Here is a 285,778-nt window from a genome sequence, read left to right as displayed (position 1 = left end):
CTGCAATCAGGATTGCAAAATTCCCCAGTCCAGCCTGGCCACCAATCATTCCCTTTGCTTCATTCAAAGGAGCACAAAGGGAAATTTCCTTCCCTGATCAGGAGCGTGGGGAAGGCAATCACTGCCATTTGCATTCAATCAGATGTTTGCTCCCAGTGATAGAAGAGCATGGAGACTACTTGAAAAGCAGCAAAAAGTGCTATGCCATTTCCCTAATTAAACCCACCATTCTGCTCTAAAATTGATGAATAACGACACAACTTGACTCATAATCCCTTTGTCTTCTATTATTTACTCTTTTTTAACAGTGATTTAGGGGAAGGTAGTGCTTTCATTATTCTTGTTAATTACCTCTGTTCTCCACTTCAGCTTGTAGAATGTAATTGCCTGAAACATAAATCAAGTCTTGTCACCTAAGTTCACACACCATTAATATTATTCTGGCCATTCCTATAAAATCTTTATAAAGCATGATTTCATGTGTGCCACTCAGTGCCATGTTGTGTTGAAGATGCACAAAGCATTTGCTGAGGACTAAACTGGTCTGTATATTAAACTCCCTGTTTGTGCTATGTGTTTATGTTTCCCTAATGACAAAAAACCCAAACAGCATTAATTGGTCAGTGACTGTAGATCCAATTAACAGCCCTCTATAAGCCCATGCCCTGCTAAGTGGCTGCTGACACTTCTGCACAGGGAAGCAGAGGCAGCTCCATGAGCAATGAGCTCTCCTTCACTCCCCACCCCTGGAAACAATAATTTCATTGCATTCAACAACAATTACCAGGCAAGAGGGTAGCAAAAAAATGCAGCAGCTACTCACTTGAGTGATTACCAAGTTTCTTTCTGTAGGTAATCCCCAAACAAATTATTTTCATCCTCTCTGCACTTGATACCTGGAATGAGACAAACTGTGAATCACAGAGAGCAGGCATCTTCCAGAGGCTGTTCTTTTCTCCCCATTGTAATTTTTTTTAGTATTGCTTATGATTATATATAAGGAAAAATCTATTAGAAGGAGAGGAAAGGCATTACCCCCAGTTTGTTGTTGACATGATATTAGCTCAGTGTTTGTCAGGTTTCTGGTAGTGAACAAGTTTATACACAGCACTTCATTTCTCTAACAAAACACTTGGCTATGTGAACAGCAGTAATATCCCAGCTGAGCCTACTGAGAAACATCTTTATTATCTCTCTCAATGACAAAACCAACCAAAAAACCCCAATTCATTTCTTGCAGATTCATCTACTGCATTATTACCTAAGTGTGCATTTGGAGGTACTGGATCAGCTAATGGGAGCCCTTCAGCCAACAATTATTATCAAGTGTATTTCCATTAACTTCCATTCCCCACAATCATAGAAAGGACAGCCTATAATACACTGCAATTGCATTTACAATTGTTAATTATTTAAATTCAGTGTTTGAGATAAGAGCATTTGCTCTCTCCAGGTTTTTACCTGATGGATGGTGGCTGTTGCAGCTTTTAGATGGGTTTGCAGTGGTGAGGTCCTGCCTGGGTGTTTCTCCTGCCTCACACCAATGTCCAAGACCCAAATCTGACCTTCCCAGCATGACAGCCCTGTAAGGAGCAAGACTGTGAAAACTCAAACAGCAATGCAGATCTGAGAGGCATGGGCCAAAGGGAAGCAGCAGGAGGAAGTCTGAAAAATGAAGTCAAGACTTTTTCTCTGTGTTTTCCTGTTCTTTTGTTGAGTGCAAGGAAAAATATTTCCTGCCTGAGTCCACCTGGGGTGATGGCATTCTCAAGAATTCATTTCATCAGGGGAAAGCTTTGTAACTTGATTGCTTTGGGGGCAGGTAGGGGAGAGGGGGGAGAGTGGAACAGAATAAGAAATATCAGTCTTTAAATCAATTTTGTTAATCTATGCCAGACTGGGGCAGGGAGCATGAAAGAGGTAAGTCAAAGGCCATACTCACCAACAATTACAGTTCCCAGAATAAGAAATCAGCTTAATTTTATTTTTTTTTCCCCCAGGGAAACATTTATTTCTTAAAATCAAGTCTATCTGATATAAGCCATAGAGGTAAACCAAGTCCTGGGACTTCTCAATGCAGATGCACTACAGAGGTGCTGGTGCACCTTCTGGAGATTTCAGGCTCAAAAGGAGGGGTTTAATTTCATTCCAGTCCTAATTTAAACTGCTAGAAGTGAGAACTGCTACAAGTGACTCCTCAGCCTAAAGTAGTAATGGAATAGGGTCAACTATGAGGCACCCAATCCCATTTTAGACTGGTTTTGTAGGAAAAGTTGACTGACTTTCTTGGCCACCTGTTTTTCTACATTTAGACATCTGGGATGTCTGCTGAAAGCTGAAATTCTGCCCTGGTCGTTGAAGATCTTCATTTGGGAAGTGCATCCCTGTGCCTCCTGACCTCCCCACCATGCTGCTTTGGAATACAAGTGTCCAATGTGGGTGGTCAGCAAGGAAGGTTGCACCACCAGGGGCTCCTTTCAGTCAGACACCGAATTTATTTTCATGCCAAGCAGGTCCCTCTGCAAGTGATTTAATTAAAACTTCTGAATTAATAAGCTTATCCTTCATTAGTAGTCAGAGTAATAAAAGCAGCCTGGCACTTCTCTCTAATGAAACAAAACATACCTAAAAAGCAAAAAAAGAATGTGAAGAAGCAGCTGTAACTCTGTGAGCTGCTGCTGGTGCATCAATGTAATGACTATCAGGCAACGGCAGGGTGTGTTTTAGGGAGGGGAGAAAGGCTCAGCAAAGGAGTGTGTGTCAGAAACAATGGAATCAGCTTTGGAGGTCAAAACCACAGGAGAACACTGAGATGTGGTGCTGCTCAGTGTTCTTATAAACCAAAGCACCTCAGGTTGCAGAGGTGATGGGTGTAAGGCACCTGATCCCTTCCCAGGAGCCGATTATCCAAAATCCCTTTATGAGGAAAAGTCACAAAACCACAGAGATCCCAGACATGGCAGATGCTGAGGCCAGATCACAAGGTTGTGCATCAGGCTCATCTTTAATTCTGGGTGCATCACACACCATTTAATGCCTTTTGTCTTTCCTTAAAGTTTTCTGTTGTTTCATAGTTCTGCCCAAGTTTTACAATCTTCTGTTACAAACCCAGTGTGATTGTATCTCCTGCACAGCTGGGGGCTTCTGGAGCCAGTTTTCTAAAGAAAATGTGTTTTCTATCCATTGCTTCCATGAGCCTCCCTACAGGGAAGAGTTTATGCTTAGCTACACTAAGGACATAATAAATGCAAAAGAAAAGGTGGTAAAACGAGGATTTAAAGACCTGTATCAAATTTTATCACTGGAAGGTCTGGCAATGAACAAAATTCTATTTTTTTTTTCCTGTTTAATGCATTTTGGAGTTCATTTTTTTTTTTAACAGAAACATCCACCTAGGGGATATTTTTTGTTTTTATTTAAAGTACCTAAATGGGTGAACTGGTCAGACTCTAATTGTGTCTGAAAGGCTGCAGCTGACACACACTGGAGACTTAATTATGTAGTGTGTGGCTCCATCTGTCAGCTGCAATATCTTTTGTTACCAAGAATCAGGGCTGCCATAGAAGATGACGTGACAGATTCAATTTACTTTCACAGGGATAAGAGTTATGTGGGCATTTGAATGATGCTGGAAATGAGAACTACATTTACACTCCTTGTGTAGAAATTGAAATGCTATTTACAGCAGAGTTTGTCCAAAATACGAAGCCAAGATTGAATGGGTGGCAGTCAATGTGAAGCTGAAAACCGGGAAACAATTAATTAAAATATCATTAAATGGAGGATAGACTTCAACAAAACTGCGCCCATGCACTTGCAGTAGAACTCTGAAGAGTGCTTTTGTGTGAAATTACTGTAAACAGCAATTGTACTAAAATTCAAGCACTTCTACAGGAAATTTGAGAGCAAAATGCAAAGACGAAATTCCATTTGGGAGGAAGAGGGGATACAGTTTTCCCTTAGAAGAGAGATTTTTGACCTTTTTCAACCTATTTACTGTAAATCATTTTCTAGGCTGATGCAGATTACTGTAAAACTCTTTAGACACGATGGCTGTAAGTTTGTCTTTCCTTTCTGCCATTGTAGACAGCTCACAGATCATACAGTGAGGTACACATAATTTTTCATAATTTTTGTTTACACACACCTCTCCCATTTCAGTTTGTGAAGCCCAAACAGACAACATGGGAAGCAAAATAACCAATGATGGCATATTTACAAAGAGAAAATACAGAAGAGTGAAATGTATACTACAAGGGATTTTGTTATTTGCTCTAAAATGAAGGCTTGTTAATTAGGAAATGCTTTTCACATCTGATTTAATTTGAAATTGGAGAGGACCCTTTTCATTTGCTTATAGGCTGCCATATATTTCAACTGATGAACAACAACATTATTTTTAGCAAGCTATACATTCATCACAGAGAGATGCATCTGGCAGTCTAACCTGCCATTAAGTCAGTAGGCAATAAACAGTTTTGAAAAACTCCCTATATTTATCAGCTTTTGAATTCAACAGTTGCCCAATTACCCCTAAAATTGTTATAATTTTAGTTTGAGGTGAAAAGCTTTTATTGAAAATTTACTAGTTATCTTCCATAAATGTTAGTCATAAACAGCACCACTAAATCATAAAAATATAACAGCTTGTGATTAATCTGGAAAGAGATTTGTATTCAGTTCTAAATGTTCTCTCATCCCAGCACCCGACCAGGACTAATAAATTGAATTAACTTAGTGTGAGGTTTGCTGGGAGCCTGCTTGCAAACCTCCCTGGAATTTCTATTTCAGCATCCTGGCAGAAGTGTGAAAATTCAAACTCCAAACCAGATTTTCTGCAAATGGGTGAGAATCTTGCAGAATCCTGTCTGCACTTTCCTGAACATGCATCTAACACTCATTTTGGACTCTGTCTATGCAGGTTTTACCTCCCAAAGGCCAAAGCGACCTGAGGCCAAGCTAACCATGGTTTCCCCATAACTGCATCCTCTGCCAAGCAAACTGAACTTGTGAGCAAACTGAACCCTTTCCCTACTCTGTGTTTAGGTTTTCAGTGTGAGCCACAGCCATGGAACAAACAGGAGACAGGAGCAGCAGGGCTGGGCACAGGGACGATGCTCCGGGCTGGTGGCAGCTGCAGCTCAGAGCCAGGATGAGTAAATGAGTAAACCATGACTTTATGGACTCCACCAAGCATGTGCGGATGCATTTCCCACACTAATTTGTATTTGCAGCTACTGAAGCCCACCCCTTTCTCTGCAAGCATTCATTCACATCCACTCCCTGTTTGACAAATTGTAACTGGAGCTGAAGCTGAGCAGGAACTGATCCTGGTTAATGAGAATTCACTAAACACTGGTTGGAGTATTGTGCCGCAGACATCTTTTATGAAAAATCCTTTCCTTAGGATTTTTCCTCCTGAGAAGCTGAGAGGCCTCAGGAACAAAATGTAAACAATGATTGTCTGCTGCTGTGGAATGCAACAGGTGCATCTGTGATTGGCCCATGTTGGTTGTTTCTGATTAATGGCAATCACAGTGAGCTGGCTCAGACAGAGAGTCCAAGCCACAAACCTTTGTTATCATTCCATTCTTTTTCTATTCTTAGCTAGCCTTCTGATGAAATCCTTTCTTCTATTCTTTTAGTATAGGTTTAATATAATATATATCATAAAATAATAAATCAAGCCTTCTGAAACATGGAGTCAGATGCTCGTCTCTTCCCTCATCCTCAGACCCCTGTGAGCACGGTCACATATTGCTCCTGTTTGCAGCCTAACTTGGGAGCTGCTGGAGGAAAGAAGAAAATCTAACCCATAAAACCAGGGCAGCAGTGCTGCTCCAAGGAAGGGATGGCTGGAGGGAGGGTGCTGCAGGGGCAGCTGCAGGATCTGCTCTGCCCCCAAGGGCTCGGGGGGCTCTGGGCTGCTCCGGCTCCCTCCTGGCATCCTCTGATGAGGATGAGCCATCCTGTGCCAGCTGACAGAGCCAGCCTGTGAACTGACACCTGCCAGCTGGCTGCAGCCCTGGGAGGAAGGTGCTTTTTATTTCATCCCCATATTTATCCTCTCCAACGCCCCCCCTTTGCCTCCTTGCCAGCAGAACCCCTGAGGAGCCTCAGGGCAGGTGGGGACAGAGCAGTGGGGGATGCTGGAATGGGAAAAGTGGTGCCTGCCCTGCAGAGAGGTTTGTTTAGCAGCCACACAGGCACCTTGATGCCTTCCACATGCAAATAATGTTCCTTGCTTCCCAAATGCACAAATCAAGCAGAAAAAACCTCCAGACCTTTCAATTAAATCCCATCTAACTGGCACCACAGGAGGCTTTTGACCAGTGCAGAGAACTGAGATATGTTTCACTTCAGTAAAATGGGTAAATAGTTTCTGCTGCACACCAGAAAAATGGAGAAGACATGCAAACTTTAAACAGCCATTTGGCATTAAATACTTGTAAAAGTCTTTTTTCCTTAGATTAATATCTCACATTTATCTGCACTATACATTTTGGAGACATGGTGAAAATTGCTTATTTCTAATAAAATGTAGCAACAGTACCCTGAGGAAAAATTACTGTGTTATGAGATATTTTTCCCCTCTACCACAGCCAATTTAGTTTTCATTTAAAATTCAATAACTGCATCATACTCAGAATCTTCCATGACTGTCATAATGACTTTGAACAAAAAGTGTGCTGTAAACAAGGAAGATTAGAAAGACATTATTGAGGTAATTTCTCCCCAAGTTTCTCTCACACAGTCAGGGATGCAGAAAAAGGATGCAACAGTTAGTGTGGATATGATTTAGAAATAAGCAGGAGAAAGCAAGCACTATGTTCTGCAGATACTTTGGTAATAAAAGCATTACTGCCCCCATTTTATTTGAGATATATTTTACTGCTGGGTGGAAGGAAACACTTCATTGTTTTCTCACTGAAATGTTGATGTAAGTGAAGAAGACAAACAGTATAACATTGTTAGGAAAATGCTGCCTACATGCTGTAACATCTTCTTTCCTTGTTTCTCCATGAGGGGCTCTGACAGCAGCACTGGGATGGGCAGGGGCTGCTGCTCCAGCCCCTCCATCCTGCACCCTGCTGCTCTCCCAGCAGCACCATTTCAGGAGAAAAGGCAGAAGGAAAAGAATCTTCCCCTTCTCTCCTTGCCTGGTGAGTGCCTTGTACAGTCCCCTTTCACATTTGAAGAACCTGCTCTTCCCTGTTCTCTCCAGGGATGCACAAAAAGACACCTGAGCTGCTGCCTTCCCCCCAGAGAAGGACCGAGTGCTCTCAATTAACAGAAGCATGCAAAGCCAATTAAAAAAAAATTCTGGTCAGATTCTTTGCCTCTTGACTAATCTAATCAATGGATATTAACATGCTGATAGCAAATTTCTGGGGCTTGCCAGGTGATTAAACCAGAGGAGGTCTCTGCAGGCCAAACCCTGATCACATTTATACCAGACAGTCTTGCTGGTGTTCTATAGGCACAGGATCATGTTAACAACATTGACTTTCTTCCCTTTGCATTTATCAGCATTTATATCCCACCTGCAAGCAGAGGTAGCTTTTTACATAGCCATGGCATAGATGTCTTCAAAAAGTACAGGAAGCTTCTATGAAGAGCAAACAAAAGTTTCAAAAAGTAAAACAAGTAAGTGAGCAAGAAAGTCATGGTGTGTTCTGTGACATGCACAGAGTTAGAACCAGTCTCACTGCACAGGACTGCCCTCAAAGGATAATCTACTACATGGATTTTCCATTTCTCTGTGGTGGGGTGGTCTCTACCAGTCACAAAGATTTCGGTGCTCAGTGCTGGATCTGGGATTTGCTAAAAACAATTATCCCCAATCCTCAGTTTTGAGAAAGGTGAGAAACAAAAGGATGGATTCTGCTTCATGCTCCTGCCGTGTTTTTGTGCAAGAGCAAAACAATTGTGTGGGTTCCTTCCTGCAGCCTGGCCACACCACACTGATTCAACAGTTGGGATTATGAGATAAAAGGATGCTGTTCAGACTGATTAATCAAACTCCCTTATGCTTGCCAAAGCCTAATTATTCTTTGATCTACATTAATGACTTCAGAAAGCATAGCACACCTGGTGGGAGTTCTCAATGGGGAGCATTTTAGACTAAAAGGAAAACTCCTCCCTGTGTCACAAAAACCTAATTTGCTTATATCAGTAGAATCAATTGTTTTATACATAACTGTGTCTCCCACAGGTACTGTTGGTTGTGTGGAAAGATAACGTGGGCAGCTTTTACTTCTATTTGATCAAAATGGTATTGTTTGACAAATAGCAAACTCCATCTCAGGGTGACTTGAAAAACCACATTGTTATCACAAACTGTGGCTGTCTGCAGCTTTTTATTGAACAGCCTGGCTGTAACTCATGTGAGCACAGAGGTCTTATCTCATGGTTTCTGCATTCTCTGGGAGATGAGTGAGTGGCTCATACCCCAATTTAAAACTCAGCAAGAGATTAATTTACAATCCAGATCCAGAAGCATTCACATGGATAAGGATGACACAGCATCAAAAAAGGAAAAAAAAAATCTGAATAAAGCAATTCACCCCAGCTCTACTTGATTTTGAAAAATCCCAACATTGAGTCAACTAAAATGTTGAAAGCATAAGGTCTGTGCTTGTGCACTGGAAATTTACTCTATCAAATGGTTCTTTAGGATCATCAAACAGAAACACCGAAATATGACAGGGTTTCCTCTAGCAAACCTACCTGGAACTGCATCAATTTCTAAGAGAAATTTTAAGATTGGCATGAGTGACAGACAAACAAAGAGCTGTAGGTGAGCACCACAGACAATAATGGAATAAAGGCTTAAAGAACAGCATTTGCAACCAGAACAAAGGCTTAAGGAACAAGCTGTGGTAAACTGATATTGCCCACAGGGATCTTGTTTTGGTCTCCTCTGTACTGTTGAGGATAACCTAGGGAAGAAGGGAGCATTTGCTTTTCAAGGAATTTATGCTCAGATCCCAAAGCCAGGAGTGCAATTTTCTGAGCATTTTTGGATGAGACCACCTTGACAACCCTCTGCATTTTGAGAAGCTGACACTCCTTACAGAAAAAAATTAACAAAGAAAACAAAGAACAAAGTTTTCATATCAGAAAGAAGTGCACCAAAACAGGTGTTGTCTATGCAGAACTCAGAGGAAGCAAAGAAACCAACAATCTGGTGTTTCCCTGGGCACATGAATATTTGAGGAGCCTGGAATAAATCAGTGCTGGAGTTTTGCAACAAAATGACAGGCATGAGTTGTGTTTGCCAGATAATCTTGGAATGCATCAGTTTCACAGCATCACAGGGAGAAGAGGAGCAAATCTGCGTGGCACCAACAGTCTGCCAAACCAGAGCACATCCCCCAAGGCTCCTGCACCTTATTTTAGGCCCTTTGAATTTGAATGCCCTGGGCACAACCTGTTCAAGGCACCCGTGGGCCACTCTGTGGCTGCAGGGCAGCACATGGCTGGAGGAAACAGCATCTGGAAGAGATTTTTGTTATAAACCTGTCGGAACCCAGGAAATTCCTCTGGCTGCCCTGGGGGACTTGAGACACTGCCAAGGGGCTCAGAGACCTTGGCACAGAGCCCACGACCCTTGTGCCTTTGATTTAGCCCTTGGAAAAAACAATCACCAACCTTTATATGAAGAATTACAAGTCAAGAGGGTTTAAGTAGAATGATAGTGAATTTATCACAGGGTGAAAAAATAGATTTTTGGGGTTTTTAGAATGGGGGTTCAGAAGGCAAGGTGGAGGAATCTGGGTGTGTCCAGCCTTTCTCCTTCTTCTTCTTGGCCTCTGTCTTCTGCTGTGATGTTGGCACTTTTGGATTGGTTTAGAGTAGAAGCTCACTGTCTAACAGAGGTGACAGGTATTGGGAAGTTATGGTAAATATTGTATACGTAGTTTTTAGTATAAAAAGATAACACCACCTCTGAGGCCGTCAGTGTGCGTCTGTCTGACCTGCTGAGCGGACCTTGGCAGGCCAGGAGACAGAATTTTATAGATAATAAACAATAAACAACCTTGAGAACGAGAGCAGAAGAATCCTGACTCCTTCTTTGACCACCAGGGTGGGAAAAGAGACTTTCTGACACATCTCAGGGTCACTGTGACCAGCTGAAGCCCCGAGATAAATTAACCTTCCATCCAAGCCATGAGGTTTCTAAGGACCTGCACAAACCAGGAGCCTCTCCCTGCCAGCCCAATTCAGGGTTTCAGCTGATCTCCATCCATCAACAGAATTGCACTGGTAAGAGCAGACATTCCTGCCCTGCTATGTTTGCTTTGTACTATCATTTTCTTCTCATCAAGAAACAAACTCAATTATATTTTTCTCTGCTCCAGGCATAACTAATCAGCAGGCAACTCCCTCAGTAAGCCCAGCCATTTCCAACACCTCCTCACACACACACAGATATCTCAAATAAGAAGTGTTACTTCTATACCCCTCAAGGGGTGCAGGCACAGTCATTAATCTTTCTTTCATCTCACAGAATGCTAATAAAATAATCCCCTCCCTATCCCTGAATTGGGTAGGTCCTAATTAACATGCTAATTGGGCAGATCTTCCCTAATGACTCCCAAACCTCAGCAGTAATATGTTATTTAGATAGAAAAGAGTTATCTAAAAGATAGGTAGAATTAAAAAACTGGTGAGACAGAGCAGAGTTTGGACAGGCAAAATACGGAAATGAATATTTCTGCTGTGAAAATTAAAATTCTCCACCTGTCTATGTTACAGATCACAGATCCAGCACCTTGCAATGTTCAGAGCAAGAATTATTTTGGAGGTAATGTACAGCTGTAATAAAGAATATTATTCATGCAGAGAGAAGAACCATAGGAGTAACAGTGATGTTTTAAAATATATTATTAAATCTGTTGATTTGAATATCTAAATAAATATGGCTTTTATTAGCTGACACATAAATGTACAAGTTGCTTTGCAAACCCAGCAAAGCCAGCAGCTCTGGCACTTTGTATTCATGAGCAAATTCAAGGTGGATAGTTCAAATCTTAATGGAATTAGTCCACTGGGGCTGGTATTGTGTTTATTCAGTTAGAGGCTCAATATAATAAAATCTCTCAAAGAGAGCATTTGCTCTCTTCAGAAAATGGGACTCAATAATAATTTAAATCCCCCGTTAAGCTAAAATGAAAATATTGGCAGATGCCATAAAAGTAATTGTTCTGAAGTTTTCTTTCATGCACACCTCTCAGGTAAAAGCTGAGTTCTTCTAGCAAGAAATTAGGTTTGAAATTTAGAAAAAAAAATCTTTGATGTGTGTTGTTTGAAAAATCCACTGCAGCAGTCTCTGCTGCAGCTGCAGCGAACCCCAAAATGCCCTGAAATGCAGAGTTTCTGTACATGCCACATGTGCAGCCAGGACAGCCTCACACCCAGGCCAGGCAACTGAAACTTGGCCCCTAAACTGGAAAATCTCAGAGGAAAAACAGAATTTTTTTTTCCTTATGCTTTTGGAGCACCAAAAATAAGAAATACTGGCATTGGGACACCATGGTATTATTTTGTACAACTTTCTGGACTTTAGCTCCATTTAAAAAGCCATGAAAAGCAGTCAAAACATTTCACTGAGATATTCTGTTCTCTCATGCAGAACGGTTTTTCATTAAAAGATTTTTTTTACAAACTGCCAAAAGCTAAAATGAAATGCTTTTGTCTTGTGTTCTGCTATTCTTTCCAGTTTTGATTTTTATGATCCTTACTCATAAAAACAAGATTTTTTCCTCTTCCCCCTCCTCATTTTACAATGTCTAAAAGTAAAAAATAATATCTCCAACTATTCATATGTTTTTCCTGCATATGAGATGGGGACAGGCAATGTAATTATCATTACCCATGGCTGGTACAGACCAAGAAAAAATGGGTACAGCTGAGCTTTTAAGAGTTCAGGCCCTGTTTTTCATCATGGCAAATCTCCTCTCACTTCTGAAGGCCCATTTGATAAAGAATTTGCTGGTTTCATTTACTGGCAACTGCAGTACAAACAGTGGCTTTAGATGTATCATCAAAATCCCTGTTAGGGGGTCAGCACCCTGCTCCACTAAAGTCAACAAAACATTGATTTAAGCAAAGCCCCTGAGCCCCTCTGGCACCTCACTGCTGCTCGTGCCTCCACATGAGGCAGTTTATAACACACATTTAGATAAAATACAGAACAAGAGGCATCACTCTGAACAGATAAGACAGCTTCAGTAATATAAAATACAGCCTAAAAGAAATCTATCCCTTTTTTAAGCATGCAGTGCTGAAGTGCACGGGATCACAAAGACACATCACTTTTCATACTCATTGTTTTGAACAATATCAGGGATTTTTTTAAGGAGTTGGTGACAGAAAACAACATTACAATGGAATTATTGCAGATTTTCTGGGGCTCACCTGTGTTTCTTGTTGGTGATGTGGCATCAGGGGGCTGGACAGTCCTTGGGCCACCACAGCTGAATGACAGAGCAGGCTTTCATTCCACAGCAAGATCTCATGGAGATTCTCAGCCCTGATCAGTGCTCCAAGCACACAGAACTCTCCTACAGCACCATTAAAATCACCTCCTTATGGCGTCCTCATTCACCAGCAGATAAGTGATGGCAATTCTGGTTGGTATTTACAATAAAATAAATCTTCTACTGGTTGAATTTATAAAGCTGACTCATGCTCCACACAGGCAGGCATTGAGTATTTTGCCATGTGACAAGGGACAGCTTTGTACCTGTATTTATTTATCTAAAAATACCTGTAAATGCATAGATATACCTTTTTTTTCCTGCTATAGAACCTCTTCAGAATACAGCATCAGTATTTCTGTGTACCACACCATGGTAATGTGCTGCAATAATTTGACTTGTAGGAAAGGCAGTCATGGAAAAAGGCTCAGACTGAGGCTCAAATATAATGCAGCTAAAGAGCTTTAGGGTGAGGTATCTTGCAGGGTGTGTTTTTCTGACATAAACACATTTCCCTCAGCTGCATTCACATCTTCTGCATGCTCACATCATGGTTCACTGATATAATTTATCCATCTTAGACCAAACCTGCTGCAGCTGTTAGACACAGAGCACTGACCCACTATGAATTTGCTCTGCTGATTCAATTTTTTTAAAGAGTTGACAGGTTCAGTTTTCACTGTCAGGATCGTGTACCAGCTGTCTGAAGCACTTTAACATTTTCTGAGATCCCATATCCTCTTCAGCTACCGGGAAATAAACAGAAGCTCCTTGTTTTACATTTTACCAATTCCCTAGAGAAGCAATTGCAGGCTTGATCTGGTTCCAATCCGTGTGGCCAGATGGTCCCCACAAGAGCATGAATTTGGTATGAAGCCTGGAGAATGACCCCTCAGCCTGTGCTGGAGCAGTTCCAGGGTGTATTGCCCCAGGGCAAAGCCTCTGGTCTGAGCAGGGAGCAGGGGGGTGCTCAGGGCAGCAGAACCCCTCTTTGAGATGTGGAGCCAAAATCATGGTGAGCAGATCTGACCTGAAACCCAAAGCTGCTGCAGGCTTTGCCAAGCCTGGACCAGTTACATAAATACACTTCATGTGGACTGTGGAGCTATTGAAAGGCTCTTTTTGAAAGCATCCCCTTTTGCTCTTTGTTTCAGAATTGCTTTTCTCCCTTTTGTCTTCTTTTGGTGTTTTTTCAGAAACCAGCTTTAAGAGAAAGAACTTTCAGCTGCCTGGAAAGAACAAAACAAAGAGAGGAAACTTTTGATTTATAACCTTTTCTAAACAACAAAAAACCCCATGTAAAACATCCCCTGATGAGACCTGGGTCATGATGCCACCCCTGTTCAACTGAAGGTGAAATGGTTCTAAGTGAGCTCAAAGAGAGCTCAAAAGAGAAAAGATTGTTGAGCCAGCTGAGGGTCTAACCTGGGTCTTTCTGAGATGACCTGTTTATTGAAGTTGCTGTGTGGAATGTAATAGATCAGTGGATTTTGAAAATTCACTAAAGGATGCGTGGGCTGAAAGCATCACAGCTTTGTAAATGGAAATTTTCTTTCTAAAGAGTGAAATATGCAGATTTTGCTCATTGCTTCTACATAAGCGAGTGACCAAATGAAGAGAAAACTGATCAAGAAAAATGTATGCATGATAAAAATGTGTACAGGCTTCATCTAAAATTCATTGCCTCCAAAGCCTCACCATATAATTACTTAATCTTGAGCAGCTGCATGCACAATAAAATTTGCTTGCACTAGGTCTGAACAGAATTAATTTTTCCTGAGGATTGTAACATAACCAATACCCTCCAACTGTTCAGCAAGTGGCAACTGAAAACACCACTGAAGTAACTTGAATTAAAAAGAACCTGCTCAAACCAGATTGATTCTGAGCTGACATTTGCTGGGTTTAATCATGTACTTCATTGTATAGCAGCAAGAGCCTGAAGAAAAAGCAGAGTTACTGCACACAAAAGTTTATTAATGAATCAGATCTGATCCCTGCCTTGCTCTGCTCAGCAAACATGAGAGGCTTTATGTCACAGCTGAAATATTTCACTCCTGGTGTGAGCTCAGGAAATTTGGGCCCTGGGCAGGAGATTTTAGACACTGTGCCTATTGCCATGTCTTGGTTTCATCAGGTTCCCTGAAACTCTGCAGGAAGGTCAAAGGGCTGGGGTCCCAGGAAGGGTTTGGGGGCATCCTGCCTCAGTGTGGAAGCAAAGGGAGAGCCTCAGTAATCCTGTTTGAGCAGAACTTGAAAGGAAAGATCCTCTCCACCCTGCTCTTTCAATAAAATCCCTCCTATGCTGACAGCAGGATTTGTTTCTATGTGCCTCATCTTTAAAATATCTGTTCCCATCAAATTCCCTTGAATAATGTTTATTGCTGGGTCACCTGCCTTGAGATGGGAGCTGCAGGCAGTGGAGTGACCAGACTGATCCTGGGGCACTGCTGTCCTTCAGCTGTGTCCCCAGCAGCCCTCCTGCACTGCTGCTGCTGTAGGAATTCTCTGATTAGCAGGGAATTATTCCAGCAGCCCTCTGCTTGCTGCCTGTCCAACCCACACAGGAGGAGCCTGACTTGCTTACACTGCAGTTTATAGAATGTCTCCCACTGGCTGGAGCAGACACCAGGTAAAGTGTACAGAAAATTCAAAATCTCAGTCTGGTGAACTTAAAAGTTTAAATTTGTGAATTTAAAAATTTGCTCCAGTAAGAGGAGCTGCTTGACAGAGATTCAGCTCCCACAGTGAACAAGGGGCTGAGGGATGTCCTGAATTTACCAGGGACAGCTCTTCCTCACAGAACCAGGCTGCCCTCTGCCATGCTCAGCTGGGAAATAAAATAAGTTCTACACTAATCACAGGACCAAGAACTGCCTTTTCCGTCCCCAAAACCCAACTGAGTTCAAAATGCTTGGTTTGACAGCTGACAACAGCCACAGCCAGACAAGGAGGGTAGTGGCCCGTGTAGTTTTGTAATTAAGCTAGGTTTGCAAAGATTTTATTTTGGAGGAAAAAAAACTCATCAGGATCTCTTATAATTGGAAATGAAACTAAATGAATGCCACTGCTTTTATTCTGGCAGCTGAATTCCAGTAATGCTTAGCAATTGCTGTGTTTGTAATGTAAATTTACTACTGTCGCTGCACTGAAATAGATTTCTTCTTTTTCCCTACTCATCAAAGTAAAAAATTTGCTCCAGCTGCTGCTGATGAAGAACTTGGAGAACATTACCCAGACTATTAGTATTCAGCACACACTGCCAGGTGCACAAATAACTCACTAGAATCCTTCTCAATCCAGTTAATTGAATCATGGCTTGATTAGGTTCAACAGACAATACAAAATATTTTCCAAGTTTGAAAAGTTTGACCTACCTTGGATGAGTAGAGAGTGATAATGGACACATCCACAATAAAAATCAGCTTTTCCTGTCTTATCTGAATCCATGTTCAATTTTCTGAGCTCTCAAAGTTTTAATTTGCTTCCTTCTTCCTATTTCTGTTAGCACTGGAAGACAAATGAGCTACCAGGTGCCACAAAAGGTCAAAAGACAGAGCAAGAGAAATTTTAGCATAACTAGATTTTCTTATCCATTGCATGATTCTGCTGCACAGATGGGATTTCTGCTCTGGTTGTGCTCTCACACAGAGCTGCCACAGCTCCATTTGGCAGAGGAGGAAGGGATGCTGGGGAAGGTTTGGGCTTTGGCCCATCCAGCTGGGTGTCCTGCCTGTGCCAGGAGAGCACCAAGGGCTCCTCCAGGCTGCAGTCTCAGCCTACAGAACAATGGTGTGGCTTGGAGTAAGCCCAGGTACCCCCAAAGACAGGGAAAGGTGTTGATTTGCCTGCTGAATTCATCTGGAAAGGAAGCAATGAGGGAAAGTTACAGGTGAGAGGACCTTTGCTGCTGTGCAGAAATGCCAGACCTTTTCTTAATGGAAACCCCCTTTTTATGGGAACAGAGAGTTTTGTGCTCCTAATTGTCCATAGGGTTTGTGTGTACACCAGAAGAAGCCTGGAAATCAGCTGTGCCAGAGGAACCCACTGTCCTGCTGTGCCTCCTGCTTTCCTTTTGCCTCAGCTGACAATTCCCAAACTCCCTGTTTGCCATGCTGGGGTGACCCAGAGCGTCTCTCCCAGCCCAAACCTTGGATTATATTCCCATCTCCAGCACAGCCACAGCACTGAGCCACTGAAGGGAGACCTGAGACCCCTGAAACCTCAGCCAGATCTGGGTATTTGAGAAGTGTTGCCTGAAAAGGAGCAGAAGGTGCCAGGGGAGGGGACAGAGCAGGGCTGTGCTGCCACCATCTCAGCACTGACAACTCTCCAATTTCTTGACCTGGTATTGTGCTTGTGGGGTGCCCAGATGAAGGAATGATCAATCTGACTCCATGTTCTCAGAAGGCTATAATATAATATAATATAATATAATATAATATAATATAATATAATATAATATAATATAATATAATATAATATAATATAATATAATACTAAAGAATACAGAAAGGATACAGACAGAAGGCTAAAAGATAATAATGAAAACTCGTGACTCTCTCACAGCTTGGCCCTGAGCGGCCAAAGAGTGAAAACAACTCACAGCAGAATCCAATGAAACAATCACCTGTGGGTAAACAATCCCCAAACACATTCCAAAGGGGCAAAACACAGGAGAAGCAAATGAGATAATAATTGTTTTCCTTTTTCTCTGAGGCTTCCTAGCTTCCCAGGAGAAAAATCCCGGGCAAAGAGATTTTTCAGAAAATATGTGACAACCTGGCACCTAACAGTGGGGATGAAGGCACCTGGGGGCCCCTGGGAGGGTTGGTTTTGGGCCAATACGTGCATTTACTGCCTGCTCTGTGCTCAGGTTGGACCCTTCAGACTCATCACCTCTGTATATTTCCCCACCCATCACCCCCTGCCCTTTCTCTGGATTGCAGCAGGACAAGAATCACAGAGTTTGTAAATCACAGAACACCCCCAGCAGAGCTCACAGGGCTCTGCACAACAAATCTCTCATTCAGATTTCATTATTTTGTAAAATATTAGGCATTACATATCAGGGATGAAGTTGGCTAATTCTGACAGAGCTGGAGTTCCATTCATTAGCATCTGTATAATACTTTCAATTTCCTTGTTTATTGAAGATTGGGATTTCCTACATATTCACCAAGGGTACTTTTTTTAATAGACACCAGCCTCAAATAACTGTCAATCCACTCAAATTCTATTTAATAAGCTCTGGAGTAGAGCTTTCTCTTCCAAATCTTGTTCTGTTTTGGGCAAACTTCAGTGAAGAACAGGCCAGCTCTTAGCATCTAGCTTTGTTGTGTTAACTGCCATGTGGAAAAAGAAAAGGCCCATCCCTTAAAAAACAAGACACAAATCAAGAATTAAGAGCTTTCAGCTGCATTCAGTTGTCAAACAGGCTCTGGAGTATTAACAGATGGAAACAGTACATATTTTGGTGTGATAAACACAGAAAGAGAAGAGTGATTATGCAGAATTAAGCATCAGATTCTGAATTAAATCCAGGTTTTATCTGTTTGACAGAGGTGTGCTTTATTGCAGGATGACTCTCACCTGCACAGACACAGTTCAGGGTCTGTCAGCATTTTCCAGTCTGTGCTCCAGAGGGGGAAGGAGGGCTGGGCTGTGCCCCAGCTGTGCCCATCCTTTCCACTCACTGCTTTGGCACACAGCACCTCCTCCGGGAACAGCAGTGTTTGTTCTGCTAATTATTTTTCCAACTGGCTTGCCTTCCTTTTTATTTTAAAGGAGAGTTTGAAGGGAAAGGTATGTGTGGGTCAAATTGTGTTTTCCACATTTTCAGATAACTTTTTACAGATTGAGATACTTTATTTTTTAGCAAAAATAAAAAAAAAAGAAAAAAAAGGAAAAAAAAAGAGTTTTTTGGTAAGCACAGAACATGGATGAGATGCTAAATGCTGAAAATTGAGAATATGTCCCTTCAGGTAATTGATTCCAACTCTTCCCAGAAAAGACCTTTAGGTTGTAGGCTACAAAGTAAGGACTAATTTGGATTCCTCAGATCCCAAAGATGTCAGTGTGCACCAGTTTGGTTTGGATGGCTGTTGACTCAAAGTCAGACATCTTTGCAAACAGCACACTTCTTTTCAGTGTTTTTCAGGCAGGCTGGAAAGCAAGGCAGTAAATAAATATAAAGCTTCTATCAGTAACATTACTCCTGCAAATTTTTGAAATGAATATGGTAATTGGAAATTGTTAAAAATTGATAAACACATGTGAATGAAAAGGAACTGCTGTGAGGCAATTTAAACAGAGAAACCATGGAACAAAGAAAAAACAGCAATAGAAAATTTTTTTTGGCACATAAGCAAGTTTTTCTTTTTAAAAAGTGTATGCACACACAAAACCAGAAGATATGGGAGAAAGAAAGTTGGAAAATATTTCCATGAAGGGCCATGTAAGATTGATCCAGCCATGCCTTTGGAATCAGAAGATAAGGGACGAGTATTAAATTAGCACTAGCAGGGAACTGGATTTGACTCCATCAGTTATGTTTATGCTGAACTTTGAAGAAGTTTTGATGGAAAACTTAGCTTGAATTATCAGGAATCTCAGAATAAGAGGCCTGATCCTGCCACATCTGGGAGTTTACCTGAGTGAATGGTACAAAACCATCCAGATTGAGAGGCTGCTCTGTAGAGAGTGCTGATTTATGACAGCTTGCCCTCACAATCAGAAATTGCAGCCAAAAAGAAATTACAGTCAAACTCCAGAGTATCTGAAGATAATAATAAAATGAGATAATCAATAGTCAAGATAATGAATAAAACTTTTTTAACACATGAGATTAAATTGGTACAAGGATTAAAAGGAAAAACTGCTGGCTGCAGTGCATAGAGACCTTATAAAGAAAAATCTGTTCTAATTGTGGATTCAGAATGCTGGGGAGAAACAGGCACTAAGCTTATGGCACAAATTTGGCATGTCCAGACAAAAGAAAGAGAGGACATAGCTAAAGAGAAAACTGAACCATCCCTGTCACTTGCAGTTACAAAAGTCAGGCCAGAATCTGATTTTCCCTGAGAACCAAATACTTCTGGCACTGTGGGAAGTGGTTTGGAGCAGTCTGAACCCACAGCAAATAATTTTGTCATAAAACCTTGCAGGATCCTTCTCTAGACACTGATGGGGTGTGGGGAGATCCATTTCACCATGGCTCTCCTTAGAGGACTGAGGTCCAAGGACCCCAAACTGCAGGCAGATGGAAATTCATCTCTTCTTAAAAGCTGGAGGTTTACAAACACTTAGCAGCCCTTCTGGGGAGGTGTCATTTTTCATCTTCTTTGACTGTCATGAGGTCCTACAATATTTACAGCAGCTCTGCAATATCTCAGTAACTTATCCAAGAGCCGGCAAGTTCCCCCATCTGTCACACTTTATGTATCCAGAAGGAGTCTCCTAAAGAAAAGATGCTCTTGAATTTCTCTGCTCAAACCACCCTGCCTTAAAGACCAAACACACCCTTCAGAAATGGCACAGAGCTGATTGTTTACACTTGTAAGGATATATTTATGCCAGAAGTTACTTTGGACTCTCATTCCATGTGTGATTGTGCTCATCCTTGAACAGCATTTTCAGACTTTTAATTGAATTTGTTTAATCCATTTAGAAGACGGTTTTATTCAGAAAAGGCGCTCCTCTTCCAAAATAAGAAAAAAACAACTCACAGAGCCAACTGGGAGCCAATTATGGCCTGACATTCAAACTTAGCATCTTATTTTACACTTCCTTGAGAATAAATCTTGGCTCACCTCTTTCTCCTTCCCTTACAAGCCATCCCTTGCCCAAGGCCATTTGAGAGAGATAATTCAATGAGGGGTGAGGTGACACTTGCCTGAATGCAGACCCTGTTAATCCCGCTGCAGATGCACATGGAGAGCTTTCATGCCTGCTTTCATCCCAGCCCCTCTCTCCTGTGCTGCCACAGCTCCTCCATCAGAGGCTGTCACTTTGCTAAGGCACACCAAGCTGGAGCCATCTGCTTGCTTCAATTAATTACAACTTGCTCCTGAGATTTCTGCTGGGACTCTCCTTTTCAGGCGTGCTGAAAAGAGAGCTGCAAGCATTAGGGGAATTGACCATGCTGTCCCACCTTTGAAATGAGAATAAAAACAGATGCCCTCACTAAATAAGAAAAATGTATCATTTCAGCTCCCTCAGAAGTGTCTGGAGATGTCTTTCTCTGCAAATGACTTTACCACTTGCACAAATAAGGCTGGGAAAGGCTGCAGTGTCAAGAATAGTTGAATTTTCAGCTACTTGGTCTTTAATAAATAATGACAGGCTGCGCTTGGAGTTCAGCAAAGAAACTCCATTGCCTTTCTCCTGCCAGGACATCTAATGCATAATTACAGGATTGGACACAAAGTTTCCTGACACAGCAAGGTTAGTGCAGTCATGCACTTGAAAAGATAGCCCAGTGAAATTCAGGGTCAAGAGCTGATAAGTATTAAACTGCTCAGGTGTTATGCACGTGGATTTTGACCTGCTCCATTTGCATGCTTCCTGGAGATGTGTTATGGGGAAACTGGCCATGGACACAGTGACTTTGGGGGCTCATTGTAAAAGAGAAATGTTCATGGCTCTGACAGGGAGATTTTTCTAAATACCTAAGTTGAACAATAGTGATATAATTTGCCAACATTGAAGCAAAACTTCTGGCTCACAGCCTAAAAAATACCATGGTATTTTTCCTCTCCTCTCTAATACACATGGTTAAGGAAGGTCATGAAGCAAAAAACCCCCTCACCCTTACATGAATGCTCATGTAAGCATATGATGTTACATCTTCTATCCCAAAAATATTGAGTCATCTGCCTAATTATTTCCAAATCATTGAAGTAAAATTTCCATCATCTACTTCATCTGAACTGCTCTGTGATCAGATCCTGGAGAATCATTACCTTGTCACCAGCCTTATGACCTGCTCTGAGCACAGCTTGACATTGCAGCATGAAGAACCAACCAGAATTCTGCTGGATTATTCCCAAATTCACTAAAACCTCCTTCTCATCAGCTGCAATGTGAGGCTAAGCATAAAGAGGAGGGTAAGTCTAAGTGCTGTGGTGTTGCTCAGAGTCAGCCAGCCAACAGCTCCCCCGGGTTCCTGGCAGATTCACCCTTCCTTCCCAGGAGAATTCAGTGCACTTGCTTATCTTAGACTAGCATCTGCTGGCTCATCCCAAACACAAAGAGAAATCTAAAAGGCAAAACGAGTTTGCAAAGCTTTTCAGATATGTGTCTCTCCCTGGTTTCCAGCCCCTGCCACAGAAGAAATGAGTTCCAATGCCCTGAGCCGGAGGGGAGCACTGGGGTTGCAAGGTGAAGTGAGAGCAGCTTCATTAGCAGCTCTGCTGCTGGCAGGAAAAGCCCCAGTGCCTCTCTCAGTTTAGTCTGCATGGGAGAAGAAGCCAGAATGGAAATGAGTGAAACCTGCTCCTTTCACACTGCCTTTGAGAGAGCCACAGCCTCCTCTACCAGCAAAACCTGGCAGCTCGCTCTGAACTGCAGAGTTGGGAAATTTGGAAACTTCTGAGGAGGACTGGCACAGTTTATTAGTTTCTGCCTTTTGTTCAAAATATGTGCAGGCATCTGAAGTCTAAAGGGTCATAAAAGTCACCGAACAAGTGCCACTTTAAGAGATCAACTGCAAATAAAGGAACATATATCCAGCTGTTAAAATGATGCAGCCCATAAATGCCAAGAAAGAGTGAGTGTTTATAAGAGCTGTACATCTGCTGCTTCTCCCTCTCCATCCTATCCTTTCTGGATGCCCTTCAGAGTCTTCCTTGTAAAAAAAAGAAGGGGGAAAGGGGGGAAAGATGCGAAGGAAGAGCTTTAAATCAGAAACCCAGGCTGTGAATTCCTTTTTGTCAGAGAACTGTGAGTCTGACACTTCACTAGCCCAAAACCTGATTTCTCTCTCCCATTCCCAGCACAAAATGAAGGAGATGGCAGGTTGCAGCATTAACACATTAAAGTCCCTTCTTAATCTATTCTTGCCAAGCAGCTGATTTTGGGTGAACTTGCTGACAGCTCTGCAAACCTTTCTAGACTAATCTCTGCCAGTGACTGACATTCACAAGGGTTAGATGGTCAGATTACAACCTTGGGCTGGAACTCCTTTACAGATTCTCAAATTCAATAATCTACTGCGAACAATTTAATTAGGGAATCACCTCCAGTCATTTTAACAAGAATGTTCTTCACACTATGTTCTAGAATTCACTTTTCTTCAATAAATCAGGGAATTTATTCTCCCTGTCACACATCATCTACTTGTTATTTGCTTGGCTTAAATATTTCAGCAAGTGCTTTAAGAACTCTTGCTGTTAAAAAATTTAGGTGGTGAATAAATATGCCAGTTTCTTATTTCTTAAGCCCCACTGATGCCAGGGACCAGTTATTAAAGGCAACACTTCTGCTGAGATCCCACCACCAGAATTATACATTCACAGTGTTGTCAGAGGGCTTAGCACTGGATTGAATCAGTTCAGTGCTCTTAGCACATCATCCCTTTAAACATCTGTAAATGAATAAAGCATATTTAATGAAAATCTGTCATGCACTAGTCATCTGCATTAGCAGGTTTTAGAATTTTAATGAGAATTATGTTGGGCCTTAATAATAATAAAGAGCCCAACCTTGTCCACATGGAACATGGGGGGATGTTTTTTGCACACAGATTAAGGAGTTTTAAACATATGAACCAGACAGCAGAACTTACCCCAGGGATGGTGAAGAAAAACATCCATGGTCTAGAAATTATTGACAGGATACAAAGAGCATAAGGATCAAGCAAGGAGAGTTAATAAAAAGTATGTACAAGGAAATGTATGTACACTGGATTTATTCATGTTCATATTGAAAAGAGAAGAAGTAGTAATGTTTATTTTAGGGAGACCAGCTCACACCTCATTAAAGTCCCATGTACCTAAAGCTGGGCACACCTGAACATTTGATTGAGTTCAGCCAAAGCAGAAATGTGAGATTTACTTTTTGGGAAAAGGCAACTCTGTTGTGGCCAAGGGATTATCTTCACCTTAGAATGGGACCTGTTGATTCTCTTCCCAGCCTCTTGGGATTTATTTCCTGATAATTGTGGGTCCCAGAAAAACACCCCTCATTAGTAGTAACAGCTTAATGAATTAGATTCTGGGAAAAAATTTAAACCAGATCCCCGTGAGATTTTATCAGGAACATAAGGTGAATATCAGTGACTTCTCCCCTCTTTACCCTACCACAAACTATCCCTGGGCTCCAGCAGTGGCCCAAAGCAGAACCACAAACATCTCTGAAGTCATTTAAACAGTAGGATGCTTTTCATGTTCTCCTTTCCTGTGGGATCAGTCAGAATGACCAAGAGCAGCCCACTGCTGGCAGAAACAAAGCTTGATGGATCTGCCAGAGCTCTGCCCAGCACGTGCCTTTGCTCAGTACGTGTCAGCCACCTCCTGAATTCCTGCTTCCACATGTGGAAAACAGCACTGAAAGCTTTGCCTCACTACAGAGCAGACAATGAACAGTAATTTAAGGACCTGTCTGCCTAAACAAGACTTGCAAGAAATGAAAAATGACATTCCTGATACGAGGTAATTACTGTAGTTCCAGCCATCCAGTCAGGGGCAAGGTACAAGGGAAAGCTTCCTGCATTTCATTTCCTACAAAATCACAGGTATTAATTAACTTGGCTTTTCAAAACGGTGCTGCCTTTGACGTTTGAACACATGCAGATTTTACAGAGGTTTGTAACAATCTGCTACTTGAAAATTTACCCTGGTTTCTGTGACCTGACTGAACGGCCATGCAGAGCAGCGTTTAACTGCTGAGAAATAGAAAGATTTTTTTCTTGCCTAATCTCAGATATTTAGCAGCTGTACTAATGGAACAAACCCTGGTTCAGATAAGTCTGCTGACTTTTCAGCAGCAGTAACAATTTCTGTGGACATTAGCCAGGGGACGTAAATAAGGAGCAGATTTAGAGCTCATGACCATGCTGGTTTTCTGATTAGGAAGTAGAGGAGGTCAGTTAAATGACCAGATTTAGGTGAATCTTTGTTTGAATAATGAGACACTAGGAAAACTGTGATGCCATACAAGATTGGCAAACCATGGATATTTTTTCCTCCTCAAATCCTAAGACTTTTTCCGAAACAAAGCCTATCCTAGAATGAGAGCAAGGCTGGTAAGCCCGGCTGAGGGTTCTGCTCTTCCCAGAATCTGAAACACAACATCTTTCTAAGAGCCTTGAGTTCTGTAAAATGAAAAAATAAGGTCTGCTATTTCAGCTCATGTCACATCCCAAGCCAAGTTTCCATCTAATTATCATTACAGAAAGCAGCTTGGTGCTTCCCAAGGGGTCAGGGCAGTAACTTTGCCACATTTCCACGGGCAGCAGGTGCCACCCCCCTAAACATGGGCACAACTCCCCTCACAGACTGGCACATCCCCCCCACATCAGCTGCTGCATCTCTGCTTCAAATTCCCTGCTTTCTGTGAGTAGGAAAATGCCTCTGTCTGTCCTGAGCATCCCTGGATGAGATGGTAAATTTAAAATCTGTGCTGTGGTAGCCTTAATCCATGGCTGGCACGAGGCCTCCAGAGATGGCTGTGAGCTGATCCAGGGCCACAGCTGCTGACAGATGTCACAGGCAGCAGCCAGGTACCCACACACTGAAATTCCTCCCTGCACAGAACTGAATATTCCCCTGTCTCTCATTAGTGCTCCACACAATTCTCATTTATGATCTTTCCACCATACTTACAAGTGCCTAGCTGGTAATAAGCACTGTCACTCCACCTATTATGTTTCAGATAAATACATTGCAGTAATTAATAGAGAGTAACAATTTGATTTTAAAGATATTGACTATGCCCCAGCATGAAAAATGACTTGACTGTCACTGCAAGCTCAGCCAGTCCTCCTTTAGATTCAACGTGCAGCTCTTATGGGGAATGGTACAGAAATCCCTCATCAGTAAAATTATATTCATTAGCCTGCAGTTTAGAAATGAAGCTGGTAAACCAACTTTATCTGCTCTCTGTGGGGTGAAGAGACTTTTGATAACAGCTTTTTAATTAGATGAGGCTCCTTAGCATCAGCATGCAGATAAGTGGAACTGCATGAATTACCTATACTTTGTAGAAGTAGATCTTTTGATTTGGAATACAACAACAACAAAAAGATTTTAACATCAAAAGTACCGGGGACAAGACTGCTTGTGAGTAATAGCATCTGTATAAATTATAGCAGGAGCAGCTGCAGCAGAGATGAATGCCTGTAAAAATGAGCCTGCTAGAAGAAGCCTGTTCACATCAAAACTCAGAAAAATCCAGTGCCAAGTGAATATTAAAACTTCCAGCCAGTTCCCACTCGGATGAGAGCTGCCTAAGACTCACTTCTGCTTGTGGGACCTTGATTATAAAACATTTATCACATTTTCATCCCTTGTTAAATGATTTCTTCCAGGGGAGTTCTTTATTGGCAAGCATATCTAGTGATTCCATATGCCAAGCAGGCAGGAAAAACTGCAGGAGAATGGAAAGGCTGAATATTTCATTCAGTCCCTGGTTGCACAGGTTTATGCTTCTGGAGCACTCAGCGCATGATACAAGGTTTAAATAAAGCTATTTGCAAGAAAATGGCTGCTAAATTTCCCCCCTTTGAACCAGCAAGTCACACAACCTCTCAGGTGGGAAAGAACCCAGAGCAAAAATCAGTGGTTCCCACTGGAGCACTGAAACTGGACTCCTGAGAAAACTCAGCAAGTTTTATTCACACTTGAAGCTTTCACAAAACCCCACATTCTCCCTTTGCTGTTCTCTGTGTAGAGACAGGAGGAAAAAACCAAGATACTGGCCAACAAGATGCCTGCAAAGGCACCTGTGGGAGGGGGAAAGGATCCTGCTCTTTGCCTCCTGGTTTTAATAGAAGATTGGAGCCTCCTGTTTGCTCACACATGGAGCTTCTCAGGGTCTGGGCACTCAGAATCAGGAGATTTCTGCACTTGTCTGTGCCTTTGAAGATTTTGATGGGCACCTCTCTTTCTCCACGAGGTGAGTCTACACACACTGAGATGTTTCACAGGGACAGAGCTTGCAGGGGGAAGCAGAACAGCAAAAGCTGAGCCACAGGCTCTATTCTCCCCCTTTCCATGCGGTTTGCACCATCCAACCTGGCCCAGAAACCACTCCAGGGTCCTACATGTGGCAATTGCTCCTATTTCTTACCATTCTGTGTAAGAGAAAGATTATTGTCATCTAAGGAAATGGCAGAAAATGCATTTTCTAGAGGCTCCAGGAACTGCAGGATTTCTAAGGTCCAGGTCAGGATGAGACAGGTTCTCACCTCCTTAGTGTGAGTTAGGAAGCACAAACATTCTCTTGAGCAGGCACTCCTGTGATTGACTCACTTTTAGCACCAGGGTGCTGGACAGGAAAACACCTGAGCTGTATTTGAGCTGCATCCAGCCTCATGGGAGAAGGGATGAGAGGGATACCTGGAGTCTGATCCTCACCTTGCTGTTTCTGAGTTACACCATGCAGACCTGCTGCAGGAAAAAACCAAGTATGCCAAATTCCCAGGAGGTTTTTGTGTCCTCCCAGCAGGCACCCAAGCCCAGCATCCCTCTCCTGGCCCTGCAGCCCTTCCTCTGCTGAGATCAGATCCATGAACTCACTTCCTCTGAAGGATTCCTCCTCTCCCAGTGCACATCTTTGTTCCCCCTGAGGCAGAGAAAGCCTTCTGCCACACAGCTCTTCACTGGGCTGCTCCTCTTATCACCAAGTTCTTCTGAAAATTCTGTAATACTCCCCTGTCTGCTCAACACTGCATTTTGTGGAGAAAGGTCTTGCCTGGGTTTGAAATAATTGCGGGGAGAGAGGAGCATACACACCTTGCTGAACAAAGATAGATATTTTACATACCACACAGCACCACTGTAATTTAAATGATGTCAAATGTAGCTCTTAGGAACTCTCAGCTCCAAGAAATAAACTTGCAGACAGTTTTAATACCATTCAGTTGTCAAACAAAGTAGTGATTTACATAATAGCACACTACTGTGTCTGAAAGTCCCAACTCTTCCATAAAGCTCCTTGGCACAACACTTCTGCCTCCAGGAATATTTACATTATTTTATTCAGCACAATGCAGCTCTGTGGGTCCCAGCGGATTGAGCTGTACCAAATGTATTTTCTTTGAAAATATGGAAGCCTTTTGTGCTTTTTTGACAGAAGAAACTCGATCACCTGGTCTCAGAAGATTTGCAGGAGCTCACTCCTGGCTCCAGCACACACCAAAGCTCCTGCCTGCCAGCTCAGTTATGGAAATGGCTCTCATGCATCCTCCAGCTGCTCAGCAAAGGAGAGGTAATGAGCAGAGATGGGAATAATTAAATCCCAAATTTGATTCCTATTTTGCACACTAATTCTAGTTTGTAATCCACCCTGTGCTTCCAGGTGCACTGTGGCTAGAGAGGTTTTTGTTCAAGCAGTCAGCAGGGAGGTGACAGCACTGACCACATCAGTCCCAGCTGGTAGGGACAGACACACCCCAAACAGCTGGTTTTATTACAATACCATGTAATCTGATTAATATCTGCTTTCTAAACATCCCTAAGCTTGTCTCAGGCTTTTTTTTTTCTTTTTTTCCTCCAGCAGCACAATGTAAGGAAAAAAAAAAAAAAAGAAAGAAAAAAAGAAAGAAAGAAAGAATGCATGGAAGAGAGCTGAAATCCCCCTTGTTTTGGGCAGCAGGGTTTGTGCCCAGACTGTTATTGCTGGTTCAAAGGAGCAGCTTTGGGCACACACTGTGGGAGAACCTCTGCTGCCCTGGACAAGAACCACTGGGAGAGGTTTCCAACAGATGATGGAAATCAGGGGCAAAAGGAGACTGTAGGACCTGTAGTCACATTGCAGTGACTTTCTGAAGGTCACATATTCTGTTTGTACAAATCTTAAGAGTCCTGTCACCCCAGCCCATTTTAATCAAAATTATATTGTTTCACTTTGAGTGAAATTTTCCACCATGATATTTTGTATCTGAACCTACATTTTCCACACAAAACCAATGAATTTCCTCAGAGCAAAGCCAATTTGAGAGATGCTTATTTTGGTTGTCTGGAGTTTTACAAAAAAATCTTCTATTTTGGCAGGTACATGATCTTCAAACTGCTCTGGACACTGCAATTTCCAGGAAAATCCACTAACCTGAGTTTGAAGGACAGGCTGCTGCATTTGCCACTTCTGCAATGTATAAAGTCAGGAAAAACACAGTGATTCTAATCACAGCTGTGCTTCACACAGGGCAGAACAAGGGGGATAGAAACCAAAATGCTTTACCATGCAGAATGGATTTTGAATATATATATTGAATAGTATAACTATGCCAATGACATCAGTGACTGATCTTAAGGTCAAAAAAATAAAATATCTTTCTCACAGGTGTAGGACAGCACCCTCATATGGCAGAGCAGCTTTACCAAACACATTCAAGTTCATTATTGCATTTCAACCATTTGTTTTCTCTCTTGGTTGCAAGTTCTGAATTGTGGGATCATCCAGCCAGTCCCAGAGCTTTCCTTTTCACTTGAGCATTACAATAGGACAACTCCCTCCAAAATCCCCTTAAAAGCTCCATTTCAGCTTGTGAAAAACCATCTAGAACACTTCTCCAATGGTGTGTGCATGGCTAGCCAAGAACAGCTCCACTGCAGAATTACAGCTCAGCTATCTCAGTGTTTACTTTGATGAAAATCTAATCCTTGTTCTTGCCTCAGCAGGGCTGTCTTGGCTCAGTCTCTCTGCTCTGATAACCTTGCTCAGCACACAAGTAGCTGCAGCTCACAACTTTCCTGTGTGTGTGTGTTGTTTTGTTAGGTGTATGCTGAGCATTTTAAAAAGTGCTGCAGCCATTAATGAACAGAATTTCAATTTACTATCATATAGCCATTTAAATGTGGGGGCTTTTTAATTCTCTGCTGTTAAAACCTTCATGCCTCATGTTTCATATTTGCTTCCAGGTATTATAACTACTGGTGTTGCATGTAGAATATTATTTCACAGTATTACATTTGCTCAAGTCAGTCTTTAGTTGAAAGAAGCTGAAGTCCTCAGTCTGAAGTTAAATGAAGCCATATTTTCATTCTCTTCACTGCAGAGACAACTTCAGGAAAAAGACATCTTAAAATGCCCCAAGGTTTTCAAAACCAGGATAAATAAAGCCAAGAAGACAAAAGAAAAGACATGTGTTACAAGCCTCAAACAACCCTAAACACTAGGAATACTAAAATATTTCAGCCTCTGTCCTTTTAATTCATCCATTACCATCAGAGCAGTCCTCTAAATAGTTCAAATATTTATTTCTTATTTTGATAATTCCAAGAGTTCATTGCATTTAGCACTGAGGAGACACAGACAGAGATCCCTTGAAAGTGAGTTGAATTCATGTCTCCAGTAGTTGAATCTGCCCTATATCCCAGCATGGATTACCCACACAGGTGAGCAGCAAGAATCCAAATAAATTTACCTAAGTAAATCATCTCACTTTGGGTGAAATTCTCTCTTTTTCAGGGGAGCAGGAGTATTTATTTTAGTATGAGACAACTTTTCATCTTTTCTGCTCTACTTTCCTCAGAAAGCTGGGAGGTCACAATGGCACCCAGGTTCCAGTTTCCTGGAGTTTATGCATATGAAAAACAGGGATTCAGAGTTCAGTTTTAGTACACCAGAATGCCAGTGTCAGAATAGCCTGCAGGGAAAAAACCCTCTAACTTTACTTGAAGTTTTGTAGCACTTTCTTACATATCCACACTATATACTGCAGTAATGTTCATTTTTTCTTTCTTTTTTTTTTCTTTTTATTTTTTTTCTCTTATTGTTTTTTGAGATGGCAAAGGTGAAACTGATGCAATTATCAAATAAAAATTGTGGTTTAGATATTTTGCAAGGTCACCTAAACCTTGGAAGAGCTGATGCTTTGGTAGAGACAGAAACAGATGAATCAACACACAGTCATTTTTCAGAGTGCTCAGCTATGAATTGGTGATTAACCTTTGGAACATATCATGAGGGAAAGAGGCTGATTCTCCCTCTCATTGCCTTCAAATCAAAGCTGCTCATCTTCCATAGCCCAGACCAAGCTACTGTGTTCAGCACAGGACTACCTGTCTGAAATTCTTCACCCCATTCTTTGTAGCAGAAGAGATCACATAAGCATAAAATATTTTCCAGCTGAAATTCTCCCACCATGGAATATAATTTCCAGTGCCCACAAGCCACTATTTTAGTGTCCATCTCACAGCCTCATTTCATCTTTCTTTAATACTGCGTGGAGGAATTGCAGTGTGTTGGTATTGCCACATTCTAAGCTTCTAGAACTTGTCCTGAATTCTGAAATTTCCTAATGCCTTTTGTCAAATTAGATAGATATCACTTTAGATGGATATCAATGCATGATGGGTTAAAGAGAGCCAGAACTGGGCATGCACAGAACAGGACAGTGGGAGCAACATCTAACATTGGCAGAAAGCACTGTCCATGCCCTTTAATTAGAGAGAACACTATTTATGAGTGACAAAAGAATCATATTCCTTACTAGCATTTTTTGATTTTTGGTGTACTTGGTCTTCATGGAAATTTGTAATGAAGTATGAGAACTTGGCCTTTATACAATGAATTTTGTAAGAGGGAAAAGCAAATTTTATGTCAAAATAATTCTCCATTAAGACTGTCCACTCCTTCTGAAAGAAAGTTTGAAACTGCAGAAATCTTTGTTAGATGGCTAACCACAATATGTGGTCAGGTGAGTCTGTCCAGAGAGGCTCTGGCATTTTGCTCTAGGCGGTGCTATTGTTTATTTTGGAGAAAAAGAAGATACAGCAAATACTCCCGGCACACCTTCTTCAAACTCAGTCTTTTGGGACGGAAGTCAGTGAAAGACTTGCTTTGTACTTGACCTCAAAAAAGGACATTTGACTTTTGAGTAACCATACTAGAAAACCAGGTTAAGAGAAGAACTTAAATGAGAGCCAGATGCCGTATCTGAACTGAATTTTCATGAGTTCATGAATTATAGAAACCCCGGGGGCAGAGGTGGTATCAAACTTATAATTCAATTTCAGTTGCTATTTCAAAGTCCTATTCCAGCACACAGAGATCCAGGGGGAATCTGAACAACTTTTGTGAAGAGTTCTTTTTGTTACATTTGAATACCAAATAATTCACTGATTTGCTTCACACCTCAGATAAGAAACCTCTAGTTCTGATTCTTCCTCAGCTATCACAGCAGGCAGTTCCATATCCAAACACCCTTAATCTGGGTAGATGTCACGTTTCACCACTGTACACATGGTTAAAGAATTTGTAGGGCAGCTGAAAAACAGCTTGTCTTTGAAATCATGTTTAGCCTTGCTTGAAACTTCTCCCAGCCTTGCTGGATGCTTTAAAAAAAAAGCAGTCAAAAGCAGTCAACCTACAAAATATTAAATAAATGCAAGCACTAAACAGCCTTCTCATATTTTTATAGAAGATTTTAAAAAACCATTGCACTCCCATTATTTTAAAGATGCTGTTGGTGACTACAGCAGGAGGTGGAAAAGACTTTTTCTGCCTGTGAAATCTGTGCTATGTAATTTTGCTTCACTCAAACATGAGTGTGTGCACATGGAAACAAAACGTAAAATTCTGAGCTTATTTATCTTTCCTCTTCCTGGTGAACTGATACTGAAAGTGGCTGCTTGAAGTCAGCCCTTTTATTCACAAGCCAGGAAGGTGTTGGATAAAGCAGGACCCTGTCTGACAGCAGCATTTTGCTGCTGCTCTGCCTCAGGTGCTGCTGGTGGAGAGGCGAAGGCAGCAGCGTGGAGCAGATGGCCTGACGTGCTTCAGTAAACGCATGGAAAACACAGTGCTCTGCATCTGCACAAAGCTGCACTTCCAGCCTCAGGCCTCTCAAGCCCAGGTCTGCCTCCCAAATTATTTATTTCTCAGATCAAGCTTAATAATAATGTAGGGAAGGATTTGGTTTTGTGATGAAGAGGGGTTTAACAAAGCTAACAGCGTGCCTACAAGCTTTGCTCTTCAGCACAGAGGTGAACCTTCTGCTGCTCTGATAATGCTTATGGGTACTTAGTAATCAGGCATTAACCAGCTGTCATGAATAAAATCTCTGCAACCTACCAATTTCTAGACATATAATCTGGGCTATGGACAAAGGTACTACCTTGTGGACCAGGTGGTAGGAGCACAAGATGCTGCAATTTACTTCGGTTTTGTTTTGCTGAGAAACTGGCACTCTTTTTGTTTGGATCAACCCTAATGAAACATCTGCTAGGTTTTAATTAAAATAAAATGGAATGCAGTTTCCTGAGCAGGTGGAAGCAGGAGATGATATAGCATGGAGCTGAAATCCCTCCATGTGTTCAGAGACTTTGCAGAGTCCCAGCTATCGCATCCATCAACCAGCGACAGAGTGTGTCAAGAACATTTTGATTGTGCACACGAGTCTGCTTAAAAAGGCATCTACTTAGTCAGGGAACAGCAGAAAGATAATATTCCAGCAGCCCTACATTACACCCAGGTAATGGTTTCTTGCTTCTGATGTACTACATGTGGTATTTTCCAGTTGTGAGAATTTGGACTACTCAAATCACTCGCAATAAAATCTTAGGCATCAAAACATCAGCCAGATATCAAAATACACAAAGGACATAATGAATATGATATTAAAAAATTGCAAACCCACCAAAATGTTGATTACTGCTTCCATCCTGTCCCCATCTTTTGCTGCAAAGAGCCACCCCAAGAGGTTGTGCACCTGGAGCCAGATGCCAAACTGGGGCAGGATCAGCTGCTTCAGTTCATATTTTGTTTAGGCACAGAAGAGAGGTGGTGCTCTTCAATAGTCTGCTGCCCACTGAATTTGGCATGAGGGTAGGACCTGCCATCTGCATGTGGAAGGAAAGGGAAGGTAATGAAGAGTCAGATTCACACAATCCTGCCTGGCTTGAGAGGAAAGAAGGTGATTCTGAGATGTGCCTGGTCAGTGTCCAGTGAAAGAGACAGTCCTGGTGCTATCATTTATGGACAATTTAAGTTTTCAATGACATAAGTGAGCTTAGTGAGCTAGAAAACCTGTCCCTTTGCCAAGGAATGCTTAATACTGATTGCTTCAAATTAGGTCTGTCCTTTAATGCTTTTATGCCTCTATTGTCAGGGAGCCTGGAATAGCCTTCATCTATTATTACTTTAGTGGGTATTTTCTTCTAAAACTGTAGTTCCAGAACTAACTAAATAACTAACTAGCTATCACACAGTCTTCAAACCTCTCTCATTTCCCTCTGAAGAAACATGTCATGAACTTTTCCTGTTGCAAATAAACTACTGCAGAGATCCTCAGTGTGCACCATGGTTATCAGCAGATAAAAGCTATTTAGTGCATGGGGTATTTAGCTTTAATAAACTTTTCAGTCTATCAGGTTGAAACAGTTCAATGTTATAAAATACTCATGCAAGAGTTGCTTTCCATACACAAACATCCACTAGTTCTTGAGACATATCACATAAAGCTTTTCTGGTTTTTGCTTTCAAGATATAAAAAGACTTCTAAGGACTAATGGTTTGTAAAATTTCAGTTCAATATCAAAGAATAGGGGAAGGCACATAGCATGCTGCATTTAAAGGAGCTCTTCATTTCAAATAACTGCCAGGATTGTAATTGTGCACAATAAAAGGTAACATATGGAGCTGGAAGTTTGACCTGCAAGCCCCCTGCTAGCTCTGCTTGCTCTATGCTTTGTACAGTGGGTTGATTACTGGTTATCTCCCCTGAAACAAGGACTTGTCTGACATGCTCAACTCTGTAATTTGTAAAATGCCTCAAGTTTTTGCTTTGATTTAGAAAATGAAACAGCATCAGTATAAAACCACATAGAACTTGAGTGAAGTTCTGCTTTCCAAGGGATGCCATCCAGGCCACTGCTCTGGGCAATGGGTCATGAAGCCTAATGAGGCACAAGCCTGACAGAAGCTGGTAATTGAAACAGTTTCAGAACTGTAGAAATGGTCTGGAGACAGCAGAGCATTCACAAGGAAGGATGGCCTTGGTATGAGGCAGGTCCTTACCTAACCTAAACACATCCTGTCCTATCCAAGGGCAAGGAAGTTACCAGACCTCATTAATTATAACAGATAATTGAGCATGTTTAAAAACATCTGTCTGTGATGTTTCAGTCCATGAGATAATCCAGAAACCTGGAAGGTGGGTTGGTTCTAACTGCCCATATTGTTTTCCATAACTATTTCCATAACTTTCCTTGCAACAGCGTCACATCCCAGATGGAGTTTAGGGTTGAGCCAGGATTTTTGGACATGCCTCCCACAAAGCAGGTTGCTGTAGCAAAGTGTTTGCATAGTTTAAAGCCATGTTTTCTTTCACTCTCCCTCTGCCATCTACATTTGTAGATCACAACTTCCCTGGCAGCTAATGATTGATTTTCTACTGGTTCAGATGCACAAAGTAACACTTGATATGAAAAATCCATTAAACAAGTTTGTTTATTTTTTAAATCAGTTTCTGCTGTCCTAAAATGTGAGCGATACACATTTTAACTGTCACAGTTTATTTTTGAGTGTGAATCCCATTCCACATTAAACAAGAGAAGTCTCTCAAGGAATCTTACAGACAGTGGTGAAGTATAAATTTAAAATTGCGCACTGAGATAGGAATATAGTTCCTAGACAAGGATATTTAAAGCTCTGAGCCTGTGTGATCCAGGTCCCTTGATGCCCTGACCCACCTGCCTTTGCTACACTCCTCTGTGCTTTGCACAACCACTGTCTTAAACCTTTGCTACAACACAGACAAAAAAGGCAGGAAAATATTTTTGTCCCTTTGTAGTCATTTTCTATGCCAGTCTGTGAATTCAAATGCTCAAGAAACAGAGAATCGGGTAAAAATAATAATCATGGGGCAAGAGAGGAAAGGCAGGGAGGTCCAACAAATAATTAGGATTTTTGTGATGTGATGGCTGACTCAGAGCTCTTGTAGAAGTGAAAGCAAACACGCCTTATATTGCACAGGAACAGCCACAGGTCTGGTTCATATTAAACAAGAAGCTGGCCAAGGTACGCAACAATGGGCAGAAATAGGAGCAAAGATGGAAAAAAGTTGAATATTTGGTCTGAATTTACTTTTATGGCAGTTGCATGATCCAAGCTCTTCAGGTAACACCTATAAAGGAGAATCTAGACCTGGGATTTGCAAACCAGCCTGAATTTTGGATTTTGTTATGTACCATTAAAGTAGATAAACCATTTAATCACAAAGGCACCCACTGTTCTGGTCTGGAAAAAGAAGTAATTTCTACCTCTCATAACACATTAGCATGCAAGCTAATCCTGTGTGGCGTTTCAATCAGCAACCACAAATGCTTCAAAGAAAGCCAGAGAAACTCCACAGCAGACAATTTTACAACACTCCAGTGGAGATAAAAGTACTTTCTAACACAGTTAATGCCTTTTTTGCCCAGAAGCCTGATAATCTGTATTTCACCAAACCAATTTTCTCTGCAACTGAAGAAGGATTTGGCATTTAAATGTGAAAACATAAGGCAAGTTGTGTCATCAATGCTGCAGATAAAAGGGTTGTGCATTTGCACAGGTTGCATCTCTCCAAGCTCTACAGGAGATTACAGGGATAGCAAATCCAACTGGCACCATTCTCTGTGTAAGAAGAGACTGATCTGGAAGACCACTGAGCATGGTTTTCTTGTTTGAGGTTTACAGATAAAACCATACTTGCATAAGGAATTTAAATATTTATATTATTTGTAACACAGGCAAGCAGATGTCTCTGGCTTCTTTGCTGTATGAACTCTGTCAAGGCAGAAACTTCCCAAGCACCTTCTAAAATAGATTAATTCCTTTCCTTGGACACTCATGGCAAGCAGCAGGGAACACTGAATTTACCACAACTTTGAGCATCAACAGGATGTTCTTCTGAATGCTCATTGCTTCCATTCTGTAATTTGGTTTCCCAAGTACTTTGGGTTAAAGATCTTGCCAGATTAAAAAAGAAAAAAAACTTCTGGCTCTCTACTGCTGTTGGGGAAATAAAACACCCCCCTTTTGGACTCTATTTGAATACAAAGTGTTTCTCTATGGGCAAGTTCTGGGATTTGTGGGAAGCACAAAAGGCTGGGAATATTTCACAAGTCAGGGATTAAGTTTACTCAGTATGACTCAAGTAGTTTAGGATACTCTATCAGTGAAGATCTGATTCTCTTTTCTCACCAGTTTTAATAATGACAGTGAAATGAATCCCCAGTGTGCCTTGTCACTGACCTATCAGGCAAGTTTAATAGGCTTTCCTCTTAAATATTATATTGCACAGGGCCTTGAGACATCTTTTCCTATTTATAACCTGTCCCAGTGTTGGCTAACTCTTTTATACTTTTCCAGTCCCATTCTTTTCTTCCCAGAGATCCAAACTTGGAATCTGGAACTCAGGAGCACAGGTAGCTCCTGCCTTCCCCAGTGAGCTCAGCCTGAGCTTTACTTACACCTCTGCTTCCCAGCTGCATAAAAATTAAAAAAAAAAACAAAACCAAAATCTCTTCAACACTTGCAATACCCAAGCCCAGCACTTAATTTTACTAAACCAGAACAGATTGCCCTAGTTTTTTTTTTTACATCCTAGTAATTGTCCATTAATAAATCCTACTCCTGCTCAGCCTTGTCCTGCAGTTACCCAGCACCAGCAAGATTAAATCTGCAATTGCTCCCAGGAGGGCAGTAAGAAGGAAGTGAGCTTTTGCCCTTGGCAGATGTCAGTGATAATGGTGAGTGCTGGGTGCTGACCTACATCCCTCTCAGAAACACAGGAGCTAAAGAAAGCCTTGAATGGCAGCACTTTGGTCTGTTCACAGGTATTGCTGTATCACAGGTTTGGAATTAGAGGGGTTTTTAGTGCCAATAGGTGGGGGAGCCAGGGAAATTGTGCTGTGTGGGTAAACAAGCCAACAGCTTCTGGGCCGTCCAGTCACTAATCCTTTGTGGCTGTAGAGAGAAGCAAGGGTGAGGGAGTTACACCTACATTACACCTGGAGGAGGAAATCCCTTCACTCTGAGCCATGGAATTGTTCTCAAGCCCTCTCGTGGTGCTCCCTGCCAGCTGCACTGCAGAGGTGTCACTGCAGAGATGCTCAGCACAAGCTCTGCCTACAAAACAGCAGCTCAGGGAAGGCAGCCCTTGGTTTGATCCAACCCAGAGCCTCTGTGCCCCTCTCATCTGCACTCATCTGGGGAGAGCAAAAGTTACAGGAGTAGCTCATCCTTGTCCCCATCCTAACCCTGAGCACCCTGCTCTTCAAGGGATGAGGGAGTCCTTTTAAAAAATTATTGTCCAGCAGCTATTCAAAATTTGCTTTGCTCACAACTCTCTTCTCTTTCCTTGCCCTCCCCCGAGCAAACAATTTCTTTCTCTTCATTTGGTTTCTCCAGCTTCCAAAACAAAACCTTTAAAAAAGCACCTTGACCTCCACATTTGTGCTGCCTTTTTCAAATCTATTTAGACAAACTCATTCCAGGTTCTGTGAGGACAAATCAATTTTAGTCAACAGACAACTTAATTTTAGACTGAATTTATGAAGAAGCCCCAGAATAACCCCAATTTAAAATAAACTATTTTTCCCTGAGATAGTAGAGCGCTTGTATGAAAATGGTTAAATATCACACATTCACAAAGGCAAAGTCTCCATCCCATCCTCAGTATGCCACTAAAATTTCTATCTAAACTGCTGAGTCCAGAAGTAAAGTTACAAATCAAGGTCCAGCTGGGAAAGTGTAGCTCTTTTTTATTTCCAAACTGAAAGATGGCAATAAAGAGATAACATTTTCTTCAGGGAAAAAGCTTTGGAACAAGTGTCACCCATTTGATCAACGTGCTGTCTACTTTGTCTGCCTCTCCTCCTTTAAAAGGCCAATAAAAAATTATTTCTTTGGAGACTGCACACCATGATAAGTGCCACAGTGCTGCAGACCTCTAGTGAATGTGCTTATCAGCCACTTACAAAGGGCATGGGAATGAACAACTCCTGACTTCATCAGCAAATTGGGAAAAATTCAGGCACTGGACGTGCCAGGTATTGCCACCAGCAGAGCTGAGTGAGTGTCTGAAGGCTCCCAGGGCCAGCACTGCACCAGCTGTCCCAGCCAGGGACATGCAGGGTAGCAGCATTGAAATTAGCTTCTAAATTTAGCTCCCTTCATCTCCAAACAGATTTTGCAGCTCCTGCTTGCTCATTTGAGTGCACCCAGCAAGTTCCTGGCACGAGGTTTGTCCTTCTTGGGTTGTGCTCTCTGTCTCCAGCTCGCTGCTGCTTTCTGCTCACAACTGCATTTTCTGTTATTTTACCCTGGAGCATCTACAATCATTGTCTCACATTTATATCCAGGAAGGAGGCAAAGAACTCCTGAAAAATTAAAGTGTCTGATGCTCTCAAAGACGATGTTAAATTTTGAAGCTTTCCCAGAGCAAGCACCATATTTGCTGTGGCGCTGGAGCTCACAGGACACTTCCCCTAGAAAATATCACACAACATTCATTTAAACTAAAGATCATACTGAACTAAATAAGAAAAATGAGCAAAGATGACCAGTGGGGAAGTGGTACAGAGAGCAGTGTTCTGGCCACCACACAAACCTGCTGTATTTATGTGCTTCTATCTCTAGTGAACATCACCATTTCTAAACAGAGCACCTTAGCAGCAAGCTCCAGGCACACATTTCCATTTAATGGTTGGAAGAGAGAAGAATAAGGTAGAAAAACAAAGGAAAATGAAAAAGTAGGAAGAGATTGTTTCTCAAAAATGAAAATACAAGAAGGCAATCAGCCCCAAAACCACAGCCATGCTGCTGTCAGCCCCACAGCTGCTCCTTTTGGTACCTCATGCTCTCAATCATCCCCTGCACATATTTTCTAAAAGGCGTAACTCTACTTCACATTTGTGTTTATTTTTCAAGCTCTATTTGCCTTAAATGAGTTCTAGCTAGCTGATCTTGGGATCAAACAACAACCAGGCTAGGACTCATAAAACAGGTTTATGATTTATTAAGCACTGGTCGTGCCCCCTCAGCTTCACTGCTGCCATGTCCCTGCTCCTAGAATTTGGCATTTATTCTGTGGTGTCAATCAGGACACTGCTCAAGGGCTCTGTGAAGAGGAGTGATGCTGAAGGAGAACAAGTAGAAATGATGGACACAGTCTGTCTCTGTCATCCATCAGCAGAATGTTGAGCTGGGAGTCCTGTCCATGCATTTCACCCCCCTGCAGATTGCAGTGCTGTGGTTTTCCCTGGACCCCAATAAAACCCAGCAATCAGAAGCCCCAACCACACACCTCAGCTGCAAAACCAAACCTGCCTCCACTTAATTTCAGTCCTAGCCAGTAAACTTGGCTCCTTTTTCAGTGCTAAAACATGACTTTAAGGGCTTAACCTGACATTGCCTGCATTTTAAAGGGTCTCCCTGCCTCTCTTTGTATAGAATAAAACTGTCAGTCCTTCAGCTCACAGTTAATTGAAATGGGTTAGGCTGTGCAGGTTCTGCTGAGGCAGAGTCAGCTGTGCTGTAACCACTGCAGGGAGCAGGGCAAGGCTGGCAGAGGATGTTTTATGGGGCAGTGCTAATGGATCCACAGCGACCTTGCTGAGCCCGGCGCTCGCACAGCTGCTGGTGGGATTGCTGTAACCCTGGGGTAGCTGCTGCTGCTCCCAGCCCTGGTTCACACACTGCCTCAGAACTCAATTTACTAAAATATAAAACTGTTCACCAAGCCATCACATTCTTCTTTGGGGAAGTTACAGGGCTTTGGATATTTTATTTTATATTTTTTAAAGTATCAGAAGACCATAGTGCCTTAATGGACAAGAATTCCTGCCTGCAAAGGAAACAATGGCACGTTAAAGATCTGCCTGTATAAATGTTTAATGGATTAACTCTTTTTGTTGATCTCTTCTATCCAGCTCTCCACCAATGACCTGCAACTGCCCTAAAGCAGCATGGTTTGGAAGTGCTCTGTTATTACAGGAGCTTGATTAGGGCTTATTGAAACTAATGGAAAAGCTGCCACTGACAGCCTCTTTTTGCTGGGTCAGTTTCAAATGTTTTCACAATAAACCTGCCCATTTACATAGCCTAGTGTCTAATTTTGGAAGATTGCTTTTGAGGCAAGCAATAATCAGCCAACCTCAATATTTCAAAAAATCCGGTGAGTAAAACTGGTATTTAATGCCTTTAGAAACAGCTCCCAGTGCCATTTAGTTCTTACAATGGGGAAATTGGTTCTTTCTTGGCAATGAAAAGCAAAAGAGAAAAAGACCTTATAAGACTACAATCAAAAATACAAAACACACCCTTGGCAGGAGATGCAAAGCAGACAGTTTTTCAGGCAATGAATATAAGCCCTGGTTCAGAATGCAAGGAGCTGCAGAAAAATCAATGCAAGGGCTGAACTCTTCTCCTGACACCTTCCCTTTTCTGAATGGCTCTCATAAATTAGTTTTTTAGCTCTTGAAGTGCTTTGCTTCATAAAAGATTTAGCACTGTCTGCATCCAGCATTCTAGTCACTCCCCAAAACATAATGTACTTGCTCATCCCAAAAAGAATTCTATAGAAAGCAAATTAAAAAATGGAAGATATATCAAATCAAGGAGAGTCGGTCTCAAATATTAATGCCTCATGTCAAAAAGGTACAAAATTATAAAAACACTCCTTATAGGCAATTGAAAAAGCAGCAGCTCAGCAAGCAATCAAGAAAGCTGAGGCCCTGGTATATGTGTCTGCTTGAAGTGGTTCAGCAGAAGAATGAGGCTCCAATTCCATGGAGTACATAAATCCCATGGTTTCTAACTAAGTGCTGCCCTTGCTCATATGTTTTGCATCACAAGGGTGTCAGGGAAGTGAACAAGAATTTTCAGGTAGGAGCTCCAACTTTATAGAACATGAGTCTAGATTAGACTAGAAGTTTCATGTTTAAAGCAAATTCTTTAGTGGGGTGCCTTGGAAATGTCACATTTTCTGTTCTACTTATTTTGTCTAAATTACTAGTACAACACAGGCGCAGATTTTTTATTCTGTTACTCCTTCAATGGACAAATGAATTCTGTTCATTTAAATCTAAATCAAAACTGTTCAGACAGGCCACAGTCTTAAAGGCTTGAAGAGAGAGGCAAAACTCTCTATAGCAACACGTTCCAAATGATAATTATGCTCAACTTTAAAAATAAAAGGATAAATAACCCCAGTTAAAATGTATTTGGATTTCTTCTTCAGCTCTTTGCCCTTCCAATTTCACTTGAAGTAAATGAAATCCATCCAAATACCAAAAATTTCAAAGTTTTGGTACCAATTTCAAATTCTTGGGAGATCATAATAGTGGGACACTTCTGGGCAGTGACAGTGGTCTTGGTTCCCTTTTTTATAGTCACCAGCAATTTGTAAAACTCATAAGGGACTGCAAGCAACGCATTTGCTGAGTAAGGCTTCCTAAAATACCTTTTACCTGCTGGAGCCCTTCCAGGAAAGTGTGGGCAAGTCTGCTGGTCAGTGCCACACCACCACTGACCTCAGAGTAAACTCACTTCTTCCCCCCTCAGTTAACAGTGCTGGATGAACAGAGCAAGGGATTCTGGCTTGCACAATATAATGCAAATAAAAAACTTCATTTTACCCAGGGCTGAGCTGCCCATGCTCCTCCCTCCTCCTATTTGTTCTTTATCATGCCTGAAGTTTCTTTGTCTTGCCATGAATAAATCTCTTCTGCTTTTACAAGCACCTTTCATTTTAAAAGACTGTGGTTTTACTCCTTCATGCATCTTCATTACAGAGTACTTTATAAAAAACAAAAAAAAAAAAACAACAACAAAACCATAGTGCAGTGTGCCAGTCAATAGCGAAATTATGAGAAGTGTAATCTACTCTTCCCACCCTAATGAGCTGATGAGTAAATAACTGTCAGGCCATTGCTCTGAGCTATTGATCAGGGCTTCCCACAGAGCTGGAGCACTGCAGAGCCCCTGCTGCTAACCAGCAGGGATCGATACAGGAACCCTCTGAAAACAATCATGAAAGCTTTCAGGCTCCATCCACGCCTCCTCCCGTGTGCTGGGGCAGCAGATCTTCATGGCAGGATCAATTCTCCCTCTCAGATCACACCTCCCACGCTGCTCCCTGCCTTTCACCTTGCAGAGGTTGAGCTTGTCCTGTCAATGGGCAGCACCTGGCACAAAGGGCTGGGCAGGGGAATTTGGGGCAGGGAGTGAGGCTGAGGAGCTTCACCTGCACGGAGGGCTCTTCCTCAGAGGAGATTCTGTCGGAAACCCCAGCCTGGCCTTCTCTCCCCTACCCAGCACAGCCACACACCACACATTGCCTTCTCCAAGGATTCCAATTGCTTTACTTCCAAAAGCTTTGGAGGGGCTTCTCCACTGGATATCATCCTGTGCCACTCCTCCTCCATTTTCCACACTCCCTTTAGTATCACATTTCAGGGCAAGACTCTTAAATTCTGCTGCATGTTTCGTTTTTTTTTTTTTTAAACCTTTCTTTTCAAGTATCAGTTGAAAATTTTCTCCCCTTCTAGACCTCAAAGTATAAAATAATCTGGCCTCTGATCCTATTATTCCTTTAGATGGCCCAATTTTCTCAAGATTTATCAGAGCTTTTGCTTTTGTCCTCATCTTTTCTCTTTGAAGCCAGGTACAGATGTCAGACTTAAATGTTAATTTTGAAGTTTCCTTTCTATCTTTTTACAAAATTACATTTAGCTTGAACTCTTATAATATTTATTCAAGCCCATTACTAAAATGAGAAGGTAACATTTACTTTTTTTAATGAAAAAAGTTCAATTTACATAGCTCCTGTTTTAAAGCACTAGAAGGTCCGAACAATTGCAAAGACCTTAGTTCATTTAGTCATTTGAAAACCAGTCCAATCCTGGAAAGTTTTTATAATCTGTAAAAATAATCACATGATATTCAAATCTCTCATGATTAATTCACAAACAGGTCTAAGTCAGACTTCAAGTGGAGAGAACCAGATACCATCTCTAAATCAACAATATATGGGAGCCCTTTTCTCCTTCCCACAGAGCTGAGTGTCTGTAAACACAAACCATAAACTTTGTCTTTTAGTTATGTATTGTCTTTCAATGACAGAAATCCTGAAATAAACATACTGTCTTCTTTTTAGGGACTGCTATTATCAATCTATATGATATCAAACTGACCACAAATAAAACCAAGTTTTCCTATTAGAAAATGGGGCATGTGCAATTTTAAAATATTTTTGCATAATATTTTTCAAATGGGATAATTCAAGAAAACATTTGTGTCTTTCAAACAAACAACATGGTATTTTGGTACCATGGAAAATCTTCCTTGCATAGGCAGCCCTGATGCACAGCATGTTTTCAAAAGATTAGGTACTAAGTTTTCAAAATCAGCACAAATTTCCACCCTGATGTATTTTTCTGTGACAGAAAAAGTTTCAGATCATCAGAGTTTTCTGCAGGACTGAAGCTGCATTTGGTGATTTGTTGATTCTTTTAGGCATGCACTGCTTCACCATTAGTGCCTTTTTTCCCCCAGCATTCTTTATATGCTCTGAATATTTGGCTTCCTCACATACCCCAGGAGGACATAATTGCAACAGTTATTTTAAGTAATGCCAACCTTTTCCTGCTCAAAGTCCATAATTAAAGCTAAAAAGGGAAAGTGCATTGAACAAGACACTGCATCCCTTCCTTTTACAGTGCCCCAAATCATTCTGCCTCAGGAAGATACCTGCTGCAGATGAGTTCCTGTCTCCATTAAAATGCAGCAGAGCAAAGTCTAGGAATGATCAAGGGGACACATTGGAGTCTTCATGTTAAATAAACAAGAGAATTTGATGTACAGCTAAGAAAACAGGGAGTGAAAAGAAAGCTTAGACAAGAGATCACAGAGGATAAGTTATCAAACAGAAGACCTTGAAGCAAAGCATATTTTGTTCATTTCAATAAAGAACAGAAGATTACACACAAGAAGATGGAAGAAGATTATTACTTTCTCCTCTGACAGATTCCTGCTTGTATCTTTTTTAAAATTTATTTTTATATAGCTGTACTATAATCAATTCCCTCTTTAGTCTCCACTCCCAGGCTGTAGATCTCAACTCCCAAAAGCTGGATTGCAGTTGAAGTTACTCAGTCAGGAGATGCTGTCAGCTATGACATTAAGGGGAAAAAAAAGAAAATGATAACCTGGAAACTACAAGGTCTTTAAAATGAACAATGGACAACAGAGCAGAACGCACTGAAAGCTACTGCATGCAGCAGGATCTAGACTGTTAAACTTGATACAAATAACTTCCAAAAAGTAAAAAGAACAAGTATTTATTCCTAAGAAACAATTTATTGCAATCTAGACTCCCAACCTCATTTGAGCCATAGGTAAAGAGGCATAAAATACTGTGGTACAGATCCTAGTAACATTGAGCATTGGTTGCAAGGGCTCATTTCTAAGATTTTGGTTCATGGACTAAGTGGAAAGATCTAATCATGATCTCTGCATCTACTAATTGAGGAGAAACACACCCACACTTCAATGAAAACAAAGTTGGTCTATGAACACAGAGGATGGGAGGGACCCTGAAAAAGGCCAGCCTCTCCTCTGATATAGCAAGCAGTGAAAAAGAGAAACTAAAAGGAATTTTTCATATAGAAAGTAAAGCTAGTGACCAAGCTGGACCGCGCTCAACATTAGAATCCCACCAGGTTTTTCCTCACTTTCCTTTGTGAGGGTCACCTTCCTCACAAAGCAGACTCAGAGTCCTTGTGAAAGTGATAATCAATAATTCCAGGAGGAAAGATGGAAGATGGCAAAATTCTCTTCCCATCACCTTGGGAAATGGTGCTAATAGACAAAGAGCTGTGATAAGTTTGCAATCACAAAGGGATAATCTCCCTGTCAAACAGAACGCCAGCAGACATCAGAATACTAATGAAGGCAAAGCTTTCCTGGTGCTCCTGGATGTGACTGGCATTACACTGTTGATGGCTGGAGTGCAACGGTTTTACTGCCATAAATCTGGAGGTGCCATGTGTTTTCATGCAGTTAGGATCCAGCACAGGTTGGATTTTGCCTGAGAGCTCATGCATGGCATCATAATTGCATTTCCAAAAATTGGATATGCAGGATAGAACAAAAAAGACCCCTCTGTATTTGAGGCTTGGGCTGCCATATGCCAATCCTATAGCTAGTGGTGGGAGCCAACACTAATCACAGCTACAAGATGGCAGGTTAGGGAAAAAAAAAGAAAACCTACACTATGCAGGCACTTCATCTGACAGCATGTAATTAGGCTGAGAAATTCATTGGCCACTGGATGCTCATTAAGGCTGAAACCATCCATCAAAGTTGAAGGGGGAGTGGGTGTCAGACAGCTATGCAATGTGGGCAGATGACCCCAAATCTTTAAGGTCCACTAAATCACCACTTCATGGTTTTAAGCCATGTGTAGCTTTTTTTCTTGTTTTTTTGTGACTAGACATTAGGACAAAAGCTTTAAGGCAGGGGAGAGGCAGCACAGGTTATTCCTCCTCTCAGCTTTATTCTGGAGTCCCATGTTACAGGTCAGATAGTAACTGGATGGAGGCACAACCTGGCCATTGCCACATCCACAGATGATTCCCAGAGGTTCCTGTGGCCATGCTGGGCCATTGTTCCTGGCCTGCACTGGCTGCTGTTCCCAGGCACAGGCACAGCCCATATCCTGCATTCCCTGTGTGACAGGCAGAGATCTTAACACAATTTCTGCCTTCCATACACAGCACAAGATCCCCCAGTGTCTTCTGCAGCCTCCCTCACCCCATTCAGGCAATGCAAGCTCAGCCTGTGCTGAACCAAAGCTGGGAATCAAGGTAATGAGGTCTCCCTTCCTTTCCCCCAGGGACTCTTGTAGGCTCCTTTCCAACTGGAGGGATCACAGGACAGGAAAGGTTGGTGGGCTTCTCTCTTGCAGAACTGGCCACAGTCCACCCCCAGGCATCTGTTAGAGAGCTCACTAATGCTTTTTTTTAGCAGATTTGGCCAGTAAACCTGGTAACAGCTGCACGAGCTGTGCCTGTGATCCATACAATTAATTTGCAAGGCTGTCATTGTTCATCACTAGATGACAGCAATGCACTTCTGAGCATGCCTTGAACTGGTGCTGGGGGCACCTCTTCAAGTGGCTCTGTCACTTGTTTCCCTTCAGTAATCACAGCTCCTCCAGGAGATGGGGTGAAGAGGATGCACTTGGGGAGATAACTCTGCATGGATGAGGCGCCACAGCCCCAAAGGAAGAGGAGGCATCAGTTCAGGGGAATACAGATGAAAATAAACAGTGGTAGAGCTCAGGGTTTATCCCAAAGAAGAGACTGAGATATTGGCTCTCCTCTCATCACCACAGGGACACAGAAATGACTTTCCCACACCCACAGCACCATTGCTGCTGCAATACAGGGCACAGACATGGAAAGAGAAGCTTCTAACCATTCCATAAAACTCTCCCTGCCAGGGATACCCATGCTGGCTGCAGAAAACAAGTACCACAGGAGGAGTGAAACCATGGAGATGGGGATGGAGGAAGTAGGGAAAAAAGTAAAAAACCCCAAACAAATCAAACAGAGTGGATGCATAACCAATTCACAACCAAACACTGCTTCAGTTGGAGCAAGAATCATTTAATCCTGCAATCTCCATAGGAAGGCAGCCTATAAATTTAGTTGCATACATATATATGTACACCCACATTCACATAAATCCTTGTGTGAGAATCAGGAGCATGAATATCTGCAGCTTCAGTAATTCCTTGCCCTTCTGGCAAGAGAAGAATAATTTTTTGTTTTTTATGTCTACGACAAGCCATTTATTTACATGCAGTTTTTTCAGGCTGCCCTTTTTCCTTCTCACCTGAAATTTTGCCTTTGCTGTATAGTTTTTCACTTATGACAATTATTTTAATTCTGAAATAAGCTTTAGGGCAGACAGTCTTACAGAATATAAATTAGGCCCTTGGCCATTTGAGGTCATTAGACACTCCATGACAAGAAAATTATTTATGACCAAGGAAAGTTAGTTTTCTGTACCTGCAAGGAAAAAATTGATCCCTGATAAGGGGAAAAAAACAACCAAACATAGAAATTTCACCAAAAAGCTCCCCCAACAAGCCTCCAAACAAATACAAAGAAACACCACCCCTTCCAAGCCAAAACAGCAAGAAAAAAAAAAAAACCAACCCTCCAAAAAATAACCCCCAGCTATAAAAGTACAGGGATAGGTTCAATTGAGAAAAAGGAGAGTCTTGTGTTTGCATTGCTTCTGAAATAATTTCTCTGGATTATCCACTCACAGCTGTCAGGGAAGCCAGCCTCGTTTCTCTCTCATTTTAGTATAGTAATCTATGGTTATTTCCTTCTGGAGTGGGATCATCAACTAACAAGCTGGTCATTTTGTCCTAGTGGAAGCCATCAGCCAGAATTGCTCATCCTGCATAAAATATCTTTATAGAGTTCTCATTACTACAAGAAGAAAATCTTCTTAAAAGAGCTTATTAAAGGAAACTGCCAGTTCAGACATTCACCTTCATGACTCTCATAAAAGTCCCTTTTTTTATAGAAGTGAGGGAAGTGAAGAAGGTAATAAACATACAAGCTGTATTAATGTAGTGAGTATTGATGACTGACTTGGAAGAAAAAAAAAATAGCAATTTTCAGCCCCACAGTTTCTTGTAAGGTCTAAGAGGAGCCAGTCTGACTTCCCACTAGGCAAGGTCCAGAGATCAGAAGGCAGAACAGAAAACAGCAGTGGCTGCTCCAGGAGATAAATGCCCTGTGTTATTTTGGCTTTGATTTGTCTAGCCAGATGTAAAAGAAGTGGGCTGTTTTCTTCAAGAGAAACAGAATGGGTCACCAGAAGTTGAATCCCTGAATTTTTTGGCAAAGCAGTGAAAATAATTTCCTGTAGAATGGGAAGGCCTTAAATGAATGTCATCCTAGACTAGCCCCGCCCTCTTCAGAACTAACCTAATTAGTTCTTCAGTAAATGAACCCAGCTGGCTTTAAAGTCATGATATCTCCTCAAACTGAGCACTCTCCTCTGGTTTTATGGTTGTGCACAACTTGTGTTTCTTTATCCATCAGTGCAACACATGATCCAGCAACCCAGTACCTCACTGCAGAACCGCCTCATGCTTTTTGTGCGCTTCCATTCTCCCTCCTCTTGTGAAATTCCCTGCCTTGTGTCCACTCCCCTCCCCACCAGCAGCTCCATTTGCCCCTCAGCCCAGCTGCTGGTCTGCAGGAAATCTCTTTTCCACTTATTCCCACACATTCAGTGCCTTGCATCCTGGAAAATGAAGTTCCTTGAGAAAACAGGAGACAATTCACTGTACTTAAAGGATGCTAATGACTGGTGGGGGACTGAATGCTCCCTGAAATTAAAGGGAATGTGGAACCAGCCTCAATTTTTGCAGCTCTTCAGGGAAGGGTTGTTGTTTTCCCTCTTTAAATAAATTTCGAGCAGACGACAGGTGAACTCTAACTGCAACTCCCTCTGTAAGTAATAAAGCATCTGATGGAATTTCTGCACATCTGTGAGTCAAGTGATATGGATTAATCAACATATATCATCATCTACATGGAAGGTATTAAAGCCTCCCCTGGACTGCTGTGCAAGTACATCCTCTTGGCATTATTTTGATATTCATATCTCAGCCTTTATTTGTCCCTCATCTTTTGGGGTGATGGATGAAGATTGGAAAAAACAAATCTCAGGGAAGAGTTTTCATTTGAAAAATATTTGCTCCAACCTTGCACACTCTATGTCAGGGCTGATAAAACCAGACTAATTTTCTCCACCTCCAAAATGAGGTTTTCATTCATGGGATGGTAGGAAAAACTGGCTGGTCATTTCTTGACATTTTCCATCTCCACACCTCCAAATGGAAAACATGTAAAAGTGACATTTCTGTTCAGAGAAAAGGTTTGATTTACCATAAAAATCTCCAGTAAGTGCTTTGTAATTAGGAGAAAGTACATTTTAACTTACAATGGGAATTTGGAGAAATGTGATTCCACGTTAATTTTGCCAATATGAAAATGTGAAACTGAGATCCTCTGAAATTGTTGAAATGTACAAAACAGTGCCTTCCAAACTTCATTGGTTGTGGCTTGTAAGTTTGAAAACATATAGTTTTTATCCAGTAAAATACATGTAAATGAAAATGGATCAAAAATCACAGAACTATAACGGAAGCAGTGTTTGTCTCAACACAGATATAATTTGATTAAATCATAGAGATACTGGAAATATCAGTGTTGATTTAAAATTTTGGCTTTAACAGCATCTCCCACTGAGTCTTGAGAGAGTCTTGCAAGTTTTGGAGGACTAGCTTCAAAGAATAGCAGCCTGGTCTTTGATGTCACAGGGGCTTTTCTGTCTCAGACTGATTTCAGCCAATATTCTCTAAAACTCAGTTTTGTCAAAAAAAACCAGCCAAACTGAAACACAATTTAAACCATGTTATAATAGTAAGTCTTCAAATTCCACTCTGAATTTATCCAGAGCCTCTTTTTATATGACTTAGTGTTTTCTCATCAACACCATTCTCCAGCTCAAATAGCTATTTCTTATATTTGTAGTTCCTCCTAGATGAATCTTCTGCACCTTAAAACTACTTTTCAGCCAACCTGGCTAAACAAATGGGTCTATTCATCAACTTATCTTCCAAAATGTTCCCAATTGCGAACGTGGTTCAAATGCCAGATCAAATCTTCCTATATAAGCCTCCTCATCAATCTTAGTGGGTAAACATCTGTCACACACCTAAGCAAATGGAAGGGAAAAGGAGGTTTGTGGCCAGGCAGGTACTTGCTGTACTCAACTTCTCCTCACTGGCTCATCCCTCTGGGTTCTGCAGCTTGGCAGGGGCAGGAGGCACATTTAGAGCAGCCAGCTCTGCATTTGGGAAGGCTTGCTAATGTCCTTTTTATGGCTATGTGAGGACACAAAGTCACAAGGGAGGTGTTTTAAGACAGACACAAGTAGCTGAGCAGATGCCACCCGCAGCAGGACATGCTGGAAAATGAGGATATCCCAGTGAGAAGAATGCCCAAGTCCAAACCTAGCCATGATTAGAGCAGCTAAAAGAGCTGGTGAAGGTGTTTAACCCAGCCAAGGCCTAACAAAGAGAGCTCAGAGTTTAATTTCTGCAGGTACTGCACTGCAGCAAGGGCTGCAGGTACCAGAGCAGCTGGTGCTACCAGTGCTGGAGAGAAGCCACTGGACTCAGCAAACTGGTTTTTTACATTACAAGCTCTTACACAGCTCCCTCAGCCAATTCTCACATGTATTTTTCTGCTTAAATGAATGGCACAATGAGGAAGGATTTACCAATAAGCCACAATCCTGCCACAAGGCATCACCTGACAGAGAAGAAGAAAGGAAGGGGCATTAAGGAATGCTACAGGCCACCAAAAACCTGGTGCTCCACCTCAGCAGCTTGCTTCCTTCACACTGACAATTCACATCTCCACTCCTTGTCAGCTACAGAATAAAACAGGGCATCTTTAGCAGCAACAATGTGCCCTAATTAGAATTTTAAAAGAAATTACTTGCTTAAGAGCTCACTCAACACTATTAGGAATAGACATCACTTTTTGTTATAGAATGGGAGTGTTTTGGTAGTGACAGCCTCTTTTGACTAAATTTCTCTCTGCATCCTGACAGTGTAATGTTGATTTAGCACTATGCCTGTCAGTTATCTTAGAATGATAATTCTGTCTTCCAGCTGGGGAATAAAGCTTTAATAAAAATATTTATGGAACATATGATTTTTCTTAATGATGCCTAAGTTGGGCAGGCTCAACTTACAGTAGCTAAACAAAATGCCACCCAAAACAATTACAATCAATTCTTTTCAATCTATCAGCAGTTAGACTTGAAGCATTAGCAAATGCCAAACTGGGAGCACTTAGAGCAAAGTCACTGAAATTAAAGCAGAATCAGGGAAAAGATGTACTAATCAGCAATCTGAAAGGAATGCTGTGCTACTGCTTGGACATCTGCACCCTTAATTCCTTGTGCTGCTTTGGTTGGGTCTTTTTGAATCAAATGCTCAAAAAGTCACTGCTTGGCAGTTCCCAGAAAGTGACATTTAAAAATGTGGTCAGGGGAAATAAAGTGAAATACAACAGACAAGGCTCAGCAGAAGAGCCCATTCATCTTTCACAAATGAGCAGGTGCAGAAACCAGGGCAGACTTGCAAACACAGACAAAGGAGGAACCAACTGAGCAAACCAAGAGCATATGGTCCAGAGCTGCCATTTGCACCATCTGCCTCCATTTGCCATGGAAATGCCAGAGATGGGAGTAAATCCATCTCTTGAGCAGTGGCTGGGCAGCCCCTCATTCCACGGGGAATGCAGCTCCCTGAAACAAGACATTCCTGGAAGAACTATTCTTGTTTACTTATGAAAAGCTTATGGTTTAACTTTTGGCTGCTCTCATCTAAAGCTTTTCTATCCTGCTTCCATCCAATCTGCACATCTCACAAAACTTAACTGGCAGCCCTAAAATCAGGAATAGATGCTGGAACAACTGAAGTAATCTTTGCAGTTGGCTGAAAGTCATCTGAGACTGTTTACAACATTCACAGAAATGTTGACTAAAAAAAACCCCAAACAAACTAAAAATCAGCTTCATCAGCAGTAACATGTTTACAACTTGAATGTTTTTATTTATCCAGGAACCAGCAAAGAAAATCAGTGAAAAGGATGAAATGAATGCTGTTCCCCCAGGGCTGAGGATATTTTAGAGGTAGATTTCTCCAACTTTCTCCATAGGAGAAACTAAAGATGATAGCCAAGGCTGATACCACAATCCTATTTTGCAAAGTGGAAATACTCATCAAAAAACTTTAAAAAAGAGCAGCATTTTCCTGGCAGCTAATCAAGCAAGAACTATGTTTTTCTCTAGGAATGACCAATTCATTGTTTCAATGTCAGCTTTTATTTGGGGAATACACTGCAGTACATCAATGAAGATGTGCAGGCATGCAAACTATTCTTTCTGACAACTGTCATCTTCAATTACTGTTTTCTTGCCTACCTCAGCCTTCTTGTCTTAACCTGTTGTAGTGAATTCTAAAATCCCCCTTGGGACCCTGCCATAGTGTAACAGTTCTGGCAAGAAGGGATTCCAGCCTGTCTCAATTAGATCTGTGACTTGGTGCACTCATTACACAATTGCACAGGAGCAGCTGCAAAGAGTGAAAGTAGAATAAAACACACACACACAAGTGCAGCCCAGAGACACATTTCTGTGCATTTGTAAGCTGTATTGCCGTAAATTAAAAATTATATTTAAAATTACTCCTGAGTTTTTAGCCAGCAAGCAAGTTCAGCAGAATCTCACCCAGACATATTAAAAGAGGCAGCAGTGGTTCCACTGGTGGAAATCAAACAACAACTAAGTTTTGATAAAATAGGAGCACACATGGACTAGGAGCAGAGACCAGGCAGCTGCTACAGCACTGAACTAATCTCAAATTCCTGTGAAAAAACCCACTGGGAGTTGAAACAACATTAATCCATTTTCAAGTGCTTGGAAATCAATCAATAGATTTGTACTATTGGCAAGGCTCAGCCCACATCTTCTGAAGGAGCTACTGATTTGCTTTGGAGAATAGCAGCTTTGTCTTTTCAGGAGAAAATTTTGTTTAGCTACAGGTCCAAGGAATTCCCTCTGAGAAAGGAGATCAGCCTGATCTTCAGCCAGATGTCTGCCTTTAAAAGACAAAGAGGAACTTCCTCTGGGTGGGGGTCATGGGTACACCCAGAGGCTTGGAAGGGTCTCCACAGCAACACAGCTCAGTTTTAGTTCTGCAGGTGATGCAATTCTTGTGCTTCTTGCAGTGTAACCTGGACCAGACAGGCCTTAAGCAGTCAGAGCACTTGTGTTGGAAGAATTTTAAGTAGCCTTGCAGTTATTCCAAATATGAGCCAGAAAGCTGCTATATAAACATTCCCCAATGTCAGTGGGAAACTATATGATATACTAAACTGTCCTGAATCCCAGAACACAAGAAAATGCAAGAATTTTAAGCAGCATTTAATTCTCTTTCTTTCACACCCAAATTGCCTATTCTGTTTAAGAACAGATTGCTACTTTCCCAGTTTCTTCAAAATAAATCTTCATTACAATCTGATCAATACCTGACCCTTGTCCCCTTGCAATCAACTTTGCCAATAGTTCCAGATGCATGATCAATGCCTATATTTAAGCCTTTCCCACTTTGCTGTTAGTTACACTAGTAGCACACCCTCTCACTCATGTTTACAGTACAAGAAACAGTTGCTGATGTAAATTTCACACGCTCCCAGCCCTACAGGATCTCAGTTTTCCCTGGGAAAGGTGATGGCTTTATAACTGAGAAATTCTTGAGAATATTATTGTCTTCACAACCATCAAAACAAGTATATTCCACGAAAGAATAACTGTATGATTTAAGCTCAAAATTAAATCAGAAAACCAGGAAAATTGTGAGACTGTACAGTAATTTAAGTCATGAAAAGCTTTCATATTCTTATTTGCTGCATTTTCCTAGCTTGCCTTGGTCACCAGGAGGTTGTAGTTACCCTGCTTTAAGTGTCAGCTTCCAGTGCTCATTTATATACACACATTGTGCACTGACACACTCACAGGTGGGATATTCTCTGCCTCTATCAGCTGCCTTTTTTTTTTTACTCAATAAACCCCACCATAAATTGACCTATTCTGTCTTAGTTAAGGCTAATCTCTTGCCTTACAGTTATCACAGGCAGCAACATTTAATTACCCACCTGAATTTATTCATTTTCATTTAGGCCTGCTGCACCTCCAGCACGCTGTGACTGATGTGGTCCAGGCAGTAATTTGCTCTAAAGAAGAGTAAGAGTCCTTGGCATTTGTAAGGCAGTTATCACCATCAGGTGCTTTCACTGAAATCACAGGGCAAACTGCTCCTTACAACTGCAATTCATACCAAGCCTAATTTCCAACATGATGTAAATTCAATGTATCATGTTGGACTGCAGAAGAATCCATTTGCCTGCCTGGTTTCAAGGTTCATCTTTGTTAGGACTTAAACTCCACAGTTAGCTACAATAAATCAGCTCTACCATAAAAAAAAAGGCTCTGGTAGCAGCAGGTTTCCAGTCTTTGTTTCAAATCATCTCTACCTGTAATTAATGCTTCATCATTGTCCTTGAGGGAGAGCATCTGTTTTCACAGATCATGCTAATGCTTGGTTAAATACAACCATCTTTACTGTTCCCCAAAACATATTTGGCACATCTTAAAAACAGATTGTATCAGATTTTTCAGGAGATTTTTACAACTGCTTTCCTAGACACTTTATCATTCCCTTTGCAGGTCTCAAGCAATGTTTTTTTCTTTTCATTAACTGACAGGGAATTCCATCCTACTTCCACTGCCTGGAGACAGAGCTGCAGTACAGACCATTATCATTATTCTGTTATCATTATTCTCAATTACAGTAAGCCACAGTCACAAACAGTGACTGATATTAGCAGCCCACTTATTAGTACAGGGGAAAGTAAAGGGTGAAGATAATTAGTAAAGGGATACCAAAACTTGCAGCAAGCACACATTCCTCGGTGTAAGAATTTCATTCTGTCCTCCAGGAGAGACCTTTGTCTACAGACACAATGCAGAAAGGGCAATAACTCCAACCACAGTTTGCTTAACCCCTTCCTTTCCTTATCAGCCCAGTTCAGCTGCAGAGATAAAATTCATGCTCAGTGATCACATGTGATAAGAGACCTGAGTGCTTTTTTTTTTTTTTTTTTCAGTTGTATTTCTTTTATTCTACAAAATACTGATGCTTTGCCTCATCTCTACCTTTTCACCACAAAGCACAAATGACACACCATGGTCTAACAGGGCAATCCCATGCAACACCAGTGAAAATAACAGATTATTTTCCCACTGCTGTGCAGGAAATCAGCAGCTGGAACACTCCAAGCTTATGGCACCAGCTAAGCTCTCATGAGGCTGAGGTAGGAGCACAGGGCAGGCTCTGACTCTGCAGAGTATCAGCTGCCTGGGCTTCAGTGGCTCACACCACCTTTCTGCTTTCCCTGCAGAAAGGCAGAATGGGGATAAACAACAGGGGTGTAACAGCTGTGGGATGTAACTCCTGCATCCAGCCTAAACCTGTGCAATTACTGTGAACACATCATAAAAATCTCATTCATTAACACAAATTACAAATATTTGCCTGCCCCACTGTAGGTAGAATAAGACTGGCTCAGAATTTCATTCCACTGATGGATAAGAGCCACCATTTTGCTGTACATTGCTAAGAGAAGCACTGGGAATTAATAAATACCACATTGATCTCCACTGTTACAGATCTGCTGAAATAAAAGAAGATATTTAACAGCCAGTATCCCATGTTTCTGGGAGATGCTTAACACCTACTTCCCATCATTTCACTCTGCACATTGTAGTACTTTGAAGTAAGGTCACAGCACCAGCGCCAACTCCCAGCTTAGACAGATCATAAGAATGTAATATTTTTGAGATGTTTTAGTCTGATATAGGATTAAAAAGAGCATAGACTCCAGAACTGTTGGTTAGGGCATTCAGGGTTGAGCCAACACAAATCCATTGTCAAGACAGAAATTATGATTTAACTGCAAAGTGAAAGAGGATGATTCTAAAGATCAGAGATTACAAAGGCAACAGTCTTAGAATCAAATAATCATATTGCCAGCAGAGCAATTTTATGGAAAGTATAGCTCATGATAGAGTTTGATAAATAGCACCTCATTAGCAGAGACTCAAGGAGCCAGAGGTTAGTGGGAGTTAGAGTCCAGCCAGATTTGTAACATCGTTTTCAAATTAAACCATTCATTTAAAACAGCCAGCCAAACTAAAAGCTGAGTTTTACACTTCCTGTACATTTGTTACCCTAATCAGGTACCAGCCATCATTTTCTCCCCAGCATACTGCAAAAAGAATGATTTTCCCTCTCCCCCTTTTACATTTGTACAATTGTCTGGTATTTTCAGGTAAAAGCTTTAATTGTCAGTACGTGGCAAGTGTAACAATGGGGGAATTTGCACATCTGATGTTCCTCAAACAGGAAGCAAGCCTGGCAATCCAATTAGCTGCCTTTCATGGTAAGTCTAATTTCTAACCTTGGGTAAAGCTCTTTCATGTAAACCACTTTGTGCTCTGATCTCCCAGTGTGCCTGGCATTTATTTGTCACTGTCAAAAAAATAATACCATAAACTAACACAGCTTAACTCTGAAAGGTAAAAAGTAAGGGTATTACACATGCAGCTGATAACAGCATTCACAATCCCATCCCAAGCTTCTATTGGATTAGTCATTGTACAGAAAAGGATAATTGAGCAATAATATGACAGGGATTTTTGTTAGGAATTCAGACACACAAGAAAGAGCAGGAGCAAGCTAAGAAGATTCCAAGCCATCCCGGCAAGAGAGCAAAAAATAGCAGCAAATGATCTCCCATCAGTGGTCCAGCTCCAGCAGACAGAGTGACAAGTTCTTGCTCTGGAGCCTCAAACTGTTTTGTCCAACCCATTGAGCAGAAAGTGACAGCATTTAACTATAAGAGCATAGAGGAAGGAGAATATTAAGCTGTTGTCTCTTTCCAACAACGACATTCAACTAATCATTACTTCAGAAATTGCGAAGGCAATTTCTGTTTAATTCTTTCAGACGTTCCCATCTGACTCTGAGTTACACCTGCAGGCGAACTCGTCTGAAACCTCTGAGGCAGTGAAAAGAGACTGCACAGACAACAGATCCTGGGAGCTACAAAGCTCCTCACTGGTTTTTCCTGAAAGGCTCCACATGACAAGGATCACACACAGCACTCACACATCAAAGACTACCCCAGCACCAGGCACAAGTTTTAAAGCTTACTGCAGCACATAAATACCACCTACCTCCCATCCTGGTATCTTAACTTTGACTTGAGGCTTTGAATCCACATCAGGACTTTCCTCTTTGATTCAAACAAAGCAGTAAGGGCACATGTACTTTGCTATCAGCACATAAAATAATCCTTTGCCTTTTATCAAATTAGGCTTGTTTTATTCTAAGACTGAGTGATCCGCAGAGAGTGAATAAGCTTTTTTCCTCCCCTCATGTATCTATAGGCAGATGACACATCAGGTTAATATGTGGTGCAGAATTCAGTCTTAAAACAATGAATTGCAAAAGCTAACAAATAAAAAGTAAAGCAAACAAAATAAAAGACCAGGCAAAAAAATTATAAGGGAAAACAAAATGTTCATAGGCCTTATGAACTCACCAGTACGTGTTCCTCTGTAGAAGAAGGAAAACTCAGTCCTCTGCACAGCTGACAGGAGTTGCCTCAAAAGCAGTCAGCAGCTCTCAATTTTTGTTATTCCTGGAAGTTCTTCATATTGCAATATTTTGCTTCTCTGAAACAAAGTCAAGAGCACTCTCACATACAACAAGAACATAACAAAAATAATTTCCCTTTCTCTATAATTTTAGAAGACTTCTCTAAGCTCTTAACAGATTTGAAAAACAGAGCAGCTCAACCACCATCCTTTTGTATTGCTAAAGGCACCTGTTTACCAAATGCTAATTGAGGTCAATCAGACATCAGTTAGGAGAGGAGGCATTTTCACCTTTTCAGACCAAATCCCCAGCAGCTGTAGCTTGTCCAATTGCCCTGCTCTAACCAGAGAAGAAGCTGCCTGTCTGTCTGAAGTTACCTTAAGCCCTGCTGACCATTTCTATTCATGGCACAGAGGTTGCAACTTGCAGTTGTTGACTTGTCGGTTGCAGTTCCAGAATTATCTGTGTACAGATTCTCTAGTAAATTCCTCCTAGTTAGTATTCTAAAAGCAAAATAAACATATTTTTGAAGTAGCACACAATTTTACTATTTTGTGAAAATCATAAGTAATTTTTCTAATTAAAATGCTCTTTTAGTGAGGATAATTCCTCTTTGTAGGCAAGCGCTTTTAAACCATGAAATTCTTAACAGTGTGTGTGCTCTCATAAATATTCTTATATTCCTTCTCAGATATTTAACAGTGTTTTTGTTGTTTACACTTCATTTGTTTGCACTTTATTGAAACTGCAGTGGAAGCTGGTCTGCTGCTATGATCCATATTCTTCCTGGGTTCTCTTTCTACTCTGATAAAACATTAAATAATATTAAAAAAGAAGATAAAAAAATTGGAGAGTTTTGTTTTATGAAGCCATCCACATTTTCAAATTTCAATTTTCACAAATGAAAAGACATCAAATTCTGGAATAAATAAAAATTAGCTCATTATTATAAAGATAAATTAACTGTAAGTGAATAATGTTGATATCATGGGTGCCTGATTTGCAATAATTTACTCATTGAAGAACTGTAAGCCAGACAATTTGCATTAGAATGGTTAAGTACTTTAATTCAATTATGGAATTACTATTGGGTGATCAAAGACTGAGAACAAATAACAAATAAGTCTGAGTTCATTTTATTTATCTACTAGCTGCTAACAACATGACTTAGCAAGCAGTTTAATTAAACTTGTCCCCGTGGGAATTTATCTGGTATTGCTAAAAGTAAATATGTACAGGAATTCATCAAGGAATGACCTTGCCTTCCTAGGAATTGTTTGGGATTGGGAAGCAAGAACTTGCCCTTTTTCAAAACCATTGGGACAAAAATTTTTCATGAACTTCAGGTTATAAAGCCAAGAAGAAATATCCCCACACTCTCACTTGGGACTTTTATAAATAAATCCATAGAAAACAGGATGGAACACGGAAGAAAATAAAAATTGGACCATAAATCTGTGGCTGGCTTCTCACTCAGCATGGGATTACAAAGAAAGAACAAATGCCTTGCTCATGTGCAAGGTTTTAGAACAAAGTGAAAACTCTTTGCTATCTGTGGGGAACCTGGCTTAGTCAAATAGGTATTTAGTGAGTTTCCAAGTTCCTCTTCTGGCAACAGTGGATTTCCTTGCAGTTAGACACCCAGCTTCATGAACAGACAACTCATGCTCCTTTGGGCCCCTCCTGGGCCCTAAACATTCCTTGGCCGTGCTCACTCTTGGAGAAATGCAAACTGGAAGTTGTTGTATTCTACAGAGAGTCCAAATTGTAAAAATCTCTTTATTTAATGTACTCATCCTCTCATTTGTCCCTTTGGCACTCCAAGGGACAAATGAAAGTAACAATTTTGCAAAGTATTATTAAATTTGCTTAATGGGCAGCAATTTGCATTGAATGTGCATGTGTGGTGTGAACTCACACAAATCCTCCAACACCACCAAAGTTATTGTCCAAGTCTTGGATTGCAGTTGTGCTTTTTGGCATGCAGGAGACCACTTGGCAATGGCTGGGAAGCTGGAGTGTTTTGATCACTAATTATAACTCTGCCATAATTGCATTACTGGGTTATTGACTTCTCCCTCACCCCATCTCTTTAACTGAGTCTGTCAGTACAGCCCTGATAGATTTTAACAGTTTTTTGGGGCATCTGCCTTTCCATAAATGCTCTGTACAGCACAAGCTATGATGAGCCTCACTCCTCTAGTCACACAACACACCAAAAAATAAAAAACTTAGAATTTTTAATAACAGTAATTATAAGCATACAGTTGTGTCCCAAGGATAAAATATGGGCCAATGTATGTGTGCATTCAAACCAGGCATTCACAGTATTTTCTATTAAAGATGTTGGCAATTTAAATATTTCTGGTCATTTTCTCTTATTGTACCAATCACATTTCTAATTTCTCCCAGGCTCTTCCAAGAAAATGATTTAACACACAGTGCAGATCTTCCATGTAAAAAAGACCAGAATTTTTTAATTACAGTCGTTTCAAGGGATCTAATAGCAATAAGGTTCCCATAAATGTTCAGAATCTAACAAGCTTCATAGCACTTTGCAAGGAGTAGCAATCATTCAGCAGAAATGTTAGAATGCCCTTTATTCCCTTTCTCTATTTCCCAGCAAGTATCCCAAGAGAATCATGAGTTTTAAATTTGCTCAGGCATGAAGGGATTGTGCTCCCCTTGAGCCTTTGTATTATGATAATGCATACATAAAGGTAAGTTTTATTAATTGGAGATCTATCCACAGGGGTTACTGCAACAAAGGAGGCAGGGGAAAGAGAACAGAATGGAACAAGGAATGACCCTACTGTGCAATGATTCCAAGATCCAAAATTCAATCCTGATACACTCCCCTTTGAGCCTGCACCTCTTTACTTGAGCACTGATTTAATGTGAACTGTTCCAGGCAGCACTAACTTTTTACAACTCACTCCAATTTATCGTCTTTTTAAAAAAATCAATACTCCAGACTCACCTTTGTACTTATCTTAAGAATTGCTCCCAGGCAAGATTGGAATTCATTACTGTAGCCTTTGCATAAAAGTACTGTGAGTTCATGCTCTGTGCCTTCCTAACAGCTCTCACTGCCTTCTTAACACCAGGAGCACAGATGTGATAGATTTCTCAGTATTTTCCTCATTGCTGTCAAATTACATTATATTTCACTCTTTCTTATTTGTGTCATATCTGTGACTCCTCTCATTATTGCTTTCTTCTTATTTTTTTCCCACATTTTAAAAGCTCAGGGACATACCAGGATGTTTTGATGGTGCCAGACTCCTTCTCCCACGTGCAAACATGAGTAGTAACCTGTTGCAGATGTTTTCCCTCATCCCCAAAGACTGAGCTTTAGAGGTAAGCTTCTGCACTTTGGGAAACAAAAGCCTACATGACAAATGCCTTCTTGCTCTCATATCAGCTAACCAGGCTTTAGAGGGAAGGAAGAAAATAAAACATGGTGTCAAAGCTGCTCTCCTGCTCCATCACTCACCTGCTCTGAGAGCCAGCAAACTTGTGCTGTGAAAACAATCTGTGAGCTCTGATTTGTTAGGGGGGAATGACATTGTGAAAATGCTCCATATTCACCAGAGTAAATTAAAAAGGCACCTGCATCCAGCAGATTGCCCTAATTATGCTGTCACAGATTTGTAGTGGGTTCAAGTGAGACACCCAGAGAGCCCCTCAGGGCAGAGGCCAGTCCAAAGACAATAAATACTGCAAAGAGCCCTGTCGTGTATCAGTGCACTTGGAGAGGGCAGCAGGAAACCACTGGCTTAGGTTGGGGACATACAAATATGCCTTCAGACATATTTGGGGAAGTTAGAGATGTTCTTTAGGTAGCAAGAAGAAACTGTGCTCTAAGGGAAAATAAGCAGGTTTTGTAATTTTTAATAGCTAAATTCAGTGTTATGTTAAGAAATCACATCAATAACAAAATTCATTCTAAACCAAGACTACTTGTGTCAAATTTTAGTTTGGTATGAAAAGCTAAAGTGTGGCATTCAGGTGAAGCTGAAAGAAATTTTTTTTCCAGTTTAAGCCACTAAACATAAAAAACCCCATTATTTGCTTGGATCTTCTGTTGTCCTACAGAAGTCAAGATATCAAACATTCTACAAAGATCTCTTTATACTTTATTTCATATAATTTCAGTGGAACAGCAAACAGTATGATCAATAAAAACCAAATGCTTTAAAGTATCTGCAGCTTTCTGGGTTGTTGCTTCTGTCTGAGATGCTTAAGCAGAGCCTTTTCACAGTTAAAAATTAAAACACTTAAGGGGCTCTTTCCTCTGTTTTCTGCAGGAGACTCATTCTCTTTTGAGCTAAAGGGCACAAGCAGGGTGTAGCTAAAATAAACTTTGTAGGATCTTATAGCTGACAGCTGTAGTTTTTAAGATGAGGTTTGACAGGCATTTGGAAAGGAATACAGTGACTGCAGGAAATTCAAGCAGAATCAAAGAAGGCATGAAATGGGCTTCACTCTTCCATTCTGCTCTGTGGCTGGCCCATATGTTCTGGGTATTCCCAAAGCTGGCTCTGAGCAGACAGTGCCCTGAACAGCCAGGAATGTTTGTGCATCAAGCTCCAGCAAAGGGAACTGGGCACTTTACAGATCCCTGTTTTGCAAGAATTGAGCAGGCTTGGTCCCCTCCCTCCATTATGTTCTAAGGGCATTCTGTGCCTTGGAAATAAACTCCATGTTGTACAGCATATGAGGGCTGGTAAATAAATCTGACAGCACCAAGCAGAGCTTGAATCAGGGTTGTCTGTCTCATTCTACCATCAGCCTGGCAAAGATGTTGTTTTTCATATCATGCTCACACACATTTGTCTCAATGGCATCTGAGCATCCTCATCTCCTGTACATTCACCTGGTCACAAAGCAAAGCCTTAGTATTTAACCTCATGTATCCATTTAGCAACTCCCCACCAATCCAGCTGGAATAGAATTATTCACAAATTTTCATTGAGTCCTCCCACACCTGCCACATATCAGAAAAAGAATAATTTACTAACAAAGGCCTTGAATAGTTGATATCTCCTCAGGTAGCTCCAATCCTGCTGGCCCCCCAAATTACCTCAGTGCTCCAGCAGAAAACAATAAGCAACATTCCATGTCCTAACCTGGCAAGTAAGGGAAAATTGACTTAGGAAGTTTAATTACTTTAAAAAAACCCCAAAAACTTATGGCATTGGTTGCCATGGCAACACATTCTCATTAGGTGGCTAAGAAACAGCAGTACTGAAGAAACAGCCTGTCTTTGTAACTGCTAGTCCCACAATAAAATATGATTATTAACTGTAAATGCTTTTTCCCTCTTCAGAACTACAGTTGCAACAGCCAGGGATTGCTTTTGCATGTAGTGCTACAGAAATTTGTGTGCTCATGGTCCTGTGAGCTGCTGCTGAGGCACTGGGAAAGAACAAACTCTGTTTGTGTAGCATATGACAAAAATGATGGGTGGGTTTGGAGAATTGGGAACAGCTCGCCATAGTACAAAGTTTGATTACTCAGAAAAATATTAATATGAATTTTCTTGTCTAAGTCTTTCCTTAAAGCTTGCTTAAAACTGTCCAGGGACTGCCAGTTCTTTAGGGAGGAAAGTAGTAAAGCAAACCAACTAATGAATAGGGAGCCTGGAGCACAAGCTGTTGCCAAAGGGGAAGGGAGGTCCAATCTTCTGCTCTCATGAATGTGGAATTCTCACTTCCTTCTCCAAGTTTTCCTCTTTTTCTGACCCTTCACATTTCTTCTCTCATTTTCTCTCAGGATTAAAGCTTAGGTTAAAAAATGTATCCTGGAGTAATCATCTTGTGAACCACTGACAAAGTGATGCACTGTCTGAACATAAGCACTTCCTTTTTGTTTAAATATTTTATCATTTAAATATTAATACAATTTTTTAGAGTAGAAAAACCCTACAGATCTCCTTCCATGATATTAGCTCTGCCCTTCAACAAACTTCAACAAACAATACATGAAGCATAACTTAGTTCTTAATTTTCCCTTTTCTACTCTTCTTTCCTTTTCATCCCCCCTCCCTGTCTCACAGTATCCATCTGGTATATTTTTGCTGCCTTAAATTTGGTCTCAATTCATGCCACCTAACCCTTGTTTACTCCAGAACATTTAATTTTGAGGAAACTTGCTGGGTGATAATAACCAAGGTGAGCAATGAGTTTTTTAACAGAATCTGTGCTACTTTTCCTTAGAACAATTGCAAAAGAAAACCAAGAATAGATCTGAGCTACAACAACCAGAAAAACCAAAACAAAGGTTCTCTCAGTAAGTCCATATTGTACAAAACAGTTTCAGAAGAAAAGAACTATTTATGTTAAATGAAATAAAATATAATTTTAACCTTCTAAATTATGTATATTTTACATGGCATAATAAGGAAGCAGAATTTTCTTCCTTATTCTTGACAAGATAAAAAGATAAAAACTAACCCTAGTTTAATAGTACCATCCTCTCTTTCAACTAACATTTCCCAAAATGATATTTTGCTGTTAAAAATTCATCTGGTAATGCTGAAGCCTTGCTATTATCAAACAACACATTGGGATTTAACACAGCTGAAAGATTTTCCCTCACAATTATCCCTGGATATTTGTATTATAATAACCAAATGAAAGAACATGTGTATAATGAATATATGGCACAAGCCTCCCCCCAGCCTCCAAAAGTGCAAACCACAGCATTTTATGAGGATTTTTTTTAGCTTCTACATGCCAAAGTCTTGAAATTCACAAATTATATGCATTTTCCCCACTTTACTATTGACATATACCAGGAAAAAGTAATAGGAAAAGGTTAAGGAGTAGTTTTCCACAGAACCTGGTAATTTGAGCCTGTCTAATGGCATAAACAAAGTGATGAGTGGATGGAAATTTCTAGCACCCAGCATGCAGTTTCTGCAGCACAGAGCAGCTATTCCAGTGCAGTTTATGCTTGCCTTCCAGCAGCTGCTGCTCCCCATGAAGGGGCTGCAGTCACTGCTGCACTAAATCAGCCCCTCCCAGCAGCCAATTTGCACCAGTGGGGAAAGACACTCCCAATATTTCTGTATTGTTAACATAAAAATTCAGCTACAATGAGCTGCATGAAGAAAGACTGATGAATTAACTACATTTTGGGCTGATTTGCAAGGAATAAATAATCTCCTATCAGCTGGACCAGTGCCAGCAGACCACAGCAAAGCACTGTACCACCTACCCATGACTCTTCAGCAGCTTTCCATCAACCAACACCTATTTAAACTCTCTTTAAGTTATTCATGTAGGGTTTGATGATTGTCTGCCCTGGGGAAAGAGCAGGTGCCAGCTGCGGTGTGGAGCTGTCACACTGCTTCTCACCTCTGCTGTTCACTTGGGCTGACCAGTGCTAGATCACAGTGACATACAGACCGTGCCTGACATTTATCTCCTGGAAATCAATAGGGATGGTATTAAGAACCCTTCCAGAACAGCATAATAACATGCAGAGCAACTCAGGAGATGGAAACAATAAAAGGAAAATAAGTGGGGGTCACAGCTGGGTATCAGAGCTGGGCCACCCAGAGGTCAAGCAGGTCCCTTGCCCAAAGGAGCCCATGAGTGAAAATTTACAAGCAGAGTTCAAACACAATGAAGTAAGCAGTGAAACTGTGAGATGGGGATTTCAACACAAACCTGTCAGGGCCCTATTTCTTTTCAGCTGTTAATGCTTCAAGGTGTGGAAATAATTGAGAAATTTTCTGTCATATTGTTTAAGTAAAAAATCTGGATTGTTCATAACAATTTGTATAATTACACAGGAGAAGAAACCAATATTTGGTTTAAGATTGAACAGCTAGAAGGAAAAAAACTTCCTAAATTTTATTGTATTGATTTTACTCCTTGAGATCATCAAGATCCTTTATCTTTTTCTAAAGGAAATAAAACCACTATTTGCAGCTGAGTACTGGGGTTTGGAAAGGACAAGTTTTGTTTTTGTTCTGTCAATATATTTCTGAAAAGCTCTAAGAGAGTCTGCCTGCAGGTAAGGATTTCACAAGCAAACAAAATAAACATTTTCAAGTGTCTTTCAAAAGCTGACCTGGGAATCCTAATGGTAAGTACACATTCAAGGTATAAAGTTATCCCCCATACAAATGGCTCTGAAATATTCTCCACTATCAATTTTGAAAAAAATGTCCCAACAGTGTATATAACAGCAACATGAGATTTCCTGTGGAAGGCATTACTCTCCTATTTGTCATCCAGCATTCAGAAGAAACCTCTTTGGGTTTTCCTTTATATGAAGAGTAGGAAAGAGCTTGTCATGCTAGCATAGTGTGGAAAACACAAATGGATATTGGATTGTTCCTTTAATGCAAAGGATGAGCAGATAGTCATGCAATATTTATCACTGAAGGGCAGAGGAGGCAATCAATAATGGTTTGCCACGTGGGCCATTTTTCTCATCACTTTATAGAACGAATCCAGGTCTCCAAATATGTGAAGCATGGAAAAAACTCACCCCTGCAGTCAAGGCCATTGTTAAGACTCATCTGTTCCTCCTGCCCTGATTTGCAGTCTGAACTCTTGCACTGGTTTCTGTTTTGCCCAGCAGATATCAATTACCCTGAAGCAGAGCCATGTACAGGCTTCTGAATTCCACCAGTAAAAAGGCCCATGTAGAAAAAGATATCAATGCTCAATGGCTGGGTTAAAAAAGAGAAAACCAAACCTGAACAAACAAAAAACCCCCCATCTAAACCTCGACTTGCAAGCTGGGAATAGTCAGTCTTTCTTACCTACATTGTTCTCCTTACCTCCTATTTCTCATGCTTTCTCTGCTTCCCTTCCTCCTCAAATCCAGGTGGAGTTATTCCTGATGCTAACAAAATTCACCAGCTTCAGGTAATTATTCCAAATATAAAACAGGGGGAAGGAAGATCTAGGAAAGGAGATGAAAACACCTAAACAGGAACAATAAGAAATAATTGTCCTTCATATTTAACAACTGGGATCCTTAAAGAAAAAGGAATTGATTTGTATGGGTTTCATAGCATGCACTGTACTAAAAAAAAATCAAACAAAGAAGTTATCACATAATTTGAACTTAAGTCTTAATGATAAATCATTAAGAAAAATGCCATCCAGGAGCAGTTCATTATTTGACAGCTACAGGAAAGGAGAGATAAATGCAGGCTGCTGGCAGTTCAACAAACAGTTGCTCTCACCCTCAGAATGTGTATCAAACCAGACCCCAGGGGTTCAGAGTTTAGCAAAATCTCCAGCTTTTCTTAAGTCATGAAAAATAACATTTGGCAAAATGTCATAAGTTTGCTTTATACTGCTGTTTTGAGGATTGCAACAAGGTATTTTCTTTAAGTGTCAATTTAATTAATTTCACAGTTCTTCTCATACCTTCCCATATTGCCAGCAGCCTTTGTACTTGAGCAAATGCTGAACTCCTAGAATGAAAAAACTGTTATTTTTTCTAGTTTTTAAATAATAAAGCAGGCAAACTTTCATTTCCAATGCTTAAAAGAAAGACTGGCATTATTTTTCACTCACATGCATGAACTTTATCTAGTTTGATCACAGCTTTAGAAATTTTCAGGTTTGAACAATACATCTTATACCTTGACTCAAAAAGGATCCTCTTTTCAGCATTTTCTTTTGTTTGCAAGGTCAAGGTGAGGACAAAGCCTGTTTCTCTGATTAAAATCCTTTCCTGTGATTAAAAGCAACACTACAGAGCAAGAAAGTGGAGTGGAAAAAAGCAGATACCCATGCACACATCATTACACAGCCCTTTCAGGAGGCAGGCAATGACCAGCAGTCACCCCTCCAAAGTGACCACCCTGAGCTTTGATTCTGCTGCTCTAGAGCCCACAGGACTCAAAACCCACCCAGGCACTCCTGAGCAAACCTTTTTGTTCCTTACTGCACCTCCAACACATCATGGAAAAACTCAGCCTGCAATCTTGTTACAACTGGAAATATCTTTAGCACAGTAAGCTGAAGTCATTGTTTATTTATTCCCTGGCAGTGTAGGTGGATAATTAGCACATAATTTGAGGTTTGCTAGGCATGACAGCCTGCTCTGATAGCTGCCCCTAGTCCTGATTAAATCTCTGCCTCAGATCTCCCAGCAGCACCTCCTAGGAGAAAATTCCAGGCTCTGTCAGTATCAGGTTGCTGTCTCAAAGTTTGAAACCTTCATGAATGTTTGGGGAAGGAAGAATGGGGAAGAATTCTTGCCTCATGGGGAGAGAGAAGAATTTTAGGAGCAATTTTATTTTATTTTATAAAGATTTATGTGCCTAAAGGTTGCACAGCATCCAAAGAACCTGTAAGAACACATATCTGACTGCAGGGGAGCCAAAGGGATATTACACCTGAGTCCTTAAAATAGCTTTGGCAACAGAGACTTGCACAGGCTTCAGAAAGGAAAGAAATTTATCTGAGTTCCAGAAAAATATATTTAATGCATGTAGTGTATTTAGACTGCTCTGGCCCACACCCCACACAGAATACACAGTAGCTGTTACAATGAACCCAGTCTGTGTCCACATTTTGTGCTTCCTGCACTGCAATGCCAAGCTTCCCAAGTGTCCTGGACTGAGCAGAGTCCATTGTCAAGCTCTGTGGTGCCAGCTCTGCCTCCAGGAATGGACAGAACGGGCAGGATGTGTGGCAGCAGATTTCTGGCTACAGAGAGCAGCACACAACTTTCCAGGCATTGACTTGGGGAAAGCTGTGAGAAGATCAGAGAAAAGAATGAGAAACTATTCTTATCTTCACTTGCTGCACCTGCTGTTGTGAACATGTGGAACGTGTTATGGAGATTTGTTTATCAAAGGGTGGTTTCTGAATTAGCCAGTGGTGATGCTGTTTGGGTTGGAGGACCAATTAGGTCTAGGTGTACCATAACTGTCTATAAAAGCAATGGGTTTCTTAATAAGAATAGAAGAATAATAAATAGGTTGATCAGCCCTCCATAAATCATGGAGTCAATGCTAATTATTACCCAGCCAGGGATTCACTGTTGCAACAAGGATCTTCCAGTTTTCCCAGCAAGCAGCTCAGAGCATCCCTGAGCCTCCTCATGGACACCACAGGGTGTTTGCCATAGCTGACACTCATTAATGCTGACCCTTTTGGGGGTGTACGTGGGATTGTTCCTCCAGCCCCTCAGGAAAAGACATTTATCCCATCCCTCTGATGTGGCTGGGAGTTCCTGCTCTCCTGGCTCTCCTCCAAAATTGTCCCTATGGGATCTGTTCCAGGCCTCCATGTCCACAGGCAACAGCTGTCAGGGAGGACAGCAGCACTACACTGAGCTCCCCCTCACAGGGACACAGGGACACACAGGGACAAAGGGACAGCGGCTGTGTCCCAGCTAAGGCACGACACAGCCCCTCCATAGGCGGAGAAGGCCTCAGCAGCCATTTGCTTGAGGCCTGGTCCCTGAGGGCTTGTGCTGTGGGGTTCCAGCCATGCCCCCAAACCTTGGGACATAGGGACACACAGGGACACACAAGGACAGTGTTTGTGTACCAGCTAAAGGCTGCTCCCAGGCACAACACGGCCCCTCCATACGCAGAGAAGGCCTTGGCAGCCGTTTGCTTGAGGCCTGGTCCCTGAGGGTCTCTGCTGTGGGGTTCCAGCCATGTCCCCAAACCTTGGGGTACAGCTCTGTGTGCCCACCTGTGCCCCCACCCTGGGGCAGAGGGATGGCAGCTGTGCCTGGGGTTAATGAGGTGACATTTTTACAGATGGTGGCAGTGCCGGTTTCTGCCCGCGGCGCCCGGGTTTGTTCACTCCTCGTGAGATCGGAGCTTTTCTCAGTGGCGCTGGGAAAGGTCACGGCTCTCTGGAGTCACTGGCTGCTCTGCTGTCCCCTCCATCCCTGAGCCACTAAATGGCACTTAGCTGAGCGGCCTCAGGCAGCAAATTAAAACCAGTGGGATAAAATGAACCAGCATCTCAGGTACATGAGTGGGGTTCTGTGCAGATATTTATTTAAGGCTGTTCTGCTCTCATAAAATACCTGAGTCCTTACTGATTATTTCTCCATGCTGCAGCTCCTCTCCTGTTCCCATTTTCTTACTGATGGTGCTGTGCCTGAGAGTGCAGGAATAAATGATGGTGGAGCCCAGCCCAGGGGCTGCCTGGGCCCCCAATTTTCTGTGGCTCACTAAGTCAGAATTCCAGCCCTGTGAGCCCTTCTGAGTGCCAGGTGATGAACATTCAAGGAGAGAGAGACTCTGACCCCTGTTTCATGCTCAAAACAAGGAAGATTAGGCAGTATGCAGCTACTGGTCATGCCATTAGGCTCCAGGGGAGATTATTACTAATTTTTTTTCAAATTCACAATCCCTTTTTTTCAAATTCACAATCCCTTGGATTGTGAATTTGAAAAATTGGACACGCCCAGAAGAGGTAGTGGAAGGTAGTTGTTATTTATCAGAGATCTCCCAGGTTTCACACACAGGCCTTTCCTGATCATCTTCACAGCACAGGAGATGCAGGACAGCTCTTCTCACCTTCTCTGAGTCCCAGTCTTGCTCATATGGGAACCAAAGATCTTCCCAAGGGACAGAGGGATTCTGGCAAGCACATTGCCTAAATCCCTCTGTGGATATAGATTCGATAAAGGCATCCTTGACAAAGACTGGCTTCTGGAGGCCAGTCCAATACCTCAATCCATAGATATTGAAGAGATGTCACCCCAAACTCCCATTCCAAAATATTACCTCTCAACATCTTCCTAAACACACTTTTTTCCTTTTCCTTGGACTGACCCCTTATTACATTTCAGGGGCTAGCTTGCAGAGGACAGGTTCATTTGCTAATACATGAATCATTATTGCTTTGAGCCTCTGAGCTAGCATTTTTATGAGCATATTTCAAAATGTATTTGATTGCTGTTAGAAATCATTTCAGTTCACGCTCGACAACCAGGCCAACCTAAGCCAATATGCTCTGCCTGGCACTGTGGAAGGATGTTGTGAGAATTTAATTACTAACTGCAAGTTACTGTGCATATGGCAAATTTTAAATGTAGTGGGGTTTGGTTTCTGGGTTTTTTTTTGCCTCCAAGATAAAACCACCCAGTTGTTATGCCCAGTTGTTTAACTCCAGCTTATTAAGATTTTTATCTAGCATTTCTGATAAAATTGTTTCACATTGTACACCCTACAGAGAACAGCATGCTGCCTTTTCCTGTCCATGAGCTGCTTGCTGGCCATAAATGTCATCCAAGCCAAAGTGAGCCCTCTTTGCCCTTCTGTAAGCCTGATTTAAACATCAGAGATTAGATTTACTTCATTGCCTTCATGCAAGAAAGCTTTTGGAAAAATATTTGTTTTATGTGATAAGGTACAACAAAACATCACTAGAACAGAACTTAGTTCTGGCAGCAAGACATTCACCTTGGGGAATGGAGGGAGGGAGGGATGGTGGAGGTGTAGACTGTAAAAACACATTTAAAATAACTTTTACTTGTCATGTCCTTTATGATGCTGTTGATGCTCTTCTACTGTTTGGCCTCTGTGTGCCATAAGAGCTCTGTGATATATGTCACACTGATATTTACACACCAAGTCAGAACCTTATCTTGAATCAAAATCTATCAGCACATTAACAAGAGGAGGAGAAGTAGTTTTTAGAGTGTTATTTATTTTAGAGTGTTTAGAGTATTAATATATAGATGATTTGTATGTATGGCACATTAAACCCACAGGTTTTTATGAAGTCCTCAGGCCTGGCACAAATTAACTGATTAGGAGCCTCATTTTTCTAAGCAGCCAGCATTTTTCTACTTAATCTCAATTTTTAGAGGATGTATCAAAGAACAGATCTGTGAGACATGATGCTGTGTGCATTTGCCTCAGACTAAATTTATCACCCTTGCATTTATCAGTGCATTTCAAAGGAAAAGAAAGAAAGACAACCTAAAGGTCTACTTTGACTTGTGCCCAGGCAAAGAACTTAAAAACGTGCTTCAAAAACCACTAGAATTGTAAGGTCTTGAATAGGCTTCATAGTTACACAGAGTTATAAAGAGGGAGAAAAGCCTTGTGTCACCCTGGCCTGGTGGCTGGCAAAAAGGGTCTCTGATTCAGACTTAAGAAAGATGATTTGGCTCCAGGATCAAAACATGAAGCAGGCCCCTAAGAGATGAAAATGTCATGACTTTTTTTTCCCAGTAAAGCTGAACACAACACAAATCCCTCACTGCTCCTCAGGAGCCCACTGAAGCTTTGAAATTCCCTTCTTTTCACCAAAAGAAGGCACAATGCAGTATCCTGGGCCTCAGTATTATGATAGCTTGAGACTGTGAGGAAAAAACATGGCTTGGACATGCTAGGATATATTCTGAGTATTTTAAACAAAAACTCCAACAGGGTTATGATTCCAAATGTACCTTTCCAAAGAAAAAGGAAAAACATTTTCAAAATACCTGTGCCACTTTAATAAACCCACACTCTGCTCTCAAGAATGACTCAAAATTACTTGTACTATCTAAAAAGAGGAAAACTGGAGCAAAAGTTATTTAGGTTCAGATTCACAAAAATATTTAACTACTCAGTTGGGGTGAGTTGGACCTCAACTGATCTTGCTGGACTTGCATTTGCACCCTTAATGCAGATTGTAATCTTATAACTCTCCCTTTGGTCAGCAAGACCAGAACATCCAAGATCTGCTTAGCCTTGATCTCCTCTGCAGGGTGAGAGTGGCCAGGTCAGCACCTCACCCAGAATCATCCTAAGTAGCCCCAACATCTTGCTAATTGCATTCTTAACATAAATCAATCAGCTTTGCAATGAAAATAGCAGTTTCTCCAGTTTAAACACATCACTTTGGTGTTTGATTTCCTCCTTTTTGATGATAGGTGGCACCAGCTTCTCCTCAGAATGCCAATGCTTGAAGTACACAGAGAATTTCAATAGGTTTTGGCAAATGTTTCACTGCTAACACACCACAGCACTGACCTGTGTGTTTTGGAGCTCTGTCAACAGATTAGGCAGATTTCACTGTAATAAACTCCAAAAGCAGAAAAATCTTTCCTGAATTCTGATTAAAATCCCTTTATTAAAGCTCTGTTATTCATGTAAAGATGACAGGGCCTTATCACCAGGTGAATTGCTGTATGTCAGTTCCTGCTTTCCAGGTTGGACAGTGCAGCTCAGTCTTTCTTTAACTCTCACTTTTGCAGTTCAAGGAAATCCTGATATGCTTTGCCCTTCCCTTCTCACCCATTACTGGAACTCTGAGTTCCTCAAGAATTTTTTTCTGCCAGCTGGGCCCACCCAAAGAGTCATCTTACAGCCTCCACTCTCAGCAGGACAGAGGCTGTTAGGAAGCTCTGCTTGGCTTTTAAAAAATAAATAATGTTGCACACATGGTCCAATGAATGTCACATCACTTTGTTGATCACAGCTTTACCCCTAAGTTCTGTAAATGACAGAATTTTGTTAGTTAGAATGCTCTTTTTTCCCCAGTACATCTCCTCTACATCAGTAACACACCTGAAAGAATGATAGAAAAAGATGAATCCTAAAAGGAAAATGGTAGGATTTGGTGAAGCAGTAAAAGTGGGCTAATGGTAAGAAGAACAAAGTCCAGGAAAACTTTGCACTAAATTTGCATGGGTTTTGTTTGCTGGTTCTTAGGATTACAGTTAGTTTTAAACACTGAAATAAACTCTTGGATTAATTCACAAGTTAGAAATGTTTAGTAAATTCTAGAACAAAGGAAGGGGGTTTTGTTTGTTTGTTTGCTTTTACCTCAACATTACAGATAGGAAAACACCCAGTCCTTATTTCCTTTAAATTCCAGATAATGAGTCAGGATGCAAAGGCAAGGCTAACTAATAAAGGTGTTCAACTACGTTACAGCAACAATAGACAGGCAAAACAAAACAAAATCATGACCAAGCCATTATAGGCTGAAAAATCATTATCACTGCCAGTCAGGGCTCAGTTACAGGCACATATTAATGATTCACAGTCAATTCATGAAGATTTAACAAAAGGGTGGCTACATCCACAGAATACATTCTTCACAGTGAAAAAAACTCATGCTTAGGATAACTTCTGCAGAAAAAAGGTTGTCAGATGCAGAACTGCTGACAAAATATTTATAAAAACCTAATTTTGCTGGGTATTATTCATGAAACATTCATTCTAGCAAGCATATGGTACCTTCAAAGGTGATGTTTCTCCTTCCAAGAAATGCTGGCTTGATTACAATAGGAAGTTGGGTCTACAGAATACCTTGGCTCAAAACAGAGCAGTGTTTCTACACAGAGTCCTCAGCATGGAGTTACAAAGAAATGGGAAAGAACACAAAGACTGATCCTGGGGATGGAGCTAAATTTGCCAAGGCTGTATCAGGCCATTCCTTCTGAGGTTGGTGGTATTGTCACCCACCTGAAGACCACAGCCAACCCCACCTTCTCTGGGAAAACCAAGGAATCAACAGCTGCTCCTCCACTAAGGCAGTCACTGTCTTTGCAGAAATTGGGAAGGAAAAAGCTTGGGCTTTCAGGTGTCACCCAGCTGATTCAGCTGAGCAGAGGGGTGTAAGAGAGTCAGGAACATGGGCACATGTCCCATCCTGGTCACTCAGCTGTAATCCGGGGTGCTCCACAGCCTCCTGACAGCAGGAGCAGCAAGGGCACGGAAGAATGAAACAAGGGCTTGGATCCTTTCTCAGATGTTCTGTTCTCCTTGATCACAAATTGCAAACTTTGTCATACACGCTGGAGAAACAGCCTGGCTGAGATCCAAAATCAATGTTAAAGCCAGCAATGTATGTTTTATCCCACTGAACAGTTCAGGAACCCAATGGGTTCTCACCCTGCTATCACCCAGCACAAGAGATGACACAGACCATCTGCTTGCGCAGTTACAAAGTTGTTTGCTGGTGACACAAAAAAAAAAGCATGACAGTCAGTTCAGCAATATATTTTAAAACAGGATGACAGAGGTCAAATGAAAAAGGGTGTTAAAAAAGAGTTGGCAGCAGTTATTCACAGCTTTTCACCATAAGAGAACTACAGGGCATCCTATGGAATGAGAGGCTGTGGTAGTGACTCACAGCAACTGTGCTATTTATTACAGCAGGATGTTGTGATACCCAGAGCTCTGAGTGGATTGGATACATACAGCCCCAGTGTCATTAAATCTAATGGTTGGGATGGTGTGTAGAGCTTCTAGCTTGGGAAGGCCTTACCCTGAGAAATTAGGGGGCCATACATGGTGAAAGGATCATTCTACATTTTCCCTGCATCCTATTTCATATCTCTAAACAACAATTATTGACTGTTTGCAGTAATGAGGTGCTGGATATGTAGATGACATTAATCTGCACTGTTATCAATCCAGTTTTGGTTGTGCACCCCCAGGGCCAAGTCTCTTACGAGTGCGTGGTGACTGCCTTTCAGAGCACAATATGTGCAATTTAAATTTTAAAATGCCCATATGCTTTGCTATTCTAGTTTTCCTTTGTGTGAATCTTGGAATTTTAATATGCGTGTCCAAATGTACAATGATAAAACATGCAGCTCGTGTCAGCAGTAAAATGCATAGTAATTTATTAACTTTTTCAGTGTGAATACAAATTGGTTTGATGATGTGCCACATAATGAAAAAATATTTGCAGTCACAACTTGCATTCTAGTTGCTGCAATTTTTTAAAATTAAACATTACAAAGAGTTAGAAAACTGCACAACACTTGTTGATGGCCAATAGGAAACACTAATACTATGAAAAGTAATCAATGCTTTGACATGTCTTTGAAGACACTCTTCACTCTTGATTCAGAAATTGTTTTTCAAAAGCAGGTTGCCATATATTGTTTCACTGGGTATTTGTAAGCATTCCTGGCCAAACCCCATGGTTTTTATTTAGGACAACCCCTGAACTCAATACCTTTTAGTTTACATGTCATTAATGCCTTTGCAAAGTAAGTCACTGAATTTTATGGAGCCATTCTGAAATCCATTATAATGCACTAAAGAGGTCACTGTAGTTTGGGATTCTTTCCAAAGAGAATTTTTGGGTATTAAGTTTCCTGTGGTGGCATCTAGATCTAGAGATCTGATCATTCCTTGGTTTCTATCCAGCCTGTTAGCTAGATATTCTAATTTGCAACACCATCTTTTATCTGTGCTATGACCTCTACCATTGACTTTGATCAGCACTAAGAAGCAGGCAGTCAAAATAGCAGCAGGAAAAAATAGAACATCATTGTTAGAAACGCCTTCAATCAAGTGAATTCTGGTAGTTGTTCTTCCTCCCAAAGCCTCTCATGAAAAACAAAGGCATTTGTGCCCTGTCTGAATAATAATATGCTAAACTCCCTCTGAACTACAACTTCTGTTGTATTTCTTATAGCCCAACTCCCTGGATCCTGAAACTGGCCATAATGCACTTTTGTGTGGCTGGTAATGAACCATTTCAAATGAATACTGGATACTGAAGGAATTACACACTGTGTAATTGATCTAAAGAACAGATTAGGACTGGTGCTATTTCATTAAATCTGACTAGCTATGACTTAAGTACTTAAAACTGCAGCTATCCTGTGTCAGATAGATTACACCCCTTGTCACATGGCAAGTGAGATTTTCATCTACTAGATCAGTTTTTTAAAAGGGACAGGCCAATGAAAAGGACTGTAAATGAAGGACCATGAAGGCTTCATCTTCAGATACATTAAGCCCGAATTTATTAATTCAACTGAGAGAAACATTTCAACACTTTGAAAATATGTATGAAGAGCTGTTGTTTGTTTCCATATTTTGGTCTCAAAAAACTTCTGTGCAACCTGAGTTTGGTTTTTTGCATGTGGAACAGGCCTGAAGAGTTCTGATGGGTGAGCACAATAGAGAACTTACATGATTGCAGGGGAATCCAGTGGGTCCTTCCAAAGCATCAAATTTCTCTTGTTTCCTTCCCACTGGAGCTTAGCATGCCTCAGGAACCAGCAAGCCAGTAAGGCTAGAGGATAGCTCTGGCTGAGGAACAAATAGATTCAACCAAACCAAAATTAAATTCAGCTTGGAAAATAGTCTATAGCTCTCAAAAAAGAAAGGGCTTTTATTACCTTAGGACTCAAACTCATTTTTAGGGACTCTAATATGCTCAGAAAATAATATTTTTCCTGGTTTGGCTTTCACAACAGTGTCCTAGACTTTCTTACTGGTGTGCTGGTCTTTCTTACCTTCTATTCTTTTGTCCTATGACCTAGTATTTAGCTCCATAATCCCCTAAATCAAACAAAATAGCATAGAAAGCCTTTGATCTGAATTTTCTCCACAAGGTATTTACACTACATTGAATACTTTTCATGAGATCTAGAATGCTGCACTGTGGGAAACACGACTGAAAATTTGAACACCGTTAAGCAGGATTTCAGATTATACTAAGGGGTGAAATACTGACAAAAGAACCATAGACTTTGGTTAAAACAGATAATACTCAAGGCTTTTTTTATTATTATTCCTTTGACGAGAGAATATTTAAGACTCTCTCACATGCAGAGTCACCATGTTAGTACCACAGCCAAAGCAGTGGTTCATACAGATAAAGAATAAAGTAAAATTAATCCAACAGATGTGTTTTGCAAATATAAGAAATTGTTCCAGCAAGTCTTAAAAAAATGACAATCACATAAAATACCAACTCCACCTTTTAAGAGTTATTTGATTTCTTTTATGTTACTATGTAAATCTCAAAGCCATTTATCTACCACAAAAACCTGTTTTCCTTCTTGTACCCTAAGTCTGGTTCTTGCAAGCCTCCTGCAGCTGGTGGCCTTGGCACTCAAACCTGCCAGGACTGACCACTCTCAGACAGTGTGGCCACAGTCAAATGCCCGGAGGGGCAAAATTCCAAGAAACCCAATTCTCTTTGATCATGGTGGTGTCAGATGAAGGTTTGACATCTCTGCCAGTAAACACAGATCTATCTGGTCCTCTCAGCTTCAAAGCTCCTAAACTGCCTATGCCAGATTTGTTTCAGGAGCATAGATTTAAACTTTAAATTCCTCTAAATATTCAGTTTTCCTTTTTCATTTACCCAGGGTTTGAAAGTCTTGCTGCCCCACTAAGGGGCTAACCAAGGATCAAATGTAGATTGCTAATTCAAGACAAGGAAAAATAAAAGGGAAAAAGAAAACACATGACATATTTGCTTCTGTTCAGTACTGCAACTTCATACTCTAATAGGTCACACTGATATATAATTAATTTCCACTTCCTGCCATGTTCATATAAAACAGTTAGCACTTACTCACTGGAAAGACTAAAAATGGGTGTGAATGTCCTGTTACTCCCCCAAAATCTCACCTGGTGAAACCACCTTTTCCTTCTTTTGCTTTCTCACCTCCCTCAAGGAGTAAAACTCCATCAGAGCAAACAAAAGGAGAATAAAGCTTTCATACACTTTAAAAGGTGGAAATTGTATTTGGAGAGAAGATGAAAACTCACTTACAAACTCACTCCTGTACAAAGCCTTCAACATCTGCTGCATAGATGGTAAATATAATTTTAAATTGTCTGATAGCTTAACATAAGGAGGTTAAATGCAGGGCAGCTGTTCCCAGTCTCTATTTAGCCTGAAGTTTCCTACCTGTTTTGGACCTGCAGGAAGGCTTGAATACTGAGATTGTCCGTGATTTTATACAGTATTGCTTGATTTATTAAAGATGCTACTCTCCCTGCAGGTCTTATTACACTTTCCAAAAGGTTGTGTTCAACTTACCACAAACACAGAATTTTAAGTATTTTTGTACCTAGAATCTCACCCAGAATTACTCTTTTGTATATGCTCACGTGTAACCTGGTCCATGAGACATGAATAAAGATCAGCAATTAGCCACAAGTAAACTCCAGGAGAATTGGCTTGGTATTGCATCTTGCACACTCTATTTCAAGAATAAAATTGGGGCAAAACATAGTGATATGCTTTCTAGATACTAACCAAGACTTGACAAGACCTGATGGATTTTGCATGTTAAAAGTAAAAATTTTATTACATATCATGCCCTTGGAAAATTAACTTTGTTTCCATTAAATTTTGTTCAGCATGCCTTGAAATAGGAATGGCAAAAGTTATTCAAGGAACAGATCACCAAGATTCACAGTACCACAGTGACTGCAATTATCTATTTCTCTGGCTCAGTAAAACAAAACAATTTTTTTTTTTAAACTATAAAATATTAAACTGTGAAATTAACAGATACCATCTCTGTCTCTCCTTCAGTATGACTGAAATCATCTGTACAGAAAAGCTGCGTGCCACGGACCCACATCCAAAACCTGCTGATGACAGTGCTCATTAATATTGACAGCTTTTTGGAAAAAACCTTGTCACTGCTCTGTCCATATGCACTGACCCTGCATGAACCACTGGATACATTATTAAATTCAGGTTTACAAAGATGCTGCCAATGGGTCAGCTAGAGTAAAATATTTATATTTCAGAGTAACAGTATTTATATATGCTCCCTACCTCTTGCTCTAATTTGCCTTCTTATCACTAGGCTTGTGTTTGTTTTTCAAATGCTGAAAAGACTTTGTTGGTTTATTCAGGAAATTTGTCTAGACAGTGCTCACACAGCATATTTGCTCACATTTGACATTTTCACAGGATGGGAAACAAAATGGAAGATCCAAGTTTTTAAGCTCCACAGATGGCACCTAAGCCAGTCAACTTATTTCCAGAATAAGGAGGATTTGGAGTATTCTTGTTCCAGGCAGTCTCCGGAACAACACAACAGTGACCTGCAGGACAGGACACACACTCAGGGCTTTGGGGCCAGCTGAGGCCTCCTGAAATCCATCCATCCACCAGGACATTTACTGCCTCAGAACAGCCAAATATCCAAGTGCTAAACTGTGATGTCTCTACAGCCAACAAATGTAAAATGTGGCAATATAACGGAGCATGTGGCTATTTTACCTATTCAACATTTATCTGTGTCTAACTAGAAGAGGTCTCTAAAATGCTGCTGTCCAGCAGCTCAAAGGTTGAGAACCACCTGTAAACATTTGCAGAACAGTCTCTTTCTAGAAACAGAGACTCCTAAACAATCAACCTTGAAATGTATCATATATTATAATATATTTCCAATGTTATTTACAGATCTTCTTGTTTAGTAACAACGAACCAGACATGCTGAAAAGGTAGGATTTTTCCAGTCCTCTTTTATACGAAGTACAATAAAAAAGGCACATAATTATTCACCGTAGGAGTTGTGCACCAGTCCAAAACTTAAAGCTAAAAAGCTACCCATCAGAGAACTCTCTTTATGAGGCAGTAGTGGGATGTCTCCTTTGAACTCAGCATAGAAAGATCTGTCAATTCCTCTAGGAGAGCTTAAGGAATCCACTTTCTGTTGTGTTCTGGTCTTCACAAGATTTCCAAATCAACAGAAAACTCTCGTTAAGTTTCCCACATCGTCTGCTGAAGCAAGGAAAAGTCAAACAGGGCATGTGTGTGTCTGCTTTCCTTTTTCTACTTTCTTTCCTTGGAATGCCCAACGATGGAGGACTCTTGAGAGCCAAGACCTGTTCAAACTAATTTGCTTTAAGACAAATGCCTCGGGAGATATGGCACACTGAGCAATGGACAGCAGCAGGAGAGGCAGCTCAGCCCCACAGTCAGTGCCTCCCATGCTTGATCCAGTTTCTAATCATCCATTTCTGCCCCGAGCACCTTTGTACGACCAATCTGAGCCCAAAATTTGCATCCTTTGACATTTCCACTTCTAGACAACGGCCTGTGTCTCTGCTGATGATTGGACCATTCTAGAAAAAAAAAAAAGGTGGGAAAAAAAGGATTGAGGAAGGAACACACAAGATGAACAGACTAGAAAAAACAGTGCTAGATCTGTAAATCCTTAAAAAACATTATAAAATGTATTTCTATATATATATATCAAGTGATATATTGCCCAGAAAGTTCTAGAAATTCCTAGGAAAAGCTAGTTAATACATAAAAAGCACCACAACAATTCCTTGATAATTGTACATTTAGGAATTGCTGGGAAAATCCCCCCAAATCACTAGAAAATCTCTAAAAAGCACTAGTGAATCCCTACAGAGCCCAAGAAACAGGAAATCCCAGAGACTGTAATAATGCTTTTGAAAGTCTTAAAAATGAAGATTCTAGATCTTTAAAAATGCCTATAGAGGCGCTAGAAAAATTCTAGAAAAGTTCTGAATGCAAAAAACAATTACAAGCACATTCTTGACAATCAGGACGGAAATTGAGAATACTCCAAAACAGGATAAGCAAAAATTCCTAGAAATCATACCCCCAAATTTATATTAATAATGAAAGAATATTCCTGGGTAGCACATGATCTATGGAAAACATATCTGACTATTTCTAAAAAGTACTGGGGGGAATTCCTGGTATAGCCCTCCAAAGACCTCCTTGGCATCATCCGTCTCTAATTCAAGGCTTCCTCATCTCTTCCTTACCTGTGTGAAATCCCAGAACCTCTGTGCTGGCCTCAGGACATCTTCACACTTTTTGAGGGTGGGTGTCCTGCCCTTGCCATCATCCACCAGGCATTTGGAGTCGGGCAGGAAGGCGGTGGAGCCCAGGGGCCCCAGCTGCAGGACACCTTCCGAGCTGTAGCGGACGAGCTGGGGGAGAAAGGAGAGTTCTGAGCTGCTGAGGAGCCCTGGGTCCTGCTGCACATTGGGTCTGGGGCATGCTGCTCAAGGGCAAATCTTGGCAACGTTGGTAAAACAGGGCACAACTTTCCCTTTTCACACACTTCTGCTCCCCACCACTCTGCACACTGGGTCTGCTACATCCTGCTCAAGGGCAAATCTTGGCAATGTTGGTAAAACACAGAACACGACATCCCCTTCTCCCACACTTCTGCTCCCCACCACTCTGCACATTGGTTCTGGCACATGCTGCTCAAGGGCAAATCTCGGTAATGTTGGTAAAACACAGAACACGACATTCCCTTCTCCCACACTTCTGCTCCCCACCACTCTGCACATTGGTTCTGGCACATGCTGCTCAAGGGCAAATCTTGGCAATGTTGGTAAAACATAGAACACAACATTCCCTTCTCCCATACTCCTACTCCCCACCACTCTGCACATTGGTTCTGGCACATGTTGCTCAAGGGCAAATCTTGGCAATGTTGGTATAAACTAGAGCACAACATCCCCTTCTCCCACACTTCTGCTCCCCACCACTCTGCACACTGGGTCTGCTACATCCTGCTCAAGGGCAAATCTTGGCAATGTTGGTAAAACACAGAACACGACATTCCCTTCTCCCATACTCCTACTCCCCACCACTCTGCACATTGGTTCTGGCACATGCTGCTCAAGGGCAAATCTCGGTATAGTTGGTATAAATTAGAGCACAACATCCCCTTCTCCCACACTTCTGCTCCCCACCACTCCCCACCCACTATGTCACTGCAAAAAGGGCAATCAAGGAAGTGAAGTAATCAATATGCAAATCCTGCCCACTCAGCAGGAGTTGATTTAACAAGGACACGATGTCAATTTTGTCGTGCAGTTTGTTCTTAAGAGCTCTGTTAGAGGCTATTGATAGCAACAAGTCTAATTAGTTTTTGTAAATAAACATTACTGAAAAAAATCCAGCCATGCAACCCGTATCCAAAAATATGAGAGGAAAAAAAGAAACCATGAGGGAAATGGCAGCAAATTTGCTAACATATGCTTCAGGCCTACATAATAAAGAATGACACTCTGGTATTTCAGTTTTCTGTAAAGCACATTAAAGCAAAAATGCACGATGCTAATTTGGCAGCAGGCCAATACATCAAATCAGACTTATCTACTTCTCACTTCTGTGCTTAAACCCAGAGTCATTAAACCACCATAATATTTTGCCCTTCCTACTCTGAAAGTGCAACAGCCAGGTGCCAAAAGACTGCAGAGTGGAGTCAGCTACGTGGCTGGTGTGCTGTCAGTCTGGATGCTGCAGGGTGAGGATCTGAGCCACCAAAGAAATGCAATTACCACCCAGGAAATTCACTGCCTGTCTGCTCCTATTGCTGTTATATGGCTGAAATTACTTAACAAGAAAGGGAAGGAAGGTCAGAAGTGCCTGCCATTTATTGGATGCCACTGACCAGTGTGTGAGATATCATTAAGAATCAATCAAAAAAACTCAAATTAGAGTCTGGCTTTCTACTGCCATCCTTATTAACCTCAGAAGAATCATGCTGTGAATAATCATTTCTTGCTGGTGGTAAAAAGAGCATGGTCTACTTGCTCCCAGACCAGATGCTCTTTGACATAGTATGTGTTCATTTTCCCACCTGCCTCTTCTGCTCAGAGCAGCCATGTGAAGCACAGAGGTAGAAGAGAGCCTACATCAGAGAGATAACCACATGAGGATGCTCTGGCTATGAACAGTGCCTTTGTCATGGCACAGTCTGGACACACTTCATCAAGTTTTTCCCGCTCTGAGATTAGGAGGGACATATGTAAAATAAGCTCAAGCAAGCAAAATAATTCAAAATATGAAGGGACTGCCAGGTCAGACAAATTAACTTTGTTTTTTCACATAAAAAGGAGCTGTTTAAAAAACTGCAAATCAAACACAACATTTTGTCTTTTACTTTTTTTCTTAAATAGAACCAGACTGTATATTTCACACTTCTATTTAATGGCTTTTCAGCAGAATTCAAATTAACTGCAGGTATGGCTGAAACACTGACCAGAAAATGTATTCATCTTGCAGTCCTTATTATCTCTCTGTAGTCCCAAAATACTGCCCCACAAGCTTGTTGGCTTTGCCTTATGTAGATAATCAGAAGCACTGTTTATAATGGGCTATCTGCTCTGTAGGATAGGACTGATTTTCCTTTTTGAGATGAGCAGCATTTTCTGTACTGGTATTAAAATTGTCTGAAACATTCTTTGTCATCAGAATCTCAGTAGCCAGAGCTCCATGTGCTCTGTGTCACAGTGGCCATGCACTTTGTTATAGAGCAGCCTGTCAGAGCAGAAAGGACCAGTCCTGCTTAGGCTTTAGAAGTGGAAGATACATTAACTCTACTCTAAATTATCTGCAGTATTGAAAGTGGCAGTTTGTGTTACAGCTCAACAGGGTCAGGGATGGCTCCGTGCAGGAGACTCTTATCTGTACAATCTTGAGACAAATGGAACAGCATGGGCCTAATTTCCTGAATCTGCACTTTCTGTCAAGTTTTTATGGCTGTTCCAACAGTCTTGAAAAGTTAGGCTTATTCCACAATAAAACAGAAATAGAAAAAAACCCACCCATAAAGGATTATCTCAGTTCAGACCATATTACATTGGAAAGCTGTAGAGCCTGCTTCTGCAAAATCAGACCAGAAATTAAGGTTCAAGAAACTACTATATGATTAATAACATCTTTCTCCAAAGAATTCCTGTTTTAACTTCCTAGAGACAACATAACTGTGAAAATAAAATAAGCATTAAAATAAGTTGCTTATACTATAGGATAGAAAGCATGAACTGGGATACAGCCAATGAAAATTATACATCCTGTGTCCAAACTTGATCTTAAGTGTCATTAACGCATCCAAAAAGAAATAATTCCTATTTATGTCAGGACTGTGGGCATGATACACAATGGATGTCAAATCCATTCCCAGTGCCAACCAGCCAGAATCAATTACAAAGTTCCCTTTGTTAAGAAATATTAAATCCTATGAATTAAAAAAACCAAAAAATCTGCGCAAGTTTTGATGGCTGAGATCCTTTGATATCTACACACTCCAAATTGCAAGCTGCAGAACAGAAGCACACTTCTATACATCACATTGGGATGGACCTTCACTCAGTTTGTCTCTTTTATCTAGGAAGAGCTGAAGGATTCAAATGACACTGAAGCCAAGTGCTCTATTAAATACTAAAGATCTAATCCAGATACCATCTGCTATACTGATGGCAGATAGGACAGTTTTCCCTTCAACATTCAGAAATCTGGGCAGAATGCAAAAGATGCCAAAGGTTGTTTATCAAAGCCACCATACGTGAATCAAAAATAGTCGGTGCTGCTGCCTATGGAATATGATCCTCCAGGAATATTAATGTGGTAACAAAATGGCAGCTTTAAACTGGAGGATTTGACTCCAAAAATCCTTTCCTGCTAACTTGCAGCCAAGTGAAAAAAGCACCAAATGATTGTAGGTAATTGTTTGTAGGAAACAGTTACTAGGATGGGCCGGGTAGCTTTCCACACTAAATTTAACCTCTCTCTCTCTCTCACTCTTGTTCTCCAGGCAAAAGGAAATCTTTAATGGTTCCTCAGCCCTGCAGTTAAGGCAAGCTGTCAGCTGACACAGGAACTGAAACACTGAGCAATGCAGGAATCCCAAACACCCTACATCTCCAGAATACCTGTCCCCTCAAGGCAAACAGATCACAGCTTATCAAACTTCCATGTTTGCTCCAGAATCCCACCCACCTCTTCCTGCAGGTGGAGAAAGCACCTGTTCATCCACCCTGCTGCCCTGCACACAAATCTGGGCACTCACAGCTCTACCCAGCAAAATGTTAAATACCTGCCTCTAGCAACAGCTTAAGCAGAGCCTTTCATCTCCTCTCACTCTGTTTGTGTAGCTGCAGCCCCAGGGATCCGAGCAGGGAGCTCTCCCTTCCCTCTGGTTGCTCTCAATGCAGAGGGAGTTCTCTCTCACAGCTGCAGAGCCTCCCCTGTCTCTGCTGTGAAAGGGAAGGGAGGAGGGTGGCCAAGGGGGCTGTTCAGCCTGGCCCTTCTATCCCAAGATGATATTTCATTATGTTCTCCTCTCCTTCACATACCATATAATCAGCTCCACATCACAGCATTCAAGGCAGGCTCTGAGACAGTGAGTATTTCCACTGGGGTTGTGCAGTGTTCTCAGATGGTTCAAAACCTGCGTGTCCTGTAACCATTCTATGAAGCTTCCAGAACAACATGTTCCACTTTTGGGGGTGTTGTATCTGTCCTCACAATCTCACTTTTTAAAAATTTATTTATTTTACAACAAAAGTGTATAATACCACTGGGCTTTGCAGCTGATTGCACAATGGAAGCCACACACAGATGCAGAGCAGTTCAAGCCTCCAAATATATTTCTTTATTTACAAATCTTCTGTAGCCCTGGACTGTTTCTCCCAGTAGTATTTGCAAAAGTTTTTTTCCTGAAAGCCATTAGACTCAAACTTCAGATCCAATGAACACATATAAAAAGGACACTACTTTGCTGTAAAATAGGTTTTGGAATCGACTCAGACTGATGCAAAGCCTTGTCTGGATATTCTTAGCTGTTAGCTTACAATGACTTAGCTCAAGTCAAACTCATTAAACCAAATTGATGTAAACTCAGGCTAAATGCATTCCAGAGCATCCATAAAAGAGCTTGTCCCTGTTTGAATAAAGAAATTTAAAAGCTGATATCATTACAAAGATGTGATTTATCATGGGGAAAACTGATCTTGAAAATACACATAGGGAAAGGCAGTCACAGTGGAGTGGTTTTATTTTGCCTCTGTAATGCAGGACAACAACATCTAAGGGAAACAGAAAGGTAGGACATAGAGAAAAAGAACATTTTTTCACAGATGAACAGTAATCTTATTCTTAACTCAGCTTTCTTTAAACACCTGCCTGACTTGGGTGGGTTTCAGTGGAACCATGTGTACACTAAAATCACTGGTAATCTGCTTGTCAGAATTGAAGAGTATGAAAAACAAACAGGGCTGTAGCTAAACAGGGAGAGGCTTTCCCGTTGGTAGGACATATGAACAACACTGATAACCCAACTGGGGAAAGGGAGTTCCATATTTATATGAATTTATATTCAGTAGACATGTACTAATAACCCAAATCTCAGCTCAGTAGGGGTATTTTATGTCCTATGCTTGAGATGAAACATGTCAGAAATGGAAAGCTAAATGCAGCAGACAACTATGCTCACCCAGCCTGATTAGAAGAGGGGCTTAAAAAATGTTTATTTAATATATTAAAATGCTTGCTGTCAACACCTTTTGTGCTATGTGCTTGAATATCCTTGATTAGGGTTTGTGCAGCTGTGGTTCTCACACTGAATTAATTTTGTAAATTGTGGTGAGATTATAGAAGTTTTCCAGCTGTGTAATCATTAATTAACTTGGCTGCATTTGAGTGGCTCCAACCCATGCTTGTCTGTGAAATACTCAACTTAGATAAAACATCACTTCTGCCTTCATTTGGTGTTTCTTGCAGAATGAAAACTCTTTTCCTGTTTTTTGTTGGTTTGTTTGTTTTAAAGGGAATAAAAAAAATCACTGTAACTTATGCCCTCATCTATTTTCTTCCTGAAGTCAAAGTCAAAGCCTACTCTGTGAAACAGGAATCATGGACACAAACAAGTAGGTTAAGGACTTAAATTGCAAAATAAATTACAGTCAGAACCATTTATTTCATTACTCTTCTAAGTGCTAGAACACCATGACAGAGATTAGATGTTGCTAAGGGACTTTCAGGAAGGACTTAAATTTGCAACTTTCTGTTCCGATTAGGATGGAGCAGGAGACTGAGCTCTCTCTGAGCGCCTTGACATCTCTAATGAGAGTCTTCTTGAGAAGCTAATTTACATCTATTTAAGCAATGCCATGTTGTTACCTTACTCAAAGGCTGCTCCTTCCACCTCTACTAGGAGAGTGTCAGTCAAATAGTCCATAATGATCCTGCCAAAGGTGGACATTGTGCCAGCAGGAATTACTGTCTGTCTCACTTCACCTCCGTGGTGATGCATGAGCCAGGGCTCCCAATCAATAAATGCATGACTGAGCCTTGGATAATTGTTAAGCCTGATAAGGTCAGAGTTTATTTACACATGAGAATGTTCATTAATATAGTTTTGATTCAGATGCTACTTCAAAAGAAACAAGAATTTCATTTCAGAAAAAGCTCAAGTCCTAGATTTAAATAATATCCAACTTGTATGAGTAAAATCACTATGAAAAGAAGAAATGTCATTTTTAAATCTTCAGACATCTGAAAGAAAATAATAATATGCACAGGGAATGACCAAAAAAAAAAAAAAAAAAAAAGAGAAACCTATTTCAGAAAAGTCTTAGAGGATATTCTTAATTCCCTTTGAAGCTGATGTTAAATATGTGCTTAACTTTTTGCCTACTTGGGGAATCAAATCAGCAGCTTGATAAATAATTTCTGTCTGAGAGCCTGCTGGACCAAGGAACAGTTAAATTAAAGAGGTACCATAAATAAGTCATGTTATAGCAAGAAGAACTGCTCACTCCCACAGACTACCTAAATTAATTAATCTTCAGTGGATCCCTGTTATTTAAACAAGTAATGTGATCCTTCTGTTTTCCTAACTGGCAATTTCAAAGTATGGAATCACAAGCTGGACAACCTTGGAAAAGGCACCTGACAAGACTGGAGCAAAGCCAGACATTTGCCTTTGCAGCTCAGGAATTACACTGCCAAACTCAACCCAAGTACATCCAATTACTCTTTGTTTCTTCTGAATATTCTCTGAGTTCAAGGTTTCTCACTCATGATGGGATTTTCACCCTTTACCTGGGAGGACATTCCATGGCAGGGATAAAGGATGGCTTTGTCATCCTCCTCAGCCCCCTGGTCCAGGCAGTAGCCACTGGCTTTGCTGTTCCGCACCTGGAACCAGATCAGAATGAAAACACTTCAGCTGGAAATTAATCCCCATTTCAGTCCAGCCCAGCTAAATCTCAGCTGTGCTACAGCTCCTGAAAAAACTGCCATGTAAAACTGCTCTCTGAGGGACACATTCTTCTCCTTCAGCTAGGACAGAGTACCAGCAGTGAATCTGCTCCAGGAAAAGACATTATTTGGACAACCTGCTGTCTTTACACACCTTGGGTCAGAGGTACATTTTTGGCAATTACTCAAGGATCAGAACTTCCTAAAATTCACCCAGGCCAAGTTTTGCTCCAAATTGTCAATGTGCAAACATAAATTTTGACCCTGTATGTTGAGAATGGGACTTTACAAACAGGATAGGAGCTACCCAGGATTGGTGTTGGATGTGACATGCTTTTGTTTCTTCCTATTGCTGATATAAAATAAAAAAAAAGTGAAAAATTTTTATCTGAACTAAAAATATAGTACATTGTTATGTAGAGAAGTGACATAAAGCACATTTTATGAAAGGGCACAAGTTCAGAGATCCAAGGAAGTAAAAAATTCCTGTGCTTCCCTAGACAAGAAAAATTTACAAGTCTATAAAAATTAGGATGGAGCTCTTGTGAAAACACTTGCAGCCTTTCTCTTGAGGCTGGAAGCATTACACACATATTTCGAACATAGAAAAACTTTAGAGATATCATAAACAAGAAGTTATTTAGACAGACACCTCAAAAGACTCAACAGGTCAATTTTGGTTTAGACTGTGAAGTACCTGTCTGAGGACCCCCATAATTTAGAAACAGCTGCTGCATAAGGTGTCAGGAAAAAATCAGTATATATTCCTTCATATTACAGTGTACAAGCATAACAGGGAATCCAATTGGATAAGGGGGCCCACCAACAACTAAATTTCAGGAGGTTTATTTTATGGCTTGGGGGCTATAAAGGCTAAAGAAGATGAAGTCAGCTTTATGAGATGGCTTTAAAAAAAGGGGAAGTGAGTCACTAGGAAATATATTTTTACTACTGTTCCAATCTGTCTCACATCTACTCAATACATTTATTTTTCTTGAACCTCACAAAAATCCAGACATCTTTTCCTCCAGGAAAATACCCAGAAGTACTTTACAACAGCTTGATGTCATTAGGATGAAGCCTAAAGACTGAAAGGGACCTAGGCTGGTTTAAAACAGGTAAATACCTTGTGTGACTTTATTCTATTTAAAATGTTAAAGAATTTGATATTTGCGTCACTCAACTTCCTGTTTGACTCAAGAATCTTCTATGTGACAGCTCAAGAGGAACAAAATTTAGCCCAGATTGCTCAGGGTCTGATATAATTGACACAACATTGGCACTTCTGCCAATGTTCTTCACTGTTAATGACCTCCTCAGAGCTGACAGATACCAACAGCTCCTCTTGAATTTACTCAACGTCTTTTCTCAGTTCCTGATGGGGATAGTTATATTAGGATGCAAAGTAATATTATGGAATAAAACTTCCACTTTGTATCAATGTCTCAAGTGCCTGACTTATTTTTGTATGAAGTCAATCAAATTGAAGAGAAAGGAACAGTCTCCATTTAGCTGTCTCGTGGGAAAATACATTGGCTTCAGATTTAATTGCAGCTCATGTAGACAATTATTTGAGCTCTGTTGACCACTGACATTTTCTTTATGATGTCTGCGGCATCTTATTTGGGAAAATGACTGGCTCAAACTTATGTCTCAGTGTTTTAAAATGAGAGCCAAGGAGGTTGTGTGTAATTGTCAGTAAGGATGACTTCACCTGTGCTGCAGCATAGGTCACTGTTGAGAGAGCCATGATACACAGAATATCACCATACAACATCAGAAGGCTTCAACCCAAACAGAGTAACATCAGGTCACTTCAGAAGGCTTCAAACACCTGCCCTTCTTGTTCTTTAGCCCAACCATTTATCCCCTCATGTTGATGCAATGCCCCTGTGTGCCCTCTGTTCCCTTTGGTGGTTGCTCAGTGCCCCTGGCACTCCATGGCTCGTTGTTTCAATGCTCCTCACCTGCTCCTCACAGCTGTGCCCATTGGGGATGGGGCTCAGCCACAGCCCCGCTCCCAATGACCCCAGACTGTGTCCCTACAACCTGCTGCCAAAAGGAACAGGGCTTCTCAGAGCCACACTCCCTAGTGCTGGTTAAAAGGAGGGGAGGGCATTTTTGTCACCACTGCTGTGCTGATGTGTAATTGCTCCGTACATCCTGATAGCCAGCTCTGAAAGCAGAGGAGTGCTCGAGTGCAGCTGTGATGTGTTTCCAAGGACATGCTGTACCTCTCCATAAGTGACTGTGTTATTGTAAACCCTCATCTCAGGGTAGACGTTCTCCAAGTACCACTTAAAGCTCCGGCACTGCAGTCGCTGTCGCAGAGCAATTCGTTCAGAAACATCTCCAAAGTCAACTCCGGGGTTCTGCAAAGCAGAAAACGAATAAAGAAATCTCACTGCACTGGCTTTATGGTTGCTATCTTCACTGAAATCAAACTGGAGTTCATTTTGTGTACCAAGCTGTATTTCCCTCCTTTCCTGCTTTTGTTGTAAGCAGCAGCTCACCAAACAGCTGGTGCTGAGTGCAGACAATAAATATTAATGAAAGCCAGTGGAAAAAGGAGCATAAAGAACAAAAGAAACCCCAAAATAAATCAAAATAATAAGAATACAATAAGAATGTTGTTACTTACAGCAGTTCTAAGTGTTTGCAATCAATCCTGAAGCCTTTGTTTTCAGATTCATTTAGAATTTAGGCAGTAATTCTGATCTAAAATATGGCAGCTTGGTCATGCTTACTCCAGTAAGAGATTTGAGTATTCAGTGAAGTAAATGATGTCAGAACAGATCTGTTAAAACTTCAAAGTGAAGCTGCTCAAAAATCATTAAGCTCCAGTAAGCATTCATATAGACCAGCATTCAGTTTTTACTAGAACTGCAGACTTGAGCCATAGAATGCAGTTAAACTCAAAACCTTTATAATTCTACTTCAGAATTTAATTCACATTTAAATACAAATCCCATGAAAGACACAGGCTGGAAGATTCAAGTTAATATGAACAAAGCCAGCCATTTAGAACTGCTGAGTCCTGAGTTAGAGTCTGTTGATTTAAAGTGTTATAAATCATCACAGTTCAACATTAAGACAGTAAGAGTTACCTCATCCAAAAACCTTTTCTGACACTATATTAATCAAATGGACTGAAACTGGGGAGTTTTGCATGAGATCTCTCTGAAGTGCCTTGTGCTTTTCCTCCAGAAGAATATCTGTACATTTTACAGATTGTTTCTAATGCAGGGTTCCAAGACAGCAGCAAATCTTAGCTCAGGGTTTATTAAGATCCCCAACAGATGCCTGGTTTTCAGGAGAGAATACAAGTGTAATACTGAACAGGTTTTCCTATTTGCCACATAAAGGGTTTGCTGTGCTCACTGCTGCTTGCTGATGCACGTTCTGTCAGGAGCCCTCAGTGCAGCATCCATTCAAATGAATGTTAATTTACGTGGTACTTGAGGCTGCGTGGAGGGAGAGCAATCCTCTGAGGCACTCAGTGCAATAAATCATCCAATGTAAGATTCCTTTATCACTAAAATTGTCGAGGAATAAATCATAAGTGGGGATGTACCAAGTGTTTGGTTAACTGGAATAAAGCTGCGCTGACCTGCTGCTGAAGGTTATGGGAACATGATCTTGCAGGTGTGCCCAAAACCATCTGCTGATCTAGAAAAACATTATGCACACATTCTTAATAACCTGTGAGCTGTGAAAAAGATGGTGGGAATAAGAGTTAATGTGGAGGAGCTGAGAATATAAGTTATAGAAGAGTAATTTGGGTCAGTTTTGTGGTATGGGAAAATGCATGTGTTTTACCTGCCTCTTTTCTGCCCTATTTAAAATGAGGCAATACAGTGCCATTTTTTGGCAGTGCTGTTTCTACAGAGCACAAGAGCAGCAAATGGAGCAGTTATGAAAACAAATTGAGCTGTGCTCACCCTCTGTGCCAGCTGCAGCCACCATGGGCAGGTTACAGTGTGATGGCACAAGAATGAGGTGTCCACAGGATTTACTGTGTGGATATATTCTTTTTAACCAGCTAGCAAGGTTTCTAATTCCCCTGCAGAAGATTTTTGTGATGGCTTATGCCAAAAGTACAGTTCTTCTGTCATCTGTATTGAATAATGTCATGAACACCAACTTTTCTCAGCTTCCTTTTCCTGAGAGCTAATAGGCTGATTTTTATGATGTTCATTTTATCAATCAATCAATTTATTTTATGAAAAGGAAATTTTAATGTTCAATACTTCTGCTGATTTTATGTCTTTTATTGTAGATGTGCCTGGGTTTTTTTAAAAGCTCTGCTGTGCAGCTCAGTGCAGAAAACTGCATCAATAAGTAATCTCAGAGAGATTAAAGGAAATCATGTTTTGGCGTAAATGCTTATTTAAATATCATCTTTTCTCAGAATTCATTTGCACATGTCATCAAGCAAGCAAATTCACAGTTAGTTTTTCATCTCCTAATTGAAAACTGACCATTTTAGCAAGCATATTTTATGTGTTCAGACAGGGCCAAAATGCTCATATATTTTTAATGGACACTGCACTGCCTTCCTCCTACTGTCACAGAAATCTTGTGTGGAAAAAGTGATGTAGTATTGCCTTTTGTTAAGGCAAAATAATTCTCTGCAATTACCTCTTGTGCCAAAAGAAGTCACCAAAAACACATTGCACAGAGTGTCCATATTGAACAGCAGTGAGTGAATTTAGAGCTGTGAAAGTATCTGGCATATTCACACATGAAATGGACAAAGAGGAAACATTGCTCCTTTAAAATGTGTATTTTTAAAACTATAAGGGGAAAGAAAATGGGGTTTCATGTATTAACTAGGTACCAAAGTATGAGTAGGTGTTTAGGACAGACTAAATCTAATGAAGTCTTAGACAAGACTCCCATGACTTTGATGAACTCCAGGTCATATCTGAATATTCCCAGAGACCTCTGGGGTTGCATTTTTTCCTGTTCTGATGGGAACATTCCTGTTTCTATTTCCTTCAGCTCTGGCCAAACCCCTGCTGTGAGGGTTAACTAAACCATCCTTACCTACACATCAGTGTATGTTACCCCTCAGCTGCTCTCCCTGTGCCCCTTCACATGAATAATTTGGATGCAGACACAGCCAAGGCACACACCAACAGCCAGCTTCCACCTGGCTGGGATATAACATAAAACTCTTTTCTTCAAGAATTGTGCTCAGTGCAGATGTAGCACGTGATATACTTACAGAGCTAAGTGATATATGGAACCTACAGTTTATCTAATATTTATATTACATGGATTCCTTGAGGCCCCCACACGCCATCTACAATTCATATGCACAGTGAGAAGCAGAACGTGCCCACATTGCACCTCAGCCTGTGGACAATAAAACTATTTAATGTGTGATTCTTTTATTGCATACTTCGTTTTTTATGCTGGTTAGGTCTACTGAGTCTCACAATGAATGATGATATTTATTTATGGACATTTCTGTTGTCCCCACTGTTGTAGCATATGAACACCTCAGAGTTTAACGGTGCCCCAAATTAACGACTTCTGGGGGAGCACATAAACCTGAGACATTTTGCTCTGGTTAAATTATAAATCTGTGTCACTGCATACAACAGTCAGCACTGAGTGCACAACTAAACTTAGATGAGGCAGCAAGTTCTCCTGGCAGAACTCTCCATACTGAGCATTCACTTTTCAAAGCTCTTTCCCTGAGCTTTGCCCACTTTGTGCAGCTGTAGTAACACCCTTCACCTGTCACTGTGATATTTCCTGAAAAATCCCTTCACCAGAATTTTTCTCCTGAGAAGATGAGAAGCCTCAGCTTCCCTATGTTTTACTCCTCTGGAATGTGAGATTGTTTATCCAAACATGTGAATTGTTTTTAATTAATCACCAATCACAGCCAGCTGTGTTGGGACTCTGGTCAGTCACGAGTTTTTATGATCATTCTTGTCTAGCCTTCTGATGTCTCCTTTCTCTTTCTTTAGTATAGTTATAGCATATAATTTCTTTTAATATAATGTATATTATTAATGTATATTATATTTTCTTATTAATATAATGTAATATAATATAATATGATATTATATGATATGATAATAAATCAGCCTTCAGAGAACCTGGAGTCAATTCTCGTCTTGCACCTCATCCTGGGGACCCACAACACTTCAACATTCACTCCATTACAACAGCTCTGTCTTTCTGCCCGTGCTCAGGCCACAGTGTGGGCTGTACTCACTGCCATGGGGATGTTCCAGGCCATGTAGACGTGGGATTTGAAGTCGTCCATCCAGACCTCGGCGGCGCGCAGGGCGTTGCGCTTTGCATAGTAGTCGATGTCGTTGTTGTAGGGCTTCTTGGTGCGCTCGATGTGCGCCACGCGGGAGCAGGGCAGCACCTCCATGCTGCCCCCGCACTGCCACACCTGGGGGAGGCACAGAAACCATCTGTCAGAACCCAGGACTTGCCTCCGGCTGCCCTGGATGGCTCGACACACTGGCAGGGGGCTCAGAGACCTTGGTACGGAGTCAAAGACACCTGTGCCTTCCATCTTAGTCCATGGAAAAAGTGACCGACTTTGTGTGAAGATTTACAAGAAAGGGTTTGAGTAGCATGTTAGTGAATTTATCACAGGGTGAAAAAGTAGAATTCTGGGGATTTAGAATGAGGGTTCAAGAGGCCTGATGGAGGAATCTGGGCGTGTCCTGTCTTTCTTCTCCTTCCTCTTGTTCTCCATCTTCTGCTGTGATGGTGACACCTCTGGATTGGTTTAAAGTAGAGACAGACTGTCTAACATAGGTGATAGGTATTGGAAAATTATTGTAAATAAAGTACATGTAGTTCTTAGTATAAAAAGATAACACCACCCTGAGGGCGGTCAGTGTGTCTCAACCCGACCTGCTTGACAGACCTCAATGGGTCCAAAAAAGAAGGTATTAGATAAAAGAAAATAAACAACCTTGAAAACCAGAGCCAAGGAATCCCGGCTTCTTCTTCAAGCAAAGGGCTGGGAAAAAAGACTTTAATACCTCAGGAGCCATTTCAGCAACATGAAACCCAAGAAACAGCCATGTGGCTTCTCTTTCCCCTCCAGAGGCAACACAGGAGCTTCTGTGCTGTGTGTAGGGTGCTTGCCAGTCAGCTCAAAAGGATCATCAAATCCTCCCCTTGCTGCACAGGGCAGGTGGGTCTGAGGGGATGCAGATGGCTGCATTAGGTACACAAGTTTAGAATTCATAAAGAGACAAGTCCTTCACCACAGTATCACTGTTCTTGGGACCATCAGGCAGAGAATAAAATACGAGGTGGTAACCTCTGTCATGGGTGCTATTTTAATTTAGCATTACTGAAACTTCTACAAAAATCAGCTGTGTCATCTGGCTGTGTTTGACACATGAATGGGGTATGGAAAGGGCTCTCGGGTCACCCCAGAGCCTTGTCTTCTCCAGACTAAACATCTCCAGCTCTCTCATACTGTCTCCACAGGAGAGGTGCTCCAGGGCTCTCATCATCTTATCTCTGTGGCCCTGAGCTGATGAAGAGGGCTAAAAGGGGCTGAGTGGAGACTGTGTCACCCAGCCTGCCCAGACACCACGGAACCCACACTGTGCAATTTTCTCCCTGCTGATTGTTTACTGTCTGAACTCCACGGCAGGGGACAATGAGGACTTGTCTCTTTGCATCAGCAAGATCTGGAGTGATGCACAGTGTGGGAGGCTTATGGATCCAGCTCCCTCAGGTCTGCACCTAGTAGAAAAGTCTGAAAATGAAAGATATTAAAATATAAGCAGTAATCCAGTACTTTCCAAGGTTGCCTTTTACTGAGAATAAAAACACATTTCCATTAAAATGCATACCAGAGCTATACTGGGGCATTCTCCACCTAACCTGCCTTTTCAAGGACAAAGATAAAGTGCTTGGGAAGTGGCAAATAAAATCTCTGCTCTGGCTTTTCTTTTTTTAATACTTTGTTAGGTAATATTTACTTGCTGCTTTCCAAAGAGTTCCATAGTAAATCACTGGCTACTGAAATTTACATTTGATAAATGGAATACACTGAAAAACACACTGCTCATAAATTTGGACTGACGTGTGCTGAGGGTTTCCAGTGCAAAGAGAAAGTGCTAAAAAAAAAAAAAGAAAAAGAATTAATTGATTTTCACAATCAGAAGGAGAAATGAGCAGTACACTTTAGTATACTGCTATTTGCCCAACCCAACCTGGAAGTCAGCTGTTTAATGCACAGCACATTTTTCTTTCTATTGATATGCTTAATGACCTTGTAACTCTTATTTATGTATTTTGGTACCAAGGGCAAGTACATTATCTGAGTGACAGATTTATTTCCTTTGAATGCCAGCGCTCGCACAAACCTGAAAACGAAAAGCTACTAAACTACAACATTAAAGAAAACAGTTTAGCTCATCTGTAAATTCAACACAAACAGTTATTTATCAGTGATAAATTCTCCACAGATGAAATCCACAGGGAGCACAGACACCTGGCTTTGAAGGAAGCACAATAAAAAAGGCAGCAGCAGCCTCAGGCCAGGTAACTCTCACTCCGTCTGATCCTGGTGCTCAGCCCTCAGTAGGAGTCTGCCTGTGGTGTGACTGCCCCATCCATAATCCCCGGGACTGCTTTTCCCTGACAGTCACTTCTTCCCTTTCCCCTCAGCCTGATTTTGCTCTTTAAAGATCCAACATCTGCTGAAGAGGAGGAAAGAAGAAAGGAAACAGCCAGAAAATACTCAAGGAAATTCTTCTTCCTTAGAAGATGCTGAAATTTATCCCAAATGTCTTGGTTTTCTTTCTGGGAATATGCAACTTTTAACACCAGCAGGGGATGTTTCCCTGGATAAGAATGGTATTTCCAATCCCAAAGAAAGAGAAGTGGGTGTAGAGCACAGGGGCAGGAGTCAGATATCTGTGTATCTCCAGGTGAACATCATCATGCCACCATTTCTCCACATCCCAGACAAATGTCACAGCTCCTCAGCTGTGGGAATTTCTTTCCAGGCCAGACAAGGTCTCCTGTTTCACTTTGAGGATCAGGTGCTGTTCAGGGGAGCACAGACATGACTCAGTATCCTCACATCCTTTCAGCACATGGCTAAGTACAGGGTGAAGATCTTGTCTCCTTCCTTTCCAGCCCAATAATAACTTAAACTTACACTAAATAGGAGAGTTTCTGTAGTAGAATCAAACATGTACATCCAAAACTGGGCAAGATCCCAGCAGCTGAGAGCCATCATGTGAGATTTGGATGAATACTCGGGACTTGTGCTTGAAGGAGGAGGATGAGATGTTCAGCTCACCTTCTCCTCTCTGCACACAGAGTTGAAAGGCAGAAAATCATTCCCTGTCTGCTTCTAACAAAAGGTGAAAGAATGAGAAAACTTTTGCTGTATGAGAGAGGTGAGTCAGCAGCTGATCCTGAACTGTTGATTCCCATCCTCTTTTCTTTCTCAAAACTGCACTTAATGACCCATTTTAACAGTAGCAGACAACACATTTCCTTCCACATCAAACTATGAAATTATGCCAGGAAATAATTACATGCCTCTGTAAAACATTTATCAAGCAGGGTCCTTAAAGAACCTTACTGGGGGAAGCAAACTGTTTCTAACTGTGAACATAAAACGATGCCCAAGGCCCTCCAAAGAGACACATTCCAGGCAATCAGAGAAAACTGCCTTCTGTGTTCTGTGTCTGTGCCTCATCTTCTGGGATAACAACACATTTCCAGCCCAAGTTGTTCCTCTCATATGGAGCTGCCAACAGTAAATGTGTGCCTCAAGGTTTATTTACTGCACTGGTGGAAGGGTTACAGTCCTTGAGCTGCTGCCCACAAGGCTGCACATCGCTGAAAACCCCACTCTGCCTTCTTTTCCCCCACGCAGAGGCAAATCCCTGAGAGCAATTTTGGGGTTTTTTGGCTTCACAGCATGTACTCATCAAACCTCTACAGTGGGGCAACATCCCAGGCTCCACGGAAGGCCAGGAGCAGCAGCAAAGCAAGATGTGTTCTCCATGACTGGTGCAGCTGAGCAGCCCAGGGACTCAGCTTTGCCTCTGTGAGCATCTCACTGTGCAACATTTTAAGACATGATCAAGTAATTCCAAGAGACGCTCAATTTATTTGCTAATTGTAGCTAATTTCTAATTTCAGCACTGCTCTTTAGGCTGCTATAAACAAAATTGATGGCAATTTAAATGTTACCATAGCCGTGTTACCTTAGCATTTTTACTGCTAATTATCTCAATCAACTTTTCCATAAACAGACATATTAAGTATTGAGAAGAACAAGTACCCCCATCAGGAGTAAATTACAAACTGAGTGATTATGTTTATGGCTTGCACTATAATGATTTACTGACACCAATTATCAGCTATTCCTGTACACCTGAGGTGTGGCTGTCCTACAGGAAAATGTTTATTTATGCAGCAGCCAGCTGGACATCACATTTTATGCATCAGAGAAAATCTGAGATGAGGCCATGTCTTGTCTACCATGGCCTCAATTGTGCATCAGCAAAGCTCTCTGAAAGCAGGCTGGGGACATTATTTAGAAAGGCTAATAAGGTGCCAAGCTTTAATTCTTGCCAAATGAGAAGAAATTTTCCAAGGAAATGCATTTTCCCACAAGTACTTTCTGCTGAAGATTGAAATCATCTTTATCAGGATTTAAAAAATTTAAAGTTTAAAAGAGTTAAACAAGTGTGGCCACCACTAAGTAGGAAGTAGAGCTGGGCTAATCAATTCCTAAATCTTGGCAATATACATAGAGAGAACATTGCTGATGTGTTCTCCTGCCCTGCAGGTGAGACCTGCTTCCAACAGCATCATGTCCTGCAGAGCGAATGTCAGAGCTCAGAAATACCCTGGGATTGAATATTTGCCATTTTTAGCATTTTAAATATTATTCCTGGGATTTAATATTTGCCATTGGCAAGAGAGAAGCTGCAGCTCCCAAGAGGCTCTTGCTAATTAAAGGGAGGGCTCTTCCCTCTCTGTGGACTTGGTGCTCTGTAAATTGAATATCACATTATTGTGTACACTGGAGTGACTGCACAGGACTATTTAATTTGGTACAGATGATCTCACCATAAGCAAAATCAATAGGTAAAAATAAAAATGGCATCAATTTGAAGAAAAAGCGGGTCAGACAGTTTTGACTTTGAAAACCTACACTGGAAGTAAAGATTGTGGGCCTTAAGAACATTGTACCTTGCTGTGAATTTTGGAGCTTAAACACCCTGGTGCTCAGTCAGAGAGAAGAGGGAGCTCTGAACTTATCCTCCAAACCTTAAGGGATGTGCCTACTCTTCTAGTGGCCACAATAGAACCCAAAAATTAATAGGAATATTGCACACTTAATGTTCTTGCATCTCTGATATTGACAATTTATGTAGCTCACTGAAAACTGATCTTTCACAGTAATTTATAGCCTGACATTTTCTTGTTTTCTAATGGAATCTTATGGATATTCTCTCCTGCATGTATTCCCAGAGCTGCCTAGAGAGTCATATTTAATCAGCTGTGCTAGATAAAGTGCTCTCTCTCTGTTTTTCACTTCACATAGGAAGCTGTTAGAGACTGGGGAGCTGTCATAATCAAACACATCATATGGAAAAATTAATCACATGCTCCCGTTTTGTTCATCAACTGCATTTTTATCACCATCTTTAAAGGCAGCCATAATTATGTTTAAAAAAGTCCCAACTGTCACTTCTCAAAATAGCCTGTGCTAGTTAATGTGTACTTCGAGAGCAAAAATCCTTCCACAGTGGGACAAACCAGCTCACATCACAAAGACTTTCAGCTGCCAAAAAGAAATTGAACAAAGGAAGAAATCACATCTCAAGATCCACAGATCTTTGTTTTGTCAGAAGTTTCAGGATAAACTTCTGACCTGTGCTTTCAAATGACAGGACCCACAAGGGTCCTTGGTTGACTGATCCTGACATTGACCCGGTGACAATCCCTCCTTTTTGCTCTCAACTCCTGCTCAAAGCAGTTTGCAGATAATCTGCTCACAGCAGATGGAGAGGGAGTGTGACAAAAGCTCAAATATGAAAGCTAATTCTGTTATTAGGAGTTTTCTTACCCTGCATGTGTCAGTACCCATCCTTTACTCCTGCCCTGGAAGGCTGGAAACACAGAGCAGTGTTTTTGCACTAATGATTTTTGGAGGGTTGCATTTCACCTGGGGCTCTCCTCATGGTTTTTTCCTGGCTCAAACAGCAAAAACTTAATTAGAAGAGAGAAGAAGAGATATGAAGGATAGAGAAGTGCAGCCATATAAGTCTTTAGGATATGTGTGGCTCTAGTATTACTGCTTCATGATTATTATTTTTATCAATATTTCAGTTGTCCCAATGAGGAATACTTGGAAGCTTGCTGCTTTTCCCACAACTATTACAATAGAGCTCAAGGGTGTGCTGCAAGATTCTCCTGCAGAGTAATTTAAAGTGAATTTCATGGCAGACTCAGAATGATACCTTTTCTTTATAGAAAAGTTAAAGAGTTTTTTCAGATACTTGATTAGCCTTTAAAATTTGTTAGAATTTTCTGGACTTTGACCTCTTAGGTTTGATCCCTCAGGGTTTTATGGTATTTACAGATGATTTGCTTTCAGAAAAAAAAAAAGGCAGTGGAGCAATAACATTCTTGCAATGAGACACTCAACACATGCATGTTTTATATTTGTCTGGTGGCTTTTCAGTAGCAAATTTAGAGGCTGTCCTTCACATGTTTCTTAGAGGTTACACAGAACCTCAAGCCAGTTAAGATCTTAGATGTGACAACAGAGAGAAGATAAAACCCTTCTGTTAACCCTCTCACAGAGGCAAACAGATAAGCAAGAAGAAATTGAAACATGTTCTAGAGAAACTCACACTCAGCAACTGCTATCTTGCTGTAAAGATAAACTTTGCGTGTAAAGAACCAGGGCTGATAAATTAATAGACTGGCTGTCGTGTGAGGGAGGAGATAGGATTTAAAATGATATTAAAAATGTCCCATATGCTTTAAGCACTAATCCCATCTCCATAAACCCATATTTTGCACAACTTTTACAGAGGGTAGTGCACATTTGAAAAGAGCATGTGTGGGGAAGAAGCAAATCTCTCTTCTAAATGGAAAATTCCAGAGTCTCTGAAATGCCTTGTTGATGGGGGATGGAAATTGAAAACTCATTCAAAGCAAGAAGAGCAGCCTGACCCTGTGCCACACTGGGCTTTACACACAGACTCCAAATGGCAAAGAATAAAATACCCCAAGCTCCAAAAGGTGGTGGTGGGTCAGGAATCCTTGTTTCCTGCTGGGGAAGTTCAGTCAGTGCAGAGATGCTGGACAAACTCTCCCTGCTCTGTTCTCCCTGACATCCCTGCTCAGGGTCTGGCAGGCAAGCAAGCACTGAGGAATGGGAGAAGGGAGAAAGGACAGCCAAAGAGCAAGGTTTTCATTTGAAAAGGCTTGTTTTTCTTTGCAAATTAATGAATGTTGGCACCTCAAAATGCTCCAGGAGATGTTAACAGCTCCTACCACGTAAATGACAGGCGTAGGAAAAAGAATGCTTTGAGGCAAACCCCCAAACTTCATAGACTACAGATAATAACTCCATTTTCTCTGAATTCTCCTCAAGTCTAAAAGAGGCTGCAGATTTCTTCTGGTCTAGTACCATCCATATATGTTGTGTTTTGCAAGCGCAAATCATTTTTCCTCTATAAAGTAAATGAAATTTGGTATCTCTAATGCAGTTTGCTAATTGTCCCAGGCAGATGCTTCTCATAATGTATTCCTTCAGAATGCATTTGATGAGAATAATTTTCTGCTTTCTTACAAATTTACTCAACTTTTTTTCCCAAATCAATAGAATCACTGTCAGTCATTTCTGTAAATATGCCAGCACAGATCCTGTTTGTACTATAACTGTTAAAATTCAACAAATTTGCCTTGGAAAAATAAAATCTATATGGGACATATGAAACAACAATAAAGACCAGCCTGTTATTCTTGTTCCTCACATCTCCTTCATGAGATTGCTTTAGGTTTTTTCTCCTCACTTATCCCAAAAGACCATAGAGAAAATCCCCCTCTAAGTTCAAACCCCAGCAAGGGATAAAGTCTTATGTACACTAAGCTTACACGAGAAAATCTGCAGCTGAGCTCCTGCAACATTTAAGTTCTTAGGAAAATACCCCTTTTTGCCAGACAGTGCTTTATTAACCTGCACCAAAGCACCAGGCAATGCTGGCTGCTCCGCTCAGCAGCTGGAACACAGGATCAGGACACACTCAATGCCACAGAAAATGCCCAAAATTAGGTAAACTGAGCATGGCAGCAGTCTCCAAACCACATTTAATCTCTGGCAGATGCCAGGGGAAGGTCAGCAAGAATACCTTAGGTCAGAGTAGGGATGCTTGCTTGACACAGAGGTGTTCACATGGCCGCAGAAATCTCTTGAAGAGCACAAAATTAACCCTGCGACAGCATCTCCCTTCAATTGTCACCTAAGCTAAGCCAGAGGGAAAATGGAAAATAAAAGTTGCTAAACTTTTTCTTTTTTTCCACCAAAGTGAGTTCTCAACGTTCTTGTCCCAGTAATTCACACTTCCAGCCTTTTGCTAATGAAATAATACTTACTCTGTGCTCAGCCTTCAGTAAGGAGGCTGAAAAATGATAAAATGCTTCCTGACATTTTAGCTGAGACCGCAGGGAGGAAGAATAAAGAGTGGGATTTATTGATGCTTCAATTAGAATAAAGTCATTCTTGAATGAGAAAATATTGAAACAGACTGACTAATGAAGTGATCACAAAGGGTCTTTTCAAAGGACCCTAAGTGGAGTCATCCTCATTTGTTTTCTCTTTCCACAGCAGACCCTTAAATGATCTTTGCATATTGTCTACACTAAATCCTGCAGGGTTGCTATTTCTTTTTAAAGAAAAAAGCTTTTAGGCTGCAAGGGATTCATTCAGTGAGAGCTATTATGCTTATTGTGGCTTTGCTGCAGAGCCAAGGGATTTGCTATATGCTCATTAGATCCTGCTTTGTTCCAAAACAATCTTTTACGATGCAAATTTCAGCATGCTGATCTACTTAAAATAACATTTTTCAAAAAAAAAAAAAAAAGGGGGAACAAAAAAGAAAAAAGAAAAAAAAAAGGCTATTAAAGTAAAAGCTTCTTCCAAGGCAGGAACACTACAAATTCAGATTAATTACTAATATTTTAGCCCATGAAAACATCTGATGTCTCAGCTGAAATTCAGCTTTGTACATGGTTACAAGAAGTCTCAAGAACTTGGTGTTAGGGGCACACAGCAGTGCCATGGGTGGTCACACAGAGCTCAGAGGCCCCACTACGAGGCCATCACAGATGAACATTTGTCACCTGGCTGCTTGGTGGCTGAAGCCCAAAAGGTTTGATTTGTTCAAACTTTGGCACCTGAGGCATGCACCAGCAGAGATGCTCACTCACAAGGTGAGAGCTGGGAGTTCTCCTGCTCCATTGTCATCTTCAGGGCAGTGCTGACATCAAAAATAAGGAAACAAAGTGAGGCAAAAATGGGAAAAAATGGCAGAAAAATGGCAGGACCCACTGTCCTCAGGCCGGATGTGTGGCACTCAGGGAGCTGTGGCTGTTTCCACCTCTTTAAACTCACCTGAGGATGAAGGGGCACTCCTGTTTTTCAAAGCATTAATTCCACCTTGTTCCTCCTCTGTGACCTTCCTGCAGGAGCAGTTGTAGGAACACAGCCATGAATATTATCATCCAGGAGATCTACCTGATAGCTCATCCTTAATAGTGCCATAAATCTTGCTAGGTCTTGGTGCTGTGGGTGCACAGCAGAGATAATCCTGCTGTAAGGAATTGTGTGAACTCATCCCTCACCTGCACAGAGCCCAGCCAGGCTGGTGACACCACATTAAAGCATTCTGTGCCCTGAACAGCAGAACTCAAACTGGAATTTACTCTGAAAAGTGATGTCCAGAGGAAAATTAGTAAATATCTGAGGTGAGCAATAAGAAAAATCTCAGTAAGTATGGAAGTACTGACAAATCATTACAGTAATTCCAGCCCTTCCCACACTCCCATTCTGAATTAGATCAGCAAACTAAACATGCAATTTATACTTAAAAAACTCACAAATCATCACCTGCTCATAATGGACAAGTTCAGCTAGAGCACCTGCTTACTGAAACAACACACAATTACTGAATTCAGCTGTGTCCTGTTTTACACACCAAGTGCCAAATCCTTAATAAACATCAGATGCAGATGTGTGTGAGCATGGCTTTCACTGGGAATGCTTATTTACTTGGGATGACAAACCCATGATTAATATTCTCCTCCCAGAGCAATGGGAAAGTGCCAGAGGAGGGGCAATGCCCACAAAGGACTGGAATAGGGGATTTAAAACTTGTCTGAAACTTGAAAAATGCCTCTGCCTACACTGCACTCTCACCCAGGCCCTAGCAGCCTTGGCAGCTACCTGAGCTGCAAAAAGAACGTGAGAAAATGCAAAAACCCCCTCTGGTGAGTCTGTTACAACATGCTTTGACTTTACTTTCCCGACTATCAGACAGCAGATGTCTGGAGTGGTTTTCGGATACCTCAGAGAAAACTCAAAATGGCACAGAAAAGGAACTTTTAGAGAAGAAAGTGCCATTATATCCTAGTGATTCACTCTGCTTAAATGCTTTATTGCTGCTATTAATGGACAGATATTAACATTAATCATAGGCTGTGAAATGAGTGACAAATGAAGCTATTTTGTACATCACCTAAAGAGCTGCTAAGGGGATGCAATTTGGGTAAAACACAAAGGAAAAAGGCTGTTTGTGATTTTGATGGACAGCTCCCTAAAGAATCTCCAAATTCCAGGACTGCAAAGTAGGCTGTCAGGTTTGTAGATTTGTTGCCTCTCCAGGGAAATTTGAAGTGAGGTGTATCACCAGCCACAGCCTTTTACTGGTTCTTATAACTTCATTTCTTCAAGATCAGTTACTCCATTTGCAAAGATTTAGATTAGGGTTTGCTTTAGCTGACAAATTGTTTTGTTTGGTGGATTCGCTTTGTGATTGTGTGTTGTATAACGAAACCAACAGAAGTTTATCAATGGTGACATAAAAAAGACTTTGCTAGGCGTGTTTTTATTCTTAAAGGTACCTAGGCCACATTCCATCCAGCATAAGGATGTGAAAGTACACACACACATTTGGCTGTATTTTTCCCAAGAGTTAGAAGTGTCCTCACAATTGAACTCTGTAAATATTAGCTTCAGCTTATTGGGAAGATAGTGTCCCATATTATAAAAGTGCTGAGCAAATAAGGATGTTCTTTGTTTGTAAGAGATTTCTAGAAGTTAAATATATAGAGATACAGATATGGTTTCAAAGTGAACCAAAATGGTGCTTGACATTTCAAGGTGTTTGACAACTCAAGGTATGGAATGAAAGTTCATTTCAGATCCAGCAAAATATTTTGTTTCAACAATATCTGAAAATAACCTTTTTGAGGATGTAATAGAATGGCTTCTCCTTTCTCAACGCATGCACTTCCTTGCCAAATCTATATCCTTTCTCAGATAAATTATTTGGCAAATTAATGTCCCATTATAGACAAAAAAATCATTAGTTCATTACAAAGAAGGCATTAACATTTACCTTTTGCCTTTTCACAGCTTCCCTAATTAAGTCATTTATCACAATTCTTCACTTGTATCAGCACAAAACTTACCCTAAAAGCATGTCAGATGTGACCAGAAAAATCCTGCATTAGAATAAATTCAGAGCTTACATGGTGACCCACAGCACTTTATGTTCCCAGTCAGTGCCTGTACTTTTACATCAGAATACGCACTTCAGCTTGGCTAAAATAAATGACTAAAAAACCCCTCCTCTGTTACTCCAGTAATTTTTTGTTTCTGTAGAATGGCAGTAATCTTTAAATGCTACTTTTCTTCATTAAAGCCTGAATTTCCAAGAACTGAAAGAGAGAGTGCCACAGGGTTAAGTAATTCTTTCATCACACGCCTGATGTGTTTTATCCCTGCTGGGTCACAAGTCCTCTTCATTTACTGAGCTCCAGGTTCCATCCAGCTATTTATTTGTGGAGCCTTTGTTGTAAACATTCTAAGCTGCCAAAGAAATTACCAAGAGTCTTTCTTATTCAACCTAAATACAATTCTGTCAGGAAAAAAAAAAAAAAAAAGGTTTTCCGGTAAAATGGGATGGATGATAAAAAAAAAACCAAACCAACAGAACAATTACATGGGCTGCATTGCTTTGCCTATCATCTGCAAGAAAATCTGAAACAAATATAGCTTTACATCATTTTTTATGAAGGTACTTTTCTGGACTTGCAGTTCATTTAATTTTGCCCTGGAGCACGTTTGCTGTGAGTAACATGGAATACAAGCCACTTGTCTGTCCTCTTGTCTCTAAATAATCTCTTTTCATCTTCTCAGAGTCAGGCTGTCACAAGCAGCTAATACCTCTACAGAGATAAAATAAGACAAAAGCAATAACCACAGTCAGGGCCCCTGGGGATTTCTTCACTAGCTCTAACTACAGTGTCCACTCTATCAAAATCCTGCCTTGTTGCCCTGTGTCAATGTTTACATGCTCTGCTGCTTCTACCACTTGTGTTTTCAGAGGGATTCCAGCCTTATCAACTGCTCTGTCAGCTGATGGCAACAACTCTTTCCTTGCCCATCTCCCCTGCCTCTGTCACCTGCTGCCAACCAGCTCAGCAACAGCTCCTGCTCTGACTGAACTGTGCTGAGCAAAAATGCCATTTTTACATGAAGGATGCTGTTTAAAGGAGTAATTCAAGTACCCTGAGGCACAGGACACAAAGCCCTTTCTGCTGCTTTCTTTGTGTGCTGTGTCCCATTGCTCAGACTAAATTGGAGATTGGGTGGTTTATTTTGGCTGGGCCAAGTAAAGACCTGATCCCAGATGTGTTTGTGCCAGTCCTGGGTCATTCCCCCTGCCTTCCATATTCCCCCATCCCTGCTGCTTGAGCTGGCTGTGCAAATGCTCCAGAAATTGGGGAAATTATAATTCAAGATGATACAGTCTAGTTTAAACACATAATAATCATTAATATATTATATATATATATATATATATATATATATATTTTTTTTTTTTAAACACATAATATATTAATAGCTAATATAAAAAATATAATATATAAAATACAATATATAATATATATAACATATATAATATACAATATATAATATACAATATACAATATACAATATACAATATACAATATATAATATATAATATAGTATACACTATATATTACATATTACATATTATATATTATATATCATCTATTATATATTACATATTATATATCATCTATTATATATTACATATTACATATTGTATATTATAATATATTGCACCATTTTGACATTTTTGGGAAGGCTAAGCAAGCAGCTGAGGTTTAGGCAAATGGTAATCTCTGTTTCAGAATGAAGATGAAGAGGAGATAATATTTCTGGTAGCTTGGCTGGAAAAAAAATAAAATACCCAACTGTAATTTATGTTGGCATGGACCTGTTAAAGGGTAAATTTCAGGTTTTTAAAAGAGGATTACTGTGGCTGTTAATGTGGCAGCAGTTATGGAAGCCTATCCAGATGCATTTTGAATTTATCCAGGAACATTTTGTCTTCTGAAAGATGGACACAGACAGAAATAAATATTTCCTTCCATCTGCCATAAAAAAAAATACAAAAAGAGAATGTCTTATTCAAAGTAAAATCTGAACCTACAGCAGAGCTAGAAAAATGAGCTCAGGTTTCCCAATTTTTGAAAATCTTTAGCCAAAAAATTATCCTAACACAGCCAGCTGTGGTGAGTCTCTGGAACAGGCAGAGAGCTGTTACTCATTAGCAGAACTCTGCAGGATTTCTGGCTGGAACACATCAGTTCTGCTCAGTATTTCAAAATGAGTGTTCAGCCCGGTCTTTCTCACCTTCCTTATTTGGAAGAGAAATCCCCCTTGGTGCTCTGACCGGAGCTGGGCAGCCCCAGGTGAGCCAGGCCAGGGCCCCAGGGAATTCTCAGCATTTCCAGAAATTTCCAGAGTCCCCAGAGCTGCTCCTGGAGCGCCCAAAGGAGCAGCCAGGCAGCACCAGAAACCTCTGCAGCTACACCTGAACCATGTCTGCACTTGCAAAGTGCTCAAACTTGCTTAAACTTGCTCAAACAGACAAGAAAAAGTCCTTGTCTTCCTCTGACAAATTAAGTGTATTTACTAGTGTTCCTCCTAAACAGCAGAAGTGTGTTTTATAACCTCAAAAATGAGCAATAGAGTGAGATGTAAAAAGCCCAATCTATTTTCTGAGAGAAGGCCAAGAGACAGTTTAATAAGCAGCTGCATGGAAAGAAATTCCTGCTTGTAGCTCTTTAATGTAGCAGAAGAAGACATAATGAAATCTAATAATTGGTAGATCATGCTAGAGAAATTCTGACTTCAGAATAAATTGGAGCTTTTTAAACAACAAAGATAATTATAAATTGAACAGCTTGCTGACCCACTGTGGCAAATTCTCTACTGCTATGAGGATTTTTGCAGTCAGAGTAGGCATCTTCTAAAACTTACCAAAAACCTCAGACAGAAATGGGGGCTCTCTGAAAGCTGCTGGGTCAGGAACTTGGCCCTTCATTAGCCAGTTTAATTAAAGAAGCCTGATGGAAGTTGGGGAATTTTACCTTGTACATCAAATTCACAGAGTATCAGGAAAGAAGAAAATATCACAGCTCAAAAGGAGGGCCATCAACTGGCAAACTTTTATAAACATTGGAAAAGCAATGATACAAAACTTTTCTGTAATAAACATTAATCAGGCAAGCTTCCTAGACTGGGCTAAACTCAGCCTAATGATCCTTTGATTGTAGAATTAGAATTTCTTCAAACAATATTTCTTTCCTCAAATTTCTCACACTAGAATTACTGTAGTTACAGGGCAAGAGATACAGGTAGAGATTAACAAGCTGAAAAATAATGAATGCACAGTGCATCAATTTCTGGTAATCCAAGACACAAAAGAACAACCTCTTCCTCTGCTTGTCACGTCTAAAAACGTGCAGCAAGCCAAAAGTTATCAAGCAGAACACACTTACTGCACCTGTGAGTGGTACAGTCATGGTTTTATATTAATAAACATGTTTTTTATTAATAAACTCAAGAGTAGGCAGCAAATAACAGCTATAACTAAACAGGAGAAACCATGGCCAGGGCTGGGCTTGCTGTGTGACAGCAGCTCACAGAAAAATGTCCTGTAAATGTCTCTCTCCGGTAGAAAGTGGAAACTTTATTTTGAAGCTGACCTTTGGGACAGGTGTTATATGATGCTAGGTTAAAAGTGAAGTAAAAAAGCGAGCAGCAGAGCTATTGGTGTGCTGAGAGGCTCCCAAACCTACCCGGTGTGAGCAGCAAAGGCACCTCCAGCTGTCAGGGTGGCTGCTCAGGACTCCAGGGACCCTGAGGTGTCCCTGCAGGGCAAACCCAAGGCAGGTGGCAGGAGATGTAAAAAGCCCAATCTATTTTCTGAGGGAAGGCCAAGAGACAGTTTAATAAGCAGCTGCATGGGAAGAAATTCCTGCTTGTAGCTCTTTCATGTAGCAGAAGACGACATAATGAAATCTGTATCCCCGTGTGGATTATCTCAACCTGGACCTTACTTCCAAAATGCTCTCCACTTTTAACCCTTAGATTGCACCTTGCCTGCCTACATAATGAAAACATGCAAAGAGAAACTTTTTCTATGCTTTGAGATCATTAGGAAGTGATGCTTGGCTGCTGCAGCATGGCCTCACTGAGGGCAGGAAAGCAATTTGCAATTGCCTGTAGTTCCAGATCCAGCCAAGCACTTGACTGCTTGCCTAACTGCACAGCTCTGTGTTATTCCATTGACTAGAACAGGACCACTCACACAGTTAAAATTAAATGCCTGGTTAAGTGCCTTGTAGGTTTTTGGCTTGTTAACAATTCACAGCCAATACCTCAACCTGCTTAGGCTGTCTCTCCTTCTCACTGCAGTGCTCCTCTAGAGTTTAAAAGCTCCTTTTAACTCCAAATTGAACGAGTAAATGTGCTCCTGAAAACACCCCGGAGAAGATCTACTGAAGAACCTGCTATCTTTCCAACTTATGTAATTTTTTATAACAGGTCTGTACATCACACTTATCTCATTAGCAGTCATCTCCTCAGGCAGCACATACAGTGTGGGTGGGTTTTCCTTTTTTTGATTTACCTAGGAAGTCTTGCTGTCTCTAATTCTCCATGAATCTCATGAATTGCCACTGAAATCTTTATAGCTACAGTAGCCTGGGATGTAATGTTCTAAACCAATTTTATACCCAATAAAACAATTTAATACCTAATAAACTTTATGAAGAAAGCAGCACATTTCTAAGTAGCGCCTCTTGCTAATGAAATCAAGCCAAAGATGCTCGAGGGAGAAAAGCTCCATATCTGTGGGTAGCAGCCACAGACATGGATTTGTGATGACACTCAGGACATCAGAGAGCCCCCAAACCCACTGGTACAATCTGATTGCCCAGCCAGATTTGGCAAAGCTGTACCAAGAGTTTATCAGTGAAGAATTACTAATTGTTGTCACAACAGGCACAACCCCCTGAAGTGTTCAGGTATGGAGGGAGAGTCAAAATGCACCAAATCTAGTGAGGGGGCAAGGAGAGCTCCTGCTTCTGTCCCACTGCCAGATTTTACTTTGGCTGAACTTCCCAAAGGCACAGACTTGGCTCCCCAGAACAGCAAGGCTGGGAAAGGCACAGAAAGTCTCTCACCCTCCTGGTTCAGCTAAAGAAAGTGCCTGAAAACCATCACAGATGGAAAAAAAAATGAGAGTTAATCTTGCAAGAACTTTCTGGAGCACTCACACATTGACTAGCAAAATTCTGGGAAGAGATGATTTTTGGGTTTCATTTAAACAGAGAATAGCACACACAACCTCAGGATGAAATTGGCATTCTTGAAAACAGAACTTCACTTGGGAGAACAGTCTCATCATCTTGCTCCACAGAGCAGCATGTAACAGATCTAATCAAATAATTGTAATATGCTTCAGCTGGAAAGAAGGGTAAGGAAGAAAAACTGTATGTAAGGGAAAAGAGGATGGGTCACAATAGCAGCAATGACTTATGAGGGTTATTTCTCACATCTGAAAGCCCAATAACTCACAAGTACCCCGGCCATAAGTGAATTATATGAGCCTTTTGTGCAAGTAAAATTTTCCATTATGTACCCAGTCTGATACACTGCAACAATTTGTCTCTTTTCACAAAATCATAAGGAATATTTCCCTGAGAACATCAAAAGCCACAGAGGGTAAAAAGCATTCTTGCCTGAGAAAATGCCCATACCTCGATCATCAACACTGCTCTACATTGAAAGCTGCCTCATCTTTTGGATGCTCTCTAGGAGGTGTGCCCCACAATACATCACTGACATACAGTCTGTATCCTCTGTTTCCTTCTCTTTTTTCCTCTGGCACTGAGACTAAACTGCACTTTCAGTTTGGCTGCTGTCAATTTGCATTGACTCACTGACTGTGGTGGAGTTCTCTGAATCTATACCAGCCTGAAGGCAGGAGCTGGCCAATAAAACAGCTTTTGTAATCCTCCCCTGTCACCTGATTTGTTACCACAACAGGACCTGGGAATGCTCCATGAGTGCAGCATATTAAAAAAAAAGCCAACAGATAACAAAACTACTGACTTATTTCTGCAATTTCCCTCTTGGTACTTTGGATGCTGTGCTCAGTATGTAGTGGGGGGCTTCATGTTTCTAAACTTACCTTAAAAAAATGAGCTCTAAAATGAAATTTCTACACTATTTTTTTATCTTATGGAGAAGCATTGTAGAGGGTGATCCTGTGCTTTCAGGAAAATAGTACAGATAATAGACCTGAACTTCATTTCTCAGTTTCTCAGCTGACACTTCCAGGGTTTGAAGAAAAAGTCCTCGATGTCATAATGACTGTAGAGAAGTAGGAACCTCTGAGTGACCTCATCCTGGACAGAAAACTGCTCCAATTCTAACCTCTGACTGCTTCAAAGGCTAATTCAAAACAGCAGCCCCTGTTATCTAAACCAAGCTGGAAAATGCCAGCCCTGATTCCTCACTCCAGCTCAGGATACTGCAACCTGAAGAAACCAATTTGTGGCCCTGAGATACTCAGTCTTGGCTAAATATCTGAAATCTGTGCTTTATACTGTGGTAACAAAATTTGCATATTCCCTCCTGTCCATATTCTGCTCCATCATCCATTTCTTCATTTGGAAAAGAAAAATGAAGAAACAGATGGGTGCACAGACTTCAACACATGCACAGTTTTAAAAATTTTCCCTGGCCTGAGTGGGAAGTTAAAACTGTGCTCAAAAACCTCTATTATCCAGGACTGGAATGAAATCTGCCCTGGGTGCTCTTGCATCTCTGTGAGATGGATCTGTGTAATCATCTTCCACTTAATCAAAACACAACGCAGCAGAGCTGTGATTACACAATTTCAGATGACAAGTAACAGTCCTCATCATTTGTTTTGATGAATTCTGAGTTCACTATGTAGATAACATGGTTAATTTGTTATTCAGATGTGGCATTTAATCATTGAAGGACATCCTGTGTCTGACCAGGAAAAAAATCCCCAAACAACTCAACAACCAAAGTAACAATAATCAAGAAGTGTTTGATAAATGTGATATGTTTTGAACAATTTTGTTTAAAGTGTTGAGCTTAGCAAAAGCAGGCTAAGATAGCAAAAAATGTACTAATCAATGAATGGAACACCCCCCCTCTAATCCTGCCTTGTTTCACTTCTCTGATATTTCACATCTGCAAGTTGCTACACAGGAGTTGGGTTTTTTTCCCTTAAATTACAGTCGTTTTGTATTCTGAGCAAATTCACTTGCTCAGCAAGAGAAATGACATTAAACTGCTGACAAAATGTACAAAGCGGAGCTGGTTTCAGATATTCATGCTTTAGACTGTGTCAAAAGCACTGCAAACATTAATATCAAACCATGACTACTTCTAATAGAAGCTATGAAAGAAGCCAAAATAAAGTGTGTTTTCTAAAGCAAGAAGCTGAAAAAAAAAAAAGTGCCTCAGCATGATAAAGAGACAGTGGAAAATTCAGGTACTGATTTCATGGGTATTAACTATGCATAATATACCTGTGTGAGAAGGTAGCATAACCTTGTGGGTAGGGCATTTTTGTAAGCCTGAGAAGAGGAGCTGCCTCTGTCAAAAGCAGAGGTTTGGAACCAGACACCCCACACTCCAGTGTTCTCCATGTAAAGGGCAGATAATAAAATTGCCTTCTGTGGAAAACACCGGAGAACCAGAAGCTTAAAAAATACACAGCAATTAAAAGGCCCTGGCGTGATTTTTTTTGTTTTGTTTTTAAAAAAACAACATCTGAGTTTTAAAATTATGATTTGCTCACACATATTTAGGCAGGGCCTTCTGTGTTGACTTAGAGTGAGGGTCTTCCAGCTATCCCTGGTTATTGGTTTGCACATGGCAGATCTGGGGCTCCTCAAAGTCAACAAATGCATCTCTTTTTAGCCACCTGCAGTCGTTTCCCATTTTAGCAGCAGCAAGAAGATGCTGACCCCCTTTGTGCTACTCCCTGCTTCAGCACACTGTGCAGCACCTCCCTCCTTCTGCTGGCTGGATCATCACCAGTGGAAGAGCACACACCATTAAATACAATTGTCCCCTAACTGAAGTGTCATCTGTGAAATGGTCACTACTCCCAGCAATTTGAACAAGACACATATTGGGGCAAATCAGTATTTTATGTCTGCAGTGGATGATATCTACACCAAAAATGAAGTAAATTGTTCTTCTTTAAGTCTTTGATCTTTAAGGGCAGCAATTTAAACCATTTATACGCAGTGAACATTTCAGTGAACATTTCATCATTTTCAGCCATTTTTAGCCACAGAATGGGCCCTGTCTGTACCAAGGTTAGCATCAGGGTGACTGCTCCCTTCACTGTTTCCCTAAGCAAAATTAAAAGTGGCATCAGGTACTGGGAGAGCAAAACTTGGCTCTCAAGTAGGTCCAGAAGAGGGAATTCAGTGAAGCTTGAAGGAGAAATGATTCAGTCTCCAGCTCCCCTTGCCTTTTTACAGCCCTGAGAGGAACCAAAGCATTTACACCCCAGCTGCCTGGTGGGTAACCTTAGCACCTGGGGTAGGTTTGAGCACTCACAGTTTGCTCCAAGGTGTATTAGCCTGGCCCATCTGTTGGTGTGGAAAATGTACCTGCAAACACAGAAGTGCTTGGCTGTGCCATTAGTGAGGTGATTAGTGGCACTGGCAGGCAACTCTTGTGCTCAGAAGGAAACAAAATACATTTTCATCAGCTGAAATACAGAAACTGAACCCATAAACATAAAGCATCTGCTTTGTGAAAGTGAAAGAAAAGAGGAGAAAAACAGAGAGCAACATCATGGCTTTAAAATGATAAAAGCCCATCTAAGAACCACACACTGCATTTGCTCAAAAGTCTGCAGCATCATTTGTCAGTTATGAAATTTTAAAGTGAGGATCTGAAGATGGAGCAGGTACATGACACCACTCTATTTTTGCCCTCTGAAAGCCTTACAGTGCTTTTAGCACAGGAGAAGGTGGAGGTGCTGATCCCATTTGTGGCAGACACCTTGTGGGCACTGGCAGCAGCATTGGGAACCTGCTGGGTGCAATTAGCAGGCTCTAATATCTCACAGGAGTGAAATATTTCTCTAATATTTCACAGGAGTGACAGCACTGGACATCAGAGCTCGTGTCAGGGCTTGCTGCTGAGGAGGGACCAGCTCCAACCTCTCTCACAGGGACACCAGCACTTCCTATCAAGGTGCCTCATTCTCCCAAAACCACCAGGGAACTGATGCTTCCACCAGCTGCTCTTCAAAACTCAGCTAAAAATGCAAGGGATTCAGGAAAACAAGACCTGATATTTCTGTTTGGACTCTTTAAAAGCAGCCCAAGGCTGTAAAATTTTGCAGGAAGCATCACTCTCATTTTCTCCAGCTGAATGATACAAAACAAATTTCACCCCTGCTGTAAAATGATGTTTAGTGATGTTACAACCATGCTGTTAAGGGACCAAAAAAAAAAAAAACAAACCCCTGAAAAAAGGTCTCTGTGCTCAAAAACTTCCTACTTTTTCTATGCACGTATGTCAAGTAATAAAACATATTCTTCTTATTGAATACATCACTCCCTGTCTGCTTTACCATGACTTTCCTTCTTCCACAGCAGAACTTTGGAAATCCAGTCTTGGACCCACAGATCTTTGTACCTGGCACTCAGAAACAAAGATCCCACCAAAGACTCTCTCTTTTCATCCAGCCACACATCCTGGCATTACAGGGTGATACCACAATGCAAACAGAGACACAAACACCGTGAGAGGGATCCAGACTCTTGGCTCAGCCAGGTGCACAATAAAGACACCACATAAGAATTTAAACAAAAAATTGTGGCTGAAAATTCTATGAGCAACCCAACTTTCTTATTGTTCTGATATGACCTGAAGGGTGCTTCCAAAGAGAAGAGTGGCAAACTCTCTCTTCACAAGGAATGGCTGTAACAATGTATTTTGCTGCGTGAAAAAAAAAAAAAATTAAATGTTTTAAAGAAAATAGAGCAGTAAAAAGGTTTTTGGAGAAAACTGCCACAAACTGACAAGAGTTTTGCCTGACTGAATTCAAAATACAGCCCTGCTCAGCCCCATCTACTGAAAGACAAGGCTACAAAAAAATCCAGCTTTTGTGAAATTCTTCAGAAGACAAATCTGATTGACTTGTCAGCAGTTCCTTACTGTTCTGCAGTTCCAATAGCATATGATATGAGAATCAAATATTAATAACTTTGTTTCTCTGTAATGCTTCTGTAACATAAGGAGGTGTCTGTCATGGACCTGTTGCTCAAAATGATTGTGATTTTTCATCTTAGATGAGCTCTGAAAGCCAGCACCACAAAGAGGGAAGCTGCTTTTGCAACTCCTTCAAGTCATTCAGCAGAAACAAAGCAAAGGCAGCATTTGGTGATTTGAAGAGCACAATCTCTAATATTTCTGCTTTTCAGAAGGTGCATTGGTTCACACCATCACTCCTGGCAGTGCAGCATCACACGAGGGCATCATTGCACTGTAAACACACTGAGAGGAAACCAGCTCCTACCTCAAACATCACTGTCCTCTCAGACAAAGGGAGAAAATGGATGAAACAAAGGCAGGAACTTCCCTAAAAGCTCAGTTTTTATCCAAGGAAAGAGCAATGGAGAGGCTGCACCTATTTAATAACACTTCCCAATCATTTTTCCTCCCTCCCTCCCAGTCAGCATCCCCTTCCTCACTGTTATTCATTTTCAGTGGAGGACCACGATGGTTTGAGCAGCTCCCTGCTGCTTCCTCACACATTTCTTTGTGATGTCTTTGTGAAAATCAATGCTACAACACTTTTCACATGTAACTGTTTGGTTTGAGGCGCTCATTTTTGCAGGCTAACACAGACAGGACAACTCCCAGCTCCCTGCATTCATCTCCTGCAGCAAAACCCTTCAGCAAGTGCTTCACTTTAACCAGGCACTGAGCTCCTGCTGACATCAAGGGGACTTGCACAAGTGCTGCCCTGATGGCAAAGCAGTAAAAGTTTGGGTCTGCTCAAATCTCTGGCTGGTGCACCTCCCAAAGCTTATCCAAGCCATCTAATGAAAAATCAACATAAACACAAACCACACTGTGTTTTCCTACCCAGAAAATCAGGTTAGAAATGTTAAGATAAACAATTTTTTATATTGATGTTTTTATATGTGAATCCTGCTATTACTACATGTGAATCATCAAGCAGGCAAACAGGCTATGGGTGTTCTGACACATCATTTAAATTTTGGGAGCATGTTTCCCTGTCAGTCATTAAAATGACATGGTGGTTACACATATTTCGATACAAAATATTAAAATCACATAATCACAAGTATAATTTTAGGATATATATATATATATATACACACACACTCTTGGCATCCTTCCACAAAATGTTTTTCCTTGAGGAAAAATGCCCCACTGCTAAGTTCCAGATCATTCCAATTGAACAAACACCTCAGCAAAAGTAACACCACAAGTATGAAATTAGGCTTGAGGTGTTCTACAGTGCTGTAAGCTCCCTGCAGAGAGGATCTGACAGAACTGCACTCAAAGTGTTATCAGAGAAATTTTCAAGTGAAAATTCACTGGGATTTGGACATCCAGGTCATCAAATATCCTCTGGAAAATTTCACCCTTTTGTTGATTATTTCTCAAATCAGATGCACACCTAGCTTTATAAAGAAAGAGAAATGTAACAGCACAAGTGCTTGGGAAGGGGGAGAGGAAAGAAAACGCACTAATCTGCCTGCCAAAATAATATTTAATATTAAAATCACTTTATTGCTTCCACTCCACTTGATTTTTTGGGCTAGCAATCAAGTCAGAAGGATTTATATTATCAGAGGACCCGGCCCTCATTTTTCTTCTGAATTGTCTCTATTGGCTGCACATCAAAATAAATATGTCTTGGGCATTTGACAGGGCAAAGAGCCAAGACTGCAGGTTCATGGAATTTGTTTTTTTTTTGTTTTTTTTTTTTTTTTTTTGTGATTAGTTTCTTAGTTTTCTTAAGCTTCTTTTGGAAAGGTTTAGTGGTATTTATCCACTGCAAGCAAGTGGGCAGGGCTTACAAGAGAAGCTTTGTTCAGCAGGCTTTGGTGTCAGGGAGGCTTGCTGCCTTATTTGAGTACCTCTCCTTTGTGTAGGGGATTTGTTATTTGTTTGTTGTCAAGATGCCTCTGGGCATTAGCCCCCACTCCTTATAAAGAGATTATTTTTCTATTATTTTCACGCTGTTCCCCCTCAGCAGTTTCAGCTGCTGTAACACTCAAGGATGTTCCAACAGGCAGACAGATAATGGAGGGACACTGAAAGAATTCAATGTTGTGCCTCCAGATTTTCATTCCTGACATCATTTTCCTTTGAAGTGGCTTCTCATTCCCTAGATACTGACTCCTCTTTCCTTGCCCTGCTTGATCTCTACTTTAATACAAGTTTTTAAGTGCTGCAGCTTTACTTGTGTCCACATGGCTCCGTACTACTATTACCAGACCCTGCAGAATAAAGAAGGACCAAGAAGCCTACCCCTCCTGGCAAGGCTGACCCTGGAAAATGAAATGCCTCTTGGCATTTTGATGGAAGTCATAAGGACTTCATTTTCTCCAGAACAGCTAATTTTCTTCTTGAGCCACTTACCTGGGAGCTGACCCAGTTTCAGCACCCAGGTCCAATTCCTGTGTGGGATCACAAAACCCAGGTCTTTAGAATGGGAGAGAGAGGTCACTCTGGACAGGAGGCTTAATTTGAAAATAAAACCCCAAGTCAGCAACATGGGAGGTGCCATTAGGGTAATCTCAAGGCAAGAGTATGGGGAAGAACAGGCAGACAGGGGAAAAATTAATATTACAAGGTCCTATTTCACATCTCAGCAGGCACAAGGTATGAACTTGACAGGTTTGTCCTCTGAGCAGCTGAAGGAACGAATCCCATGCACAGAGCATGAGTTCCAATGGCATAAGGCATTTCCAAGCTGTCAAAAAACCCCCAGCACTAAATTCAAGCTGTTCTGATTCACTGGTACATGACTATAGAAATAGTGAGTCTGGCACCTTTCAGCTTTCTTCAGGATTGCAGCTCTAAAAGGATGATGTCTGGAAAAACATCAACAGCTTTCAGCTTGCTAAGGCAGAAACATTTCACACAAGGCTTTTTAACACATTTGAGAAATAAATAAAATTTAAGTGCTACATGCCTCTGGATCCAGTACAGCTTACTGGTTTGTACCCTGAGCTGGCATCTCATTACCAATTTCATGGAAACCACACTCATTTGTCAACAAAGAATTGGAAATCACCCCTTTATCACTGGCCATAAACAAGCATTAGGACATCTCAGAAGTTAAGGGAAATGCAGTATCAGCAGGTTTACACAGGGCAGATAAATAAAAGCCTAAAGGAAGTGGTGGGTAATAACTTGCACAAAGGGGCAGTTGAGGTGCATGAGAAAGAAACATTAGGTTGCTTCACAAAAATCAGGCAGTAACACTGTTCAAAAAGAAAGTTATCTTGAGACACTGCACTAAATCTAGTGATGAATGTGCTGATAACTCAATACTTAGCTTTGTGTCACCACTGTAAATCAGAGGCAATTTTTCAAAAGTCTGAATGTTGTTCTTTCTTAGTCCATCTTCAGCTCAGAGTTCTCAGCTCTAATGGCAAGACCAAAATTTATAGTCCAGAACTTTGAGCTGATGCTTGTGCTAGATGGGAGCTTGTCTCCAAGAGGTTAGGCTAACATATTTCTTACTCTCACAGATTCTTAAAAGTTGTTAAGGAAGTCTGAGATTGACAAAAAGCAGAACAAGATATAGCCTAGGACTTAAGGGAAGAGATAAGAATCAAATTTTAAACACTTTCTAATACTTGCCATGCAAGTTCTTCCTTCTGGAAAGGTTCTCTTGTTCTTCACTACCAGACCAATATTTTAGAGTGCTCAGATATTTGTTTTCATGTTTAATATATATATTTATCCATGAACAAAAGTAGGTGAGCCCAGGGCTCTCCCACCAGCACAACAGAAAGCGCACTTAGGGGCTCAGTGGTGCAGGACACAATATAAAACTTTTCCTTTTGGTCCAGATACTTTAGGGCTTTTCAACACAAAGATAATTAAGATTGGTTAATTGATAGATATCGAAGCGAATGTGCATAATTTAACAAACATAGTGGGCTACTCTGCAATCTCTAATTGAGGTGGAATTCTCTTTCCATGGCAGATCTGGGTTAGCAGTCTAAGGCAACTTTGCACACAGATGTTTCCTTCGCACTTTGAATTGATTCACTCTTTCTGAATCAAATCAGCAAGACATTAGTTTCTTTGACATCTTCACTGAAAGGATGTGTCAAATTCTGAAAACACTTTGAAATTTGTCACAGACATGTAAGTGAGAGAAGTGATTTAGTCTTCAGTGTTGACATGAATAAGTGGTTTAGTGGCACCCTTTTGAAACACTGCACAGTGAAACGCATTTATGTCGGCTGGAGGAGCAATCTAAAGCAATCTGAAACTGGAGTTGGTAAACACAGAGACAACATGCAAGAAGGAAAACAGCCTCACTGAGATGCTTGGAACAAAGGCAGAGAAAAGCCTTTCACACTTTGTCAACTTACTGTACCCATACAGCATTAGAAAAATTAAAAAAAAATTAAACTGTGCAAAGATGGCTCAGCACTGGCCAGATGTCCTGACAGCAGCTCACACACCTGACCAGACCAACTGGGCTGGAGATTCTGTCCACAGCAGCTGCTTACAAGATGCGTGGAACATATCACTGAAAACTTCACCTGCAAAGCAAGGTAATGTCAGGCTCTGATTAAGATCTCATCACTGAAACCAAAGACATGGGCCTATTTAATAGATCCATTTTTTAATAGGCTCATCAACTGTACAACCATCTTCTCCCACTTGCACATGACAAGGAAGCATAAAACACTTGTGATAACCAGCTCTGTTCACATGTCTGAATCCTTCAATTAGCTTTTCCCCCTTTGTGACAAAAGAACAGTGCAGATGACACAGCACACACTGAGAAAAACCCTCCAATGCCTTCATGGATATTCACACTGGAGGAAGTGGTAGATTGAGCCCAAGGTTTGTGTTGCAGCCTGACACTGATATTTTAAGCAGCCTTTTCTAACTCACCCCTTGCCTTTCTAACCCTCTCTGAAGGGGCTGAGTTACAGCAACAAACGCTGCCACTGTGTGGTCAGTTTTTTTTAGCATACAGGTAAACACAACACACTTTTTGCACTTTATTCCCTCCCCTCAAAGGGGAAACTGAGAAGCAAATTCATTAATCTTGTTCCAGTGATGACCTGGATGCAGGAACAAATTCAGGCTTAATGTGTGTTTCTCCAATACCAGCACATCCCTCTCTACCTGTGAATGAACAAACCCTAATGATCTGCACACAAAAGCAAAGATAAGAGAAACACAGCTAGATGTGAATAAAGCAGAGAAAAGGACTGAAAAAAAACCCCTGATTCTTTTTTCTTCGGTATCACAGGGATTATTGAAATGCACTTTTCAATAGAGAAAAAAACAAATTACAGAATGAATCAATGTTTGAAATCTGTCCCATTTCAGAAGAGAAAAACAAATGCATATTTTAAATTACATTGATAATGTGTTCTTTCTTCTCATCAAATTGATTTGCACAGTATTAAATATCTAATTAAAATGCAACCACTGAATTGTTTCTCTGGAGGACAGGGAATCAGGCAGGACAGGAGGGCAGGACTGAGGCTCAAAGAGCTGCAGCACCACAGCTTCAGGTCTGGCCTTAATCCCGAGCAGCTTTCAGGGTGTGAATCACTGAGATATTCTGTCCATGCAGGGCACAGCTAACATTTACCCCTCTGTGATTATTTCTCTTCTGGTCCAAGCCCACGAGGCCAACAGACATAGTGCAATAAACAAATGTTAATGTGCCTCATTCTTGCCAGTTAATTAATAGTTCTTCTCAGAAACCATTTAGTAAATTATTTGGATGATGCATAGTGCTTTGAAGGCGTTTTGCAGTCACTAATAACACCATTCTGCCTTCCTATTCCACAGCTGGTTTCATTAATGGAATCTTTTTATGGATGAGGGCTGATCTGCAAGAATATTCACAAAAATAACACCCAGAAATATGTTCCATATAGGTTGTTCTGAATGCCTAACCTCTAAAGAGGCACAGCTGTTTCAGGAAACCATCAGTTTGCTGGCTGAGGAGACTGATTGCCTTCAGGAACCCAGAGCCTGACATTCCTGTGTTTGGTGAAGGTGCTTGCTGTGACTTTTCCAACTTTCCACAAGACACCAGAGTTCCTAACAAGGAAAAATTCACTTGCTCCATCCCTTATTGAACTCCACCAAGTCTAATGGGCTCTACTGATTCATTTTCACTTAATTGGCTCTAAGATGCTACCTCATTATTAGTTCAGCTGCAGGCATTCACACCATCTTGGAAAGGTAAATTGGACCTAAAACCAGGGAATTACTCCTTTAATTAGGTTGGATTGATCAGAAAGGCTACAAAGATCACCTGCATTAACTACAAATCAGCACATGTACCCTGCTTGGAGTCAGGGAGTGACAAATGACCACAGAAGCCCTGTCTTGCAGCACCCAGCAGTGTGAGACCAAGCCAGGGGATGTTCCAGTGTGGAATGATCCATCCAAGGGGCCACAGGCTGCAGTCAGGCTTAGCTGAAATTTGTTATTGTAATGAACTGAACCTTCTCAAAGTAGCAGATGCCAGGAGGGAAGGATGTTATATGGATTTCCAATACCAGCCAAACAGCCTCAATCTTGGAGCCAAAATTCTGTCACTCTGATGCTCTGTGGAGTGTCTTGTTTATGGACTTTTATTACTTACTGGGCTTTGTAAACCACTCATTCCAGAGCTCCCCGTGGTATCAGCAACTTATCACCACTTGCCATCAGCTGTTGCATATTATGTACATTAGTAAAGATCCCCACAGAAACACAGAACAACAGAAGCAGTTTGGTTTATTTTCCCCAGCAAGAAGGAAAATAAAAATCAAGATTTCCACAGAAATAAGGTCCTGAATACATAAAAATTAATAACAAGGCACTAAATGTTTCTGTGCCAAATAAGAGAGTGGGCAATGAAAAGCTCTTCATTGTGTTGGTGCCTGGTTAAACTCATGCACATTCTGGGAGGGATTTTAAGAATTGCCTTGTGCTCCTGTAAGTGTCCTTTTTCAATGACATGAGTGTCACAGCTGCTCAGGTGATTTTAAGGATTCTCCCTTTTTAGCACCCAACCTCTGCCATCTCGGTAAGAGCTGAACCACATAGTGGGGATGCAGAAAACACTGCTGCTGGGATGGTGCCAAAATGTATTTTAAGAAGATTCCTGTTGCTTTATTAATTTCAAGTTCCATTGAAAACCAGTCCTTAGTTACAACACAGATACCCCTGCTTGCAAAAGCTCATAAAGCAATCTTGGTTGCTTGCAAAACATCTGTACTCTGTGTGCTGTTATGGCTATAAATCTGTATTATGCTCCTCTGCACACCAGTATTTATCTTTGTTGTTTAGTGCACCCCTGCACACTGGAGAATTCATTAGGAAAACGACAGAGTCATGCAGGGTGGCTATAAATTAGTGTGCTGCTGCCTGAAGAAATGCTATTGATTTTGCATGGGACTCCTGGATTTGCATGTTTGCCAGTTAGCTTAACCATAATACCATCATGTGTATCAAAAAATACCCTCCAGAGCTGAGTCTGCAGCCCAGCTAAAGGTAAATTCTGGCAGAATGTGAAGCCTTCACAGAATGCCAGTGAAGAAAAAGGCCCCAAAACCAATCCACCAAGTGGCTTAGATTTAACTAAGCATGAAAAAGAAAAGGGAATAAAAAGGACACTGCTACACGCAGGGCAAAGAAGGAAGCCCCTGCAGGATTGCTGGAGGTGGAAGACAGGAAATTCCAAGGAGGAACATCTGCTTGCAAGCCTTGGTTTGTGCTCTCCATGTGCTGCAGCTGCCTTGGCACCTCCACCTGGGACAGGGACACCCCTGTGTCCTGTTGGCTACAAAAGCTGTGAGCTGGCTTTGACTCTTTGGCAATCAATGATTGCAGGAGAGCCAATTGATCACACATCATGATTAGCCAGATAATTTGCTTCATATTTCCATTAACGAGCCCAACAGGCATGATTAATTGCTGCAGGGGGTAGAATTTCAGCATGGCTAGTGGGGAACTTGCTTTGTAATATTGTGAATCCCATTACTGTTAATGGAAATTTAACAGCCAAATCCCCTGTGGATCACTTAGTAAAAATTACCCCTTAAGGTTAAAGGGGATTTCATTAATAGTATTCCAGGATGCTCTGATTTAAAAGTACTGTGAGTCTTTAGTGTCACACAGAAATATGCATCCCACTGTTTTCTGCATATCCCTGGTTATTATATCTATCACTTTACCCTTCTCAAATGGAATTTCAAAACACAGCTCAGCTTATTGAAATGTAAGGCACATTAAGGGTAAATTTTCTAAAAGTTATTCAAGGAGATTTATCTGCTAAATTCCTATTAATATTAATGGAAATGCCTAGACAGTACTCTGAAAATGAACCCCAACAACAATTTATCAGTTTCCTTGGTTCTTGATGCCTACATAGAGCAGAAGGCACACCACATTCCAGCCAGGATTTGGGCTGGAAATGTGGGTACCACGTTGTCACAGCTGATGACATCTAATGCTTCATCTGGCACTAGTCTGAGATGGAGACAGAGTCTTATAAATGACTGTCTGGAGCCAACACGTGGATGTCACTTCAACCTAGCAAAAGGATATGCAGAAAAGTGTTAAACTGTCACTCTAGAGTGCCTTCCTGACTGCCAATCCCTAGGAAACACCAGTGACAGAGTGCTCCCATTGTTGGGCAGTCAAGTTGATGGAGAGTTCAGTTCCTCTGGAACACAAAGCTTGTGTTCTCCAAGAGCCAGAGCCCATTAAGGCAGACACCCAGAGGAGTCACCTCCTAAATACACATGAAACAAAAGCATAACTGCAGACACTAGACAGCGTGTCTCAGACTGATGGCACCAATCAGATCCGATTTGGGTTGGATTTGGCCATTTGAATGTCAGCAGTGCTGCAGTGTGTGCATGGGCTCATCGTTTAACCTGCACCTCGACCATTCAGTGAAAACACAGCCCTGAATGCAGGCAGCTGCCTGTGCACATCTGTTTGGTAGGGTGTTCAAATCATGTGGCATTGAACACCAACAGGAACTCCCTCCAGTAACATTGTACTGATGCAAACCAATAGAAATCCACAGGTGATTGCTTAAAAAATAATAAATAGGTACTTTGATGTTTTGGTTCAAAGTGAGAGAAAAGACTGACTGGATCAAAATTCATAAGCTGGCACAGTTAGTGTCAGCCACAGCTTGATGCCACCACAGCCAAGTTATTGGCAAAACCCCTGACTAGTTTGGGAATACTCATGCACACAAGCTGAAACATCCAAATTAATCAACCCAAATAACCTGTCTATGATATCAGGCAGTTATTAGCATTAAAACCATCCCTAAAACAATTTGGCTGCCCTGGCTATGAAGAGGGATTCCCCCAGCCCACATTTCCAGGATTTAATGATACAAGGCACTGTAAGGATTTAAAATTTGTTTTCTGTTCCACTTCTACACCCCATGATTGTTTTTGTACTAAAACTGTGTCCATATTATGCAATCTGCTCCTTGTGCAGTGTGGGGCCCCAGGGTCTGTTTCCATCAAGTGGGAGAGAGGCAGCATTGAATTCTCATTAGCATGAGATAATTCTGAGCTACTTTGTCCAACTACCTGAGGGGCACGAGTGGATGGAAAGAAAGGGGGCAGCACTGAAAAACAAGCAGCCACACAGAGAAAGAGAGACCAAAGGAGCAGAACAGACAATCAGGCAAGAGATAACAGAGGTATAGGGGATACAGCAGACAAACCTCAGAACAGGATTCATTCTTGAGACCTTGAGGGTTTCAGACTTCTCCCTGTGCATCTGAGTCCAGCCCTCCTTCCAATCATTAATCAGATTCTATTTACATTCACCTCTGTGTTCATTTCCTGAGGGCACTACTTCCAATTTTACTTTCAAACATAACAAGCATAACACCTTTACAAGTCTTTACCCCACTGTCTTTCTACAGTCAGAGGGGATGTCAAAAGAAAGCTCTATGATCAACAAAGGTTAATTTCCCTACAAAACATAAGCCTCTCCTGTTTTTCCTCTGCATTAATTTCTGTCCAAACTAAAACATTTCCTTTACACTCTCACTTCATGTCGCAGACAGGACACCTGGTTAGTTGTTCTTGCAGTTAAAAAGGCATCCATATTTTTCTACCCCAAGTAATAAATTCTCTCCTTCTCATCTAGTTAGGCTTCTCCTATTAGGCAAGAAACTCCTCAAACCTTGAATGCTCCTCTTACTTTGAACATCCATTCTGAAAGGCATTTATGAGCTTTCCTGGGAGTTGCTAAGGTGCTTAAGAGGTCTGGTGTCCACAGCAGCACTGAGCTCATAAGTCACTGGCACAGCTAGAGGAGAATGTGGAACATTAGGGCCTGGTGGAGCTGAGCCAGGAGAGGCGGAGGGAGGGAGAGGAAAGTGATGAAACAGAATGAGAAACGTTGGCAAGAGCAGGAGACAGAAGGTGGAGAAAAAGTCTAAAGACTTGCCAGAAAGAAAGGATTTAAGACTGGGAAAAAAGCTGAACCAAGGTGGGAAAAGGGTATGAATTTTCAGCACAGACCTTGGACAGCTCAGGATGCTTTGGTCCTGGGCATTTGTCTCACACACTTCAGTGCCTCATCCCCACAAAACACTTCCTTTATTGCCAGTTCCATGTGCAAAAGATATCCAAACCTCCCAGACTGCCTTAGAGGGGATTTAATGAGTGCTGCTTGCATAGCACACCTGCCTGCCAGGGCTGAGAACTGAGCAAAGTCAAACACGTACCTCCCTCTGCATCTCATTTTCATGCTTGCCAAGCTGGTGCCTGTCACACAACCAGCCTGGTTACATCTACACCTTCCTTAGCCCTGCTTTGGTTCTGCCAGGCAGAACTGACAGCAGGTCTGTGTTTAGCCCAGAGACTGTTGTGAAAGCACCTAGGGATAAATAGGGATGTGGCTGACAGTCAGCCCTCCACATCTAGACTCTAGAAAAAAATGTCAGTGCACCACAAGGTATGCAGAATGACAAAACTTTATGTAAAGATCTAAAAAAGCCATCTTAAGAAGTGTGGGAATTTGCCATATTTTCATGTAGAAACTGCCTTTGACATCTGACATGTCAGGAAAGGTTGCTCCAGTAAGATGGACAACAGGGCTGTGCCTAATTAAAACAGGCAGAGGGAATGGAAAGGGAGAGAAAGTAAGTTATAGCACACTGACACATCACTGCATCTTCCTGAAGAGATACTGAATAGGGATTAATGAGGAAAGAGAAAAATGAACCACATTTCCCTCAGCAATTATTTTTGCTGTGCTTCCAGCTGGAGACAGCCACAGGTAACCTGTTCAAATGAAAGCACCTACAATGCTACAGGGCACACCATGACACCAGCCTGGCTCTGAAAGCAGCTTTCCAAAATCCCTTCCCACTTCTGTTGCAGCCCAGGGGACACCTCAGCACAATCCCAGAAGCAAAACACATTGACCCTCAAGTTAAAAAATGGCCTAGGGAGGAGATGGGAAGGAGGAGGCAAGGTGAAGGAGGAAAGTTAATGGACTGATTCAGTTTATACCAGGTCTGGTTTAACATTGAGGGTGCTCACTGAGGGCTTGGCCCCCTGATCCATTATCCACAGCTCCATCTCATGCAGGAACAGGCCAGGTTCATTTCAAGCAGCTGGTACTACCAGAGATCGTTTCCAAACTGACTTTACCAAAACTTCCCCTCTCCTCTCAGGAGGTTCCTGGCAAAGCTTGGTTTGACACAGAATTAGAGCCATGTCCCATTCTGCTGCCCTGCCCCCAGATCAGAAAAATAACAGATATTATGAGTGGAAACAGGCAAGCACTTTTGTAGGAATGCAAAAAACCATCCTTAATAATCTCTGCAGCCTTTTTGACTGAAGATCGTTCGACTCTTATGAGCAAATCCCTCCACATTTCATTTGGCATGTGTTCAAGAAGCCCCAGTTCTAGCAATACTAATGCTTCTCTCTTATCTGTTTACTTCAACAGCATTTTTTTCTGCAGTTCCTAAATCTGGCACAATACTTCCCTGGCCCTCAAAATATAATCTTCATTCTCCTCCCTATCGCTTTGTAAACATTTATTTTTTTCCCCCTCTAATGCCAGTAATCAGAAAAGCACACATTTTGAGGCTTGGAGACACCTGCCTGCATTGGCTAATCTTCCCAGAGCTCCTCTATGATTCTCAAAATCCTTCTTACTAGGCAATTTGCTTCTTCCCACTCAGCACCACAGCTGACCCTCCTTTCTGTCATACACCCCATTTTCTGTTCTTAACACCATCCTTAGCCCTGTGTGTGCAGGATATCACCCATCTGGTGAAGATTTTGTAAGCAAGATAATCACCTTATTTTTATATTAAAAAAGGCATTTCTATACAAGTAAAATCCCTTTAATAACTCCTTCCATTCTAACACTACACATGCATTGAAGATGTATCAGTTCATCAGAGCACCCAAACATTTTGGCACATGAGCAACAAATTTGTAATAGTCTCTTTTAGGTTGTACATATGTTATTGATTATGTGTATTAAAGGGACAATTTATGAACAAAACTGGTGGCTGTATATTTATAGTTAAGAAAATGGAGCTGTGCAGAACATTCACAATGGAAATTTAAAATCCACCGAATTTAGACTCTGCTTTCATTTTGTAAAATCGATTGAGGCAAACACAAAGTTTCTCTCTTTAATTCTCTTGCTACAAAATATAGCACATCCATACCTTTCTGCTTTTGGAGAGAAAAATGCTTCTGCATTTAGAATTGTGCATTTCAGATTAACTGCACTATGAAGCTCAGTGTCTCAGCATAAATCCAAGTATTTCACAGATGCCCTTGTGAGGAAGAATGGCCCAAAATGAGCACTAGTCCATGATCTCTACTTACATGTAAATATGAATACACAGATTTATGTACACAAACACACAGATGAGTTATCAAGATGGGGAGACAGAATGTGTGCATGGTGCTGCAGAAAGAGGGCATGCTTAATTCAAGGATATCAGTAAAAGAACAAGTTGAAATGTCTGTGACAAAGTCTGGCTTTGTGATGCGTCTCATGTTGGAGAGGATTACAATATTTGATTATTGATTTAAGAAAACTGAAAGTTCTTAGGTGGAGATATATGAAATAGCAGTATAAGACCCCTACCCTATCCTCAAATTATTTTCACATGCTCATTTAGCAGTCAACAAAAGAGAAACACCTCTTATAAAAATAAAATTAACTAGTGATTGGCATTGCTAAAATTTATGCACAAAAGAGAAATGAAGCATCCCAGTTATATTTTACAGGAAATCATAGAGAAAGAAAGCATGTACCCTGTCATGTGAATTTCTCTAAATATCAGCATTGGTTTCCAAGTAAAAAGACCCTGCAAAGCCAAGATCTGACATGCAGAATTCAGTTGTGGCTTGACAGTGTTCAGCACAGCATGACAACATACCACGAGACACTTCCAATGCCTTCTACTCTGTTTTACTGTAGTTGGAGAGCTGCTTGCTGTTTGGGACCCAGAAGGGCTGAGCCCAGGCCATTTTAACAGGGTGGGGAGGGCAGTGGGTGGGACAGGCTCCAGAGCCCTCTCGCTTCACAAGGCACAGCGACCCAAACTCCTTCTGACAAAGGAAATCAATACCACAGCCGGAGACGTGCCCCGGCTTGGCACACAATCCCAAATGAACAAAGGGCCTCCTCCTGCCTGAAGATCACCCCTGAGCACTGTATCAAAGCTCACCTCATTTAATGCAAGCATCTGCAGAGGGTATTTTCCCCTCCAGGCCTTCCATGTCCTTCTCTAACATTTACTGTTTGAGATCAGTAGTCCATACAATTTATCGCACCTGTCAAGGCTAATTTATTCATGCGATCTGGCACTAATCAAAAAGACTGAGATCGATGTGCCAGCAAAGCCTGACATTTATTCATATTTTAAAGTCCTATTTGACCTTGAACTGCAGCTAACTGGAGCTGAACTGTCAGCGTGCCTCAGAGGCTCGGGGGCTCTGGCAGATGGGCTGCAGGAGCGGTGTCAGGGCAGCAGGGCTGGGGCCAGCAGCAGGACAGGAGGGCACAGACAGAGGGCAGGGAACAAGCACCACTCACAGCTCGGTGCTCACACACCCACCAGCCAGCCCAGCTCATGCACCAGGGCAGCAGCAGGACAGGAGGGCACAGACAGAGGGCAGGGAACACAGCACCACTCACAGCTCGGTGCTCACACACCCACCAGCCAGCCCAGCACATGCACCAGGGCAGCAGCAGGACAGGAGGGCACAGACAGAGGGCAGGGAACACAGCACCACTCACAGCTCGGTGCTCACACACCCGCCAGCCAGCCCAGCTCATGCACCAGGGCAGCTGATGCCTTCAGATTTTAGATTTTGTATTTTTCATAGCCTACACTGCATCAGTGCCCAGCTCTAAACTCCATGGAAAGTGTAGTTAATTGTCTTCGCATTTTAGTTAGGCAAAACAATCCCTCTGTGATCCAAGGACACCTCATAGCCTCAGGCCCTGAAAAGTATGGACAAAAGTGAATTGGGGAAGGAGCAAACCGGGGGAATATGACTTCATTACCTGAAGCTGTAATTGGAGGATTAATGCCTGATATGCAAACAGACCACACTTTTATCTGAAAATCTTGTGACCATTGTCCATCTTGGGTGTAGCCTCTGCAAGGCTTTTGGCTGCCCAGAGTGGATCTATTGAAGGCCTTTAATAAATACCCACTTTATCCTTCTAACTCATCTAGCCTCTGTTCTAGGCAGCCACTCCACGGCATCCCACTTGAGACTGCACATTCCTGCAGCACAAGGGTTCAGGAGCCAGTGGATTTCTTGATGAGGGATAAGAAGGGAGGGAAGCAGGAATATGATATGTGTGTGCACAGGCAGGATATTCCACCCTTCCCCAGCTGCCAGACCGGCCCCAAGGGCTGCTCTTGGCAAGAGGAGGGGAGGCAGAGTCAGAAAATGACACCACCTCTCCTCCCTGGGGGATCAGGCCACAGAAGATGTATCAGAAACTCTGCAAGCCACCAGGAACCTGCCAGCACAACGTGGCAACACCAGCTGGAAACAGGAATAGGAAAAGCAAATCTCAAGAGGATTTTTGAGTATGTTTTGCACTCCTACTCAGGCTTTGAATGTGCTTTGCACTCCTACTCAGACCCAGAACTTTGGAGTCACTCATTCCTTCTCATGTCCATCACCCTTGTCCTTTCTTCACTCAATCAGGCCCTACAGGAACACAGGAATTTCAAGTGCAGTTCCTATAATGCATGCAGGTGCTGTAACCTCCAGTAATCATTTCAGGCTTTCAATTCAGAGCAATTAGTAGAGAAACACAATAAAGTTTGTTTTAAATAGTTTCAGCCTGACTCTGCCACCAGATGCTCTCAGACATCCCATGGGGACATCTTTGGAGCTTCTGCCTCAGTTTCCCTTGGTTAAATGAAACCAAACTCTCTTACCTGCTTCCTCAGAGCATGCCAGGAATTACAGACAGGACCTGCTCTGAGGTTATTGAATCATTTGCTTTTCTTCTGATAGGAAGATATTTGTGCAAATTACATTCTCTCAGAGACACAGAGGAAATCTAAGTGGCATTTTAGGAAGAAATATTCAACTACAGTTTTACTAAAACACGTGAATAAATTATTTTATCACAGTCAAAACACTTGACTATGTGATATGCAGTTGCACCCAAAACAGATTTTGCAAATGGATTTTGTTGCTTCTCTGGGTTCTCCTTGGCTGCATTTCTCATGCTATAAATTCTGTATGTCATATTAAATATGATTTTTCAGTGAGATCTGCTTTTTCTAAGCCTAGACTACAAATAGAAATGACAGTTATGTCATTTTGTGTTTGTTTTCGCTTTCTTTTAAACAGCTAACACCTTTCCATTATGTTGAAAGAAAGCTACCAATGGAAAGCAATTGGCATTTTGACCAATGCTTTTGTGCACATTAAATATATGTCTAACACTGCCATGAAATCTAATCTGATATTCATGGAAGAGAAACAATGACATATGAGGATACAGAGGGAATTTATCTGTGTGAATCTAGACTGGCTGCAGCACGCCAGCAGTGAAACTGCACACAGAGCTGGGTTACAATAAACATGCTAATAAAACTTTTCAGCCAACCTGTTTCTCAATTTTTCCCGAGTAGAAAACAAAATTTAGGAGCATCTTGAAATTTTGTGGCTATAAGTATTTTAATGAAGTTTTTTTTTCTGTCTGTTCTTGGCCAGATAAGGACCTGGTTCCCTGTTCTGGCTCTTTGGGGGAGAAGCACCAACTCACCTCTCAGTGCTGGCTAATCTGCTGCTCTTTCTACACAAAATGCTCTTTCAAGCACAGTGTTAAGCTGCCTTTTTTTCCATGTGTTACACACAATGCAGATAATGATAAATTTGGCACCGAGGAGTGGACCTTTATCCAACAACACAGCTACATGAATTAATCCTCCCCTGCTCCTCAGCTCAGAGGTACCTGTCACACAGGTCAGCTCAACATGCTCTGCCTTATTCAGGTGACACTAGTGCAAGGATAATTATTAGCCAGTTAGAGATTTCTTTAGCAGACCAAAAATGGTACAGCAAGAAAATGTCACATCACCTTGCAAAGCCTTCCAGGCAGAATTAAAACAGAGCCAAGCAAACCCAGGCCCCAGAACTCTTAACCCTACAAGCCCACAACTCTCAAAGATCAGCTCTGTTACCCTCATGCTCCCAAGACAAAAACTTTCACTTGCCAGTGGTGATGACTTCTGTGTTTAAAACCATAAATAATGGTGACCTGAACACTCCTGCAGGGGTAACACTTCAGCTGTGCATTTAAATATCTAAAACCCACCTCCAGACCTGCACTCAGCCCTAAGGCTTGAAAAGCATTTCCCCAGTGAGGACATTAGCCCTGGTCACTGCCAAGGGGACAGTGTGGGCTGTGACCCACACATGCAGAACTTACCCAGGCTGCTGGGCTGGGGATGAGCACACAGGACACTGCTCCAAGCCAAATCTTTGCTCCAACTGCAGAAATCTGGGCTGAAAGGACTCCTCCCATCTTGAGAGCTCTTTATGTTTCCTAGAGATTCCTGATTAAACCTCTCACCCCCCCAAAAGAACAAGAACCAGCTGGGGAGCTACTCAAAAAGTCAATTAGGAAAGGGGCATCCCCTCTCTCTGGGAACAGCTGGTATCCTGGATCACTTTCACAACTTCCTTTCCTTTTGTGTGGAAAAAGGATGCTTTCCACAGAACTGGTTTTTCTTTCTTTTTTTTTTTTTTTTAAGGATTTCTGAGAGAGATTCAAAATGGTACCAGAAAAACTCAAAGAAATCTTTTGCCAGGTGTGCTGGGAGCCAGCTAAAGACTGACTGTTGGGCACCTCTGGGTACAAAACAGCCCAAGGCAAGCTTTCAGTAATCAGCATCAAAACTTAGAGTCCTACAGACCATTTGGAGTTCTGGACGAGCTGTTATTTTGCAACACAAAATATGTTGTATCAGAAAGTTTCTGAACAGCTGTAGCTCATCTCTAGTGTTTGGTTCAGACTCATCATTAGGCAAGTGAAACCTATTTCAATCTCAATTAACACCCTCCTCTTCATTTCCCCCCCCCTCTCTCTCATCCAGTTCACACTTGCCTCTGAAGAGGAGCACATTTTAGATTGAGATCAAACCTGCAGGAAAGGGGCTGAGAAGAAAGTGGCAAAGACTAAGGAAGCATTTTTTCCCCCCCCCTCAGTTCTTTTGCTGTTGATCTCTATCTGAAATTTCCAGCCCTGTGCTTTGATAATGCCCTGGTACATGAAAGAGTTTGTAACATGAAATGTTACACTCGATGGAGCATGATGTGATACAGGAGCCAAATGGGCAGATGCTCTTTTCTGAGCCATTTCCAATGCTCCCACTTTGGAGAGGGTTTTTAAGGGTACTCACAAGCTCCAGTCCTGCACTGTGCTGGCAATTTCCTGCTACAGCACCACTCTGCTGTGTTCTGGTGAAACCATTGTTTCCCATGCAAGGTTAAAGTTATCCTTATTTTATTTAAAATAAAAATAATGAAGAAAATAAGAAAGAAAATAAAAGAGGACAGTATGGTTCAAAGAAATTGCAGATAGGATTTGGGTTCTGTCCCCAAAACCAGGATCATGCATCCCATAAAAACTACAATTAAAACTATATTAATAATCTGGTCAGAGGAAAACCCAAGTACTCTTAACTTCATCAGGGCTACATTTTAGCTGTGTGGCTGTGCTTGACACTGTTTACACATCCTGTTCTTTCATGTGGGGAAGACCCTTTACAGAGGAAACCCTCAGCTTTGCAATGTGGCTGAGGTCAGACATTTGAACCTGTCCCCAGTGCTGGTTATCACTGCAATCAGCCTGTCCTCACCTGCCTTCCCACCTTCTCCCTGGATCTGTTTTGGGGTGGGGATCTGACCTCAGGGCTGGGATCAGAGTCCCTGACAGTGCTGACAGCTCCCTCCCAGCTGTGAGCACAGATATTGCCCATGGAGCTGGCCCCTGCACACTCTGGCTATGGGCAACCCCAGGGGTGACTCTTTTTTGGTGTTTTCTTGGTGACTCTGGGTGGTTTTGGACACTCCAGGGCTGGGGTTTGGCACCTGCAGGGGCTCCTTGCCTTGCCACAAATCTGTCTCCATTTCCAGACAGAACGTGTGACTGCTGGACACAAACTTTGGCCATGGGCAGCCACCAGTGGTGCCTCTGGGTGGTTTTGGTGACTCTGGGTGGGTTTTGGTGACTCTGGGTGACTGCTGGACACAAATGCCAAGCCTGATCCCATCCTGCTTGAACCTGTGCAGCTGCAGTGGAATCAGGAGATGCTGAAGCTGGGATGTGCTGAGGGCCTGGCTCATTACTTCTGCACACCAGCACAGAACCAGCAGCTCCAGTCCCTGCTCTGAAAAGGGAAGGCAGCTGGGAATTCATGGAATGCAGGCACCACAACTTCAGTCCTTTCATGACTTCTTCATGCTTGGCTCCACGAGCTTAGCTAGCATTCCTTTACCTCAGGAATTACCTCTGAAAGTGCTAAATTAAACTGGAGGTGGGGAAAGGGGACACCTTTACTCACACACCTCATCTGGAGGGTCAGACCTGGGAGATTTATCACTGAGATCTCTGCAGCCTCAGCACTGGGGCAACTTCCAATAACAGCAGATTGCATCACTTACCAGGATTTTGCTTAGGCAGTGTAGAACTGCTCAGAAACATTTTAATAGCATTTAACTTCGTGCTGAAAATGCTGATTTATTGCACTCCAGTGTGAATAGGCATGTCTAAGGACAGAGCACGCCACTTTTTCAGATGTCAGCAACTGTGGGGTTTTGTTAACACAGTTCAAGTGATTAAATGTCTTTGAACTAAAAGGCTTTAAGACTTTTAAGTCAAAACTGAATTAATTTATACTAAAAATTATAGCTTGGGAAAGGTCCAAATAAAAATGAAGTATTTTCAGATTCACCATAATAAGACACTTTGATTAACCTCTATTTTTTGTGGAATTTTCACTTATGTTTTACCACAGCACATGTGAAAAAATGCTGGAACTTTGAGTAACTCCCCAGAACTGAGCTTCTATTTAGCTCTAAGACTAGGGACCTGGCCTCATGAATCACACAGGGCAAAAAGCATTGTCCAGAATTCAGAATTAAAGTTTGCTATACATAAACCTTGTGACATTTTTATTACAGCACACCAGTCTGGAATCTGCATTTAAAACACTGACTGCTCAGAGGAATCTAAATCTCTTTAGCTAAAGGTAATAAAATGAGGTCAAAAATTTGCTACTCAACACTCTACCATTAGCATTTCTGCTCAGAAAAAATGTAGTTCATCTATTTTTAAAGAAAGTAAAGGCAGGGCATACAACAGAAGTTGGGAAAGTATAATGATGTGCTTGTGTATGGAAGCCCATTAGGTAACGAGCTTCATTTCCTCATCAAGAGATTTTGGTGCATCTACATCAGGATTTTTTTACAGCACTTGTGTAAGGCAGAAGTGGGGCTGCATTTCTGTTGACACAACCCATGGTTTCAGCTTGGCCTCCCTCACCAACTAAAGCACAGCAGCAGAGAGCACACAGGGTCTGGGCTGGATCCTGGCTGGGATCAGCTCCTTTCAGTCCTGAGGAGCTGTGCTCCCAGAGACATCCCACTGACAGTGCCACAAAACTGGCCAAAGGTACCGGGGACACCCCTGCTGGTGTGACTCAGTGCTGCTGAGGTAAAGCAGCCTCATAAAAGGAGTTTTACTTGCAGTTATCAACGCGGCAACAGATTTTTTTAAAATGTAATTTGTTTGGATTCTTAATGGTGGAAGCAGAACTTAATTTCTGCTGCAGCATCCTTGAAAATAAATGCTTGATCTCTTTCCACCCACCATTACAGCTGACGGGCACAAAGTGAAAAGAACAGCAATTCATTCACCTTATCACTGGAGCACCAGAGGAAGAGAGGGATCCTTAGTGCAATGATTAATGACTCACTATAAAAAGATGCATCATAAACTGCTTGTATTAGGTTAAATCATAAACTAGGCTTTTAATGTTTATATGATCCCTTTCTAAATAATTAAGTGTGTCTGTAGCTCCCAGTAGGAATGGAACTCACATGATGCTTGCACAGCATGCAGCTTCTTACAGGGTCATAATTTGGGACCCTCACTTAAAGGGACCCCTGTGTGCCTCCACATTCAAGCACTGCTTGAATTTCTCTTCCTATTGGGACATCTCTCTGTACTCAGAGAGACCAATTTGATGTTCAGGAGCAGCAAAGATGATCTACCCTGATTTTAGAGTGTCTTCTTCAGCCTGTGCTCATGAAGGGCAGCTCATCCACAGAGGAGTCTGCCCACACTGGATGCTGTAATTTCCTGTGTTTAGGTGCTAATAATAACTCCCATCAGCCTCAGTAGCTGGTTGGAGAACAGTGAGACAGCAGCACCGTTTGTCCTAACAGAATTCCCCCAATTTATCCACCTTGTGGTGGAACTGCCACCTTTAAAAAACACAGTGCAAGGTGACAGTATGTAAGTGTCCATCCATTTCCTCACCATCACAAACCTGCAAATGTGTCCATTTCCCCTTTATTCCCCAGAACAGCTGGTGCTTTTTCTCAACCACACCAGAATCTCCCTCTCTTGGCAAACAGACATTGGCTTCAGTGTGAAGTCACCCCATCAGGAGAATGTTGCAGCTCTAACCACTCTAACCACCATTATTTACTCAAAAAATAATAGGAGTTGAGAAAAGAGCTGCAGACCCCTAAATACTTTCCATAGGCATAGCAGGGAACCCCAGTCTGTTGCTGCACTGCTTGTTCATACTCAATACAGAAAATCTCTTAGGTTAATTATTTAAATATTTCCATCTATGGAATTTAGAAAAGGGCAAAGCCAACAGTAGAATACTCAAGGTCATGATTTTTTAATAAACAATAGATTTCATGGGAATTAGCTGGGTTATCAAACAGTATCCTCCCAAATCAGCTCATTAGTTTCACTGAGTTTCCCTATTTCATTTTATTAAAACAATTTAAACAAGGGTTCAGTAGATGCAATGTAATCTATTTCAGACACTCCAAGCCTAATCCCTTTTCTCTTAGCAGTTACATGATAATAGTTTTCAAAAAATTAGAAAAGGATTATTGTCACAGCTGTTTCAAATAGGGACTGTTTTCAGCCAAGCATGGGCCACCACCTTCCCTACATCTTATTATTTATTATTATATTAATTTTTGTTCTTTACTTATTCATTCATGTATTCCTTCCTTTTTCTATCTTTCATTGCTTCACACATGGTCAACAGCACCCCTCTGTGCAGGTGGGGGGCAGGCACCAAATATCCCTGCATGGGTCATTGCACCAGGCCTTAGGAAAGAAGTGATTTTTTTGCAATTTACTTGAAGGTTCTGGAGTTAAAAAAACCCCCAACTTGGTAAATTCACAGTGGTTTTATAAATAGCCTAGAGAGAAGGGAGAAGGTTCCTGTGCATTTTCACACTGCTAGTTTCTGACAGCTCTGAAAGACTCACAGGAGGGGATCACACATAGGATTTGCAAATTAGGAGGCAGACACTGTATATTCCTTGCCAGGCTGGAAACACGGAGTAACAGGCCTGTGCTATGGACGCACAGCTTATTCACAACAAACTCATACTCTTGTGTTTTCATGAAACCTTTTCCAAACAGTGGGGTTAGCTTTTCTTATAGGGCAAAAAAAGCCCCCAACCAAAATAAAACCCAAAGAAAAAGAGCTGTTTCCTAGATCCAAGCTTTCTGGAGGCTTTAAGAGGTTCCCTATCCCTGAAAACCCATCCTCACTCATCTCAAATCCTTGTCTCTTCAAGCAAGTGCCATTTCATAATCCTATTAAAACCTTTGCCTCTGTTTACCAGGAGCTCTAATCGTACTCAGCAAGTCCTCCTGGCCTAAGGAAGAGCGACAGCTTTCAGATTTCTTGGGAGCCTTATTCATCAACCACGCCAGGGTTTTGCCAGAGTGTTCAATCTATTCTGGGAGCAGCCATGTGGAAAAAGCTTCAAACAGCTCAAAGCCCTGCACAATGATAAAGGAAAGCTCACACAATCCTGGTAATAGCCTGACCCTCTTAAGGAAAATTGGATGATTTGTGGTAGCAGTTTTTCTGTCCCCTCTGTGTATTCTGAACCTTAAAGTATAAGCAGTGTATTCACACAGTCCCATTACAAACCCATCCCTCTTGCAATGCTGGAATAACAAATACACACCCACATGTGAAAATAAACTCCTGCTGCAGTGACCTTCCTCCTCAGTCCAATGGTGAGAAGGAGTCTGTAGCCATTTCAGAAAAAAGAAGAGCCAGATATAAAGAACGGACTAATTTTATGTTCAGTGTTTCACCACAAGCAGAATATATGCTTTAATGAGCACATTACATGCACCAGGGACATGGTACTGGGGAGCAGGGGATAAAGAGTAAAGGGAAAATAATTAAACAGTCAGCTTTATAATGAGGAAACTCTGTTCATGCAACATTAAGTGGCCTAATTTTCAGATGCTAAGCAAAGACATGTTCCTTGGGCTTCAGGAGGACTTGTTGGCAAGCATCACCTTGAAACCAAGGGCAAAGGATCACAGGTATCAAACCTCCTTCAGGTCCAGGCCACAGGGACTGATGTTCCAAAGTCATCTGTTCGCCATGACCTGTCCAACAGGATTGAATACCTGCACCCTGTATTCTTATTCTACAAGGAGGTTCCTCAGAGTTGTAAAATATCCCAGCATTCATAATGTGTGCATGATGAACATTACAAGTGACTTCTACCAGTCTGGCCTTAGTTTTCTGTAGGTGTTGCATCTGTCAGAGCACAAATGTACAAATGTACAGCCTCAGCTCAGGGCAATGAGCACATGGAGACTCAGAGAGGCTGTTTGCACCAGGAAAGAGACTGGGAAAAGGGAAAACCTTTCTCACTGGGCTCAAACACTGACAGGGTGAGCCAATAAAGCATATTCAGTTCTCTCAAGGCTCACAAGGCCAGGAACATTCATTTACTGGCACTGTCACTTCCAGATCATCAACTTCTCCAGCACAACAGCAGATCAGTCTGACAGGAGCTCTGCTGGGCCACAAGCTCCCCTTTGCACATGCACAAAGTCTCTGTGTTACTCACCCTCATGCCCAACTCGATGTTTTCTCCTCCATAGACCTCCATGCCAGGGTCCAGCAGGCCAATCTCACCAAAATACTCTCTGTCCACCACAAAGGAGCATCCAATCATGGCTGGTGTCCTGCACAGAGAGATCAAAGCAGAAAATGAAGCCATTGATTAGCTCTTACAGGCCCCAGCTCATAACAAACGTGCACAGATTAAACAGTTCTTTGTTTCCAAGTTTATATTCTAAATTTATCTATTAGCATCAATCACATGGCACTTCATGTATGCAAGAAATTCCAGTTCTTCTCTGTTTGTGCTGTAATTTCTGAAGACTTTCTGTTGAATCAGTCTCTAGTTAGAAGTGGTCTCAAAGCTCTAAAAAAACCACACAGGATACTCCTGGCTGGGCACTTCCATCCTCTGATGCATATATTTATACACCAGGATCTTTGCATTTGTAAATTCAAGTTATTTGATGAAATGCATCTTCCTGATTATATTTCCCAGAGCCAAGCCTGGAAACAGATTTGCCTAAAAAAGCTGAGAGCTCTCCTGTACCCAGGATGAGACATATCCTACATGCATCTTGATTTCACATTTTGTACCACTGAAAAGCATATCTTAGGCTAACAAGGAATAAATTTGGTCTAGGAACTAAAATGAAAGAAAGACACAACCAAGGTAAGGAAATTCAGTACGTTTGCAATGAAATAAGCCTTGGAGGGAATATTTCAGGTATATTTTTAAAATTTTACCCATGATAAAAGAGGGAAGGAGGTGAGGGAGAGAAACACGCACTGCTTTCTTAATTTTCCTTTTCATGTAGTCAAAACTAAACACAAACTTCACTGGATCAAGGCATCACTGCTTTGCAAAACTGAGATGCTAGTTTGGGCTTAGACTCACTCTTTTTCCAGCCCTGTCTCCCCCACAGAAATGCTCTGGAGGCAGCTCCTTACAGCAGCAGGATGCTCCCATGAGGAATGGCACTGCCAGGCTTTGCAGGCTGCTCTCAGGTGCTGGAATCTCTCCCTCTGGGGGATGGATTGCTGCAGCTGTAGGCTCTGTCCATTAAAACCCTCAGTTGTAAATTGAACAGGAATGGGAAATACATTTTAGATGCAACTACGTAATCATCACTCACAAACAAATGCTACTGAGTCTTTGCAACTCCTTCTCTCCCTTCTAGGGTTTATTCCTTCTCATTATATATATTCAAATATCGACTTCACAAGCTTTCACAGCTTTTTCAGAAAAAAAAAAATGTTTTCAGGAGTGAGCAACAACAGCAGAACAATGACAGAAGGAACCACATCCAGCTTTTATAATTTTATACTGGACTACAGTGTCACACTGACATAGCACAAACATTTCTCAAAAATTGTGCTTGAATTAAGCTCCAGGCCCTCAATTGCCATTAGAACTGGGTTTTCCCAGTACCTGAAATACTCCAGTCCATCCACCACTTTTAGTGCAGTGCAGCAGAAAGCTGGATATGGCCCCATGAGCAAAAGCAGCTGTGTTGGCTCCTCTTACCCCCTGCTCACCTGAGAATCTGAGTGCCCCCAGCACTTCCCAGCTTCAGAGCACAAGATATGAACCTGCTTTGTATAAAAAACCTTTTCCCTCAATCATGCACTCTCTAGTAAAACGGAGACACTTCCAGAAGGAGAAAGCAGCAATTAGAAGTGTACTGTTTTTTACCAACACCTCAAAGGTGTTGTGAAACTTAATTGATCTGTGGGATATTCCTTGACACAGTGGAGGATGTTATAAGGATTAATTATGATCAACAGGAGCACTCAAAGGATAATGTGGGAAACACAGCAAAATGGGTTTTGCAGCTAAAAGCTTAAAATGCAGCCTAGAGTTGTATTGATTCTGCACTGGAGAAAGATACAGCGCAGTCGGGTTGGGGGAATTACCTGACAGCACTGCTGTAGCAGGGGAGGCATGAGGGAAACATTTCTCTGGGAATGCCCTGGGGAAGGGCAGAGGCACAGAGAGGTCTCTGGTGGGGAACTCTCCCTCCCTGCCCTGTGTGCGAGGGCAGTGCCTGCCATGGGATGGGGCACACTGGCCAGGGAAGAAAAGCATTTGCACTTACTGCAGGTCTGAGTCAGGACTGGTTTGTGTCAGTGAGAGCCCCAGGAGCTCTGTGGGTAAAATCCCAGCAGGTGCTGACACCCATTTCTCCAGCCAGGTGCATCCCCCTCCTTCCCCTGGGGGCTTCACCAAGAACCAGTGAAGGAGAAATTGCACATGGTACAGTCAATCTGCCTCTGCCTTATGCATCCTTCTCTCCTGCCTTAAGGCCAGCACATATTTATGTATATTTATTTTTATATATATTTATATGTACATATGTGCACAATGCAATCAGGTCACATTTGAAACAGTTTCCTGAGCAGCCAACTGCAATTTCCAGGAAAACTGACAAACACTCACAATAAACACATAAATTCAAAGGCAAATAGAACCATAAATAAATATATAAGCATAAATGTATATATACAGGTATAATAAGAGAGACAAGGAGTTTCAAATGACACATTCAATCTCTGAGTGTTCCACCTCTCCCAGCAGGATGTTTCTTTGATTCAGGTTCTTAAGCAGCACCTCAGCCTTGGTCTGACATGTAAGTGGGGAAACCTGCAGGGTACCTGAAGAAGTATTTCTATTTTTCTTACAGCTCATGTCTTCTGCAAGAAAGAGTCACACCAGGCCCTGAGAACAGAACTCAAGGACAGATTTGCTGCTCAGGAGATACAGGGAAAAAAAAAAGAAAAAATGACAAGCTAATGCTCATCTAGAAAGGCAGAGCAAATAGGGATGCAGAATAACTCTCTGATGCCCTGTGGAAGTAAATTTTTTTGGAACAGGCAGGACACCCATCAGAACCTGGACAAATAAAAGCAAAAGTGCTTTGTTGCAGGCTCCTGTGAACCAGAAACTGAAAAGATGGCTGTGAGCAGTCAATAAACACTCCCCAGTTTTATTATTACATGGCAGCATGGTTTATCATGAAAGACTTTACCTCCTGAGCTCAGGTGGATTTCTTCCCAGAGCAGTGAGGGCTCAGACTGCCTTCATCATTATTGTTACTGCACATGAGATGGGCACACACAGTCTCAGATATAAGCAGCAGCACAAAACACTTCACTGGGGGCATATGAAACTCTAATTTATGTCCATGAGCAAGGCACTGGCACTCTCTGGAGCAGCTGATGCAGTGCATGTACATGCACATCCCTACTGGTAGCAAGCTATGGCATATTAAAGCAGTAAGTGAGAACATATGCAACAATGAAATGCACCACTGCTGCTGGAGGAAGATAAAATGGAAAGCTGTGCAGTGCTTGGCTGGGTGAGGCTGACTAATGACTCTCATGTTAGTGGCTGCTGATCAAGAAATCAAATGCAGAGCAGTCCATCATAATCACAGCAGGTGAGGGAAGACAAGTCAGAGCCAGAGTTCAGAATAGCAGAAACCTTCCTGGCTGTTCCAAAACCCAGGGAAAAAAAGATACAGCATGTATTAAAAAACCCAGACCCTTTGTTGCACAGTGTGGTGCCAGATGATAAGGACATTTTTGGGCAGCGTGCTCGCAGGAACACGAACGGAAAATGACGCAATGGACACAGCGTGTCAAAGTAACAATCCTCATTTAAATCTTCACCTTACAGACATCTTCCATCTCAAATGTCAAACATGGAAAATGGATTGCCTGCAGAAGCCAGCTCAGGGAACATCAATTGTTCTCAAGTTCAGAGTATTAACGTGGGGGGGAAGAAAGAACCGACTTTAAAGTGCATCAGAAATCTTTACAAAATCTGACACCTTGTTCTTGCTATTTCTTTACCTTTGTTAGCACTTCAAAGCCAAGTCCCCTTTGTCACTTAGCTCACAACAGCTGATGTGACATTTTATGGTGCACACTTGACATGACTGCCCATGAATGAGCCACTGGTGTGAGGGACAGTTGCTGCTCTTTCTCAGCAAGGCTGAGTAGAATCACAGTCAGTGTTCAAGAAATTAGAGGATCAGGCTCAAAACAGAAAAATTCTTAGGACAGAAGTACATCTTTTGTGTAGTCTCAGAAGAAAACAGGAATTGGATCCTGCTTTCCAAATGCCTCACCCAATTCTGCACATTGATGATATTTATTCATACAGTGCAAACATGAGAAATGCCAGGGCTTGATACTCACTGATACCAGGGTACACATGTTCTTTAATGCTGAAAATCTTTAATCCCTCTGGAGATCTGGCAGAAAGTATTCAGCTACACCAACCACAAAAATTGCCACAGGGTTACGTGTTACCAGATTTTTTCCCAAAACACACAGAGAGGCACAAACCAAACCCACTGCCTGCTGAAAACAGGGGCAAACAAAGCCTGAAGAGGGACAGTGGTAGCAAGGACTAAATGGATTTGCAGTTTTCATGCTGATGAGCAGCTTTGAAATCTTTTGAATGCACTGGACAAGCACATGGATTCAAACACCATCAAAGTGCACAGTTTCTGTCTTGCAATGTGGACTGAAATGGGAATCATGGTTGCAATATGTGATTTGGGAAGCTGGTTGCAAAACCAAAACCTGTACCAAACCAAGTCACATCTGAGATTTTTATTTTTAAATTTGCTCACTAGCCTGACTTTGCCTTCCTTTTGAAAACACACTTTAAATATTCCACAGCTAGTAAGTTGATGACCATGACCACTTTCAAATCTTAGCCCTAAGGACAGACTTCCTGATTGTTTTCATCAATAACACTCACACAGTCACTCTTTCCACTACCATAATTACACTGGCATATCACTTAAAAGCCACAAAATCACATTATATTTCCACTGGCAGGAACAACACAACAGCCAAATGCTTTAGCAAATCCATCCAGGTGCCAGAGCTTCAGAGGCCCCTCAGCACACACTACAGTGTGACCATAAAGGAGATGCTCTGCTCTCCTAAATCCCTGCCTTTAGAGAACTTGTGCCCAGGGAGTCATGGAAGTGTTCATGGTTCCATGTGGATGCCTCTGCTCTTGGGAGCCAGCTACTTATGTGCATTAGATTTTAACCCTGCTCAGTGCTTGGGTTTGGATTTGAGTTTTTGATTTTGGATTGAGTTTGTTCACTCCTGTGTCAGCCCAACTCAGTGCCAGCATGGCACCAGCAAGAGCCTGAACATAAATCTGTGGGCAGTTCATGGTAAACCAGGCCCTTTATTGCTGAGGTTTAACCTCTTAGTTCAGTCTTATCTGTTATGTGATCATTGTCTCCAGAACAGAAGATACTGAAATACTGGAGCAATCCATGGGAAAATTACTACAATGATTTCACATATAAATTGTGAGTCATGAAGTGCACAAAACCTTTCAGGAGTGAAAGCTTTGGATGATTAATTTTCCTTTATCAATAAACTTTCTCAGGGCTGAGTGAAACAGGTATAAAACATCTGCACTTTTAAAACAATGTGAGGCGAGCAGGGCATGTTATCCAGGAAAACTGATTTCCTAAGTAATTACTTCCCTGCTTATTGAGGTTCCAAGCCAAGCAAAAGGTCAGTGATGATGGACTGTGCTGTCCTGCAGTAAATAAGGTTAATATTACTGTATAGCTCTGTTTTACAGTCACAGAGCATGAGAATGAACCTGAGTACAATTTGCAACACTTGGTGAAATACAGATTAAAATATTACTCTTCATGAGGGGAGGATTCTGTGAGGTGGCTCCATCTCTCTGATCACGTAGAAATGTGATCAGTGTGTTAGGGTCTTTTCACTTCCAAAAGATCACTGCCATTTTTTTCAGGTGGGTGTGTTGTTGGAAGTGCTTGGCTGAACTTTCCAGGATCTGGAAACTCAAGCTTTGCTCCTCTGCCAGAGCCCACACTGGGACCATACAGTAGAGTTTCAGCTTGCTTTAAGATGATGCCAATATACAAGAAAATGAACATGACTTTAAGCTGGTAATTTGTGTCCTTCTTAAGAAGTCTTAAAAATAAGAGCATTTTAAACTGCGTACTTAGGCTTCACATTTTTTAGCATTTATTTCTAGAGTTGGTAACAGCAGTGCCCTTAACCCAGCACAATATGTCCCAGAGGAGCTGTTAGACAAACATCTGCACTGGAGATGTGAGTTTTCAAATGGAGGGAAGAGAAAGCCCTTTTCACATCAGTTCCACTTTTCCCCACTGTAACAATTCTCAGAAACACCTTCACAATTCCTGTAATGGCCTTTCACCAGAAAATTCCATTCCTGTAATGCACAATGTTCTCTTGTAGGGCAAAGTAAATTGACGCACTGACTGCATGGTCTGATGTGGGTTCGTTTTAAATTCAACCAGTAGGAAAACTCTGAACATGCGCAAAGTTCTCAATAAAAAAACAAAACAAAACAAAACAAAAAAAAAAACAAAAAAAAAACCAACAACCCAAACCCCCAAAAAACAACATAAAAACCCCAACCAACCAAAAAAATATGAAAACCCACCACAAAACCAAAGGAAAAAAAAAACAAAAAAAAACACAAAGAAAAGAAAAAAAGAGCAGTTCTCAAACACAGCTCCTAGTGATGCTCCAGGGAAGCTCTGGTTTAGATAGATGATCAAGACTGCCCACAGAACAGGAGTGAAACCAGCCACATTGTAATTCCACACACAACACCTTTGTTTCTCTTGCACACAATGGGCCAGAGCCCACTGGAAAATAAAAGGTTAGATGAAAAGGATCCTGGCTTTCCTACTAATGGCCAGAACACGTGCTTGAAGCACACACTCAGAGCCAGAGTACTTGTGTACATTGTGGGGAAGCTCTGAAAGGCAGCGCACACATCCACAGCTTTTGTGGAGCCATTAGACTCATTTAGTTATTCCTGCACAAAGCCTGTAGGTTTGTTTATAGTGGATATTTTTGCCCCCACTGAGGGGAAGTGATGAATGTATCTGAGTCCTTTTATCAGAAGGATAATTAATTATTTTATTATACTATATTATTCTAGACTATATTACATTACATCTAAACTGAATCTGCCCAGCACTCAGCTGCATTCCCCTGCTCAGAATCTCGTGATTGTCAGCCAACAGTCCCGACACACACACCTGACAGGCCAAGGGAACAAACCACCATCACTCTGGGTAACAATCTCCACATTGCATTCTACTTTTGCACAGCAAATGAGATAAGAATTGCTTTTTCTTACTCTGAGGTTCAGAGAATGCGACACTCAGGAATATTCTTGGGAAGAACCGTGCCTTGCTTTTCTCAGTGAAGAGAAATGTGGTGACCATTCAGACAGCCGAGATGGAAACACTGCTCTGCCCAAAGTGACAGCACGAGGAGATTTACCTGATGGGAGCCGACTCATCCCCTTTGTCAAGCCAGTCCTGTGGTGGGATGATGTACATGCACCAGAGCCCCCAGTTGTAGCCGTGGGCGGCGTTGGCGTACTGCTGCACCTCGAAGGTGTTGTACTTGATGTTGTCGATGGCGGGCAGGATGATGCGCTTGCGATCCTCCTTGATGCGCGTCAGCGCCGGCTCCGCCCTGGGAGCAACGAGAGCAGAGATAATTATGCTTTATTGAAGTTAATTAAAATAAATAGGTAGGTTTTGGTGAAGTTAAGAGTTAGTAGTTAACTAATAATTGATTGATTGATTGTCAGCACGATGTTTGGTTAGCTGGGTTTATAATGAAGAATATAGGAACTGATCCACTTGTGAAACTCCTTGATCTGCATCAGCGCCGGCTCTGCCCTGAGAGCAATGAGAGCAGCACAGGGTGTCACAGCATCCTGCATCCCCAGGGTGTCACAGCCATCCTGCAACCCCCATGGTGTTACAGCCATCCTGCAACCCCAGGGCCTGCTTGGCAGGCTGAGACCATGAGCTTCTCTAATACTATTGAGACATAAACTTCAAGGAACTAAGAGATTTTAGAGGAGCTAAGGTTTTAGTTAGAGCTAAGTGTCACAGACATCTTTTATGAAAAATCCTTTCTTTAAGATTTTTGCTCCTGAGAAGCTGAGAGGCCCCAGGAACAAAATGTAAACAATGGTTATCTGCTGCTGTGGAATGCAACAGGTGCATCTGTGATTGGTCTCATGTGGTTGTTTCTAATTAATGACCAATCACAGCGCAGCTGGCTTGGACTCTCTGTCTGAGCCACAAGCCTTTGTTATCATTCTTTCTTTTTCTATTCTTAGCTAGCCTAACTGTTGCCCTGATTTTTTAACATTTTCTAAGCCTTCTATGTTTGCATTCTTACACAATTTCTGTAAATAACTTATTGTTTTGCATTCTTTTGTGGAAGAAGAGAAATTTGATAGACTGTTAGTCAGTCCAGTGTCATTGGAGAGAGGGCATTTTCACCCTTCAATACACTGTCACTTTTAGAAATCTATAAATGTTAGAGTCAGAAATAAACTTCCTTTGTTTTGCCTTAAAAACAGCAGTATGTGCACGTCGGGTTATTTCGTGTCCTATAGTGACACCTAACAATGCAACATTTGACCTCATATTTTGCCTGTTACCATAAATGTTCTTTTAGGCCATAGAAGATACTGTACATGGTTCAGACTCTCAATTCATATGGGTTTTAGGCCACACTTGTGCACCCCCATAGAGCCAGTGTGACCTAGCAGATCTGGATAAGCCATTATTAGTATGAGATTATATTGATGAGATTAATTAGCACCTCTGTGAAGCTGCGCCAGAGCCTAACAACACAAAATTTGACCAAATACTTTTTCTAAGGCCTGCAGACTGTTAATTCGTTTCACAATGTGGAAATGTTGAGAGACACCATCACCAATAGCAGCTAAATGGTCTCCTACTGGCTACACCACCAGGATTCCTGGCAGCAATTAAATACTGGCTGGCATGGCCTGAAGAACTAAAAACACACCAGGGGCTGCAAGAATCTGAAGGTTACACAAAGATTTTAATCCTGTTTCCCAAGACTGACCCCATCACATCTAGTTTGAATGACAAATGTGGCTGCATTATGCCTTCTAAAACCGCTTTGGTGATGAGAAGATTTCAGGTGCCAGATGGTGCAAAAGCAGCGAACTGCAGGAAATGTTCAGGCATTTCAAAAGGCTTTAAAACATCAATGTGCTTTCCACAGAAGCTACATCCCAAAAGGAAAGTAAAAAGCTTCAGTGCAAACACTCATTTCTGACCAAGGTAGTCTGAGTTTGCTATGAATTTACAGAGAAACTGATCCGAAGAGGTAGCAGACTTACATAAGGGTGGAAATCATTCCTCAAAGCAGTATTAGAAAGAGCCACTGGTTCACTCCTTTGTGTGTTTCCCCTTGAAATGTGCTTTGAAAATTTTGCAGAGCTCTCACATGGATCTTGAAGGGAATGGTGGTTTGCTGAGACCCACAGAGGTAGGAGGATTTGAACACTGATCTTTTCTCACTTTTCTTTTGCTGTTGGTCAGAAGACAATTGCTCCTTTGTGATTTCAATATTACCTCATTTTTGCCTGTTACCATAAATTTTCTTTTAGGCCAGCAGAAGATACTGAACATGACTCAGACTCTCAATTCCTATGGGTTTAAGGCCACACTTGTGCACCCCCATAGAGCCAGTGTGACCTACCAGATCTGGATAAGCCACTTCCATTATTAGTATGAGATTATATTTATGAGATTAAGTCTTTAAAAAAAAACCACTGGGTGGGTAGCAGAAAAACTCTTGCAAATTGTGCAAAGCAGCAAAAAATGCAGAAAAGCTGAATCTGCTTTGTTCTTTCCATCATGTTATCTCTGCTCAGCAGCAGAAGAAAATACAGAAGGATGGACATGCCATCACTAGTCTGGTGACTCCATGCCTGGACACAGAAACCCTTGGGCATAAAGCTCTCCTCCCTCTAAACCCTGAAACAAAGGATTTCAAAACACCAGAAAACAGGTACGGGTGTCACTAATTGTTTGCTTGACTGCCATGGCTTGAACAAATTTATTATGTTTGGGTCCAATTTCCAGACCTGCCCTGAAAAGAGGGACAAATAAGGAAAGACTGGGAGTTTTCCAAGCTACTTTTATCTCTCTTGGTTGGAATTCTTTGGTCACCAAATCCTCAATGTATGGCATGTTTATGTTGATACAAATCAAGATTGTTTAACCATCATACTCAAAACCATCCTGGAGGTTTCATGTCCCTTCTACAGATCCTCCAGGGGTGCTCATTTTTCAAGTATTTTACTTTGTAGGGTAGATTGAGATTGTGTAATGAAAAAGCTGAAAGAAGAGAAAGATTTCTTCTCCCTTAATGTCAGATACCTGCAATGGACCCCCCACCTGCACAGTAATTGCCTCAAACTTTCATTCTCAGCAGAGAGAGGCAGAGGCTGGCACTTTTATAGTCAGATGCTTCTCATAATAATGTAGACACTGAAACTGGGTGAGATTAATAATGTTCCAGAGGAGCCTGTTTTGAATATAAAGGGAATTTAGCCTGCTACTTTGCAAGAGATCTTAAAATTGGACTGCTGAAGTGTATCCCAAATAATGGTTAGAGAGATAATGTGAAGAAAATATTCAACAGTCACACTGGTTTTTAGCCCTTAATCATATTTGTGATTGTGTTAATCCAAATACTTGAGTCCTGCAAATGCTAACCTGGCACCTCATTTTCTTCTTTGCATGAAGAACAATCCATTCCCAGCTCTGGAGCTGCTCTCACACAAACTATCACCAAACTCTACGCCTGAGGAATTTCTGTTTTCCCATTTGTGTGCCTCACATTTATTACCACCTAACTTGGTATTTTGCATCTGAATGGCACAAGGGGGGATCTCTGGATCGTAATGCAACAGCTGGGGTCAAAGTGCACGATGGAATTCCATTACTCTCTATCAACCTAATAATGTGAAATCACAGATTCTGAACTTCCATGAAATCTGAAACCACCTTGTGATGGGTGTTCTGTTTAAGTCCTCTGCACTCAAGAAATGTAAATATTTAAGATATTACTGCTTCAACAAGAGTTGATTTCTCTACCTTCAGGTTACAGATGAAGTCAAGTGCCATTCCAAGGTTATGGAGTCAATTGGTATGAAACCAACTGCTGGAACTTCATCTTCTATACCTCCCATCTCACCCATGGAGGTGATTTCCTAGCACTCTTGGTACCCAGATGTGTGGAAATCACATCCCTGCATGTGTTAGGAACAGGAAATATTGAGTATCTGGACAGACTGCACAGCTACCTAATTTCCAAATTATTTTCATACCCACAAGTAAGAAAGTAGGCTCTGAGTCACAGATGGAAAGAGAAAATCCAGGCCAGAGCTGTTCTCTTTGCAAAAATGCAGAAGGAAGAGCCTTTTAATTAAACATTGCATACCTGAGAGATTTCACAGCCTGTCCTGTCCTATAAAAGACAGCAGAGAGAGCAATGGGCTATTCAGAGGCTCAGCCCAAGCTCAGCTCTGTGAGATCTGCAGGAACACTCAAATCCCAGAGCCTGCCATGCCCTCTCACTGCCAGCACTGCTGTCTGTCTGTCTGTCTGTCTGTCTGCCAAGATCCCCAGGTAATGGCCAATAAGGGAGGGCTGGGAGCTTGAACAGGACTGTGTTTGCATTGCTTATCTTGAGCAATCCATGGAATATGAGAGGGTTTCATTGCTATTCATGGCTAGCAAAGCCCAGCCTCAGAGCTGCCCTGTAATGCTGAGCTGAGCTGCACATTCATCAAATCCTTTGTCAACCTCCCTGGTCACTCTGGCTTTATGTAATTGCTTCAGATTTTTAAAAGAATTATGATCAAATCTTTCCAAGTAATTTCTATTTTTTTCCCCTAATTTTAAACTGCTACTTTATTATGTAGATTTACCCCTCCTCTTTATGGACATCAGCATTTTTCCTGTGTTTTATTTTTCCACTTTGCCTTGTTTTTTCTGCTGTCCATCTGCAGAAGTCGGGTGCTTCTGGCAGCTCACAGGACTGAAAGGATAAGAGGGGAAAAGGTTGCTGAAGCCCAGGGATGTCCAACACACTGAGCTGCTGAGCTGCAATACGTGTTTGGAGGATTGCCTTTCCACATGGCACTGCTGGCAGGACTCAGCCCTGCCTGATCAGGTGCATAAACCAGATGTGGATTTTGGGATCCATCTCCATTTTTCATAGTTAGGTTCCTATTTTGCATCTGAGTCAAGGTACTTTATGGGCAAAGAGCAGCACGCATTGTTAACAGGTTATTTACTGGAGCAAGGGGAAAGTTCTCCCAGGCATATTCATAGATGGGATGGATTTCAGTAAACTAAATATAATCAAAAGATTCTGCTTTAAAGGTAGTGCTTCACATCATCCAAGTGGAGAGGGGGGGGTGGTTTCCCACTTGATAAAAACCAAGCAGACAATTTGGACTGGAATTTGAGTGACATATGAAGATCCTCTCCCTTCCACCCTCTCTAAAACTATTTGTCAGTGTCCTCCTCTCTCTCTGAATAGATTGTTGGTGAATGGATAAAACCAGAAGAGAAAGGACAATAAATTTAGTTCTCTTATAGACTCCACTAGGCTAAAGGGTACTTTCACTTCAATTTTATTCACTTTGATTTGTCCAAGTCAGTTGAGCACATCACTAAACAGAACATGCATTCAATGCTTTTGCCTACCAGTGGAAAGATTTCTTCATTAACAGCAGATTTTCCAAGGTGTTGAGCACCCATGATGACTTTATTGGGAGTTCCAGCAACGCTGGTTCTGTGAGATTCAAAGAGTAAATGCTCCCAAGATAAGCACTGGATGCAGGAAGGGAGTTGGAAGGCAGAATTTGAGGCAGAGTACAGAATGAGCCTGTAAGAAGATTGAGAGCAAAGGCAGGGGCCATGCTGTGATCACACAGGCCTCTCTAATCCTATTGTAAGTCTATCTCTGAACATATATGCATTCTGTATTTAACACTGGCTTGATTTAGAGCAGCTCAAACCCCACGGGAAACCACAGCAAACAAAAACTCTGTGTTGTCTTACATCCTTATCAGATTGCTGGAGAATTCATGCCAAAGGGAAAGCCTGATTTGTCGCAAGGCTAAAAAAGAACAGCTTCTTCCAGATAAAAAACAGATAAAAAGAAGCTAGTAATGAGCTCCTCGGTGCACATGATTATATAATTCACCTTTTTAAATATGTAAAAACACCTGCTGACTTCAAGCAGACTTTTAAAAAGGCACAACATCAGAATAAATGCACACAATCCAAGGGAATCCACATGCATGCCACAGGCCAGATCTCTGCCACTTTAATGGCCTTCACAGCTCCAGGGATGCTTTGCTAACATGCAGCATCTGAGAAGCACACCTTACCTTCCAGTTCTTGGTTAGAATGGCTGTATGAGGCATTTGTCAATAAATTCCTCCCTGCAGCCCAAATGTCACTTTTTCTAAATTTTTTCATAAGTAAATCCTTTCCTAAATGACAGGAATTGCACTGGGAAATGTCTCTCCAATTCTGCCCTGTCCCATGGGTGTATATACCCTGATCTCTGCCTTCTTTTGAGACAAACATGCCTCTTTTTTTTTTCTTCGGCACCATCACTATGCTACTTTTTACTCCAATAAAAAATAAAGAACTAACATTAAAAAAAATCCAACCTTCTTTGTCCTGTTTTTACAAATCAGAATTTCCTCTCCTTGCAAGCAGTCAGGGAAGAGTCCTTATAAGACATAAATGAAAGACAACATGGTCTCATCTGCTAGATTTTATGGCTCACTGGGTTTAACACCGTATTTTACTCTGGCTCTACCACTGTCAGGTACCATGAAGTATAAACTTAACAGAGAAATGTAAGAAAAAAGAAAGCTGTGTAAACTGAAAGCTTATTTTGCATGATTTTACACGCTGCCTCACATTTCACTGACAATATACATTTATCAGATGCAGACAAGCAGATCTACTGACACACATAATTCTTCACTGAGGCCATCTGCAGAATATTTAATGCGGAATGCCTTTCCTGTAAATAAGTGTTCAGAGAACTAAAAAAGAAATAAATTTCATTCTCCTTTCCTTGGTCTCTAAGAGAACTCCCCCATCTGTCCTGCCTGACATCTCTATCAGCATTCCCAGGTGCCCAGGGGGGTTTCAGACCCACAGTCCCCAGCTGGAAGAGAGGGAACTCAGCACCAACGCCTGCTGGAGAGTTAAAGCTTTTGGCTGCCAAACCTCAATGGCTCTTTTCTGCACCACTGAAAAGCATGAGGATGCTTCAGTGAACATTCTAGGTTGTTGAGGTAGATGAATAGTCAAAGCTGCTTTTCTGGTACATCCTCTGTGTGCAGGCTGGCACCCTCCCATGGATCCCAAAGCCCCACGTGGCTTCTCTTGCATGCTCCACTCAGATTATATTGGTTTTGCTAACTAAAACTTGTATTCCATTAAGTTACCAGAGTGATCCTAAGGCTTTGGATGAGGAAGAACTCCCTTAACAAACACATGTCCTTCCCTTTTCATTTGGGTTCCCCATGTCAGCCTGAGCCCAGGGATGCTCACTGGAACATGCCCTGAGCATGAGTGATGTGCTTGAATGCTCCAGAGTGGAGAGACTGCACAGCATAAGGACTGCAAAGGTAATCTCAGCTTCACCACTTCTCTCATTTAGAAGGAAAGAGCCACCAGGACCTTGTCATGTCCCCAGAGAGCCACCTGAGCTTGAAAAGGAGGACAGGGAGTTTAACTGCAGGTAGAGATTGGATTCTGGTACACTGCATGAAAATATCACCAGGAAGCTCTTAGGGGGACAAAGACCCTGTGGCTTTGCCCCCAAAAAGCACAACTATGTCTGTGCTACAGAGCACTTGGGATAACCAAAGTCAGCAGAAGATTAAGAGGAATCAACTTCCCTCCTCCTTTACACACCTTTTTGAGAATCCATTGCTTATGGCCACCACAACAAACTGCATTACACCTTACAGTATAAAATAGCATCTGCAAAGTACCATCCACAGGCCCGGGATCTAGATCTTTAGCTCTTCTTAGTTTATTAAAACACCATTTTTGTATATTTTTAAAACACTGACAACTTTGGGGATAAAGATGGGATGTATGTGACACAATCTGTTGGATACTCAACTTGTATTTCATGTTCTCTTTCCTATGTCAGGCTCTGTCTGGCTGGTATGTTGAAATCTTTTGATTAAATCCTCTTACTTCACTGCTTCCTTATTGAAACTCACCCTTTGTCTGGCAAAATTTTAATTACTACAGGACTGCATAACTCCATTCAGTGCTCTGATAACACCTCTGTGATAGGAGCAAAAGCAATTCCTAAGATAGAATGCAACTATAATACTCTATCATTATGTCTTCTTTTATGGCTCCTAGCACCCTCTTTATGGCTGCTAATATATTGTGGTTTCTGCCTTCCACCTACTGATTTCTGCTCTCCTTCACTCAATGTGTCCTTTTTCTCACCCAGAGAATTAACACCCTATCTGTGTAATCTCTTTCCTGCTCCCAGAAATAATGTAGGGAAGGTCTCTTCTCCTTGTCATGCTATTCTTTCCCATCTCTCAAAGACAGGGGTTTTTACAATGCTCTGCATGTTCTGCAACACAATCAGCACCCAGGATGTTCTGTCTGCTCTCAGGGGGTGCCTTCAGCATGCTGGGTGCACCTAACCCAAAGGTCAGAGCAGGAATGCTCTGATCTTCTGAAAACTGAACTAAACAAGCTTAACTACACCTCAGAGAGGAAAGCACAGCAGCTTTTCCTCCCTCTTGGCTCTGCTGGGTTGCTGACTCCCACTGACATCAAGGAACAACCAAAAACAGACCAGGTTCTGCTCCAACAGGACAGGTAGAATTTTAGAAGTGAAATGTACACATACATTACCTTGTAATTCTAATTTAAAATTCCATTTGAGGATTAATAGCAATGGCCTCCCTTTCAGGCAGTCCTCTCCACTTCCACTCTCACAGCAGCTGTATTGGGTCACACTATCAAAAGCCTTAAGGGGAACAGGTCAGTTGAAAATCACTGCTCTGAGATAACATATTTCTACACCTGAGAAGCCAAAAAGCAGCAATTAAGCACAGCAAAATAAATAATTCAATAGCTAATTTGACCTGCCAGGTTGCAGAGTATTTTTTTATATCCTACCAGATTGTAATTTAGTTTAGAAGAAGTGTCCCTGGAGAGCAATGCTGTGAGAGCCCATAAAATGCTATAGTATGATATCAGGCAAAAAGCCACCTGTAAATGGGCCACTATTGTTTAAAGAAGTTTTTTTTTGTTGTCAGTCCTGCATATTTCATGAGAAAGTGATGAAGTCCTTCTTTGATTCTTTATGAATTAATCTGCCAACTGATTAGGCAGGTAAAGCAGCCATAGATTGGGAAACTAAATTGCACTGCAGGCACTTGACTTTTAGATGGAACACAAACCAAACAGAAAGCTAAATGCTCTTTTCTGTGGTAAAGGAATTGGCTCCTTTTTAATTGCCTCACAAATAATCCATGGACAGCTTTTAGTGGGAGCAATCCATGTGGCCTCTGAATACATAAATAAGCACTGAAAATGGGGGGAAATACTCATGCAAGGTGCAACTTAGTGGGAGAATAGAACAGCAGAGCTTTAACAAGAGACTCCCACCTGATTGCTGAGTTTGTAGGGCAGTGCTAACCTGGTGGGAAAAAGCAGAGCAGTCCAGATGGAAGGACCTCAGTTCCTCCCAGTCAAAGGAGATGAGATGAAAATGGAGATGACAGGCAACCCCATGTGCACAGGTGAACTAAAGCTGGGAGAAGTGGGTGGAGCAGGGTTTGAGATGCTCTGAGCAGCCACAAAGGCTGAGCAGAACAAGAGGAGAAGCACCAGGGAACACTGAGCCCCCAGGTTGAAGTGGAGGGACGCAGGAGGCTCCTGGAGCAGGTTTCTGTCCCCACTGATCACCGAGTGCCCCACAGCAGGGACAGAGCCTGGCTGGAAGGAGGGTGCACCAGGCAGGGGCAGAAAACACAAACCTTTTGTCTTGGATGTGCTCTCTCATTTACTGAGCACTCCAGGTTCTTCCTGTGCTGATTTCAATCCTTTCTGACAGTAAAAAACCAAACCCTAACAAACCCCAAAGCAACCACAAAGCCCTTTCCTGCTTACTGACACCATTGCTGATCCTCCCTAGGTACAGTACATCAGATAGATCTCAATGCCCTTACAAAATGATAACAAAATTCTCCTCAAGCCCCAGAAAACCTCATCTTGGGCAGGACAAGCACGGGGGACAGCACCCAGAGCATGCTCTCCCCAGTCCCTGATCCTGGTCCATAGCTGGTGTTACCCTAGATGAATGTTTGAAAAAAAAAAATGAAAGATCTACTTGCTTTAAAAGCAAATAAATAAATTAAACCAGCTCTTAAGCTTCTAGAAAATTACTACAGCTGCTATTATAGCCTAACATAGTCCTAAGGAAAAAAAATGGGATGATCATAAAACAGGTGCACTACAAGACTTATTTTATTGCATCTCCCATTTTATAAAGATATTCATGAACATATAAAAATAAACACTCTACTCCTTTGCAATTAAGTTTCTCTCTAGTTGTAAGCACAGCTATTTTTAGTTTTAATTTGAGGATATCTCCCAGAATTGCAGAGCATAATCATTTCCACCATAACTCTGCATCATCATTATCAAATACCAGCCTATCTTTGGAAAATGCACGTTTTACATGCCAAAGGTCCCAGAAGTCCTTTTGCAGCTGATGGTACAGATCAGCTCCTGCAGTCCCAACTTCCAGTAATGCCAAATGTTGGCCACCAAGTGGTGCTACAAAGATTTATTCCAAATGCAGTTCTGGCCCGTTAAACCAAAATGGGATGGGGAAAGTCATGCTAATTTCAAGCCCTATTAAAATTGCAGGCAATAATTTAATGTTTCCCTCAAATGTAACTGCAAGGAAATTTATGAGGAAATCAGATTGGTATTCAAGTTTCTAGGAAGAAATGATAGAAAATGATGAGGAGGTAAAAGAAGCACTTGAAATCCTCCAGCCCAGAGCCTCCTTAATGGTGCCTCCCCATCTGACTGCTTTGGGATTTCACACCCATCATGGCTCCAATTACTCCTCTCTCCTCAGAGCCATGCTAGACCAGGCACAGCAGCTTTTTTATGGTCTTGCAGCCATTGCAGGAGCCTGTCAGCAATGCTGCAATAATGAGGAGCACAATTCAGGAGTGCTTGGTGAGGTGATCCCTGCAGCCTCCAGCTGCAGGAAATATGGACATCGACATATTTCCTGAAAAATACTTTTGCTAAGATCTGTTCTTCTGAGAAGCGGAGAGGCCTCAGAAATGAAATGTAAACAATAATTATCTGCTGCTGTGGAATGCAACAGGTGCATCATTGATTGGTCTCATGTGGTTGCCTTTAATTGATGGCCAATCAGAGTCCAACTGTCTCAGACTCTGGTCAGTGACAAGATTTTGTTATCATTCCTTTGCTTTTCTTGCCAGCCTTCTGATGAAATCCTTTCTTCTATTCTTTAGTATAGTTTTAGTGTATCATTTTCTTTTAATATAATATATATAATAAAATAATAAATCAGCCTTCTGAAACATGGAGTCAAGATTCTCCTCTCTTCCCTCATCCTGGGTCCCCTGCAAACACCACCACAGCCTCCTCATCCTCCCTCAGCCCTGTCCCAGTGCCACCGTCCCTCTGGGCACAGCCAGCACCCACCAGCCAGTGTTGAACTCCACGTGGGCATCAAAGAACCCCACCACAGGCGATGTTGCAGCTTTCCAGCCCTGGATCCTGGCTCGGATCAGCCCCTCGCGTTTGTTGTTGCGCACGATCTTCACCAGCCCCGGGTACCTCTTGTGCACGTACTGGTCCAGGTTAAACTTCAGCTCAACTGCAGGGCAAAATCAAACCCACACAAGCATTTAGAGTGAGAAAGGCCCTGCAATGTTGTGTTTTGTTCTGCATCAGAGAGGGAGAGGAGTCCTTAAATATTCCCAAATCCTTGGTGAGTCCCAGAGATACAAACCCAGCACTGAGGCATGGAGCAGCTCCAGGGGTTTCAGCCCACAGAAATTCCCCACACACCAGAGACTTGCCCAGCTTTAATATGGATTTGAGTATACTGTCAGAAAGGTAGTTTTTAAAATATTACTATTTTAAAAAATTACTATTCTGATTCTCTGATGATTTGCATTAGGTTACAACTGGCCTCTGGAAGAGCAATTCTGACCATAAGCAAGTGTAACATGCCAGTCTGGTGATTGCTTTTTTCTGATTTATGCTCTTCAGTAGGAGTGAGAAAAATAACCTCAATGGATTTTGGGTCAAGAAGTAATTCAGATCACAATTAATTTCCCTTAATTTTCAAGGTTTCCCCTTAAATATAATTAAGATTCTTCAATACTAGGCTTCTTTCCTTTTTAACTAAATGGATATTGAAGATCTCAAATAGACTTCTCTTTTGTTCATTTTCAGGCATTCAATCATAGATGGAGCAGAACTCATTCACCCTTTTCAGCTTCATTTCAAGAGGCTTATAAACAGGCAAATTACCAAAATGGTCTCTCTATTTATTTTTTTTTAATCAATGTAGTTTGGTAATTCATTTACTCTGCAACTTATTCATAAAGTGGCTTTTGCCTAAGTATCTTTATCAGAAAAACTAGTAGAAGCTTCCAGGACATTAGCAACTTCATTTTTCTGATCTATATTAGACAGTAGAACCATTATCATTAGAATCAAAGACTTGATAAATCTCCAGTTATTTAGAAGAGTGGCAGAGAAAAGCCATATAAGAGTTCACTGAGAAATGATAAGTTCAATTCTCCTCAGGATTGCCTTGACTCAAACACTTTGCAGTCTCACATAATTACTCCACAGGTTACACTGCCATGAAATTTGAATTTCATAAACAAGTTCTTAAATCTATAGGTTTTGGAACTTATTTTCACTTGAGTTGTCTCTTCTCTCAGTTCTCTCTTCTCTTCAAGGATCTTGAAGAGTAAGAGCAACTTAAAACTGAAATATTTGAGGAAGAAATGCTAAATTTTAGACTTATTGGAAATAAATATGATTTTAGAAGATGAATCAGTTCTAGAAGTGTAATGTACACATTTAAACACGACAGCACTAGTCCCTTGTCTCCTGAGAATCTTCAAAAATTACTATTGTGAAATACGCTGATAATAGCACCCTATATGCTCACCAATATTTGGATTTTGGATTAAACCATGAAGAAACAATGTGCTGCCATATAAAAGAGTAGAAACTATCTTTAAAGAGAATCTGTAGCCTCACTTTTCTTTGGCAGCAGAATTTGAACTTTTATTCTATTGATGATGATATTCCTCTGGATTTGGAGAAAAGTGTCCTATGAGGATTGCCTACATAAATGCCATTCATTCTGTTAGGATTTCAATGAAATCAACAGGCTTTATCCACATAATGTTTACTTGTTACACAAATAGTCAATATTTACTCACAGCTTTGTGCAAATGGCTCGATCAACCCTCCCATCAACAAACACATTTACATTTCACACCTAGAAACCACACGGGGCACCGTGCTTAGAGGCAAAGTGACAAAGCTCACCATTGTCACTGTTGTCATCCACCAGGATGATCTCCTTGAGCAGGTGGGACGGGGTGTGGTTCACCACGCTGTGCACGGAGCGCAGGATGACAGAGAGAGCCTCGTTCACAAAGATGAACACCACCGAGATCTGGGGCAGGTCCTCTGGGTAGCTCATCTGCTTGCACCTGGAGAGGGGAAAGGCACCATGAAAACCCAGGCAGCCACTGGGAACCAAAACAGAATGAAGAGCATCCTCATCTCCTTGCTCTTCATCCGTGTAGACATTTGCAGAACTTTGTCTTTTCTTGATGCTACGAGCTTTTATATTTTTCAGATTCTGTGCTGCTTTAGTGTGTAGTTCTGAGCTTCATATTAGGGAATGGTGAGCTCTCCTCACAGAATAGAGAGACAAAACAATTCCTTCTCTAGCTGGACACCAATGACAAATGATCCAAATCTCAGGCCCAAGAGCACAAACAATGTGGGCTGAAAAGAGAAAAACAAGGATGGGACTTCATAAGCTAAAGCTGGAATTGGACAATTAACTCCAAGATGCAAAAGGACCAGAACTTTTCAAAGATGACCAGCCATCCATTTTGTGACCATTTTGGTTCATCTTGGGTGCAGCCCTGGCTGGGCTCTTGTGCTGCCCAAGGTGAATCCATTGAGGCCTTTTAATGAATACCTACTTTATTCTTCGGCTCTGTCCAGACTCTATTCTCGGCCAGCCTTCACAAGGCATCATTCCAACCCCAAGGAAAGATGTGGTAAAGGCTCAAAAGAATCAGTCTGGTTTAGAGCAGCCCTCTCCATCAGCCCAGTGTATAACACAGGGTGTGTGCATGCACATGCTTTATGCTATCTGTGCATGCACACAGATTTGTAGCAGCTCTCCTTTCCTGTGAGGTTAAAAGCATCTCTTGAAAACCAAAGGACTATCAATTGCTCTGCTCAAAAATAACCTGGAGAAGGCCCACAATGGCACACCCTGGCTGTGCCTCCAGCAGCTCTGATGCCAACTCACAACTGCAGCAGAACTTTAAAACCAGCATTTGCTCAAGCAAATTTAGCATTTGCTCACAGAGAGAGCACTTGCCACCCTTTCTGACTGCACAGTTTGTGCAGCAAGAACAAACACATGGTGGTTGTTGTACAGGCCTGCACTTGCTGAATTGTCTGCAAACAGGTCTGCTCCCTCTCAGATGCTGCCTTGCTAGGCTGCTACATCCTCATTCACAATTTGCTTTTGTGCTGCTCACTGATATATATATTTTACCACAGACCATTTTGAGAAGAAAACCTGAGGCCTGGAGAAGTTGCACAGCACAGAGCAGAGCTCCTGCTTCCCAAGTGCTCAGCACATGCCCCTCTGTAACACCACACTGCCCTATTTCAGTGGGATTCTCCCCCATTAGCAAAGAGGCTAACTTTAAAAGCTACCTACCTGTTCTCACAGTCAAAAAGCCATTCAGAATTACCATAGCAATTGCTGAACTTGCTCTCTAAAATACTGCTAATGATATCACAGAAAATGACTTCTCCTGCTCTTATCAAACTTTCTGACCTCTATGCTCATTACTTTGGCATAACAATCACTTTTTTCCCCACTATCAGCAGTCATGGGGATAGGGCAGGTGACAAATGCTTGACTGCTGGGTAACCTCTGCAAGTCAGTTATGAATTCTAGTAAAGTGTAATTATTCATAATTCCTGATCCCAGCACTATTTGCTCAGAGACCTGAGCACTCATCATTGATTCCAGTGCTACCATCGCTACTCACTGCCAGCCTGTGCCACACAGAGGACCACTGTGAAAAACTTCTGGCTAAGCAGCATTCTTACACAGCCTAAAAATAAGCCTGGAACAAGGAGAGAGGTTTTCACGAGGCATGAATGTTCTGACACAGTCCCCTTTTTTGAATTTCTTTTTTGAATTTCATTTTGAATGCAATTTTCCTCTTGAGCACACTGGCTTATCAAGGAAGTGCATCAGGAATACTGCAGTAACAGGAAAGAGCCACCAGCTAAAAACATGGACCTTGCAAGATTTCCTGTGATGAGGGACATCTTTTACCTGACAGCAATTTTCTCTAGAGTCCCACACATCCCAAACTGCAGCTCAGGAAATCAGAGCAGTCCCCAGGGAGTGGGTGCCCTGTGAGGCAGAGGAGGGAGCCCACCCCAGGCCATCCCTCCTCAGAGGGACCTCAGAGAATTAGGAATTTTGCTGAACATTTCTGAGGAAAAAGTATTTTTTTAATTGGCAAGTGAACTGAAACACCTGGGTACCCAGCTACATGTTCCTGGTCAGACTGATAGGGTAACTACAAGTGGGACCAATTTCAGTGCTTTTATGCCATCCTCCCACTTGAATTCAGAGAAGGAAAAAAAAAAAAAGAAAAAAAAAACTAATTCTAGCTTTAAAACCAGCACACCTGAACCATAATCTCCTAATTTTTGATTTACTTGTTCTTCATCACATTAAATCAATGCATTATTGTCCCAAGTGTGGCTCCATGGCCTCGCTGGTTCACAAGACTTTTCATGCCTTAGTTCTCAGTGATTACTTACACTGTAGGGCATCAGGGACTGCTTTAGATAAAAAGCTGGTTTGAATTTCTTATTCCACCTGGATGAAGTCATGCCTATCACTTCTCACTGCAACCTTTTGTCTCTTAGTTCTTCCCTTTTTTTTTTTTTTCTAGGACATAGTTGAAAAACTGCATTTTGACTGCATTTAGAAAGAGCAGTCCAAACAAAATATATTGGAATATCTTTGGTAGTGCCACTGCAACAGGAACACCTAGATGGGAAAAAGCAAAGCTCAGAATTTAGCAGTAGTTTAAAAGCTGCCATAAATTTATTTATTGCAGTGAGGATGAAGAACAGCAAAAGCAGCTGTCCAGCTGAGCACTTTCCAAAGCACAGCAGTGATTTAAGGGTTTATTTCCTGCAGGCTTCAAGTCAACCTTGAACTCCCAACTCCTTAGGTCACTTCACAAAATGAGATTGATGTGCTGAGGTAGACAGGAGAAATTACTGGTCCACTACCAAACACTTCTGATGATGCTTGAGAGCATGAGCAATCCCAGTTAAGGTGTCTTTCCTTCAAAATCAGTGGGTGCTTTAAGTGCTTTGCTGGATTGTTGCCTGAGTTCTTCCCAAAGTGTTCTCTAATTAGACACCAGCCACAGCAATTTACAGTTAACACTTCCTTCATTCCAAGAAACTCTAACCAGGGTTTGACACTCCTGGCCAAACAGAGACATGAGCAAACCTCACCCTGCCAAGGCACACCCAGCTTTGGGTGTCACCTCAGCCACCTCTGCTCAGCCAGAGCCTCACAAGGGCTCTGCACTGGGTCAGCCAGAGGTGCCTGTGAAAAAGGGACACAAAGAGTGACAGAATTCTCCTTGGAGCAGCCTTGGACTGGCCCTGGAGGAGGCAGCAGGGGACAGCTCATTACAGAGGAAAGGGAAGGCTGTAACAAGCCAAAGGGAATCCTTGCACAAAAGAGCTGGACACAGAGAAAATCATCAGGCAAGAAACCTATGAGCTAATGATGGGGCAGCTTAGCACAAGACTAGCCACTTCTACTATTTCTTTTGAGAAGAAAATTACCAGAATGGGAAGAAATCAAACTGTACAAAATGCACTAGCAAGGCACAGCTTTATAATCCTTCAGCCTTACTGCCAACAGAACCATGGTAAGAAATTTGGAAACCATCCCTTTTTCAGCCCTGGTGCTGTGCAGTGCCTGAGTGTTTGAAGCTCCCAGTGCTCTGCCAGGAGCTGGATCCCACCACAGTCTCCCCTTCTCTGCACCAGGTCTGACCACACTGTGAACTGTGTGAAGAAGAACAATTTCAGCAATGGACAGCTGAAACCTGGCCTTGTTAACACCAACACTCCTGAGTTGGGGAAGAACTGAGTGCACATTTGACCTGTGTGGTAGCTAAAGATGGTGTGAGCTGGGCATAGCTCACATCCAATATTCCTGTGATTTTAAATCAGCATTCAGGACTGCCAGCAGGTCCCACAGAGTCCAAGCAGCAGAGGAGCCCAGGGCTCCAGGGCACGCAGGTACCTGGGCAGGGACACAATGCTGGATGCCTGCAGGACTGGGGGTTCCAGCAAAGGCTGACAATGCCGTGGCTAATCACTTCCATGGGCCAGCTGAGGATGGATTAAACCTGATGTGTGAAACAGCCCTGCGGGCTCCTCTCATACAGCATGCCAAGCATCAAACCTGGGGCATCCTGCTGTTGTCTTGGGAAAGGTCTTTGAGTGCTCTCATTCTGTATTTGCTGCTGCAGAGCTTGGCTGGCAACCCAGAGGTATTTCCTTTCAGATCGTTTTTCTCTATTCTAGAGATGATTTTCACTCATTCATTCCCCCACACTGAACTGGCTCCTTAAATGAACATTTCCCAGCCAGCCTCCTGAGCCCAACTCTGAGAACTGTCTTGCAGGCTTCATAAGAAAATGGGAAAAGCTCTTTGGTTGGCAGATCAGAAACTTGGGGAAAAAATCATGTACTAACATTAAAAGGTCACAGATCAGAAACTGGGATATGAGAAAAACAAAAGGTGCTCAACTGCACATGAACCTGCTCATGGCAACCTTGTAAGCTTGGAGGCATTAAAGGGAAGGAAATTTTCTTCTGACTGGAGCTTCATTCCCTGATAGATGTATTTACTCTATTGGTATCTCATCCAAGAGAAACACGTGAAATCCTCTATTTATCAGGCTGCTCTTACAGTCCATTTGGGTTGCACTATTTTTTGTGAAGGACTGTCACTGCAGCCGTGCAGGCAGTTCAATGCGTTACCAAAAAAAAGGAGCAACATCTTCCCTGCTCTATTTCCCCTGCCCTTTTTTCCTGTCTCTAAACTTGCTAAACTCCAAAAATGAGTTTTGCTCCGCAGACCTTAATATACTGAGTTTGGAAATGGATTAAGCAATGCTTTTAGAGATTTCTGACAGTTTTACCCTTCAGGAAGAAATGCAAACAAAATTAAAGCTGCTTCATGAATCTTTAAAGTGTTTAATACAAGATACGTTTTTCCAATGAACTGCTGGGACGGAGATGACTGAAGGTTTCTCTCCTTCACAAACCTGATGAAATTGCTAGGCTTGAAGAAACATCTGCAGTTCTGGCAAAAAAACCCTACCCCTACATGATCTGTACCTTGAAAGCTTCAGAATGATCTGCGTTCATGTTTTATAGCCACAGCAGGAGAACAAGTTGGAACAGCTCCTTATTTGGTGCACGATCAATGAAAGGACAAAGATAAATATTTTAAAAGATTATTGAACTCTTTCTCTTTAATGCTAACAAATACTGCTTTTAATCACTAGGTCAATATGTATTTTGAGCCCTGTTAAACCAAGGGCTCAGACTAATCTTACCTACATGGTTACCTTCTAGCACCTAAATGCTACTGTGACTCCTATAGGCACAGACAATTTACCACAGCTAAATCACTGAATTTAATGCCTAGCTTAGTGCCTGATTTCTTTCTCCAGAAACCCACTGAGGCTTTACAGCTAGTGCTGGATGCAATAGTAACTTTTGAGCTGCAGAAATAAACTAACATCGCCTTCCTCTTCCACACTGGCACGGCAGAGGAGACGTGACGAGCTGCAAATGTCTTGTTCCCCAGCATGGATCCAGCTGCTGACCAGTCTGCAGCAGCAGCAGTGACAGCCCACAAAACTGATTAGCTTCATGGATCATGAATCTGTCAGCCAGAGGCTCCAACTCCTTCCTAATTAATTCTCCTTCTCGGCAGAGGATGTTAACTGTATTATGGCACAACATTCTCTTTCTGTTGAGGGCGGATTTTCCCGCCCTATCCAAAAACCCAAATGGAAAATTTTTGAGTTCAAGGCTTGCTCTTGAACTTTCTCTCCCTGTTTTGCAGCTCAGGGACATTTCTTAAGAACACATAATATAAATTAATTTCCTATATATACATTATATACTCAAATATATATTCATTTCCTAAGAATAGACAATATAAATACAACTGTGAACAAGAGAGCAGTGGTACAGAACACTGATGCTCTATGCACCTTGAGACAAACAGCACATTGTGTTTACAAGTAAGGTAAACACCTAAGAAAAGAGCCATTTTCAGAAAAAGCTTTGAAATTATGGTGATACCAGAAGATACCTTCCCAGTCTGTGGTCCTTATAGAACATTTCCATTTTGAAATATCCCACAGCAGAAAAATCTACACCTTCTTCCTGAATTTGTTTGGAGAATTGCAGGTACAAGATACAGTGCAATTCTTGTTGGTGCTGTAAGTCTGAGGAAACCCACTAAAAGAACTTTTTCTCCATCTTTTCTCATATAGAGTTTCTCATATACATTTTCTCATAAAGTGAGATCTTAAATCTAATCCATACTGTAGGAATTCCCACCAGCTTTCACATGTTCCTTGACATATTTTTTTCTTATTTTGCATCCAAAAGTCTAGGAAAGAAATCCCCTACACTCATGAGAAAGAAACCAGGCCAAGTCCTCGCACCTGAGCTAACCTCAAACACCTCCTGTACCAAGGAAAAATGTCCTTTCATGTCAACCACAAACAAATGACTGCAATGTGCAATGAGTTTTCCAGAACACATCTGGTCATGGGAACTTCCCACATTCCCAGGCTGGACAATTGGATTTGATGTCTGTAGGATTTGCAGACTGAAGAACAGCAGCATCCTCCCTAAAATAACTGTCTTTTGTACCTTAGGACTCTTCACTATTCTGTTTCCCACAGGAAAGACCAAATTTGCAGGAATTTCTGTCCTATATTATTTCTATGAAGGAGAGACCCGTTCCACCTGGACACAGGTAGGTTAAAGCTCTCCATCAATTTTCAGTAACACACATTGGACAAGGGTTCCCTGAGAATGACAGATTTGTGGTTTTGTTCTTTTGCCTTTCTTTTAAATTCCAGGCCAGTACAACTGTGACTAATTGCTCTGCTCATAAAAACCCAACACATGTTTGTGCCTTTTGTTTTATAACACGTTTGCTCTATTTGGTTTAATTCCTCCTTTCTCCAAGCAAATTATTTTTATATTTATAGTAGAAAGCCCTGAGAACTGTCAATCAGTGACTGATAGCACACTATATATGCATAGTTAACATATGCAGCAAGATGACTCTACTTGTAGAGAATATTAACCCTTATATTTAAGATTATTAGACTCTTCAAAAGTAGCTGCTGCACACATAAAATAAGAGGCCTTCTATTTCACTGAGCTATTTCTGGTTTTCCTCAGGCAAACAATACCAGAAACATGCCATTATGTCTAATACCCTTATTGATTTATACATATAAAAATGCTAAAACTAGTTTCAATCACTTTTAAAACAAGCCTCTTTATTAACATGAAAAATGACTCAAATCCTGTGCTCACATCTTTCTGTAGTAAAAAGTCTTTGCCTTTTTTTTTTTTTTTTTTTGGTAACTTAACTTGAGTCACTAATATGTTTTGAAATACCATCTGTAAAAAATTTCCACTCTATCCCCCAGTGTGCCTGTCCGGATCTGCCTCTGGCTGTATGCATGCTGCATCACAAAGCATTAGGCTCATTGGAAATTAATGGAGAGGCTGAAATCTGCTTTCAAATGCTTTCCAAAAATCCCCAAAGAAAATAGATCCCCTGTGCAACTTTATTTTTAATGGTGCTGCTCTTAAATTTAAGGAGGAGCTGAGCTAAATTCCAAGTGACATGTATTCTGCCTTGTTTTAGGTGATTAAAATAAATGACCTCTTTAGTGATTCTCAAGATTTTGCAAATATCTTTGCCTCTGTTCCAACGGTATTCTTAGCTTGCATCCTTTTAGACTAAAAGCTAGAAAAGAATTTTCTTTTTAATAAAGCCATAAAGGCAGTCTTAGAAAATTCTGCTTTGAGATTGGAGAGCTCTCTGAAGTTAAGTGAAATATAAAAATTGGTGAAACTGATGAAACTATATTAAATAAAGGCCAAACTAAAGGCATTGTGTCAATTTGATTTGAAGATCTTATCAGCAAAATACATTCAGGAAAACATCACCTTTTGTGCAACTTTTTAAAAACTTAATTTTGAGAACTATGTTGTCTGTGGGGAAGAGAGAATATACACTCTCATTTCAGCTTTGCCAAAACTAAAATCTCATATTTCAAACAGGGAAGGCTCAAAAAGAGCCATCCAGAAAGCCAGATGATGTTTTCCAGGGTGCATTCAGAAAATTGGCTGCTGCCCAGTGTCCCCACTCCTTGTGCTGCCACCAAGGGTCATTGCTCTCCAGCAAGCCATGTGAAGCCATTCAGCTGCACTTCCAGCAGTGCCTGTTAGCACTTTTCCCATCAAAGGAGTAATTTTCCACTCAAGGTGATGCATCAAGATCCCAAAAAGGTTCTTTGTGGCGAAGGGATAATTAATCCCAGCATGTCTGCAGGGAGTGAGATGGTAACAGCCCAGATATCCAGCAGCAGGGTCCATATCTGCAGGCACCACCTCCTCTGAGGCTCCTCTCCTGTTTCCTACTGAGCCCGTGCCAGACATAAAGGAAAAGCAGTGGAATTGGTGAAATCAAAGGAATTATTTTCAATAAATAATGCATAAGAGTAAACTCACCCTTTTCCATTTGCACAGAAGAGTTTGCTGTACCTTTGAAGCTATTTGTTATTCAGATAATAATATGTAAATACAGGAAGTTATCCTTGGCTATTAAAAATGTACTGCAAGTGTTTAACATTAAAAATTCCAGATACTTTTGTTTAATTTTGACTATCTCTCTGCCTCAGCTGCTGTTGCTGGTGCCGGACAGAGGCTGAGGATCAGAGTGTTACCTGGAAATGTAGGGCAATAAAAAAGTTTTCAAGGTAACTGCTGCAGAGCTCTTCATGAATTTCATTAAGGGTTTGCTGTCACGTTGCAGTGTAGTGGCAAGGAGGAGAATAGAGGAATGCAATATTTTTCCACTATCACTTCAGCTAACAATGTTTTTTATGGTCTGGGGAGGATATACAGCCACGTTTGGCAAACAATCCCTTCTTTAATAGGCTCCAGTGTATTTCACAGGAGACCAGCTTTAATCTCTGGTCAAATTCAGTTATGCAGCAGAATGTTTCTCTCTACCTATGTACAAATACAGGATAGTTGAGGGAGTAAACCACCAAATGGGAGGTCAGCCATAAACTGGACAAACTCCACCACTGCCTGCCAAAATTGTAGTGAGAAGCTCTTTAATCCTGACTTGTCCCAACTGCTGTGAGGCTGGTTGGAGCCCAGCAAGGTAATGATGCTCCCCTGGTAATCATAGCACTTTTCTCAGGTGGTGCACAAGCTCATTTGACTAACCAGCAATAGCCTTGAAATGTTTGAACAGTAGTCACGGGCTTCCTCCTACTCTTTAAATGATCAATTCCTATCAGAGTAAAAACAGAACCAAGTTTATGGTATGTGGGAGGAATTATGGTTCAAATAGAGCAGTGTTCCAAGAACAAATGCATAAAGAACATTGATTTAGCACTGAAAAATGGGAGTATTAAATCCAGGATGTTTAGATGCTTTATATGGGATTGAGGAGAGAGCCTGGTGGCAGCAGCTGAGTGTTCATAAAAAGTCTGAGTCAGGCAGAGAGGACAAAGGAAGGTGCATGTGCTGTGTGTGGGTAGGAAGCTGCCTGACAATCAGATGATGGAGCACATCCAAAGCTCTCCACGAGCTCTAGGTCAGGATTCCATAGGATAAATCATTAAGCAAGAGCAGCCAAATCCTAAATCCTTTACTCTCCCCACATCTTCCCCAGTGATACTTGCAGAGTTGTTCTCTGTGCATTACAACTACTCTGTGAAATGTCCTGTTCAAGGAAAGCACCTGAGCTTGTCTTAACTTCACTGAGGTTATTCATACACTTAAAGCTAGGAACATATTTAAGTGCTTCATTGGACTGGAGCCTAATTGCACTTTTATAGCTTTTGTTTAAATTAAAGGCTAGTTAGAGGTGAGCACCACAATATTCAACAATTTCATGCACTTAGAAGTTAAATGTTAACAACAGCTCCCTTCTAACTACTTATGTTGCTTCAGTTTGTATAACTTGAGAAAACTCTTGTGTTTTTATTTAGTTTTGGTTACATTTAGAAATGAGAAAAGTTTTTAAAAATCCAGCCACATTTACTGTCTAGCCCACAGCTAATACCAAGAGCACGCACTTTATAGCAGCAAAACAGTGCAATGCACGGAGATATTTTATATTTATGAGCTCTTATCCTAATTTGAAGAAAAAAAAACAGGTCAACATGTGCTTGCTTTTCACTCAGGTTGACAGAAATTAGGCACACATCCTAGACCAGGCAACAAACTTAAGTAAAGCTGTGAATTTGAGCAAGCCAAGGACACTCAGAGCCTTTTCCTGGCTCTGAGATTTGGCCATTGCAGCACTTCACTGTTCCTGCACAAACCTGCTGATAAACTACTCCCCACTTGTCTGGTATCTTTTCTATCTTGTCCACAGGCATTTTAAATTCACATCCTCAGTGTTTGCAGAGTTAAATTAATTTGCCACCACAGAGAAAGGCAGCAGTGAGCACCACCACCCCTGCGTGCCCAGCAATCCTGCCCTTCCTCATCCCTTGTCTGCAGACACACACATTCAACCAGATCCTTCCAGGCTGTTTGCTCAGCCCTGCACTCAGAGAAACTTTCCCCCCAGAGCTTCCCTGGACTCCCAGCTCTGTCAGGCAAAGGAGGGGAGTGCTCCTCTCTGAGCAAACAGAACACAAATTCCCTGTCTCTTGGTACACGGGTTAATAACTCCAAGGCAATAAGGCAATGGAGTAGCTGGAGGTCAAGCATTTGTTTTCAGGCAGTGTAGAAAATACAGGAGCAAAGCTTCAATGTCATTTTTATCTTGGGTTTAATGTAAACTTCACCATGACCCTCTGGGAGAGCTGTGTCCTAATGAAACATCCACAGCAGGGATGAAAGCTTGCTCCAGTCACTGAATGAGAGCTGCTCACGTTGTGGATGGAAATAACTAAAATTTATGCCTTTCCTCTGAAATTTTAGGGGTACAGACTAACTTAGCAACAACACCCCAGGGTATTTTAGTGCACTGTTTTAATTATAATTGCTGCTATTAATGTTCCACCATTATTCAAGTCTGAAGCACTGTGTCTGCCTGAGAGGTGTGTTTCACTCCACCCCAGAGGCCAGCCCACTGCTGGGGCCTTCAGAAGACAAAATGCATAAATGCAGACTAACACAAGTCTGGTAGCATAGAATAAATAATACACTCACCCCCTGGAGCAAAGAAGAAAATAAACTAATTAAGGAACTATTTGACAACCTGAAGGCATATCTCACACAGGTAAAATGCAATTCCAGAGGGTTTCTTCTCTAGAAGTTGAGAAACAGGGAGCTTGTGCAGAAGTAATACACAGAAATATCTCCAGTAATTTAAAGGTGAGCCTGGAGCCTCACTGATAAATCCTGACACACCAACACCACCTGAAATTGTGGGTGCACTTAAACCAAGCTCCTTTGGTGCTGCATTCAGCCAGGTGGCCTGGGCTGTCTGTGGTTTGGTTTTGAGACCACAGCAGAAGGTCTAGAAGCAATGCAACAGAAGACAAGAAAATTTCAGAAAGCAGAAAACAGAAAATAGAGTCCTCACTCTTCAATATCATACAACTTTCAAACAGCTGAACTGGCAGGTGCTGTTTCAAAGAAACCAAACCTTGGAAGGCATCTAGATCAAGCTAACCAAGACAGGAGCTAACATTTGCCAGCCTGTATCTGTCAGGTACTTCTGGCCCTGGCTACTTTTAAGAGTCTCTCACTTTTATTAGCACTAAATTCACTCAAAACCAGAGACACAGGCAAAACAAGCACGAACTGACACTATTAAAATGAAACACTGCATCAACCTGGAGTTCACAATTCAGTTTTATTTCAGACAGAAGAGTAAATTGTCTGACATTTTGGCCTGCTCATGTTTTTACCACAAAGACACAAACAACAACAACAACTAAAAAGCCTTGAGGTTATGCGACCTGAAACCTTGACTTTGCTATGCTATGAAACCTATCCAAACAAAATAGGAATAAAAACTTGCTAATTTTTAAAGCTACATCAGGAAGACATCTGGAGATAACACCTCACACTCTCAGCAGAACTAAATTTGCATAAACCTTTTAAGAAAGAAATGGGAAATATTATTTCAAACCGTTAGAACTCCTTCAAAGCCCTACAAAGAATCTCAGGTATAGTGTAACAGAGCTACATGCAAGGAAACATAAAAGGAAAAGAAATACCACCCTGAATTCATTGCCTGTCTTGTTCTGTTACTTCTTTTTATCCTGTAATGTGATATCATGGAGTGTAACATAACATGACAGTTCAGAAATTTACAGGAATATCCTTTTCTCCCTGGAAGTGATAGCAGGCAACAACCAGCCATGGGCTCAGGGGAGGGAAATGAAAGAAATTCTCAAATGCCAGCACACAGCTGCAAGTCCTGGCTGGATCTCAGCAGTGCTTCTGCACTACAGATATGCATTTACCTATCAAAGAGCAGCTCACAGAATTTGTGGACAGCACCCCACCATTGCTCTTCTTTAGGAGGAAATACTCTTTCTGCCATGGAAATACTGTGGCTTTCTGGTTTCCAGCTCAAAAAATTACCACAGTCTCTAAAGCATACTTTAAAAGAAAAAAAAAACCCAAAAAACTCAGTGGTGCTTAAGGTGAATGTGCAGGTCACATGAGACACATTTAGTGTGAGGATTGATGAGAAAAACTGAGGGATGCAAAGCAGCTTTTTGATCATTGCTTCCTTTCCTCCCAGCTGACCAGGCTGCCCATGCTGGCAGGTCATTCTTCAGTGAGTGTTGCTCGTACAGAAATCTGGTCCTGTTTCTGCATGCCTCAGAGCATGTAACACTTTGGGCTGGATTCACTGCAATCCTGTTTGGGCTGGATTCACTGCAATCCTGTTTGGGCTGGATTCACCTGCAATCCTGTTTGGGCTGGATTCACTGCAATCCTGTTTGGGCTGGATTCACTGCAATCCTGTTTGGGCTGGATACACCTGCAATCCTGTTTGGGCTGGATACACCTGCAATTCTGTTTGGGCTGGATTCACTGCAATCCTGTTTGGGCTGGATTCACCTGCAATCCTGTTTGGGCTGGATTCACTGCAATCCTGTTTAATCTGGCTGCCCAAGTTCCTGAGGAAGGGACCTGCAGAGGACATCACACCCTGCACATGATGAGCAATGCTGCCATGGCATCTCCATCCTCTACACAGGCAGCCAAGTCCATCACCCCAAATTAGATGTCAAATTTCTAGTCCCTGTTATGCAACCCACCTCAGGTAAACTATTCATGTATTCAAGAGTACATTCTGGTGCAGGCAAATTGCAGGGAATGGCTTCCAGCCTCGCTGCATTTAAACACAACATTGCAATCAGTTATTTTTCATACTCCCTAGTTAATCAAATTCAGCCTTCACTAAATCTACATTTATTAGTGCTGACAGTCATGCAGAACTTGTCTTCAACAATTAGTATACACAAAGGCACTGCAAAAATGTAGAAGTGGAAAATTACTGCATCTGAACATAAGGTGGCTTTTTGGAAAAGGTTGTTCATTTTTATGGTTCTTTTTAATTTAGCCTTTCTGGTGCTCCTTTCATCCCACAGGTCAGTGTTAATAATCAAGACCTATGTTATACACTTTGCAGTATAATTAAAGTCACTACTTAATTGGAAAGCCTAGCACTAAACAAAAGGGAATCAATAATGAATCTAATGGGAAAAGCCAGAGAAAACATCTATTGAATATCAGGAATAACTGTGAGACACTGCCATGTGTCCAGCACTGCTGCTATGGAGACAGCATGGAGCCTGCTGATGGAAGGCTCTGCTCATGAGCCATGTCCTGCAAAAAACTCTGGTACTGGCCTCAAAAAGGGGATGGAAGCTTTCTCAATATCTTTTTTATTATTACTGAGTAACACAGTCACTGTTTTTACCTGCTCCTCAGTCTTCTCACTGGAGTAATTTATGATTGCACGATTAACTAAAAATATAAAGACCTAAAGGTGGTCTGGGATTTAGGAGAGCAAGGTTTGAGCCCACATTCCACCTAATCAATCATTATTTGTGCAAGGTGAGCAAAGCTCCAGAAGAATTTGGGAGAAAACCTGAAATATCTTCATAGACAGGGTCAGGTCATGACTCCAGGACTCAGCTACAGAGGGAGTGTGCTGATACAGAGCAGTACCTATGATTTCCTCAGAGTTTTCTTGCCCAGCCAAAGAAAAAGGTGATTTTTCTCTCTCCTTTGAGGGCTTTGCACAGTTCCAGCCTGAGCCCCTTACAGCCAAACAAGAAGCATTTCCCAAAAGGCAGAGCCAAGCCTGTGGCATACGCAGGGATACACAAATAAGCACAGCTGGCCCAGGGGCAGCACTGCGAGTGAATTGAGGTTGTCAGCTGAGATCCCAAATGATCTGAGTCAGAACTACAACACCAAGTGCTGGGGAGGAGCTGGTCAGAGCCCAGCTCACTGCAGAGGAGGAGCACAGGGATTTACTCAGTCCACACCAGCTCCTCCTGCTCCTGGGCAAGGCCAAAATCAGCTGAAATTGGCTGCATCTCTCTGGGGCTGCAGCTCCGCTTGTTCACACAGATAACGTGCATGCAAAGGGGCTGTTTGTAGGGAATTCACTGCCCGAGGAAAATGCCCAGCTCATGTAACCTGACAAAGCTACATAAACTCCCAGAACGTGGGTCTGCACTGCTCTCCTTCACCCTGCTCAAAATCCACATCTGGACATTGATTTGGGATGCAATTAAAACACTTCAGTTAGTTTCATCTCTCACTGAATTTCCCTCCAATAAACAATCTTAATCTGTTGCCCAGAGGTGATTCTGTCTGCTCCATTTTCTCTCTCTGTTTTTTCCTTCTCTCTGCTTCAATTTACGTCATATGTTCAGAGTGCCCAAAAAAAAAAAGGCTTTTTCAGAATTTTAGCATGGTTTTTTAGATTGATTGAGAGTGGGTGCAAAAAAAAAAAAAAAAAGTCAAATGCTTTTCTATGAAAAATAAGCCTAATTGAAATCATAATATCATGCCTATACTTTGATTGTGAAACACTGTTCTGCTTAAAAAAACTGAAATGCTTAATTTCAATTAATGTTTCATTAAACTGTGACCTGATATTTAATCTGAAAGTATTGGTAGAAGCTAGTAATGGAAAATTCATAATTTCAAGAGTGATTTTTTAAATGGGAAACTAGAGGTTTCATTAGTCTAAACTCCTTGTTTAAACAAACATTTCACAGAAGATGCTCAGCCTAACACAAAATATTTTTAGGCAAATTTTTTTTTCACTTGTCATTTTCTGCTAATCAGAAATTCTGATTGCTGGAAAGCTCTGGACTTCAAATATTCCTCGTGAAAAGGCCCATTACACTGCACTCTGGTTAACCTGGAAAGGGTCTGTTTTCATTTGGAGCTTCTTGTGTCACTTCTCTAAGTGGCTCAAAGAACACCCAGCATCCCTAGAGGATTTGAAAAAACAGGTCACGAGGCAGAGCAAGCAGCTGTGGGGGGAAAACCAAATAACCCCAGACCCAGCCTTGCCCAGTGCACTGATCCAAAAGCTGATGCTCTGTGAGAGCCATCTGCCTTTGTGCCCTGCTCCTGGAGCCACGTCCAGCAGAGCATGGCCAGGGCCATCCAAGCACAGCACTGATGACCAGAGCCATCCCAGCCCAGCACTGGTAACCAGAGCCATCCAAGCCCAGCACTGATAACCAGGGCCATCCAAACCCAGCACTGATGACCAAGGTCATCCAAGTCCAGCACTGATGACCAGAGTTATCCAAGCACAGCACTGATGACCAGGGCCATCCAAGTCCAGCACTGATGACCAGAGCCATCCAAACCCAACACTGATGACCAGAGTTATCCAAGCCCAGCACTGATGACCAGAGTTATCCAAACCCAGCACTGATGACCAGGGCAATCCAAGCCCAGCACTGATAACCAGGGCCATCCAAGCACAGCACAGATGACCACAGCCATCCAAGCCCAGCACTGATAACCAGGGCCATCCAAGCCCAGCACTAATGACCAGAGCCACCCAATCACAGCAATGATGACCAGAGCCATCCAAGCACAGCACAGATGACCAAGGTCATCCAAGCACAGCACTGATGACCAGAGCCATCCAAACCCAGCACTGATAACCAGGGCCATCCAAGCACAGCACATATGACCAGGGCCATCCAAGCACAGCTCTGAGCCTCCTCCACCACAGAGAAACTGCATTCACACCCCTGTGGGGCTCCAGAGAGCTGAAACAGCACAGGGGCTCCCCAGAGATGTGCTGCCCAAAGAAAGGGTCCAAGTTGGAGGTGGTGGTTCTGCCTTTTCAGAGAGCTGGAGCTCAGTGGTCACTGAAGGCTTCCCCAGCTGCTGGCCTCACTGGAGCTGCTGTTATTAAACCTTTGAATGAACAAATCAGAGGTCTATTTACCAAGCTTGCCCCCTCGGTAACATTATTTGATCAATGCCGGAATTCTTTTTGATAGGTAATTAAAAAAGCTTTTCCTTAGGTATGGAGTGGACTGAACCATTAATTACACTTCACAGCCCTAGAGATGCAATTCTTTTGCTATTGTGAAATGTCTATGGCAAACCACAAAAATGCTTGCCTCCATAAAAGAACTGAATAAATGAAAGCAATTTCCTCAAGACCCAGATTTCTCTGAGTTTTATGGCTAAAGACTTGAGTTGCCACAGCATTAATAAGTTTGTTCGTTAGGGCTGAATTTTCTCAATACAAACGTCCGTGACTGTAACACAAAGAAAATATCTTCTTTGGCTGATAGAGCCAGCAGACTGAATCCATATATTAATATTATTGTTATCACTGAACTGCCACAATGCACTCTGCATCCAAGTTGCTCAAAAAAAGATCAGTTAAATTAAAGATCCTCACCAAGCAGCGACAATTTTGTGTAAAAGCCAATTTAGCCATTATGGAAGCTGCAGGATCATATTAACTTTTCTCAAAAGTATGCATAATGCATGACAGCAAGTGGTTTTGACAAGTGCCTGAGTGTGTGTGTCTGCGTGTGTGGATGTGTCCTGCATGTAAAGAAAGCCCTGAAGTAATTTAAGTTACAAAGTCAAGTGATAGAAAGATAGAAAATGCTGGATTTACAGGTGTTGCACCTGTTCAGTTCAACCCCTTGCTATCCAGCCTGTGCATCAAAAAGAGCAGGGGAATTGATGTTATCCTGAGAGACAATGCTTTTGTTTGAAAGCATCTGCTTAGCTGACACTTCCCAATTTTCCAGCATGCTACACTGTAAAACAAACAGCTTTTGTAAGTCTGGGGGCCTTTACCCCATCTTTGAATGACATTCCCTAAGTTTTTGGACATTTCTACTTTCTTTAAGTTTGATAAAGTAAAAAATCTACTGTCACATGGGGCTTCAGCATCTCTGCCTTCATGCATGGCTGGGAGGAGTTGAGTCTGATCCTTTGTAACTGGAGCAGGGGCTGATATTTTGGCTAGAGCTGGCAACAGAGGAGGATTTTATTCCCCAAAAAAGGCAGGAAAATGAAAACTCTGCCAGACTTTTGTAGCCACACAGGGAAACCTGCTCTCCTCTGCCCAGTGCCTGCAGGGGTTTGGGTGGCTGACCCTGGGAAGTGCAAAATCTCCACCAAAATCTCAAAATGAAAATCTCCACCAAAATCTCTGCTCTGTTTCTTCAGGTCTGGTTTTGACTATTCAGCCAAACATTTTCCCTTTGAAATTATGGTAAGAGAGGCATGGACAGAGCCCAGCAGATTTTACAGCATTCCCAAGGGCAGGATTCAGGACAATTCTCTGCCTAAACATACTGGGAGGGATAGCTGCCAGGAATACAAGTTCTTATGCATTCCTACACACAAGGTTCTTTGGCATCAGGAGATTATTTTCACTCAGTGCTCAGGTTTTTTCAATTATGACACTCATTTTATATATGGGAGAACATATATGGAAATTACTCCAATAACACTTCACCATCAAATAACACTTCTCCCAGAGAACCACAGAACAAGCTCTAGCTTAGCTGTGTGCTTGCACAACAAAAATAACCTGTTCCTTACAAGAAAAGCTTCTCTTTCTTCCATTTCATAGAGGAAATAAGATGTGTTAGTGAGGGCTAGAAGTCCTGCTAATACTTTACTGCTGCGAAGAAAAATCAGGACATTAAACATTCTGATTCTGAGCTCCCTGCAACATATTTTCTACAATGGTATAGACCTTGAAAAACTTAAAATAATATATTATTTAGATTAATATAATCTGATGATATAATCTCTAATAGATCTTCAAAAATCTCTGATATTGAGAAGAAAAAGCTGGGATATATTTATTATGATAAATATACTAGAATCAAACTGTAATTTTGTAATTATTGTGTGATTTGTAATCACAAACAAAAAGTTTACTGCCATTGCCTCTATTTGGCACACAAACAAAATCTGCTGTTGTCTCCTGTACCAACAGAAATTTGTATCCTAAAGAAAAGGTTTCTGGGCTAAAAGGAATAAAAGCAGAGGCAGCAGCAGGTAGGAAAGCAGAACAAAATGTGAGAAAAGCATCTTGAGTGCCCAGCCAGGCTTGAGGCTTTGCTGCAGCGGAAGGACAGGGGGAGGTGACTCCAATTCAGGAGCTTCTTGGTCACACTGGCTGACTCTGCACCTCTGTAGTGCAACATATTTTAAATTTGCTGCATGGGAATGAAAATACCTCCTGAAAAGCAATTAAACTGCCAAGTGTTTATGAATTTATGCTTGTAGATGGAATTGAAGGTTTATTCTATCAGAATGAGAGAGTGGACAATGGTAAGAGGGGAGTTCAAATGAAGTAAAATACAATATTTCTCATCAAGCTTGGAGTATTATAAGTCCTGAGTTTGCATACTGAAATCATGTTTACTTTCATAAATTTTGCCTGTGCAATGTAGACTTGAGTATAAATTCTCCCAGTTCATATCTTTAATACTGGTTTGTGAAAATACATAGATTGAATATTTCAAATGGAAGCCAGAATGGGGAGAAAGCAGTTTAATACTTTGGGAATGCAAATTCAGATGGTTTTATTCACAGGCTGGACATGGACTTTGTACATGGCCTTGGACATCAATTCTACCTTGCTCCTCAATTTAAAAATGAAAAGCCCTCTCCTTTAAAAAATGAACAGCTCTGGGAATGACATGAATATAAAGCACAAGCAAACTGACAAGCTCAGCAATGGAGAGGGGAGACCCTGGGCAAGTGTGCACACAGAGAAACTGGACAAGAGTGGGATTTCAAATTCTGTCTCCTCAAGTTCATGGAGATTCAGTTCTCTCCAAAACATGGAGTGTCCAAACCAAAGAGTCAAGCTCAGCTTTGGCACATGTCCTCCTTGTGCTGAGGGCCACAGAGCTGGGTGTAATCCCAGGTGGGGCCCCAAAAAATGGGGAAGGGCAGGATCCCCTCCCTTCCCTGCTGCCCATGGGGACAGATGAGCACAGGACACCTTTGGCTCCATGAGCTCCATGTCAACAAACACCCCCACATCCTCCTCAGGGCTGCTCTCAAACCTTCTCAGTGGGCAAAATCTTCTTATACAAAGACCTTCTACTATCTCCACTCTCATTCATTTTCCATAGCAAATCCAGTCTGAAGGGTTTTCCTGTGACTCATCTGCAGACAAGTGCATCAATTGCAGCCTCTAGATCTAACCAGAACCAACTCAGGAGTGTCCAAACATGACAAGGGAGGCACTTCTCCCAGTGACACAGATATTTAATCATCTGGCATGGCCTGATGAGATACCCACAATGAGAATGTCAAAAAGCTCATCTCAGTGACTCATCAAAGCTCCTCAGCAAAACTGTGGGAGAGCATAATCTGAAGTGAAACATCCCTGCATTGCAAAGGGTTTCATGCCTCTGAGAGCTGCTGAGCTGGATTTGAGCTCTGCAGCCTTTGCTTTTGCATTTCCCAGCAGAACACATCTCATTCATCCTCATCCCCCTGCCCACAGCAGCAAATAACAGCCAGGTCAAACCTCACCAAGCTCCATTTGTGAAAATTCACTTTGTCTTTAGGGTCTCTGGGCCAGATCTGATGCACAGCTCCAATATTTGCATAACTACAGATTTCCCCAGCATAATTCCAGGATGGATTTTATGATACATCAAGAGAGATGAGACCATTAAACAAGTCAGTGTAGTTGCATCAAACATGGTATCGAGGCAGCAGATTGTTTTCTTTTTGCCTCTTCTGATACCTGAGTTTTGGTTTTTTTGTAGCAAGAGTTTGAGAAAACAAATGCTGAGTCAATACTTCTGAGATCAGTTTAACATGTAACACAGCTAAAGAAATTTGTAGTTAAGCTGAAGTTTTGTTTTTGGCAGCTTGAACTGCCTAAAATCCTAATTCAAATGCAATCTACTCAGAGACCACAGCTGCTTAGCTTGGCTAAACTTTTCTCACCATTTAATAAGATACTTTTTTATTTAACTTTCAGTTCTGCCTAGGAGCCCCAGTGGGTCTTTTAAAACAGAAGATTATTATTAGAAATTAATTAAGTATTCTTTTCAATTCTGTCTCCTGAGAGCAACTAGGCATTGTTGCTGATCTCCTCTGCATTAAGACATCACTGATTGTCATTCATGGGATGATAGTGTGGATGTCTCATCTGGAAAATATATAACTCCATAAATATGAAAGATTTGAAAGTTATTTAATACAAAATATAATAAATCAGTGCAAATAATAAACATGTAATTGCAATGTCAAGCACAGCACAGGCGTGTGAAGACTATAAACAGTGGAATAAAAATAGACACACATTCCCAAGACAAAAAAAACCTTCCTGCAATTACAGGACCCTGATGGATTGCATTTAGTCCATGTTTCAGCACACTGCAAACCCTGACTAAACAATTCTAAGAATATCAAATGCAATTAAAGACAATTGATTTGATAAGCTGGGGTTATTTTTAAGGGACCAGTGACTATAAAGTGTTTGTTGCACTGTCTCCCTCCCATTGCACATGACTACAGGAAGCACAGACTAAATCTGCCACCTCTGAAAGCTTTTTCTAAATGAACCAAACCCAAAAAGCACTGATATCCTGATGTAATTTTTGATCTGAGGCATTGAACATGCATATTAATGTACTACTGACAGAAATTAGCTATGCATTTAATTTGGCACTCCATGCTTGAGATGGCAGTTGGTTTATTTCATTTTCACTCAGGGTGTCTGTAAAAGTAACTGCTGTCATATTCCAGCCAGGAGGGATGTGAGGAATGCCACCATGGGTCAGCAGAACAACAATCAATCCCTTGCTCCAAATAATAATAATAATAATGCAGAATTCCACTTACTTTTTAGGTCTGTAGTCAGGGATGGACCTGTCCAGTGATATCCTGTCACTGAGCTGGGCATTGTAACCATACTCTTCATACTTAGTCTCTGATTCATGGCTGTCATCTCTCAGGGTGGCAGCCATTCCCCCCTGGCCCAAGCCTCCTGGACCTTCCACTAATCCCATGGGCTTTGCCAGACCTAAATGAAACACAGACAAAAAAAAAAAAATCAAATTATTAATATAATAATATAGATATAATAGATAGAACCTTTTCTGTGACACAGAATGTTTTCAGATAAATGAGATCTGAACTCCCAGCTCTTAAAACCCTCACGACTCTGTGGAAATTATCCTCAGCTTACCAAACCAAAGTCCAAATCAACACATCTTGTAGTGTCTGTGCGTAATAATGAGCAAACTATAAAGAATCAATTAGCAGCTTTCACGATTCCTTCTTTTTCCAAAATGGCTCATTATTGTTAAGATAATTAAGAAAAAAATTTTTCCCATTAGAACTGGAGGGTTTCCCCATGTAGCCCATTAAAGCTTCATTCATTTTAAGGGAGAGATGCTGAATTTCTGCCACATGTGGGTGTGCCAGTTTAACTCCACATTAGTGTCAGTTCTGGTTCTTGCTCTGTGACTCCAGGACCCTGCAGCCCTGGTCCAGGTTTGGCTCCTATGGACTGGCCACCAGCTTCTGCTGGGTGGTAAATACAGGATAAATCTGATTTCACTGCCTGAATCAACAGATGGGTGATTTGGACTCGAATACCCACCCTGCCCAGCCTCTGTTGCCACAAAGATGTGCTAAAACTATTTTAATGGAGCTGACACTCCACCTGGGAATCACTCCAGATTTCCTCTGCACTTCACATGTGACAAATGAAATATGTAAGATACTCAGCTCTGTAGAGCTCACAGCAGCAGAAAGTTTGGACACTCAGTAAGTGCTGAGAAATCAGCCAATTAATAATGCATTTACAAATTTCATTTACTGGTCAACTCAAAAATAAAAATAAAAATAAAAACAAAACCAATATAAAAATGCTCGTATGATCACATCACCAGGAACCTCTTCCATGGCAACAGGCATTTAATTTGGTGCTGAATCCTCAAAAATAAGCTCCTCAAATATCCTGTGTTTAATGTCAAAGCTCTCCTTTCCAAAAGGCTGGCTATCAGCAAGTCATTATAAGTGATAAAGTTATTTATAATAACCCTGGGAACGCCATACAGGAATGTGTGACTCTCCCCCAAATCATTTACGACACCAAGTAAAGCAATTAGAGCTTGACCCACTCAACATGTTTCAAATCAAGACTTTTTCAAGAGGAAAATGTCATTATTTCAACTAAATGATTAAAAAGAAAGAAAGGAAACTGTCAGCATTTGGTAGCAACAAACACACATGGCAGTACAAACGTGGGACTGGCTTCTCCAGGTGCCAATAAGGAGGGCAGATCAGACCCTTGTGAGGAAATTCTCTTTCACCTCACTGCAAACAATGTTCCTACTTGTTACAGCTCCATCACCATCTCTGTTTAATGACAGGACAGCCCATAGAGACATTGGTTCATTACTGATCTGAATGGGTAAAATTCTGCATTTTCTCCTGCAATGTTTATGACAAAATCCTGTGCTGAGATAAAGTGCAACAATATAAACAGTCACAAATTAACATAAGAGGAATTCTGCTACTGAATTTCAGACGCTGCTGACAAAAATACAAAAATGCTGCAATCAGGACAGATCTTGCTTGTGTTTGTGTCTTTGATGCCTTCATGCTCCTCATCACCATGCAGTGAAACATGACTAAAACTCAAGACTAGTCTGGATTTCAAACCAGAAAAATGCTTCTAGCTTATTAAATGAAGCACTTCAATCCATGCTCAGTATTCTGAAAATATTTTAGGGAGCTTCATTTTGAAGAAAATGGTCACTTTTGTCCTTTTTGTTCCAATTTAGGATGAGAGGCTACTTGGCATTTGACTTTCCTTTGGAAAAATTTGAGCAGAGGGCCCTGCATGCCTGGGCTGACAATGATTCCCTGCTTGAGTAATTACAGAAATTACATGTCTGAGACTCCACATCTCTCCCCACTCAAAAGGAGAAGCAGAGCAGCCCAATCTTCCTGCATGGCACAGACTTAGACTTAACAGACACCAGCAGTGATGCTGCAAGATCTGCCTCCAATGCCCAATATATGGAATCTAAAAGGGGCTCAGTTTCTGAGAAAAGTCAGCAGTTCCCTCCATAAACAGAGTAAAATTAAACACTTTAAAAGTCAAAACCCCAGAAAACTTGACAAAGACTATGTCCTTGAAAGACCATAATGTGGAAATTCATTTGATGATCACCTGGAATCATCTGGGCTATGTTCTGATGTAACATCAAAGCAAATTGAAGATTACTTCATTAAAATTAACTGACCTGCTTTAATGAAAGGCTCTCCAAGATGTGGTGTTCTCATTTCACTTGAAACAACAATCTAATTCCAGTGGTTGAGAACTTTATTCTTCATACTCTATGCTCTTGCAGTTTATGGAACAAAATACTTGAGCCTTTGTGGCACAAGTAATGTGAGAATGGAACTTCCACCCCACAGGAAGCATCAAACACTTGGATATTTTACATCTGAGAGAATTGGTTAGACAGCCTGCCCAACCAGCCACGATGGCAATAATTTCATATACCTTTTTCTAAATCTGATATTCTAGCTCTTTGTGCTGCTGATATGATCTTGTTGTGGGAAGGAATCATCATTTGTCTGACTTCCCCTCAGAGCATATTGCTGTGAGCTTGTTGCTCCAGCTACCACATTGCAGCTTAGTCTGACTGACAGTTACTCCAGAAATGCAGTCACATTGACCAAAATAAAGCAGCAATTAAATAAATGGTATCACATTGCTGCCTTCTTCCAAAAGAGCACCAAAGTGTCTCTGGAAGGTCTTAGGAAGAATGAATACACTGTATTTTATATATGTGCATGTGTGTGAGAGGCAGCAATTACAGGCAATGCTTCTCAATGCATGGTTGGTTAGCCAGACCATGCCTCACATATTTCCATTGCATTTTCCATCTCAAAGTTGATTTGCTGTTGCTTCAGCAATTGTCTCCTCAACAGAGAGCTTTCTCCCATCACTTTCTAGGTCACAGTGATGACTTGCTAACCCTCAAATCCACAGTTACTGCACTGGTCAGCCTTAAAAAATAAAAAAAAAAATTAAAAAAAGGACAAAAAAGACACAAAGAAAAGGAGTTTCAGTTCAGCAGCATCTTCACGAAAATAGGTTGGTATCAAGAATTGGGATGCTTATCTTGCCTTTGGGTTATTCACCTGGAGCCCTAATTCTCACCCATTTTTCCACTGCATCAGAAGCCAACGAGGGCAAAGCACAGAGCCAGAGCAAGGATTGAGATCATGGGGCCAGCTCTGCAATGGGGATGTGCAGAAAGGGGATGCCCAGCGAGCAGCTATTCTTCAATCTATCCTTTCTTTAAATTTTCTGGACTAAAAATATCTGCAGCTGATACACTGGGAATGGTCATAGGCTGCTCCATGCTGCAGATGACAATGAGGTCACAAATAATTAGTGTCTGTCATTCATTTCTAATTTATTGCTCTCACTGCAGAGATTTCTGTGTAGGACAGAAATTGTTGGGAGAATGGAGAGCAGAACAAGCCAGCCTCAGTTCCTTAACCAGATTAATTACACCACTGGATGCATCATTTTCTAGGAAGAAAAGAGATCTTCTATTTTTCATCATAAACCTTGTCACAATGGGAAAAGCACTAAGGAGATTTATATGAGAAACTATGGCAAAATCTAGATCAGATTATGGCTGTGATTATTTTACTATCATTTTTTTCTTATTTGCAGCCCAATTACAGGCAGCTGTAAATCAGGTTCAGCCAAGGTTCTCAGACAGAATTAAACTTCTGACAATTCAAAATAAAAATAAGTGATTGAAAATAATAATAGAATGTCAGAACAGTGGGAGAACTGCTGCAAAATCTGCAAAATGCCCTTGCTGGCCTGTCTCAGCCCCAGCTTGAGAAGGGCTTTAAACACAGACTTCTGAGCTTTATCTACACTTACATAATCTGTACATTTAAACAGCTGCAGAAAATTATTTCTGTTTCTAGCCCTTAAAAGGAGGGGATAAAATATTTCCTTCTAAAACACCTGACATAGGTCAAAAAACCTGACATAGCCACCCAGCAATTCTACCTGTGACTCTTGAAACACTGAAACAGGAAACATAAAACTCATCAACAAACCAGTTGTTTCCTTCTTTCTCCAATTATTATTTCTCAGCTGAAAATACCACTGCATACCATGTAAAGCAAGAAAAATCTTTGGATCCTAGCTTAATCAAAAGAAAAGAAAAAAAAAAGAATCAGGGACAATAGAAACTCCACATAGATTGACAAAGCTGACTTTGAGCATTTCCAGTTTCAGCTTTGCAAAGAAAAGAAAGAGGCTCAGAGATTCTGGACTAGGTTCAGTAACAGCTTAAACAAGACTCAGCTTACAATGTCTTTTTAAGCTATTTTTACATAAACCCACCTGTTTAAAGGCAGGAATTAAAGCAGGTGCAGCTATTGAACCAGCCCAAATTCTTCCACCTTGAATTACTGTATTGTGCTAATTTTGTGATCTTGTTCTGTTGCAGCTAGAAACTTCAGCTGAAGGCTAGAGCCTCAAAGAATGGCATGGAGTGAAGCACTGATCTTCCTCCTTGAGGAGCTGCATGTCAGAGTGAAGCAGGTGCACAAGGAAAGCAGCTGGTTGGAGGAGGAGGAGGAAGAGTGCAACACAGGTGAGCCATTCAACACTGAGCTAAAGGTCTCAGCTCACCAGCTGTTTATAACTTCATTTCAGTGATGCTTAAAAATAACTGTTAGCTGATGATTTCTAAAAGAACACACACACACACACACCAGAGAAAGGCTCTCTGGTGTAAGCAGCCCCTTTTCTCTTGCACACAGCCCCATAATGGCATAAATTCGGTGAATGCATTGGCAGTTCACTGCACTAATATTAAACCTGCAAAAGGAAAAACATTTTTCTGTTGCAAGCGTGAGGACCAACAATATGCAGGAAAAAAAAAAATCTTATTTGGAACTATTTCACTATTTGACAGAGTTTCAGCCAACTTTGCACACAGTAGCATGCAGCATGGGGAGTTGCTGGTGTCTTGCTCATGATTCAATTTAAATGTTAAACAGTGCCTGGCCCTTAATTTCTGCATATCCCAACTTTCCATATCCCAGATCAGCTTCTCCCACCACGACCCTGAAGCAAGCCTACATAATATGTCAGATTTGCTGCCCAGAGAACTGATCTGAATTTTGCCCATATCAAAAGGTGCTCCCTTTCTGAGCTAGAAGGAATGCTGAATGTGGAGCAGATTTATTTTACATACAGCAACATTCAGCAAATCACATCCCACAGGGATGCAAGTCCAGCTTCTGGAAATTGGAGAGCAACAAACAAAACCCCATCTAATTTAAGTGACTCCAGCACTTCCATTTATCTGAAACCCAAAACACAGTCTGATTTTTTTATAGTTGTACTCAAGTTTGCTGCATCCTTGCTTGAAAAGTTTATGTCCCCTGGTGCCTGGTATCAGCCCCAAATATCTCTGCAGATATATCAGAGAGAAGACAAACAGCATCCTTCAGCTAATAGCTTGAAAAGGACAAAAGTACAGCAACCTGTAAAGCTGAAGCACTTGATATGCAACTTTTTGTCTCTAGAAACAGGAGGTGCAGTGGTTTTGTAGCTTAACCTCATCTCCAGACCCCAGTGGAAAGCCTGAGATAGCATTTCTCAGTCTTGGTGCCCAGATGAGAGGCAATGCTGTAAGATATCATCCATGTGTGAGCAGGTGAATGATGGGGAAGGGGTGAAGTGATTTGGGAGCTCTGCCTGTAGGGGGGCTGCTCCTTTCCCACCCCAGCAGCCAGTCAGGCACAGAGTGCAGAGCCAGGAGCCTGGGAAATTATGTGGATTATATGGAAATTGGACTAATATCCAACCCCTTGTGTGCTTTGCCATATGCTTCTTCTTCAAAACAGGGACTTTTCCAGGTTGCAGAGAGCACTCCGAGACACAACGTGCATATCTGTCAAATGCTCAAAATACATTTTATGGAAAATTCCATGAAGGTGCCCTGGGCTGTTCTCAGCAGCTGGGCTGGAAGCTGACCCTTATTCCATCCTACACACTCTGCTCCCACCATATTGATGCTTTAATCCTTAAATCCTACATGATAACTCCTACCAGGACAGGATTTGGTGAGGAGAATTTTTTTCCTTAGAGTTTCCATGACATGTAGTCCAGACTCAGAATACCACTGGTGCTACATGAGCCCAAAGAGCTCATGTTGTCCTTAAAATCATAAATGGTAACTCCTACCAGGACAGGATTTTGTCAGAACATTTTTTTCCTTAGAGTTTCCATGGCATGTAGTCCAGATTTAGGGTATCACCGCAGCAGGTGCTACATGAGCCCAAAAAGACAGATCCCACCCCAAAGCACTCGCCATCAATACAGAGAAGAACCAGATGCAAGAAAGATAATGAAGAAAGAAGCCGTGAAAGCAATATAAAAAGGTCAAGGTGTTTCTGAAATGATCCTTTTTGTAGAATAGCTAGAATGGAATAGAGTAGAGTAGAATAGAGTAGAGTAGAATAGAGTAAAATAGAATAGAGTAGAGTAGAGTAGAGTAGAGTAGAGTAGAATAGAATAGAGTAGAATAGAGTAGAATAGAGTAGAATAGAATAGAATAGAGTAGAGTAGAGTAGAGTAGAGTAGAGTAGAATAGAATAGAATAGAATAGAATAGAATAGAATAGAATAGAATAGAATAGAATAGAATAGAATAGAATAGAATAGAATAGAATAGAATAGAATAGATAAAAGCTCCCTAGTCATTCAGGTAATTTTGAGATGATGAAAGGTGGCAGTTCTGAGTCTGTAGAGGGAAGGAGTCCATCTCTGGTAAAGCTACCCCATGCCAAATGCAAGACTCAATACTTTGAGGAAGAGGAGAGGAATATCTGAAGCAATAAAAGGGCTGAGGTGTAGAAGACAGGAGTAGCAGGACAAACTGTGTTAGTCATCTTGGCACAACGTGGAGAGGGATCTGGTTCAGCAGTGCTGACAAAAGCCTGCTGGGGACAAAAAGGAACAGGGTGTTCCTTTTTGCAGAGCCATGTTCTCCCTGAATCTGCTATTCAGTGGTGCAGCACACACACCACTGCCCTCTTACAGTTGCCTCATCTTTTGTTCCTTGGCTTCACAGAAGCTGCAGTTCTGCGTAGGCTACTGCCTCTCTAGACACAAAATTCATTAGTGCTTTTTAATTGGAAGAAATACTGTGTTTTTATGTATAGATATCTAATATCAAAAGTAATTGCTTTTATAGAACACTCATTTGGAGCTGGTTACCCCTTGAGATGAGAAAATGTATTCTAATTACAACAGATAATTCAGGAGGAGATAAACAGATTGAGGATTGGAAGGACCAAGAAATAGCAGCTGTACAGTCCACTGGAGATGAAGATAAAAGCTCATTTGTGAGGTAGGACTCTGATCCCAAATTTACAGATAATAAGAGAGGTGCCAGAGTTTTGCCAGAAACTTGATATAAACAAAAATAGATTTCCTCCTTAAGCAAGGAAGAGCTGTATAAGGATGCATTTTGAGAGGCAAAAATAAAAAGCCCCTACCCTAGAAGCATAATTTTAAATTATATGTGTGTGACTGATTTTTTCTTTTAATTTTCCTTTCAATGATCAAAAAGTTCATTCACAGAGAAAGATCACTCTGTTGTCTTTAAATAAATAACAGATGCCACGATTCTTCTAGAAGTTTTTAAATCCCAGATGACTCGTGGTTTTTGCTGGTGAAACATAAAATGCATTTTTCTCTTCAGGGCTTTGGAGGAAAGCCAGCAAACTCCTCTGGTGATGGCATAAATCTGGAGTTGAGGGGGAGGAGCTGAAATGTTGGTGTATCTGCCTGGCAGCCCACTGATATTAAAAGGAGACAAAATGTGAGTGTCATCAGTTTGGCACCTGTCCCCTGGCAGTGGCCAACACCTGAGGCTTCAGAGGAAATGAAACACAAACGATGAAGCACTTGGCCAATTAAACTCTGCTCAGCCCCTGGAAGCAGAGCTCCCTCTGAACCCCACAGGCAGGTAACTAAAGCCCTGAAGCATAATATTAGATTACCCTCATTATCTTAACTCAGACAGGTAGAAACAGGGCATAAAACTACCCAGTGTCCTTTAAAAGCCCAGCCACTAATATTAGATTCAATGGGCTCCTGCAGCAATGAATTCTGTGCTGCTGTCACGGTCAGAGTGTCACCAACTCACATGAAATGGATCATCTGTATCAATATATTAGATTTTCTTTAATTTTTCCAGGGAAACAGAGGTGAAAACTCCTGGGTGAAGTGATCATTAAAACAATAACAGAGCCATTCTAGAGGAAGGGAGAGTGGCTTCTCCTTGAAAAGCTCCATGGTGCAAGAGTTAAAACTTTGGGGCTGTTTAATTAGATTCAGGAACAAGCTGGTTCAGCCAAGTTAGAGGGTTTTAATTCCATAAATGAGGAAAATATCTTGTGAAGAGCAAGGAGTTTGCTTGTGTTAATCAAAGGTAGGGAAGGGAAGCAGTGGACCATGGTGGGAAGGGAGGTGTGACCCAAGGTCTGACAGGATGGAGCCACAGCTGGAAAGCTGCTGTTGGATGCAATAACATTTCCTTGACCCTACAGAGCTGACTGCACACCTCTAATCACTAAAAATACCCCTTTTGACTTCTGGTGCAATTCTAGATGAGAAGTCCCTGACTGCTCTATTCTCAGACCAGCTCCACTACAACAGTCAATCCCACAGGCACAGGTTCCAAAAGGGAAAAAAGTTATCTTTAAACACAAGGAAACAAAAAGAAAATGTATCTAATTTCAGGTCCTATGCAGGTTCACACTGTTCTAGACTCCATTGTGCTGATAATAAAGTCCAAACTCATCAAAGGCTCTCCCACATCTGACATTGCCCAACCTGCCAAATTACTGCCCAGGGCTCACCCTCAGGTCTCTGTCTCAGAGGGATTTTGGCCAAGGTTAAAGAAGATTCTTCTCTCCTGCTCAAGGGTGTTTGGAGAGCCCTGACAAGGGACAGACAAGCCCATCTCCTGCAGCATCATTTTGCAATCATGCTCCACATTATTTGCAGACACTCATATGCCTCCCTGCTCATTTACCTAAACAGCCGGCTATTAAATTAAACGAACATAATCACACAGATAGCTTTCCCAACAACAAAGTCATATAGAACACTTTGCTGTTTTGTATGGCTGGAAAGCTGCTGGTTGTTCAGCTCATTTTGCACAGCAGAGGATGGCAGCATTAAATCCAGACATGGGAGCTGCTGGAACTCAGAGTCATGTCGTGCTTGAAAGTGGATCTCCATTTCCCACTCCTGTGAAATTACTCACTGAGTTCACCTCTGGCAATGCAACCACAATAAAGAGCCAATGTTAACAACTGCAGACCTGCTGGCTGCAGCCCCTGCTCTCCTTCTGTGCTCCAAGAGCCACTGCCTGCTCTTCCTATTGGCATCAGAGAATAAAATTATCCGCGAAAGTCCCTGGTTTGTCAGAGCAGGGCTGGTTCTCTGTCTGCTGCCTCTCCATCTCAGCATCAGACATTTCTCCTTGGGAATAGATGGGAGAATGCATCAGCTGCTATTGAGGATGAGAGGTTTCAAATACTTCCACCCAATCTCTTGAAAACCAGTTAATTTGGATATTGGTTTTCACAGGAGCCAGAGAGAGCCTTGATTCCTCTCCTTTCCTTTCAGTGTGGTATTGCCTTAAAAGCTCTCTAAGGGTGACATACTTTTCTTTTTTTTTTTTTTGCATCATTGCACATTGGTTTCAAAACATAGTCGTTTTCCTGACAGACTGTCTATTTCAGATCTGTAGATCTGTGTATTTTTCTTGACCTGTCTTTGTATTCTTCTTTCTCAGCCTCATCTTTGACACCTCTCAGGGAGCTTGGCTTTTGGCTCTCTGCTTTTCCTCCTCTTTCCTGCCTTCACTCTATTTTCCTATCTCATGTCAACATACACCACAGCTGTGCCTTGCTTGTCAATGCCAGGCTGCAATGCCTCCTTCCATCAACCTCTTAATATGTGTATGATTTAATTTCTTACCAGCAGGACAAGTCAGCTCAAAAACAAACACAGGGCACATTTTAAACAGCAAAAAGACAGTCCTGAACCCAGCATCTAAACAAAAGTGCTTACAAATTAACAAATTATGGTATATTTGAAGCTAAAATGGATGAAGTAAATTATTCTGCAGAGTCCTTCTAATTTTGAGATGAAGTGACAGCCACATTTATAACAGATCTATCTATCAGAGGATGTGCCCAACTAAAGGTCTGAGTCTCTCCTGCTTTCAAAGTGGGAATAAAAGGAGATTCCACAGCGCTGAGAATCTTACTTGGTTCTGAAGAGCCTTGCTATTGTTAAAGGAAATGTTGAGTTTGGGTTTGGTTCTGGCTCTAGAAAGGAAAGCTTTAGCTCTTTGTATTCATAAAAGAAAGCCTATTTAGAAATGAAAGACACGATGTTGCATGGATAGCTTATAACATACAATTAATCAGGGATTTATCAAGGACAAATAAAAAGGATTAGGTACCACATTCTCCGGGGGAAGCAAACCAAAGGATGAGATAGCTTTGCAAAAAAAAGGAGAAATGAAGATAAATAGCAATTGCCAATAAATTTGAGAAAATAAAGATGTAATGTTAGGGGGAAAATATTGGCACAATGTTTTATTTAAAAGTGGTAATAAAAACATTGCTTACTTTGATTTCTGCCCTTTCTGGTTTATTGTTGATATAAAGATAAATTGACTCAGACTTCCAGGAGCGGGAAAGCTACAATCTCCTATTACAGGCACTGTAAAAACCAGCTCTCCTATAATAACTGATTCATTATTAACAAGATTGGCTTCATTGCATGTGGGTATTTGTAGGAATTGACTGTGACCCAGGGCTGATTTGGGCCCTGACAAACCCACAGCAGGACCCCTGGGCTTGCCTTGGAGAAGACAGGATGCATTTGGTAACAATGTGCTGCTTTGATCTACCGACAGAGCACGTTTAAATTACCACACCTATATAGAATTCAGATCATATATAAAGACAAGTTTTTGTAGATGTGGAACAACCTTCTTCAATTTACCTTCCTAATACCACTGACTGCGACAGTGCTTATCTGTTTTTCACCAAGGCAATGTAAAAAGAAACTCAAGTTTTGAGACTCAATTTTTCTTCAAGCTTTCCCCTCCTTTATGCCAAAATTCCATGAAAGAATGAATGTCCCTGTCCCCCTGATGTGTCTCCGGTTTGTACTTACGACTACATTATGAGGTGTTAAATTACACAGTAAAAAGAGAAACGAGGACAGTGATAGAAGGTGCCTTTATACAGCAGGAGATCATCCTTCAGTGGAGAGACTGGTATGAATCAAAATTTGAATTTCAGGAACCCGAGTTCTGAGTTTACAGCTCGGGCTCATCGCTCCTCAAGGACACAAAGCAGACGCGCTCTGCGGTCACGCTTAAACCTCAGCTCACACCCACATTGCTCCTTAGCAGCAAGAGCTTTGCAGAACCATGTGGGGCCAGGGAAAGGCAGGGCTGAGCCCTGGGATGGGATGGGATGGGATGAGCAGCAGGATGTGCATGACACTGCTGAGCACAGAGCGCCGGCACCGCTGCTCTGCTCGCTCATAATTTAATTGTTCACTCTACTGAAAGGCACTGAGACAGGCTAGTGGGATCCCAGTCTGCCATTTCAGCAGGATGAAAATAAGGCAGGCTCTCCTGCAGTACTGGTGTAGTGTCAGGGAAATGTCATGCTGCTGTAGTTATTAACTGAAATAAGCAGGGAAGTAGAGAAAAATGCTTGTGCTAACATATTGCCAATTAACAGAGCAAGCAAAGAACTTCCATGTGGACATCTGAGTCTGGTTCCTTTAAAAGCTCAGAACTTAATTTTCATTATTGTGTTTAAATAAGTAAAAATCCCATTTTTCACCAATATGATTTTTAGCCTGGTTTACAAAGAAAAACCATTTTGTGGGATCATGCTGTCTCCATTTGTCTTTCATTCTGCTTCCCTCTCCATACTCTCCCTTCTCTCTGCTTGTTAGATTTCAAGGACTGCTTCTAACTTCAGCCAAAGCTTGGCAGACAGTCAGAGGTCTCCAAAAATTGCATTTCTGTGAGTGTCACAGAAGCTGACATCTGGGAAGAAAGTGCCATTAAAATGTTCCTACTGAGAGAAGAGGTTTGGTGAAAGATCAAACACAAGAGACCTGTTGGAACTCTAAGAGACCACCCAAGAATTCCCTTGTGGGTTGCCAACCAACAAGAAATTGAGTTTTCTTGGTTTAGCTGCTCAAGGAAGTGAACATATATTTTTAGGATTAAATGTGTTAATTACTGGGTGTCCAGGTCTGTTGGTGCCTGGCTGTTATATACACCACTAATTAACAACATCACAAATTTAACCCGAGGACACGGATAAGGGGAGGGATCAGGGGAGCAGAGAGATGAGCTGTTACCACAGATAAGGAGCCCAGCACAGCCTCCCTGGAAATGCAGGCCAGGTCTCCTGGGTCTGGGACTTGCATTTCAGCAGCTTAAAATATTTTCTTGACCCCTTCTGTCCCCAGTTCCTGTTTCTGTGAGCTCACACCCTCTGCTTCTTGCCAGGGGTTAGTGACAATGATGAGAACCAGGGTAAATGATAAAAGAGTGTTTTCTGGTCACAGATTAGGGGATTCCTAATGAAATAATGAGGATCCCATTTAAAACTACTTTTCCATATTACAGGAAATTCACATGGAAATGCCTGACTTGCTAGATTAGCACTGCTACCCTTGGAAAGGGAGAACACAGGCTTGGAGGTGAGGCACCCTGACAGCAGGACACACCACTCCATGCAGCTCTCTCTGTTTCCCCTGGAATTAATAAAAAATTAATCCTGCTGATTTCTTATGGTAGGAGTGCTTTTCCCTCCCCACCTCTGAAAGGAATATAAAGCAAGGTATCATCCTAAAACCCACAAAGCCTCATGAGCAGAGGAACAAACAAAACCTCTCTCTCTCTTTTTAACAGGGAATCTGTCAGTTCAGTACCTGTCAAAATACTTTTGAAAATAATCAACCTCTAGTTTCACAACCATATGCTGAGGCACTGAGGAGCCACAGGCATGCAATATCACCCATCAAACAGATTAGAGGCATCTTCTTCCAGCTCAGGGACAAAGCCAGAAGATCATACACTGATTTCTGCTTCTAAAATGAATTTCCATCCTGAAATATAATTTTGCTTTATGACAGCACAGCGTGTCTCAGTCTAGTCATGTTTAATTGGTGCTGATCCTGCATCAGCTGCCTTGTCCTCTGGGCCTGGTTCTGACTTTGCTACTCAGTGCCATAAGGAATCCATAGAGGAGCTTTTCCCTCCTGAAACTGGTCCACAATAATATCAACACTCCAAGTTAAGATGCATTGTCAAACTGTGGAATGGCTGTCCCAGAGTGACCTGTTAAATACACCATGGATTAACAATATCACAATGTCATTGGTGCTGCCATGGGGAGCTCCAGCTCTCCTTAGGGCCAGAACAGCTCTGCCATGAGCTGGGCACAAACCCTGACCCCATCTCACTCATCCCATGAGCACTTCCATCGACTTTAACAAGGAAAATTTCACATTGGCCTCATTCTTCCACAGGCTCCACTGCGTCTCTTCAACTCCATTTGTGCTCCAGCTTCTTGTTAGGCTGATTAAAGGCTGAGAGATGCCTAAACAAGTAGTCCTGTAGCATATGCAAAAATCCTTCTGCAATGCTCATCTCCTTCTCTGAGGGCTGCATCACTCAGCCCGTGGCCCTTGGCAGGCTGGGCTGCTCCATCCCAGCTTCAAAGTCAGGGCCAGCTCTTTGTTCCCTCATAAATATTTCTCCTCCATTTATGCACATCTTTTGTTCACTCTTCTCATTGTGCAAAGAAGAACTGGAAATTCTCACTTTGTGAACTTTTTAATGAGTGACAGAAAGAGGGAGACAAAGAATCCAGTTATTAGGCAGATCAGGTTCAGAATGAATCACAGAAGAAATTCTTCCTTCCATGATCTCATCTGAGAGGGCTCTCTGCAGCCTGGCTTTGAGTTATGTGGGCCTGGAATGGGAATGTGGCTGTGAATATGGGACCCATACCAAGCTGCCTCTTTCAGGAAGCAGGAGGTTTTGCATCCAACCCCACTGGATACACGCATTAGAAAAGGCACTTCCCTTCTGGAATTAATTTTCGGTTGAATGGAAACGCATCGAGCCAGATGGATCTATTTCAGGAGGAGCATCATGCTGGCACAGGTCTAAAATCAAAGATTATTTGGTTTGTGTATTCAGAGCAGGAATAGCTGAGGGTGAAATGTTCAGTGCAGGTGCTGGCACGGTCACGTCTGTGCCTTTTAAAGGAGCACCCCACCAAGGATGTGCTGAGTGAGTTTGCCAAATGTTAAATTGAAGAAATAGGTGACATTTATAATTAATACCTGCAAGCATTTTCACTGCTCCTTCTGATACTAGCAGCAAATAAACAAAAGACATTTTTCCACTGCTGAGAAAGTTGCAACTTTCTGGCAGATGCAAAAGTTCATTAAAGAGTGGTAGGAATGACTGGCCACCTGGAAGAAAAGTGGAGAATTTGGCTGCCCACATTCCTGTGATGGTTTTGGAAATTCAGCAGCCTAAATCCACAGACCTGGGTCCTGGGGACTCTCCAGATAACACACAAATTTTGTAACAGAACTACCTAAAAACATGTGGTTTCCATAACCAAGGCTAGCACAGGCTCGCACCCAAACCACCCAACACCCCTTTTTCCACCCCAAACATGAAAATTGAAAGCACCAACTCTTCCAGCAGCTGGGCAGCTCAGCACTGGGCTGTGTAATATCTCCAACAAGCTCAGCTCTCTCTCCCCTCATGCCCCACTCCCATCTGTTACACGGAGCCACCTGCAATCCATCAGCAGCTTCTAGCATTAACAGCTCTGGGCTGGCAAATCTGTTTTTGCTGTTGGAGGTGTGAACAGTGCACAGCCAGCACTCACCCCCAGCTCACAGCAGAGCCATGGGTGCCAGCATTGGCCACCAGCTCAATTCTGCTCCTGGCAGCCACCAGTGAGGCTGAGTTTTGCAGATACAGAACTTCGCAGCTCTCAGTAGCCTCATTTTACACGTGGCTGCATGACCAGAAATCTGTCTTACAAGGAACCCATAGAGCAACTGCAAATTTTCATCCTGAGGAAAACTAACCTTTGGGTTATACAATGCTGTTTCAATTGGGGATATTTTTAGTCTTATCACTGCCTTCAGTTCAGCATGCACAGGAAAGAATACCACCAATCTTTGCTACAACACAAGGCTTGCTTGAAAATGAGTTAATATAACAAAAAATACATTTTTATTTACAAAAGCTGTTCATCCTAGAGGCATATGAGAGCTGTAGAAAAAAATAAACTCAATTTCTAAAAGGGCAGTAAGGCCCCATTGCCAAATAAAATACAAAACCAGCATAAAAAATCCAAATGAAAAACAACCAATTAACCCTACCACCCGACTAAAAATGCTAGAGGGGAAAAAAATAAAAAAAAGAAGAAGCAGCAAACTTCCTCAGTATTGCAGGAAAGGGCTTTCCAGCTGTCTTCATGGATATCTTCCAAGAGAAACAAAATCCTGCGCAACAAACCCCCTTTTCCTGTGCAAACAGTCCTGCAGTACCACGGGCAGTACAGCCACCATGAAGTGCTCATCTGAGCCGGTCTGAGAACTTCTTTTTGCAAAATGCAGAGTGGAGCCAAACAGCACAAACACAGAAGCACCAAGAGCCCCCAGGATTAGGAGTCAGAGGCAAAAAAAATACAAAGTTCTCTACTAGAAAGGGGAATTCTTCCAAAACCTCAAGGAGGAAGAGCCCTGTTCTCAACCATTCTGAAGGAGCAAGGCTTCATCCTTTGTACTACACAGACATCATCATGACTACCAAACCTACTCCTCATCCTGTGGCAAAAATGCCTTCACTTGGCCAAATTTACTACTGGAGTTACTGTACTGATAACTACAGACTGTGCTGATGCCTCTGGATCAATAGCAAAGATTAATTCAGGCAAGTGATTTCCACAGGACTAAGGGCGCGGGTGAGCTGAGGGGAATTTGAATCATTGCTGCAGCGATAAAATCCTGCTTGAGGCAGTCCCCCCGTGCAGGCAGCAGTGTCTGTCACCCCCACACTGCCACAGCAGGGCTGGCAGCATCTGCACTCTGCTTAGAAAGCAGTGCCACTTCTGCACCTGGCTTGGATTCCCAGCTGAACACGAGTGCTGACTCAACCACAGACGCGGCAATTCCAACAGGAACAAAATCCAGCAACACACTGGGAACACAGAGAGAGCAGCCGGCTCTGTGCTGTCAATCCTGTGACCCACAGCTCCTTTCCACAGGGCTGTCCTGGCTTTGCACAGGGGCAGGAGGTGTCAGGAGCCTGCTGGGGCAGAGCAAGGCTTGTGCCAGGGGCTGCCCAACCCAAAGGAGAGCTTGGTGTTGCAGCAGCCTCTTGGGCCTGTTGCTCTAACCTGCAGGCCAGGAGGTTGAGACTGGAGAAAATGCACACTAAAGAATCCCAAACAAGTTCCTTTCTATCCTCATCCATCAAATCTGGGTTATTTAAATGTGGTTCCAGACATTGGGATTCCAAACACTGTGCTGTGAAACGGGTAACGCTCTCGTGTAGTACTTTGGTGTCCATAATCTCTGCCTGACAGAGCCACTTTTAAGTAGCAGAAAGCTACTAAAACAGAAGCTCTTTTAAAAACCTTTTCCTTGGTTTAGTTTTCTTCATCCTTGCCCACTCTCCCAGGATGACATACAAATTACAGCTCACGTATTAAAATTATAAATCAGACCTGTGGCAAATGAAAGTGCTCCTAGAGAATGGCTCCATGGGAGGTGATACAAGGCTTAAGATATTCAGAAATCTATATTCTCACCTTCTCCAAAAACGTTTTGCTCATTTACTTCAACAACTCTTCAGCCCCCAAGAGAACTCTGCGTCCACACTGCGCATGATGACAAAGCAGAATCACTCTATTGTCTCCTCAGCTCCCTGCCCTGCTGCTGCCCTCAGACTCTCCTTCAGAGCCAGTAATCAAGGACACATTTGATGGAAAAAAAAAAAAAAACAAACGAAAAAAATTAGGCATTTTACCACTTGTCAGGGATTCTCAAGACCAGCCCATTTCTGCTGCATTTTGCCCTCAACAGGGATACAAAACCATTCATGGCCCCAGGCTCATCATTGAGTGTGAGAAGATCCCTCAGAACAAGTCATCCAAGCAAATTAAACACAAACACAGAACTGTTCAGAAATGAAACGGCCTGACAGTGCAGTAAGAGGGGCAGGGAATGGTGTGAGAGCTCCTCTGGAGCACCCATTGCGCTGGATTTCCCACAAAAGGTGCTGCTGGGCTCTTTCCATGCACAGCAAGGAGTCCAACTGAGCTAAACCAGGTGAAATAAAAGTTAGTGTGAAAAACTGCAGAAAGCAAAGTCCCTTTCCTCACTGTGGGAGGAGAACATCAAACCAGAGGGATAAGAGAGCAGAGCTCAGCTCCAAAATACCACTTCTTGGACATCTACAGATGTCCTTGGATATCTACAGATGTCCTTGGATATTTACAGATGTGGATATCACAGCTCACTTCATCTGGACCTCCACCAGATCATGGGTGTGATGTCCCTTCAAGAAATAAGAATTTGAAAGCCCAACAGATCAAACTGAGAAATAACCAACAGAAGCAAGGTTGTCACCTTTATCCCCACCAGCACTACAGCGAATTTAAACTCAAAATAACCCCAGCTAAATCAGAGGGCCCTCTGATTTGGGCCAAGTTGCATCATTGCTGCCTTCTGTTGAGTTAGTCAAGAAATCTTGGCTCAGGAGATGGCCTAACAATTTTTTAATCTCCTGCAGGACTTGCTGAGTAAGCAGTCAGTGCCAGTTGTGCTGTATCTTGTCTTCAAAACTGTCTGGAGAACCTGGATATTCCAGAACACCTGAAAGGATAGAAACTCCAGAGCAGAAATACAGTTTTTAATCTGTTTGCATCTGCCCTGCTGTCCTAGAAATGGGTTTTGCCTCCACCTGGGAAGCTTTCAGATATTCACAACCATTTCCACGGCACCACAGCTATGAGTTTTAGGAAAAGCAGACACAGGCAATTAACATTTGGCTGGTTTAGCTCTGTGCTCTCAGGAGAGGATGTCTTTGGGTCACTGGGAGGGTTTCTCTGGCTTTTCTCTCTCAGGAACTGGAGGTGTCTTATTTCAGAGGACAGCTTTGATCAATAGGACTCCAACAAGGTTGGAAGCTGCTCTGCTGTCACTGGCTCTCTTCCTTCCTGTTATCCAGAACATCACAGGCTCCTATTATTTTCTACTTTTTCCTTTTTCTGTCCTTCAGTGTGTTGGTTTGAACTAAATGATGATAATGACTACCAAGAGAAATGCCACAAACAGCAACAATAATTAAAAAGTATGCCAAGTATGCTGAGAAAGAGAAAGTGAGTGCCCATTAGTAGAGAGAAGCATTAAAAAAAGGGAGATTTGTTAAACATGACTCATTTCTTTTCCTTCCTTTCATAAATCTTAGTATTTCCTTGGAGAAATGCCACACATTCAGAGTCTGGAACCTCATTCCAAAATGATGCTCTTGGTTAAACTGCTACCTGCCTTTATTGACTAAAAGATAAAACAAACAAACAATAAAACCCCCTAAACTCAACAACCAGCTTCACCTCTCTCTAGCAAGGGTGTTCAATTAAAGCCAAGCTTTCTAATCCTCTGAACCTGTTCAGGGGCTGTAGGTGTGCAGCCACCACACTGCAGCTCCTCTCTGGGAAGATGACAGACCCATATTTGCTTTTCCAATTCCAGCTAAATGTACAAAGAAATGGAAAGATACTGAACCAGAATACAGCTGGAAAGGCAACAAAACCAACACCAGGCAAAGGCTTCCTTTGTGCCTCTGTAAACATTGCTTTTAATCTCATATACAAATGATTCAAGCTCCACACAAATGAGTCAATGATAAAATTACCACATGATTTTTTTTTCCTGTCAAAGTACGCTTTCTTCCCAGCTACAAAGGCAAAAAGCAGAAACATTACATAACAAATAGTTACCACTGCATGAAACACAGAGTAGAGGGAAAGACTTTAAAATTGCTGATGTGCTGCTGGAATGGAGACATATTTTTTTCCATTTGTCAGTATTTTTCAGACCTGAGTGCAATTTTGTCTGTTTTACAAAAGAGAGCTGCCCTCTTTTTAACTAAACTTTTTAAACTTTTCTCTTCCTAAAGTGCCTAAATACAGTAATTCTATTTCAAATATTACCTTATATTTATATAGGGGCCATCCAAATATTGGCTCATTATGTTTTCCTTCTGTTGTTTTGGGGAATAAAACCTTGACCTTCCTGAAGGCACCGATTGTGAGTTCCCTCAGCTGCATAAATCAATACTAACACAACCCAAACAAGTTTGATGGGGAAATTGGTCTGTTGGACTTGACCATCACTTTGCAATACGGAAGGTCAGGCCTGCATTGGGTAGGTCAATGGTGACTTAGCCAAGCTTGAGAAAATGACCCAGCACTATAGAAAACACTGTGTAGTAAACCAAGAAATGGCAGCCTAACCTAAAAAAAAAAAAAGGAAAAAAATTAGCATTTTTAGCAGTAGACCATAAATTCATAAAATATAAATAGTTATAAAATGTGTGGGTATGAGGAGGTGCAGTTTCATTGGTAGAAGGCTGCAGTCACACTAAATGTGACCTGTGCATGTGTGGCTTTAACTTTCTCCTCTGCCAAGGAACTGCTCTTCAGCCAAGAGCTGTAAAAACTTCTTTTTTGACAATGTGGACATGTGATGTGGATATTCACATGACTCTCTTGCAGCCTGTTCCCAACCCTTACTTTAAAACATGGAAATTTGGATCCATTTTCAACCAGTCCAGAGCTTATGAAGAATAAACTTCCCTTTTAAAAACACCACTGTAACTTTTACCTATGCAGATTGCCACGCTGAATTTTAAATGCAATCACTTGGCTTCCAGCGCACTCTAAAAATCAGGAGTCCCAGTCAGCAGGAATCAGTACTCTGCACCCAGGACCTGCTATTTCCATCATTTGAAGCCTCTGTGCTGCAATTATGTGAATTGTCCACGTTTTCCCCCAACCTCCTCCATGAAATGCATATGTAATGTAAACCCCATTTATCACACTGGAAATTGCTATTGCATTTAATCTTCCCAAAGAGACCAAAATCAAATTATGATGTGTAACAAATGATAACCTGTCAAATTCAAGGGAAAACTCCCAGCTCATCCCTCCACATCTGAAATAGAACAGGTCAAAGGGGTCTAGTGTAGAAGACATGAGTAGGAAGACATGATGTGAGAATACCAAATGAGAAGATGAAAGCTCTCTAAATCTTTGCAGATTGAATGAAATCTAATTACATGCTGTATTGATTGTTGTGTATTACTGGAAAGAGACAGTGAAAAGGGAAAAAGGCAATTAGACTGAAATTGTAGTCTGACCTTCAATTGCTTTTGGCATGAAAGGTTATGCTCTACTTGGGGCATCAAAAATTCTTTATCCTTTATGGTGAATCATTAGCAACAGACTTAGATGCAAAACTGATTAAGGGAAAAAATTCAGTCAATTCAATAATTTTTTAATTTTTCCCCTTTACCAAAAAAGTAAAGGGAAAGGAAGAAAATACGAAGGTGTTGTCATTATGGCATTTAATGAATTGCTACCAAGTCTAGCTGGTATGAGCTCTGTGCTGAATGACAATAAAATACATCCATCAATAGCAATACCATAGCAAAAATAATAAAAAAGAACATATATAGATTGCTCAACTAGGTCTATAATAACTCTGTTTTTCAAAATAAACATTGTACCCAAGGTCAAACATCAGGAGGTAATACAAATTCTCACCAAGAAAATTCCACTGACACGTTTCATTGCTTTCCTTTCCCTTTACATGCTCTGTTCATTTGCTTCCACCAAACCCAGCAGCAGCTGAGGGAAAAGAAAGCTTTCAGAAATACTATTTTTCCCAAGTTGATAAAAAACCAGAGCACGAGCCAAATGAAAACTATTGTTTGGGTGGATGTCTGCGGGGAATCATGGCAATTCTCATTCATCCTATTCTAAAAACTCCTGTTCTGCCAAAGATAATGGCAAGGACCAGCTTTCTCCTGACTTCCATCCATGGTCCTCTGTGTTCTGCACACACCTCCACAGGCACTGCACTCACTGATTTCATTCAGACTGGAAAGTTAACGAGTTCTCAAGTGATCAGTTTTGGGTTGCCTCCTTATACATTTATAATGTTACTGCCTGTGTTTCTTTTCCTTGCAGAAGGTACACACTTCTAAATAACATTTCCTTGATTGTATGTAAACAAATATGTGTGACAGAAACAAAATTCTGTGCAGCTGCAAGGCTGGTATCTCTCAGAGTGGCTTTTTATTGCTCTGGATCATCAACAGAGTCCCTAGAAAATCCAGGTAAGTTTTATGAGTTCAGGTCTCATCTGAATAGAAGAGAAAAATAAAATAAAAGAACACTGAGATATTACCAAAAATGATACTTAATAGGTAGATCTAAATTTGCTGATCTCAAAGAGAAAGGATGAAGAGCAGAGAACTCAAATTCTGGGCTGGGCTGACCTGCTGCAATGATAGCATAGAGCTGGACTCAGCCTCCTGGAGCTTTGGGGGGCTCTGGGTATAAAAGAACTCGTATTCCTCCTGAATAAAAACCTGCCTGCCTGTGTCTGTCTCTCCACCTAGAAGAGACACTGACCCACCTCATGACAAAGTGACATCCAGGACAGCCTCATTTGGCTCTCTAACCTTGTGATCAGGCAGCATGGGCAGGACTGGGAAACCTGACTCAAGCCTGAGGGGAAGCTGCAGAGCTGCAGAGCGCTGAGTGTTTGTGTGACACAGCACAGCCCTGCCACACAGGCTGCCCTGGATCCCAGGGCTGCCCATTAATGACACAAATCATGAGCCATGGCATTGCAAACAGAACAGCAGCCACCTAAACCCAAACAGAGATGCTTGGTCCTGATTTCACTTACAGCAATGCAGCTCTGATGATTTCAGTAGAGCATCTCTTAATTTCTTGGGACCTTTTCTTTTTGTTGAAACATGATGGGGGGAAAAAAGGAAAATTTTTTTCTATGTTTTATCTATGAATTAATCTATGTTAATGTACCACTGTGTAATAATAAGAAACTCAACAATCACATCAGAGAAAAAAATTAAGGGTAAATAAATAGGAAATTTTAACAGCTCAGCTTGAAAAACTTTCTGTATTTTCCTGTGTAAGTACTTCTAGGAAAAGAAAACTGCCTGCAGGGTTTGATATGACCTGAAGAAGCAGTGCTACACTAAGTTCAAATAAATTCACCATGAAGATCCATATCCAATAAATGGAATTAAAGAGGATGAAGAAAACAGCTCCCAAAAAGAGGCATGCTTTACAGAGAACTTCCAGTCATTGCATGCAATGGTGCCTGCCTAGCACGGTGAGGACTCTGCTGATTCTCCAGGGGATGCTGTGCTGAGATGAACACAGAGCAGGGAAATCCTTCCCAAAGTCTCCCCTATGAAGAACACCAAGAACAAGTCTATTTGGGCAAAAAAAAAGGCCATTCATTGAGCTGTAATGGATATATCTATTTTAGTTCGTGAACTTTGTGGTTTGGTGGAATTCACAAGAACGATTTTCCTCTTAAATCCTACATTCCTCAAAACTGTTCCAAAATGTGGTTAGAAAACACAGCTGTTGACACTTACCCTCTAACTCCTGAATGTGTGGGCTTGGGACTAACACCCCACTCTACATTCCCCCTCTCTCTGCCCTGTTCATCCAGAGGAGAGTGTGAGGGGATGCCTGTTCCCTGACACTTGCTGGCACAAAATGCACATTACCATACCAGCCTGACTTACTTAGATTTAGACATTCATTCACAAAGTAGTAATAGGAAACATACTTTATGCTAACCCTCCTATTTGTCTGCAGTTTGAGGCTACAGTAGCCTTTCTTAAATCAATGTTACAAGTAGGATTTCCACAAGCAGCCTAGAAGCACATATTAAACATATTTACACTGAACATTTTATTTGCTGTGAAACACTAAATGTTACTTTTATATTATAATCTCATGCAAAGTTCACTCCTTCAGCCTTTTCTTGTCCAAAACACTGCTGTATTTAATCACATACTTATTTCTTTGATGTCTCACACTTAGAACTTTACGAATTCATGCAAATACAAATGCAGTCATTTTGAAGAATTAGTTTCTGTATGAAATTATATCTGTCCTATAACAACTTTGATGGCTTAGCCTGTTTTAGCTACCATGGAAGGGTTCTTTGCTTACCTAGCAATATTTTTCAAGGCTGGTGAATTAGAATGGTAAGTCATAAAACTCTGGTGGATGCTTCCCCTCCTCATCAATGACAATAACAAATTTAAATGGCAAAATCATTAAGGAAACATATGGGTGCTATGTTTAAACAGACCATTAATAGTGCACAAGGTAAGAACTCAGCAGAATGTTTTTAAAGTAGCTCTGAAACCAAGTATATGACTTCCAGCTATAATCTAACACTGTATTTCCTATACAAACAACTTCCTATGCAGAGTTAATACATCCAGACAAACTGTAAGACCTGGTACAGTGTGTAGGGACTTCCTCTGATCCCGAACCCCCTGAACTGCAGCATCCTGAACTTTGCATCTATTGAGGAAGTGCTGACTTTGGAGCAAGAGTTAGCAGAGAGGCAGGGTGGTGGTGGGAGGCTCGACAAACCCCTCCAGCATCACCTCTCGCCCTGGGTTTTCAGCATTTCAGCGCTGGGGTTGGTGTGATCAGTGCCCGGGCTCCCCTCCCCAGCGGGGGGACACTTGGGGGCTCCTGCCCACCCTGCAGCACCCTCCCGGGGCACAGGACACCCCCTCCCCGCCCCTCGTACCATTGAGCTGGTTGTAGACCACTTCCTCCAGGTGGTCCAGGCGCTGCAGGATGGACTCCCTGTCGGCCAGGCTGCCCACCTTGGCGCCGCGGCTCCTGGCCCGGCGCTCCGCGCTCCGGACGATCTGCACCAGCTCCTGCGAGCGGTCCTGGATCCTGCAGTACACGGAGAACAGGATGATGCCCACGAAGACCAAGATGTTCACCGTCAACAAAGTTTTGATTTTCCGTGCCACCGCCATGGGAGCCGCGGGCGCGGTGGCGGGGGGCGCATCCAGGCGCGGCGAGCGGCGGCCCCGCGGCCACCCGGAGAGGGCAGAGCCCGGGGCGCCGAGCGGAGCCGGGGGCGGCGGAGCTGAAGGCAGCGGAGCCAGGGGGAGCGGAGAGAACGGGAGCGGAGCCTGGGGGAGCACAGCCGAGGAGAGAGGAGCCAGGGGGAGCGGAGCCAGGGGGAGCGGAGCGAACGGGAGCGGAGCCGACGAGAGCCGAGAGCGGAGCTGTCCTTCAGCACCGCCGCGCCGCTCCCCGCCCCGCGCCCGCCGAAGCCCCGCGGGGCCCGCGCCGCGGCGGGCAGGGCGGCATGGAGCGGGGCCGAGCGCTGCTGCTCCCCGAGCCTCCTGCTCCTCTTTCCTCCTCCTGCCGCTCCTCCGGCGGCTCCCGGCCGCCCGCCCTCGCTCGCTGTCCGCCGCCCCGAACGCAGAGCGCCGGTGCGCAGTGACGTGCTCCGGGGGATCTCATCTACATGCACACGGCGGAGCCGCGCCCGCCCCGCTCCGCGCCCTGCCCAGGGCCCCGCCGAACGCGCCGGGGGCCATCTTATCATCGCTGCCCACCTGGAGAGAGCCGGTCCTGCCCGCGGGCAGCTCCCCAGGGCGGCGGGAGCAAGGTGTCCTTGCAGCCCCCGAGGGGAGGTGATGGCCCACCCGGCTGAGCGGCGGAGAAGAGATGAAATAAGTTCGCACGCTCCCCGGCAAGAGGGAGAGCTGGTAATGCACTCTGCTCCCTGGGTTTCCCGGCAGCCCGAGTACGGCTCCGGCTTGGGATCCTGCATGGAAATGACATGGTTGGGACCACATGCACAGGCAAGAGAAGTTCTTGCCAAGCATCCGTAGAAATATGGACTCATAGAATAGTTTAGGTTGGCAGAAATGTTTAAAAGCCCGTCTGCTCCAAGCCCCCTGCAATAAGCAGGGACATCTCCAACTAGATCAGGTTGCTCAGAACCCTGTCTGAGCTGACCTCAAATGTTTCCAGGGATGGGACATCCATCACCTCTCTGGGCAACTTATGACAGCATTTTCCCACTCTCGTCAGACAATATTTATTATTTATATCTAGTCTAAATTGATAATCTCTCAGGTCATAACCATTAACTCTTTAATCTCAATACCTATGGGCATTAAATATGTCCTTTCAACAGCTTCTCCATTCATGTTCACAGCGATCCTCCTTTTATACAAAAAGATATACCCATCTCACTTAGAAGGTTGCATACCATAGGATATATCCTGGTGCTGGGAATTTTTCTTCTTTCACCCTTCCTGCTTGCTTTCAGGACCTGCCAACTCAAAATCTAGCCAAGGTTACAACCTCCCCAAGTTCATTGGAACTTGGCAAGCCGTGCTCAGGGTTTCCTGAGATACAAATTCTCCATTGCTGGTCCTGCTTCTGACCCTCCTGCTGCTCACCTTCTGCAAGGCCCCTGAGGGTGCAGTTTCTTGGAGAAGATGTGTTTCTGTCCTAGAGGAATTTTCTTCTCCCCTGCTCTTTTGAGGATCACCAGTGAGACCTGTGTTGAGCAGAAAAAATCTAAACTGGAGTTTCACTATAATCACATCCCTGGAAGAAGATGCCACAAGTTTCTGCAGTGTCATCTCTTCCAAGTATGAAAATATGTACAGGATTTAGTTATTCCCTACATTACTGCATTCTTAAACACAAATAATGCCTGGGTGCAGGATGAGATCTTTCACTCAAGCTGTAGCAAAACTCTCTTGGTCACTCAGCAGAAACAGCTCAGAATCTGAAATTTTCCAGTGCTTTGATTATTTCAGTCGTATTCTTATTGCAAATCACTCACAGCATTACATTTTCCTAGCATATAACAATTTGGTTTAAGAAAATATGGAACTAATGCTCAAGTGCAGCTGATTTGATGGCTCCACAGCATTTAATATATTATAGCAACACCTGCTGGTCTTGATATGGTTAAGAATCTGTTACATCCCTATTTCCATTATGAACTCCAAGTTCACAAGCTGGCCACAAGAATTCAGATTAGATTCTGACACAAGTTTATAGCTTGTCCCAAGGCTTGTAAAACACCTTCAACATTCTCAGAGAATTTACCAAGTTTTGATGAGGATTTTTTGCACCACTGCAGTTTTAAACTGGCTTTCACAGGCATGATTTCATCCATGACTGGCTTAGCTGAAGAAAACCACTTTTTGACCTAAGTAAATTTCTTAAATGGTCAGCTTAAAATATTCTCATATTCTTCTGTACAAACCACAGACTGTGTTCACATGGCTGAAAACTCACCCAATATCACTCAAATAATAACTAGCTCATGTAGCTTACTGTTCCTTCAGACAACTCAAAGCAAAGTTGCAAAAGAGATACCAGAGCTGACTGAAGAACAGCAAATTCCATGATCAAATGATATATTTTATTTTTTCCTTGGAACCAAACAAAAATGCACTGTAATATTTTTACACGAACAGCACTTGAGCTGAAGCCGCTGTTTCCTGCCCAAAAGGAAGTTCCAATTTTAATTCCCACAGAAAAGACTTATGTTGCCAAAAGAAAATTTGATCAAAATCAATATATAGAACAGCTGGATTTCAGTGAAAATGCTTTAGCTGAAGCCATAGGAATCAGCTCTGATTGCTGATCCATCCTGCAAAGGGAGATCACAGGAAGGCATTGGTGGCTGTTCCCAATCAATGGACCAAGCCAGAGGCAATGCTGGGATTCCATTCCAAACCACAAATCCAGTTTCTCTCTCTCTCAGTTATTTTCACTCCTATTCATGTCCACAGAGTTCCTATTTCTATTTATCATTGAAGATGGATCAGGAAGGTGCTGTAAAAGCACACCAAGACCCTGTGCATTCAAATGGCAGCCCTCAGGTGATCCCACTCCCTGTCCCTGTGCTCCCTGTGCTCAGCCCAAGGGAACACCTGGAGGAAGGACAGCTGGCTGCAGATGAAGGTGGTGTCAAACAGCCAGAGGAAAGGACTCTGAAAAGCCAGGCAGCACTCTGGAATATCCATCTGCCACAAGCATCTCCCTGAAAGCAGCAAAGATGGTTCATTGCCTTGGGGCACTTCTGAGCTGCTACTGAGCTGTCAAACAGCTGAGGCTGTAATGGTAACAGCAGCATGTAAAACCAAACCTTGCTGTGGTTGAGGCTCTTCTGGAAGCTGTGCTTGGTCTTGTGCAACGTTGGCCTTCCAATATTTATATTTGCTTCTGTTAACTCTTGGTTACTGCAGGATGCTCCATCTTGGCATGAGGATGTTGATACAGTGGAGAACTTCAGCTGCTTCTGCATTTAAAATCCTGCTCTACTTAGCTACTGAGGTATGAAACAGAAAATTTCACTTGAAACAACAGGGAACTAAAATATTTTGAAAAGAACTTTAGTAAAGTATCAGTTTTACAGCCATTATGCACAGTGCCTATCATACAGCTCCTCAAGGCAGGAGACTCCAAGTCAATCTCACCCAGTTCATTCAGAGCTACAAACCTTAACCAATACACATATTTTTTTTTCAGCCAGCTACTGAAATCTGTAAATTGTACAGCATCTGGGTATGATCAACATACCCACCATCATCAGGACAATTCTCAAGTTAAGTTTTCCCAAAAAGTGCTCAGAAAAATGTCATCCCTACAGCAGAGCCCTTGCAAGCACCACACCTTCAGTCCCAGGTGTGGTGGGGACATGCTCAGACGACCAGTGAGTTTCAATTTTCTATGAGGGGTTTTATGTTGAGTTCCATTTTAAATGAGATGAAGGAACTGGCTGACGAAACAAAAATGTAAGATTTTACTTTTGAGAAAAGGCAAGAAGAGGATGATTAAAAAGTTGCTTGAAAGTTTTTTGAATTTTAAAAAGCCTAGGTTGAAAAAAATATTGAATTCAAGTTAATAACCATAAAATCATTCCCAACCACTTTTCCAAAAGGACAGGATTGATTTACCATTTCTAAAGAGACATACCTTTCTGATCATCCTCCTGCATGATACGAGACATTTGTAGGAATGAATAATGTGTAGAAGGGAAGACTTTGATGTTTCAAGTATTTGAGCACTAGCTTTAAAGAAAGAAAAAGACACCACAGAAACAATATTATGCCAGTGAGGATCTCCCACTGCAGATTCCAGCTGTAGTTACACACAGACATCGCCCACCATTTTCCCAGTGAAACCCCAACTGCATTTGCTAGGACTTTGCTTGGAGTTTAACACAGCCTAATATTTTTCTACTTCATTTTATACTTTTTGACTTAGAAGAAAACAGCAGCAAATGCAGCCAGCAGAGTTTCAGATCTGTGAACACCCAGACACACAGAACTGAGGCCCTCACCCTGCTGCAAAGAGGCACTGCAGCCCCTCAGATACTGAGATGCCTTAAAATCTCAACATTTCAGAAATTTTATATATATATATATATATATATATGTTTTATCTGTGTATATTCTTTTAATTTTGGCTGTATTAGTCACTTAAGATTACACAGAAGTTTCACAAATGGAAATTGGGATGCTTCCTCTAAAACTGCAGCAATTCCCACTTGCACATGGGACAGTTCTTCAAATGTGCAAATCATGCTGTGTTCTAGCACCTGTGACACAAATATGCACTTCTTTTATATTCTTCCTGTTGCATTAAAGCTCCAGGTTGACCCTGCAGAGTGAATTTATAATAGACAGCACAATTGCCAGCAGATCTGCTGCTTTCAAGCCTGTGAGATTGTGCTGATGACCACCCTGTAGTAAAAGCACGCAGATAAAACTCAACAATTATCCAAACGTGCATTAAAACCCCCAATAAACCTGTCATTGTAAAACCAGAAGATAAATAATGCCAAGACTAAAATATTCAACCCACATACTTACGTTTTACAAAGCTCTAATTAATAAACATTACAGCTCTCACCAATTTTAATAAGAATTGAGTGGAGCTGCCTTTTTAAAATCCAACTGCATAGTCCTCCATCCATTTCCTATTATTATCTCCTACTGTAATTCCTGAATAGGTGCTTGTTTGCTAAGAGAGGATTATCACCATTCACCATGATCAAAAATTACTTGCAGGAACTTAGATTTACCCATGCAACAAGAGAAAAAAGCATCTTTGAGGACCTTTCTCCCCCAAATGACAGAAGCTCAGCCCACCTGCACCCAAAAAAGGAAGGTGGCTGGGACCAGCTGCTGCACTGGGATTCTGAGCTGCAGACTGATGGTTTTGATCATCCCATAACTTACTGCAAGGAATTTCAGAGTTGCTGTGATAAGATAGAGACTCATCCTGGAAATAAATCAGGGAAGATTTTCAAGGACAGCTTCTATGTTTATGAGAGTTGCAATAAAGAAAATAAATGTGCAAGAGATATATAAATGTAATTTAATATCTAGCTATTACAGATATAGAAATTACCTCATTATACTCCTTGAAATCCATCTTTACTTATTCCTGATGCCAGAAAACTTACAAAGCCCTAAACAATGGCTAGGCTGTTAGCATGCTGAGACTTCTACTTTTCACACTGTCCAACATTATCTTCTTGTTCTTCATGTTCCTTCTTCTGCTGCTCCCATGCACTGCACGGGCTTTAAAACAGACACTGCTTTTTTGATGGGGCTGTTTTAAAAAAGGGTTCATGAATGATGCTCCTAATTCCAAGAGAAAATCAATTTTCACCTCTGTCTGTGACATCTGTGGATTGTGATCCTGAGCTCCTCCTTGGAATCCATTTGTCTCGTTTCCACTTCTGCTCTTAAACATCCAACCTTATGGTGGCACAATTTCCTGTCAGGTCTTTTATTAGTCTTTGATCAGCTATTATTTTAGGAAACCTGTCCAGATCAAATTTCCTATCCCAGCATGTTTTTAATACAGCAGTGCTGCCTTTGGGGAGAAACCTGTTCTCAGAGACACGTGGCACCAAAAAGGAAGGATGGGAAAGGATGGGAAAGGATGGGAAAGGATGGGAAAGGATGGGAAAGGATGGGAAAGGATGGGAAAGGATGGGAAAGGATGGGAAAGGATGGGAAAGGATGGGAAAGGATGGGAAAGGATGGGAAAGGATGGGAAAGGATGGGAAAGGATGGGAAAGGATGGGAAAGGATGGGAAAGGATGGGAAAGGATGGGAAAGGATGGGAAAGGATGGGAAAGGATGGGAAAGGATGGGAAAGGATGGGAAAGGATGGGAAAGGATGGGAAAGGATGGGAAAGGATGGGAAAGGATGGGAAAGGATGGGAAAGGATGGGAAAGGATGGGAAAGGATGGGAAAGGATGGGAAAGGATGTTTCTCCCTGTTCATGCAGCTAAAAGCTGATGAAAAAGCTGAACATTATCCCTGACTAAGAATAGTTAAAAATATTTTGCTAGTGGAATTGCACTGAATCCAGTAGGGCACATTAATCTTTGGCCATCACTGTGGCAGTCCCAGTTCTGCCAGGAGGAACTGGCCTGTGGGCTTGTGCAGGTATTTGTCCAGGCTGATCCTCTGGTAGGAAAAGAACCTCATGCAATATTCATTACTGGCTCGTCTCTGTCTTGATGCACATTATTAAGAGCTGCCTGGCCCTCCAGCAACATCTTCACAACAAAATTAAGAAACACAGCCAGCCATCATGTCAAAGTCCTAAGAGATTAAATATTCTAAGTGCAGCAGCACCAGGGTAAATTAGTATTGTTACCTCCTGACCCCCAGAGCTGCACCCAATGCTGGCTTTAAACAATAAAAATAATGAGATTTTTAGATTCCATTTATTTTGAAACAACAACTGGCAGCTTGAGAGAAGAAAACATGTTTTGGCAAATAAAGTTGACATTGACATTTTTAGTAAAGAATAGCTTTATGGTGCCTTGTCACTGGGCAAATCTGAAGAATCACTGCTGCCTCTGATGTATGATGTTTTTCACAGGGACAGTGTATGTATGAGTAATAAAGAACATTTAGTACAGTTTGTAGCTGCCTTTAACAGAGATGTTCAGAATATTTAAATAGAAACTAAAACATTTCTAGCATTGAAGTCTTCAACGTATTTTTAAAATATTTCATCTTAAAAAAAAAATAAGTTAAAGGCTGATGCATGATAAAATTCCATCCTAAAACTATGCCTGCGAGAAGCCTTGACAGATGGAAGTAGGATGACAAAACCACATTCATTTAGTTGGGTTGGATTCCCTAATATTTCCAGTAAAGGGCAGATTCCAGTTCAACAGTTTTGGAGAGAGTTTTTAGGGGGGTTTTGGGGTTTTTTAACACACTTAAAAATGAGCCAGTCAGTAGGAAAAGAGCATTTAAAACTATACTGGACTGTGCAAATGCTTTCAGAACTGTTCTGTCTTTTCCTGCTCCAGACCACACAGCTTCTCCAGCTTTCAATTTCTCCATCTGAAAACTGGGGACAGCTTCCCATAAGGGAAGTGACAGAATTTGCTTTTATTAATCTCCCTCTCAATTGATTCAGAGACCATATGGAGTTTAAAACAAAAAGAAGTCCAAACCAAGAAAAACCAAGGTGTTAGGAGGCACCAAGAGTGCAGTGGTGAGGGGAGCTGCAGGTAGGCAGAGACATGCAGGTAATAACATGCCCACATATTCATTTAGCTAGAGATGCTGGGAAGACATTCTCTAGTATTCATTAATTCTGTGGTGAGCAGGCAGATTAAGCATTTTTCCCTATTAATTAATCTTGCTCTGGGCTATGAAATTGAAAAGCTTCATTTATTTATATATTTACTTTTTTTGAGGGAGAACAATTTCTCAGCAAAGCCCTCCCCAGTGAAACTGCAGCATCAAAGCCTCGGGCCAAGCTCCCAAGCATTCCATACTGTGCCTGCCTTCAGCCTCTACATCACAACATATAATTACAGACACAGATCTGCTTCTGATACTAAATACAGGGAGATATTTTACACTGTGAGCTTGATTGTGGCACAGACATTAATACCAGCCACAAAGGACAGATCACATTCCACTGATATAAAGGAAATGTGAAATGGATCAAGGCTGTAGTTTTCTTTATGTTGTTTATTATTATTATATATTCTATCCAACACACATCCAGTGGTATCAGCTCACAAAAAAAAAAAAAAATCCTGACATTAAATCCTTTCATGTCCATTGAGTTGATTTTGATTTTTATAAAGCAAAGATGAGCAATGAGCAGTTTGTGAGCAAGGGTTTTATAAGTGATTTTATTTCCCTCCACACCTGAGGCTCACAGACCACAGGACGACATGGCTGGGCTGAGCTTAGCAAGGATCTGCTTTGGCTGAAATTCTGGCCTTTCAGCTGCTATTTAACACGGTCTTGCAGGGAGCTGCACTGCTGCCTGTTAGCACACTTAGTTCAGCACAATTAGTACAATTCCCTGCCACAGAAAACACCAAGGGATAGCTCAGTGACAGACTGGGGTTATTCAGCTCTTGACAAAAGGTTAGGAGAATTCTCTTGAACCAGTAATTGTCTGTCACATGAAATAGTGCAACTTCTTGAGCACAGAAGGAGGACACCATAACATGAAGTGGATTAGGGCAGGAGGAAGCTGGAGGCAGGCAGGTTAAGAAAGAGGAATCCAAATGGAATTGCCAAAACAGTCTTAGGAAGAATGGACAAAAAAAAAATAAAGAGTAGAAGTTAATAAGGACCTCAGATTTTTCTGATGTTTGTAGGTAAAATGACTGAAGCTGGTTTCCTTCCAAGTCTTCAAGATTTTTGAGGTCAGTACGTGCACAGGGAATTTCTGTGGTATTGCACAGAGGGGCCTCAGGGGAATTGGCACATGAGCTGAAACAAGAATGGCATAGGAAGAATAATGCATTTCCTGTGGTGCCAACATTGACCACACCATGAAAGGAGACTCACACCATCCCACATCATCCCAAACTCCAGAGCCCAGTCCAGACACGGTGCCACTGTTCCCTGGCTGACTGGAGGGAAGGGAGGTGGATTGCCTGCCCTGGAAAATGTTCTGCAGGTTTGGTTTGAGGAAAGGAGATGCAGGAAGCCTTCAGATGGGGCACATCTTTTTCAAGTACATGAGTGCACAAGTCAGGCTGGGAACAGAGGGTAACAAAGGCTTAAAGTGAAAATTTATAATTTTATCTTGTAATGGAGCCAGAAGGGGTGTTCACAGCACACATTTTACTGTTAGCTTTAACTGGTCACAGATCCAGCTACTGATTACCACTAAATTAATTCTGTTGGTGAATCCTTCTGTATGTATCTTACAGTTCTCTTTTCTCCCCCATGACATTTTCCTAAATTTTTTGCTCGTAATGCCTGAATGGAGCATTTATCTACAACAGGACCCTGATCTTGACTGGGACAAGGAGCTGCTTCCACCTGTCACACACAGACAGGACAAGTGATAACAGCAGTGATAAGAACAGAGCATCTTCATAACACCCACTCTATGTAGGACATAAATGAATACATCAGATTATTCTTTAAATAGCCTACTCTAAAATTAGATGAGTGAATGCTGCCACATAGCACTAATGCTAATGGAAGAGCTGGATACCAGGAGCAGACGGTGTTGAGAAAATTCTCTGCCTTGAAAATGTTAATTCATTTAATTGCCACTAATTGTACATAGCATCAGTGCAAACTCAAACACGAGAACTGAACAAGCAGTTCTGAGCCTGACCTTTGCCAGGTAAAACCTTGAGTTTAAGGGAAATTTATCTCAGAATCAGCAATGTATTCTGTTTCATGCTCACCTACCTTTCCAAAGCACACTGCAGGTATGCAGAAAAGCCCAATACTAAGATGAGGGTAGCTCAAATTCATCTCAAAGTGCAATTTCTGTGGCACACCCAAGAGTTCTGAGCCATGTCTTCCATCACCTTGCTCCTCAACTACATGATTGTGAACTTGCAGCAAACCTGGTGGTCTCTTAAAATGGCCAGAGAAGGAGCATTTCTATCCACTCCTCTAAACCACAGCAAATCCTGCAATAGATAATTCAGTTTTATAGTTTTATGGTTGGACTTCTCCAACCTAAACCATTCTATGATTCAATAAAAATTCCTAGCCCAATGGGATTCTGGGGTGCAGAGAAGAGAGAAGATCCCTTTGTTTTATGGAATGAAAAGCTGAGATCTGATAGCCAACAAGACACTGAACAGTGCCATGATGGACACAATTTGGTATGCTAGAGGAACATTCTTTAGTCTTTGGGGAATTTATTGTCACAAGCCAGCTGCTTAGACTGGATTAGAAAGGGAATTAGAAAATACACAACCCAATTAAAAAGTAATGTTTGTTTGTTTGCTTCTTGCAGTTCTTTTGCTCTTTCATACTAATTCCTTCTCTTTCTCATTTTTACCGGATTCAATATTAATATTGATATGCACAAATAAAATCCCAAGATTCATGTCTTTTTAAAATGCCTCTGGCACTTTTTCACAGCATGGCCTGATCCTGCAGCTGTGAGTGCTGCATTTTCCAGCAGCTCAGGACCCAGCCCCAGGCAAGGCTTCAGTGGGAGGTGACCCCAGAGCACAGTGACCTTTCCAGAACATCAGACCAAAATGAAAAGGTGCCCCAGCCTCTCAGGCAAGGACACTGAAAGGAATCAATATCACTTTGCACAGATTTACAGCAAAGCTGAGGGAGGGATCATGCTGAAGGCAAGGCAGAAGGGGAATTTTTCTCTGTGTGTTTTTCTGTTGGTGAGAGTTGGGAATGGAGCTGGCACGTAACAAATGCTGGTGGTTAACTCTGCTACCCTCTTGAATGGTCCATTAAAATAACAAGGACAATAACAGGTGATATTTCAAAGTGGCACTGAAATTCCAGCAAACAAACTGTAGGACTGACTGTAAATGGCTGCACAGACTTTAAAAAATACCCATCCCACATTTACCAGATTTGAGGGTAAATTCCCATTTTCCATCAAAGGACAGCAAAATCAAATTACACAAGTCCTTAGACCTATGAATTCTCTGTTGCTTTTAGAAGTAAAAAGGTTTATTAAAGCTATTCATTGTTGAAACAAAGAAAGAAATCCAGTAATTTATTAGGTTTCTTTAAAACCTGGGGAAAAAATTGCAGCTAGAAAGCTTGTGGAACTCTACTTATTTTTACTTTCATGAAAGAACTCACATGATTAGAAAAGAAACACAAACATTCCATACTGAGTTGAAATAAAAAACTTCAAGTAAGAAAAGAAGAAGTAGGAAAGAGAAAACCCTCCAAAATGATGGCCTGGAAAATTCCATTAGTCTTCAGATGAATAAGAGATAATATTCAGGTGATAATATTTGATCAGATGGCAATATTTACATCCCATTGTCACATCTGACATTTTGAATGGTTCCAATCCTGATAACTTCTCGATTTGGGAAGTTTATGCAGAACAAGGACTCATTCAACACTTACATATTTGCAAGTCCCATTTTTTCCCATTTTTGTGCCATTTTTGCTGCCACCCCCCAGCTGGGCTACCCTGGCTGCAAAGGGGCTCTGCTGCAGCACCCTCAGCTGCACTCTGGTGAGCTCAGCAGGGCAAAGCATTTGAATTTTAAATTACAGAGTTCCCTCCATCTTTCAAGTTATTCTTGTTTAATGCTCAAAGCCAGGAAAGTCAATTGAAACTTAATTCTCTTCTTCTTTGATTTATAGCAGCTGTGGATTAAGAAGCTGATTTGGGACAGATTCAATTGTTTCCTCACTGAAAAAAATCCAAAAACATAAGAGCTTTTCTAAAGGTTTGTACCTTGAATAATGGTTCTGTGTGTTTTATTGTATTGCACCACTATATTTTATTAGAAGGCATTATTCAACCCTTATTTCCTGGAATTTCACCATTAATGTGTTGTCAGAACATGGGAGTGACTGAACAGAACTCTGTGCTCAAGAAAAGGGGCTTGGCTAACCTGGGATTGCATCCATAGAGAAACAGAATTCAGGCACCCCAAAATGAATTCACTGCAACTCTTAGTAGGATTTTTTTTTCAAATAAACTTTTAAAGAGTGACTTTGCCTCAAAAATTTCACATCTTTCTACACTTTCAAGTTCTACATTTCCAAATGATGCCCTGACATGAACTGGGCCAATTCTCACCCTGAAGAACTTTCACTTTTACATACATATATGGATTTCACTATATATTTTAGTGAAAAAGCTTAAATAATTCATTTTGGTCTGGATATTTCTCTTCACCAATGTTTTGATTTAGTCCACAAAGGAGCAAACAAACCAATTATTTGTATATCTCCAGTCTCCTCAGCAAAACCTTCCCTTTTCAAGTTTATAGGAGACAGCATGCTTCAAAACAACCCACTCTGATCTGGGGCTTAGAGAAAAAGATGTTTAGTTCATATAAATCAATATACCCTCAGTGAAGAACATGAAACTGTGTTTTCATGCCAGGCCAGGATCCTACCTGGTTTTACTATCTCAATTCAGAGTAACTTTTTTGTTTGAAAATGTATGTTTTATGTATATCACTCACAAATATTCAGTAAAAAATAATAATTACAGAAAACATGAATGCTGTATTTCCCTAAAATATGAGCATTGAAATGGACAAAGTGTTGGAAGATAGGGACGTGCTATACAAAAAACAGGACCCCCTGACAAAAGAGGAATGCTGTGAAAAGATAAAGGGAAGATCAATATGTTCCATCTTTATAGGCTCTCATCTTGCATTCTCCTGTAGTCTCAAGTCAAAGCCTACCTTTGTCTGTAGTCTAACAAAGAGTGTTGGTGTTATGAAAGGTACAGTGGCTCCTTCTTTATGCTCCCTGATAACTCATCATTTACAATCAGTCTGGGATTCAAAACAGCTTTTTCCTCACCTGGCAGAGCAACCCAGGTTCCCTGCAAGGTTTCTGTTCCCTCCCTGCAGAGCCTGGCTCAGCTCCCTGCCATCAATGGCCACAGCAGAAAGCGGGGGGAAAATAAATCTGTTTATCTGATGCAGCAGGGACTGCCATACCTGACTGCTGTGTGACACACTGAATGAAAAACACACCTCAAAAACACCTTCAGCACAGGTGAGGATGCAAACCCATTCCCATTCACCAAAGCTGCAAACACAAGGTGCTGGTGTGGTGCAACATCTGCCCTGAGGTTGTGCTGCCTTGCCAAAACAGCCGAAAGCTGAGGCACCCACAGAGATTCACCTAAGGACCCAACTTTGCATCCTGAAAGTCCTGCTAAGTACATATAATATACCTAGCAGGATATTTTATATATATATATATATATATATATATTATGTGTGTATATATATGTGTATATATATGTGTATATATATGTGTATATATATGTGTATATATATGTGTATATATATGTGTATATATATGTGTATATATATGTGTATATATATGTGTATGTGTATATATATAGTATATAATATGAAATATAATATATGATATGTATTATATATCTTTTAATATATATATTAAAAATATATATAATATATATATATGAAAGAGCTCTCTCAACAGGTAAATATAAAAGAATCCTCTCAAAAGGTAAATATAAACCAGCCCTCCTCAACAGGTAAATATAAAAATGCTCCCCTCAACAGGTAAATATAAACCAACCCTCTTCAACAGGTAAATATAAACCAACCTTCTCATCAGGTAAATAAAAAACAGCAATCTCAACAGGTAAATATAAATCAGCCCTTCTCAAAAGGTAAATATAAACCAGCCCTCTCAACAGGTAAATATTAAAATGCCACCCTCAAGTGCAACCCACAGCTGCACAGCAGTTACAGAACAAAGCTTGTTCTGACACAAGTACCTGGGTGTGACAGCAATCACTTGTACATAGAGACACCACTTTTTTCCCTTTTCACCTAATTATCTGTATTTAAGCTGTGCCTGTTTACAGGGAGTCATGCAGGATGGAAAAGGAAGTAGAAAATCACACTGCCTCTTCCACAATAACCCAAAATAGCTTCCCTGGAAACACAGAGTCCCTGTGATGTTCCTTGGTGTCTCAGCCAAGGAAACTTTACCAAGTCCTGAGTCGTGAGGTACACTGTGACTCTGTTATTTTTGCTTGTATTTATAGCAAGGTTTTCCTCCCCAGTTAAATAGCTTTGGTGCTCAGCACTATTTTGAGAATCTCTGGAGGAGTTGGGGGGAGGAGGAAGGGACAGGGGATGGCGGGTGGTCTGTCTGGGAAGCAGCATCCCTCCAGAAACTCATGGCAAGGCAACTTGCTGGACCACCTACGTGAGCTGTCACTTTCTGTCTCCACAGACAATTCACTCAAGAAAAATGAATTCTCTTCAAACCCAGATTGATTGATTTCTTTCTTTTTCATGTGTCGCCATTCTGGCCAATTACAATGACATCAGGAGCAGACTGGTTAGCTCAGAACATTCTACAGCTACTGCACAAAATAAAGAGTGGGGTGTTAGAGGATGCAAATGAACTCATGCAAACACAGTGTTTGTGCACCAAATCAGCTCCACTTACAGGAGCCCAGAGCTGGAGGCAGTGGAATGTCCTTGTTTCATTTCTGAATCCCAGAATCCATCATTGTAACATCAGGGATTGCGGGGAATCAGAAAATCCTCTCCCATGTTGGCCCTCATCACAAAACCCCAGCACTATGCACTGATGGAGGAGCCCACCAAAGGATAAGATGGGCTTTTCTAATGTGAAAAATTAGTCAGGACCTTCACCTGCTTTTACCTGAGGAAAGCAGGGTGCTCACCCCATGCGCAGGGCAGCCCTTGAGCCTGGGGCCTTGTACTGCTTCCTTCCAGAGGCTGGAAATCAGACACTTGCTTCATCCTGGCATAATTGCATTTGTTACTTGTGTTACAGCAGATAAGGAGTAGCCAGCAGGACCACAGAGTGAATGATGCCCACAGCCAGCCTGCAACTAGCAAACACACAAGAGCCCCTTCTTTAGAAACTCAGAGCTCTGCTAGCTGAAAGCCTGAGTTCTTGATAAGGAGGCAGATGCATCCTTGGAAGAAATGCTAAAAAGACAAAATCCTTTTGCTGCAGACAAAGAGAAGCTCTGAGGACTGAAACCCATTTCTTATCTTCCAGACAACTGTTTTGTTTGGATGCTATTAGCACAGCATTCCTCTGATCATTTGTAAACGTCATTTACAAACCCTGGCACAATTGTTCTTTGCAGAACAGATTACAGGGTCCAGCCTTCCTCCTTTCAGAGTGCAGCCCATGCTCTGTGTTCAATAAGGATGTTGATATTGTGCTTTTCAGATCATGCCCCAGTGCCCACTGTAACAAACACTGCTGAATGTGTGATGTGGGACCCACAGAGCATCCCACTCCTGGTTTGAGAACCTGCACTCCCTTCTAGAGCTTTCCTTGAAGCCACCTCTGATCCTGGCTAGATCAGAGAAGTGGGCTGAGCCACAGGGAGTGAGCTGCATGAATTCCCTGTGCTCACAATCATGCACACAGGGATTTATATCTGGCCCTGTTCAGGGCTGTCTTCACATCTGGGTTGATCCCTGGCCTCACACCTCCTTGTGTAACATCAACTTGCAGTATTTTTGATACTTGTTTTGTTTTTGCCAAGAATATCACAAATAACAACTGCTGTTTACACAGGCCACATTGCATTTGTGTTGTCTCCTCACTCAGAGGCACTGAGGCAGACAGAAAGGGGAGTTTTGATTTTGATCCTATGCTAAGAATTGCACATTTCTTGACCCAAATCCTGCCTGCAGAAAGATCTGAAATTCATGCCAGTAGTGTCCATTAAAGAGATATTTGACATGCCTCATCTCCATTCCCTCCTAAACAAACCAGGGCCCAGCCACCACACCACAGAATCTGATCAGCAAAACAATGAGGGAAGAACAAGAGCTGACATGGCAAATAAAGCTCTTGGGATGGCACATCCCAGACAGAATTCTGTTCTGGATTTAATTGCTGCATGCAGGCAATCTAGGAATATAGAATACAAGTAGTGGATGCTTCACCAGCCATTCATATGGGGGCTGTATCTGCATGATTAATTTTAAAATTCCAATTATCAAATAAACATGCTGAACTCTGGGCCACAAGAAGCAGATGCTGTATGTTTACTTCTACTTTGAGCTGTAAGGTGTGCTTTTTTTCTTGGTATTTTAGTGACAATGTCCAATTCTGAAAGGCACTGGCTGTTTATTAATTTCAAAGGAGGAAAGGGAACTCTCTGTTGAATTAATTAATTTCCTTCATTTCATGCAAGGCTTCAACTTCACAGTTTGTGATCAAAGAAAGGACATCTACAATAATGTTAAATACGGTTTAGGTTTTACAATGTGCTATCTGCTAGTTTGGTTTCCACTTCAACAAATCTCTTGCAAAAATACCATGCAAGGGCTCTGCAAAAAACACCACAAGGAATGACAGAGGAACAAACGCTGAAACCAAACAAAAGCCATTTACTGCCCTGTTATTACCAGTTCAGAGCTGAAACAGGAGAACACCTCCTAAAAACTACCCTGTCCAACCTCCTTAAAGCCATCCATGAAGAAACACCTTGAGCAAGGGGACTGGTCCCATTTCTTCTAGAGGAATCCAAAGTCAGGTGATTCCCAAATGCTGCCAGGTACCAGATCCCACCCTGGTGACCCCTGGATTTCTCTTGGAGCTGCAGTGAGCTGCAAATTCCAACCAGAAGGGAATGTGCTCCCTCAGCACCCTCCAAAGGTGTGGAGCTGGTGAAACTCCAGCACCAGAAACTCCACTGATTCCAGCCCAACTCAGAGAATTATGTCGTGCTTGCCAAAATATTAATGTGTGTTATGCTCCAGTGTTAACTAAAAACATTTCTTAATCCATCGGCTAATCCAAACAAACAAATTAGTATAATTGGAGAGCTGTGCTTGTGAATACAAAGCACAAAGAGAGGGAACATGAATTGTCTTGTTGTCATTCCTCTCAGGCAGCATGTGCAGCTAGTTCTGCTCCTTGCAGTCTGAGCATTCTGGTATAATTGATGGCAACATTTATCATAACAGCAGCACAAAAGCATCAACTGCTTGATGAATTTATTTACTCCTGCCCAGAAGTGAAGCTATGATTGGACCACTTTATAAACATCAAACTGCTGTAGATCTGGTCTGCTGTTGTTGATTGCACAAGGGGAAAAAGAGGGGGAAGAAAAAAGAATTAAAAACGGGGGAAAAAAACCTTGATTGGGAGGCTGGAGGTTCAGTGAAAAGACAAATGTCTTTCATTAGAGGAAAACAACCATTACTTTATCTAATTAAAAAAAAAAAATAAAAAATAATGACTCTTGCATCCATGATCAGCAGCTGCAGCATGGTTTGCTGCAGAGTTTAGCCCTTTCTCTGCAGGTTTTTCCCCCCAGCCCTCGGCACTCCTGGAAGCAGAGAGCTGTAAAGAAAGCACCAACCTTCCAAGCTAACATGACAAGGACACTGGGCCTAGCAAGGCAAAGCCAGAAACCACACCACATTGCTATTCTGTCATCTCTTGTCTTCCAAGAGAAATGTGGGGTCATGTTCTCTTTGCCCTGACACAACATATCCATCTGAACCTGTGCAAAATTCTGCTACTTTTCCTGGGTGGATTCTGCACTTTTTGTCCCCAGATGGAAGCAAATCCTACAGGAAATAGGTCCTATGGCTTTACACTTGCTAGGTTTCCAGACTGTATCTCTAAAAGGGTCTGAAAACATTGCTTGAGATGGAATGCTCTGCCACACTCAGTCTGCACACTAATTAAATATTGTTGTTTTTTCAAATAATAGTTTTTAAAAAAATCCTTTTTCCCTGGTTGACTCCTTTGACTCCCCTCTGGGAAACACAGAGGACAGCAGTATCTGGAGATGAATTTCAAATATCCAGTTGCTGTTTGGAGCAGTGTCTATCCAGCCTACAGCAGAGCCAGCAGCATCATCACAGGATGATTCACAGACAGGGAAACAACACGAATTCCATTACAGGCTTCTGCAGGGTAAAGAGTTCACCCTTAATGAGATCTTAACGTCCTATAACTCACCAGATAAAATTTAGTTTATGATATTTATGCTAAGACACCAAAATGTAGTCAGCCCTGACACAGTCAGGCTCTAAAGTCCATAATTAAGACTCAGTGCTTCAAACTGCTGAGAAACTCATATTTGATTGAGGGTGGATTTATTTTTTTCCTTTAAAATAATGGGTTCTGTGCTCAATGGTGTCAACTTCCACAGCATTGGGGTGGGAATTCCAAACCTGCCTTGCAACAAATAAATTTAAAAGCACACAGGGGTACATCCCAAGGGGAACAGTGCTGAGCTGTCCTCCAGAGGCTGTGCAAGCTACCAGGGGTGAACCTTGTAGGGCAGAGACCAATGTGCTCCACAAGCAGTGTAACAACTGACAGCTGCTGTGTCCGGCCCCAAGCTGAAATAAATGGGATTTCAGGAGCATCTCAGGCCTCAAGAGCACAAAGGTCACTCCGTTTCTTTGTTGTTTGCATTCCTTAATGACTCGGGGAGCTTTATAATAAATTCCTGCTGAAACCTTTTAAATTCCCTGCCTAATTATGCTGCATCTAGCTCTGAGGAGGCACACACAGGGCACTTTGCTGGAGAGAGGTACAAGCACCATGCTCCCAGGAACAGCCTGGGAAGGAGAATGGGAACAAGCATGCAGCAGGACCAGCCTGGAATTAATCTAAAGATTATTTTTATGAGTGGGAATTCTCTCCCCTTATTGTTTAACGCAGCGCTTCAAACTCCAGGTCAGTGTCACACAAAGAACAATAAGATAATCATAGTAATAAAATGCTAATCTATTCCATTAACCTCTGCCTGGAAAATTGCAGCAGACCTGGTTCCCAATAACAATGCAGGGAGGCCTGAGGAGAGGGCAGATTAGACAGATTCCAGCACAAGGAAATAACCCACCAAATCCTGCTGCATCCAGTTGCTAATGTTCTACACCCCATGGAAAATTGGATGACAGCAGCAGGAACTGCTGGTGGCACAGTTTCTATGCTGAGCACAGGAATTGAGTGAGCCCTGGGCAGCCCAGCCAGGGAGAGGGATGGCTATTAATGGGAAAGAAAAGCCTGCATCAGTAGGGGTAAGCAGTTTCCACCACACTCATTGCTGTTTGATGAAAGGCACAGCTGCACCTTTCTCTGAGTTATCAAAGATTACTTCAAAAGAGTACAGAATGGCATTTACAGCAAGATACATCTCACCCTCTCTTCTGTCACTGGGATGTGGTTCCCTCCCTTTAGGAAAAGCCTCTGGGCCAAAATATTGCTTCCCACAGGAGGTGGATGCTCACAGCAGCCTGGCCTGACCCAAGTCCTTCAGAGGCTGTGCTCCCTTTGCCAGAGAGGCAGAGAGGACACAGATTTCCAACATCTGCAGTTGGGACTTGGAGGAGAATTTAAATTCTCAGACAAATGCCTTGGTAGATAAAGCAAGGCTGGTTCTGCTTGGCCTTGCTAACAGGAGTCAGCCAGGCCTGGCTCTGCTGGAATTGCCAGGGCAAACAAATGCTGGGCATGGAGGAGCACAGCATGAGAAACCCACAGAGCAGGCCCTGTGCACAAACGCTGGGCATGGAGGAGCACAGCATGAGAAACACACAGAGAAGGCCCTGTGCACAAATGCTGGGCATGGAGGAGCTGAGCACAGCATGAGAATCCCACAGAGCAGGCCCTGTGCACAAACGCTGGGCATGGAGGAGCTGAGCACAGCATGAGAATCCCACAGAGCAGGCCCTGTGCTTCCCTTTTCAACAGGAATCTCATGGTTACTTCAAAAACCCTGAGAAGGAAGGCAAAGGGACTCTCTACTGGCTTTCAAAATACAAGAGGCTTTCAACTGCAAGGTACAAATAGCTATCAAACACAATTATTTTTGCTTTCAGAGTAAGTAGCTCCTTAAAAAAATAAAACCACAAGAGCACGTAGCAGCTGAGGACTTTGCTTCCCCCATACCAACAGCATCTCTGCTGTAATCTTTGCTTTCCTTCCCTTTTGCATGACAGAATGAAAAGGTGATGGCATTTCCATGTGGTTACTGCTCTTTTCACTGAATACACAGCAAAGAGTTCCTCTGGAGTTACACCTTGGCAGTCTGAGCAGCTCCTCTGCCCAAGGGCAGCAGAGGAGCAGGGCAGCTGAGGGCTCTGGAGCTGGGTATGCCCATGGCCAGCTCAGCTCAGAGCTCTGGAAGCAGAGAAGCAGCCCAGAGCAGCCTGGCTGCACTTGCTGGCCCTGCTCACACTCATTTCATTTCAGGACAGGCACCAGGGCCCATCACCAGCACACACCCTCTCACAGAAGAGAAAACCCCATCCACCACGGTTTGCAAAAAGTCCTCAGCACCATCAGGGTGAACCCTTCCTTCCTATCCAAATATACTTTTGAGGCATAATTTATCATAGCTTTAATAGGATTTTTTTAATCGTCATTATTGTTTATAACTATTAATACTCTTTCTACCTTAATTATTTCACAAGCATGCAAAACCCCAGCCAATTAACAGGCATTTCTCTGCAAGCTATTAATAACCTCTCAGGTATGCCCTGGTCCCCAGCAAGATTATATGCAAGCAACAGTGGGATGTACAGTTCAGGGACCACACTATCAGAGGCAGCAACAAGGCACAGAGCTGCCTTAGCCTGGCTCTGCTGAGGAACACCTTCCCCCTGCAGGAGATGGAGCTTTCCTGCAAAAGCCCAACACTATTGACCACATTAGAAGGGCATGAACAGTTTTACTGTTTATTTTCCATTGTCTTTCTGCTCATTTCTTCTCTCTGATGTCTTTCTGAATGATCTCATTCACTTTCTCCTGCTTCACACACCAGAAGGATCACTAATAATCACTCACCCTCCAACCTGAGGAGAAAGGGAAGCAATGCTTTGGGGAACTCAGAGCTGCTGCAAAGGGTCTCAGCTCAGCTCCAGGATCCCCTGTGGCCATGGCAGCACTGATCCATGGGAAAATGAGCTCTCCCAGGTTCCTCTTTCCTTTCTGGGCAGCTCTGCATCCTGCCCTGAGCTCTGGCTGATGGAGGTGCCCCACAATGAGGAGGGACTTTAGACCCAACTGAGGATGCCGAGCACTGAGGATGCAGGCAATGTGAGCCAGCACCAACACCAAGGCAGATTTATGCCAGCTGAGAAATCTGCTCTCTCCCCAGCCCATCCTGCAAGAATAAAGCATTTTCTTTCCTCAGCCACGAGACACTAGCAAGGTCTGCAGGGCTCTGTCTCCAGCTCCCTCCAGAGCCAGCCCTGCCTCCTGAGGCTGCAGCAGTCTCACCCAGGATGTTTGGTATTAATTCAATTCCCTTAAACCAACAGCACTGCTGAGGCTTTCCCCTTCCATTCTCATTAGCAGACCAAATATGTTCTAGAATGAATCACATAATTATATCAGCAAGTCCATTTTCTCCTGCAATTTTTTTTCCAGTTTCCCAAACTGCAGAGCTTCTTTTCCCCTGCAGAACTCCCCAAAGAGATGCCACAAAGCAAAGCAATCATGCAAAAAGATTTATGACAGTCATTTGTATACATGAGTATGCTCACAGACATTCAAGTTCCCTCTTCTGTCTTCTCCTTTTATTTAGTGTGAAAGCACAAGCTGTTCCCAAGTCACATTTATACATTTTTCATAAATCAGATACACTACTCATATCATTTTAAAGATGGACATGAAGGGGGTTTGTGTGTTTTCTTGTTTTCAGGGTCCCAGCATACCTCATGCTTTGCCTGAAGTCTTTAAAAAACCATCAAATTTAACCAAAAGTGACACTCACCTCATCATTAACCATGCCCTGGACTGAGCCTTTGCTCAGTGCAGGATGAGCACAAAGAGAGGGGCCTGAGGAAGGAGTGGTGCTGCAGACACAGCTCCTGCCTGCCCATCCCTTGTGTGATCCTGCAGCCCTCAGCAGGTACAGGCTGCTCTCATGGAGTCACCTTCAGGTTCTGTTCCTGCTCAGGAAAAGCAGGACACAGAGCTGAGTGACTCCAGCAGGACACAGAGCTGAGCATAACACCCCAAAAAGAGCATGGCAGGAGTTCCTGCAGGGCTCCACCACAGCCTGGCTCTTTACCATTAAACCAGCAAGATCTGGCTAAAATACATTGTTCATGAAAACTTACACAGATTCCTGGAGCTGCTCTGGACTTGGAGAACACACACAGACATCTCCTCCAGGTTTTCCCCCATCTCAGTTTCCTATTTGCAAATGCCTGCCCTATTTTCCAACAACACACTGCAAATGTAGAACATTTGTTAGAAACAATTTCATCCTCAGGCTCTTCTCCTCAACCCATCTTGTTCTCCCTGAAAAAAATAATGAAAGCTGAATAGACTGGGAATAAATGTATATTTTTGCCCTAAAACCCCCAGCAGTATGCATACATCCCATCTTGCAACCTGCTGGAAGGACAAGCCAGGGTACAGTTTGATCAGCCCATGTCTGTCTTGTGCTTCACTTGTGCAAGGCAAAGGAAAAAAATGCTCAAAATGAGAAAAGACAGGTTCAACTTGGAACCCTGATGTCCTGGGTGGAGTTTGGGCTGCCCTGTGATGCAGGGAGGGTCCCAACATTTGCACAGGTTCCCTGAGTGCCACAAACCCAGAGGATGTCCATGGCTGAATGTTACAGGACTCACACACAACACAGAGGACTGGAGTGGCAGCACTTGCCTTGCTCTGCTTTTTCCACATCTAAAAACCAGGCAAATGGCAGAATCCAGGGCAGAACCCTCCCCTGCTTTGCATCATTTCTGCACAGACACACAGCCCCTGAAGGGCTTGGCAGGGGCACTCAAACCACAGCACATCCTTTGTCCTGCGTGCCTGGAGAGGAACTCGGCTCATTGCAGCTCAAACTGGACACGCAGAAACGCTGAGGGAGCTCCTGAGCAGGATTTCTGCCCTGTTACACACCTGAATGTTTCCTAAGAGCTACCAGAAAATAAAAATCTCCTCTGCTCCTGGGAATGTGCAGCATGGAGAGTTGAAGGCCAAGGAAGATTCAGCCCTGCAGAAATATTTCAGTGCTCAGCACAGAACCTCCTCTTCCAGCTGCTCTCTCAGGGGTTTGACTGACATCAGTCACCCAGAGCACACAGACCCATCTTTATCTGTGCTCATCACTTGTTTTGTGCTACTTATGGCAAGTGTCTTCTCTGCTGCAGCAGAACTGCCAGAATTAGGATTTGTTAGACAATTTTATTTTTTTTCTCCTTTCTTGGGGAGAAGTTGAACAAAGCGTTTTTCATTCTTGTCAAATGTACATTTGCAAAACACTGGTATCTGCTAGACACAAAAGCTAAAGAAGGTGACATTAAAAGCTGGGTAAAAAGAGAGTTTAGACTGTTTCCTGTGAATAAAAGACAAAGAATTGCTAGACAAAACCAGATACTTTCTGAAAACATTTTATTTAATTGGATATAAGCATTTGCCTGATGATGATGATGTTTGCCTGGTAATGATGGTTTCCTAATACACAAGATGCTGAAGCTCTGTTCAGAAAGGCTTTGAAATGACACTGAAAGATGCCATTTCTGTACAAGAGCAGGATCAGAAAATGTTCCATATTTTAGCAGTCCAGAGTATCAAGATCACTCAGCAGTGGAAGGTGGTGAAAGGAAGAGGCTATAAAGTTATCAAAACAAGAGAAGAATCTGTCCAGATTAGAGAGAACTGTGAACAGAAAGTCTCTTTATTTTTAAATGCTATGTTATTAAAAGCCGAGCATGACCAAATTATGCTGAAATTGTTGCTAAGTGTTGAAAGAATAAAGATGAATATGACAAGAAGAACGGGAAAACAAATCACACGTTAGGAAAAAACCACTTTCTAACTGATAGCAATTAAACCTGGGTATGAAGGTTAGTCTCCTGATGTGATTTTATTTCTAATCACTGCAAAGGTGGCTGTGTGAAGCTGTAAAGCCAGTCAAAATGTGTCTATCTCAAGATCTATGGATTATACACTTGGCAGATTATTTCTTACAGGGACATTATAAAGCTGCCGTTCCCAGTGCTCTTTTAAATAATCCTGTAAAGATAACAAGTAGTTCTCTAATTAAAAACATTCTTTTCCATCATGTAAATCACTTTAAAGATATCTGTGACTGATATGATGGACATTACAAATTCTGGTTGCACCCACCCAAGTCTGCGCCAGCAGCACGCTGGGATATAATTTTATCTAATTGATCAATTAAATTAAAATAATCTTTGAAACAAGCTATAATAAGAGTTGTATAATTTCAGTGCTACCTATTATATTCCTTGCCTCTTTATCTCCTCTGTCTCATTAAAATATTCATCCAGGCCCTGGCTGAGTAATAAAATGGCAGCTCTGATGGTTTCATGACAGAGAAGTGGATGAGCTATGGCTGAACAGTTCAATTAATTCCAGCCTCTCCCCATGTTAACTGTTTCTTACTGGTATAAAAAGTATTGAACCAGGTCCTTTTCTGCATCCTACTAAATTCATTGCTGGCAGAAATTCTCAGTCTTTAGCAGATAACCAAAACTAAGACAGCCCCACATGAGATGGCAGTTTCAGACAGCAGGTTCTTCATGGGGATGCTTTGTGCTGTAAAACAACCCAAACACTCCCACTGTATTTTTTTTTAATCTCGTCATTCTATGAACAGTGTCAAAATGTGATTATTTCCATCTTCCTGTATTTTGGAAGAAACAGCACATGTGATATCCTTTTCCAGGTGGTATTCATAGGTAGTTTAAAGTGAGTTCTGATTGCTTTGCTTTATTTGGGGACAAAAAATGCCACATAAGAGAAAGCTGAGAGACAAATGGTCTAGGGGGTTAGGAAAAAAATAAATAAAAGAAGGGGAATAAAGAACCCGGAAGAGAAAAACTGCAAATATCCCAATCTGACATCTTTCACAAAGAAAATTGTGCCTTTCATATTAATTTACAATAATTTTGTACACCTTGAAGAAAGAAATCTAAAAATCTCAGTCTTGGGAAAGAAGGAAGCTAAAAGAGATATGCTGCCCTGCCCAGAAGACCACAGTCTTTTTTGGGATGCTGATCTCAGGAGGGTGAAGTTTCCCATTTCTTCACAACTCAGTATATTGCAAATGAAATCTATTGGCTCAGACAGACAGAATGGGGAAATTCTATTTCAGGCAGCCAAGATCGATGAGCAGACTACTGACCAGTAAAAGAGTCAAGAATTAGCAAAGCAAAGGACTTTTTAATGGAACTTTATATTGTCAATCTCCATCTGCCATGCAGCGTCTTCAGTCAAAGCAGGAAATTTATTCAGACATTATAACCACCTAGCCTTACTCTGACTTTGGGACTTAACATGCCTTCTCTTGTTAATATCATTCAGCAACAGCTGCATTATATTACCTGTCAAAAATTATTAATCCAATTCTGCTTTCATGTATATTTATCATTTCCCTGCCAACCACAGTCAAATGATTCTGTAAGACACATCGATTTCCTGAATGAATTAAATGAAAAGTGTCTGTCATAAGTTTTACAGACAGTGGAGTGATTTTCAGGTACTCTCAGGTTTTTTGCTGTACTTTATTCCTAATAACGTGCAGAAAATTAGGGAACAGGGATGTACTCATTGTGAGACCTTTTTTTGCTTCCTTAAATTTTACTTGCTTAGAAGAACTGTGTCATGGAGCCAAATATTCTTACTTTCCTCATACTCTTACTCTATTTCAGGCAAGCTCCTTGTCCAAAATTCTATTTTTCCATAACTGTTTATCTGAGTAGTTCCCAGAATCAGAGATAACCAAGTTACAGAACCACAAAAGGGTTTGGGTTGGAAGGGACCTTGAAGCCCATCTTGTTCAAACCCCAGCCATGGGCAGGGACACCTTCCACTATCCCAGGTTAATCCAAGTCCTGTCTAACCTGGACACTTCAGGGATCCAGGGACAGCCACAGCTTCTCTAGCCTCACAGTAGAGAATTTCTTCCTAACACCTGATCCAAACCTACCCTCTTTCAGTTTGGAGCCATCCCCCCTTGTCCTGTCACTGCAGTTCCTGAAGTTCCATTTTAACAAAACCATTCTCTGCTCCTGCCCTTCCATTCAAATCAGGACCCCCAACAGATGGGAAGTCCCTGCCCATCTCCCAGCACATCCCATGACAGCTCTCACACCCTGTTTGAGCAATTCCCCATTTACAAAACCCTGCCCAGGTGGTGCAGGGAGCACAGACTGCACTCTGCCTTCCACAGCTGGGCAGCCACATGGCAAAAAGTGCAACACAGCTCCTGCAGGGGATGAATATTTACCATTTACATCTAGTATCCACAAAGAGAATGTCATGCATAGCAAAAACCAAGTGTGGATTGTTGAAAGACAACTGGAGGTCTTGGTCATTGAACCCAGGAGTCCTGAGGAAACAGGACACTCCTGAAGAAGTCCCTTTCATTATTTTCTTCAAATGAAATTATAATAAAGTTCACCGTGCCTAAAGCAAAAATTAAAGTCCGCAGGGACTTCAAAAGTGACAAAAGGATAAAAGTTATGTAAATATGAGCAGAGAGTTTCCTTCAGTCCAGAGCAGGAGGTGCCAATCACCTGGAGAGAACAGACAGAACCTTTAAATGACATTAACTGACTGGTGAGGAGAAGTTATTTTTCTGGAAATGTCTTTTCCTTTCAACTCCCTTCAAGTATTGATGAACTGAACAAAAATCGTCACAAGTTTCTTTGTGTCCCCTCCAGCCCACCTCCAAGGACATCCTGTAGATGCCCCAGTGTTGGGAAGATGCCGCATCACAGACAAGTTCAGCTCTTGCACAGGACCACGACTGAGTGGGGAGGCAGAGTGACTCTGATTCATCTCAATTTGATAATGCCAGAGGGAACACCCAGGTGACCCCAGAGCTGCTCATCCCTCAAGCTCCCTGCCTAGGATACAGCTTCACCCATCCTCATTATGTGCAGGCAGTAAATCTTCCCCACCCTCCCAAGGGCTGAGATGCAAAGTGAAGCATTGTTTTCAGGGCTCTCAGTGCCAGCAGCTGAGTGATGCTTCTCAGAACGACACCAAATGAGCTGTGCAACACAGCCTGTTATGAGATGGACCTTGTGTGCAATACATCAAGCTTTTAAATGTGAGACACAGCACTGTGCAGGTGAGCTTTGCTGGTTGTAGAACAGGCATGGTGCTGAGCTCAGCAAAGCATTTGCTGCCTGTTCTCTGGACATTCAAAAAACACAGCAGCTCTGACCAGGGCCATCTCTGGCACACAGCACATTCCCCAAACAACTATTTCACATCAGTAAAACAGATAAAGATTTGTCTGGTTTGACATGGATGCATGACAAGGATGTATGCACAATAGTGAGTTTTTCCACATTTTCCATATCAACGTCTATCTCTTTTGTCCCCTGCCATTTATTCAGATGCAAATACATCTGGGAGATGACACAGGGGGACAAAAATGGGGACAATCTCCTCCTCTCCCCATCCACCTCTTTTGGTCGGCCTAATCTTACCCAAATAATCTCTTAGCAGGAGAATATGAAAGGAGGGTCCCGACTTGTAGGAGCTCCCAGGAAAACAGGCAAAGCGAGAATCAGAAAGATGATTTCAGCATTTGTAATTGTGTCTGGGTCAGGCAGAATTATGCCAGTTTTAAGGACACTGAGAGAAGGCTACAATATTTTTTATTTGAAGGCATGACAGTCCAGATAGGAAACCTGACTGAACACAGAAAAAAAAAGGCATTTCTTGGAAGTGATAAAGAAAATAGAGTCTGTCCACTGCCTGAAGGAAGGAAGGGAATTTGGGGTGAGAAAGTGAAGAGCTGGTGTCTAGGTAATAGGTCTAGGTCAAACTGAACATATTTCCTATGCTGCCCCTGATGCTTTATTGCTGAGGTAAGAGGCAATGGTTTCACATCCCCACCAGGCAAAGCAGATCAGTCATTTCTCCAGGATCATCTTGATTTCATTCTCCTCTTTGAATTCTAGCTTTCTGCATTTGGTATTTCCTCAGCAAATTTATCTGTAGCACTGTGAATAACAAAACAATGCTATTCTGCTCTCAGTATTCCCAATTCTGCTGCTGTTATTTGCTCTGGAGCTCTTGGCTTTGGCCAAATTGATTCAGGTATCCCACAGCCCAAAACTGCTTCAGTACTGTTTGCAAAATTGAACACTGAAATCCTTCATTTCTCACACCCAGCCTTGCATTTAGAATCATCTCTCTGTGAAACAGCTAGAAAATATTCCTGAGTAAAGAAGCTGGCTTTCCTCCCCTCATATGACAAAATGGGAAATAGGAAATCAGAGCACAGTGACAGCAGAGCCTGAGCTCAGGCTTCATTCAGGTCTTTGAGAGGTTTCCTCCCTTCACAACCTGCAGGGACAGTAATGTCTCTACAGGTATATAAGAAGTGCTACTGACATCCCATCACACTCCTGCAGCACATTGAGTATATCACAGAATGAGGAGCTGTGCAATAATTCCTTTCTTTTCCCCTCAGTATTACAATGAGGGCTTATGCAGCCGCTTGAGGAAGTTGAAAAGTAACCTACAGCTGGATCAGTGGAGACTCAGACCATGTGTTTCCTGAGAAAAGTCAGTGTCCCCTCGCAGAGCAGCTCCCAGAGCTGGGGCAGGAGCAAGCATTGGATGTGAACATTTGGGTGCAGGTTTGTGCTGTGCTCAGAGGGGACAGCCAGGCAAACACCCAGCTCAGCTCAGCTGCCACTGGGAACTCTCACGGGTGTTATAAATCAAAGTTATGAATTGATAGCAAAGTGCTCCTGGGGACAGGAGGAGTTTGGAGTTCAGAGCGTGCTGTCGCTGCTCCGCGCCAAAACCACGCGCAAGCCCAAGGGGCTCTCCGGGGAGCACCTGGGTTTGTCTGAGCCTCTGTCCCCAAACAAGCATCTGAAGCTTCAGCTGGAAGAGGAAACGACACAGTGTACATATTAAAACAGCTACAACGGAGGAGGAAATTGCCTTTCATTAATTTTCCATAAGTAGATTACACCAAGCAGAGTGTAAACAGTCCCACGGGCACCAATTACCAGGCTTATTCTATAACTGAATTGTCCTAAACAAGCACCATTTTAATTTGAATATCAAATACTTTACACAGCAGGAAGGAGAAGGAATAAACCAACCTAACAATGCATTTGTTATGGATTTCCACAAAATTGCTGTGGAAACCTCTGTGTCCCCAGTGGCTTGTGCACGGTCTCTTCCCACATGCTCATGCTGCACATCTCCCTCCATCACAGGAGAGGCAGCACGGGCACATGCCAGCCATTGTGCCATTAACAAAATGGCCTCAGAATCTAAGGAGAGGCCAAATAATGAAAGTAAACCAACCAAACAAAAAAGCCCACAACAAAGTCCCCCCTATATTTAATTAGATTTGGCATGATTCCCTTGTTTTTCTTTTTTTCTCCTTTTAAGAGACTAATTAATTAGAGGTATTTGCTGCTTCTAAAGGTTTTAATGAAATTAGCCTTCAGGCACAATTTTTCTCTAATAAACGGAATTAATAAATACCTCATATGTCCAGGAATGAGTGAAGCCAGTGGCATTAAAGAAACAGAACCCAGCATTATCCAGGTCAGTTCTCCAGCATAAAAGCAGCAGCATACATTCCCATGAAGATCTGGAAAATCCTTCTCACTTCCCAAACTCTAGCTTGTTCATGAACTATGAACATTGACAACATCAGCAAATGGCCAAAGATTCCATAGATGAAAATAGAAATGAGATAATAAAATTTTCTACTCTGTCCAAAGGAAGGCAGGGAACTTCAGGGGACTTTCCACAATCCTGGTGAAACACAAAGTTTTGTCCTCATATTTGTATATAGTGCAGTTGTGGCAGACCAGCCCCTGTGAGTCTCAGCCTCACTCAAACACATTAAAGCACTGTAATTTTTGTTTGTGGAACTGAGAATGTGCAACCAATTTGGACTGGAGAAAAGGTCTAATCCCAGTTTAAAAAGCAGGAACCAAGGCATGCATTGACTAGTGCAGCCATTAAAGCTCAGGCACAAAGCCTGAAGAACATCTGCTTAAACCACAGGGCTCTGAGCTCTTCATCTTCTCTCTCAGAACATTCATCCTCCAGAAACAATAACAACTCTGGAAAAAGCATCAGAAATCTGCCTCCTGGTCAGAATCTGCAACCCTCTGACATGGCAGAGCTGCAAGGTGCTGTTCAGAGCCTTTACTGGTACAAGTTCAGCAATCCTGCCACAGCACACTTGACACTGCAGTGTGTTCCAGCAGACCACGCTGTAAATTGAAAGTCAAGTGTTCTCTGTACAGTTCTTGAAGAAATAATTTAGTTCCTAGGTGAGGGCAATGTTGTTAAATGTATTTCAAGCTCTGAATACTAAACAGTCTTTTTTTTTTCCTGCTGTATATTTTGGGTTTGTTTTATATCACATAGATGAATGGGCAGGGAAGAGCAGCCTTCTGGAAACCGAGCTTGGTCTTTGCCCAAAAAACATTATTCATTTCCATGTAACAACAGCAAGAACTGCATGTCCTCCCCTTGTACTTACACCACTGAAAGGAAAGGCCCTGAAGAGCAACGTGGAGAGAAATTTTTACATGTAAACCAGAAGTTGTGAAGTTTCTTCTTCTCCAATTTCATCAGACAGAAAAGGAAAACACAGCAATCATTTAGACTGAATCTAAATCCTGTTTTATAACCAGTGTCCAAAAAGGCCAATCCACAGCATCTCTCCATTAATGTCTACATATATCACGGCAGGATTGAGGCACTGCATCAACAAGGCCCTGAAGGAAGGCGTTTGCTCTTTGCTCAATCTGCCTGGCTGCTCTCACAGCAGCAGAATTTGGGCCCCTTTCCCCTCACAGTAGCAGAGTAGAGGTGATCAGCCAGAGGCTTTGTGCCCAGACATGGAGTGCTCAGGAATCCTGGCCCCATCTGTGCCAGCCCATACCCTGCTGGAGCTCCTTGGATCCCCACGAGGGTTTTAGCCAGCCCTGTCTGGCCATGGCCCACGGGCACAGACACTGCTGTGGGACACTGCTGGAGTTGGCATTTCCTCTTTTCCACAGTTTATTAAGCTGATACATCATTCACAGAAGAGGTGAATACTGCAAATACCACTGCACCAGCCATTTCCGGGCTTTGCCACCACTGAGGCAGCAGGAAGGGCAGGCCCAGGATAAAATTTGCCGTCTTTCCTGTGGCTGCCAGGATCTCAAGCACCTCTCTTGCTCAATGTGGGAAATGAATTTGTGGAGAATTTTTAAAGTTTGATAGAAGACTCACATAGTATGCATCTGTAGGTAAATTTTGAGATAAATGGTAACTTAGAAATGTTATAGAATAAGATCTGCTGAACATAGAATAAGAGCTGCTGCCTTAGAAATGCCATGGAACAGGAGAGACATGTACAGGAGAGAAATAGAAAGAGGTTTCAAAGGACGGCCTTGCAAATAAGACTGAATACTTTGGAGAAATAGAACTGTGAAAGATGCATTGTAGCAGGACCCACGAGAGGCAATTTTAGATGACTGGTTTTAAGGCATTTACAGCATGGTGTGGCTAAAGCTGATAGGTCAAGAAACACTTATAATGTATTGTAATTAGGTAATAAGTAGTTTCTGATTGTAATAGCATGAATTATAGCACCTGTATTGTCTCACCCTCCACATGAGACTGAAAATGGAATAAAAGTTTTTTTAAAACATCTCTCAGTTACCCCATCTCTAAATCAGAAAAGAGCATAATCCAACAGCTCAGTTACACAGATTTATTGTCATTTATGCCATGTTCCTGTATTCTGCTTGCTGCCTGGATCTGACAGGGGCACAAACTTCTCTTTCAGCCCCATCCATTATTACCAATCCAATGGAGAAAACATTCCAGGTGCCTGCTCCAGCACAGATTTCCATGTGACCTTGACCAGGTCACTGCACCCTAGTTGTTCACCCAGGGTCTGACTTCAATAGATCACTGAAAATATAAACCACATTCCTGGAACAGTTACCAAACACAGGGATAAGGATTAAGGGTGGTTAACGGGCTGTGCATGCTAAGCTTTACTACAGAGGTCACTGGGTTCTGTCCCCCACCATAGCCACTGTGTCCCAGTGTCACACAATGTCATGTTAGCATTCCAAACCACATCCAAAGTCACCAGTTCAGCCTGTGAGATGAGATCTGTTGGATGAAAAACAGCAGCAACGAATTTCAGGCTCAGCAGAGAAGTTGCCTGTATATTTATGAGCCTAAGTCCAACCTTTAAAAACTCTCTTTTCCCCAGTGCAGTTTTCTTCAACAGGAAGTCATGGATAAAACAAAAAGAAGGTGCTAATGATGGAATAGTCAGGCAGAAATAATAGATTTTTACTTTTTTCACATCCCTAGAAGCACAATTGAAGTAGCAAGGAGCATCAACAATTTATTTACTGGTCTTCAGTACCACATCCTGCTGTTTTTCTACCCCCAAACAAGACCCTGTGGGTTTAATTAAGCTTTCAGAGGAGGCTTGGGAGACACCATTTCAGTCAGTCTATGTCATTTATTCCATGTTTTCTATGGATGCACAGGGAAAAAATCCTACACAGCAAAATAAATCAAACATGTTCTTGGTGAGCAATACACCAGACAGACATGGCAACCCTCCCTTGTCCTCATGTTCTCACACTGCAAGAACACAGTGGAGGGAAGGCCAGAAAACCTCTGCCTGTGCAGGGTGAGGAAGCCCTCAAAACTTAGCTACTCATGGACACCATTCTTCACCAAGAAATTGGAATGAGATGTACCTGAGTCCCCTGATGCAGCTTTCCTCCCTCCCTTGCCACGTCCTCATCCCACTGCCTCGTGCTTCAATGTCTCTAACAGGGTTGACATCTCCAATTTCATGTTTGAGACTCCCACAGGCCATGAACCAGTGCTGTGGTCTGGAGAGATCCCCCAGGAGTAGATCCAAAGCAGTTTTGAGACCTTTGAAGATGCAGAAGAGCACCTGCAGCTTCCAAAATCTACCACCAAATGGCCACGGATCTCGGGACGAGTTAAGGATTTTATATATTTGGCCCTGTATTTCTCCCTCAGTACATCACCTGCACTGCAGGAAACCAGGAATATCTGACCTCTGTGGGAGGGTAGGAAAACACCCAGCTGCAATAGGGAGCTGTGTTTGTGCAGCAGGATTTGCAGCACAAAGATCCAAGTGGGCCCTCACGGCAGGCCCTGTCGTACAGCACGTTCAGACTCACACAAATGATGCTACAAAAGTATCAGGATTTCTTTTTACACCTTTCTGATGAAAGCCTAGACTTGTTAAAAACCCTCTTTCAAGTCAAACAGCCAGCCAGTGCTCCTGTTTCATAAAATACTGTGTTCATGTTGAGTACAACAAACTCTGCAGAAAGAATGAAGCATTTTTCAGGTTGTTTCTGGCAGAACTGGAGTCAACAATCCAAACCTTTTGCCTCCACTTTTTTTCTGACACATTGAATGTGTTCTGCCCCCATAAAGAACATGCTAAAATATGTCCTTAGCCCCAACATTTTGAGGTAATCTCTGACCTGAATCATCTCTCTCCTGAATCCCTGCTTCATTTTTGGGAAGCTCCAGGCCAGTACCAAGAGTCTCTTGACTGTGTTGACTTGTGAGCACATTGACTCTGCTGTCTCTCCAGAGGAAAATCCTCTGCCCTGACTCATAATTACCAGCAAACCATTTGAATTTCAAGGCAATTTTGCTTTGGCATTTTAAATGACCAAATGAGAGAGGCCATTTCCTGTAACTATCTTAAAAACAAAGGAATTTAACATGCCTATCCAAACCCTTAGCTGAACACTACAAGCAGTAAGAGGTTCAGGAATTGTGCTTTTAGAGATATTAAGGTCAATCCATATTTGAGGAACATGACTAGAACCCCAGAACAATAACTGGAAATAATTCCCAGGCCTAAGCCTTCTGTCTGCCTCTGCAGGCAACTCCCCCACCCTTAAACTGCTTAATCTCTCAGGCCCCTGTCAGTGTCTTTTTCATGATTTTAAAAAATGACTGGGTGTATTTTCTCTCTTTGTTGTTTTTAAGCCAATGTCTTAGAAGCCTGAAAGTGAAATATATTTCTTTATCACTTCCTTGTTTTTCTCCTCCTCTGCCACCCATGCACAGTGGTTTGCTTGCTGAGGCTCATTCATGTGTAGGAGCTGCTGGCATTGATGTATTTTCTGAACAGGGTGGAGGGTTTTGTTTTCTATATTTTTAGAGCTGGCTGGCACATTGATTTAGGCTGGCAGAAAGAGCAGATGAAGATGATGTTAATTTTACAAGCAGGGATGGAATGCTGGGCTCCTCTACCAGACACAGCTCAGTTGGCTACCACACAGACAAGCTCAGGACTTCGAGGCTGTAATTCCCTGCCAGTTTTACTGTGCCTGATGAGCCACAGGTAAAGGAGTTCACTTCCTTTTGAAAGAATATTTTAAGAATATTTTATAGAGATTTTCTAATTGTTTCTACTCTGACTCATGGAACACTGCTGGTCACTTTTAGGTAAAACCTGGATGTGCACAGAGGTAGTGGGAGCTCTCTGTTACTCCAGGAAGATGGATGTACACCAATTTATCCCTTCCATTAGCACTACTCAAAACTCTCTTTGTGGATATAACACACAGAAACCCAAACACAAACAAACAAAAGCAGTGATTTGTTTATAAGTGTTTTTTTCACAGGAACACCAGCCTGGGAGAGAGCACTGCCTTCCTCCAGCACCTTCCTGCCTTCCTTCAACACTCCAAACACTGTCTACAAGCTCCTGTACCAGATTATCTCTTGCATAGAGAAAATCTCATAAATTATCTCTTGCATAGAACCAGTTCTGGAGCCCCTTAGCAGGTAGCAGCACATTCCAAGCCTTGTGGCAAAGATGACTCACAGCAATGCTGATAAAAAATGCATCATCTCCCATCAGGTCACACAACCTGCTCAGAACACAGAGGAAATTTAAAGATCCACTGGTCCTCTTCCATCCCCAGCATCACTGAGCAGCATCTGAATAACTCAGAGCAAAGTTAATTGTGGCCAGGATGAATCTGATTACCTTAATTAGGTTCAAGTTTTCTGGAGGGAGGAGGGAGGCTTTGTCTTCTCTTTTAGAAAGAGCAGCAATATTTATGTGGAGGAGCTAAGACATACCAGGGATCCTGCAGAGAGGCTCATGGTGCTCCACTGTGAGACAATCACAGGGAAAACACAAGAAAACAGCTCCAGAGCTGATCTTGGCCACTTCAGGTCCTCACTGAGCACCTGCTTAAATTTTACAGAGGAGTCTTTCCCCTTACAAACACCTCAATGCACTGCAGAAAAAAAGGACTCCCTCTTTTTTCACTCTGCTTCACCCATCTCCAGCCATGGGAAAACTATGCAATATCAGTAACTTTTAAGTTAAAATACATCTTTTAGCTCCAGAATCTCTTATGGCTGCTCACCCACAACTTTGCAAGGGCTTTGGTTGGTGCATGAAGCCATTTTACAGCAGTGTGCTTTGCACACAAATATGAAGCAAACATTTCAGACCTGCCCTGAAAACATGCTCCTGCTCCATCTGGACATATTTGAGTGTGTTAAATTTGTCATCTGCCTGGGAAAGGGTGAGTTTGTCAGACCCTGCACACCAGTGGAAGCTGCCTTGGATGAAGAGCAGGCTCAGACTTACACCAGTATTTCCCCTTCTCCAACAATAAGGACAACTCAGAAGCAATCTGAGAACACAGAATTTCATGCATTGCTTAGGGTCTCTTGTAATATCGCAGATTATTATCCCTCCATATTTGTTAGAGGAGTTTGGAAGAAAGAGGAAGGATTGCTGGAAATTGGCTTTTAAATCTGGCTTCCCCTGAGAAAGATGGTCATGCTCTGAGGTTTGTGGTATTACTTGATAAGCAGTGATTAAAACAGTAATCCCGAATTGTAATCAAAAAGCAGTCAAGGCTCTGAAATTACTTTTTACTAAGCTTTTTTCCCTTTCAAAGACAGCTCTGTATGGCAAAAGATAATAAAACACCACAGAGGCTGTTCCAATTTCATTTAGAAATATTTGAGACGTTAATTTACAGTTTGGAAAGGTTTTTCCTCTTGTCTTTAAATCCACCTCAAAAATAGGTCTGTAGTCTAGGAGAAAGGAGGAAAAACTCTTTCCTGTGGCTATATTGCTCTTGAATACCTGATATATTTACATGTCATCACAGTATGAAGCAGAGAAAATGTTTCCTCTTACCCAGTGAAATGCTCAAGTCAGCCTTGCCCAAGCTTTCCCAGGCAACAAAATATCAATGTGTGATTGTCAGCAAGAGCCTCTCCTAATTGATGAGGCTTTGAGATTTCTGAAGCACAAAGCTCCTGCTGGCTGGGTTTCAGGAGGAGAATTCAGTGCTCTGACTTGATGTCTGCAGGTTCACTGGAGGAGGAGACCCAGAGTGCTTGTGCTCAATAATTCTCCTCCAGCCCACTCAGCCAGAGCTGTGTGTTCACCTCTCCCTCATCAGATCAAAGCACCAGCAACAGCTCGTGACAGTTTGATTTTCCACTCAGCAAATGGTCAAACTAGCAACCAGTTTGTTTTCAAACAATGATGTTGCCAGAGGGGAAAAAAACCAGAAGCACATGTGCTTTCTAAAATTTCAGACCCTAGTACAAAGCTTTCATTAAGCTGGAAAAGTTTCCATAGTTATGTGCAATGATTTGTGATTTTTCCCCTTTGTGCTGATTTTGCAAGAGAACAGAAATAAAATTCATCAGGCTGTAAAAATCAATAGTGATGCTTTGTCCTGTGTAACAGAAAAACTGCAGAAGTTTATCAAGCTGAACAGCAGAATTCACCAAGGAGTGCAGGTCACATCTGAGGGAGGAACTCAGCCTGCTGCCTGTGTGTCCCAGCCTAACCCCACACTCCAGTCTTAGTCTTTATTAGGGACAAAATAAAAACACTACAAGGTATTGCCATTTTCCAAACATGCTCTTATAGCTCTGCAACCACATTTATTTATTTTAGAAACAACTTAGAGATTTCTGCTTTTTAAATGCTATTCATGGGCTACCCTGAAACACAACTCACATCACTCCCATTTCACATTTCAGGTCTCACATTTCCCTCAAAGATCAGTTAAGTGGTTTTTTTTAACCATAACTCTCCACAATAGAGATTTTAGCCTGACATTTCCCCACTGCACATTTCCTAAAGCCAACTGAGGACTCCTGAGGAAACAGGATCAGCTGCTCCAGATCAGCCTGAGAATGAAGTTGAAAACCTCCCCCAGGCACCTCCCCATCCTGAGTGCCTTTGGAAAAATGTGCAAAGAAAAGCAGCAAACTTGTGTGTGTTGATTATCCTGACACTAATGAATGCCCTTTTTTTACAGGACTTGATGGAAGCAAAGCTGTAACACAAACTTCTAAAAAACAAATTTTCTCAGTGATAAATGCTCCCCTTCTGTTCCATTTAACAGCTGGATAGTGAAGATGAAGACAAAGCACACGTTTTATCCGTGGATTAAATTAAACCCTGGATTACAAATTGTAATTGAGCATAATTATTTCAATAGTAGAAAAATTTAAGGTTGTCCTCATGAGGCAGAATTTACCCCACAGAGCAGCATTAACATGATCAAAATGGTTATTTTCTACTAACACACATTCTGGTATTCCATTTTCAAGCAACTAGCAAAACATCCTCCATTTCTTGTGGAGGAACAAAAAATCCCAAGATACCTTTATGTTTTATGCTACTCTGTAAAACCAGCAAAGTGTAAACTCCATAAAATGGCTTTTAATCTAGCACAAGTTTACTTTATACTGTGTGATACAATCATCTAAAATAAATGTTGTGGGTTAAAATTGGAAAACAGAAGATGAAACCTAAAAATCCTCTCCCTTTAAATGTCTGAAGAACAAACTCCAGCTGCCTTTCATAAGCAGAAAACTTCAAACGAACAGAATATTCTATCAGCAGAGCTGCTCAGGTTTGCTTTACTCCCCATAGAAGGAAAATTTCCTACTCTTCCTTGGCTGCAAGAGAGCTACTGCTCATGTCAGCAGAGCAAACAAGATCTGACTGCCAGAAAAATAGTTCTGTGCAGGATACAGAATCTGTGATAAATGCAAATGTCCTTTTATTGCTTTATCATTCAATCTCATGATCTTACACTTATGTAATTGAAATAAACATAAGGTAAAAATTAAATTTGAAATATATGAGTAGGACTCTGCTAGAAATCATAAAAGTCAGGGCTACATCAACGAGGAGATTTATTTTTGAGCACTGAGTTCATGTCCTTTAGAGACAAAAATAGGTACTCTGGACAACAGACAGAAGCTGCTAAGCAGGCATCAGGTTTGCTGTAAGGACAGGAAAATCTCTGAACATGTCTAAAGTCATCAGCTCCCAGAATATGGAAAATCACTAGTGAGCAGTATCCTCAGAAACCCTAAAACCAACATAAAATCACTGGGTTGTTTTTTGATTTTTATTTTTAAGTATGGCATGGGTCAAAATGTCAGCATATTAAGTGGGATGTCATAAAAGCGAAAGTACTCAAAGGCAAAATTGACTCAGTTACATTTGTATTACAAATAGCAAGAAGCATCTGACTCATCAGAAGATGATTTCATCCAGCCCTTTCAGAAGGATAGGCATGAATGCATTCAGTATCCCTGAGGATGATGTGGGATGCTGTGGGAACACTCAGAGCCCAAAGATCAAGGGGAGCCCATTTTTCTGGGCAGCAAGGGACACCAGAGCTCCTCTGGAGGCAGGTGAGTGGTCACAGACACAGGAGAGAGGGGGAAGCTGGTTCAGCATGAAGAGAAACGCAGCATTTTAGCAGCAGTGGTTGCAGTGCACGCTGCTGAAGTGGAAGGGAGCAGTGATTGGGAATAGGAGAGGGAGAAAATCTGATTATCACAGTGCAGGGGCCTGGCTCGATGGGCTGCAGGAGAGGAAGCTCTCCCTCATGTGTAAAGGAGGCAAAATAACAAAGCAAGAAGATAACTCCATTCCAGACATCAACAGGAGTAAGAACACCTCCAGGACAAAAACGGGCTCACAAAAGGCAAAACGAAGCCTGAGGATAGGGAATGCCTAGATGAGAATCTCGGTTTTGCAGAGAATGAAACTAAACCTGAGACACACTGGATAAGAAGGCAAACCAACAGGGAGGCTGAAAAACACATCAAGGAAAGCTGTGAAACCTTCAGCTCTCTTGACCCACTGATAGAAAATTCTTTGGTTAAAATTTTCATTTCTGGGATTTTTTGGGTTATTGCTTACATAACTTTGTTTCCATCACAATAAATGCAGCAATATACTAATAATTAAAATGCAGGAGGAAATTCCTGCCTGATGTTTGTAAGGCATCTCCAGATGGGAATAGAAACTGTAATGTACTCACACACCATCCAGACTCGTACACACACCATACATAAACCTGGATAAAGGTCAGGCTGTGTCATTAATCTGCTTTTAGGATCCTTCACAGCATATCAGGATCTTACTGCACTAAAGACTTACAGACCAAAGCAAGAGCTCCAAACATATTATCTGACTAAAAAGTGGTGGCTCACAAGGAGGAAAGCAAGGTGTTACTGCTGACATAAAAAGTAAGGAAAAATGAACTCTGGCAGTGGGCATTCAGAGGAAGACAGTTTGAAGATTTGAAAGAAATGAACAATAAAGCTCTATGGACTTTTACCAGAAAGCTTTTCTAATTCATCTCAGAAATCCCAGGTCCTATTTCCTATTTCCCTGCACATCTCCCTCAGAGCTGCTGTAAGAGCAGCTCTATAAATACACAGATCTATGCAGAACACAGGTGTGTGTCCCACTTCTGCCTCTCCCTGTACACAAGTGAATTGGGATCATGATTTGCAAAAAGAGGAAATTTTCACTCTATATTCAAAAGGTAAATAATGACTCTGACCTACTGTTCTGACCCAAGACAGTGCAGGCTGTCCTTTATCCATCACTTACTCTCACAGCACACAGAGCAGTACAACCCAGGGAGTAAATTAATCATTTTCTCTTTCTGCAGTGTACAGGATATGGACTGCTCTACTGAGTGACTGCTTCTTTATAAGATAAGGTTAATCAATAAAGATAATTAGACACTTCTGGTTAATACATCCACATCACTGAAAAAAAACTACATTATGTCCTGGCGTTCCCTGCTGAAATACAAACAAACACTGGAAAAAATCCAAGTGGTATAAAAATGGCCTAACTGTATGGCATTGAAAAACTCAGATTAAAAACACTGTGTGGTTCACTCCGACCTGAACATTCCTGAATCTCAGAGGAAATCACATCCTGCCTTATCTCCACAGTCTGAGCCACAAGGTTAAACCTCTGTGTTCAGCCAAAGCCTCCCTGATTTTAGTGGATCTTTGAGCAATTTGTAGCAAGTGTCAATTTGTCAAACCCACAGAGCTGAGCTGGTATTTGGCATCAGGGCAAAAACAGCTGAGAGAAAACCCAGCTCTGCTTTGGGGTACAGGGGAGGAGCCACAAAAATAATGAATGCACCCTTTTAAGACTGACCCTTTCTCATTGTTTCTGTGGCATCTCTGCACAGCAACTATAAAACCAAAGTCTGATTAACCTCACTCTGAGCCCATAAACTCTGCCTGCTCAGGCTCCTTTGGATGCAGAGGGAGACTGAAGGATGAGCAGTTTGAGTTTCTGAGGGGCCCACACTGCTCCTTGGAGAATTCCTTCTTCGCCATTGCACCTGTGGCACCCACAGCTTTTATTTGTAATTCCTGTCCCAGATCACTGCTCAGCTCTGAACAGGGGGGCAAGATAAACCTCTCCAGCTTCCAAGGAGAAATCTATAGCCATGGACAAGCAGCAGCTCATCGGGCTAATCTCCTCTTGTCCCACTTTAACTGGAGCTTTTAGCAAACAAATATCGATCCATTGTTCCACAGCCACAAATCCTCGAGTAATTCTCACTGAAAAGCAGTGCTTCTTTTTGTCAGGGAAGCTTTCTTTTAACCAAAAGAGAGAGGGGGAAAAAAATCAAACAAAATCTTTTTTAAGATTTTGTAAGACCAGCAGTCACAGATATTTTGCTCCTGCCCACAGATCAAGAACTCTCACTAAGTCACACAATCCTGTTTTGCTTCCACTTCCCCTGCTTAACATTTCATCCCCAAGTAGAATTTGAGCATAATTTTTATAGCTGTGCTACTAAGTGTCCTCTGCTTTTCTTGCTCACACTGCACCTTTCCACTGTCACTGCACCAGAAACCTTCCCTGGTTTACTTTCCTGTCTGTAGAGTTTTCCCTTTCTCAACCTCAGAAGGAAGGTGACAGTGCCATGGCTCCATCTGAGATGTCACCCTCTCATTTTTGCAGGTCCCAATACCCAGCCACATGCAGCAGTTCCAGGGATGCTTTACCATTGCCTAATCTAAAATACCCAAGTTTATTTTGTTCAGAAATAAGAGATGGTAGCAGCTTTAATGAAAGTGGAGAAGAAACAACAACAAAAACAACATAAACCCAGCAGGAGCCCTGGCTGAGGAAGCTGTTGCAGAGAATGAGTATTTTGCTTTTCCTCTTTAGGAATGATAATAGTTTCTTTTCTACCAGCACATCTCAGCATGTCCACACTGGTGTTATTTTCACCTAGGTGGTTGGAATTAAAAAAACAAAGAAACAAACACAAACAAAGCCACAAAGAAACAAAAACCAACCAAACAAAAAAAAACCCAAAACAAAACAAAATTCAATCAGATAAAAAAAAAACAAGTGTTATGTTAAGGTGGAATTACATAACATTGTGAGATGATGAGCACAACCCAGAGGAAACATTCACAGAACTGGAGGTACCAGAAATCTGAAATGATGGGCAGGAATCAAGCTCAAGTGGGCCAATGGAGAGGGGCTGAAGAAGCACAGACAGGACAGTGCCTGGAATTTATCGTCACAAAACAGCACAAACAAAAGGCAAGGAAGGTGGGAGATGAGCCAAATACCTCTATTCTATTCTACTAAACAGAAGAAAATTTTGGCTAACAAAAAGATATTTCAGTGTTCTCATAGCTCCAAAGATCTCTGTTGCCTTTTGAAATTTAACTTGTGTTAGTTATCAGGTGGATCTCTCATGAAAAATTCCAGCTTTTCAAACTGAGGCTGTATGGGACACTACTGCCTGCATTACAAAAAGTTAAAGCAGATGATCACCACTGATCCTGAAGAAAATTTTTTTTTTTCAGATAAACAGACTTTTACAATCCAGAAGAACAAGAAGGGAAATTCTCAGCTCTGCCATCTTTAGTTTTAAATGTCTTTTGCTCTTATTCAACTCTGAGGTCAGAGACAATTTCACTATAATCAAAATCCCAGATCTACTAAAGATTATTCCAAATCCTTATATCACCCAGTTTAATTGTTTTCATTATCTTTGGAGTTTTATTATTCTAATTATCTGTGTGCTTTTATATCCTAAATATTGATCTTTCCTTCTAATTAAGCCTATAGTTAAGATAGCAATATATTGAATTCATTTCAACAAATAAAGCAAACCTTGGTGCCATGATGGGAGATGAAATCCAACATCTGGAAACCTCCTAAACAGCTGAATTTTGTTTACAGGATGTGAGAATCTGAATTTTAAGCCAGTTTCTACCCAGAACAGAGGAGCAGCTCCCTGGCACAGGGGAGCTCTGAAGGGAGGAGAATCCTGATCCACACCTGAGCTGAGCTTGGCACAGCTCATCTGCCCGGGGTGTCACTGCAATGCCAAGGTTTGCCAAGCAAATCCTGCATTTCTGGGCCTTGCTGCAGCTTTTTGCTCCAGTGCTTAGGAAGTTATCGTGGCATGTCATATTTCATTTGGGAAAAATCCATTTTGCTTGGTTCCTTCTGCAATTTGCATGTGCTTTGCTTGCTCCTCACAGCATTTCGTGTGTGACAGGCACTTGGTAGTAAAGGAAGAATATACATAGTATGGTTTTCTCTTCAGATTTGGTTTTGTTCCTGCTGAGCCAAGACTTTGATGCTAGACAGCAGTGGAAGGAATGCCTGAACTCAAAGCATTTTAATCTGTTTTTGAAAGATTTACAAAATGCATTAAAGTGGTGTATAAACACCGAGTATTAACAATTCTGTGGCAAATAAATTATTAGCTCTTTATGCTGTATGATAATATTTTTCTCTTGCATTTTCTTCACAAAGGGACCCTTGTTAAATATTTATGCAATAAAAGATAAAGATGGTGATGCTACAGAGCAAACAATTAGGCTTTCCTAACAAATTCCTCCAGTAAATTAAACAACATGTTCCTGAATTTTGAAATCCTTCTCCACTAATTATTTCAAGCTGTATTCCAGGATTTATTATACTATTTTGCATGGAATTATGTAGGCAAAAATAAAAACAAAACTCAGGATAATGATCCTTATTCTAGAGTGGGTACAGGAATACTGAAAATAGTCCAAATAAGCATACAGGCTCCTGTGTCTCACCTTGTAATGCACAGATGGATTTTGGATAAAGCCATGTAGGCCTTCAGCAGAAATAAAAACTCCTGATCAAGTATTTTCCATCCCAGGGCAAGAGGAAAAAAAGATGGATCTTGTGCAACTGCCTGAGCAAGCAATGATAGTGTGAGACATTGCACCAAATGAAGCAGATCCATCCTTACAGACAGCAGAAATTGGTGATTATTTTACACTCCTCAGGTTTTCTGGTGAGCAAGGAGCAGCCCTGGCCCAGCTGTGCAGCAGGACAGCCTTTGCTGGGTATATAGGGCACAGAGAAATGCAGAGCTGCACTCTTGTTCCTAAACTAGGACACACCACAAAGTCTTATTAGTAACACAGTCCATAAAACTGTGACAGTCCCAACGATTTGATTTGTAAGGAATGCAGAAATCCCTGAGTCAGAGGTGGACAAGGATCCAGCATCAAGCTGAGTTGTGCTGACAAAACATTACCATTGTACCTGGAGAAGTAAAAATGGCCATTGAGCTCCAGAGGAGGCACATTCCAGCTCCTTCTGCAAGAGCCAGACAAATTCCTGACTTTAATTCCAGGGCACGTCTCAGACAATGGCCTGGCCAGACACCACCACTCTGCATTTCCTGCTCACATTCCGATTTCATCTGAGGGCACCCAAACTCCAGACTGGGAAACTCAGAGCAGCCTTCTGCCTTGTGGCAGCTTTGTCACCTGCTGGAGCAGCTCAGTGCTGCCCATCTGACAGCACTGCCAATTCACTTTAAACTTGATTCTTAAAAGCAGATGCACAGCTTCAAAACCTCCTGGTCTGTCGCATATGGAGATGCCATCTGCTTTGTTACTGCCTCACTGTGACCCAGTCACTCAGCTCTTCCCTTCAAGATCTACTCAGTGCCAAGACAAAGTGAAGTTGGTGATAGAGGGGGGAGGAAATTCAGATTTACTTTTCATTCTGCCTTGACTAAGGGGATGGATAAACAACAGAGGTTTATTCTGAAGTACCACATAAAATAAAGAACTGCAAATGAAGAACTAGTGTAGCTGGACAGATAAATCACACAGTGACCAGCATGTTCCTTTATTTTTCAATTCTAATTTTCAATTTTAATTTTCAATTTTTCAAGAAGCCTGAAGTGCCTATTCCCTCCTGAGGCTAGCTGTGCACAGCTGATGGTTCTCCAGGAACAAAAAAAGCATATTTACTTGCCACCCCAGTTTCTTCAGTTTTGTTCTGCATCAGAATGGTACAGGTAAATGAAAATAACCTGCCGAAACATTCTACCCATTCAGATAAATAAAGCATTCAAGCTTCAGCTTGACCTTGAAATGCACAGTCAGAACCTGGACATTTAAGAGTTCAGGCACAAGGAACAGGTTTTTCTTGAACAGTGAATTGGAGAAACACCATTGAGAGGTGAAGCTATTGTTAATCCTGTCAATCAGGATCCTAAGAAAAAAAAGTCCTATGGGGTGCTTGAAAACTTGATGTTTAGCTACCCATTAGATTAGGAAGGATGGTAGAATCATTTCCATGGCTCACACTATTTATAGGCTGTGCCTATCATCCCTAAAATACCAGCAAAAAAAAAAAAACCCTCAGAAGAGCCTTCTCACAGCAAAGAAAAGGAAGAGAAGATCTAATTCAAAAACCTGGATCTCACCAGCCAATTAGCAGCTTCAGCACAGATGTGAGCTATCCTTCTCCCTGCTCCACATCTTGTCAGTCATGCCTAGGCAATGCTCACTTCATCCTTAGTTTATTTTTTCAGCTTTTCAGGACAGTGGCCATGGTAATAAATGACCCTGTTGCTCCCAAAGTACAAACGGAAGTCAGTACTTGCTACTGCACATGGAACAAGAGGAAATAGAAAATGATTGTGAGGGGACATCAGGCAAAAGAACACTATTCAGACATTGTAAGGCCATCTTTAAGGCAAATCTTTACTCTGGATAAAGATATAGAGTTTGGAATAATTTATTTAGACTCCTCTATACCTGGTTATGGTCCAGGCCTAGTTCCACACCTTTGACAGAGCCTCTGAAATAATCCAGCCCAGATGCAGCATTTGAGTCATTGATATGAGCAAATAGTCATAACCTGTCAGGGCTTCCCAGATAGTGAAATGAAATATTAATAACAAACCTAAGATATAATTCCTCTGATAAACCAAAGGATAGCACAAAAGCCACACTGCTGCTGTCAAAAGAGCTTTGCTTTGAGAAACCTCTGGAGCTAAACATGAGTCACATTGGCTCCTCACTTGCAGAAAGTATCCTGGGTGATTCAGCATCTGCTAAGATGTCACATCACCCTCCAGACACGTCACTGCTGGTGCTTTAGGAAAGGTATTCAAAGTAAACTCTCGTCTACAGACCTGGAAGGCATTTTCTTCTCTTTTGCTTTTACTAACACAGAGGGTTTAGACCAGATTAAAAGAGCTGCTCCACATAGGCAAAGTTCTTCTGTTTTACTGAACTGCTCCCATACTGCCCTCAGAAGTTGCATTTGTCCAAAATTTCTGTTTCAGGATGTAACCTGGCTGAGGCCAAAGACTGCTGGAAATGGGGAAGCCACCACTTCCTTTAGGACCTTTTGAAACTCTGGGCCTTTGCTCTCAGGCTCAGCAGTAATAGTACTTCTGGCTCTGTTAGGGAATCAGGTGAACCCCCTCCAACACCTGGAGCCCTTTGCCATGCTCCCAGATGTGTGCCAGATGTGAACATCACTCCAGAGGGCTGCAGTGCCCTCCCAGAACTGCTCCAGTCCCACTGTATTTGTCACTAAAGGTGCCATGAAATCAGAGTTGAGCCCACAAAGGTTAAATCCCCCCACATACAGCACACAAATTTCTATCCCCTGATTACTCCTCTAATTGCTAAAAGGAATCTCCTATTGAGAAGAGTGAACAAACCAGCACAGAGTTTAGTGATGAGAACCACTGGGCAGTCTGTTAGCTTGGTCACTCAAAGATTTAACAAAAACTCACCAAGGAAACCTGATTGCAGCATGATTAATGCCAATCATTCACCATTCCTCCCCCACATGCTGCCAAGGATGGTGTTTTCCACCCTGGCACCTGAAATACAGTTAATGCTGTGTGGCTGAAGGCAGAAGCAGGAGTGCACAGGGCCAGATGGGAGCAGAGGAATGCAGGATTTAAGTTGTCTATGAAATGCAGATGATTATGGGCAGTGCAATTAGCAACCTATGACTCCCCAGGTCAGAGCACACTCTCATTGTTTCAGTGCTCAGGAGCATTTACTTGCTATTGCAAGAGGATGTGGAGCAAAACCCTCCAAATAATCCTACCCTGAAAACATTTATCAATTAGTGGCAGGCAGAAGAGGACCCCACCACATGGTGATGTCACTACAGTGAAGGCTACAGCAAGAAACCCCACACCTCCATTCTGGTGAATATTTTTCCTCTCAGAGTTGAGGGTGACAAACATCACAGTCAACTGCAGTGAAAAGATTCCTTTAATTCAAGCTCAAGTCAGGAAGTTGCAACACTGCACAATTTTCCCGCCTCTTGTCTCAATCAGGTCCATTTCCATCATTTCATTGTGCCCAAGAGCTGCTTTCTCTGCAAACAGGCAGAATTCTCACCTTCACTGAACACAAATCCCTGACGACACCCAAATCAAAGAGGCTACAGGAGGGAAGAGGGGAGGATTTGGTTCTTCAAGGCTGATGCTCCAAATTGATTTCAATTTCAGAGAGCATTAGCTTGGGTCTGGCTTTTCAAAAAGGCTTGGCCCTGTAAGTTCATGGCAAGAGCTGAAGTGATGATGGGATTGTTGACACCTCTGGAGGTGCTTTTCAGATGCACAAAAACCCATAACAAGCCCCCAAAAACCTCAAATAAAAAAACAGGCCAAAAAGACCATCCAGCAGAGCTAAGGCAGGAAATGTGATAAAATCCTCCATATTGCCTTCATCACTTAATTTTTCAATGTTCAGCTTTTCAGTGCACAAAGATCTCAGAGGAATGCTACTTCATTTCTGAATTTTTTTAATGTGGCTTTTTTTTTTTTCTTATGGAATTTAATATATTCCTAACATGAAACATTTAACGCCTGTTGCACAAATGTCTAATAAAATTCAGCCCCGTGGCTCTTTTACTGTCAAGCTAAATAGGATCCATTTGAAACAAACGTGCAGCTTTAAAATTTCCTCATCTGAATGCTCCTGCCTTTGAAGGGAGCAATTCTCTTCTCCCATCCCCTACAGATCAACAGGGATTTAGAGGAGCAGTAGGTGGGAATCTTGCAGCTTTGGCTTTGTTTTGCCAACCCAGGGTTTTAGATGGCAGAGCTGTGCCCTGCTGCACTGAGGAGAATGAAACATTCCTTAGAGGCACTGAGTTTAGCAGGTATTAAAAGTGTACACAAACACAAGAAGGAAAGCACCCCAGACATTTTCAAATGAAGGAAAAAAGGGGTTGGGATATGATACAAAGGATAACTACTGCAAAGAAAAGTCTTTAACTTAGCCTCACATCACTCAGGGCAAATCATTCTTTCCCTAACACTGAGGAAAGCTCCAATTTTACAGCCAGCTTTAGTCTGAAGTTTAGTTCAGCAGTCAGCCCTGGAGGAAATCAGTGCTGGTTAGCAGGGCTGGCTTTCCTGGGACGTTTTGTTGCCCTCTAAACCTGTAAGGCTAGAGAAGACTCCCAGGAAGGAGTCATTAGCTTTCAGGAAGGCATTTCTGGAAGGCAGAATTGTCAGAGTACTTGCTCTGTGGTGGCCTCTGCTCCAGCACTCACTGAGGTATGTAAATAAAGAGCTGCATTTAATACTCTGACTCTCTGCTGGCTCCTCCACAGGGAGGCTGATCTGCACAGCTCATGTTTCTTTAACATGCAGCAGCATGTCCTCTTCTACACAATATCCAGAAGAGACACCTCCACTTTCTGAATAATGAAGCATCTTTTTACTTTGAAAGAGAGAGAGAGAAAAAAAATCTGATTATAAAAGCCCCTGCTGCAGGTAATAATGGGTTTAAGAGATTTTGTGATTAAGCATGTAAATGCAGTTTTACAGGTGGAAAATAGACTACTATGACTTAACTGGTACATTTAGAGAAAGAAAAGGAAGTTATTAAACCTTCATTTTGTTAAATGTGTTAGTAAGGAGTTTTAAATACAAAGAGGGAGAGAGCAGGATATTGTTCATGCAAGAATTTCAGACTCAGTCTTACTACACTGAACATGCAAACAAAGCTTATATCTAACTAAACATTTCTTTTAAATGAATCATGATATAAAAGCATTACTTCAGGCTTCTAATTAATTTTCCAGAAGAAATGATAATTATATTTCTAACAATTAGCATTTCTGGTTTTCAAACACGTTTTAGCCACTTCATTCTTATGCAGCACAAGAACAAGAGCTGAGAGCAGAAAAGTCAATAAACCAAAAAACTCCTCAACACTGCAAAACACAGGATGAAAAGGACAATGGTAACTTCCAGTGGCATGCAGAGCCCTGTGGGGCTGATGGGCTTTAATTGGGTAGCAAAGATTTCTGCACCACCAGCCATCAATTACATGATGTCTCGCATCCTCCTTTTGCCAGTGGCCATTTCTGTGGAATTCCTGCACACTGAGGCCACCCTGAGCTCTCAGCACGAGGTTTGTGTTCCATCTCCCCCTGTGAGGACACAATGGGAACCCCCTGATGTTTCTGGAGCCCTGATGCACAGCCTGCTGTGCCAGCAATCATTGCTCAGATCAGAAATAAAAAGCTAAATCATAAATGCATCTTTGGGCACAGCTTAGGCATCACTGCACAGTAACTCCTGCATTTTAAAACCCCTCACTTCTCACTTTCTGCAGCCAGCAGGTTGTGCAGGGAACCTTTGGCAGAGCAGCTCAGAAATACAAACCCAGCTCTGTGCCAGAAGTCCAAGCGCTGCCTTTGCACCCACAGCAGTCAGGAACATGAGAGGTGGTGGGGTCTGGCAGAGCCAGCACCCACAGCTCTTCCAGAGACCTCATCCCACCCCTTTCTGCCCCTTTTCCCAGCACAGAGGAGTCCTGAGCAAGACACTTTGCATCTGAGCACATCCACAGAGTTTCCTTTGCCTTTTATGACGGGGATGTGCTTTCCATGCTCACCCTGCTCAGCAAAACGTGATCCCTTTACACTGAGGTGTTTTAAAACTGTCCAAGCTCAAAGCTGTCAGATGTCTCTCTGCAGTCACCATGCCCTGGTAATTTAGGGTGGAGTGGTACCATTGCATAATCCTTCCTGCTTAGTGATTTATAAAGTCCTAATGCAGAATAGCATCAAACTTCAATGCCTGTCCCTAAAATTCTCTCTAATATTTATTCTGCTGTTTTGTCTACCTGCAGGGTTTTTTTTTTTTTTTCCCTTTTTAATAGGAAAGTGTTTAAACAGCTCTTTCAAGTATTGATTAGGCTGGTACTCAAAGAAGAAGGGAGGTGATTGATGAATATACCTGTTCATTTAAAGCAGGTCTGAGGCAGCAGTGAAATTAGTTGCTGACTTAAGTAATTTGGTCACAAAATTATGCTCATGTAAGTAGCAAACAGAGTATTTCTGCTGTGCAGTCAGAAAGACAACTTTGGATGCTCCCAACAAACAACAAGAACTGTGTGTGACTCCCTTACAGCACCTGAGATCAGTGTCAGACTGGTGGATTTATGCAGGAAACACAGAGTTAAGGGTTGAAATCCCACTGCTTTTTTAGCCAGCGATAAATCACCCCAGATGCAATTTGTGAGGCTTTTATTTGTGAAGCTGAATGGGGAACTTACACTTTTTCCTTCTTAAATACATATCAAGGCTAGAAGGAATTACAGCACTACACACACAGTGAAACCTGTTCCATGCCCCTTGACACATTGGTAAGTCAGAAACTACCTTTGAAAGACTTTTAAAGAAATCCTGTCTTGATTGTGCTGGGTTTTTAAGAGAGCTACAGCAGAAATGCTTTCAGAGCTTTGGAAGCTGCTTCAGCAGACACAAAATTCCGGTGTCTTGAGGGACAGAGAGGTAGGAATGCTGCTTGACTCCATGGAAAGGGAAATTGGGCCATGCTTACAGCACTGTTTGCCAGGATAGGGAGGTTATGCAGAGGAATGAATACCCCACCCAAATTGTGGCAGTTCTGAAGGCGCTGCTCAGCCTGTAGGATGGAAAAGTGCAGCTCCAAGAGCCCTCCCATCTCTGTGCACCTGGAGGGCTCCAGCACCAGCCACTGCCACAGGGGACACAAGACTGGAGGAGGGCTGGTCCCCAAGGAGCAGCTCCTCTGTCCCCAGCAGGTAGGATGTGATACAGGGATATAAAAAACACCAACTGCAGTCTGCATAAAAATCTCTGCTTTTCTATCACTTCACGTTTAAGGTCCCTTTCTCCAAATCAGAAGTGGTCCAGCACACATCCAGAATAAAAATTAAAAGCACAAGTGAGAAGGAAAGCTCCCTTGTCTTTCCTTGCCAATCTCTTCATCTTTCAGCATCACTAACAGGCCTGCTGTTTACAGAGCAGTGGAACAGCCTGATTAGGGATGCATCTTTAAGAAAAATAATATGGGGAGGAAAAAAGGAGCACATATCCTTGAGATCAGATGATTCCCCAAAATGTTTGATCCCTCAGATCAAATGCAGTGTTTTTTCCTCCCACTGTGCCAATGTAGCAGATTACTCACAGGTACCTCAGTCCTTAGAATTCCTGATCACAGTCATGGGGGAATCACCACAGAAAGGAACAAACATTGTCCATTAAAAGACAGCCTTGAGTTGTTTTTTGCCAGTTTTCTTGCTTTAGGCTAATACTTTGGTGTTCTTTCAAACCACTGAAGTCTCTTATCAGGGACAGCACAGAACTTGAAATGGAAAACACAGGCAATCTGAGTTTCCTTAGAAAATATTAGAAGACTAACTTTGAAATACCTTAATTTTAAATTTCTTTCTTTTCACAATTATCTTTCCTTAAAAGCAAAACTATGTCAGTAAAGTAACAAAAAGGGAAAAAAATAGAGGTGGAAGAAGAAGAAACTAAAAAAAGCAGAAGAAAAAAAAAACCTGGGATGAAAATACTACTTCCCTAGGGTTTCTATTCTGCCTTTTCCTATATATCACCCTAACTGCAGAACACGAAAATGATCTATTAATCACATTAAGCTTAACCATCCATTAAAAAGTATTTTAATATCACCTGTCTCTCAAAACATAAAAGTCTCCTGACAGCCATATTATTTTCCTGACTTGCTCACTCCTTTTTCCCGAAATGAAGTTTATGCCAAAGGAAAGCCAGGGGATAAATGGGGGTCTGCATCACCATTTTCCCAAACTTTGATGACCTGGAGTCACTGGGGATAGGAATGCAATTATTTAGAATTAACACAGAATTAGCACAGAATTATTCAGAATTAACACTTCCACCAGTGTTGTTGTTATATTTCTAGAGTCCCAGCTCTCAGGCTGCCACAGCTCTTGGCTGTCCTATCTTCTATCACGCCAGGGTCACCAATTGTTATATTTCATATTGTTGTTATCATATTTCTAGAGTCCCTTACCTTCTGAGTGATTTTCTCACAAGCAGCTCTTCACAGCAGTGTTGTTCCTGCTTCTTCATCAGGACTCCTCCAAGGCTCTCCCTGACTGACCAACCCACCCCCTTTAATCCCAGTTATCTTCATTAGCCACAGCTGCCGCCCAATTAAGGACATCACAGCTGCAGCCCATTTGGAACAACTAGGATTGGGGCAAGGCCACTTATACAATACATAAATTTTACTAGGACTCCCACTATACACCAGAGCACAGGGGTTTTTCTCCTTTGTCCCCATTAGTGAGGGCTCAGCAGAGCCAGGTCCCGTCTTGGTGTGCCTGTCACCCTCCAGGCTGTCCCTGCCACACCAGAGCAGTGGGACACTCATTCCCCCTCAGTGCTGGGAGGTTTTTAGCTGCAGAGCTGATTTACAGCAGTGCCCCAGGGTAATGATCTCCTACACTTGCTTGATATCCAGCAGGGCTCATGTCCTGCCACATCCAAGTGCCTCTCCTTGTTCAGCAGGCCTCCAGGTGCAAAATTGGTCAACTACCCAAAAAAAATCTCATCTTTTAAACTCTCCTTTTGAACCTATTTTGGTTTTCAGGTAACCAAGAAACTCATCTTTATTCGGTGGTGATTTTATTTTATTTTTTTTTACAGCTGCCTGTAATCTCCCGACTTTCAGACTGAAAATCATTTAAAAACAAATGAGCTTTCCTGCAGATAAAATTCAGAGTCTCTCTGAGCTTTCAAGATAATAAAACTAAAAGGCAACGTTAAGTTGAAAGGGGAGATGAAAAACAGAGGAAACCAGAAAGTCCCATAAAGTTCAGAATTAAGCCTTAAGGCTAGAAGAAATGGACAGAGAGTAAATTCTCCTTTTCAATGCACTATTTTATGGAAGTGGGATGAGAGCAGCAGCAGGGCACAGTATCTCTATCTTGTTAGCACTGTTCATATTCTCATGTGTTGCTGGATGTGTGTGTTTGTACTCCAGCTGGGCCTGCTGCCATCACATATTAGATATTCACAGCTTCAGACTTCACAGCCAAGATTTTCAAAAAGCTCCAGTAGCTGGAGGTGCCTCCAGTGCTGAAACATCCTAAGGCAAGCAGCTTGGCAGCTCTCTCACTAAAGGGCTTTTTAAGGCCTCTCAGGCTGGATATTCAAATAGCCTGGTCCTCATAATCATCAATTTGTGCAAAAGCTGGCAGTGGCACGAGGCACATTTCCATCTATATCAAGTGTTAGAGTTGGTGGGTGGTCCTGGTTGGACACTGCAATAACATCTGATATCAAATACAGCATAATTGTAAATCTGCCTCTCTCCTCTCCATCCAGCCCTCCAGCAGTTTAATGAAACTGCTCTGGGAACTGCACCTCTTGTTTGTCTAATATCAAGCATTGGAATAAATTACTTCATTTTTCTGCTGTTTTTACAGATTCTTCAAGACTTGAAAAAGTTTTATGTGTGATACTCAGCATATGATTTTTGAGCTTTTACAAAATTTCCCTTTTAACTTGAAGAAGTACCTTGAAAACAACTCCAGTTCAAACATCCTTAATCATATTCTCTCCCCAGGAAAATTCAGCAGTACAGCCTCATCCTTGTTTAAGCTCACAACACTTTACCTTCCTTTAAAATTGGCCTGCAAATGTTCCTCTCTGTGGCATTCAGCTGCTCTGGTCCCAGTGCCATGGAGGGGAAACCACTCATCCTCTTTCACTCAGCACGTGTAAGAAAAAGATTTATTAACCAGCAGATGTCTGGTGCTCACCTTCACCTCTTTCTGTCCACAAGAATTCACAGCAGAGTGCTCCAGGATGTGTCTCAGCACTGTCTGACTGCCCTTGAGCCTCTCAGACATTTGTGACCATATTTAAAAGATCAAAGTAAGTGAGTGGAGTGTATTTTCAGCTACACTGCCTTCAGTCAATTAAATACATCTTTTCAGAAATAGAAAAAATGTAATTATTTGCATTGGATCAGCCAACTCAGCATGCCAGTCCTGGATTATCCCACCTTTCTCTAAAAAGAAAAAAATTACAAATACCCAGCAGAACTCCCAGTCTGGGCCCAAGTTCCAAGCAGGACTGTGAGAGGGGCCAGAGGAAGCATTGTGATAAAGAATTTCTAGATCATTTGGGAGAGGAGAACTGCAGGATTTGCCATCTGCAGTCATTTTCAGAAAGGACAAAGACAGCACCTCCACCTTTATCAGCTGGAGCCACAAAGAGCCAGTCCAAGGAATCACTTTGGGGTTTTTTCTGCTGCTCCTGAAGAATGAGATGAACCCTAATCAGCAAGGCAAGAAACTGAGATCACTCATGAAATGCTGGAAAAGGTCAAAATTCTCTCAATTTTGCAGGAAAGTCCTGCAGCAGTTTTCATCAAGATGGTGAAGCACAGATGGAGTTAAAAGCAAAACCCCCAAACAGCCTGGTGCTGTGCTTAGTGGAACCTCACGTTATCTAATCTAACTATAAAATATTTAGCAGTTTAAAATTCAGTCATGTCAGCTGGAGTCTAATTTCTCTTTCCCCTGTGGATTTCAAGTGTCTTTTTGAGGTTTTTTTGGCATTAAAAAAAGCAGAGGGGGAAAAAAAGGAAGGAAACAGAGTTTACAGGAGGACTTCTGTACTTCCCATAGAGCTTTGTGCCAATAAATGAGGGGTGGGGGCTTGATTGAAAGAATAAAAGTGAGAATTAGGATAATATACACAGCACCTAAATCAAACTTCTTCAGTCTGTCAAAATGGATATTATGCACTGATTCATCTCCAAGAATGAACATTATATACAAGACACAGGCAGAAATGAAATTTTCATTCTGTAAATTTTGAGATGTACACTTGCTTTCATTTCTTACTGAGACGGGAAAGAACCCCCAAACCCTCAACCAAATAACTCAGAAAACAGAGCAAATAATTCCATAATCTAGACTAGAAATCACTGACCTAGGAGGTGGCACAGATTAGTTCAAATCCCACTTGTGAATCATTTCAGCCTAAGCTCTTTCACATTTCACAGTTATTTAAGTGTACAGCTCCAAAAAAAAAAAAAAAGCCACAACCAAAAAATAATCCATGACAAAAGAGCAAATTCACAGCAACGCGGCCTGGTGGTTAAACCACACACCTACATGTGTGTTTGACAAATCCTTTGCAACAGCCTTTCACAGATTACTGTTCTGCCTTGTCAAGATAGCTGTGAAATTTCCCTGAAGAAATTGTCTCTTTCTGAAACCAAAGGTACATGTGGCTGAGAAATGTAAAGAACTGGACAAGAAAGGAGGAGTTTTCAGCCTTAGCAGGGCAAACCAACAGGCTACATTAGAAAAAAATATGGAATACAATGAATTAGCAGCAATGAATTTTAATTAATGTGCCTAAATTCCACAATTTACCTTGTGCCCTGGTGAAAAGAGGGCCTGAACAGAAAAAAGCCCAAAGAATTCTGGAATACTATCCTGATACAAGGATCACCAAAAATTATTCAAAAGTCTGCTTAGGTTACAATACCAATTAAAAAATGCTGTTACAATTAAAATTATTCATAAAATCATTATTTTTTGCTCTGGCTAATAATATTCATCATATCAAACTAGTTGAGCACAAACAAGTTTTAAATTAGGAAGTGGAACATCAGGCTTTTATGTCCTCCAACACTCGAGGCAGTTTTCCAATTGAGCACAAATCTATCTTAGAATAAAATTCATGACCCTTCTGTCACTGAATTTTTGTTGTTGCTGTTGTACAGAGAAACCTAAATTGTATTTCATTTCCATCAAAGCACCAATCAGTTCTTTGTTTCTTCAAGCATGGGTTGAATTACAGCCCCTTTTGCACTTGGATTTTGATTTCTGTTGGCCGGTTCAAAGAGCAGGCAGTGGAAGGAAAGATGTTGAAATAAGATGGCAAAGTCAAACATTTTCAGTTATGATCTACAGCAGATGTCAAAACTCTGCAATGCATATCACACTGCTAATCTAGGCTTGCTAGGATGATTAGAGGAAATCACCATTTGAAGTAAATAAAATAATTTGCTAAAATGCATGTCACCTCATGAAGATGCAGACATTCCCATATTTTTGCAATTGCTTCTTAGCAAGGAAATAAATACTAATTCTACTGGGGAGAAAGAGATATTAGGAATTCAATCTTAAACAATACTTGTGCTCTAGGAAATTGAAAACATCAGAATTCAGCTCTTGTTCCTGTGACACAAAGAAGAACAAGAATCTTTCATCTGAAACAGCAAAGACTAAGAAACTGCAAAAAGATATTTGGGAAGAGAGGAAGATGCCATGTTTGAAACAAAAGCTTCTGTTCTTTAAAGACAACAGATGAGAGTTAATTGCTTCATAATGGAGAAAGTACTGAAGTATGAAAACAATCTGTACTTCCGAGAACTGTTCTGTGTCCACAAGTTAAGAGTTCAATACTAATGTTTTATTCATTTCTTTTAACAACACTGCACTAAATTCCTACAATAATTCATCAGCTTGCATCAGATATCCTTGAATTTTAGCAGATCCCAGTTTCATTCTGGAAGTGTTGGAAGCAGATAACAAAACAAGTGTTTATGTGGATACAGCTACAAATAAACCAAACAGCCTCTTTCCTGCACCTGGGAAAGGCACTGAGGGTTCCACTAAAAGAACCCCTCAAATAAACAAAAACAGGCTTCAGGAACTTCTCAACCACAAAATCAGGAGCAGTCATTGTCTGGTTTTCTTAGAGATGAAAAAAAAAAAGGAAGAAAAAAAGAAGAAAAAAAAAGAGAAAGAGAGAAAAAAAGAAGGAAAAAAAAGAAGGAAGAAAGGAAGGAAAAAAAAAGAAGGAAGAAAGGAAGGAAGAAAGGAAGGAAGAAAGGAAGGAAGAAAGGAAGGAGAAAAGGAAGGAGAAAAGGAAGGAGAAAAGGAAGGAGAAAAGGAAGGAGAAAAGGAAGGAGAAAAGGAAGGAGAAAAGGAAGGAGAAAAGGAAGGAGAAAAGGAAGGAGAAAAGGAAGGAAAAAAAAGGAGGAAAAAAAGGAGGAAAAAAAGGAGGAAAAAAAGGAGGAAAAAAAGGAGGAAAAAAAGGAGGAAAAAAAGGAGGGAAAAAAGGAGGGGAAAATAGGAGGAAAAAAAGGAGGAAAAAAGAAGGAAAAGGAGGAAAAAAGGTGGAAAAAAGGCGGAAAAAAGGAGGAAAAAAGGAAGAAAAAAGGAGGAAAAAAGGAGGAAAAAGAAGAGGAAAAAGGAGGAAAAAAGAAGAAACAAGAAGGAAAAAAGAAGAGGAAATAAAAAGAGGAAAAAAGAAGAGGAAAAAGGAAGGAAAAAAGGAAGGAAAAAAGGAAGGAAAAAAGGAGGAAAAAAGGAGAAAAAAAGAAGAAAAGAAGAAGAAAAAAATGAGGAAAAAATGAGGAAAAAATGAGGAAAAAAATGAGGAAAAAAAGAAGGGAAAAGGAAGGAAAAAAGAAAAAAAAAAGAAGAAAAAAAGTAGAAAAAAGAAGAAAAAAGAGGAAAAAAGGAGGAAAAAGGAGGAAAAAAGAGGAAAAAAAGGAGGAAAAGAAGAAGAAACAAGAAGGGGAAAAGAAGAGGAAAAAAGAAGAGAAAAAAAGAGGAAAAAAGAAGAGGAAAAAAGGAAAAAAAAAAGAAAGGAAAAAAGGAGGAAAAAAAAAGAAACAAGAAGGAAAAAAGAATAGGAAAAAAGAAGAGGAAAAAAGAAGAGGAAAAAAGAAGAACAAAACAAGGGAAAAGAAATGAGAAAAAGAAGAAAAAAGAGGAAAAAAGGAGGAAAAAAAGGAGGAAAAAAGGAGGAAAAAAGGAGGAAAAAAGGGAGGAAAAAGAAGAGGAAAAAGGGAGGGAAAAAGGAAGGAGAAAAGGGAGGGGAAAAGGGAGGGGAAAAGGGAGGGAAAAAAGGAGGGAAAAAGGAGAAAAAAAGGAGAAAAAAAGGAGAAAAAAAGGAGAAAAAAAGGAGAAAAAAAGGAGAAAAAAAGGAGAAAAAAAGGAGAAAAAAAGGAGAAAAAAAGGAGAAAAAAAGGAGAAAAAAAGGAGAAAAAAAGGAGAAAAAAAGGAGAAAAAAAGGAGAAAAAAGGGAGAAAAAAAGGAGAAAAAAAGGAGAAAAAAGGAGAAAAAAAGGAGAAAAAAAGGAGAAAAAAAGGAGAAAAAAAGGAGAAAAAAAGGAGAAAAAAGGAGAAAAAAAGGAGAAAAAAAAGGAGGAAAAAAAGGAGGAAAAAAAGGAGGAAAAAAAGGAGGAAAAAAAGGAGGAAAAAAAGGAGGAAAAAAAAGGAGGAAAAAGAAGAGAAAAAAAGGAGGAAAAAAAAGAAGAAACAAGAAGGAAAAAAGAAGAGGAAAAAAGAAGAGGAAAAAAGAAGAGGAAAAAAGAAGAGGAAAAAAGGGAAAAAAAAAAAAAAAGAAAAGAAAAGAAAAAAAAAAAGGAAAAAAAAAAAAGAAGAAAGAAAAGCCACCCCAGGCATTACCTGGGGAAGTCAGCCATAAACCACATTTTACAGCATCATTAAATTGACCAGAAACCACAGGTTTACCATGCATACTCTTAAAAAGTAAGCACACAAACAAACAGACACAGAGTTTGTATTTGGAAAATAGAAGACCTGCAATAAAACCCATTCTTGGCTCATTTCTGGAGGTCTCTTTGCCCCTTTCAGAGATGACCTTGGAAAGGAAATGCAGCACTTTCTCCTCTCAGCCTGGGATCCACCAAGCGTCCCCCAAGGCATGGTTTGCCCTCTCTCACACAGCTCCCCGTGCCCAGCTGCATCTGTTCTGTGATTCCTGGACACCTCTGGCACCAATGTCAGCAAAAGAAGCTGCTGATACCCACAGGGAGTTCAGAGTGCTGAGCAATGGCCCTTGCAGGCAGTTTTGCCTCTGTCATTATTGTACTCGCTAAAACAGGATTAGGCACTTCAAGGAATTATTCACAATATGGAATGTCCCTGTCCACACAATGAGTTCATCCCAGTCCTTCCTTACTGAAAGGCTTCCAAGTAAATATCTCCACTTGCTGTGGCCATTGGAAACCTCAGTTCATCCAAAATTCATCACTACAGGCAAGTGATTCAAGGTGCTCCTCCCCACACTTCACTCCTGAAGCCTGCTTTGGGTGCCTGTTTCAGAAGCATGGAAATACAAACCTAAAAGTTTCCTTTAAAATACAATTTTCAAGCCTGGCATGTTATTTATTTATCAGAGGGAGATGAAACTGTTTCCATATTTCCCAAAAATAAATGTACCATGGAGTATTGAGTTAGTTTAACTAATGTTGCCTTTGGTTTGACCTGCCTGCCAGCTGCACAGCAGTTCAGCTGCTAATAACCTCACAGACCACACCTCATCTCCCATAAAAACTCAATTCTAACATCAGCAAGTATTCTTGTTGCAGAGGCTGCATGGACCTTCAAAACCCCAATCACTAGAATTTTCTGCTAAACTAGCAGAAAATGCCCAGGCTGCCTGTGAGAAAATGGGAGCTAATTTATATGTAAACCCATGGAACACAGTGTTCATTCTCCAGGCCTGACTCACACTGATAAGCTGTTAGCCCAAATAAGGGGAGGGGGGGAATAAAATCATCTATTTTTTAACATAAAATTAGCTGTTGAACATGCTGCTCATTCTCTGTGTGCCTGATCTGAGCTGTCTCACTCAGTGATACGGGAAACAGCAGGAGCAGAGAGCAGCACTGGGGAGCCCCAGGGCGTTTTTGCTCCATCCCTGTAACAGAGGAGGGTTTGGAGGATGTCACACATTCAGGAAGGGAAGAGGTGAAGCCACAGCAGAAAGGAAAAGGACATTCAGGGCTTGTCCATTTTCTAGAGGGTTTGTCCGTTTCTGCACAATCCATGGGTTACCCCTGGACCCCCAGGGACAGGAGCTGCAGTGTCCAGGAGTGACCCCTCAGAGTGAGCCCTGGACATGTGAGGGCTCTCCTGCCCAGCACCCAGCTTGGCCAAGATTGCATCCCTGGGGGAGCCATTCCTGCTGCTAATTAGTCCCTAATTATCTCTTACACAAAATTGTTCTCCAATCATCTGTCCCTAGGGGCAGCCTTGGAAAACACCACCTACGACCACTCACAGGTACTTTCTTTGCTTCAAATCTCTCACTTTTTCTCCTTTTCTACAGTCAGAGGCACTGGGTTTTTTCCTATTTTTTTTTTTTTTTTGATTGCTGCTGTTGGAGGTGCCACACCTCACCTACAGCTGTGCACCCAGGGGGAATTCATTTCTCCAGCTCACACTGACTGCAGTGCTGTGAACAACTCATCTCCTGTATCTGTGGGAAACCTGAAATATGATGGACCCCAAGACAAATCTGTTTGGTTTTTTCACGTTTTGCAAACACTTGCAAAACTTCTTGATTTCCATTAAATTCATTTAAGTCATGGATACTGTTTGTTCTTTATATTATTTTTCTTTGTTTGAAGCTATTGTTTCTAACACATAAAAAAATTCAGTTAGAATGTTGGAGAGAAAATATTGAAAGCGGAACTATATTTAAGTATTACTCTAGAAATAGCATGATCATAGGTGGAGTTGAGCATTATTTCTCTCCACAAAGTTTTGTACAATGGTATTTTCATACCCTTCTCTGCTAAGACTATAACCATCCCTCAGAAAAACTAATTAAGCCCAAACAATACAAAACAAAATCCTGTGTCATGTTCAAGGAACCTGCTGGGACCTATCTGAGCTACTGTAAGATAATTTAATGAGTACTCATTAAATTAACATCTACCCCCACAGCAAGTGCAGCAGTGAGAGATTTGAGCAGAAGAGCTTTAAGTGGCTTTTCCTGCTCTGGGGGCTCCTGCTGCCTCATCTGCTTCAGGCAGCTCCAATCCTGAGCCTCCACACTCTGGGGAAGCCCAGGCTGCCTACAAAAGAGCTTCACTAAATTCATTTTTACTGTAAATTTCCAGCTTTGAGAGGAAAAGAAGATCTATTAGCCTGGAGCAGAGCTGCCTGAGGAATCCCAGTGTTCCCCCAAGGGAGGTGTGCTCAGAGCTGCACCAGGCTCAGGGTGGAGGACACTCACCCTTGGGGTGTCCCTGCAGCCACCACCCCAAGGCTGTGCTATTTACATTTTTTGAATATTATTTTTTGCTTAACAGTTTTGGGGTTGTTTGTTTGTTTGTTTTTTTGTTTTTTTTTTTTTTTTGTTTTTGTTTTTGGTTTTTTTTTTTTTTTTTTGGTGCTGTGTGGTTTTTATCCAAAGGTAAAAAAGAAGGTAGTTTGTGGAATTTTCTGAGTCCTCCATTGTTGGGAGGAATGATTGAATCTGACTCCATGTTCTTAGAACGCTAATTTATTATTTTATGATATTGTATTCTATCAAAGAAAACTATACTAAAGAATAGAGAAAGGGTGCAGACAGAAGGGTAAAAGATAAAAATGAAAAACTCATGATCCTTTCCAGAGCCTCAATACAGCTGGATGGTGATTGGTCATTAAGTCAAAACAATTCACATGAAACCAACGAAACAATGACCAGTTGGTAAACAATGTCCAAACCACATCCCAAAGCAGCAAAACACAGGAGAAGCAAATCAGACAATTATTGCTTTCATTTTTCTCTGAAGCTTCTCAGCTTCCCAGGAGAAAAAATCCTGGCAAAGGGATTTTTCAGAAAACATGATGGTGATAGTTGTTAATTTCCAAACTCTAATATTTATAGACTTTGAAAAGTGACCATGGCTTGAAGGATGAAATTGCCACCTCTCCAGCTACACTGGTCAAACCAACAGTCCATCAATTCTCTCCTCCTCCAGAAAGGAATGCAAAACAATCATTATTACATGAAAAGTGCGTGAGAAACACCAATACAAAAAACATCAGAAGGCTCAGAAGAACAGGGCAAAACACGGCAGGGTGGTGCTTCCCCCACTCTGCAAGCTTTCACTTGTTCATCCCTGATTTCCCAAATGCAGGATGGCTGTGGAAGGTGTTTGTCTGATGGGGAAAACTCCTTGCTGGCTTGGAAGAACCCTCGGCCTGTAAATGGCTTTTTGTTTTACAGAGCCAGGCTGGAGCCAGAGGGATGAAACTGAGCCAGGGGTGCAGTTTGATTTTAGCCAAACTGGGTTTCGTGGGCTGCCCACTAACCACAAATAAATAAACAAATAAAAATTCAATTAATAAACAAATAAACAAACAAATATTTTCCTTCTCCAACAGGTTATTTAGATGCACTGGTAGGGAGATCAATAGAGATATATCAATGTTTTATAGCAATATTTAGATGGACACAAAAAACTCAGCCAGGTTTTGTGCTGCCTCACATGCCCTGGGGAAAATGGAGGTAACTTCCCTTTGAACTCAGAACAGGTTTGTTTCCACAGCCTGCCATGCTGTTTGCTGTCTGGATAATGTGCTTGGTTCAAAAGGCATCCACAGACAGCAGGCACAGTGAAAAGGCAAACTGCTTGATGCATTTTTAATATTAAGGTACTGCAAAACAAGTTACCAGTGTTCAGGATCACCCACTAGCAAACAGCATCAGCAAAATGCACCAGGAATAAAATAGCATACTGGGAAGAGTCCATCACTATGTTAAGGATACTCACTCTCTTACAAACCCATTGCTAACACGTCATCAGGGCTCACATAGACTTTAGTCACTGCCAAAGGAGCATCCAAAATTAAATTTATACACATACACACAATCCTGAATGATATTGAACTGTTTAAGGAAACAGTATGTGTCACACACTGCAGAACAAACTGAGTGGTGATGGTCAGAAAAGCACTCTCCAAATGCCCTACAAACATCTTCTGGGCTTTTGGAGAGCCTAAAAGGAGAAAAAACCCAAACAGCTGATGAATCTTGTTTAGGCTTTTTTTATACCCAAAACAATTCAAGGGACCAACTGCTGGGCCCTCAAATTTGGCTCCAGATTTCTGCATTCAAAGTGCAGAAGTTCCAAGAGTGGGGCAGCTTTTAGGGATTGTGCTGCTGTCAGCCCCAGAGGTGAACCCTGCCAGGGAGAAAAGGAGATTACAGAGAAAAAGGAGATTTCAGAGCAACCCTGGCTGGGCACATACCTGCCCTTTGCTACCAAACCTCTCTCAGAGATACAGGATTCTAGCTTCTCCTCTGCCAGAATTTCAGAGGCTGTGCTGGAACCATTTGGGAAATAATGCCTGGGGCAGTCTTGCTGAGAACAAACAGATCCTCTGAGCACAACCAGGACACGGCAGAACGAACGGCGCGGGGAAATCAAGAAACAAAACTCTGCAGTGAAATTGTGTAGACACAGCTTATCAAAGTCTCAACAGCACTTTTATTGCTGCTTGCAGTAGGAATAAAGTAGTGACTTCCCAAATGATTCCCTCAAAGAACAGAGATGAAGATATTTCTATCCTATAATGAAAATTTGGGGGTGGAAGGATTTTTTTTTTCTGGAAAATAAAGTATATTATATCTTGCCTAGAGTGATGGGGCATAAGATATATGCAGACCTGTGTGGCAGTAGAACAAAGAGTTGTAAACAAGAGGTAAGATTAGTCTTTACTCCCTATAGAATGTTTTGGTGTGTTTTTATTTGTTTTGCAACAACATGGCAGCCCTGTGCTCACCTTGGCATGCCTTTTGTAGCAGCAGTGTGCTTGGAGCTCTGGGCTTTGTGGTTTTCAGAACCCAACTCTGGGAGAAGCAGGAAAACCTCATGGGGTGAGGCTGGTGCCAAGCAGAAAGGTGTGGAGGAAGCTGTGTTGTGGCAGTTCTCTGTTCCCCTTGCGATGCCTTTTTGTTGCTCCCTACAGAATATTTGTTTTGTTCTAATGCTGTGTTTGCCCCTGGGACATTGTCAAGCTGTTTCTAGCCAAGCTTCTTAGAAAGCTGTGGAAGCAGGGAGGCTGAAGCCTGGGTTGGTTTGCAATAGTGCTGCAGCATTCAGGCTGCTGCTGCTGTTAAATCTACTTTTATGAGTGGGCCATAAAGCTTGATGTGGTGAAGCAGGATTGCAGCCAGGAGCAGTGCCCATCAGCCTGGAAGCCATGCCCACAAACACAGCTTAGGGTAAAAGGCAAGTCAGTCTGGTTCAATAAAGCTCACTGTGACACAGAGAGGCTGCTCTGGGACTGACCACTCCTTTTGGTCAGGAGAGATGAATTACTGCAGCCCTTGGGAAAAAAATGTTTCACTGGTTTCTATATGAGTGATTAGTTTTAATGAAGATCCACATTATTCTTTAATGAAGACCCAGACCCAGATTATTTTCTGGCCCACATTTAGTACAAGAAAACACCAGCAGGCATCAACTAGCCCAGCTTATCCTAAATGCTCCTTCAAAACTCAGTGGAGTTCTTCAGCTAAAAGGAAATACAGATTGCCAGGCTAGATGCCTCTCACCCATATACAGAATTTCCATCCAGCATGGTGTCCCAAACCCCTGCCTCAAACCAGTCCTAGAACAAGGCAGCATTGATTTCTACCTGTCTTGCAGTCCCCATTGTCCTGGCAGTCCAAGCCCCAGCCTGATGATGGAAAAATCTCATTGTCCCAGGTCAAAACATGCCCAGACAGACCTGGGTCACCAATAGGAGTGCCTGGGTTCAGCAGTTGGATAGGAGTTATAGTAAAGGTAAAGTTATAGGTAAAGGACTTTCTGTCCTTTACCCACACTATAACTCCTATCCAACAGCTCTTCTCAGTGCTAAATCCAATCATTTTCTAAGTCCAGACAATTCCTCCAAGGCCCAAACCCCATGTTCAACCATATTGTCCCCAAGAAGGAGCAAATCAAATCCTTCCTGCAAAACACCAAAGCTAAGCTGGCTCCTCATCTTAATTGGTAGCTTTCTGTCACAGTCACACTTCTGCTGATTCTTTATGTCAGTATTTCTCCTCCTGCCTGAGGAATTCATAGACACAGAGGAGCTCATTGCCTTCACCAGCTGTGAAGGAACATGAATTACATCCAAAAAAGAGAAAGGCGTGGGCTGAACAGGAGGAAGCATCCTGTTCTCTGATGGGTATTTCCACTCAGCTGCTGAATCAGGGAACACTTTCAGATTCATGCTGCCACTGTTAGGAACACACATCTTAAATGATATTGATTTCCAAGACCATGAGCTAATTTGTTGAATACTTTGCCACTTAACAGTGTTTTACATGGAGTTATCATCATCATCCTTCTGATGGCATTTGGAAAGCCCTATTCTGGAGAAACAAGCTCTCAGGGAACAGCTACAGCCAAGGAACACTTAGTCATTAATCCATCTTTGTGATGTTTGTACCAGGATGCACAGTCAGATGGATCCTCACAGGTGTCAGCTCTGAGGGACTCACAGCAGCAACATCAACCTGCAGATGCCTGCACACATCAGACACCAGAAGAACCTTGTTCCCTGCTGTCCATTGCTGAAGGACAGGCCATGGCTGGTGTCACAGCAATCTGCACCCTTCATTTCCCTTTGCAGAGCAAATGAGCCAGTCCTCACACAGGAGATGAAAGAGTTTGTAGTTCTGAGCTATGGGTAAATCCCTTGGAGCCAAATGCAGAGCATGGAGTTAAAGACATTTAAAGTCTTTCAGTACAGCAAACCCATCCCTGACAAAGCAAAGGCCCAGGAAGCAAGCCCTGCCTCAATTACTAACAACAGTTCTCACCAAAAAATGCCTCCAAAGCATGGAATATACACATCCCAAACCTGATGTGCACTTCAACAGAAATAGCCTCTGCTGTGAGGGATCCACTAAAGGAAGATACCATTTCAAGGCTCCTGGCAGCCTTAGCAGAGCACATCTCTACAAAGCTTGACACAAACAGGGCTGTAATTCCTGTCATCCCTGTCATCCTGGGATGACTGCATTTCCAACCACACAGGGAATTCAGAAGTCACCCCCAGCATCTGCTCCCTGGCTGTCAGGAGCCATCCAGCGAGAGGCCTTGCTGTTTGCAAGTTTCCTTACAATTTAACCTGGCTCAGGGCAAACAGAGATCAGCTCATTTTTTTTAATTAACCACTCTATGCACTGATGTGCCCAGGCCAATGGAGTTGCTGATGGCAGCACACATCAGCAGCTCTGATTATTCCAACCTAGATGAACACGTGAGACAGCTTGACAAGAATTGTGCTGTCAGGGGATTTACCCAGGAGGCAGCTGCATGGCTGGGCTCTGGGTTAGATGATAGCTTGAACAGAAAAAAACATGCTCAGAAAACATTTCCAAGTGACCTATAATGCAAACATCATCACTTCTAAACAAAAGCATGCAGGAGAGCTCATAAAATCCTGCTCTCCTCCTGGGCAGAGCTGAAGCTCTGGGGTAGCTGCCTTTCTACACACAGTGCCTGAAGGCAGCACACAAGTGCACAGTCAGAGGCATGTTCCCAGGACCAATTGATTGGAAATGTGCTAAGACACAACTATTTCTGAATTGACCAAAAATCCATGTAATACCATGACATTATTTTCCAGCAGGAAGGGATTACAAGAGTCAGAGGCCAGTTTTAATTTATACACACAGAAGCACAGAGTGTGCGTGCACACATACACCCACCACTGCAAAAGAGTCTCTCAGAGCCCAAATTGAAAGATTAGTTCAGGCTTTCTTTAATGTGCCATCAACTCCTGACACTTCCTTTGTCAGTGTTATCATGCACTCTGGATTTGCTGCGAGCAGGAGCTGCCAAAACCCTTCTGCTCAAACTCTCCACACTCCCTTTTGCAATTGCTGCCAATCCCTCTTGGACACTGACACCTCGCCCCACACCCACAGCAGGACCTCAATCCAAGAGCCAAAAGGAAAGAGTTTTCCAGGCAAAGGAACAGATCAAACAGAAACAGAACAAACCCCACAAAGAATTTCTCTCTGCACAGAATTTTCTGCCGGCAGCAGCCCCCAGTTTATAAAAGGAAACTTCTTGCTTGGATCAGCTTGGAAAGAGATGATCAGCCTGGGCTGTGCACTGTGCAGAGCTTTTGGGATGCTCAGCTTTCTACAAGTATCTGTTTCCAGAGCAGACTTGATTTATGGCTTCATTGACCCTGCATGACAGCATTACAGCGGTGGGGACAGTGACAAGGCAGCAGCAGAGCCTGATCACTGCAGCCTGGAGGAGGAACAGGGATGCTCAAGGATGAAGAGCTCACATGCACAAAGCTGGGAGAGAACACAGGGATGGCATTTTACAACCTTAAAAAAGGCCTAAGTGCCACCACTACCCTGTTCTCTTATTCAAGACCTTGTTCAAACACACCTTAATGATGCAAACCCCAACATCAAGGGTATAATGCCCCACAGTGAATTTTTGAGTCAGCAGCACTTTTTGGCAATGAACCAGTGATGCTGCACAAACATCTCAGTGACCCAAGAGAAAATCAACACTAAAGCAGATGAAAATATATAACTATCAGATATATGGAGGCAGACTCAAACTCTGGAAATTCTTTTACTTATGGCCAGTCTAACTCCCAAACAATTAGTCCTACTATTATCCTTATCCTACTTCAAATACTCAAAATTTAGATACTTGCCCAAGCTCTTCACTCAACTGATAGTAAGATTAATTAGTATGCTACATGCACCTCTAAGTGATATTTCCAGTTATAAATACCAACCTGCATTCTGCCACACTAAATTTGATATGCACCAGTGATCACATGAATTTGAAAGTGGTTTTTCTCAGCATCCATCATAATTTTGAGTCATCCAAAAAACAAAAAAACCTAAAAAAACACCCCAAAAAATACCCCCAAAAAACCAGAAAAAAATTATGTTATAAAACTTTTGCTATTTTGCCCTGAAATTTGTGGTAGCTGATATCTGTCTCCATTCATGTATCAGCCATACTTTCCCTAACATTTTTTTCCTGGTAAGTATAATTGTCCAATAAGAACTGTAAAGGGATCTGTGCTTATCTTCCCTGGCTATTGCAAAAATCAGATCTTTCTCAAACAAAATCCTCTGCAAGATGAAATTAAACACAAACTTGTGGGCTTAATTGTATTACTTGGAATGGAGTATTGATTGTAGCTAATTTTATCCCCCATTTTGAGGGTTTGCTTGCTGGCTGGCTGGCTGTCACTTTGATAAATGGGAGCCAGTGGATATCTGAAGAGGGACTGATATTTATAGTTCAGAAAATATCACCACTAAGTTTACAATGAGAAATACCCCCCCTCTTTGCTGACAATCACAGGAGCAATTAGGTTTGATGAGGCACAGGAACACCCACTGTAAAGCAGATGGTCAGCTCAGGATGCCTGGCCAACTCAAATGGCATTTTCCAGCAGGCTTTGCAGCCCAGGTGAGTTTGGCCCCTGTGTGAGCAGCAGCTGCCACTTGGAATTTCAGCAATATCCCCTGCAAAGGCCCTCAGGACAGTGGCCACCCAAAGGCTGAGGGAGAGACACAAAATAAAAATGGTTCATGAGATTAAAAATGGGTCCAGGAGCCAAACCAGCAGTCTGGATTCCAGCATCAGACACTGAGGCTGTCTGTTCATCAGATTTGGGGAATTATTGTTATTCTTTGTATTTTCACAACTGCAGGTAAAGTTTCTGTGACTGTAGAGGATCATGGTTATCAAAAAGCATTTGTTAAAACATCTGACTATTTTACAATGTGAACAAAAGTGCTGTCATCTTAAGATTAATTTCAGGCACTATATGCATTTAGGGCCACCAAATCCTAGTATTAGAACTGTGTCTTATTTTTAATCCAAATCTTTTCTTTGCAGACCATTATATTCAGCTCAATTTGCATTTCAAGTCCACTTGATGATGTCCAACAGCTATGAGTGAAACTGATAAATGAGGAAGGGGCCACAAGGCACAGAGGTGGTGGCAAAGCTGTACCATGAAAATATCCACCTGATGATTGATTAGCCCCAACTTTGTTTTTGAATCAGAGTTATTCATACCCATAACCATTTCCATTGCAAATATCACAAGGATTATCACTCTTATTACACAAGGATTATACTTATTATGATTCTTTTAGCCACAATAGCAGGATTACCATATCAGATGAGTCTCAATTTGCCTCCCCTGACTTTCTGGCTCTAATGAACCATCTGGGTGACCTCCTTCTCTCACAGCAGCTTTTTAAACACACAAAGCCAACAATAAAGTGACTGCACAGAGCTCCTGCAAAGGGAAAGGAGGAGAACAATGCAAAACCAAATCGAAAGAGCAAAAATACTCACCAGCAATATCCCTAATACTCCCAAATTACCCAGGATCTGGCACATTTGTTGTCACACAGCCACACCAGAGTGGTGTGAGCAGAATGCTGGAGTGAGGGAAAGAAGGTGAAAAGTGACAAGGAAAAGAACAAAAAATTACTATTGGAAGAATTTAAAAAATGAAATGAAAAACAGGAGAAGAAATGACTAAGGGAAAGAATTAAGGAGCTTAGTGCAATAGCTTCATTATTCTCTGAAAGCTCCTTTAGTACTAATAAGAGGGGAGATTAAGGGTATTTCTTTCAACTAGCAAATTTAAGAAATATTTCCTCCTACTATCTTTCATTCCAAATCTCATTTCCCCAAATATTAAATCAGAACTAGGAAAGACTTTCATATATGACAAAAACTGGGTTGAAGTCTGGAATAGGCATCAAATGGCAGCATCTTGAATAAGGCATCGTGGTTTCTGAGGAGATTTTTGTTTTCTTGCTTATTTGCATTTTAATATCAAACAGACTTTGAATTCTGAAAAAAAAAAGACAGTGTATTCCACCTATGTTGAACTCCTTCCCTTTCCAAGACGCATCAAATCTCCTGCTGAAGTCAGGGTTTTTTCCTATACCTGCCACTGCAGGTATAGAAGCAAAACCACTCACCCTGTCACAGCAAGACTAAATCTGCTTTTAAAAACCCTGGGTTGCAGCTGCTCTCTCACATCTGTTTCCCAAGAGATTTCCTTGCTCACCAGCTCTAAGCACAGGCATGGAAGGGTTCACAGGTGACTCTCTCAGAACCTGAATATCTCCTGCAGAAGCTGCATTCGGAGCTCCATCAGAAAATCTTAACAGGGTGAGGCAGGAATATTGGCCAAACATTACCACAATGTGGGAAATCCTGACACAAAGGAAGTGTTTTCTTCAAATGGAACAAAAATTAAAGGGTGACTTTCAATATAAACAGTGGGTAAAGTATTTTTCTGTTTCAAAATGTAGTAATCATCTAAACATTTGTGAGGGAAATGAGGCACTGAAAATCCAAGAAGTCTTTGGCATTTCAGGATCTCCACCTTCTAGTGGAGGTGCTGCCAAGGCCAGGGCAGGGCCAACTGCCCAAAATCCTGTGACAGAAATTCAGGCTGGAGCAATGCTACAGATGTACAACACTGACCTCCAACCTGGGCCTTTCAAAACCATATTTTTCACCACCAGTTTCCTCACTTCTATCTTCACCTTTCTGCCCCAGAAATGCAGCAGGAATCCCAGAGTGTTGGAGCGCACAAGAACTTGACCCTTACCCATTTTCTGGGATGGCTCCTCTCCTTTTGGAGAGCCATTTTTGAAGGCAAATAGAAAGCATATCCATGACTGGACAGCACAGGCCAGTCAATAAAATTAATGGTTTATATATGAAAACAAATTAAATGCCAGAGTCCTGTGCTTCTCATGTGAACCTGCTCAGGCTCTTTAATGGAACCTGGCTGATTCCCTGGAGTACATGCTGGGATAACAGAACAAATGCATTTGTACTGACAGCCATTGGTAAATGGCTAATCAATCCCTCAGTGCTGCTTAATTAGTGGCTGCAGGAGACCCTTTTAATTGGCATCTGATACTTGATTTGAACAGACAAATAAAGTGCCACTCAGCCCTTTATTGCCAGTGAACCCTTTTTTTTCCCCCATTAACTCCACTGTAGCTCCTGAAGACCAGACCAAATTACCAGCTCCCTGTCACAGCCTAGCCTGACACCCTGAAGTATTTTATCATGATTTCAGTGCTGATGTTGCATTGAAACACTGCCTATGATCTGCTGGTTGCTCAATATGGTTTATATTAATACAAGTTGTAGGCTGTCACTGTTCAGAGAGTAGGTAGTTACAAGGAATGCATTGGTTACATTATAGCTGGAATAATTTATTATTGAGCAAGCAAGTTCAACAAGCACTGTAAAAATCAATTTATAATTTTTATGCACTTCATCTGGGCTGAAAAACGGTTTTGTTCTCCACTATTTTCTGACTAGACCTCTTCGACAGTAAAAGGGGGAATAAAGCTTTTAAAATTGCAGTTTGGTCAGCAATGCACTCTGGAAATCGAGATTGAAGATGACAGTTTTCAGATGCCTAAGTTATGCTTACTTTGTTTTATGGACCTAAGGCCACCACGGTGCCAGGCAGTCCCTTGGCAAAGAAAATCATCCAAAGGTTAAAGAAAGAGACAGAGTTTGAGAGAGTCAGCCAAAACCAGAGGTGACTTGCATTAGCTGAAAAGCAATTCCACTTCTGTTTACTCCTTCAAATCACTGATTCACAAAAGGTAAGCTGGTGGTTATTAAAAGTTTCAAGAGCAATGGCAGTTTTGGAGGAATTAAGCAAGGAGTACAGAAATCTTCAGTGGCTGTGCCTGCAATTGCTATGCAAGACACAAAGCACACACCTTCCCAGTGGCATGAAATCCAATTAATACAGTCCTGGGAAGGCTCAGTGCTCCAGTTCTGATGAAGATTTAAAGGTGCAATGACAGATTGGAAGAGTTAGCTGGGACTCACACCCTTAAAGACCTTGTTACTACCGGCAAGATTTACTTAGCACGTGTCCAGCTGGTCAGGTTAAAGGGAGAGTTCATCATCCCTGTGGACAGGAAGATCTGATTTGAATTGTATCACCAGGCACAGGCATCTGGCAAGAACCTATTCCAGCAAATTTACCCAGAGTGTGACGCTAGGACATCAACCTCAGAAGGGGGTCCCACCATCACACACCTCTGAGGGAGTGACAAATGTGTCACCAGATTGTCCTGCTCAAAACCAGACCCAGCTGCTCAGTTCTGGGGTGCTCCCTGTGCTGCAGCTACAAAATGAGCAGCACACCTGCCAGGATCCCAGCCCCCTGCCACCACCACTTCACACATTTATTAAAAGGGCCTCTGAGCTATCCTTGGCAATGATCAGCTTTGATGGAATGCCCCTTGTTCACAATCAGCACTTTGCCTCGTGATTTATCACTAAACTAGTTTATCATGTTACAATCACCCTCTAATACTTTACGGTCTGAACTGTTGTGCAGTTTAACTCTGATGCTATTTATTTCATTTTTATAATATTCAACCTCTTGAAATCACACATCCTGGGAGGTTGTTGCACCAGCATCCCAACGGTGGAGAAGGGTGAGGAGCACAGTGCAAAGCCAGTCACACACAGGACATTTCCCACAATATTCAGGAAATATTGCTTTGTGCACTGTGCAGGTCGCTGTCCCTGTTTGACATGTGGCTCCTTAAGCCAGAGGGAAAGGGCATGAGAAGACACTGTCTGAAAGGACAAGCAGCTCCACAAAACCCAAACCTGTTCTGCAGGTACAGGAAGGAGTGTGTGTGCAGGAGAAGCTTTGAACCCAGAAGCTGGTGGCAGATAATACACTCACACAAAAGTTCAGGCTTTGCAGGATCATTTATCACCTCTGACTGTGGCTTGCAGTGAGAAAAGTTCAACCTGTGTAAAGCATCAGCACAACTTTCCTTCTGCACAGGAGGGTGATAACTCCAGGGGGTTTTAACAGTGGATTTTCAATGTTCTACCTATCAAACAATTTAATACAAACACATATTTCAGAGAAACTTAAAACATGAAAGATATAGAGGAAGGTTCCAATTTGAATTAACTAATCATCTTTCTCCCCCTTCCTACTATCCATAGGAAATATATTATATATATAATGTGATATATATATATATAATGTGATATATATATATATATATATATATGTTTACATGATATATAATATGTTTACATATATAAACATATTCAAATCCACCAAACCTTCAATGGTAGACTTCAATGTGGGAGGAAATTCAGCTTCTTATGGAAAGGGGAAGGAAGGGATATAGGGATATGACCATAATTTAGACAATTTTGATTTCCTTGTTCACCACCAAAGACAACACAAAATTTTGTCTTAGAACTTTTAACAGAGGGCAGGGGTTGAAACAACAGCAGTAAATAGGAAGCAAGAGAATTTCAAACAACAGAAAAGTAACCAGAGCTTAAGGTAAACAAGTTATCTTTTAGAAAAAAAGGCTACCACTTCAGAAAGTGATATAAGAAGGTTCTGGAGAAAAACAAGTACAACTGTACATATCTTTTTTTTCAAGTGGAAATTTCTGCTTCCTGTTCCAGCTCAGAAGCTGAACCTTTGTCCCTGAAAGCAGAACAGTTATGGTTTGCAAGTGTTGCTGCCTTGCCCAGGGAAATTACAGTTTGGCTGCTCTGTGTTTTCACTTCCTTCTGAGGACCAGGACCCAGCTGGACACAAACATTAACAACACCTCAATTTCTCCTTATCACAGCCAAGAGGACAAAGTTATTCTTAAAGGAATCTCCCAGCTCAGCAGCTCCAGCCATAACAGAGATGAGATAAATGAGTTCACTAAAGGGAAATGCTTAGGAAACCCTCCCAGAGCTGTTCTGTGAAGAGCAGTGATTAGTCAAGAACCTTGAACTCACAGAATGAGACATTTCTGCTGAAAGGCCAGGCTGGAGAAACACAGCTCTCACCTCCTTGCTGCTTCATCAGCTACATCCAGAGCAAAGAGAATCTGTGTCCATTCTGCAGGGTGCCTCTGGCTCTGGCAGGTACAAACCTTCCAGCAGAGCCCTCACCACCACATCTGCCAGCTCCTGCCTCCTTGCAGGAGACACAGTCAGAGCTGGGCATTATTTAATGAACGTCATTCCCAAACTTCATCTCTGCCTGCATCCTCTCCAAATCAGCTCAAGGGTTGTCTCTACAGCCACACCCTTTAGATGGCAATGGAGCAACAAGATGATCAACACCTGAAGGAAGGCTTGAACAATCTGAAAATGCAATTACTGCAAAGCTGGGCACGGATCTGGACAATCAGATCAGAGAGATCTCTGCTATTAGATGGTGCAAGGTGATTTCCTGAGCCTAGCTTTGCCCCAGCAGCACAGGGCTGAACCTCCACAGCTCCTGAGGGGATGCCTGCAGTGCAGCTGGAGGATGCAGCTCCAGGATGCACAGGAACGTGTCACAGCTTTCATCTGCCTGGCACAGGCTGGGAAGCATCAACAGGGCACTTCTGAAACAAACCACTGCATTCCAGCTGGAGCCAGGGATAATTTTTATTCAGCACCTTGGACCCTGAGCTGTTTAGAAGAGAGGCAGCTGCAGGGATGCTGCATCTCTTCGATCTCACCTCTAAATATCACATTAAACTTTGAGGGGCAATGACAGAGCAGCCCTGCTCTGACACTGAGACATTTCAGCTTTGAAATGCACTTTGCCCTGACAGCTTTAGCCAGGGAAGCTGCAGAGGGGGGAATGATGCTGCATACCAAGAGGGATTTGTCTGTCACAGAATTAGGGTCTATATAATTTAGAGTCATGCATACTTACACTGCCTGGCTTTTGTTGTTATACTTTCCAAGGGCTTTTTAAAATGGCTCCAAGAAACATTTAGGTGAAGAAAAATAGCCTGGGATCTGGACTCTTCAAGATATTTTAGCATTAACAGATTAGAAAATTACCCAGGGAGGGTCAGAAATCATTCCCTAAGTAGTCTCAAAGGTAATGAAATAAAACCCACTGAAAGACAAATAGGAACATGAAGGCCTGAATATCACTATTTCTGCTTTAATTGGATTTCTGAGAGATCTAAATCCACTAATGCTAAATAGCAATAAACAATAATAGCACTTACATGGACCTATTCAACTCTGAGGTGTTATAGGCACTCATTTATGAGTGCATAGCACATCAAAGAAATAGGTACTATTCTTCTGTATCACCAATATTAGCTAAAATTGGAATTTCTGTTCCAGAAGAAATGCTCTTGGAATGTATTTTCTCTTCCAAGCCATAATAATTCTTCTAAAAACTTAATTTCATGGGCATTTTTAAACACATTTTGCTCCATTTTAGCTGAAAAAATCATGAAAATAATTGATGCCAGTATCAGGTTTGCTCCACAACTTCCCAGCTCTAAAAGCTGATCCTCTTCAGATACTCGAACTCCATTTTTCTTCCAAAATCTAGTTTCACCCAAGTGCCACATACTGCAAAGTTGAATTCTGATAAAGCTGCTTTTTCTAGAAGAGAAACGTACTGGTGAGAAAGGGACTGCTGCAGCAGGAAGGACCAAGTTACTCACACAGCACCCCATTTTCCAAATAAAACACATTTAGATATTGTTACATGGCCAAAATTTGGCAATCCAGACCGAGTTTACAAATTAACAAGGATGAAGAAACCTTTGCTGCGCAGGGAACACAGGCAGTAGAGCAACATGATAATTTTATCCACAAAAATGCCCCCAAACAGCCACCACAGAGGCGGACTTGGAGTCACCCAACCAAGCCATGTATCCCTCATCAAAGAGAATTCCCTCTCTCCAACAGGATTGGTTTGCAGTGGTCAGCATTGGGAACCATTCACTTCCACCAGGCTGATCCAGGAGGTATTAAAAACACACACACACTCACACAAATTAGCCTGTCTTAATTATGTCTTTATCAAAGGCAATCGCAGTGGCTGCAACTTTCATCTCAGCACCTTGTGCATCAAAGGCAATGCAATCCTTCAGGCAAAATGTTTACCAAGCTGAATGACCCAGAGCAGTGGGAAGCCAGTGTGACATGAAAATTTTAGAGCTCTGGTGTTTCTAAAAGCCTTCCAACAGTGAGGAAAAAAAGCAAGCACGATGCATTAGCAGAGGAGAGTATTCACACCTCCTCCCAACCCTTTTTTTAAGCTATAAAAGCAAACTCTGCATGAGCAAAGCAGATAAAGCTTGAATGGGCAGGATTAATTAGAAAACAAAATAGTAATGGGAAAAGCTGTTGTGTTTTTTTTTCCCCCTACAATTTTTAGTTCAGTAAGTGGCCACTTATAAAACCCAAACAAAGCACTCAAAAAACCCTACCATGGGATGACATCTTGTCTTTCTCTGAGTAATGAACCTATTTTCTTCTTGCTTGAAGATAAGACAACTTTTGACTATGAGAAATATAGGAGAAAGTTTTCTATTATATGTATAGGTCAGCTAGAGTACAGAGGCAGAAAATTGCAATACAGTAGTGATACAAAGTTGTGGAAGATAAGTTTTCCAGATGCTCTGCTAGACTCTCTTCTCAGATTCTACCATTTCAAGGGCAGTTTCTGGAACTTCCAAGAGATAAGAAAGTCTCTGACTGGAGTTCATTGATTTCATAGATAAAGGAAGGAATGGATCACGGGTGGGGGAGAACAGGGAGTAGAGGAGAAAAAATGGAAATAAAACTTTTCTGTTCCAGTGCAGGATGAGGATGGGGAAGGAAAAGCTTGGCCAGGAGGCACCAGGGTTTATTTGCTCAATCTAGCTGGAAATGAACCTGAAACTTCAGATCTTGGTGCTGGTTGTTGCCCTGCAGCCAAAGGAGCAAATTTCTCTTTGTGCCCAAGAACTTTGCACCCATGCTCTTGGCCCTGCCAGGAGGATTTGAAAGCCAGGTGTCAAATCATGGATCTGTTTAAGCAACAGATGAGTCAAGGATTTTGTAACACACAAAGCAAGCCTGGGTGACACCGAGGCAGAATAAGAGATGGCTGATTAGCTGTGAGCTGAGAGGCTGTGCCACAGCATCTCTGTTCCACAAACATCATCCCAGAGTGACAGGGTGACACGAGAGATGGGGAGAATTCTTCAACAGCAGCAAAGAAAGGGAGAAAATTAAATTCCCTGTCACTCAGTTGTAAGTGGTCTAATGAAGTGACAAGCAGATTTCCCAAAGCAAAAGCAAGGCATGCCTCTGTCTGAACAAGGACCATTAGACTGGAACGTGAAAGAAGCTTGTGAGCACAAATGCTCAACTGGAATAATCACTTTTTCTAGAAAAAAAGCCTCAAAAAAACCAAAAAAACAACCAAACAAAAACGACAAAAAATAAACCAAATCAAACAAAAAAACCCCACCTCACCAAGATTTTCCAGCAAAGCATGTTTCCTTCCTAGGCAGCGGAAGGAACCCCTCTTCTTCCAGGGCAGTCAGAACTGCAGCTGGAAATGCTCTCTGCTCTTGAATCAAGTTCTCTTTTCCCACTGGAGAGATTTTTTTTTCAGGTGGAGAAACTTCCACAGATCCTCTCCAAATTACTCCCTGCTTTAGGGCAATTAGTGCAGTCCAGGGCTAACGGAGCTGGATCACTTCCAGAGTCCCCCAGTCAAGCAAATCCAACTCTCTACACTTAATTAAAGCGCTAATAGGTTTTGTTTCATCACCAGGGTGCCCCAACAGCCCAGAGTTTTGCTTCCAAATGACCTAGCCAGAAACTACAGGCATTCAAGTGATCTGTTATTAGGAGTATTTATCACCAGGCAGGTATTTCAGCTCTCAGAACTCTGCATGATGGAGAATTGAAAGCTACAACAACCTGTCAGGGGTTGGGGAGAGGTCTCCAAATCAGGGCTGAGCCCAGGCTGCAGGACCCCAAAGCCATCACCTCCCTGCCCTGGCCCATACACAGCTCTCATGACAATATATAATTCACATTATATCATATAGAGCACATAGATAATTAGAAAATGTTTTCATTTACATAGCAACATTTTCTTTTTCCCCTGAGAGATTGATCTCAGCCATGTTTCTGAGTCCATTCACTGACTGCTTGCACACAGAGACAGTTCTCAACTCACAAAGTGCCTGTGGAAGTTTCATTTTCAGTTTATTTTCCTTTCACATCTGAATTGGCTCAGGAAGTTACACATGATTCTAGAAAGAGGCACCAAGGACAAGGCAGTTTGGGGTATTCATTTTAACACCAAGTAAGGGTGTCTTTTCATTAGTTATCTTCTTGCAACTATCCACACATCAGCAGCTCATGACCCGTGCAAATAAAAACAAAGGCTTTGGTTTCATTTTTCATCCATTTTAATTCAGAGCCTCTACTCTGATCAGTTTACAGCATGATTTGAGATAAGCCACAAACACTCCAAATTTATTTACAGTGGCAGATATTTCCAATGTTGATAGCTCTCACAGGTACTTTGCATAGCAATTGCCCTTTTGTAAAATAAAAAAAAAAAGCAAAACTAACAAAGGAAGAAGTGTCACTTTGGGCCACTTCCAATGCCATGAATTACACAAGGCTGGATTCGGCTGGAACACATCCCATAAGGATGCATTAATTCCATACACTTCCAACCCAGCCACATTGGACAGATTTATCAGGAATAGACAATCCAGAGTGTAAGAGTGATTTAAGATGGTGCAAAGGGGCTGGCCAATTTTTTTCAGCTGAGCTATCACTGACTGTGGCATATTTCATTGCTGTGGAAACCCTCCTTGGAAAGAACATGAAAGGAGAATGCTCAGTCCCATGTCTATGTTAAAGAATCTGTTACAAGTTTCTTTAGAGCAAAAGAGGATTTCAAGTGTGCTGGGATTTTTTTCCTGTAGTCTCCCCAGAAATTAAGAGACGTGTTTTTTTTACATTTTGAGGCTGAGCAGGGAGCACCAACAAAAGCCTTGGCACCATTTCCATAATGATTTACTTGATCTTCCTTCTGAGCTCAGGTAACACCCAAAAGGCTGAAGGCCTCCAGCAAATCAAGAAACCTTCAAAAAATCTCAGTTTTGTCATCGACCTAGAGAGCTGCACGGCAGCCCTGTTATCAAGGCTAAATGACTCTGAGACATTTTAACCCAAGCCCTTGCATGTGGGCCCTTTGATCGTGCCCATCATCAGGGTAATGTTTACACCTCACCTTGCCCTCTCTCAGAGCTGAGCTGGGTTAGAAAGGATGGAATTGGCTTCCTGTTCACAGCATTTATCG

At 41.8% G+C, this 285,778-nt stretch overlaps 1 protein-coding gene across 1 annotated transcript; it reads right to left on the bottom strand.

Moving 5' to 3' along the window:
- Positions 1 to 77,486: 77,486 nt before the first annotated feature.
- On the bottom strand, positions 77,487 to 207,112 carry GALNT9 (polypeptide N-acetylgalactosaminyltransferase 9). Its single transcript, XM_063172929.1, has 11 exons — positions 206,596 to 207,112; positions 182,380 to 182,560; positions 160,936 to 161,102; positions 159,061 to 159,235; positions 147,719 to 147,916; positions 140,385 to 140,502; positions 94,996 to 95,181; positions 90,995 to 91,132; positions 88,602 to 88,697; positions 81,518 to 81,685; positions 77,487 to 80,839 (listed from the first exon to the last, which is right to left on the bottom strand). The coding sequence occupies exons 1-11, from the start codon at positions 206,834 to 206,836 to the stop codon at positions 80,693 to 80,695; spliced, it is 1,815 nt and encodes a 604-aa protein (XP_063028999.1). The 5' UTR covers positions 206,837 to 207,112; the 3' UTR covers positions 77,487 to 80,692.
- Positions 207,113 to 285,778: the final 78,666 nt, after the last annotated feature.

Source organism: Melospiza melodia, chromosome 20 (assembly GCF_035770615.1).
Source record: "Melospiza melodia melodia isolate bMelMel2 chromosome 20, bMelMel2.pri, whole genome shotgun sequence".
Classification (NCBI taxonomy): Eukaryota; Metazoa; Chordata; class Aves; order Passeriformes; family Passerellidae; genus Melospiza; species Melospiza melodia.
The sequence above is the reverse complement of the archived record's forward strand: the minus strand, read 5'-3'. Positions and strand labels throughout refer to the sequence as shown.

What these genes read in the sequence shown, in the direction of transcription:
- GALNT9 (XM_063172929.1), bottom strand. Translation starts at nt 206,836, where the DNA reads ATGGCGGTGGCACGGAAAATCAAAACTTTGTTGACGGTGAACATCTTG. An exon ending in GGATGACAACAGTGACAATG is followed by an intron (nt 159,236 to 160,935) that starts GTGAGCTTTGTC and finishes TTTGCCCTGCAG; the next exon opens with TTGAGCTGAAGTTTAACCTG. An exon ending in ACATCGAGTTGGGCATGAGG is followed by an intron (nt 95,182 to 140,384) that starts GTGAGTAACACA and finishes TGCCTCCCCCAG; the next exon opens with GTGTGGCAGTGCGGGGGCAG.